This window comes from Epinephelus fuscoguttatus, linkage group LG18, assembly GCF_011397635.1.
Source record: "Epinephelus fuscoguttatus linkage group LG18, E.fuscoguttatus.final_Chr_v1".
Classification (NCBI taxonomy): Eukaryota; Metazoa; Chordata; class Actinopteri; order Perciformes; family Serranidae; genus Epinephelus; species Epinephelus fuscoguttatus.
The window spans coordinates 6,183,489-6,410,228 of record NC_064769.1 but is presented as its reverse complement, the minus strand read 5'-3'; the positions used below and the strand labels follow the sequence as shown (position 1 = coordinate 6,410,228).

Here is a 226,740-nt window from a genome sequence, read left to right as displayed (position 1 = left end):
ACTGAAAGATAAAAGGTGTCATACTGTATGTCGACAGTATTCTTGTCAATTCGGCATCAATATATCCATAAACTGTATTTGACTACAAACTTTACATTTTGTATTTTGTTGCCTAAATTTGCTACCAGCCTCTGTTTATTAGCTGCACTATTTTAGTGGGAGGAGACCGTGGTAATGAGAGGCACACCGTTTCAAAAAGATTTGTCATTAAAGTAAGTGTTGGTTTGTGGATCACATACACACTGAATCAAAGGAATACCTCACCCACAAAATAACCTTTTCTAAAAATTAGTCATGCCACGTTACCTTGAGTTAGTGAAGAAAAATTTATTTTTCTTGGATGCCTCGTCATATAATAACGGGAATAGTGATTGATTGATTGATTGGGGGGCACATTTAACAACAGCAAAACCACACCAAAACATCAGTTTACAAACTGTCATCTGATATCTTGTGCAGGATAATCCAAGTCTCAATTATCCAGTGGTATGCTCAATGCTTCCCAAGTACCTGTATTTTTGCTAAAAAGCCTAATTACCCTATTTGAGTCTGGCTTAGTGGCTTTAAGGAGAGCATAGATAAGTTTCCCCACTTTCAGTTCAGTTTTTAAAAAAAAAGGTTTTCAAAAAATGTGTTTGGCTGCATATTGAGAGTTGGATTATGCTGCATGAGTTTTGTGAGAATTTGAAAACAGATATTTTGATACAGTTTTGCTGTTGTTAAATGTGGTTGTTGTTTACCTAAATTAATCAACAATGTTTGCTGTTTCTGGATTCTTCGTTCGCCTGAGGCATGCAAGAAAATGTTTCCCTCGCGAATTCAAAGTAACACGATATCAATAACTGATACATACATGATCATTTTGTGGGTGAAGTATTCCTTTAATGTTGACTGCTTTGAGTTTTTAGGGTCTGTCAGTCTGCAGCAGCGGTTACTGCTCTCCGCCGCAGGGGGAGCTCTAATGGGCTGTGCTGTAATTTCTACCAGCGAAGAAGAAGCGGGAGCCACAACAATAACACACAGCTAGCAAGACTGACAAGATCACCTACGAAATGTCCCGTTTTTAGCTTGTAAATCCTATTTCACCACACACAGTCAAAACGTTTCCGTGAGCAGTCGAAAATACATCTGCACGGAGGAGACTTCAGGCTCCATGTTGTGCTGTCAACAGAAATAACATGCTTTGGTTGTTGTGACGCGCAGGCAATAGAAGCTAACTAGCTGCACCGTTAGCTTGTTTACACCCAGTCCGCTCCTCTTTTTCGGTTTTCTGTTTAATGTCACCGGGATCTGGTACCGCGCGCAGACATGGAGAGCTTGTACAAGCGCAAAATGTTCGCGTCGATGCGGAAAACCAAGGTGGACGCATCGAAGAAGCGACAGATCGGCCTGCCCGCCTCAATCTTGGACGACAGTGACGAAGGGTCCTTCACCTCCTCCTCCTCGTCTGGATCCCAATCCGACTTCCACAGCTCCCCGGAGGAGGACAGCGAGCAGGAGGACCGGGGCCGTAGCGATTCCGGGGCGACTTCTAGCGACGACAGCCGCTCCGTGACCCGCAGAAAGCGCTCGTTCCTGGGAGGCGACGACAGCTCCTCGTCCTCCAGTCCCGGGGAGGAGGATTCAACTAATGATGAGGATGGGGACAGGAGCCAGCCGAAGAGGATGGTGCAGCCGAGGAAGCGGAGCAGGCTACAGCGGCAGGACGAGTCGGACTCGGATCATGCGGAGGAGAAGCGGATAGAGGAGGCGGAGAAGGCGAAGAGGAAGCAGAGACACAACAAGCTGATGGCGCTGTCACGGAGGATGAAGGCCCGGGTCCCGAATCGGAGGAGAAGCCGCCTTAAGCAGGTAACGTACACATCTAGACCCCTATCATACTAAATCCTTTAACTGAGAAGGTAAAATGTGCATATAATAATAGTTATAATTATCTAATGGGTTTAGTGTTGCAGCTAGACAATTGGACTTCATAAAACTCAGGGTTTTTAATGTTTGAATTAAAGGTTGGGTTAGTAAGGGACTGTTCGTTAGTTGTGAGGGGGGAGGAGGAGGTGGTGCAAAAGGTGGGAGGCATTTCAAATCATTTTTTACCGCTGGAGAGGTACTGATGTCTTTTAATTTGTCTTAGGAGAGGGGTATTCAATTTGATATGATTGTATTTTGTATTTATTTTATCACCTATTTTTAAAGAAAATATGCCTTTCAAACCCTTTTGTTTTTTTTAATTGGAAAATTATGTCATTTATTATAGCCAAAAGCTGTAACATAAATTATTGTTTGGCTTTCAAATTTCCAAAGAAGAAACTTAACCAAATCTGATCGGAAAATATTGACTGTAATTAAAACCACTTTATTCTACATCATATTTAAAATGTAGCAAAAAATAACTACTGATGGCATTAACTAATCAGCATGCAAGACAACAGTAAAAAAAACAAGTTTTCAGTCTGCAACTAGAGGATTTTTCCCTTCAATTTTTAACTTAATAACATCAAAGGGTTAGTTTTAAAAATCTAATTAATTAATGGTGGTGGGAGGGTCATGCATTTTCCACCAGTCACTCAGGGAGGGTTAAGGAAAAATATTTGTAGCTCCAGGGAGGGTAAAAAAAAGTCACACCTCAGCTCCCCTCACCTCTCATAAATAGAGAACAGTCCCTAAATGATAGCAAGTATTGATTTAAATGATTGAAAGAAAAGCTAAAAGGACAGAGACATATTACATATGCTAAATATCTAAATCTGGACTGTGCTCGTTCTCTCTGAAAGTCTCTTCTAACTACCTCAGTGGTCAGTTTAAGCTTCACCTTTAATCTTTTGCCTGAAAACAGAATCTAACAAAGTCTAAAATGTGTTTGTATTTTCAGGGTGCTAGTGATGAGGAAGAGTCCAAAGAAGGTGAGGAAGAGGCTGGTGGTAATGAAGATGGAGGCGGAGGAGAAAACGGCAACAATAAACAGGCTGCAGAAGTTGATGAAGGAGGCCAAGAGAAGGTGGAGAAAGAGGCGGAAGAAAAAGAAGAGGAGGAGGAGGAGAAGTAGACCCATTTAGCGAAGGAGTTTGAATGTGAAGAACTAAACCATCTGAAAATGACTCATAACTGTTAGTTTGTACAGTTATTTTTTCTCCCGCAGCATTTAAAGTGGAAAACAAAAACACTAAAAACTGGAGATTTTCACCAGGTTTTTGTTGCTACAGAAACAGACATTGGTGAAATGCAACATAAAGATGTGCAGATGAATTAGACAGCCCCGTTGACCCGTTAAGCATTGTTTTTGGTGAAAGAAGTGGAGCCTGAATTGGGTCGCAGCTTTAGAGCCATGCTGAGAAAAGTGGCTCATGGATACGTCACTCCTGGGCCAGTGCCATATGATAATTCAAAGTGATCTACCCCTGCTGATCTACTGACATGTGTCAAGTCAGTTTTATTTATTAATCCCAGAGCAACTTATCCCAGTTGTTAATCCCAGATAGCTGTCATGACACCCATGTTCCACTGACAGGTGTGGTTTTTCACTGGTAGATATTAAGTAAAACTGTGATAATGTGAACTTGGTCTAAGTTATTGCAGTTAGTCCTTGCTACATATTCTACCCACATGGCTAGTGGAGTGAGTGTAGCCTGTTGGACATTGTTTAAATTGCAGCTTATTAATTAAATTTAGTGACAGTGTTGAATAGTAACTTCATTATTTTTCAACCTGGGGCCAATTTTCCCATGTTTTTGTGTCTAAGTGTCTAATGGAAACATCGATTTTTGAAATTGGTCCAGTATTGAGCAAGAGGGCTGCAGGCAGCAGCAGTGAAACAGGCTGCAATGCAATCCCTGGGGGAAATTGAGCACCGTCAGTGTAAGTCCACTGAAAGCGTTTGTTTTTGCCACTGACAGGCTCAGATTGTTATTGTAAGTGTCTGAAAACCTTATTGAAAGATTGGAAGGACCCCAACGTCTTTGTTAAAAAGTCAGATCTTTTTGTTTAAGCAGAACAGCCCTGAAATGGCTATTGTCAAACACACCAGACTCCTTTTAGATAAACTTAAATTTTATCATTGTAAAACACACTTTATTTAAAGTGGACAGAAACAAAATAAAACTATAAATAATAAAATAAGTGCTCAGTTGCCCCCAGGGATTACATTAGTCTATTTCATCGTTGCTGGCTGCAGGACTCTCTCAATACTGGACCAGTTTCAAAAATTGTCTCCTCTAGCCACATAGACACAAAAATCCGTGAAAATTTGGTCCAAGTAGTTAAATTCCAAGGTTACCCTTTAACTGTACAGCATGTCAGTGATTTAACCATGAATGCTAGGTGCCAGTGCATTATGTCAGATATCCATAGCTTTTATTATATTCTAGTATTCCTTTTTTTTTGTTTTTTTAATTATGTGTAGAGGTGTTATCACTCCGTGGACATCAGTCGTACTGTGGGACAAAAATAATTTCAACAAGGTTCACTCACTGGCTTTTTCCAGAGCTTTTAGCCTTATTTCATGGTTTTTGAGACCACAAGAAAAACAAAAAGAAGTAGTTGCTGAAAGCTCCACAAACAGCTTGTAAGTCGACCTTCAGTTAAGGACAATAACAAATTTTCATGCTCAAATGAGAGACATGTTGTTAATAACAGGCATACATCAGTAGATCATCAGCAGCGTACCAACAGTTAACAGTGGTTTATGACTTAACTGGCAGAGTGATGTGCTATCAGTCACCTTTTGATGTGAAGGCTGCTGCAGCTTCAGTGTTGATTTGAGTAGAGACTCTGCTCCAGAGGCTTTATGTTTAGTGTATCTAGTGTTTCTGCTTTATCAGTGTCAGCTGACTGTCTGTGGAATGAGAAACTCACTTGGCTGAAATATTAGTACAGATGCTGAGAACACTGAGCCCAAGAGATTTCCCAAGAGATTTGTTCAAACATCAAAGGTAACAGACTGTGAACATGACAACTCTAGAAGAGAAGTCAACTACAAGTCTGGAGTATTGCTATAAGAAAAATCCAGTCAGAAAGCTCCAGGTTCTTGTTTAGTTTCTGTCTGTAGTGACAGAGCATTCTGAACATGATGGATGCTGGCTGCCGAGGCTTCTGGGTACTGCAGTATTCAGAGACATTGAACATACCCAACTGACAGCGCTAAGATTCTTCTTTGTTGCACTTTCCTTCTTTTTTATTTACTTTTTAGTTCAAACAAAAGATCAAATCACACTCTGTTCTGCAAAGCAGACATTTTATTAGATTTTTTTAAGGGTGTTTGCAGATATGTCTGTATCTTTTTGGTAGTTTTGTCCATCTCTTCTGTGAGTTATAAGTATATTTGACCGGGCAGGCACTCTGATTGCAGCTTCTCCAATGAGGGAATTTGCTTTTTACAATGGTTAAATTAATATCTTTGGGTTTTGGACTGTTGGTTGGACAAATGAAGATATTGAAGATGTCACCTTGGACTTAGGAAAGAGTCATTGAGATTTTTTCTTTTTTTTTTTTAACATTTAATAGCAAAAATAGTTAATTAGAAGAATAATTTGCAAATGAATTGATAATGAGAATAATCCTTTGTCGCAGGCGTAGGTTATAAACCAGACCGTCCAAAAATGCCCAGAGTGTGTGTGCGAGACTTAAGCTCTGACAGTTGAGTTGTAATGTAAGTTTTGTCATTGTTTAGAGATGTTCTCTGGTGTTAAATGTAAAGGTCCGCTGACTCCTGGTCGATGACTTTTGAATCTTTGCTCATTAAAAAAACATGACATGGTGGCTGACAAGAAAGATGGACAGAACTATCAAAATAAGATTCAGCCTAAAAGAAACCAAAAAAAAAAAAAAACTTTAACATGTCATCAGAGATTTCTCCTAAATGCAGACAATTGATTACAGTTTGCTTTTTGCACTTGCTGAAAGCACTTGTGTTAATGTTATTAACATATAAATACAGCAGGAGAAGGGGTGCAGTGTTTCCTGTAAATAGAATTCATTTGGGCGGCCCACCTAAAAACTTTCTTTGTACTTTTCTATCTATTTATTTCTCTCTAAAATCTGTTACAGTGCTGCATTTATGTGATAATGTACATTTTACTTACAATGTCCCTAATCCAAAGTTTGCTCTTTTTAAATATTCCCTTAATCCTTGTTCCTTCCTTTCCTTATTTCCTCCTTCCTATCAATATTTCCTTCCTTCCCTTTTTCCTTCCTTCTTCCTGTGTAATGGTGCGTTTAAGTGCAGTCACAGACTGGAAAAAAGAACTCCCTAATCATAAGCTCAGCAAATAAGCTGGCAGCTGGTGAGAAACTGAGCTGTAGAGGATGTTCTTTTATGCCCAGTTTTCAGTCTGCAGCTGTTCAAACTGAACCGAGAGACGGTTTAAGAGCCTTGTGGCCTTTTCTGCTTTTCACTCATCTGTTGGACTGAGTATATTATACAGAACAGTGATGATAAACACACATTCGTCATAGCTGTCGTGGTCTTTTATTGCTGTATAAAGCTCTTCAGACCAACCTGCCCTGTTGAAAACACCTCTTTTATTAATAAAGTTTCTTTTTTTGACCAACAAATGCTGTGTTGGAAATCCTCACATCTTAACTGTCTCGGTAGATCACTACATTTCCCATGAATCAGCCTGCCCCAGCTGTAAGATATTGCTCATTTATTTTTATAGATGAAAACTGAATGATAAACTGAGTGCTGAAGCCTCAGGACAATAACATCTGAACACCTCAAACATTTAAACATTTCGATGGCTTTCACAACTGCATCTCCCATGATGCTTTGACCGAGCCTTCATACACAGATCTCACAATTACCGCACCTTTACACTTTTTAAAAATGGTGCAACGTTTTGTGCTTCCAGAAAATTGTTGAAATTAAAAATATTTTAGTATTTGCGTGTGTATTTTTTCCAGTTTTCACATTCACACTCCCAACATACATACATATAACTATTTGGTTTGACAATGCATGTGTTTCCATTGATGCCAATAAAGCATGTTTGAATTGATTTCAGTTAACCGGTATTTTAAGGCAATGCATCTGGATAACACAACAGGTGTTAAACATTACTGTTTCTGTTTAAATAAATGTTTTGCCACATTTTGTTGGGCCGAACTCAGCCCAGAGCTTTAAACAGTGATAGTTCATCATCAGTTTATTCTGTGTGTCTCATTTAAAATTTTGCCAGAAATGAACTGCTTACACAAACTAACCAGCATCTTCCATTTTTAACTTTTAACTTTCAAACATCAAAGGGTATGTCTAAAAATCTAATAACTAATTTATGGTGGAGTTAGGTTCATACGTTTTCCACCATTTACCTGGGGAGGCTCAAGGGAAAATATTTGTAGCTTCAGGGAGGGTCAAAATGAAATAAAATTCAATTCAATTCAATTAAAATGAACAAAAAAATGCAGCCAGCCTCCTCCTCTGATACATACAATATACTGAGCAGAAACTAACAAGAAGATTAAAATGATTTCAATATAATCTTAAACTATCATATTTACAAAAAACAGTTATGAAAATGATTTTTTTAAATAAAGAACAAAAGTGAAATTAGAAAAAAAATGCCATAAAAATAAATCCAAAAAATGTATATCTACAAATAAAAGCATACCAATATCAATATTGAATTGACAAATATAATCATCAAGGGCAGATGGATATTTGTAAATATGTACATTACTACATTTTATAAAATGTCGCATATTAATGTCTTTAAAAAAGATCCAAATATAAATATGTGAAACATATTTAATAAAAATAAAATGCAGCTGTAAAATAAAATGTATCTATGTTTCTAAATCAAATCAGCAGAAATGACAGTTACTCAGATTAAGTTATTCTGAGTGTGATATATGTTTGAGATATAACCAGGTCGAATATCAATATTTCAATCATTTCTAATCAAATTAAACAGGGAATAAAAGATCAAATCAAAGCATGCCTGAGAATTTGTCAACAGACAACCATGAGATAATGAATCTTTCTCTCCCCCTGGTGGACATTGTGAGATATTACAGGAAGCGCGTTCTGCCAATCAGATCCGTCATCTCAGCTCGCGTGACCCTGGGTCTGCCGCCATCATTGTTAGTGGCAGTGAAGTCTTCGTGGAGGGTGCGGAGGCGCAGCAGCGGAGCTTCGTGAGGCATCAGTCCGGGCCTCAGTGAGTGTCGTCCGGGCAGCAGCCATGGTTCAGACGTGCTCAGCGTACGGTTGTAAAAACCGCTACCATAAAGATAAAGCCATTTCCTTTCACAAGTAAGTTCAGTGAGACAATGTGTGTGAGCTAATTAGCATTTGTGTCCAGACATGACGGATAAGCACTGTGTTGTACTGGTGAGGAGTATCAAGAGAGAGTTCACCAGCGTGCGTTTACTAATTTGCCTTATTAAAGCTTAATTGCTCGTTGGTAACAGAACATGAGTGATAGAATTTGAAGAAAGTCATTTCTTGTGTAAATAGATTTTACTGGTAAAATCGGGTGACAGACAATTCATCAATTACCTTCTTGCACTGATAAATACAGTCCTGTGTTAAGTCCGCTCACCAGTCACACAGTCCTCCTCCTCCAAAGTAACAAGTTAACCTGCATCGTGGTTACGGTGGCGACTCTCAAACATTGCAGTGTCGATGTTATTAAAACTCAACTTAGTTGCTAGTTCACAGATTTCTTTATGCCGAATTTACCAGGATGAAACACATATTCGCAGTAACACTCATCATCATATTCTTCAACATGCTTTCCTCTTGTAGAAATACGAGAGTAGTTATCTCCATACATTCTGAATGGAGTTTGGTTACAGTTCTTCGTCTGTCGGCTAAGGTTAGCCTGAAGTCGTCCCTTGCTGGCAAACATGTGGAGACCCTGTGGGTTTGGCCATGTGAGACGAGCTGAACTATCAACTGAACTGTCAAATAACAACAACGTACAGAGTAATCAATATAAAGTTGAAGTTCCCTTTATCAATTTTATTTTGCAGTCTGCAGCCCACTGATTTGTTTAACTGTTCAAGTGAGAGGTTTAGAACCTTTTTAATCCAGCAGGGTGAGAAAGGCAATGACACCCAGGTGACAGTTAATAGGTGAATCTGCTGTTGAAGTTGCTGTTTCATTGACCTGAGCTCCTTGGGTAGGACAAGATGTCCTCTGAAATGTTGAAGACAGAACCAAACTGTTGCTAACAATTTTGACATAAAGTTTACTTCCTGAATAACTTGCATGGATTATTGATAACCAGACTAGGAACTGATATCAATTCGATGTTGATGAAATAATATACACACAAGGAACAAATCCTGAGGTGTTCGGTTTTTCAACAAATCTTTGAAAACGCACCTCTTCAAAGTTGTCTATAACCTCTAAAAAACTGTGTTCTTCTTCTCCCCTTTGCATTGTTTCCTTTCTTATGGATTATTTCATCTTTGTATTGTTGTTTGTTTGTTTTGTTGTTGTTGTTCTTTGTAAGTGTCTTTGAGTATCTAGAAAAGAGCTGTATAAATCCAGTGTATTTATATCTAATTTTGTCAGGTTTCCTCTGGCACGCCCAGATGTTTGCGGCAAATGGGTGGCGGCAATGAGGAGGAACAACTTCAAGCCGACAAAGTACAGCAACATCTGCTCGCAGCACTTCACCAAAGACTGCTTCAAGAGAGAGTGCAACAACAGAGTGCTGAAGGAGAACGCTGTGCCATCACTCTTCACCTTTAATCTCAACATCAAGGTGAAACACCTCATCATCACACTTCATCACATTTGATTATTTTCTTCTTTTATTTGGAACTGCCATACAACAAAAAAAACCCAACTGCCTCACATTAGAGACAACGCTTAAGTTAGAAACAAAAGACTCAAAAACTAAAATTCTTTCAGAAGGGAAGCTTCAAAGGTTTATTCTAAGGTAACAAAAAAACAATTCTTATTTTCAGATAACACTAAAAACAGCTAGTTATATTCCTTCTCTGCCAATATATCCCCCTAATTCCTACCCACTGGACCTTTAAGGTTCCTGAGAGCAATGATTTCAAGTGTTACACGTTCCTGTATTTATGACTTGACTCTCCTCCTTCGTGTTACTAATAACATTCATGTCAGAGTTAGATCTGTCAAGAATTTTAGAGGGGTCTGACATCTCCCTGTGGGTGAAAAGACCTACAGAAGTATCCAAAAACTTCTTGTTAAATGGCTGGTTAAGTTGGTTGCAATCTGCAACCTCACTGCCAGATGCCACTAAATCCTACACTTTTCTGCTGTGAGGGTCTAAGGGATGTCATATGATGTAAACCTCTCTAAGGCTAACTTTGATTTTTGATATTGGACTTTACAGATCAAATTTAAATTGAATTGAAATTGCTATTTGTACAGCCCTTTGAGGCATGCTTTGTGATTGGGCTTTTTCATGCATGTAGTTACATAGCTAGCTAGCAGTGCTGTAAATAAACTTATCCTTCCTCTAGCCAGTGGCTGGAGGATTTTAAATTCTACCAGCCACTCATACTTTTGCAGCCACTATTCTGTTACCACACTTTTCTGTGTTATTAACCTTAAAATAATGTTTGTCTGTGCAAAGAAATAAACAGCCTGAATACACGTAGTTTTCTCAAAGAGTATCGGTTTAATATTTAATGTAATGGTTATCAACTTTTTTTTAATTATTTCCATCACACAGACACACACACACACTTCAAATGCACAAAATCAAAATGCAGACACCCAAGTAAGAAGATTATTATTATTTATTTTATTACTTATCACTAAAAGAATCACCTTTTTACTTTTAGTTCATGAATTGAAGTTGTCTCCTCGTGTCGGCTCTGTGACATCAGCCACTCTCTATATGTCAGTAACATGTTGCCACATTGGCCATAAAATACTTGATCTGTGAAGTGCTGTGAAGATTGACTGATTCAAAATATACCCAAAACACACATTAAACATGACTTAATAATGACAGTGTCCATTACAAGATTATAAACCAGCTTCATTATAACTTGCAGGTTTCACAGACAAAACCCTGTCTTTTCTGGACACATTTTCCCCACAAATACAACATGCTAATGTTATTAGCACAAGCCTATGGCATTTTACATTTTATAATTTAGCCTAGGGGCTAGCAGAGATTAGGTTAACATTACAAAATTTTGCTCAGTTACAACACACAAGGTTCACTGACAAAACAACTGTCTTAAACTAAACACCTTTTCCAAACAAATACATGCTAATGTTATTAGCACAAGCCTATGGCATTTTCCATTCTATTAATTAGCCTAGCTTAGCATCAGGATAAGTCACACACAAAACTAAATATGCTATTTTGTGTGGGCTTTATTGTCTTCACAATGTATTGTTTCTGAAATAAAAGTAAACAATGAATAAAGAATAAAGTAAAGTAAATAAATAAAGTAACAAAGTAAATGAAAGCTTTGTTTCCACAGAGGGAAATGCTTTTCAGCTTACAAAAATAGACAAGTCTGCGTCACCGTGATGTGTAGTTACATTTCTGGGGAGCTGCACGTCAAGCTACGGCGTAGGTTACAGCAGTTGGTTTGTTGGTTTGCATTCCACAAGTAACACAAACAAGAAGATGAAGAAGAAAAACCTCACTCAGACTGGTAAAGAAGATGCAGTGACACACTACACTACTTAGATAGAGCATCCCATGATTGAGTCGACTTTTTTTTGTTTGTTAAATTTTTTTTACCCGACACTGTGGCGGATATATTAATAATATCCACCCGCCACCCACCAAATTCAGCTGCTTTTGGCGGGTGCTAATTTCCAAACCTACTAACTAGCCATGCAGGAAAGTGATATCTCCAATTGTAGTCACGCCTACTTATCTCTGATTGGTTGATTGGTTCTCCAAATGAGAGAAACAGCTCTGAATTTAGTATTAAAGCATACCTGCAAATAGGGATGTATGATATTGGGGGTTTTCTGATATTTATGCCACCAAACAACTTATTTGGCTGAAAACTGATTCTGATATGTCCACTTTTTTCCCACCTAATTTTAGTGATCATCAAGTCTCTTCTGTAGTGGAATAATATACCTGCATACTCTTATTGTGATGACTCACCAGCAGATGGAGACATGAAATGGAATTCTTTTTAATGTATGTAATATTCATTCATTGTGCAAAATAAGAAAAAGCATGTCGGCCGATACTGATGACATGCCGATATTATCTTGCATCCTTACCTGCAAACCAGTCACTTTTTGGATAAATTGACTGCTCTTAATTAAAAACGTATTATCCATGTAAATTGTATAGATCTGGGTTTTTTGGGGTGGGAGTGTCTTTTGTATGCGGTCTTTCAGCAAGCAGTAGGGTTAAGCTTAATCATAGTGTAAGAAAGCTCCAGTCCTCATTAGGGTCTCTATTTCTGTTGTCTTTGGACGTGTTTAATTTTGTGTGATAATGGATTAGTTCAGTTCAGAAAGCACCATCAGAACTCTTGTTTGTTTTCTGTCTGACAGTCGGAGTCCCTTGAGGATCACTTCCCCTCTGAGATCCACTTTCCTCTCTCTCTGCCTCTGACCTCTGACCCAGCAGAAGAACAGGAGGAAGAGGAGGAGGAGGAGGAACCCAGGAGGAACCTGCTTGACACCCAGTGCGACACAGTGGCGGTCTCCTGTGACCATAACTACACAGCAGAGGACTCTGCTCGGCAGAAGAAGCGCATTGCGCAGCTGTTGGAGCAGTTGGGAAGTCTGAAGAAGAGGTTGAAGACGGCGCAGCAGAAGTGCCGGCGGCAGGAGAGACAACTTAAAAGGCTGAAGGCGGCATGTGAAACACCAAGGACCTGCCGCAAGGCACCAGCAGCGTGTGGAGAGGGATACGTGATTGTACCAAAACACATTTACAACCAGTGCTGGGGAAACTACTTTGAAAGCATAGCTTTGCAAGCTACCAATTGTTTCACAGTGGAAGAAGTTGAACTACAGCAAAGCTACCCTCGGGAGAAATCTAGTTTGGTTAACTAGAACTACTTAGAAAAAGTTGGAACTACTTAGTAAAAAATGATCAAATTGACAATGTACACGTGAAACGATAAAACAAAGAAGACAAGTGCAAGCAAAGAATGGCACTCAATTGAGTTTATTGCAAAAAGTGTCCACGTTTTCAGCAATCATACATAAACCAAAAACAATAAAATACCCCAATGTTCATGGGAAAGTGCAAGGAATGTCAGCTTTGGTTTTGTGCACAGTGTCCATCCTGTATGTAACATTACAATATAGCTGACTTGTCTAATTTATGCTAAATTGGTTAGCAAAGTCAATGTTAAAGGGATACTTTGTTGATTTTCAACCAGCTTTGTATCATAACAGTGTGGGTAGTATGTGTAAATGAACTGTGGTAAACTTCCCTCTATCTTGTCAGCGCCCATATCTCCCTGCTCTACTCTCAACTCAAATCATGTCATCCGGTGGATAATTGCTGGCTCTCTGGCTGTTGCTCTAACTTAAGATTGTATTTCCGCATTTTTGTATGCCCGCCGTCACCACGTACAGAGTATAGAAGCTGATTGAGAAAGAGAGCCGGCTCTCTCTCGCTCTCAAACTCGGAAAATTCTAAACTGGAAACTCTACAGTGCTGATCGAATTTAAACCAAGATTCTGTTACTTAATTTCATTTTTCTCACCTAAAATTTCTCCAGAATCATATTTTAGTGCTCAGTTTGGCTGTAATAGGAGAATTTGTGAACAGGCGGTGGGTGCCATACTGTTTCCTGTAGTGAGGCTGAAAAAAATGAAATCAAAACTGAGAAGCACCAATCAAAGATTAACCAAGATTCCGTTACCGCGTTACCTTTACCTCACCTGAAATGCTTTCACAAACCTATTTTAGCTCACAGTTTAACTGTAATTCCTTTCATTCTGTCAGCTCACATTACTCACATTTGTTGGTCTGGTGCGACGCAGTGCATTGTGGTACTTGTAGGTTTTTACCTCTTGAGACACAAATCTCACAGCCCCTTTTCTCTGTTTTCTCTGGTCATGTAGCACCAGTTTCAAAAAGATTTTGTGTATTTCTTTGGCATAGACAGCCCAGTTTTATGTAAAGGTTATCAATCAGTGAAATACTTCTTTACCACACTGACCTTTATATGTGTTCTTAGATTTGTGTTGACCGTCTTTGCAGTAGAGAGTATAATTACTCTTGGCTTGCAAAGCTCACAGGTAAAGCCGTGGTTTTGCCAGTTGGGCTAGTCAACATCATGTGTTTGCTTAAATGCAAACGTTGGTATTTTTTTAACCTGGACTGTATTTTCCCAGGGTTTTTTGCAGGCGTCTAAGTGGCTAATGGAGAAAACGATTTTTGAAATTGGTCCAGTGTTGAGAAAGCTGCAGCAGCAGAACAGGCTGCAATGTAGGCCTAATCCCTATGGGCAATTGTGCATCATCAATTTAGTGCTTCTGCTTGTTTTTGCTCCTGACCGGCTCAGATTGTTATTTGAAGTGTCTTATAAGATCATGGAAATGACCATACAGAGAAATGAGATGTTTGCCTTTACCTTTCACTGGTCCGTTTGTTGTTCTGAAATCTGTAGAGGTGACTTGTTGCAGGAAAAACAACATTGGATATGTTAGTGACAGTTGGAGAGAGGAGAGCCAGGAAGAGTTTGTTGTGTTGAAGTACAGAAAGCATAGCTTACTGTTATCTAACAGATTTTCAGTATCATGGCTCAGAACAAGGCTTTTCCTTGAGTGACTTGGTCACAATAACAGACCAGTGAAAGGGAAGGAAAAACAGTCATTTCTCTGTCCTGTCCACAATATTGTCAGACACTTACAACAACAATCTGAGCCTGTCAGTGACAAATACAAACACTTTTAGTGGACATAAATCGACATTGCACAGTCGACTGAAAATACGGTCCAGGTTGAAAGTACTGAAGTTACCCTTATAGTATGGCCATGGTGATTCTTCTCCTGGCTAAGGTTCTGGAGGTTTATGCATGATGATGCCGTGGCTGTGTAAGCATCTAGCAACGCTCAACCTTTTGCACATGCGCTTCACAAAGGTGAAAGGTCAAGTGTGCGATGGTGACTGCCTTACAAATGCACTGCATGAACAAAGTGGTCAGAGTGAAAGAAAATAGGGGGCATAGCTGGTCAAAGGTTGTTTAATTACAGAAGAGAAGCCATGGGGAAAAAAACATTTATTTCCTTTGTGACCCAAAATTGTTTGTAGTTTCAGTAGTTAGTTTCAATTTCTGTAAAAACTGTACCAAATTACTGTACCAAAAACAGTAATTAAAATGCTTGAATCACTATGCAAATATCAATGTAGTTAAACTACTAGTTTAATAACATGTAGTTCACTACTCCATTACACTGTCTCACTCACACTCAAAAGGCATAGAGGAACAAGAAACAGACAGACAAGTATGGTCAAACGAAGCAGCAGAATAAGGATCGATCTCCTATCAGTCAGCAGCCAGGCAGACTGCTGAAGAGCTGCTGAGCAAGGCAGCAAACGGCTGAGCTGAGCTGAGCTGAGCTGAGCTGAGGGCTCACTTGTACAGGCCATTGCAAGATGTGGAAAACTTAAATCTGATGTGATGGATATAACAAACTCCCTGCATATCTTTTTTTCAGTTTGAGCTGTGGTAAAATGATCTAGGGACTGTTCTTTACTTAGCAGAGGAGGGGGTGGCTGGGGTGTGACTTTTTTTCCACTTTACCTGAAGCCTAAAATGTTATTCCTCAAGCCTTCCTCTGTGACTGGCAGAAAATCCATGACCCTCACTCCACCATAAATTAGTTAATAGTTTTTTAAAACTTAGCCCTTGATGTTTTTAAGTTAAAAGTTAAAGACAAAATCCTGGAGTTAAAAAAAAGCCTTGGTTATTCACTCATGTCATGCATGCTGGTTACTTCATGCAAACTGTTTATTTCTGGTCCAGTTTTAAATGAGACGTAGAATAAAATGATTTTGGTGATTTTTTTTGATTTTTTTTATTCCTGTCACACGTGATGTGTCCGAGGACTGTCTGAAATGTGAAAATCCAATAACAATTTCTGTTTTTACAGTTTCTGGCTATAAATGGTGTAATTTTGGCTTTTTTTTTTTTTCTTTTTTTTTTTTTTAAACACATGCCTTCCAAATCTATGCAAGTTTTCTTTAAAAATTGGCGGTAAAATAAATACTAAATACAGCCATTTATCTTTGTAACCCCCCCCCAAGCCAAAATAAAAAACATAAGTACCTCTCCAGTGCTTAGAAAAGTATTCAAATTGCCTCCCCTTTTTGCACCACCTCCCCCTCCTCATGAGTAATGAACAGCCCCGTAAAGGAATCTTACTTTAAATAAAAAGTTCAACATTTTGGTTTGGTTTATTAGGAGTTCTATGCTGAAAACATTTTCTGACATAATAAAGCTGGGTGGTGTGATTCTCTGGAGTCTTGTTGTCACATTGAGGTTGCAAGACAAACGGAGACGCTGCACTGAAGTACTGAGCGGATGGCTACACTTTTGTTCTTTAAGACATATAGTTTCAATGTGTAACCCCACCTAAAAACACAAACTGACGTTTTTATATTTGTGTCTGTGTAAAGATATAACAGAGCAGATCCAACCTGATAATTACTGAGCTTTAGAGCTGTTAGTAGGTGAATTATTGAACTTAAAGTTAGCAGGCTACCTTTTTTCCAGTTGTTTCAAGGAAGTGTGACCCAAACCTTTATCCTATAGGATGCTCCAGAGATGATGTTTTTATTGGCTAAAGCTCAAGATAGCTTCACCCTGGTTCCCCTGTAAAAAGCAACATTAGGCTATAAATGAACTACAGCATGGTTGCATGATTTAACATCTCTACCACAATGAGGCTGTAAAGCCAAGTTCAGTATGATGACGTTCTGTTGTCTTATTTAGCCACTTGTCAGCAACCGTCTTTTTTAAGACACATAAAAGCTTCAAAATTCATGGGTGGGTTATTTACTGATGTAGTTTATGTTGTATCTTGTGTTAACCACACACCTTATTTCAGGAATCTAAGTAAAAACGTATGGACTTCAAGGCAAGGGAACCACGAGTGCTAAAATGCTAACATTTCCGGCTTGTAGGACTCATTCCTGGGGCACTCTATGTTGTTTTCCTTTGAAAATGTTTCCTCAAAAGGTCACAAAATCATAACCAAGGATTTGAAATATCTTTTTAGTTATCAAATGGTTCATTTGTAGACTTTTGTATGTTTTTTTTACATGAATATTATGCAAAAGCTGTGTGTTTGTTTGTGTGTGTGTGTGTGTGTGTGTGTGTGTGTGTGTGTGTGTGAGAGAGAGACAAACTTCCTCTATCTCTTGGGTCTTCAACAGGGGGTTCATGACCCCTAGGGGGTCCTCAGAGTTACTGCACAGGGTCTAATTGTTACCCATGTGTCCTTTTGCAATCATGAGAGCTAGCTAACGCTAAATCACTGTGCAGCATTTCTCCATCATAGCAAGGTAATCTTGTTAGCTGATGTTTTATTGAAACACATGGCCATTTAGCTGTTTTATTATTTCAAGTCTCTTACATCCTTGTGAGCCACACTGTATCGTTTTGTAACTTTATGTGCAAAAGACTCTGGCATGCCGTCCACCACAGAAACCCCTGCTGAAACTGCAGTGGGTGAGGCTAACACACCTAGCCATACTTCAACTGCTGCTTAGTTAGCAGCTACAGGTTGCACTAACAAGAGAGGACCCAAAAATATTCAAAGATTTTTCTCAAGTGCAACTCAGTTGTATACAATATCTGGAGTAGGGGGTCCCTGCTCCATCTCTCATCCTTGGCCTAAATGTTGGAGACCCCTGGCCTATCTCACTGTAGGTTAAACCATAATCATTTCTACAGTAGCACTCCAGGTATAAGGTGGATACGTCTTGATTCGCAATATGTGATAAAGACACCTGTCAGTGTGTAAACTTTTTATTGTGTTGTGTCTATAGTCACCGAGAAGAGCTCAGGAGATTACTCCATAAAACTGGAAACAGATACAGACAGCAGAGGGAGCTCCATCAGAAGTGGTTGGGACATGGACTGGACCGTGAGGCGAACAAGAATACGATAGAAGCTGAGAATAAGGACCTCGCCAGCAAACTGAAAGAGTATGACACCTAGATAACCAGACTTTTTTCTTACTATAGGCATCATGGCAAGAAAGTGTGTACACACTGGCCACTGAGTCTGTTTGGCTCTAAAATTCACCTTCTATGTAATGTTGTTGAATGAATCTCGTATCTACAGGCTGAGAACAAATATTTACCTAATCATAATAATGCTACTCCAAGAATAACACTTCATTCCTACATGCATCTTCTCCAGAGAGGAAATGATACCTTATATAAATGTTTGATGGTTGATTTTGCATTTAGGTTACAACAGCAGGTTGAGGACTTGAGGAAGAGGAGGGAGGAGGATGAAGACACCTTGCACCAGCAGGAGGAGGAAAGCAGGAAGCCTAAGAGTCTCTCAGTTCACATATGGAAGACGGTGGGAACATGCTGACATTTCATCTCCTGTTCATTTCATTAGAGTTTCTTCCTGTCAGTGTCATTAATGCATAGATGAGCAATTCAGAATGCAGCATGGTGGAAAGCCTCATCATTACCTGTCATTAGTAAAAAGGTTAGATTTTCCTGCTCTGACACACTCAGGTTTGGAGTGTGAACTGTGGAGGGTGTAGTCTAGCACTAAACTAAACAGGCTCTCTTCTATTCATCTGTGTACAACTTATTTTACATTCTGTGACAAAGATTATTTATAACACTGAAATATACTGTGTGTAAAGTTGATGAGTGAATGAGGCAACCTTGTAGCAGGAGTGTGTCTGGCTCAAGAGAAGATCTCAGCAGCCAGCAGCCTCCACCTAAACTGCTGTAGATTTCTCATTCTGATTTTATTTCTCATCTTTGTTTTTGTGCAGGAAAAGGAAAATAAGAAGCTGACGGAGAAAAAACAGGATTTGACTGCTCAGGTCTCTGTCATATACCACAGCCAAACGCTCAAGTGTTTAATGGTTGCATACATGCCAAAGTCACTGATAGAATTGTAGAAAAACCACAGCCACAACTAAAAAGAAGAGTGTTTAGCAGCTTTGGATCCCACTCTCACTGTGAGCTGTTTCTCTTTCAGCTGGAACAGCTCTCTTAGACAGAGAAACTTCCGGAACAAATACAGAACCTGAGGACAGCTGAGCAGGAATTAAAGGTAAACACTGTTCTCCACTTCAACTAATGTGATGATATACGCTCTTCCAAAGTGCTCACCTGTTCAAATAGCTCGTTCATTCAGTCAAGTTGTAGAATCACAGTTGGTAGTTGACTTGTTGTGTTTTGTAGCACAAACTGGAGCAGCTTCAGCTTCAGGAAGTCATGCGGACTAAAGATGAGGAGATACAGACAGTATTAACACCTTTATGAAATCTTCAAGATATCATTTTGTTAAGTGTCTCCGAGCTCCATTTTCCATCAGAGTTGTTGGTGAGTTGATGAAAATGTCACTTAATCTGAGTGTCTTTGTTTCTGGCAGAAATCCATGACGATGACAGAGATAAAAAATGAGATTGAGGAGCTTTTTAACACCATCGAGGCATGTACAACATACTGTATGATGTGTGTGTGTACGTTTATTTACATTGTGCCTTTCTGACAGTACATCTGTCTTCTGCAGGACCTCAGGCAGGATCAGCAAGCGCTTCTAGAGCAGCTCAGCAGGAAACAGGAGGAGCAGATATTGTAAGCACTGCCTTATATTTTTGCTGGTTCTGCTGGTAAGACAGTCTAACTGAAGTTCATAATTGAGCAGCATTTAGTTAAGCCAGTCTGGGTGTAGTGCATTGCATTTCATTTACCTTTATTTGTTATAGAGGGACAATGTACATCTTACTATATAATGACGAAAACTCTGTCTGTCTGTGGGTATGTGTGTGTGTCTGTGTGTCTGTTCCACGTTTTTCTCCTCACTGACTCGGTCAATCCATGTGAAATTTGGCACAGTGGTAGAGGGTCATGGGAGGATGCCAATGAAGCAATATTACATCATTTGGCCAAAGGGGGGCGCTATAGCAACCGATTGAAATTGCAAACTTTGAATGGGCATATCTCATGCCCCATATGTCGTAGAGACATGAAACTTTGCACAGAGATGCCTCTCCTCATGAGGAACAAATTTGTCCCAAGAACCCATAACTTCCGGTTATATAGATTTTCTGCCATTTTGAATTTTTTGAAAAACGCTTAAAATCGATCTCTTCCTAGGAAGTTTGACCGATCTGCATGAAACTCAGTGAACATAATCTAGGGACCAATATCTAAAGTTCCCTCTTGGCAAAAGGTGGAAAACTTACTAAAACTGAGCTTCTATAAGGCAATGACTTTAACTATCTGCTTTTCAACGTGCTACCTCAACTACTAATGTACAGTTTTAGCCCACTAAGTATCCCACTATTGGCAGTGGTACTACTGTACTTTCAATACAGCAATCGTACTATCAAATTCACAAAAACTCTGTCTGAATACATTGCTCTTCTTAATGGGTTCAGTTGACTATTTAATCTGCAGTTTCCTATGACCTGTATCCCAAACACACACCATGTGAAACTGTATGTGGGAAACTGTGCACTCAATGGGTATCAGTGTATCACTAAAATATTTTTTTCTTTATTGTGGCTAATTGAATCCCCAAATCCCTCACCATACCTTGGATTATATTCCACCAGTTGTGTGATATTTTGATAAAGCTTTGCTATTGTGAAACACGGACCCCTTCACTTAAGTTCATCCAGACTCTTCAGTGTTTTTGGATTCTTTGTTCATTGTGGAGGCATGTGAGAAAAACATGCTTTTCTTCAAGAATTCAGCATAACACAGTGTTGGTAATGGACACACTATTGGTCATTTTGTAGGCGAAGAATTCCTTTAATCAGAGATCAATATACCTGTGATATTTGAAGGTTGGTGGAGTGCAGGTTGATTTCACTTTCACTTTGAACTTAATCTGTAGTTTATTCCCACCTGGGTCTGACCTTTTCTCATCATTTCTATCGGTAATGATAACATTATACTCACAAAGTAAATTGCTTCTGGGAACATGATGACATCACCCAAAATAAGTGTACGGGTCAAGAAACATGAGCACTCAGATGATGTTTATTGTTACGGTTGTTAAATTTTATATATTTTGCATCGCAGCAACATCACAACCTATTCACATTGATATTACCATATAAAATCAGTTGATCATGATTTAAACACCGATACTGATTTTACACACATGCAGGGACTTTTCATTGAAGATCAGCTAGAACTAGAGTTCTGGAGTCTGTGTGAGCAAAGACACTGGACATGTTCAGATAATACTGACTATGAAGAAGAAAAGTTAAGAGAACCTTAAAAGCAAAAAAGAATACTTTTCCATCATCTCACTGACTCTAAATCAGCACATAGACCTCATCATCTTGTTTTGTTTGTTAAATTTATTATTTATTTCACTTTGATTCAACTCAGTGAAGTCATGTAATCTAATAAGCTTTTTATTAGAGGGCAATGAAAAAAAAGCAGTGATATTTTTGGCCAGCAGGTGGTGGTACAGAGCTGCATATCATATACAATGGGTTCATCCTAGTCTTCTCTCTTGAGGTCTTACTCAGTGATCACACAGTGCACCAACAAAGTTTCACAGTACTCTATGTCAGTGTTCATCATTTCAAAAGTTTTCAGTGGCTGTTTTATATTGCATGACTTAGAGCTGTATATTTTTTATTTTGTATTTTTGTTCTTTGTTGTCTGTCTGTAACTTATGTTGCTGCCCGTCTTGGCCAAGACACTCTTGGAAAAAGAGATTTTAATATGAAGAGGCTTTTCTGGTTAAATAAAGGTTAAATAAAATTAAATAAAATAAATCTGATGTGTCCCGACTCCAAGGTGGGGAGCCACTGATGAGATGTATATATTTGTTGATTATACTATACTTTCTATATGGCCCGATGATTCTTGCCATGGTAGCAGCTAATGGAGATTCATAAATCAATACCTTTTCTTGACTCCATTTCTTTCTGGCAAAGATGAATGCCTTAGATTTAAAGACCCCATGACCTTTCCTCTAGTGCCAGCATCAAGCGACAACCTCAACATTTTTAGCTCCACTGCTGGTGAGACTCTAGAAGTAGCTAAATTATCAAGATGTTGTTCTGGCAGTTTTTCAGATCATGGCTGTCATGAACACTGCAGCCTCCAGGGGACACTAACAGGAGCAAGTTTCAGTTTGGACAGCAGACTTCACCTCCTCGCTGACCTCAACCTTCCTCAGGTGAACAGACCTCTGCGGGGCTGAATCTGATCCAGGTGGACGTGTTTGGGCTGAAGCTTGGACCCTCCCCCACGGCGTAGCATCAAGGTCGTCCTGTCCGAACGGTGACGCTCCTCAGGCTGCAGTCTGACCACTCTGATTAAACAACACCTGGATGACCTGCTGCTGCTGCTGCAACAAGCAAAACAAAGGTAATACTGGGTTTTATATATAGTATTGACATGGAGAAAAAGCATATTGTAAATACAAATTCATTCATTCATTCATCTTCTAACCGCTTCATCCTCTTGAGGGTCGCGGGGGGGCTGGAGCCTATCCCAGCTGACACTGGGCGAGAGGCAGGGTACACCCTGGACAGGTCGCCAGACTATCGCAGGGCTGACACATAGAGACAAACAACCATTCATGCTCACATTCACACCTATGGACAATTTAGAGTTACCAATTAACCTAGTCCCCAATCTGCATGTCTTTGGACTGTGGGAGGAAGCCGGAGTGCCCGGAGAGAACCCACGCTGACACGGGGAGAACATGCAAACTCCACACAGAAGGGCTCGGGATCGAACCAGCAACCCTCTTGCTGTGAGGCGAGAGTGCTAACCACCACACCACCGTGCCGCCCAGAATTTTAAACAGAAAGAAAGAAAGAAAGAAAGAAAGAAAGAAAGAAAGAAAGAAAGAAAGAAAGAAAGAAAGAAAGAAAGAAAGAAAGAAAGAAAGAAAGAAATGTATTTGACACCAATACTGTTTTTTTATTGAGCTTTCACAGATATCTAAAGTCAACAGTACAAACACACTGACACAAAAATGCTACAATAAAACAAATCAAATAAAAAATACAAAGTAACTAATTGTTTTCTGTAACTGTTTCAGTATTTATATGAGTGTCTTCAAATTGGGCATTCTTTTGGTTGGTGTCATGTCTCATGTGAATATTCATTTATATATTACCAACTGTTTTATTGAGTGAGCATGGATCTGAAAACAAAACATTTCCCATTTCTTTCTTCTTCAAAAAGAAGAAAATCAAATTTTATGATTTACTCGTGTTTGAGTTATTCATCCACAAATACAATGCAGTCAGATACAGCTGTCATTACGAGAATCCTCTGTCACACAAGCTAGTACTAACTGCATACTTGCACACACACACACACACACACACACACACACACACACACACACACACACACACACACACACACACACAGAGTTCTTTTGAAACAGATAACTATTTTTAATTTAAATACTATCTAGATCCCAGTTTTTGAACACCAAAAATGGCAGGCTGAATTTTGCCATGTTGTGTCTAAAATGATGCACGAGACAGGTAGACAGGGGCGTAGCACCAAATTTTGGGCTCTATGCATGAGCAGTCTCTGTGGGCCCCCTGCCTGTCTTTTCTTCCTCTCTGCTCAAATTTGATTGGTTAAATTCAAACCCCAAAAATTCAAGTCAAAAAAATTTCAAGTAGCAACATCTACCTAAGAAAGAAGGGCAATCAAGTCTGGATGCAATCACATCATTTTCTTGCATATCAGAGCACCACCTGTCATGTGATCCAAGAAAGTTGCTCAAAAATTGAAAGCCAAAGATGACAACCAAGGAGAACGATGGCTCTCCAGTAAGTCGCGTGCTGTTTATGTATAGTCTGATTGTACTGTATCTGATGTTCTGTTTAAAGTTTTTCAACTTGAAGTTTATTTATTTATTAATTCATTGAAATTCTGGAACTTGAATTTCTGGTCTCAGTTTGTTAATATTGAAATGTATAAATATATCCAAATCAGCTTCTGAAATTGCAAATGAAGATTTGTCATATTTTAATTTCAAAGAGGTAAATTCAGAGCACATAAATTCAGACACATGGTTTTAAAGTACTCTGTGTTCGTGTTCATCATGTCAAAAGTTTTCAGTGGCTGTTAAAATTTAAATACTCATGTGTCTTACTAGCTTCCAACTCTTCTCGTGAGGAGACAGACAAATAACCCAAAATATGGGTTTAAAACTGCTTAAGATTGACATTATCATTTTTATAAGTTGATTTTAGAAATAATACCATTGCATACTGTCATTTTTAATCCCACACTGCTGCTTTCCAAAAACTATTTTCTTCCTTTACTCCCATATAATGGAAAGATTATCAAAAATATCTTAGATTATATTTTTTTTATTTTTTAATATATATTTTTGTGAACAAATTTTTATTTAGTTTTCTTGCAAAGTTTTAATAATAAATTATATATACATTGCATTGCTTAAATACATATTTTACAAATTTTGGGTCTATATTGAAACTCCAAAAGAAAAAATTAACCTACAATCTAACCCTTTCCTCCCCTCCCCACCCCTGCTGGTTTAGGATGACCTGTGATGTCTACGTAGTATAATATCAAGAGTGACAAGAGAACGAAAAAATAAATGAATAAAAAAATATTTTTCTTATTAAATTGAAAATGGCATACATACCTTTCTTGAGTAACAGCAACTAATGCAATATCACATATGTCAAATGCACAAGTATGTTGCACATTTTATTAGTTACTGAATCAAAATGTCTCTACCTAAACATATGTTTACCGTTCGTTATTTTATATGTACAGCTCTGTGTGTTCATACTGTCAGACAGTGATGTTTGAAATAGACCACTTAATGCCACCTAAGGTTGCATTTAAGGGGGAAATCTGGGTTCCAGGGGTAACAGATGAACAGTGTGTGCACATCAGAGTCTCCTTTTCTATCAGATCATTTTCTTCTGTTCAGACTCCGCTCATGTGAAATTGCTGCTGATGAATATGTTCATCCTCTGACCCAGATAGAAACTCAACAGCTTCACTTTTTATTTTCTTCAGTCTGGACTCACAGCGTTCAGCCTGCAGCACCGAGCTGAGGACTTGGAGTAAATTGAGGTTAGCAGGACGAACATGATGATAATGATGATGATGTATATAAATGTAAACGGTGCCATAAATCTAAAAGCTGCCCTGCAGCATCTATCAGATCTATAATAATGTCTGTTCTCTGTGCCAATAATCTGCTGTTTCCTCAAAAACACTAAACAAATGCCTCAGGGGAGGAAACAGAGCCGGGGAGGAAGACGAGGGAGAGGAGGATGGAAACAGGCTTTCACTGTGAGCAGAGAGCTGTCGGCTCAAATCTCAGAGAGAAGAAGAAGACCAGAGGAGGGAGAGGGTGAAGGGAACATGCTACTGAGGTGCTACTGAGCAGCGAAGCCAGATGTCAAACTATAAAATCTGATGATACATAACATGAATTACATTGTTTGTTATTAATTATAGAGCATATAAAAAGATAAGATAAAATGTTATAAATGTTTTTAAGGGTCTGAATTCCAGAGCGCAGCATGTTTCAGGAGCACAGTCCAAACAAATGACCAATTAGTGCTGCGTAGAATTTCCTAACTAGAAATTTGAGCTCCACAATTATTACCTCCGCCAAGGACATTATTTTTTCCATTCAGTTTGTTTGTTTGTCTGTTTGTCAGCATAATTGTAGAAAAACTGCTTGTCCAGTTTTCATGAATCTTGATGGAAGGGTGAAGGAAGGGCCAAGGAGAAACCCATTAAATTTTTGAGTGGATCCGAATCACAGGGCAGATACACAAATTATTTTTCATTTTCATGGACATTGCGAGGTAGGGTATTTGGCCTTGGCAGAGGTCTGCCCTCTCGCAGTGCCCTTTTAGTTTCATAATTTAATTACTAAAATTACATGATTAATGCTACAGAATGATAGAATTTGTGCTCTACAGTTTTTTATTTCATGATTTAAATTACCAATAGTAGCGGTTGGCAAAATCAGTATATGCGCCAAATCAAGTCCTTCAACTAAAAAAAACAAAACTGACCCCCTCAACAAGAGCTTAGGTTTTTCTTTATTGTGTGCATAAAAATGTTTACATACCTTTTTTTTTATACATCTAACAATACGAATGCAAGGCTCATGTTTTGTATCATCTCATGGAAGTGAAAATAATTAGTTGATTTATTGGTGTCAAGAAAATATAATGGCAACTCATCATTTTTTAGGCAAAAACTAGCTAACCCAAGCACCTAATCTCATCTCCCCTTTGCTTTTCAAAATTCTTTTACAGGTTCTGTTTGTTTTCCTTGCCAAAATCTCTCTTAAAAGTGTCCTCTATGGTGGTCTAGAGAGCTCAACGCACTGAAAATGAAGAAAATGCATGCAAATAGAAACTACACTCGCAGGAGTACACGCTTATACAGGATGGTATGAGCACAGTTGTATGATCACACAATTAGCTACCATTACATTACCTAACACCCATCCTTCAGTTACCCCCCAGGTTGCACTGGTGACTATTAGCTAACCCCCATTGCCTTTGTTAGCTCTGTCTGTACTGTTACTGTTGTTAGCGCTGTTAGGCTGTTAGCACCGCTGATAACCCCATCTCAACCCACGGGGGTGTCGTGAAGGCATAATGCCCCCCACCCCAGGTCACCCTGGTGACTGTTAGCTAACCCCCCTGTTATCACTGTTGCTGTTGCTAGTACCGCACTGCTAGCCACCACTATTTTGGCACAGCTACCTCCATGTTTACTTGTTACAAAATGAGAGCTGTGTGCCCAGACTATGAATGTCGTAATTGCAAAGTGCAAAAAAATGTGTGTATCTGTATGTGTATCTGTATCAGTATTTTTTTCCAAGGGACATGAAAAAAGTGGCAAGATATGGCTGGGTCACTCAGTGCTTTTTGCCGCCATGGTTAGTGGCTTATGAAATTTTGGAAGTCAGCTGTCATCAGTGGCATTGGAAAATGACCTCACGTTAAAGTTTTTTTTGTTTGTTTGTTTTTTGCTTATTTGAGCATTACATTAGCATGATACAGATATTACTGCAGATATCTGCTGTTAGGTTAGTGTTAGCCTTTAGCTTATTATTATAGCCTATCTTAGGCTGACCAAACGTCCTCTTTTGCCCAGACATGTCCACTTTTCACGTCCCATCCGGGGCATCCAGGGGGTTTTTATAAACTGATCATAATGTCCGGTTTTCCGCGCGTGTGTGTGTTAGAGTGCGGCACGGGCAGCATATTTCTGTCCGAACCCGAACCGAGCCCGACATTATTTCATGACCAAAGCACTGAGTTTGTGTCACACAGTTGTTACAGGCTATTTAACAGGCTGGGCGTGCGCCGTGGGTGCTCAGCTGCGGAGAGGGAGACCTCCGTGTTTGAGACAGGAGCGGGAGGCGCGAGGTCCGACGCTTCTAGTGAGAGGAGAGGGAGAAATAAAACAAAATAAGATAAAATAGGAAAAACCTGTCTCCCTCTTTTATTTTATTTTCAGCGTTTAATCAAGGCGGAGGCAGGCGGCTGGAGGTCCGACACTTCCAGCGAGTTGTCTGTGTGTGTTATGTTCAGGTGTTGTCACGAAAGTAACAGAGCCCAAGCAATAAACAGGACAGACAACAGGATTTTATTTATTTTTACACTACATTTTCACAGAAAGCTGACCGAATCTGACCCAAGCCCGAATACAATTTATAACACACTACACTACAAACCCGGACCGACCCGTCGGGTACCATAGGGCTCGGATCAGGTAGCCACACTCTAGTGTGTGTATGTGTCCCCTATTGGGGCCTATCTGAATTTCTGTCTCGAGAGATATTTTTTTGTAATTTTCTATCCATACATATAAATTTTAAATATATTAAAATTATAAGGCATCTTTGAGTAAACTGCGAGTATCATTTAAGTAGGCTATGTCGTGGCCGGGCCAAGTGTCCTCTTTTTTGGAAATCAAAATATGGTCACCCTAGCCTATCTGAATCATGTGATCATAATGAAAGCCAACCACCAACACAGCACAACCACATACACTGGCAACAACAAGCATGTCCCAGCCGTGTGCATCACTTTATAGTGTCCCCTGGAGACAGTTTCTGTTGTGTTGTGAGCTTCTTGCAACACTTTTTCAAAATGCTGTAGTCCTCTGATTGTTCAGCTGTCAATATCTAGAGTAGATAAAAGAGATAATAGAGTGAGTCACCTTAAATTATTACCACTGAGCAATAAACTTAATGAGCAGCAGCAGGAGGTTCAACAGGAGATTTACTGACTTAATTTACCCTGGGTTTCTCTTCTCAAGTTATATACAATATGCCCTTTTGAAGGTTGTCTCCATATTCTGTTTTTTTTTTGTTTTTGTTTTTTTTAATAGTTTTATTTACATTTAATGTATTCTGAACTAAAGATGAATCAGATCAGTAGAGCAAAATTATCTTTGTATTAAAGAATCAAATACAAGGTTATCTATCATTAAGTCTCAGGTCTCTATCCAACTTAGTCTCAGTTCCAACATGTCAAATACTGATGACTGGTCAGCGGCCTTCAGCTGCAGAAGGGGAGGTGGATGGGTCAAACAAACTATGACTTTCACCCAGGAGGTCACTGTGTATATTTTATGTGAAATCTTAATAATGTAGAGTGCTAGTATGTATAGCATACTATTATAGGGATGTATGTCATTTGACATTACATTAGTAACAAGCGTACTTATTTAAGCCAAACAGTGATGTTTTTTCTAAACCAAGCCATGTGCTTTTGTTGCCTAAACCAATGGAAGTAAACCTAAAAACAAAGTGTTTTACTTGCATTCTAAGTTTATTTTGAAAAAGACTGTATGCATTTAACAAGCAGAAACTGTAGATTTCCTGAGAAAACTGAAGTTTATTTTGACAAGACACAATGCATGTAATGAGCATTCATTGACACGCTGTCCCTTTGCATTCGAAACTGATACAGGAGGGGTAGAGCTTCATAGTTAGACGTGTAGGTCAACTTACCAAGTGTCGGTATTTGCTGATTTGGGTGTGTGAATGTGTTGTTCTATCAATGAAGAACATGATTTCAGCTATGGTTAGAACTTTAACAATATATATATTAACATAGCATTTCTATTTCTTTTTTAAATGTATTACGTAAAGCAGGGGACGCGTTAACCAAATATTCTCGGTCATTGACCGGATTTTTACAACAATGACTGGAAAATCTGAAGGCCGTCGGTCATTTTGACTGGTTGCAATTACCACCCCTGCCCACTTGGCGGCGGAGTGCACAGTCAGTGGTTTAAGTGGCTGCCGTTTTCACACTGCAGAGAAAAGGTCATTCATCTGCTTCATGTAGCATTGTTGACATAACACCCTGGACACACCGGACATGGAACCGAAGCACGGCGCCCAGCAGTAGATGCAGTTTTCAGTCATCACCAATGTTAACCTATCTGACTGTCCACACAGGCCGCTGAGCAGAGTGGAGCGCCCGCGGAGGCAGCGCTTCAGTTCGGCATCTGGTCTATTTTTCACGGGAGCCGCGAGCGCTTCTGTCAAGCTGGATCGAGCGGATCGTACCAAACAGGAAGTCGGACACAGAAAAGACGAGAGAATCCGGCCAATTTTCAAAATAAAATAACAACAGCACGCACTGAGAAACGTGAGGAGAAAATACCATGTTTATAATTTAAAATAACACAACAGTGCATAACCGAACACATTTTTCAATACCCTAATCACTTCATTACAATTTTAATTTTGTGTCACCGGGCCTACAGGCATAACTACATAACACCCTGGACACACCCGACGCGTTAGTGACGCGTTAGTGCCGTCCAGTGTGTCCAGGGTGAAGCCTAATGGCACGGGTGTGTGGATGTCTGTTCATCTTTTCATTCATGTCATTAATGCACACTTTATAACTTGCTTGTTGGATTTATTAAAAACGAACGAATGAAAACTAAATGTCTTTGAATATCTTTATTATCATTTAAAAGCGAAAATTAAAATGACCGGTAAAAATAGATTATGACAGGATTTTTATGACACTGTCGGTCAAAATGACCGGCGACAAAAAAGTCTAGTGCAACGTCTGACGTAAAGTACAATAAATCAATTTCATCAGCATAATATGTAAATTGTTAAATTTAGGTATTTACTAGATTGAAGATCAGGACTTTGATCTTATAACTGCAGTTTTGAGTTTACAAGTCTGCCTCTGTTTGCTCTTAAAGGGGCTCTATGCAAAATTCAGAGCATATTGTTTGCACACAGTTCTCAACATTGCGGAGCTAAAAGCTAGCAGCCAATGGTGCTAACTCCATAAACAGTGCTGAACAACAGCAGCAGTGCAGAAAAAAACAACATGTTCAATCAGTGGGGAACATGAGAGTGGGCTCTACGTTTCCATGATGACGCTGTCCTAGTATTAGCCAAAGTGGCATAAAAACGCAGTGCAGAGTGGCGACAATAAGCTAGCCAGTAAGAGACATGCAGAATCAGACTCACAGTCAGACCGGCTTACCACAACAAACCACGGACAAGCTCGAAATACATCACACACAGATGTGGAGTGACTTCATTCTCTGCTTAGGATGCCATTACGCTACTGCATCTTTACATATAGTGGTTTGCTGCTACATTAATACTCTGAATGTCACATAGAGAACCTTTATACCTGGCCTCACAAATCATCACAGCTCGGAAATACAACAGAGGTCATTTAGTAGTTTTGTCTTTAAAAACCATCCATGTATATCTATTCCTGGTTGGACAATAAATTCTGACTAACAACTGAAAGATGATCTTCAGTGTAAGTCAGTTTATTTATCAGTTCAGTAAAAAGAAACCTGTTATTGTGTTGGTATTTCTGTCTGTCAATGTCACCATGACGCACGACCGGGTGGTGACCATGTGACGTCACTCCTCTGGGGTTAAAGGGCGTTTCTGTTACATACCGTGACCATAACGACATGGTTTCACCTCCTTGATGTGTGTTTGTGTGTGTGTGTGTGTGTGTGTGTGAATGTGAGTGTGTTAGCATTAACACAGCAGAGTTGTGTTGGTTTGAGTCACGTCTGACAATTTAATTCCTGTCTGATGTCATGAGAGAGTTTGGCTGTACAGAAGCAAGCAGCAAACTGAGACTTAAACACACAAATATCACACAACACAGTCATACTAAACAGTCATCTTTTCCACACTCCCTGTATATTTTATGCATGTTTTAGATATGACATTTATTTTGCTCTGATCATAGCTGCTGTGTTCATACAAACCTTTTACATAACTACACATAAATGAATGACATGAATAAGATCATTGTGGCATGACCAGGCTTTAATAAGGCATGGGAATTAAATGATTTTGCGTGGCCACAAGGAAAGTATTGTGAGTCATCTCCATGGAGATGACTGATGTTTGTTGATTTACTGGCAGGTGTATCATCAGAAGCTCCAGCTGCTTGCATGGACAAGTTAGAAGAAAAAAGGGAGTGCTGCACTGGGTCAAGAAACTAAGTCCTCCCTCCTTAGATGAGTGTTGGTGAGGGTGATTCATTATTAGTATTTTCACATTATACCATCCTCCTGGTATTTAATTTTATAGCTGTTGCCATTTCTTTGGACAAGAATTGTTTAGGTTCACATTTCATATATATTTTTACTTTATAGGCTCTATGAGGTTGTTATGAGGTTGTTGTCCATCCACACTATTGTATATATGTATATATATATATATGTGTGTGTGTGTGTGTGTGTGTGTGTGTGTGTATTTGTCAGATAGTCCTCTTAATGTTACTATATATTTCTTACAGTTTTTGCCATTAGTTGTGAAAACGTTCATTTTCACATTTTTTTTTCACAGTTTGACCTCAGTATTTATGATTTAACTTCCTATTCTGCTGTTATGTACTGTATGTGAGTCAGTCTCAGTTTGTTTGCATATTCTGTTATTTTCACTGTCATGCCTTTTAAGTGTTATTTATTTTAAATGGGCACTACTAACATGCCATGAGACCAATAGTTACAACTGGCCCCTGTGCACGCTATCCTGACGGGCCCCGGTGCATGCTCGGTACTGGTTATAAAGCACACCCACACACTACTGCCAATTGTATATGAAAAAAATTCCAAAGGAATCTAATTTAGGGAGCTTTGCCACTTTTATGTTTAAAAGGCATGACTGCTCACTGAGCTTGCAGATGTGCTCAGCTTGTCAGTCTTGACAGATTTTGTGTCTAAACTAGCTGCTGTATCATATTATCTTGTCACATTATCAAATAGAGACTTGATGTTAGGCAACATTACATACATGTAACCCAACAACCATCATTCAGATTCAGATTCAGACAACGTTATTGGTCCCCGAAAGGCCATTCATTTGCAGCACATTGGTGTCTACCTTCATAAACAGCCAACATTCAGCCATTATATGTCACACCGACAATTAACAAACAAGTGGAGGCCAGTGGTAAGAAACAGAGAGTGCAACAATAAATACGTAAATAAATAAGTGATACATAAATAATTCATAAGGACATGTAAGTTTAAAAAACAACAACAACAACAACAACAACAACAACAACAAAAAAACTTCTCAATTTGAGATTTCATCCAGAATGATGCCTGTCCACGTTCAGCAGCCTGATAGCCGATTTGTTTACTCAAAGGCACAGAGTAACAACGGCCTGAAGGCATTACAACAAACTCACCAGCCAGAATATGATGAGGAACAATCATCACTGCGTATCAAAAATATCAAAGAAAATAAGAAATTATTCATTTAATTGAATATATATTTATCCATAGTTCTTATGATTTGTGTAGGATAAGCAAATATTTTTTTTTTATACATTGCTACTGACTATTTTAACCAAAGTCGAAAAGAAAAGAAAAGAAAAGAAAAGAAAAGAAAATCATGACAGAGATGACATTTTTGGGGACATATAGCCTATAGCAAAGGGCACTATTTTGAATTTAATATTTAAAAAACAGTCTTTCTTCTCAATGTAGGTTTTTGTTTGTGTTTTTTAATTTATTTACTGAAAGCTCCTAAATAGACATTTCTGTCTGTGTTGTTTTTAAACTGATAACCACACATTCAGTACATTGTTTTACCCTCTTTTTTTTTTAAAAGTGCCCAGCTAAAACCTTAAAAAAATGTGAAAAATGTTTATCTTCTGTGATATTGTTATCTCATATGAATTCTGACTAGGTGAGGCTTCATGTTATGGCCCCATTGTGTTATACAGCTAAAAAGTCACAGTTCTAGTCCTCTGCAGCATTTTTTCAAGAAAATATTCAGGCAAACATAAAAAAACCCTTTATTTTCAGTGAATTTTTCCATATCTTCTGAGGGTCCAAGGACAGAGGGATGTCGTATGCTGTAAAGCCCTCCGAGGCGAATAGTGATTTGGGATATTGGGCTTTATACATAAAACTGAAATTAAAATTGAAAACTGAAGAACCCAAAACAGGATTCTAACTGATGTTTAGTTTTTAATTTATGTGAACAAAAATAATGAATAATTCATGTGTCTGTGTGTGTCACCCTAAGCCTTGTGGCTAATAATAATCTAAAGGTAGAGACAGTGTAACAAATCAACACTGAATATGTATGTCAACAACACACACACACACACACACACACACACACACACACACACACACACACACACATATCTGTGTCAGTCAGTCATTTGTTTGGGATTTGTCAGCTTTAATTCAGGAACATTAATCTGCTAGGACAAGCTGCACAGACTCAAGTAAAGGTGATAAAAAGTCAGTGTAAAGGCCTTTGCACACCAAGTTCTTATTTTTCATCTGAAATTGTCGCATGTTTAAAAATACACAAACAAAAATTCAAATGCTTTTGAATTTGCACCCATTTATCACAGGTTTAAGTTAAAGTTCAAAGACTTTTTGTAATGCACTCAATTGATATATTTCTCTCATATTTGTTTACAAATTCAGACCACATGTAGCCACACTAGCCCAGGACCTCCACATCCAGCGTTTTCACCTGCTAGATCATTAAAGACCAGCTACTCAAACAGCTGAAGTAAAGAATTTCTTCACAAACTGCCAAAAACTCTCAGAAACTGTTTCAGCGAAGCTCATTTGCATACTCAGTGTTGTTACTATTGCAGGCAATGCACCCAAATTTGTAAATATCCCACGTATTTTGAAAGGCTGAGATCACGTGACCAATGCGCTGACGGAAGTTAACAAGGAAGCGGTCCTGAACTATTGTGAGGAGGCAGGCTGAGGTGGTGGATGGGTCACAAAAAGACTAGACTTTCACCCAGGACTTTCCCATGGAGTCACCTGTTCAGAACCATGTGAACTTTGAGTCATTTTAAGGTACATCCTCAACATGTACATTTTCCTAAACCTAAACATAGTAACTTTTATTGCTTAAAACTAACCTCCATAACTTTACGTTATTTGCATAACTGTACATTAGGGCATAATGTCATTCATGGGCTGTAGGTATCATGCAAACTGTTGTGCATGCATTTTCTTCAGGACATCATATGAACCATTCTATGAGAGTATGTTTACAAGGGTCTTGACCAGACAGCAGATTGTCGTTGTAACCGACTTGTGGGGCTGGTTGGATGTACTGCCAAATTCACAGAAATGACACTGGAGAGGTCTTATGGTAGAAGAATGAACATCTGGTTCACAGGTATCAGCTCTGGTGGACATTCCTGCAGTCAGCATGCAAATGGTACGCCACATTTGTGGCTTTGTGTTGTGTGATCAAACTGCACACTTTAGAGTGGCTGTAACCATCCCAAAGCACACCTGTATAGTAATGATGCTGCTCAATCAGTATCATGATATGCCACAACTGTCAAGTGAATGGATTATCCTGGAAAAAGAGAAGTGCTCACAAACATGGATTTTTACCAATTTCTCTCAAATTCCTTGTTTTCAATGTAGATGCGCAGTAGGCGCGCTCAAACACCAGACCGACGCTGTCAAGGTACGCACACGTGCCTGAGTGCCTATTTTTCAGGGTCTGACTGATGCATTGTGAGATAAACTGAGTTCAGCTTTTGGAACGCAGCAACGCACAATGCGTGTCACATGACGAAGACCAACCAATCACAGCCGACAGATATCTTTCCCTTCTTTCCTAAATATAGAAGAAACTGACTATTTTAGTGCAGGGCTGCCAGAGTTTTACATCTATCACACAGACAATAGACCTGTACACAGTACCTGGAAGAAGATCAGCTCTGCACTTAGGATTTTAGGTAAATAGACTATGATATGGTGCTTCTTAAGGTTGCTTAGCAACCTCAGACACAACCTGCCGCTGCACTCTTGAAAGCTGGCGCAGGACACAAGACCAGAGTAGCACCCAGTGCCTGACCTTGCATCTTCCAGGCAGTTAAAGATGCGGCACGTGTATGGCCACTCAGGCCTCTAACTTCAACCTGTATAAAATGAAAACAAAATTTTTTGTTCAGTGTATTTTCAAATGTGAGACAATTTTGGCTTGCAGAGGCCCTCAAACGGCTGCAGGATGGAAGAAATAATTGATAGTCAGATAGAATTAAACATAGTTGTTATTTACAATTTTGCCACCTAAAGAAGATGATGGATAGACTTTATTTTAATGAAATTTAGCGGGAAAAAAAGCAATTTTCCTTTATGACCACTAGTACAGTGCTCAGCAAGATGTGAACTATATGGAGTTAATGTGTAAAATGTAAAAACAGGGGTCTGGTCTTTTAAAATGTACTCGTGTGTGTCTCTCAGCTTTGTGTCTGAAGCTTTATTGTCAGGATTTTGTTGATCTGACCTCGTTAATGGTGATGAGCAGCGTTTTGTTTTCAGCTTTTGGCCTGAAGTTTTTCTCTAAATATCATTTTCAACCTTGACTGACTAATTGCTGCTTAGTGGGCCAAGCTGCTCTGTAGTGACCTTTTGACCTCCAGAATGTAACACACGAGCATGAAAACAGTTTGATAAACTCAGATTTGCTTAATGCATATTAAAAAAAACATGGACATGAGACTGAAAAATGAATGTATTAAACAGAGGACAAAAACAAAAAAGATTTAATGAAAATTAGATTGAAGATATAAATTGCATTAAAAACTATTGATTAAATGCACCAAGGAATTATATGACATAACAGTCAGCCGGTAGGAATGTTTAACATGAAGACACAAAAAGAATTCTCTCTCTTTTTTTTTTTTTTTTTAACCAAAACTCTGAATGTAGGACAGCTTCTGTAAAAAACTGGAAACTGCTGTTGATTCAGATTGGGACCTCCAGTTTGAAGATAAAACAACATGTGAGGCGTTATTATTTTTAGACAAGCTGCGACCACGACTCTGGATGAAATTAGTTTATGGCTCCATGAATGTGCATCCACCCCTCCAACACACACACACACACACACACACACACACACTGAGACTCAGCCCTACACCGCTGGCCTCATCCTGAACGTGGCTCCGATCAGATCTGATCAGTTTCCGCTCAGCTTGCTCTCTCACAGCGTGAACACAAAGAGGCAGCAGCATAAATTTCCTCGTCGTGTTTTTCTCTGTAATGTCGTGCAGCAGAGCAGCTGCAGGGCCTTTTCCTCCAACATCCATCCGTCTGACTGTCTGACCATGCTTCCAGTCCCAGCTGAGCAGGTCGCAAGATGATCATCCAGAGGTTTATCCAAAGTGAAGCTCGAGCCAACCCACACTGGCATCAACTGAAATAAATAATGCTGCAATAGAAAAGCATGATGACACTGTTCCAGCCACAAAATGATAGAAAGCAAACATTACCTTTTAAAGATAATTTAGCAGCTGAAGGCCTGCTGGGCTTGTTTAAAAATAAGACCTGATAGACTTAAAACCTCCTCTTTTTTGTTCTTTACACAACTACGTCTGTCACTTTTTGTGCCCAACCTAACACTATACGTGTGTTTGTGGAGAGACTGTTTGAAAGTGTGCGCTGTTATTACCATTCAGACCATTACTGCACCCCGCCCTTCTCTATGATTGCTGAATTTTCACACCACTTTCCACCTAACCCGCTGATTAAACCTGGAAAAAATGAAAAATGAAATAAAGCAGTTTCACATTATAATGTTGATGCTGTTTGGTATGTCAGTGATGGACCACTTGCCCAGTACCTGCAAATGTGTGCTCACCTTTATGTCTGATCCAGACATTCAGAAGGTTTTTAAATGTTAGTTTTTGCAAAAATTAATTATTTTTTGCAAAAATATAATTTTTTGCATCTATCAATGTAATTCGTGTTTGGTTTGTCCATTCTGGACTACTGTAGAAACATGGTGGTCCAACATGGTGATCTCCATAGACGAGAACCCATTCCCAATATAGATATAAACTGCTCATTCTAAGGTAACAAAAACACAACAGTTTTTATGTTCAGGTGATTATACACTAAAGAAAACATTCTTATTATGTTTCATTTCTGCCAATATAACCCCCTAAATCCCACACACTGGACCTGGACTGGACTACTCCCTAATTACCTGATATTTGATTGAGGCCACCTGTTAAGAACGCTGAGATGCCTGTGACCTCTCTTTTAAGTAGTAAACTTGTATTGTTTTACTTGTCAAAAATATAATAGCACAATACCATCTCTAATCGTATCTTAACTTAGGTAAAACTTGATAAAGTGAATATTACAACAAAATAATACCTAAGGATTGCTTTAGTTTTTATGCCTCCACACTGGCGATAGCTGCAGCCGGAGGCATTATGTTTTCAGGTTGTCTGTCCACCTGTCCATCTGTCTGTTCGTCCCATCCTTGTGAACATGATGCCTCAAGAACACCTTGAGGGAATTCCTTCAAATTTGGCACAAACACTGACTCAGAGATAAACTGATTATATTTTGGTGGTCAAGAGTCAAAGGTCAAGGTCGCTGTGACCTTGTATCCATCTCATTCTTTTGTCTGCAGTATCTCTATATGTCTGTGCCAAATGTGAAGAACCTTCTCAAGAAATTTCTTCACATTTGGCACAGACATATACTTGGGCTCAACGGTGAACTGTTCAGATTTTGGTTGTCAAAGGTCAAGGTCATTGCGACCTTGTCTGTGTCATTTTTGTGAATGCGATATCATTGTAAGGGAATTTCTTCAACCTTGCACAAATATTCACTTGGACTCAACCAAAAACTGATTGGATTTTGGTGGTCAAAGGTCAAGGTCAGTGTGACCTTGCATCTGTCTCATTCTCGTGAGGATGATATCTTAACAACACCGTAAGGGAATGTCTTTAAATTTGATACAAACATCCACTTGGACTGAAGAATAATCTGATTAGTATTTTTGGCCGAAGGTCTAAGGTCAAGGCCACTGTGACCTCACTGTTGACATTCATGTCCTAACAGAGCTCTCAATTGTACATGGACATTATGTATTACGGACTCTTATTTTGAAAGTGACTGAAACCGGACATGCTTGTTGGTAACCTATCTATATAATGGGTGTGTCAATAAACGATTTTTTTGTTTGTTTGAGCAAGCAACACGTGTGGATGTCTCCTCATTTCTCCCAGCATTTTATTCCTCCGTCATTTTATTTTATGTTTAACGAAGTATCTGGTACCACGAGCAGAACACTGTGCATTGCGTTGTCAGCACTCACAAAATATGTCTTTTCAAAATATCTCAAGAAATCAAATGCTAATTATAAAAATACTCCACAAAATGTTTGATAGAATAAAACAATGAAGTGATGACATTTAATGTCTAAAAGGTTGAAGATAACCATCACTGTGACATCATAATGTTCTGCAAAAATACTTTCTTTACGTTATTCAATGTCGTAACTGAGGAACAGAGGAGGAAATATTTGGTGAGATACTGAATTGGTGACACTAATCTTGGGTGTCCTGAAACTGTGTTGATTGTATAGATCTTCTGTGCTGTTGGGGGGTAGATGTGTGTGAAGCATCCATGTTTTCAGACAAAGATATAAACTGTATGAGAAAATGGTGGAGTGGTGTACATTTTGCTGCAGCCCTGTCCACAGTAGTACATTGCTAAACTTCCATGCCGGGTGATTTGGTTTATCAAAGTTGATAGTAAAGCAACACAATACATAAAATTTGGCTGACCAAACGTCCTCTTTTGCCTGGACATGTCCACTTTTCATGTCCTGTCCGGGGCATCTGGAGTTTTTTTTATAAATTGATGATAATGTCCGATTTTCCGTGTGTGTGTGTGTTAGTGTTAGAGTGCGGCACGGGCCGCATATTTCTGTCAAAACCCGACCGAGCCCGACATTATTTAATTACTAAAGCACTGAGTTTGTGTCACACAGTTATTTAAGGGTCCATGTCATTGGTTCGACAGCCCATTGGTTCGACATCCCATTAGTCCGACTGTCAGCGGTGTTGAACGGCTCACGGTGGGTGTATGGTGCGCCGCGACTGGCTTGAAGCGGAGCAGGCTCACGGCTTATGTGTTTGTCATTTTCTTTTTCATTTTAACCCACACCATGATCTTTTCCTGACCCTAACCAAGTGGTTTTTGTGCCTAAACCTAACCAGACCTTAACCACAGGGCATCATGATGATTTCGGAATGAGTTTAATATGGTCGGAACAATGGGATGTTGAACCAATGGGCTGTCGAACTAATGGGCAGTTCGCCTATTTAACAGGCCAGGCATGTGCCGTGGGTGCTCTGCAGAGAGGGAGACCTTCGTGTTTGAGACGGGAGCGGGCGGTGGGAGCGGGCGGCGGGAGGTCCGATGCTTCCAGCGAGAGGAGAGGGAGAAATAAAACAAAATAAGATAAAATAGGAGACACCTGTCTCCCTCTTTTATTTTATTTTTAGTGTTTAATCAAGGCGGAGGCGGGCGGCTGGAGGTCCGACACTTCCAGTGAGGGGAGAGATAGAAACAAACAGCCAATGTGTGCCTGTGTGTGTTATGTTCAGGTGTTGTCATGTAAATAACAGTGCCCAAGCAATAAACAGGACAGATAATAGGATTTTATTTATTTTTGCACTACATTTTCACTGAAAGCTGACCGAATCCTACCCGAGCCTGAATACAATTTATAGCTACATTTTTGACCAAACCCGGCCCGACCTGTCGGTTACCGTCGGGCTCGGATCGCCACACTCTAGTGTGTGTATGTGTTCCCTATTGGGGCCTATCTGAATTTCTGTCTTTGAGAGATATTATTTTGTAATATAACTGAATTTTATATCCATACATATAAACTTCAAATAGGCTATAGGCCTATTAAAATGATAAGGCATCTTTGAGTAAACTGCGAGTATCATTTAAGTAGGCTATGTCGTGGCCGGGCCGAGTGTCCTCTTTTTTGGATTTTTCATCTTTGAATTGTATTTCAAATTGCACGTTGTATTTTAGGACAGGGATACCACTGGTTCATGCTGTAATTCAGGCCGGGTGTCTGATCAGACTAATTGCCATAAACATATAAATACGTAAATAAATATGTGTTGCCACTTTTTTCACTTTTTTTTTATTAGTGATCCCACTGCTGTGGCCACCAAATAAAATCTTTCTTCAGTCCTCCACCTCCCGTTAAAGGGTCTCTAGCTCAGTCTCAGAGAAAATCCATTTTTTGGTTCGTTTCTCACACCTGTCGCCGTGACTCACAACGAGAGAACACTCACATGCCGGCTTATTTATATGCAGATCGCATTCATGAGGTGATTTGCATGACCATTTATGGTTGAACTAGGGCGTGTAGAGGGCAGAAAACAAGGCGGATCTGGGTGCGCACAACTCCAGGAGGTCTGTGATTTATAAAGAGAACATTGCGTGCAAGTGTGCGTGCACACTGTTTTATATATTTTGGCGCACACCATTTTCAGCTTTTGGGCGCACGTCAACTTTTAGTATGAATCCTAAGCACTCTTTTTTAAATGAGGCCCCTGGTCTGTTTGTTGTAGATGGATAATTTGGCTCCTGGTACCTCCTGAACAATGAACACTGAAGGAATTCAAGGAGAAGTTTCAGCTGGTTGCAGTCTCCAGTCCTCACCTATAGATGCCTCTTAATCCCCCAAAATTTTGCACACTGGACATTTAAAGCTATAGTGCGTAACTTCTGTCACCTCCCAGCGGATAATGCGTTATTACAGCTAATGAGCCAGCGGCACTTCCATGTACACAGAGTAACACTCGCCACACACCGTGTACACAGAGTAACACTTGCCAGTTGCCACACACTGTACACAGAGTAACACTTGCCTTTGTGGTAGGATCCACTTCTGAACCGGGTCTCGGCCGCTTCTCCACCAAGTTGCTTTCTCTTTCTACCTGCGCTCTACTGCTATGACACTCTCCACTCTTCCTCCCCCTCCCTTCTTGTTGTGAGGAAGCATTTCCTGTGTGCCAGCGCAGGAATGTCGCCAGTCAACACGCATACTAAAAATGATATATATTGAAAAATACCGCGAGCTGTTAGAGGAGCCGATCGGCTTAATCAGCATTGTGTCATCTCCTCTAGTAGTGGCTTGCGTGAAACGGACATTTACGGACCTGTAGAAGTTACACACTATAGCTTTAAGTAAAAGTACAAAAGTAATAAAACACATTTATCACTGTCACTGTTATCATATATTATTGGACCATTATCATGGATGCATTACCATGTAAACGGTGCTTTAATGTTACGGCTGGGTGAGGTGGAGCTCATTTTAAATGCTTGACATACTTTTGGGAAGTTAAATCTATAACACATCATATCTGATATACCGACTCCATGTTTTGTCAAATCCTGATCTGTAGTGGAGTAGCAGCAACAGCATAAAGTAACAACACAATATAGTACAAGCACCTTGTATTTCAGTGCAGTACTTGAGAAACAGTACTTTGTCAGACTCCACCAGTGGCTGGTGGTTTAGTGCCTTGCTCCAGGGTTCCTCTGCAGTACCATTGGTGGTTCTAGGTACTGTCCTTCTGTTTCCTCTTCACAAGAGTTTCCAGCCGGTGTTTGGCTCGGCTGCATGGATTTATTTAGTGTCTGCAGATTGATCACACTGGTTTGTATTTAACCTACTTAGGCAGAAAGCGAGCGCGCTAAGCTGAGCCCCCTGCAGGATTTAACATTTCCAACTGTCAGGACGAATTAACCGGCACTAATACCACTTTCATCCCTCGCTGGGTTCCTTCAGTGGAGTGACTCACAGCTCTGTAATGCTGAGCAGGAGGATGTTGGAGCGTTTCTGAGAGTGATTCTTTTAAACATCCATGTTGATTAGACTCTGATCTGCTCCCAGGGGCTTCAAGATGAAGAAAAAAGCATTAGGGTTTGATATATAAAACAATAATCTAGGAAAAGACATTGATTAACCTCAAGTGTTTTTAATTACAGGATCCAGGGTGCAAAAGTGTCTATTATTTCCTCAATTACACATGTGATCATTTAAAGACACATTCTGGTCATTAAATCTGCATTAAAGGAGACAACATCAACAAGTATGGTCCCAAAAGATGATTTTTTTATTTTTTTTATTTTTTTTTACCATAGGTATTTTTGCTCAAAAGTTCCTACACAAACAATTGAATGTTCACTTTTTTTTTTTTTAATGATTCAGTTTTCAAAGCTGTAGTTAACATATCGTTAACAAGTAGCAACCTCCAGGGCTGAAAAATGAAGCCAACTCGGGAAGTGTCAAAAGCTGCAGTTCTTTGAATGGCCACTTGAGACTGACCCCAGAAACGAGTCAATTCAGCAGAAATAAACATGTTTACAGCCTGGTACAAAAAACAGTTTTGGTCTCTATTTCTCTATTTCGCCCTTTATGACAACAGTATGGGGGTTAATTTCTAAATAATTCACCAGTTTACATTTTATTAAGGCTTACAGTTATGCATAATTAAGGGCTAATCACTTTGAGTGACAGGCTGTCTGCTGATAGTGTCCTCAGCTTCTCAGTCAGAGCCACCCCTCACCCCTCCAAAGCGCCAGCCTCTCTCCCAAATTTAGTCAATTCTGGTTTCAAAACTCCAAGACAGTGATAGCCGAAATGCCTCGATGCTTCAGAACAGGAGTCCACAAACTAGTGGGTGACCTTACGGTAGCTGCATCCATTATTTTTTACAGTCTGTGGTTGTATTATAATACCCACTTCTGTTTTTTCGTTCGTCTTGAATGGTCTGCTGCTGTCTGCTGCTTGGCCACTGTCTAGCATAAGTGACAAATCATCAGGGACGTCACGGTTGGGGGAAAGGTGGGACTGATTACTCAGGGTCCAAATAGGAGAGGGGCCTCTGGGATTTTGTTTTCCGTTTTTTTTTTTGTCTTTCTAAGCAATAGTACCATAAGTAAATTAAAACTGTCTGAATAAATCTGCTGAAAGATGGAAACTTGTATCTTACTATATCTTACTATATAATGACAAAAACTCTGTCTGTGGGTGTGTGGGTGTGTCTGTCTGTGTGTCTGTTCCACGTTTTTCTCCTCACTCATTTGGTCAATCCATGTGAAATTGGGCACAGTGGTAGAGGGTCATGGGAGGATGCGAATGAAGCAATATTACATCATTTGGCCAAAGGGGGGGCGCTATAGCAACCGATTGGAATTGCAAACTTTGAATGGGCATATCTCATGCCCCGTATGTCGTACAGACATGAAACTTTGCACAGAGATGCCTCCCCCCATGAGGAACAAATTTCTCAAGAACCCATAACTTCAGACTTTATACAGATTTTCCGCCATTTTTAATTTTTTTGAAAACCACTTAAAATCGATCTCTTCCTAGGAAGTTTGACCGATCTGCATGAAACTCAGTGAACATAATCTAGGGACCAATATCTAAAGTTCCCTCTTGACAAAAGTTGGAAAACTTTCTAAAACTGAGCTTCTATAAGGCAATGAATATTGCAGAGGGCGTGGCTCATCACATAAAGGTGTATAACATCTCAAGGGTTTCACTGATCACCACGCAACTTTGTAGGCATATGACCACACATAATCTGAGGGGACCCCTCCATTATTGACCCCATCAAACAAAATGGGGGCGCTAGAGAGCTAATTTCATATCTGGGCCTGACCACCATATCGTTTTTTTACTAAACTTGGTAGATATGTAGAACAGGATGCCTCAAGGTGACTGGAGAAATTTTACTCTAATTGGCAACTGGGTGGCGCTATGACAACAGAAAAATGCTTAAAAATGGCTATAATGCAACCGATTGCTGTGGCTCCCCCTGTGGCTGAATGTTGTTGTTTTTTTCTAATATTTGGTATGACTAAGTCATGGTATGGTATGCTGTATATAATCACGGAAACTGTCAGTGTGTCATTCTGTCAGTCCCACGTTTGACAAATGATACCATTCTACCACTTCTGGCAATGTACTACTGTACTTTCAATAAAGCAATCGTACTATCAAATTCACAAAAACTCTGTCTGAATACATTGCTCTTCTTAATGGGTTCAGTTGACTATTTAATCTGCAATTTCCTATGACCTGTATCCCAAACACACACCATGTGAAACTGTGCGTGGGCAGCTGTGCACTCAATGGGTATGGACTAGTTAAAAAAATAATAATGGAAGCTCTCTGAGGCCCCTCTCACCATAAAAGGCGGCAAATGGTTTAGTCCACCCCTGCACTTGGGTTCATCTTTAAACCCAGCTAGAGCCGAGTAAGTGACTGCTTATGCTGCTGGATACCAACATACAGTATAAGAAAGAAAGAAAGAAAGAAAGAAAGAAAGAAAGTACTGTAAGTACAAACTGTAGTCTGTTCTTCTCATTCTGTCGTCTACCTCTGCTCCACTACACTTATCTGACAGTTTTAATTTGCAAATTAAGATTTTGCACTTAAAACATATGAACATGTTCAAGTACAGCTGGGACTATGAGTCAGTTATTGAACTGACAGAAAATAAATGTGCCACTATTTTGATTATCACCTAAGTCACTTTTAATGCAAAAACATTTAATTGTTCCAGCTTCATAATTTTTCTTTTCTTTTCTTTTCTTTTCTTTTTTTGCTGCTTTTGCTTTTTATTATTTTATTTATTTTTATGTTGAGGTTTGAACTGTTGGTTGGACAAAACAAACATTATAAATGTGTCACTTGGTTTCCTGGTTATACTTTCATACTTTTGCTTATTAGTTACTTTTACCAGATTCAAGGATGTAAATACTTCCTCTCCTGCACCAAACCCTCTGCAGGGTGAAAGACGCTACACTCACATAACATACCTGCTGCTGTAAAATCCACAAACATGAGCTACAGACGGTAGGCCAAAATAAAATCACTAGGGAAACTATCTCATGGCATGCAGATGCACACAGCAAGAGCACATGCAGTCACTCACAGATAGTGAACTTATGTTGGGACAGCAGGCAGGAATAGTCATTACACAGTGGCAGTATAAAAACCTCATACAGATAAGAGCTGTGCCTGAGCACATGAATCTAGCAGAACATGTATCCTGTGTCACAGTGGGGCCGTTGTGTGTGTAACGGCCCGGAGCTGACATTGTGTCACTGGTTGCAAAGCACGTTCAATACTGAATAACTTTTTGAAAACTTAACCCACATGTATCACGCAAGTAGAACTGAATAAAAGCACACGGTGAAGGTCATGATGCCGCTGTACATACTGCCATTCCTGCGAGGAGAGCTGCGGGCAGGAGGACAGTGCTGTGGGAGAATGGGCACGAACATCAGCCGGCGGGTCCTCCCGCGTTGCGACATATGTATCATCATATTTTAAGAACAAAACGTAACTTCAGAATATCCAGAAAAAATATTAAAATATTAGCTTTCTAGCTTCAGGGTTTACTTCAGTGGTAGGCTATATAGCCCACTTAATATGTGCAGGAGTGTTCTCCTGCTGGCCCCACCCATAAGTTTCTCCTCGGCTCACAGACTTTGTGGTGATGTCACAGTCCATAAAAACCTCCATGGATCAAAAACTCATAATAGAAACGGTCATAATTGACCTTGTTTGCAGTTCGTGGGTGTCCTGTCCTGTAGTTCCACAAATGCCTCTTTTATGATGGTGGCCTATGAAGAAAATGCTTTTCTGGGCCGCAAGGGATTTTTTTTTCTGCAATACTACAAGTGGCCACTGGGAAACATTGGAAGCAAGGCTGAGTAGCATTCCTGGAGGCCTGGAACAAAACTGCTGGGGGATGAAAAAGATGTCAGCATATGAAAACTAATTTCCTATTATATTATCTAACATGGTACTGGTAGATGGACCTGCGCTTGTATAGCGCCTTTCTAGTCTTTTATTCCAACCTGGTCTCATTCCAAAGCTGTGAATAGTGGCACTTTGGCAGCAAAATCCCTCCTTTCAGGTCGTCAACTTAAGTTAAGGGAGCAAAAAGTCTGAGTAAAGCAGGAGGGAGGGGTGGTAGATGGGTTCAACAACCATTGACTTTAACTCAGGAGACTGGTGTTCGCTTTCCCATTGAATGTAATGCTAAACCCTGTTGTTTTTTTCTAAGCCTAACCAATGTGCATTGTGTTCGCTCAACATAACCACGTCTGTGTGTTGTTGAAGGAAAAAAAGTCAAATTGCGGTGTTGTACCAAAGTATTATTATAGTATTATTTTGAAATAGACAGTATGCAAACTGTGCATTTCCTGTGAAAATTGAAGTGTATTTTGAAAACACACAATGCATGTAACAGACTGAAGTTGACACGGAGTCCCAGGATGTCAACAACCGACACACTGAGGGTACCTGACATGTCATATGTTGACGTGCAAAGTCCATGACCAAACGTTGATATGTGACAAGGTCGGAGTGGGAATGCATTGCTTTCATCCACTCAAAGCACTTTTACACTACAAGTTACATTCACCCATTCACACACATTCACCCACTGGCGGCTTTGCAATGTCAGGTTCACTATCTTGCCCAAGGATACTTTGACATGCAGACTAGATGAGGCGGGGATCGTATCTCTGATCTTCCCATTATTGGATGCCTCAGCTGCTTGTATCATATGCAAGTACAGCTGTAAAGTATACTGTTATAATTATGCAATAAATGAAAGCTACTACTGTCTCCATAAATTCCACTTACAGCGCAACACAAATGATCAACACTTCACTCAGACTTCATGTGGGCTATGTGACAAATATAACGTAATGAAGACAATAATGTCAGTAGATTACACCTGTCAACATAACATTGTTCAATTTTCAAGGCTTTTATTTGCCATTTGGGGCATTTTGAGCATCTTTTAATATTGGAGGGGATGTGTCCATTCCCAATATTATAATTGCCGCCTTTGAATGCAGCAGTAGTCTAGTTTTCACTAGTTTCAACAAAACTTTTAAAAAATCAAGTCACAAACAAAATGAATTCATGAGAAATGCAATGGACAGTTTGGATTTGACTATACCTAGACAATATTTTATGTAATGGGCATTGCTTTTATCTCTGTGCATCAAGTAGGGATATAGATGTGTTAAGCTTAGCACAAAGACTGGAAGCAGCAGGAGAACCTGCGATCCTGGCTCCATCAGAAAGTTTACGTTCTATTTTTTCCTCACAGTTTATATAAAACAGATTTGAATTGTAAAATCCTGAAGCTTCATTTTACAGTCATCAGATTGTTGTGAAATGAAGGGTTGTTTTAATCTAAATGTCCAAAAAGGTTTTCTGACATTGAATATGTATGAGGACAAAATGAAAGGGATTGAACACAGAGGATTTTTGTCTTTTTGCATCTTTAATCAGAATCAAATCTCAGTATCATCAGTCTGATTCTTGTTCTCTCTGTTACTTGGACTGATTTTTACTGGTTTTCTGTCTTCTGGAGGATTACAGGTTCAAATCATTTCACCCCACCACAGGCCAGGGACATTCAGAATGGGAAAACATTAAGATTAAAAAGCAAAATGAAACATTAAAAGCTAGTTTAATTACAGAGACAGAGTCCCCCCCCCCCCCAACACACACACACACACACACACACACCACCACCACCACCACCACCACCTTATTTTCACTAAACTGTGTAAAATTTAAATAAGCTCCTCTCTCTTCCAAATCCAAGAAAAAAAAACACCTCCATGAATCATAGATGAGCGTGAAGAGGATTAATTATAGCACAGTAAAACCTGTAGCTAATGTGCTGCGTTCAGACCGACACTAATGCTAATGACAGAGACAGAAACCTCATATCTCCACACAGGAGGAGATGTTCATATGTTCAGTTGTCTCTGCGGGGACTTAATTTGTGCTTTGAACAGACTCCCAAACTGACCTTAAAGCACAAACACAGTACAGAAATGTATTTTATTTATTAAGAGACTTAATGTGCAGCAGTGCCTCAACTTCTTGTCCACATATGTTGAAATGGAGACCCTGTTCTCACCTAAAATCTCCCTTTAAATATGTCAAAACATGGAGGGCTAGCTAGCTGTAATACTCTTGTTCTTATGCAAACTGATGTATAAATTCTCCCTGTGTTCTAAACTGTATGTTTCTGTTTATTAACAACACAGCTTTGGAACGTATACCTACCCACTGTCTGACCTGCATTTTTTTTGTTGTTGTTGTTTACCTACAACTTGAGGCAGATTTATACGTTTGTGTCAGCTCTATCCAGAGTCTACGCCATAGCCTACACTCGAGGCCTGACCGTGGATTCCCACCAAAAGCTTCATGAGCGTCATAAACAGCTGGCAGCCATTCATTTTCAATGCATGCTGGCGACGAAGGGTGTCAGGGGCATTGGCTGCAGCGAGTGGCGCTATGCCAGCGACCAGAGTGTCAAGCAGAAGTTGAGAGAAGCTGAACTTTATGTAAATGAGCAGTGCTGCCGCTGAAGCATCAGCCAATTGCAGACCAGGATGCTCAAGGCGAGGCCGGGAAAAATTGAAAGAGAAGACAAATACAATACAATGCAATACAGAGGAGGCTTCCAAAAGTGCGATCCATGGTGAAAGAGGAAACCGAAGATGTGCATGCTATATAGGCTACGCTTTTCCCCCTCCAAATAAGCTCAACAACAAGAACTGTCTCATACTAAACACGTTTTCCAAACAAATACAACATGCTAACATTATTAGCACAAGCCTATGGCATTTCACATTGTATAAATTAGCCTAGCGGAGATTTCCTACTCATATGAAGCTGGCAAATTTCACACATAAGACTTAAAATTTTATTTTGTGGGGGCTTTATTGTCTTCATAATTTATTGTTTCTTACCTGTGAAATAAAAGCAAACAAAAGCTACATCCACTGAGGGAAATGGTTTTCACCTTACAAAAATAGACAGAAAGTCTGCATCGCCACAGTCTGCAGCAGTCTCTCTCAACACTGAAACAATCTTAAAAATAGTTTTTACCATTACGCCATGTTTACAGTGGACATGGAAGTGCGCAGATATGTCAGCAAGCAATTCTGCCTCTCTGCTCTTTTTTTCATCACATATAAATCTTTCTATCTGCTTGTGTGTGTGTGTGTGTGTGTGTGTGTGTGTGTGTGTCTGCTGGTCTCTCTCGCTCTCTGTTTAGACACAACTGACAAATATGTGGAAGCATAGAACACATTCTATTATTGCTCATAATAGACTATTAGTGTGTTTTCTTTCAGATTCTCAGTATCACTCAAGATTGCAAGCCAACCGTGGAGCTCGGGGCTGCGGCTGTCCTGTGTCTGCAGCCCCACTGGTTAACATGGGCACCGAAAGGAAGCTGGCGGTGCGCCACGGAAGATCGCCAGCCTTCACAGTGCCCTGAGTCAGTTACTTATGACGCAAAAACATGGGAAAATACAGTCTAGGTTTCTCTTTAACTGGTGAGCTAACAGGTGCTGCTGCGTGAATATTGTTAACATTGTAAAGAGCCAGGCCAGCTGTTTCCCGTTTCCAGTCTTTGTGCTGAGCTAAGTTAGCCAGCTGCTGGTGGTAGCTTCATACAAACATAAGAGGGTAAACGTCTCATCCAATGCCTCAGAAAGCAAGTGTATTCCCCAAAATGTGGAACTTTTCCCCTCATCAAAAGTCCTCCTAAATATGAAAAAAGTGATACTGGGTGAGGTAGAAGCAGCCAGCAGCAGTCTGTCTTAACTCATCCTACACTGGACATGGGGGAAAGCTTTCATGTCTTGTTTTCACATTGGATTGCAGTTGGTGTTTCCATCCAAGTGTCGTTTAAAACATGTTTTCTAAAAGTCAGACTGTGTGAAAATGTAGGCTACTCAACACAGCACAACAATATGACATCATCAACACAAGGCCCATCATGGCATTTCACTTATGCTTCTCACCAGTCTGACATTTCTGCTTCTGTCCTGGACCAACAAACTCTTGTGTTCACACATTGTTGGTGTTTTTGAATTAATATTTCTCATTTTTATCTCCTTATATCTTTCTGCTGAAGTGGAGACATGGGTCGATGGTTGGCAGAAACATAATGGTATTTTAAAACCAGTGTTGGGCAAGTTACTCTCAAAATGTAATTCATTACTATGATAACAACCATAAACTGGATTGTTGCTGGTTAGCTCACACTGCAGTGAAGGATAACTGAGACCATAAGTACATTGTCAAAGGCTCCCCAAAAATCCAGCATTATCCTTCCACAAGGTCACTAACTGTTATTGTTTTTAAAAACTGATTCTTTTTTAAGATCTGTCTAAGAGTGTGTTTTTACAATATATGCAGAATGTCTTATTATCCTGCAACACACTGTCAGGCCACATACAGTGTGTGTGTGTATGTGTGTGTGTCTGCAGGCTTCGACCAGTGTAGCCACGAGGAAACGGCAGCTGTCTGAACACATTGACACACACTGCTGTGAAGAACACTACACTACACACGCACACACACGCACGCACGCACGCACGCACGCACGCACAGCATATTAAATCACACTGCTTTAATAAGGTTTAATGAATAAAAACACATTATGACTGGTTTCTCCATTTACGTTTTTTCCTCTCCTGTTTTTAAATCTATTGCATGTCTCCTTTTATTTTATTTTTTATGAATCTATCAGATTTTCTCTGTGTTTCCGTAGTTTGTTTTGTAGTTTGTCACAACATGTAAAGTTGGGATTTTACAGGTAAACCTTGTTGTAATTAAAAACCTGTAGAAAAAATATTTTAGCATATTATAGTTTCTTTCTTCAGAAAACAGCTGATCACTGACCACTCCATGTCAGTTCCAGTGGAATCTCTTTTCAAGACACAGTAAAGTTGAAAAATGTTGATATATTAACTTTTCATCCTTCTGTGGGATCACTTTGTTTCAAACAAATGACAAAAAATATGGATAAATACACTGATTCCACAGAACGCTAAATATTAAGCATTCAAAACAAACAAACAAAAAAGCAGAACAGGACAATTTCTTTTTTTAAGGGCACATGTGACTTATAACCGTAGAATGTAACACTCATACAGTATGCTTTATGAGTACATTTTGTCCACGACACCTCCCAGACTCCATAAAATTTAATGTGAATGCCATTTTCTGCACTCACATACATTTATATCTATATAGCACATAACACGTTGTTATCATATCAGTAATCACACAAAGAAAATGACCAGCTCATAAAGCAACAAGCCTTATGCTGAGAGAGATTTAAAAGAGTAAATCAAGGGCAGGTGTAGGGTGAGTGGAAATCCTCAAATGAGTCTCTTTGGTTTTGCTTTGACCAGTGAAGACTGCAATATAAAAAAGTGAGTTATATAAATGATTACAATTATTATCATTAGAATTTCTGTTACTAATATTTATTATACAGTACAGGCCAAAAGTTTGGACACACCTCCTCATTCAATGCGTTTTCTTTATTTTCATGACTATTTACATTGTAGATTCTCACTGAAGGCATCAAAACTATGAATGAACACATGTGGAGTTATATACTTAACAAAAAAAGGTGAAATAACTGAAAACATGTTTTATATTCTAGTTTCTTCAAAATAGCCACCCTTTGCTCTGATTACTGCTTTGCACACTCTTGGCATTCTCTCCATGAGCTTCAAGAGGTAGTCACCTGAAATGGTTTTCCAACAGTCTTGAAGGAGTTCCCAGAGGTGTTTAGCACTTGTTGGCCCCTTTGCCTTCACTCTGCGGTCCAGCTCACCCCAAACCATCTCGACTGGGTTCAGGTCCCGTGACTGTGGAGGCCAGGTCATCTGCCGCAGCACTCCATCACTCTCCTTCTTGGTCAAATAGCCCTTACACAGCCTGGAGGTGTGTTTGGGGTCATTGTCCTGTTGAAAAATAAATGATCGTCCAACTAAACGCAAACCGGATGGGATGGCATGTCGCTGCAGGATGCTGTGGTAGCCATGCTGGTTCAGTGTGCCTTCAATTTTGAATGAATCCCCAACAGTGTCACCAGCAAAACACCCCCACACCATCACACCTCCTCCTCCATGCTTCACAGTGGGAACCAGGCATGTGGAATCCATCCGTTCACCTTTTCTGCGTCTCACAAAGACACGGCGGTTGGAACCAAAGATCTCAAATTTGGACTCATCAGACCAAAGCACAGATTTCCACTGGTCTAATGTCCATTCCTTGTGTTTCTTGGCCCAAACAAATCTCTTCTGCTTGTTGCCTCTCCTTAGCAGTGGTTTCCTAGCAGCTATTTGACCATGAAGGCCTGATTCGCGCAGTCTCCTCTTAACAGTTGTTCTAGAGATGGGTCTGCTGCTAGAACTCTGTGTGGCATTCATCTGGTCTCTGATCTGAGCTGCTGTTAACTTGCCATTTCTGAGGCTGGTGACTTGGATGAACTTATCCTCAGAAGCAGAGGTGACTCTTGGTCTTCCTTTCCTGGGTCGGTCCTCATGTGTGCCAGTTTCGTTGTAGCGCTTGATGGTTTTTGCGACTCCACTTGGGGACACATTTAAAGTTTTTACAATTTTCCGGACTGACTGACCTTCATTTCTTAAAGTAATGATGGCCACTCGTTTTTCTTTAGTTAGCTGATTGGTTCTTGCCATAATATGAATTTTAACAGTTGTCCAATAGGGCTGTCGGCTGTGTATTAACTCTTTAAGTAAAAAAAATAAATATATATGTATATATATAATTTTTTTTTTTTTTTACTTTTTTTTACTTTGTATATATATAGATATATACAAAGTAATTATACTTTGCATATATATATATATATATGTATACACACACTAACCTAAATAGATAATACACAGAATACAGTCAAGGTGAAATGGGGTTATTGCACAAGTTAAATTAAATTACTGCACATGTTGACAGTGGCTGAAATAGTTTGATGGCCACAGGCAGGAATGATTTCCTGCGGCGCTCAGTTGTACATCTTGGTGGTATGAGTCTCCCACTGAAAGTACTCTCGTGCCTGACCAGCACATGGTGGAGTGGGTGTGAGACATTGTCCAAGATAGTTCGTAGCTTAGACAGCATCCTCCTCTCTGACACCACCATCAGAGAGTCACACTCCGTTCCCACGACGTCACTGGCCTTGCGGATCAGTTTGTTGAGTCTGTTGGCGTCCGCCACCCTCAGCCTGCTGCCCCAGCACACAACAGCATAGAGGATAGCACTGGCCACCACAGACTCATAGAAAATCCTGAGCATAGTGCGGCAGATGTTGAAGGACCTCAGTCGCCTCAGAAAATAGAGACGCTCTGGCCCTTCCTGTAGAGAGCGTCAGTGTTCTTAGCCCAGTCCAATTTATTGTCCATGTGTACCCCCAGGTACTTATAGCTCTCCACAATGTCCACACTGACCCCTTGGATGGAAACAGGGGTCACCGGTGTCTTGGTCCTCCTCAGATCCACAGCCAGTTCCTTTGTCTTTGCCACGTTGAGCTGCAGATGGTTCTGCTCACACCATGCGACAAAGTTATCCACAACAGCCCTGTACTCATCCTCATCACCCTTGGTGATACATCCAACTATAGCAGAGTCAAAACTTCTGAAGATGGCAGGTCTCAGTGCAATAGCTGAAGTCCGTGGTGTAGAGGGTGAAGAGGAAGGGAGAGACGACAGTCCCCTGCCGGGCCCCGGTATTGCTGACCACTCTGTCTGACACACAGCATTGCAAGCGCACATACTGTTGTCTGCCAGTTAAGTAGTCTACAATCCAGGACACCAGGGGGGCATCCACCTGCATTGCTGTCAGCTTGTCACCCAGTAGAGCTGGACGGATGGTGTTGAACGCACTAGAGAAGTCAAAAAACATGACCCTCACAGTGCTCGCCGGCTTGTCCAGGTGGGCGTAGACGCGGTTGAGCAGGTAGATGATGGTGTTCTCAACTCCAAGTCGGGGCTGATAGGCGAACTGGAGGGGGTCCAAAAGTGGCTTGACCATGGGCCGCCCCATTCCCCCATTTCCATCCAGTTTTGAACAAATAGCCTTTTGCTGTCATAGGTGTATAACTGTATTCAGAGAACTGAATACAGTGGAGTTAAACTTGCCAGTTATAAAATTAACCAGATCTTCTGTATCTGTGGGTCCATAGAGCAGGTACACCAGAGACATCTGCTTGCTGAGTGGCTAACTTCCAGTTTAGCACTCTACCAACTTGAGCTGGGATAAAATTATTTAATCATGCGGCTCTTCTACACTTTTGAAACGTTATTGGAGCAAGTGGATAAAATTCTGGTGGTGAAACAAATCATTTTGCAAGGGTTGTGATGCTCAAAAAAAATGAATCCACTGACTTACAAGCGTGACAGACCTGGCAGTTGTAGCTGCATGTTTTGGCCACTATGTCAAATCAGCTTCAGAGACCGCTGCACTTCCTGGGGGTATGATTCCATCATATAAGAACCCATTAGTGTTTTTTATCAACTTTTATCAGCCACTAAATGAACAAACAGGGTAATGTTATGAGTGGACAACAGGGAGTGGCTCTATCTCCATTCTGTCAACGTGTCACTCTGACCATTCAGTTTTAAACACATTGAGTGGGTTTACATGGACAGTTTAATTCCCTTTTCATTCAGAATGAAAGTTCATTCCTATTAAAAGTGATCTTGTAAACACCTAATTCGGAATGAAAATGGCCAGTGCAACTGAAAATTGAGTCTGGTGTAAGGGGCTGGAATATTCCGTTTCTAATTCAGAATGAAAGAATTTCTCGCACTTGTATAAACTCATTCCTCTTTAAGTTCATTTCGGTCTTTCTGCGCATGCTTGTTTCCTTGCCGTTCTGGCGCGATGATGTATACAGCATGCATAGCAACGGGCTGAGATAATTAAAATCACCGGTTTCCATTCGCCAAAGCACTGTCTTCTATTTCCCTTCTTCAACCTTCTACCTCCCTTCTCCTGCTCAACAGATGAAGCATTAGCAGAACAAGGTTGTTGTCGTACTGCTGCTTCAAGAATATAAGCGAAACAAGCCCGAAATAGGCATTAAGAATGGCATCATCAAGCATCTTGTTATCCAGAGTGAGGACTACAGCGTTTTCTTCCGGTAAACGTAAACACATAGCATCCGCCCCGCCCCGTATCCAATCAGAAACCTTCCCTGCCCCAAACCTTGCACGGACCCGAATACAGGCAGAAGGCGATTAAACTGATCTCCCGTGTAAACCCTCATTCAGAATGAATATTTCCCATGTAAACTACCTGGAAAAACTTTAAGTCCGAATGATGAGATTGATTTCATTCTGAATGAGAAGCCATCATGTAACTGCACCCATTGTTTGCTAGTTTGATTTGGGTTTAGTGCCAGTAATGCATGATGAACTGTAAAAGCTCCAGAGCTCAGTGGAGTGAATCAAACTAAAACTGTTAAGTGAGGGAGAGAGACAGATTCAGAAAGTAAAGGGGATGTGCACCCCCACCTCAATGGAAATTATATCCTTGATTCCACATGACACATGATAACGCCACATAAACCCAATACACCTCTGAACTGTCAGTTTCTGATATAATGGTAAGTGGACTGCACTTGTATAGCACCCTTCTAGTCTTCTGACCACTCAGAGGTTTTTTTACACCATGAGACACATTCAATCACTCACACGCTGGTGGCCAAGGCTACTGTACAAGGTGCCACCTGCTACAAAGCTTTAGTACATTCACTGATGGAACAGCCATCCGGAGCAATATGGGGTTCTGTATCTTGCTCAAGGATACTTCAACACGCAGACTAGAGGAGCCAGGGCTTGAACCCTTATCGAATGGTTGACAACCCACTCTACCCCTGAGCCACAGCCATCCCACAAATTCCCACTGTCTTGTTGAGCCATCCATTTGCTCCGACTTTGTTGATCTGACAACATAACACTACTCTTTCCCTTGCTTCCAACCATGGATGCATAAAGAGCAATGGATACAATGTTGGAGGCAGGGCCCTGTTCATTCACTATGACAACCATACACTTCTTCCTCCTTTGCTCCAGAAAGACACTCATAGCGGGTGGGCTCAGAACGCATGTTTTCTTTAAATATCACCATAGTTGTGATGGCTGCTAGAGCAACCCAGTCTCACTCCTCAGTCGGCGAAAAAAGTGCCGCTTGGTCAGTGACTTCCAGCATCAGACACAGATGAAAAAAGCTGTCCCTTCACGTTGGCATGATGTGCGGTCAGTTGCCATTATTGAGTAACAGCGCCTGGCAGTGTTGGGAGGAAACGCGGCGGGACAACAACAAAAATTGTGTGTCAGGCAGCGGAAGTCCTAGTGGGGCGGGTGGGAGGTGTGGTGGATGGGTCCAACAACCACTGACTTTCAACCAAGAGGCTAGTGTTCACTTCTCGCAAGATAACAAAACCCTGTTCTTTTTTCCTGAACCCAACCACTTACAGGTTTTGGCAAAACATAACCAGGTGCGTTTGTTGTTGAAGGAAAAAAGGTTAATTTGTAGTGTCGTACCAGTGTAGTGCTTTTATTTTTGAAAGAGACTATATGCAAACTGTTCATTTGCTGCGAAAACGGAAGTGAATTTTGAAAGCGGACAATGCATGAACCACGCTGAAATTGACACAGCATCCCAAAACGTCAACATCCAACGCACCCAGGGTACCTTGCATGTCATGTGGACATGGAAAGTCCATGACCAAACATTGATATGTCACAAGGTCGGAGTGAGAATGTGTTTGCTAGAGATCTTTGACTGATGCTGTCTTTCTTGGGAGGACAGTCTCCTCAAAGATAATGATAAAAGAGACAAAGTGCATTTCATTTTCTATTTTTTAACTGAAGCAACTGACACATCCTCATGATCCTGTTCATCAGTGCAATGTACACTTTACAGATGTTAGTGAAGTGCCTCAGTTGAGTCCTTTTTCTTATAGCCATGTCGAGTTTCACATAAACCATGTGTTCTATGTTTTGACCTATTCCAAAGCAAAATACCAAATGCATAACACTGACAGATAATGGAGTATTTTTATATATAGTTACCCTGCCATCAAATAAAGGGTCATGTCTGGCAGCAACAACATTTAAAGTCCAATATTAAACATTTTTCGCAAAGTTTCACTCTCCAGCAGAAAGAAACTTTTTTCCATCAGAGATGAGGTGATCAACCAGCTAGAGAGGACTGCAGGTAAGTCCACTTTAGACTCACAGCTTTAAATGAGAAGTCACTTTAGATCTCATTAAAATTTCCACAAGAGCCTCTGGGACTGTGTGTTTGCCTGAAGGTGAAGTCTGCCGCTGCTAACTGGACTCTTCCTCCAGCATGGACACACAGGATTTTAGAAGCAGACTGTCTGATGTGTGCCGGAGCCCTCAGGTCAGAGCTAAAATGAGATCGGACCTCAGCATTGTTTAATCCAGACTGACGTCCTGGCAGCCAAATCTGCTCCTCAGACTGAAGAATGAGCTGCTGTTTTTATTTAGAGAGAAAAATAAAAAACAAATGCCTGCAGGACATGATGCGTGTGGACACAGTGAGGAGGAGGAGGAGGGGGAAGAGGGTCGTAACGTGCTGTGACCTTGTGACCTCTTGTCTCTTCATGAGGCGAGGACACTCCAGGTCAGATGTTCTTCTTCAGAGGAGGAAACGCCCTTAACACCACGCTGTAAAAAATATCCATCTTAGCATGTCTTTAGAATCCAGATGAAATGGCAGTTTGAGAGGGAAATGAAGTCCATTCTGTGCTCCCATGCAAGGTTAAATGACTTTTCAAGCAATTTCACTGTTGCAGACAATTTTCCAATGTCGGGATAAAATCATGAGTTTTACCTCCCTTGATTGTTTGGTGTAAGGTGGTCATAAAACTCAGTCTGAGCTGTTTTAAAGGGTTAGTTTGGGATTTTTTAAGTGGGGTCGTAGGAGGTACTTGGTCAGTTTCTTACTTTAAGTAGATAACGGTTGGTACGCCTACAGTTTGGAATAGCTGGCAGGAGTCCCACCAGAGAAGCTCAGCATTACATTGCTGTGGACGGGGGTTGATATCGAAACATATTTTAGCTACCTTAAAAGAGGCCCACCTAAAAAAATCAATATCAGTCTAAGTGGATGCTATATTGAGGATTGTTTCACCATTTTATTCGACACTATTTTCTTGACTGTAAAACTTCAGTATTACTGCGCCACCACTCGGGAAAAAACCTCTCTTACTCCGCAGCTCAACTGTTTGGGTCAGAGAGTGCTGTTGTGAGATCAGATGTAAAAGAAACAATACTTTTTGTAATACGGTTGCACAAAGCACCACAAAGTTTGCTCCATAAGTATGACCACTAAAGTTTAGTTTTTCCTTAGCTGAGGAAATTATTTAATAAGGGTGTTGCACAGAATCTCTTGAGAGAATTCCTTAGTCAAGGAAAGATGTAAAGGCATTTAATGAACTGAAAGAGATTTTACAGCAGTAAAATTCTACTGTTTCCATGGGGACCGTTGTTGTTTATGTGAATGTGTGCTTGTGATAGCCTAGGCTACCTGTTGTCGCACCTATACCCTCTCACAAAGTTGGCCTGATAGTAAAAAAATGGCAGAAGACAGGAAGACATGAAAACCAAACAGGTCTGAGGAAGGAAAAAAATCATTCTTTTAGAGGATTTCAATAAAAGAAAACATACTGAAAAGTAAATTTGATCTGAAAATATGAAGCAATGAATGTGGGAGGAGGTCTGGTGAAGAGGTCCATCCCAGAGGTACAAAAAAAATCCATGAAAATTTGTCTGTTTTGGCTTAGAAGGAGATTACAGGAAGAAATCCAACAAAACTGGTAAGAAGAATGGCCAATAACTAATAGGAAAGATTATGATGCATAAAATGCATCATTGATTGTAATTTATAGTGCAAAATCAATTGCTCATCATTAAGGGTGTCCATCAGGTTCTCCCGGTTGTGGGAAAACTCTTCTTAAGATGCCTTAATTTTCCTCAATTATCATCATAAACTCAGTTGTGTTGTGGTTAAGATGCAGTCAGAGGTACATTATGTTTTTTTCCTTACTTGCAACTGTTCGATGAACTTTACACAATTCCTTAAGTATAAGCCCAAGATAAGGAGGAAAAACTTAACTTAGGTAACTTTAGGATGTTTTGTGCAACCAATTTTTTAAAGAAAACCTTAACTCAGATTTAAAGGAAAATCTTCACCTCAGGTACTCTGTGCAACTGGCCCCAGTATTTCAAACATGATGCGTTCTTGTGTTTTTCCATGCTGTTTAAACAAATAAGAGCCCCACCCACCACATACAGTACGTTTCACTGTATTCCATTAATTGATATCGATCTTCACAGCTGTGGCTAGTTGCACTCACTTTGGACATCAACTCTCCTCTTTTTGTTATTCCAGTTTAGTTTGCCTCTAGAAATGGTTAACACTAATATGTTGATAAGGTGACCATAGCCCATGAAACTTTGGTTGTCAAGTAATCAGTTATTATACAATAACATGTACTGAGAGCCAGAAGCACGTTACTTTGAAGACAATTTACCAGTAGGCCCTTCTGGTCTGCGATGTTTTTTTCTTCATTTATCTTCGGAAAAATCAGAGAAGGTCCACAAGACAGCGGCATTCAGTAAGGCAGGGAACAGCTGTTAAGGAGACGAGCAGTGGTCCTGAGTCTTTTCATTCCAATGGGAGATGTGAACATGAGTAGTTCTCTCAACTTATAATCACTGAAGTAAATACTGGACCCATTTTCACCTAGCCCTAACCCTTCTAAACATACTGACACTAAAATGGCATTTTCAGTTTCACGAATCAGGACGAAATTAACTTTGATTGAAACACATCTCTCTTTTAGCAACACACTCAAGGGCTCTGGCAGCAACTGACATGATCTCTCACTGGGCTGATATTAGACATTAAGCTAACAGATAAAAACCAGCGACAAAATTGTCGCTGGTTGTCTTGTGTTGTATTGTTTTGAATCTGCTTTCATCCATCCACAAGATGGTCACTACATTTCATAATGAGCTGAGGGTATGCAGGGGAGAGATGCCCACACCCAAGACAGGAAATATGTACCATTTAATACCACTGGCATAGCTTCTAATGAGGTATTTTTTGTTGTCTTTTGAGAGAGTGATGGAGAGAGGGACAGAGAAGGTGGATTATTGCACACAGTGTTTATTATAACCTGAACCTAATGAAACCTAATGTTTCTGTAACCTATGATATTTGTGAGCACCACGAGTTGACACGCGTCATCACAAGACATAGGCCTATTCCTCAGGAATTCCTCCTGGTGAGGGATCTTATAGTGTGACCCCTTTGTTGCTGGTCAGTCATATAGTTTGAAAACCACAGTTACTTCAAAACTACCGATAAGACAAGACAGCAAGTTGTACAGTGATTGGAAGACTTTGAAAGTCGTGTAGTGTGAACTTAGCGAGTGGAGATAATGCTTTTGCCTTTTCTGGACCTACAATATCCCGGAATGATTGGATCTGCAAACCACCTGATTCCATTAGGATTGCACTGTTCTTTGGCAGCAAGTCATAGTTGGCCATTGCCAAAATCAGTACATCTGTGTCAGAGGAGAAGAAAGTTTAACATCTGCAGATTTTTGTTTTGCTGTAGATACAGCCAGGCAGTAGCCTGGAAATCCAGACTCAAATCTAGAAAGATTTTGACTCTGGCCCTCACTGATACACCCTTCCTACCCAAGGGGTGGCACTAACAGAGGCATTTCAAATGCCGCCACCGCAAGCAATTGGATAGCACGATGGCCAATCAGAGCAAAAAACAAGGTGATGTATTCATTGCACTAAGCCCCATTTATTTGCCAACCAGTGGAGCTAACTGATATATTAAGCTTTTGCCGTATCCCGTCGGCAAAACAGCAAAAACATCCTTCCTGGGAACAAAGGCTTCTAGGGCAGTCCTCTGTTCCTCTCTCAAGTAAAAAGGTAAATGTAGTTGGCTTAGCGTTTCTTCCAAAGCTAAATTGAATGGACGCGGTCCTTCGGCAGTTGCCATCTTGGCTGTTTACTTTTCGACTCCTACAGCGCAGTCGTCGTCATCATGTTACGCCCGCCCAGAGCCCGCCTCTGTCAGATAGACTGATCTCATTGGTCCGATTGGCGATTCAGTGGGCTCTGCTCGTCGAGGCCAGGTTCCTGTGCAGTGCAAATTTGAATTTGCTAGGGGTGGGGTATCTGGATTTCCAGGTTAGCCAGGCAGATCATTACCTTAACTTCCTCGTTGTCATTTTTGCTGAAGCTTCCAACATCTTCGCTGCTGTTTGTGCGACTAGATGTTGAGGTGATGTGACCAACTTATCAATCATTTACTTGTGGAGTGGTTTTACTGTAGCTTTGGTTACACTTGCTTCTGTTGTTTTACAAATGAAATCCACCACAGACTCAAAGAATATATTATTGTCCCCCTGGAATGTGCTCCATCCTCTGATTGACTCTCACATCACTGGCATGTGTTGAAGTAGCCTATGTTTACATATCTCAACCTCAACAAGGTAGCCATATGGTCGCTCCTCCTGTACACAGGCAGTGATGTAAAAAAAAAAAAAAAAATACAGAAATCTACAAACCATTTTTATCAAGTTGTTTAAGAGCAATCCAGGTTTTTGATGCGCACGGTGATTTGTCAAAACTGACGTTAGACTTCTTAATCAACCCAATAGCAGGAGACATGAGAGTAGCCTAAGTCGGAATTTATACTTCTGTGCTGAATCAACGCTGTAGCTATCACATAGGCTATGTGTCAACATGGAGCCTACGCCACAAGCTACGCCGTAGCCTGACCTACACTTCCCCAGAAATGAAACTACACCTGGCGGCGATGCAGACCTGTCTGTTTTTGTTAGCTGAAACCATTTCCTTCAGTGAATTAAATTGTGAAGACAATAAGGCCTCCACAAAAATAATATTTGAAGTCTTGTGTGTAATTTATCCTTCAGGGATTTATACTTTGGGATTCATATGAGCAGAGGAAATCTCCCCTCGTCGCTAGGCTAAGTTATACAATGTAAAATGCCATAGGTTTGTGCTAATAACGTTATCATGTTGCATTTGTTTGGAAAACATGGTTAGTATGACAGTTGTTTTGTCAGTGAACCTCTTGAGTTGCAATGGAGCAAAATTACGCACCGTTGCCTTTGTTAAATGTTGCTGTTGTATAGGCTTGTGCTAATAACATTAGCATGTTGTAGTTATGGGGAAAATGTGTCCAATAAAAAACAAGTGTGTGTCTGTGAATGCTGTGAGTTGTAGTGAAGCCAATTTGTGTACTTGTGTTTGAAATTGTCGTTATTAAGCCATATTTATTGTGTTTAATGTGTGTTTTGGGTATGTTTTGAATCAAGTAAACTTTATAGCACTACACAGAAACTCAGCCACTGACAAGTGTTTTGGAGGTGTAACTGCAGAGGGACACAGACAGTGTTGCCAACTCCTCAGTAAGGAAAGTAGCTATTGGCTGTCCTAAAAGTCGCTAAATGACGTAATCACCTAATTTGCATAATTGGCAATGTGCATGTAATTGTAATTGACGCTGTAGGAGAAAGGAATAACACTGTGGGAGAGACAAAAAGTAAGTAAAAAACACCTTGAATATGTTCACAACTACAAATGAACTTTCTTTCAGTGATTTATTTTAGACAAAGACAATTTTACATTTACATCCCGCCCTGACTGTAAGCCAAGGCGGGATCAGCCAGTGGCAGCTTTGCGCGTGCGCGATTTATTTGCAGTCTGGACACGGGGGAGTGAACATGTCCTGCTCTGACTGCAGCTGGGAGGGACTGCTGAGTGAGGACTGGGCCGCCTATGAGTACTTTGGGAAAGGGGAGGGGCCCACAGCAGCACCCCCTGCTCGTTGAGATGAGTAAGAATACGTGCTTTCAAGTCAGAGTCTCCAAAAGTCTCCAATAACACCAGAAAAAGTCGCTAGATTTGTCAGTAGTTGCTTTTTTGAAAAAGAGTTGCTAGAGGTCTGAATATTCGCTTAATGTAACGACAAAGTCACAAAGTTGGCAACACTAGACACAGACACACCACCGCGCAAGTATAAATGCCCACAACGGCATAGGCGACGTGCGTAAGGTCTGCCACATGAGTATAAATTCCGCTTAACTGCGACATTCTGTCAGGGGCTTTCAAAATAAAATATCTCTGCGCTCCAATGTGTCAGTTATGAAGTGTAAAGCTCTCACAATATGGCAGGATATACAGTAGCCTACTAATTGCACAAAATAATGTGAAATGACTGAATAGCTTACATAAGACAGCAACAGCCCATGTACCACTTGCTAGGTGACAAGGTACACTTTTGTTTTTCTGCCACCATTTATAAAGAAGTATAGGTATATGGTCAATCATCGCTGTGTTCTACTCACTTTTATCTGTTTACAAACAGGATTTACATTCTAAATTAGATGTACATTTTCAATTTGTGTCCAGGGAAAGAATGCTAATTTTCGGAGGCAGTCATTTAAAAAAAAAAGAACTATCACAGTGTTCACTTCTGACCTGCAACACACGTGCCATCTTCTTAGCTCACTCAGTAGTTTTCCACTCACACCCCTTACTTGGTCTTTCAAACAGGGGAAGCTCACTTTAAGTTTACATCATAAAATGTGTCATATTGTAGTGAGGCAGTAACTTATAAACGGAACATTTAATAAGCCGTTTTTCAACCACACTCATGCCATAGAACCACAGCAAAACACACCTCAAAGATTTTCAGATGGGTTTAAATACCTGAAATGTGTGTACACCACCACAACTGATTTTCTCTCAAAATAAGTTTCGCTGAAAGGAGCAGCACCTTAACATTGACCCATGTAACAAACAGTGCTATATAGCAACATTCTCTAAAAAATCTCAAATGTTACTGAAACACACATTACAAACTCAATAATGCAACGTTTATGTCTTTATTTACAGTGTGTTTTGTGTGTATACTGTACAAACGGTGAAAATGAGCTATATCACTTACAGAAATAAGGAACTACGGACGGCACTCTGTCAGAAAACTCCACTCGCAAATATCCGTATGGGACTGAGCTCGAAATGCAACAATGCTGGAGTGTATTTCCAACGCGCTGTCAATCACAAAGGGGTTCAGTCTTTTCGTTAATTACTCCAATCATCGTGCACACATCGAGCGTCCTCTCCCGCCTACCGCTCCATTAGGTCCAACGGAGGCTAAGCCTCACTGGAAGTGACGATTTTGTCGCATTTATCCAATGACCGTCTTGCTTTGCTGCATGAAAAAAACCTGCTCAGTGCTGTCTCATAGGAATGCTTGGAGGCTCCGCATCCACAGTGCTGACACGAGAATGTATGACAGGGAAGTCGCGTTTGAAAACTGGTGATAAACAGCTGACGTTTGAAGATCATAGTCATGATGTTAAACGCATCCTAGCGCAAGTTTAATGCAATGTAAATTCTTATTTTAATGTAAATTCAATAGTGCATATTTGACCATTTCTTCTACGAAATTTTAGGGGAAGTTCAGCCTCCCTTGTTGTCTCAGAGCAATCGTCCCACCACACCTACCTACCAGCCTATCACCCGTCCACACATCTCCCGCTCCTGCCAGTCCACCACACTCACCTCGTCAAGCCATGTCTGCTCACCTGTGACTCATTACTCCCTGCCACTATAAATACTGTAGCTTCACACATTCTTGTTGCCAGATGGTTCTTTGCCTTATCCATGTGACTTTCCAGTGTTTATACCTCTGGACTGATTCCTTGTTGCCGTCCTTGCCTCCCCTTGACTCTCCTGCTTTGTCTGTTCCCCGGTTAACCACTCCTGTGGTGTGGATTGCATCACCATGTGGCTACATTTTTTGCTTTTGTGTGTGCGCCACAGAATCAACTCTTCATTGCCAATGGCAAGACCCACCATGTCTACAGTCAGCTCCACACAGGTGTGTTGGCTTCCCTCGTGTGTACTCCTGGTTCCAGAGTCCCTGCTCGCCTGACATTGCCTTCTGCTCGTTGCCTCACGATACCGTTGCACACGTTTGAACTGTTTGCTGTGTGTGTGCGTCTGGCGGGTGTCAGCCACTCACCTGTTTTCGGCTTCAGCGTTCCACGCCTAGAGCCCTGGACTGCAGCTTTTTCTCAGGAGGCTCCAAACCCAGACACTGGCTCTCCCAGTTGTTTCACCTGTCAGCTCACCCTAATACCTAATACCTAATTGGTCTTCCTGTGTTCATTCTGAACACTGATTAGTATATTAAAAAACCTCGGTAAAGTGACTGAATGACTTTGGAGATAGTATTTTCTTTTTTAGGGATAAATGCACAAAAGTCAAAATACACACAGTTGGTAATTGGCAAAGAAAGTTTCATGTAAATAACCGATTTATTCACAATAGCTGAAGTTCTTTTTCTTTTCCTCTGTAAGTTTAAAGCAGATTCCTGGGTAGGACCGTCATTTTTTACAGCATGGTAAACAAATCAGTGCATCCCACTTTGGCGCTATGTGAAGAGCTGTGACAGCCAAGGAGCGTACCTGTCCGGACCCCTCTGTTAGAGCCTCACCAAGACAGAGGCTTTATGTAACCTCAGAGTCTGAGCTCATTAAACACAGAGAAACAAACAACAACATGAAGGCTGGAAAGGACATAGAGTCATGTGGGAGCTTCAAAAACGTTTGATCAGTCTGGCAAAGAAATACCAGGCTTGATCTTTGGGAACTGTGAGACAAAATAAACTCAACTCAAACACACTAACTGGCATTTTTAGAGCATTCAACAGCACCTCACTGTCTTCTTCAGCTCAGGTCCTAAGTAATTTGTTTCTTAATTTATTTATTAAGAATAAAGAACCCAACATTGCTGAGCTGAGTAACCCTGAGTGGTGCTTTTTAGTTGATGCCACTTGCCATCTGAACATATGAAAGAAATCTGTCGCAAATTTTTACATACATGAAATAATTTGTTACAGAGCTTAAACATTTTAAGAGACAAATCAGTGACTGTGGGAAACACCAATGTGTGAGGAAATATGTGACTGTGCTCACATCACTGATGACAAAATTTAACCATCACTGCTACTGAGAAAAATATGAACCTGTTCTCAAAGACTTTCTCTGTTGATGTGGAAGAATTGCAAGAGGCAGTTGGAGAAAAAAGTTGGATTTGGAGCTTGTTGAAATGTAATGTGATGAAACTCCAAAGTTGCCACCAGCAGCTCTATCTGTCAGAGTTCAATCTGGAAATCCATCGGTAAAAGAAAGAAAAAATTTAAAAAATTTTTTTCTTCCTACAATGTAAATTGCAGAATCTGTCTTGAGAGATTAGTCAGGGGTTTATTTGCTCAGACGAGGCACCATGCCAAGGATTCTCAGTCTGACTCTACACATATATGAGCACACATTTTCCCTGACAACTCTGAACAAAAGCAGACTGAGGTCCAAAATGATTGACAGTCGACTGACAGAAATTCTTGAGTCCATGATTCAGCATCACTTTTTCTGTTAGGACTGATATGTACTGCAGGGGTGCAGTGGTTTGCACTGTCGCCTCACAGCAAAAGCGCTATGTGGAGTTTGCATGTTCTACCTGTGTCACCGTGGGTTTTCTCCAGGTTCTCCCATTTTCCTCCCACAGTCTAAAGTCTTGCACATTACGTTAGTTGGTGACTCTAATTGCCTGTAGGTGTGAATGCAACTCAGTCTAATTCTGAAGTCGTCAAAAACTGGTTCTTTGGCAGTGACTTACAGCATCAGACACAAATGAAAAAAGTTGTCCTTTCACGTCAGCATGATATGCAGCCAGTCGCCGTTATGGTTTGATGCCGCTGGCAGCATCAGTGGGATATACAGTGGGACAACAGCATAAGTTAAAAGGATAGTGCACCCAAAAATGAAAATTCAGGCTACTGGACGAAGCAGCCGCCGCAGCTCATGAGCCTAACCCTCAGCCAGCCACAGAATACTGGAGTCGAGCACTGGAAACCTGGTGGTGTAGTTGTTTCAAATGCAAAGCAATGCCAACGGATGAGGAAAGTGTTTGCTGCTCAGACTCGGAATTGGCGATGCCTGCACTTCAGAATCTGGACATCAGTACTGACGAGACTGCTGCTCTTCAGAGACCGTGCATCACCGATCACCCTGAGCGCACACACATGAGCGCAGAGCACAGAGAAGCAGTCAGAGCTACAGGCTACAGTGAGGCTAAAAAACAGAGTTCAAATAACGTTTTTTAAAACAACTTTTTATGTCAGGGCTTCAGCATACTTGGATCACTACGGATGAGCATGTTGGAGATATTTTGTGGTTTCAATTTTGTGTTCTTGGACGTTAGTCTGGGGCGCTGTCAGCCATTAGATGTGCTAGCTGCTCAACCCCACCGATCTCCGCAAGGGATGTGAGGACTCTAAAACTTCACCAGGGCCTCCGTCGGCATATGGGTGAGTAGATAATGGCTGAATTTTCATTTTTGGGTGCACTATCCCTTTAAGGGGGCAAAAGTCTGAGTAGGGTGGGTGGGAGGAGGGTGGATGGGTCCAGCAACCACCAACCTTCACCCGGGAGGCTGGTATTCACTTCCCAAATGATTGTAAAGCCAAACCCTGTTCTTCTTCTCTCAGCCTAACTATATGCATATGTTGGCTAAGCCTTACTATGTGTGAGTGTTAGCTAAATGTAATCATGTGCATTTCTTGTTGAAAGAAAAAAATGTCAATTTGCGGTTTTGTACCGATGTAGTGTGTTCATTTTTAAAAGAGACTGTATACAAACTGTACATTTCCTGTGAAAACAGAAGTGTATTTTGTGTGTATTTAACAGACAATGCATGTTACAAGCTGAAATATGGAAAGTCCATGACCAAACGTGATGAGTTCAGAGTGAGAATGTGTTGGTGAATGTGAGAATGAAAGGTTGTCTGTCTCTCTGTGTCAGCCCTGTAACAAAGCCGGATATATCAGAGATTTCAGAAAAATAACCCTTTGGATATTGAGGTCAACTGTATTTACCAGCTAAAATTGAGTACTTACAGTAACTTTGATATGACTTGAATGCAGCATGTGTGTTAAAAACAATTGAAGGAAGGAATAATAGGAAATATATCAAATATCTTTGTTACAAAGGGGTTATTTACAGTTTGTAATCCTAAAAGCACAAAGTATTCACAGTTTGTAATCCCAAAAGCTTGGCAGTAATTACAATATATATTGACTGGGATGCATTCCCTCCAACAACAAACAACAAAACAAGTTATTTTTAGCAAGCCATCAATGTATTTCTAACGGCTTTTTTAACCACCAAACGGGAGTGTTTTATAGTGACCCATCGCTGTTTTTTCAGTGGGATAGTGCCACAAAAAGCAATTGTTATTACAGAGACATTGGGGTGTTTTTTCTATGCTCAATCATAATCTTTTCCTAGCTATAACAGAGTGGATTTGCCCCGAAACTTAATCACATTAACCAAGGCATTGTTGAAATGTAAAGAAACATAAAGTTCCAACATATCCATTTCATAATGACAAACAAATATGGTGTATCCAGGGTTTGCAGAAATGTAAAATGCCAACATTTTTTCTGGCAATCTTGGTTGCTGATGTTGTTCATTTTGTATTTTTAATCATATTCCTGCTAGAACATGTCTGGTTGTTAAGACTTTGGTGTAGAGGCTTTTATTGATCATTTTCACTGTAGAAAGTGCAACTATACTCTGTAACACTTGTTTCTCGTCTGCAGGCACACTGCTACATGAAGCTACATGCTAAAGTCATGGAAACATGTAAGCTTGGCCGCAGATGTTGATTTCTCCCTGATTTCAGATCATATTTCTGCTAGAACATGCTTAGTTGTTAAGATTTTGGATCAAAGCTTTTATTGATGATTTTTCACAGTAGAAAGTGGAGACTATACTCCATTACAGTCATTCCTTGGCAAGTACACTGCTACACATAGCTAAATGCTAATGTCAGGGAAACATGTCATCTTGGTCATAGATGTTATTAATTTCTTTCTGACTTCAGATCAGATTCCTGCTGAAACATGCGGCTGTGAAGATGTTGGTTTCAAAGCTGTTATTGGTGATTTTTCACATTAGAGAGTTTTATATAGGCCACATCATTACAGTTGTTACATGACAGCGCAGACACCCTGAGATCACCGATGTGGAGACCCAGAAAAGCTGACCAATCAGAGCACATTGGACTTTTTAGGGAAGGGGTTTAAAAAGACAGGTGTTAAAAACACAGTGGGTAAATACAGATATATTCAGGCAGACAGCATGAGAAAATAGTGTTTTTGTAAAATTAAGGCATATAAACACATTCTAGTAGAAACCCAACTTACAAATATGAACCTGAAAATGAGCATAATAGGTCCCCTTTGAGGAATAAGCAAAAGCAGCCAGCAGGTTTTCTTGGAAACAAAGTATTCTGGGTCTTGAAAAAGAAAGCTAAAATACTTTAAACATTATGACAGCATGGAGGTGAACAAGTATGTTTCAGATCATTTGAGTGTGTGTTCCTGCTATAACCTCTCAGAGTCACGTCGTCCAATCAGAAGACGAAGAAAAAAACTGTGAGAGAGAGTCAGATTCTCACTTTACTGACATTTAAATCAGGTACATCACACACACACACACACAAACACGCACACACACACACACACACACAAACACACACACACACGGAGTACTTGGCGGTTCATGATGACTCAGCGTGTCTGTGGGCGGAGCATCTGAGTCACCCTCAAACAACTACAGAGCCAATAATACATTCCTCCATCCATCCCTCTATCCGTGCGCACCTCCATCATTCCTCCCTCATCCCTCCATCAGGTTCAAGACAACACTGATTATAAAAATGATTTCCTTAAATCTTCACTGAATGTTTTTCTTGTCAGATTGACTCCGTTTGTTGTTGGTTTTGAAGCAAAAATAGCTGTTTTTCTTCAGTGAACAAACATTTGGTTGCATAACACATCAGCACTGAACTCTGAATGCTTTTCATCAGTGTGATCAGTTTACTTTCACACGCAAGCTTCATTTCCATTCTCACAGATTCCTTCATTCATTCATTCATTCATTCATTTAATCAGACTGTTCTTTTCTCCAGTCATTCATTCATTAAGTGAAATGAATGATATCCATTTAGTCATTGTTATCATTTGTTTGAACACATCCTCTCCCAGCATGCATTAAGGTGAAGGATGGCAGCAAAGTGTTCAGGCACATGAACGAGAAAACAAACTCTTTCTCTGATTGGTTGAACATATAATTGATCCAGTTTATGAATGTTTACAGATGTTTTTCGTAGTCTTCTGTCATGCTTGTCTTTTTATTTTCTACCTCTGTTTTTGTTTCTAGTCAGTGTCGCCATAGCAACATCAAGCCCAAACACCAAACAAAGACGCAGCTGAAAACTTTCACTCCGTGTGTGTGCATTTGTGTGTTGTGTGTGTGTGTGTGGTTATGTAACAGGCAGTAACTCCTTGAGTCAGCCAACAACATCAACAGAGAGTGAGAGAGAAAAGAGTGAAGGAGAGGGAGGATAAGCAGACCAATCAGAGGGCTTTGTCTCAACACCTGCGCTCCTGAGGACACTTTGAACAAAATATAAAGACATGTCAACCACTGAGACAGATGTCATTTTTATGAGGATGGATGGTGGAGGTTGTAAAGACTCCCATAGTCGTGATTAGGGAGTGTTTACAATATTAGGTCACTACTAACAGTTGTATGACCATGGCTATGTGGGGGTTACAAATAGTGTGCATTCACAGTACAGCAATATGGTACATGGTAAATGGACTTGCACATGTGTTGCGCCTTTTTTAGTCTTTCGACCTCTGACCCATTTACACACACACTCATACACAGGTTACTGAGGCTATCGTACAAAATGACACCTGCTACTCACTTTAAATGCACTCACACACCAATGGAACAAACATCGTCAGCAATTTGGGGTTCAGTATCTTTCCTAAGGATACTTCAAAATGCGGACTGGAGGAGCCAGGGATCCAACCACCAATCTTCCAATTAGTGGACGACCCTCCTGTCTAATGACTAATTATTACCTTCAGTAACAGATGAGTCACATAAGCATCCGTGTTTATTTGGTATTATGAAGAACAACACTGGATAAATTACAGGTTTCAGAAAAATGACTCTTTGGATATTGATGTGAACTCTATTTACCAGCTAAAAATGAATAATTACAACTTGGTCTCGTTTGGAGGTCACTGAATTCCAGCTCTTGGGCAGTGATCTTTGGCGTTAGACATTGACAAAAAAGCCATATTTTCACATCAGTGTGATACTCGGCTGATCACCATTATTGTGTGACAGCATCCAGCAGAGTCAGGAAGAAACGCAGTGGGACAACAGCATAAGTTAACAGGGCAAAAGTCCAACTACCGCAGATGGGAAGGGTAGTGGATAGGTCCAACAACTATGACTTGGGCAGGCACGTGGGAGGCAGGTGTTCGCTTCCCGCATGATTGTAAAGCCAAATCCTGTTCTTTTTTTTCTTTTTTTTCATGTGTTCACAAATCAGAACCATGTGCGTTTGCAGTGTTGTATCAATCAATCAATCAATCAATCAATCAATCAATCAATCAATCAATCAATCAATCAATCAATCAATCAATCAATCAATCAATTTTATTTATAAAGCCCAATGTCACAGATCACAATTTGCCTCACAGGGCTTTACAGCATATGTCATCCCTCTATCTTTTGGACCCTCACAGTGGATAAGGACGGACAGACGTGCAATAGATGTCATACAGAACAGATCAACATAATAAATTTATTGTGTTCCATATGACACAATGAGACATAAAGAGAGACAGAGAGAGACCGAGAGAGATGCAGGACAGACGGTAATGACAGTAGCTTACAACAGCATTCATGTAAGTAGTAATATTATAATAATAATTACAGCTATTGTGGTACAATATGTTGTAAGTATATATTAATATATGATAGTATGTGTATGTGACAATAATAATCATATGTGTATAATAACAGTAGAAGTATGACTAATGATAACAGCAGCAGTAGGAGGCATCTGGCAGGACCACGGCAGCAGCACAACCACGTCACAAGATCCAGGTGTGGCTGCGATACGAGTTAACCTGCCAGACAGTGGAGCACAAAGGCTCCTGAGAAGAAGCCGAGTTAGTGACATGCAGTAGAGCCAAGTTAGCGAGATACAGTAATAGGACATGAATGTTAGTAAAGGAGAGAGAGAGATAAGGAGAGAAGGTGCTTGGTGTATTATAGGAAGTGTATTATAGGAGGCCCCCTGGCAGACTAGGCCTATGTCAGCCTAACTAGGGGCTGGTCAAAAACAACTCACACACTGATGGAACAGCCATCGGGAACAATTTGGGGTTCAGGATCTTGCTCAAGAATACTTTGGCATGCAAAATGGAGGGGCCGGGGATCGAACCATTGATCTTTCAATTGGTGGGCGACCCACTCTACCTCTGAGCCACAGCCGCAAACGGCCAGTTTGTGGACCGTGAGTCACCTATTTGTGGACCGCGAGCTGAACACGTGACTTGGTTTGGTCAGCACGTGTAAATGGGATTTCATCTCCATGCCAACAATTCACTGATAGGCTGTTAGCGAGAACGGCACTTTTTTACTTTCGCTTTTGAAGCAGTATGCTTACTGATACTTTGCCAGCAATAGGAGCCTAGATTGAATGAAAATGGCATGTTCCAAGTTCGAAAAGAAAAGAACGTGTTGAAAGGTTTTGTTTTATTTGAGTAATTATTTGAATTTATGTCAAAATGGAAATAGAATTTTATTTTATTTTAGAATGTATGCTAGTATGTATTTTTGTTGTTGTTTTGAATAAAAATGAAATTTTGTTTTGAATATGACAGTATTATGGTTTGTGGCTTGACCAACTATAATAAATGGACCTTTGACTCAAAACAGGAGAAATATGATCTTGTTTCTTAGTTCTTGTCAGTACACGTGCCACTGCGTTCTGAATTAGCTGCAGAGTTTTCAAAGGCTTATTAGAGCTGCCTGATAATATATGATGAGGTTATAGTGACAATGTGTTGGTAATTACAGTAACTTCAACGCAACATGCTTGTGACATATTTCAAATATGTTTGACATAAAAAAGTATTTAGTTTGTAGTCATAAAAGACCAAGGTATTTACAGTTTCTAATCCTAAAAAACACAGTATTTAGGCCTATTCTTTGTAGTCCTTAAAGGTGCAATGTGTCATGCCTGGCCATATGCTCCAGACTAATGGGAGGTGGCATCAGCTGAAACTCTGAGAGCCAGCTAGACCATAGCAGCAAGAAAACAGCCATATCGAAAACTATATCCCCATTTGGGATGTTTTTTGGTACTGTTTGTGTTATCAGTCGCACTGTCTTTGCTCCATGTGTCTCAGCTTTTTGACAGTTTTGACCTGAAAACAACAGATTTGGGATTTTTGATTCAGACCTCTGATTAACTTGCCCAACTGACCCTACACATATTTTGACTTTGACCAGGCTTTGATTGAGACAGCAATTTAAGATCACAACAAGCAACACTGTAAGCCTGCAAGCTAGTTTGGCCTAGCCAACTTAGCTTGGCTGTTTTCTGACTGACCTAACCACAGCGGTACTATGGATTTGGGACCTTAAATTATGTGAACTGGGACATGTTCTCTGTCTGGCCTGGATCGTTAGCACCGACTTTGACCAAATAGCATGGGTGAGCCTGCTGGCTAGCCTAGTCTTGTTGACTAGGCTGGACCCAGCCTGCAGCCTTATTGACACTGTTAGCAACCATGAACCTTGTACTTTCTGCAGACACTGTTTGGTCAGCACCTACACCATGAGTCCTGCACCAGGTCCGGTCTCTGCAGGTAACATGCAATATATATGGGCATGGGTAAAAATGAACTTGAAAGATGTGCAGTATGTGTAATATTTTGACATCTAAATCATTGTTATCAAGCTGGAATTCCTTTTATTCTGAAAGTCAGTGACACAAGTCGAAACTTTGACCCTGTAGTCACATTTGACACCGACATGGAGGACTCCAGTCATGAAACTTTGCAGCCCGAGAATGAGTTGGCAGCCTACACTGAGTTCAATACACCCAAGGAGGATCCCTCTAAGGTTACTGGTGGTGAAGGGAGCATGCTAAAATGTTTCCTAACCTGGCAGTGATTGTGCAGAATGTTTTCTCCATCCTGGCATTGAGTGATAGAGACTATTCCTCCACTTGATTTGTAATTCAAGAATGGTAATGTAGCCTGCGTAGCCTCTAATGTTGGACTGAGAGTAGGCTGGACATTACAGTGACTCACTATCGCCTCTCAAGGTTCAAGTATTACGAGACAGGGCAGGCCCGGGCTAGCAGGTTAGCATGCTAATTTCAGTAGATATCTCCACGTCCTCTTTTGCCTGGACATGTCCACTTTTCACATCCTGTCCGGGGCGTCCGGGTTTTTTTTATAAATTGATGATAATGTCCGGTTTTCCGTGTGTGTGTGTGTGTCTGTGTGTGTGTGTGTGTGTGTGTTAGAGTGCGGCACGGGCCGCATATTTCTGTCAAAACCCGACCGAGCCCAACATTATTTAATTACTAAAGCACTGAGTTTGTGTCACACAGTTGTTACGGTTACAGGCTATTTAACAGGCCGGGCGTGCGCCGTGGGTGCTCAGTGGAGAGGGAGACCTCCGTGTTTGAGACGGGAGCAGGCGACGGGAGTGGGCGGCGGGAGGTCTGACTCTTCAAGTGAGAGGAGAGGGAGAAATAAAACAAAATAAGATAAAATAGGAGACACCTGTGTCCCTCTTTTATTTTATTCTCAGCGTTTAATCAAGGCGGAGGCGGGCGGCTGGAGGTCCGAGACTTCCAGCGAGGGGAGAGATAGAAACAAACAGCCAATGTGTGTCTGTGTGTGTTATGTTCAGGTGTTGTCACGTAAATAACAGTGCCCAAGCAATAAACAGGACAGACAATAGGATTTTATTGATTTTTACACTACATTTTCACTGAAAGCTGACCGAATCCGACCCGAGCCTGAATACAATTTATACATTTTTGACCAAACCTGGCCTGACCCGTCGGGTACTGTCGGGCTCGGATCACCACACTCTAGTGTGTGTATGTGTCCCCTATAGGAGCCTATCTGAATTTCTGTCTTTGAGAGATATTATTTTGTAATATAACTGAATTTTCTATCCATACATATAAACTTTAAATAGGCTATAGGCCTATTAAAATGATAAGGCATCTTTGAGTAAACTGCGAGTATCATTTAAGTAGGCTATGTCGTGGCTGGGCCGAGTGTCCTCTTTTTTGGAAATCAAAATATGGTCACCCTAACATAGATGGCTTTCACATAATGTCAAAACGCCCGTAAGTATTTATAGTTTGTAGTACCAAAGCGGGAGGTAGTTATGGTTTGTAGTCCTAAAATATAAGGGTGTTCATAACTTGTGGTCCTAAAAGCACAAAGTATTCTCACTTTGCTGCATTCACACGCAATGTTGGCAATAGGAGAAGAAAAAGCAAAACACCCCTTATTCCAACCTGGGAGTATTCATTTACTGTGTAGGTGGAGCCTCTGAATGATCACAGTCAATATGAATTGCTTATCTTCATAACTGGCAGATCAGGAACCAGCAGATAGTTGAGTAGGACAGATCCTGCTGTTAGTTTGACATCTCAGGTGATGACACTATTAGTTCTGTCAGAGAAAGTGAAGCAGACTCTGCTGTCAGTCAGCTGCTGTCACACAGTCAGATCTCCTTGTTCAATCAGATTCTTACCGACGTCCACCATGTTGTATCATTTCTCTCTCAGAGACCCGCTCACATCAAGAAAACCACCGTCAACCTCAGTATGACATCATGGCTCAGGGCAGTAGGCGGGCTCTGCAATGCCGCAGGTGAGTCTCATGAATATTTAATGAAGTGGAAAGAAGGAATTAAGGAAGATGCCTGACTGAACCCAACAACTATTTCCCTCCAGGTGGGTGGGGGTGGGGCTGGTGTGTTCCAGCGGTCTGACCTAAGGTCAGTTTCAGAGCAGGGAGCTGAAATTAATCTGATTTACATAGCTGTTCCCAAGCGCTTCCTCTTCTTCCCCTCAAAACACAGTGTATTTATTCATGTGACAACACATTTCTGATCTCCAACTACAACCGTTCGTCTTCAGGTGGACTCTTTTTTGACATATCATACAGCTTCAAATGGTCACACAAGAAGTGTCAGAATCAGAGAAGTTGCTCCTTAAGCCCCCCTTCCGAAAACCCAGTCTGCTCTGATTGGTCAGTGTTTCTGTGTGTTTTACTATTGCCCTCTGTGTGTCTCTGCACTGTGATTGCAGTCAAAAATTGACTGTAACGGCAGTAGACAGTAGACAGTTTCTACATTTACATAGTCTAGTTGTGACGTCATAACGTCATGAAAGTCCTGACAGCTTGTTTAAAGGCTTCATCATTTGTTATAACATTTTTTCTTTTCACGATCTGTTTTTTTTTCCCTCATCAACTTTTATTCCGGATACAATTAAAGTCAGAGAGAGTCTGTCTGTCGGCAAGAAACACATTTTACATCACTGATGATCATTTCCATTCAGTCACACGTGAGGCTGATGATTCCTAAGCACCAGGTTTGAGGAGTTACACAATTTTTCCTTGAAACATTTAACCCAATAAATAATTTCCAGTGTTCAAAAGACACCGTTATCATATTTTGGGTTATTAGGTAATGATTCACAGATTCCCTGTCCTTTCCAATGGACGGATGCTTTAGAAAAAAACATGAGTAACAGCTATAAATCTTTTATAATATATTTTGACATGTATAACTAATATAACATCTCATGTTTACTTTAGACACAGTTTAAATACAAATTATGTACTTTAACAACATAATTAAAAGACTGAAACATTGCTTGTGCTTCCTCCTTGCCTCACAGTTGGCCATGCTTGTTGACAAAGGGGGCATGGCTCTACTGCAGTCTACTTTAGATGAAGTGGAATGCTGTGATTGGCTTAAAGACATCCCGTCAAATAAGTATGTGCACTTGGGCAGAGTCAGATGGCAGTAATCATAGATCTAGACATACAGTAGAAAAGTAATATCCATTGGAATAGACAAATGATCTGAACGGGTTAAAATTTTAAAAAAGACATGGAAACCTGACTTTTTGCAATATGGGACCTTTAAATAAGTTTATAGTCATCAAATGTATATTCATGACCCCTTTACAAAGTTCTGTTTTTACAAAAGCCATATCCGGACTTCCTTACTCTTGGTATCCCGCAGTTCAGATCTTAATCTTGAATTGTACTGTCTGAATTTGGCCAAGATCATTTATGCAACCACATTTTCCACAGAACTTGAATTTGGGGTATAACATACACATTTCAACTGGCAATATTTATATATATGTATGTATATATATATATATATATATATATATATATATATATATATATATCTCATAATATAAAGAAGTCTCACATTATTTTAAAATTCTGTTTATTTGATTTGGAAGACAAAAAAAAACAATGTAAAAAGTGCTTTCATTTGAAAGTGGCAGGAAGCAGCAGTGAGTGTTGGACTGAAGGTTTCTGAGCCGAAAACATACAAAACTACAACAACAGGCGCTGACGTTCACTGTCAACCCTCATTTATTCACAAACGTCTTTATTTTTAACAAACAGAATCATCAGAGAGCAGAAGAGAAACAACAAGACAGCAAATGCACCAATACAGCTCTCTCTTTTTCTGTGTGTGTGCACATGCGCGTGTGTATGTATATGTGTGTGTGTGTGCTGAGGTGTGGGTGGAGGGGGTATTAGTCACCAGAAATGGCACAGAGCCTCTCTCTCTTTCAGTAAGTGGGTCACTCCATCTGGAGCAGAATATGGAAAAACAGCAACACAATGTTTTTTACTAAACAGTTTAACATGAGAAAACACTTGCTTCTGTCAGTCTCAAGTCAGTACCAAGTACAAACAGTCCAAACGTGAGCTGATCAGCTGCTTGGATCATTTGTTACTCTTTTAGCTCAAAACAGCTTCAATCAAAACATGTGACTTTATCCCTTCAGTGTTTTTAATGTTTCCCATGTCTCCCATCCAAATAAAAAAACACTGACGCTTCAAACACTAACAGTTAGTCTCAGTCCATGTGGATGTCGAAGGGTGTATTAATGGAGATTATAATTAAGACATTTTTTTTGGGCTTTTGCCTTTAATGAACAAGACAGAGTGAAATGGAGTGAGAGAGAGAGAGTGGGGGTGGGGGGGTGACACGCAGCAAATGGTTGCAAGCCGGAATCGAACCTGCGACCGCTGCAGCGAGGCATCGCCTCTATACATGGGGCGCCAGCATGATCCACTTCGCTACCGACGCCCCATAATTAAGACATTTTAAACTGTGTTTTTGTGCAGGTTATTTGCAGAGTTATTAATATGGAAAAATAAACATTAAATTGATTGAGAGTCTATTAGCGCTGGACTGATGTTCATTATTAAATTGTTTTTAATGTATTTATTTATTAATTGTTTCATTTAATGAAAAATACTGTGTTTTGAGATGAAGGTAGTATTAATAATTCAGTTCAATTCAATTTTATTTATAAAGCCCAATATCACAAATCACAATTTGCCTCAGAGGGCTTTACAGCATACGACATCCCTCTGTCCTTATGACCCTCACAGCGGATAAGGAAAAACTCCCCAAAAAACCCCTTTAACGGGGAAAAAAACGGTAGAAACCTCAGGAAGAGCAACTGAGGAGGGATCCCTCTTCCAGGACGGACAGACATGCAACAGATGTCGTATAGAACAGATCAGCATAATAAATTAACAGTAATCCGTATGACACAAAGAGAGAGAGAGAGAGAGAGAGAGAGAGAGAGAGAGAGAAGGCCCGGTGTATTATAGGGGGGTCCTCCGGCAGACTAGGCCTATGTCAGCCTAATTAGGGGCTGGTACAGGGCAAGCCTGAGCCAGCCCTAACTATAAGCTTTATCAAAGAGGAAAGTCTTAAGTCTAGTCTTAAATGTGAAGACGGTGTCTGCCTCCCGGACCGTAACAGGAAGATGATTCCACAGGAGAGGATCCTGATAGCTGAAGGCTCTGGCTCTTGATCTACTTTTGGAGACTTTAGGGACCACGAGTAACCCTGCGTTCTCAGAGCGCAGAGTTCTGGTGGGATAATAAGGCACTATGAGCTCTCTAAGATATGACGGAGCTTGACCATTTAGAGCTTTATAAGTTAACAGTAGGATTTTAAATTCAATTCTGGATTTTACAGGGAGCCAGTGCAGAGAAGCTAAAACAGGAGAAATATGATCTCGTGTCTTAGTTCCTGTTAGTACACGTGCTGCTGCATTCTGAATTGGCTGGAGAGTTTTTAATGAGCTTTGTCCTCCTGACAGCAGTACTTCTGAAACATTTGTCATTAGTCTGACAAAAAAAAAGTTTCAACTCAAGGTCCACTTACTGGTTCTCAAGCTTTCTACCTCAAGTTTGTTCAGCTTGGAATTTGTGTCCAAGGTCAAGAATGAACCACTCACGGTTTTTCAGATAAGATTGGGTGGAAGGTTTGACTACGAGCCAAGAAAGCACCACAATGTAACATTTACATTTTGATTTGTAACTCCTGATCTGTGAGAGTTAGAAGCAAAATGTTTTATTTGTCTGGATCACTTGGGGAATCATGGTTAATCTTCCGGGGTGGGCTACATCAACGTGAAATACCATAAAGCTCTCCAACCACACAATAAAACATCCTCAACCTCATCACCACAAAAAATGTTGGCATTATATGTTTGTGCAAAGCATGGATAGGTTACATTTGCACGTTATTATGTAGCGATACATTAAAACTTAACATTTCAACAACACTGTGGAAAACTGGAAAATTGACGTGTCACTACGAATCACCCATGTTTGGTGCCTAAAAATCTGCTGGAAACACGATAACTCACCAAGGCTCAGTCTATACGTATCAGGAGACTTTTATTTTGAAATGGAAAGAGGAAGTGTTGAGTAAAACATAAATACTTATATTAATTTCACGTTTGTGACAGATATAAACATTAAAACTGTGGTGAACGGTGGTACGATGTTAATATGATTATCAAAACAACATCTTCACTTTTTTTTGGAACTTAACACCCTGGACACTCAGTTGGAGTGAAGTGCTGACTGTAAAGTAGTCATTAGACCAAGCAGTGCTAACAAAACATTAGCAAACCCTTAGTCCACCATCACTGGTGTTGTTTCTAGTATTGCTTATTACGCATAGCAACAATAGGCATGCGCGATTTAAGAAGATCACATCAATTCCCAAACTCTCCGTTTTTTCACTTACACACAGATAAACAGTAAAAACACAGTTTTAATAAATTTTTATTGTAGAGGACAAGAGGCCTAAACATAGAGGCAAATATCCCTTCACAAAAATATCTGGATATGTATAGACAGGGCCTAAATCACAGCTGATTATGTTGTGTGTTGGTCTCGAACATTGGTCTGCAGTTCAGCAGGCGTCTCCCCAAGGTGACACACCATCCACCATCCCCTCAACCTCCTGATGACAAAGTCTGCTCACATAGTTCGTCACTTTAGAAATGCTGAGATATATATGAAACATTCGAATGTAACATATTCGTGGTTTGGAGAAACATACAGTGACAACATCTTCTTCTGGCAACTGGGCTGACAAAAAACGCAACTTGAAAATTTGACCAAATTAAACTTTCTTTGTTTGAGCTTTCGACCCAATGTTATGCACTTCCTCAGCAAAAGGGAGTTAGAGTTTTTATAAAGTCAAGTCAAAAGACCCCTTTGATTTATCCAAAGTCCACTGAATGATGCCAGACAGATGATGCCTCTAACTCTATCTGCAGAGGAAGACTGAAGGACGTGTTTGAAACCTCTGGACTTAGTCATACCAAAAATTAGACAAAAACAAAAAACATTTGGCCACAGGGGGAGCCACAGCGATCGGTTGCATTTTAGCCATTTTTAAGTATTTTTCTGTTGTTACAGCGCCACCCAGTTGCCAATTAGAGTTAAATTTCTCCAGTCACCTTGAGGCGTCCTGTTCAACATATCTATCTATTGTAGGCATATGACCACACATAATCTGAGGGGACCCCTCCATTATTGACCCCATCAAACAAAATGGGGGCGCTAGAGAGCTAATTTCTTATCTAGGCCTAACCACCATATCGATTTTTACTAAACTTGGTAGATATGTAGAACAGGACGCCTCAAGGTGACTGGAGAAATTTAACTCTAATTGGCAACTGGGTGGCGCTATAACAACAGAAAAATGCTAAAACATGGCTAAAATGCAACCGGTCGCTGTGGCTCCCCCTGTGGCCGAATGTGTTTTTTTTTTCTTCTAATTGTTGGTATGACTAAGTCATGGTATGGTATGCTGTACATGATCACGGAAACTGTCAGTGTGTCATTCTGTCTGTCCCACGTTTTTCTACTCACTGACGTGGTCAGTCTATGTGAAACTGCACATTGGCAGTGAGGACTGGCATAAGTAGAAGGTGACAAAGCTACCAATGGGTATGGACTAGTCACCTTAAAAAGTGGAATACACTTTGAATTACTGGTCATCTGGTGAATGTAAAACAGTTATTCTCTTTCTGTTTTGGTCTCCACCAAAGGAATATATCTGTCTCTCCAGTTGCCAAATGTTCCACTATATCAACAGCTAGTCTTTAACACTGTCTGTCTGCTGTGTGGTGCTGGGCAGGTGTTGTGCAGTGGGTTTATCAGAGCTTTTTTTGTTGGAAACAGCTGCTGCTGCTGAAAGTGAACCAAAATCAAAACAGCAAAGTTGTGGGCCACAGTATGTTACATTGAATTTGTGAAGAAAGCTTAGTTTTTCTCACATGCCTCCATGGTGAATGGAGAATCTAAAAAAGGTTTCTTTTGTTTGTTTGGGTATTTTTTGTTTATTTTTACATAAATAGTCTCACCCAACAATATGTAACACGCCTATCCCAGCTGACATTGGGCGAGAGGCGAGGTTCTCTCTGGACAGGCCGCCAGACTATCGCAGGACCGACACACAGAGACAAGCAACCATTCACACTCACATTCACACCTACGGGCAATTTAGAATCACCAATTAACTTGCACGTCTTTGGACTGTGGGAGGAAACCGGAGTACCCGGAGAAAACCCACGCTAACACAGGGAGAACATGCAAACTCTACACAGAGTGGGTGGTTTTAGACTCTGATTTAAATTTCACCTCTCATTTTAACAAGGTCATCAAAACATCCATTTTTCATCTTTGGAACATTGCTAAAGTCAGACCTTTTTTAACCCTAAACATGCCAAAATCCTCACTCATGCTCTCATTACCAGTAATTTAGACTATTGCAATAGTGGACTACCCAGAAATTTAATAAGAAAACCACAGTTATTCCAGAATGTTGCAGCCAGAGTGCTGACTAAAACAAGAAAAATGGATTGCATTACCCCACTGCTTAAGTCACTACACTGGCTACCTGTATCTTTTAGAATTGATTTTTAAGTTATTTTATTCATTTATAAAGCTTTAAGAGACCTTGCCCCTCCATACATCTATCATTTTATGTTCCAGCCAGATCACTAAGGCTCTCCATTGCTTTACTTTTAAGTGTTCCTCATGTGTCCCATAAAAGTACTGGTGAGACTGCTTTCTGTTTTTATGCCCCTAAACTGGGGAATTCACTGCTTCTGGATATTAGAATGGCAAGCTCTGTTTTTAATGTGAAGTGAACATTACAGTCTTGATTTTTAAGTTTTAGCCATTGGTTTTTACCTTATTTTATTCCTCCTGTTTAGTTTGTCCTATTTCATTTATTTACTTTTTTTTAATCCATGGACTTTTAATCATCTTTTTTGTTTTGTTCGGTTTGCTTTTTTAATACTTTTTGTCTTATTGTTATAATTTTCTCGTCTTGCAAATCTTTATAATAATCTATATATAATAATCTTTATAGTTGTATGTGTTACTCTTTAAATTGTGTCTGTGTCATTCCAGTTTTGCCACGTAAAGCACTTTGGGCTGCATGTTTGTATGAAAGTAACTATATTAATAAAGTTGAGTTGAGTTGAGCTGTGACACTTTTATTTCAGGAATTTTTGGATTCTTTGTTCACCGTGGAGGCAAATGAGAAGAGCATAGTTTTCTTCACAAATTCAACATAACCCAGGGTGAGTAACTGATATGCAAATGGTCATTCTGGGGTTGAAGTATTCCTTTAAGGCTCCTGTTTTCCTCTGAGAGCATCCAGAGGTTTTCTGGACTTACCTGCGTGTTTGACTGATAACAGTGTGACTAATCTATCATTGAGGGATTGCCCTAATTACTGTCATTAACATGGGTGACTCAGTTTGGCTCCATCCTCAACAACAAAAAAGAGATGAGTCCAAACTTTTACCTGTTTGGTCTCTATTACATCCAGCTGAATCCTAAATGAATCTTTAATTTTTAGCCAATTGGTTTTTTTTAACGCCCTGAATCTTATTTTAAGGTTGTATCTGTCAGTAATCTTAGTGATTTATCATGAAACTCTAATTAAATTTATGGAGACACTAAATGTGGAGTCACTACAATGTCAAAAGTTTCATAAGCTGAAAGTCTTTGTTTTTGAATCATTTCAGTTTGACATTTCTATAAAATCCCCTGATGAGTGTGACTCGCTCCTGACTGAAACAGACGCACGAGGACCTCATCAGAATGTGACACACACTGATCAAACACTGTTTCACTTCACTGTCTCATCATCATGTTAGTTTAAGGAACACATTAACGGGAAGCAGAAATACAAAAAGTTTATGGTGTAAAGCAGTCACTATACAAGATACAAATGTAAAGCAATAGTGTTTTACAGTGAAACAATAATATAATGAAGTATTATATATTTATTTGAGCTGTTATGATTAATAGTGTGACGTATAAAGGAGCTGCTTTGGTTCTGCTGCTCTGATTCACTCAGAGAGAAATCACTTCATTCTGATGACTCATCGATGAGTTGAACAAGTAAAAACCTCAGAGATTAAATAGATAGGTACAATATATGGCCAAAGGTATGTGGACATCTGTACACATCCTTTGGTGCACTTTCAGTCTAGGTCTGTTTTTCCTGGTTTGGATAATAATGAGTTTCCAGTTGTGGTAACAGTTCATGAAAGGCCCTCTCCTGTTTTAACAATGTGTACAGAGCCAGCTCCTTAAAAAAATGGTTTGGTGTGGGTCTGCACCAGAGCCCTGATCTGATTTACCAAATGTGTCCAACATAATAATTTCTCCCATTATGTTCACATATGATACAACATTGTTTCTTCAGACTCACGTATTGATCAAAAAATGATTATTCAGGGCATTTGTGGCCTAGTGGCTAGAGCAGGTGCCCCATGTACAAAGGCTCCTTGCTGGAGCAGTCTGGGTTCAAGTCCAGCTTGCGGCCCTTTGCTGTGTGTCATTCTCTCTCTCTCCCTCTTTACACTTCACTGTCCTACCCATTGAAGACAAAAAGCCCAAATAAATAATCTTAAAAAAAAAAAAAGATAACTCATGTTTGTCTGCTTACGGAGCAAAGGTTTGAAGCAAACAAATTGTCTCTAAATATTAAGAAATTTAGGTTAATATTTTCAATCGGTTAAATGACATATTGCAAAAAAATCTCACAGATCTTTGAGTGTAGCCAGTGTACACACAGGTTAAAATGAGGATTTAGTCATGTTTTTTTTTTTTTTGTTTGTTTGTTTTTTTTTTACTGTTTCTCGTAAAAGCTCATGTTTGTGTGTCTATGTAAATTTGAACTTAAAAGGCATTTCTGTGAAATTCAGCGAAATTCATCACAATCACAGTGTTTGGTTACAAGTTGGTCAGTACAAATGTAAAGTTGAGTGTCCACAGACTTCATAAAAGTCTCATATTAAGTGTCCAGGCTCAGGTGTTGTGCTAAAAGAGCACATTCGTTGAGCATGTATCAGTTTGCAGCTAATACATCATCGATCCCTCTTGCAACAGTTAAAATTCATGCACTGTGTTTTACAGCACCCAGCATGCCAGTGTTGTGTTGAAGCCTGTTTCCCTGTCGATATGCATTTTCCTCTACCTATGTAGCCAAGTCTTTCCCCTTACTTAATCACGGAGGGGTTAGGTGAAACATTATGCATTTCACCAACCAACACACCCAAGGTATCTTGCATACTATATGTTGACGTGGAAAGCCCATGACCAAACGTTGACATGTGATGAGGTCGGAGTGAGAATGTGTTGACCTCAAATATGACATTTCTAAATGCTTCATAACATACTTGATTTAGAATGCACAGACAAGTCAATTTTTTTTTAGAATATGTGTCTGTAAAGAAAACATAGACTACTGTCTATAATGTATTTTCATAAAAACAACAGAGCTTTGTGATGTACATACTTCAGTCTGACAAAAGCTAGCTTAACTAGTTTATGTTCTTTTCTTTCTTATGTTCTTTTCTTTTCTTTTTTTTGATAAAATAAAGCCTTGTAATCATCAATCATTTGCAGATATTTCCCCAGACTGGTCAGATGCCTCACCTCAATGTGTCGTTTTAAATTCTTTGCTGACTGGCTGACATTTGTACTTGTTTTTCAGAGCCAGCACAATTTCCATTACCATTTTTCTGCCACTGGAATCTGTACAGACGTGTTCTCAACACCAAATATTCAGATGAACAGGCTTCCCAAGTTCAGGAACTGTGTTGTCTGTATTGCCAGTGGCACTAGCCATGTTGTCGTTCCCCAGTCAAATAGTATTTCTCTACTGTTAACATCCTGGGACGCCATGTAAACTTCAGCTTCTTATGTACATTGTCTGTTTTCAAAATACATCTCCACTTTTACAGGAAATGCACAGTTTGCATACAGTGTCTTTCAAAACAGACACACTACATCGGTACAACACAGTGAATTGACATTTTTTCCTTCAACAACAAACGCACATTGTTATGTTTAGAAAATACACGCACGTGGTTGGGGTTAAGAAAAAAGAACGGGGTTTGGCTTTACATTCTTAGGGAAAGTGGACACCGGCCTCCCGGGTGAAAGTTGGACCCATCCATCATCCTTCCCACCAACCCTACTCAGACTTTCGCCCCCTTAACTTATGTTGCTGTCCCACTATGTTTCCTGCTGATAATGGTGACCAGCCACATATCTTGCAGATTTGAAAGGACGGCTTTTTTTTGTTGGCGTCTTACACCGGAGGTCACTGACCACGTGCCGGTATTCGACAACTTCGGAGTGAGACCAGGTTGTTGAAGTTAACATACAGAAAAAAATAGTTACATTACATTAAAGGACAATTTAGCTGAATGACTTATCTGTCAACACTCAGGGGGAATAAATATATCCATTTTGTTTGGCTATCAGGAAAGTTACAGTTAATAAAATTCCTCGGATCATTCATACGATGTGTGTATAAAGGACATTTAAAAGGAGCTGGACTGAAGATAATTGATGTTGGACTACAACAGAAACTAAATGGAATGATGACAGATAGTTAAAGCGGGACTAGACTTCTTATTAACATGATTATTCTTGTTTTGTTTCCTTTATGTTTTTCTGTTCAGCGGTACATTCATTAAGGATTCCAGAGAGTGAACATGGTATGCAGAGATCTTGATGAATTGTGTTCCTTTTCAGGGTGTTACACCTGCACATTCAGACCCTTTCGATACATATCCAGATGTGTTTTTTAGAAATATGCGTTTTGGCTTGTCCACACACAAACAGAGTTTTAGGTTACTAGAACAGAGATTTTTAAAAACGCTGTATTTGGTGCAGATTTTTCAAAACCCCAGGATTTTGTATCCCTATGGATGGGTAAAACGGAATGTTTGGGAAATAATGACATCATCTGTTTAATTCACAGATGCCTGTTGTTGTTTTGTGTAATAAGCATATGCCAGATACCATAACAAAAATTACGGAGTGCTGGTGTATCTTATACTTAATCTTAGCATTGCTGTATCTCTTCACAAACAAACGGAGCCATCTGCTGTGCTCAGTGTCGTTAGGGGCACCTCAGCGTCCATGTTTTAAAGTCAGAAACAATGGTTTTGGATCAGGCTCAGTTGTGCCAGCAGATGGTGGGACACTTTTGAGAGTCAGTGAGATGAAGGAAAACTTGTAATTTCATCTTTTAAAAGGGGAATCAACAGCAATGAGATCTCCAGCAGGTGTTTTGAAAAAGGTAACATAGCCTGTACAGTTTACAGGAGACTGGGAGAGACAGTTAATGTGTCATTTTCCTTTTTAGTGTGGATGGAAATATTTTGTCATACCTTCACACTGGCGATAGCTGTGGCCAAAAGCATTGTGTTTGCAGGTTGTCCATTCATCCATCCATACATCCCATTTTGTGAATTCAATATTTCCTGGCTCAGATTTCGCACAAATGTCCACTTGGACTCAACAATGAACCCACTGGAATTTGGTGTCAAAGGTCAAGGTCACTGTGACCATGCATCCATGTCATTCTAGTGAACGCAATATCTCAGGAAGGCCTTGAGGGAGTTTCCTCCAATTGGCACAAATGTTCAGTTGGACTCAAGAATGAACCAATTAGAATTTAGTGTTCAGAGGTCAAGGGTCAAAACTTGTTTTTGGCCATAACTTCAGAAATCATATGCTAAGTATGACCAAACTTCACACAAATGTCTAATAGGATAAAATAATGAAGTGATGACATTTTATATCCAAAAGGTCAAAGATCAACTTCATTTTGGCATCATAATGTTTTCTGGTCCCACGTCATAACTCAGGAACAGAAGGGGAGACATTTGGTCAGATACCAAACTGGTGACTCTAATCTTGGGAAGAAGTGTATGAAGGATACACATTTTTACAGACATGGATGTGAATTATAAATGCAGTTTTACTGGTCTGCAGAGGCATACAACCACAAACTGGTGATTCTAGTTAAGTGAAGGTGGTGTGGACAGATTCTTTCTTTTTCTTTTTTTTTTAAATAAAAAATATCTTGATATAAGGCTTCATTCTCACTGTTTTTTGTTCAACATATGGCTGAATGTTCAGCTGTCCACATCCTTTTTGGCTCCATGGGCTTACTAATGAAGATGTATTTTCTTTAAGTAGTTTTGCTGTTATTACAAGACTACACAACTGCTTATGAACACATAAAAACCAAGATGGAGATCTGCAGGTTTCAGGATTTCATCAGGATTCATTCATCTGATTCTGTCATGTGCGTCATTTTACAGTAAAACAAAACTAGGAAGTTTCCTAATAAGGAAGTGTTTGACGTTCTTTGTCATTAAAATAACTCCCAAATTTCTCAACATGAAACCAACATCTGTTTCACCTGAAATCATGGTAGTTTCAACACTGTATGTATATTTGTTTGCTGAATCTTTATCCTTTATGTGAAATGCTGAACACCTAAAACAGTTGAAATGAGTTTAGAAAGGTGTACTTGTTACAACACGTGGCCACTGTCATGTGGAAAACACCTTACTCCAACTCTAAATTTAAAAACAGCAAACCAGCAGCAGGTGAATATTTTATATTCAGATATATTGACACAAACACTTGTACGCAGCAGAACAGTGTAAAGGAAATAAACACGCATCAGTATAACAAAAGATACTCATAATAAATAGAGACATAAAGTGTTTGATCAAATCAAACAGCTTGTACACACATCATTTCAGAATATTAATATTCTTTATACATTTGTACAAAAATAGAATCATTAGACGTCAAAAGCCTTGTTCAAGTTCAAAAAAATAAATATTTGTTTAAAACTCGCCAACAGTATTTTGAAAAGACCTTTTTTTGTCAAACAGAAAACATCTAACTGCAACTGAAATAATTTTTATTTCATGGGTGCGCATAAATGTTCAGATAAAGCTCTGATGTGATTTTTTTAAAAGTAGTAGAGCTTTATATTTTTTGTTGTTCACAAAAAAAAAATCTGATTTATTTTATTTCTTTGCAGTTCTGTTTTTCTGTCTGACAGCTGCAGTCTACAAATTGTAACATGATAGAGCTGCTGACTGGACAGGAAAGTCAGAACAAAACAGAGTCCGGAAATAGAGAGGGATCATTAGTGAAAAACGTGTAAAAATATCAATCAACACACTGCATAAACAACAACACATTTACATAATATATTCTTTTGTGGATTTTCCAGAGAACCAAGATATTAAAGGCCCAATCTTTCTTTCACCATATAAATATAAGTTGTACTCACGTACATAACTTAAGTAAGAATCCAGAATAAAATGTGCAGTTATCGAACAATAACACACTCTCCAAAATGACACACACTATGTCGTATTTTTATTAAAGCAATTGAACATCTTGTTCTCTAATTGGCTGGCAGGAGTCTGTTAAAAATCTTACGTGTGGACATTTCAAACATAGTTCAGGTTAACAGTTTAACCACTAATCTAAATCAATTTAACCTCCTGCGACCCTGTATCCTTATATGAGGACATTACATTTTGGGTTTGCTGCACCTTATACTTCATTCCGCTTCTTTGACCCATGGTCTTCATTCATGGACACCTTTATGTGCCTTCTAGTGATAGCAAAAATATAAAATATATTTCATAAAATACACTAATCCATGTAAAAACAAGATGGCGGCCATCTCTGCCAAATTAGTCTACAGCAGATCCCAACACGCACAAAAAAAGACAAGGTACAAAACCTGATCAAATGTAATGGTTAAAAAATGATTATTTATATACATAACATTTGTAGTTTGATACAGCATTTAAATCTGACCAATTTTAGCAACAGTAACAAGCTAAATTAGGAAGTACTTGTTCGAGGACATTGGGACTTTATTATTGTATTATCGCGAGTAGCACAGGTCAGTTAGGTGTGACAGACTGTTCCCACAGACAGAAAGGACATTCCAAGCTTGGAATATAGAGCAAAGAAAAATCATACAGTTACAAAAGGAACAACTCACATTGCTTTTAGATATGCTGCATTATTTGCAATTTTCATTTTGCACAGCCATGTTCAGGCAGTGAAATTAACTGTTTTGAACAGGTTTTTTTTTTTTACAATTTATTACACACTTGTGACCATTGAAAATAAAACCAATGCCCCCATAGGAGGACTTTTTTTTTTTTCAAAAACTACTTAGTGTTCAAAGACGATGCTTAGTTTATTACACTTATACTTATCAGATCCTACTTAAAATTACTCAGGAGAAGTGAGAAATTAACAATGCATGCCAAACAAAAGCTTGGATCTCAGGAGGTTAACTTGCAGGTAACCCCTAGCAATAGTGCTGATGCTTAAGTCTCCATAACCGTCTCAGGGAGTTCAGGAAACCCCTCAAGAACCTCTACATTCTCCCCAAGGCCCTCCTCAACCTGTTCAAGGACTGCATTCTTTTCCAGGACCTCAGAAACCCTCTCAAAGACCTCTGCAGACTCCTCAAAGATCTAAGGAATCCCCTCAAGGACCTCAGAAACCTCCTTGAGGAGCATATTTCCACAGTGAGCACTATATGTACACAATTGAGAGTGCATTATTCTTCATAACAGCACAGCTAGGAGTGCATTGTCCTTCATATACATTTTGTTTACATTTAGGATTAAAGGTTGGACCTTTAACTTTAAATAATTAATAATAATAATAATAATAATAATAATAATAATAATAATTAATAATTCAGAAATTCATCAGGTAATTGAACCTGAAATTGACTCTTAAAAATATATTTTTAACAAAGCAGGTGAAACACATTTGATATTCCACTGAGATAATTTTTGAGTAAACAAAATCTTTCTTTATAAATTTCTTTGAAGATCTTTAACCAGTGGAAGCTCATTACAACCAGGAACAAAAACAAGGTGAATTACAACAACCCTTAAATCTGGACTTTTTCCCAATTAAAATTATAATATAATGTCATGGAAGGCCAAATTAGGACATTTGAGATTATATGTTTGTTTTTGTTTTTAATTTTTTTTTCATCACCCTTAACATTCAATCTTTTTTTTTCTTCATTCCTGCCAGAAATTGGCTTCCATCTAAAGCTGCAAACTAATCAAAGTGATAAATGTTCAATAGTCATATCTTATACTGTATGCACAACACTGTTATGCACTGAGAATAAAGGAGACAAGAAACGTCATCATCAAACGTCTTCATCTGACATTGTTCATCATCATAATTTATGTTTATGTCAGTAATAGTTCTGTTGCTTCAAAAACATGTGAACTATTTCAAAAAAACTGCCATTGAGTTGAACGTGAAATTCTCTCTTCTTACCAGTAGTTGAAAAGTAAAAAAAAAACAAAACAAACAACAACTTGTTTTTAAATTGAGACATTAAAACCATACAGGTATCGTCACTGGCAGGTCTTAAATTGAACATTCCCTTCAGTCCTGATTCCTGAAAGATCCAGAGAAAGTGAGAATAGTTTCCATCAGCCAACTACTGAAATGAACAAACAGCCAGTCAGCTCAAAAAAACAACCAACTTTTAACCATTTCCTGATCGAAATGCAGCTTTAAAGGCTTTTAACTTCCAGCAACAATAGACAAAGAAAACACAGAAACACAGTTCAAAATTTTAAACAGTCACTGGATTATTACGAACCACAGCTGGACTTCAGTTTCAGACATGTAATCAGATTACATAGATCTATCACAGTAACTATGAAGAGTTACTGTAAAAAACAGAGGTGTCATAGTGCTTGGTGTGTATGGTCCCATCGCTAACACACAGTGGGACTGTTGTAAAAAAAGTAACAAATTATCTCTTTAATACTCTTCTGATAACTGATTATTGTAAATTCTGACAAGAAAATTCAAATTACAGTCCTTACTCTGTAATCAGTAGTAATCTGATTACTTCACACTGAATGAATTAAATCAGTACTTGCGATTTGAACATTTGGATAACCTTTTATAAGCAGTGTTTTCAACTCTGTTTCAAAATATAAAAGATTAATGTCACACTGTAAAAATGTTCATTTTAATATGTCATTTATTCAAACAATATTTGTACTATAAATGACAATAAAATCAATGGTGGAAAAGAATTTCCAATGTTTCCAGTTATTTACTGAGATGTATTGACATCTCAAAAAAAAACCAACAATATTATCATGACCTGTCCGTAAATTGAACTCATCTGTCCAGTAAATGTGTCATATCTGTTCATACACACAATGTCTTTAAATAAAATTTGCCAACATCTCCTCTGACAAAAAATCAACAGCAAAATTCAAATTACCCAAATTTGAACTTTACACATCAGGGAGTTATCCCTCTTTCTGTCTCCTCTCTCTCCTCTAAGCTCTGCCCCCTGTGTCTGGATGATTGACAGCGGGTTACAGGGCTACACGAATTCCATTAAACATCCATCTGTTCTTACGCCTCCATCTCTGCTCGCTCTGACCGTAAGTGCGAGCAAAATGGCAAAATCGTAAAAGTAAACCCTTGGCCCCTCGGCCCCTTGGCTTGTGTTCAGACGCTTATTCAGCTTGTGTCCCCCTCAGCAGCTGGAGTCCTCACTGCCAGCTCCTCCCCCTCCTCCTCCAGACTTGCCAGTGGCCGAGCTGACGGCAATCTGGCAGCCATTGGTGACGTGACTCATGACCTTCTGTTTGAGCTGGGCGACCTGCTCCCGCAGCATGGCAGCGGTGGAGGCCAGGTCCGAGTTCTGGTTCTTCAGGACCTTCACCTTCTCCTCCAGCCGTGAGATCCGCTCCAGCTTCCGCTTGCGGCACTTGGACGCGGCAATGCGGTTGCGGAGCTTTTTGCGTTCTGCTTTGATTCGCTCCTGTGTCTCCAAGTCAATTGGAGAGAGGGAGGGCGGGGAAGTAGGGTCGCCCGCCGGGTGAGGCACCTCAGGGACTGTCTGAGGGGCATCCAGGCCTCTGGTGTGGCTTTGAGAGGCTCCACCGCTGCCATGGCCTGAGCCACTACCGTACGTCATCTGCCCCCCAGGGTAAGTCATCTGGCCCGGGTTGTAGCTGCTGAGGTTGGTGTAGATGGGCATGTCTCCACTGGACATCAGGTTCCTCTGGTAGGATGTCTGCAGAGAGACGGCGGAGGATGAAGATGGGGACATGGGACCACCTCCCACTAGCTGGTTCTGTTTGTGAAGATCAGCGAGCGCTTTGACAAAGCCATCAGCAAATCCTTCTTGCTCATTGGTGGCCTGGTTGCGGTACAGAAAGGCATTGGTGGAGTTTGACACAGGGCTGGTGGTGACCAGTCCCTGGTTGGACTGGATGATCAAGTGCTCCAGGTCGGGGGATGCCAGCTTCAGGAGGTTCATGTCCGCTGAGGGTGCTGCTGATGTCATCAGGGAGCTGTTGCCAGCGAGCCCCAGGTTGTTGTGGTTCCCACCCCTACCTCCTGCTGCACCACCGCTGGGGAAGTGATGACTGCCCACCACTGACATGGCCTTCTTACTCATCAGCATCTTGTTTCCGGGGTAACGCTCATATTCTGCAATCTGGCTAAAGGTGTGGACAGCGGAGGAGTCGTCGTGGTAGAAAGGAGTCTCCATCTTGGCCGTCATTGACGAAGAGGTGTCTCAGAGAATATCTTCATAATCAGATTAACCTGAATATCAGAGGGGATTGAAACGTTCCACTGACGTTGGGGGTTGGAGGATGAAGGCAGGACGAAGAGAGGAAGAAGAGGTGAAGAGAAGAAGAGAAGACGAGTGCCTGCAGGAAAAACAAACACGTCTGTAAGAGGAAGAGGATGAAGAGGACTGAAAGATTACTGGGGTGTAAACTAGGAGTTGGTGCTGACACTGCTGATGCTACTGATGAGTGTGTGTGTGTGTGTGTGTGTGTGTGTGTGTGTGTGTGTGTGTGTGTGTGTGTGTGTGTGTGTGTGTATTTCTGTACATGTTCTGTGTTATTTACAGTCCGAGGTGAGATCGAAGACAATAAAACTCTGCTCCAATGTTATCTACTGTTATTATGACCTGTCTTTTGGCAACAAGTAAATGGATGAGCAGTCATTTTTCTAGATTTCAGTGAAAACAAAACTGACATCCTGTTTGTCGGTCCTAAAAAAAAGTGCTGTTTAATAATCTGGGGAATTCAACTCCCTGGATTAAACCTGAGATTACAGGTCTCCGTATGATCCTAGATTACAACATAACTAGGTAATAAAAACATAATTTTTCCACCTCAGAAACATAGCTAAGGTACGACCATTTCTAAATGAAGAAGATGCCGAGAAATTGATTCATGCCTTTATTTCAAGCCAACTCAACCCCTGTGATGCACTTTTTACTGGCTACCCGAAAAACACCCCTGAGAGACTTCAGCTCATTCAAAACTCTGCAGCTCGGCTATTAACCAGAACCAAGAGGAGAGAGCACATCAGGCCAGTCTCAGCTGCTCTGCACTGGCTTCCTGTTACATTTAGACATTGTCAGTGAAGATTCTCAGTCATCCAGGTCATGGTAATCGTGTATATATATATATATATATATATATATATAAAATACATTTATTGATGATTGATTTTAAGCTCCTCCTCCTTCTTTACAAAGCCCTGGGCTGGGACCAAGCTACATTGCTAACTCCCTTGAGATCACCTGCTGCTGGTTTACCAGAGGTTCACAGCAACAGCCGGAAGGAGATCAGAGATGCAGCCTTTGTCAGTTACAAAGCTATGGAACACACTACCTATAGATATCAGGAAATATTTTTAATACTTTCAGTATTTTTAAAAGAAAGCTAAAAACGTATCTGTTCACTTCAGCTAGCTCTGACTTTCCTGGTACAGGTCTGAAACTCTTTCTTTTTACACTTCACATTGCCACAACTCTTTTATTATATTGTATACTACTTGATTTCATTATTTATGGTTTTGTAATTCTATGATTTTATGATGTCATTATTTATGACTTTTTGATATTTATTTCACCTAATCTTTTTTTTAGATTTTAAGTCTGTTTTATGTTCATTATGTCTATTTTCATGTGAAGCACTTGGTGCTTATAATGCCCTTATTGTAGCATTTTCTTGCTGCATTTCTTGTATGAAAGGTGCTATATAAATAAAGTTTACTGTTAGTATTACTAAAACATGTGTTATTATCATTATCAATATGATTATTGTTCATATAGTACTGTTTATATAGTCAAAGTGGGATCCAGTGGTGGAAAGGAACTCAACAAATTTATTAAAAGTTTAGAGAGAGCTTCCTTGTATACAAAATATAACATTTGTAATGTAAAATTTATTATATTTTCAAGGCAGATGCTCTCAGCTCTCAGGTGTCTGCAGCCAACAATGCTATTTGTAGCCAGGGTGTAAGTAGGCAGTGTGGCTGTTTACACTTGGGTGTATATACAAAGCACATACAGCAAGTAGCAGCCGTGACCCACCGTCCAACACTGGCACACCATGAGGACGGAAACAGAGGGCTCAGTGAGGACGGAGCACCAGCCGCAGCAAACAAACACGCCATCTGCAGTCATTTTGACTTGACCAACGGAGTTCACCACAGCTTGGTTGAAGAAACAGGTGACGTGATTTACGTTCTAAAACCAGCCACCGGCGATTTGACCAGCTGAGTTGCAGGTGACACTATCAAATGAGGCGAGCACAGAATGGCCAGTCCACACCGCTTTAACTTCTCTCTGGAACATTCTAAAACAGTTTCATCTCGTTGCAAGTCTTTGGTCTGAACTGGGCTTAACACAAATGGGTCTATTTACCCATTCTGCTAAAGTTAATGTACACACAGTAATACATCAAAGTCTAAAACCTACAAGTCAGCACTGACTCACATGTTACTCAGACCCCAGTCTCTTGTGTTAAAGTCCTGTGCTAGACCCATTCATCCATCACATCTCTCCACAGACTGCGTCATTCTTTTTGCTACGTCACCTGACTTTCTGGCAGTACATTTGTGAGTTTTTTTCTCGTTCATTTACCACTTTAATCTCAGAGAATATCTGAGATTGGTTAGCACTAGCCCTAACCATGACCCCTTTGCGCAAACCACCTCCGACCTTGATGTGTCAACATGATGAGTACTAACCACTTACAGCATGTAGTACTAGCCAATCAATGCACACAGTAGGATCCATAATAAGGAATTGAATAAATAGGTGTAAACAGCTGAATAGCTGCAGTGTAATTATTCTCACATGGGTGCAAATAGACACTCCGTATCAATTTCAATTTCAATTTTATTTATAAAGCCCAATATCACAAATCACAATTTGCCTCACAGGGCTTTACAGCATACGACATCCCTCTGTCCTTAAGACCCTCACAGCGGATAAGGGTATTTGAACACGGTGTGTTCACATCATGTTTGCTAGCTGTTTACATTTAAGACTGTAAAGGGAGGTGCATTGTTTGCTACACTTCTTTGCACATTACTGCCACCACCTGTTGATCAGCAGAATAGCCTAAAACAGTATACTATAGGAATATGCAATAAATGAAAGCTACTACTGTTTACATAAATCACACATGACATGTGGTGCAACATGAATGATCGACACTTTCTCAGACTTTACGCGGGCTATCTGACAATTATAGCATAATAAAGACATTAACATTAGTTGAATACACAATGAACTGTGTTCTGCTGGAATATGGCAACCCCACTTTGACAAACCACACTCTGAACTGCAGCACACTGTTATACTACAACCAGGCTGAAATTGACATGGTGTCCCATGTGACAAGGTTGGAGTGAGAATGTGATGTTCTGTGTGAAACATTTAATGTTGATGATAATAGACTCCAAATCAAAGACAACACCACAACTATCTTTTCAGTCTTCAGTCGCCAGTGCAATTGTATTGCAAAAATGGCCAAAAGCATTGCAACATGCACTGAAATTTTTTGGAAAAGCTCCTGTGAAAACAGACATTTCAGGCCTCAACAATCTCAAAAACGGACCATGAAATCCCTTGAGTATTGAGGTGGATGTGTCCCTCCCAGTGTATGCTTACTATATTTATGTACTGCCTTGCAGTGCTCCATAGGGCTAGTGGTGGTCAAAAACTCTGCAGGGCACCTTTCAGTATTTATGAATGAATGAATGAATGTTCATGACTAAATTGACAACAATTTTGATTCAGATGTTGAATTGGGGCATTGAAATAGTGAAAACATGGACACATATCCCTAATACAGGAATCTCTGAAGCAGAAAAGTGTGTGCTCATGTAGGACCGTACGGCTCATAGCAAGTGACTGATACATTTTCAGGGCCTTTGAGCATTGAACTTAAATTTTTGTAATTACTCCAGCCTGATAGATATATCATAGAATACCTTAACTGTTTTTGAATGAATTGTGAATTGTGCTGCTCAGCTGCTGCCTGCTGTGGAGGTGCTGGTTCCATAAAAGGAGTGATTTCTGAAGTGGTTTGATAACATTAAATAATAGATTGTCAGTTTTTACCTTAATACAGTCCTTATGTACCATGTGTACACTGGAAGGGTTATTGAATTATGTTCATAGTGACTGCAAAGAGGTCCTTTGTGATACCAAATTAAATGAAGTCCCTCTCTATGCTTCATGGGACAGTGTTTGCTTGCTGCCACAACAGACAGATAATGACACAAAGAGGGAATTTTGTAGTAAAACAACAGTAACTTTGGAAGATATCCACTTGATTTGTCTAACTTATTATTAGCTTTTGCAGAAGTCTCCACAGGAGACTGTGGAATTTGTCCCCCTTGCTTTCCATTAAAATTACTTTAAGAAGTAATCTTTGGCAAGTATGAACAGGAGAAACAATTACAGTGACCAAAAACTGTTTCAATGTACATATGGGAACATCAGTATTGTTTTTAGACAGACGTGAAAAAAATGTGAACCTATCCATTAGGCCTAAAGCTGTAGTTGGTAACTTTGATAAAAGTAACTTTTTATCATAATTGCTGAAACCATAGACAATAAAAGACAATAGCCCCCGTGACATCATCTATTGGTTTGTGGACTCCTGCTTTGATAATTCAAGTCTGGCATTTCGGCCATTGCCATCTTGGGTTTTTGGAGCCAGAAGTGGCCATATTTAGGCGAGAGGGTGGAGCTGTGGAGGAGTGAGGGGTGGATCTGACTGAGAAGCCCAGGACACTATCATACACTACCTGTCACTCAAAGCAGCCTTGCTCTTAATTATGAAATAACTTTAAGCCTTGATGAAATGTAAACAGGTGAGTTTTATAAAAATGAACCCACCATACAGTTGTCATAGTGTTGAAATTAGTTTTAGAGACCAAAACCAATTTTTGTACCAGGCTATACACATGTTTATTTCTGCTGCAAAGCTGGGCATTTTAACATGGGGGTTTATGGGGATTGAGTTGCCTCTGGAGACAGCCTCCAGTGGCCATTAAAGGAACTGCAGTTTTTGGTACTTTTCAGTGGCACGCTGTGATACACTGTTGGCTTCATTTTTTAGTCCAGAGGTTGCCGCTTGGCTGAAACTGTTACTATAGCCACACAGTACATGAGTCAGATAATCTGTAAAAAAAAAAAAAAAAAAAAAAGAAAGTTTCCTCATAGTGCTTCTAATGACATTCATAAGAATCCACTGTCACTCAATAAAACCAACCAATCAGAGCTGAGGCGTCTCTATGGCAGCCATCATGTCAATTAGAGCTTATAAATAATGGTCAGACTGTCAAAACTATGAGAAAGTTTGCTCGGTGCTGGTGGGTGGTGCTTGGTTTTGGTTCGACTGTTACCAACATGGCAGCCCGGTCACAAACTTTCTCATTTTACAGCTAAACAGTACACTAATATATGTTCCTGAGAACATCTAAGGAGAGAAATAGGCAGGATCGTGACAGAATCTTGATTCAGATTTGATTCTTGCTTTACTATGATAGGAAGCAACATCGTAGGAGCAAAAAGCAATGTTGCCATAAACTCTTGGCCAGTTATCCCTGTGGTAACTTTTCTTTCTTTCTTTCTTTCTTTCTTTCTTTCTTTTTAATTTTTTGATTGTAAATTCTTTTTTTTAAACAACCTATAAACTGCTATACAGCATTGCAAATGAAAAACAGTCAAATAAAAAGCACATACCCATGTATGTATATGCACAGGTACATACATATACCTACATACATACAGAAACTTGAAAAGAACAGGCAGTTGCACAAGATAAAGACCCAATAAGGGCCTTTCCTATTATGATCAACTATAGGAAGATGTAAAACAATATATGACATACCTCATGTGGAGTTATCAATAAAGTTGGAGTTTAGAGTCTACCTTTGATATATTCCATTGATGGATTCCATGTTTTCATGGGAGCCGTTTAACGTGAATCTTAGTTTTTCAAGTTTGAGATGTTGCATTACTTCCCTCATCTACTGAGTTCAGCTTGGTGGATGAGGGTTCTTTCAGTGCAGAAGGATTAATCTCCATGTTAATAAAGTGACAAATTTTGTCATTTTGAGTTTAGATCCTGAGAGATCCGTATTTTTCTCTCCTGCTATTGCAAAAATAGCTGTCAAAGTATGTGGGTGAATTTTCATTTTTAAAATATCTGATAGTATTTTGAAGCCCGTGGTAACTTTTCTGACACCTCCTGTTTAAAACCCAAAAAGTCAGAAGGATCTGTCCATAGAAGCACTTTGGAGGCAGAGGAATCAGATTTTTTTTTCTCCCACAAATGATCTGTCTTATGTACTACTATGTGGATGTATTGACAGTTTCAGCAAATATGACATAAAGTTATTTTTAAGAAAAAGTTACCAACTGTGGCTTTAGCCAAGCTTTAACTGCATCTAATCAGTCTGAATCAGCTCAGGTGTATCATCATCGTGCGCATTCTCTTACTGAGGAAAACATGAACCTCCTCTGAGTTCTGATGGAAAAGTAGAGACAAATGGCCCATCAATCAGTCCAAGGAGGGAATGCATGAGAAGTATTTTACGCACAAGCAGTCAAACCATAGGCTGACCTTAATCAGATTCAAGCTGATCAGCTGAACTCAACTGTCTAACATTCCTGCAGCTGTTTCTATCGATGATCAGAGAGTTATTTGAAAGAAGCACCACAACTCTGATGCCCTCTGCTCCCCCTGAACACTCCATATCCACCATGTAACACAGACACAATGCAGGAGCTGCCTATACATCTGAAAACATCAGCTGAAAAACTCATGAACCTTTTATTTAGGATTTTTTTTTCATATTGCCATAAATATTGTTACTGCAGAAATATCTTGAAATATATGGATATTATTTTAAGGCCATATTAACTACCACAGTCAGTGCTCTCTGGTGGACAAACTATGTAATGGCAACAGTGTTCTAAATCACCTCTAGCATATTTATGTCTTAATTATCAGCCACTTCTGACAGTGTATATCTGTATTATCAGCCAATATACACCCAAACATCTTTATCAGTCTCATTTTAGGGGACTTCTTCTGCCTTAAACCTCTACTTTACTAAACTTCAGAGGGAAATATAATTATGCAATTTTTACTCCACTAAATAGCTGAGTAACAAACAGAGTTACTTTGCAAATCAAGATTTCACACAAAATACGTAAGCAATCAATATATATGATGAACTGTTAAACTGAACAACCCAACAGTGTGTTAAATTGTTCAAATCATCTCTTCCTCCACCAGCTATGTCGATCCAATGAAAATAACAATAATACTATAATTTATGATAATATAGCTACAATAAAGTATTAATAATATCAAGCCAGGGTTCACTGTTAATAAGAGGATGAGATGTGAATCAGATCTTCGTTGTTATTTCTGTTTGAATCAATAATGAATAATTAGCGATAGCTTTCATGCAGAGGGTAAATGAAGAGTCAGACAGCAGAAACAGTAACATTCACTGTGATCACCTGTCGGTGGTGAAGCTGCTACACTTGGATCCAACTCTTCTGATCTGTCAGGACGCGCTCTAAACACGTTAAAGTTCCCGGTACAGCCGTTAACTTCAGGCCGGGAGAAGAGCGCGAGGCAGAGCTGATGAATTAACACAATCATCTAACATAACCCAAACATCGTTCATCGATTCATCTGAAACTGTGCTTTTAGAATAAAAACACAGAAGCTGGAAGTTCATACGAACAATAATAATGTTTGACGAAGGTTAATACTCACAGGGAGAAGCGGGGAGCTGCTGAACCATCCGAGAACAGACAGAGTGAGTCTCACACACACACACACACACACACACACACACTCTCTCGCTCTCTCTCTCGCTCTCTCTCGCTCTCTCTCTCTCTCTCGCTCTCGCTCTCTCTCCACCATAAAGTGACTCACACTCTGACATTTCCTGTTCATTAGCGTATTAACACATCTCTAATGAAGTCATATATTTACAGGGCCATGTTTGAAATATGATATTAATATTTGCTTTTCTAATTTGCTTTGAATAATTTCAGTAAATGTAAATGTGATCATTTAATTGTAGTAAATGACCTAATAAGGGTATTTTTTCCACTATAATGGCGAACAACACATCTGAAAATACTTAGAAAATGATTTAAAAAAAAAAGTAAGGGACTGTACAAAACTAGTTGTGATGAGGAAATGCAAGAAGGGGTGTCATAAGGTCCGTTTCCACCGCAGGAAATTCGGGGTAATTTTACGGGCGAGGCCGTTGGTGCCTGTCTCCACCGCAGGAACCACCCCCGAAGGACAGAGTTCCGGAACTTTTACGAGGGTTAAACAAGTCCCTGCCTCGGACTCAGAACGGCCCCAAAAGACTCCTGGCTGGGGCTTGAGGATTACTTGGTGCTGATTGGATATACTCAAGGAGGTATGTGACGTCAACAGAAAGCAACAAAAAACTCAGCAGACAAGGGTTAGCTCTTGCCGCTTCTGCCGCCATGTAAAAAACTCACTAAATGGCCCGTGAAAAAAATATTTTTTCCAGCGGATATCTTAGTTACAACATGATTGAGCTAGCAAAGCAGTTTTGTGTATTCAGTTTTGGGAAATCACGATGTCTAGAAAGCATCAGTGGCTGCCGCTGACAGGGACAGCTAACACTAGCAGCAAAGCTAACATCAGGACGTCATCTGTTAAAAGCCTCCCGTTGTCGGATACGACATGAAACTACTCCAGTTCAATCAATCATGTTGTAACTAAGACATCCGCTGGAAAAAAAAAAATTTTTCACGGGCCATTTAGTGAGTTATTACAGACACCACTAAGGGCTATCAGCTAGCGGCGTCCCTACATCGCTCCGGTAAATGGTCGTGCAACGATTACGTCACATCCAGAGCCCGTAACTTTACAGGAACCTTCCTCGTATTCCACTCTCCCAGTGCTGACACGGCGGTTGAGAGGGCCGAGCGAGAGGACGTTCCTGTAGTAGTTCCTGCCCCCCAAATAGTACCAGGAACTTCTTCAGTGGAAACGGGCCTATAGTAGTGGAGGGAAAGTGGAACTAATTACCAGGGGCTCCAATAGGAGGGTGACTCGAAAGTATGGACTGAAGTTTGGTTTTGTTTGTATTTTTTTTATCTCTAAGTATAATTAGTGCCATAACAAAACAAAACTGGCTGAATAAACTTGTTAAAAGACTGAAACTTGTACAAAAAATATTGTGGAAGCTCTCTGAGGCCCCTCTGACCTAAAAATGGTTCCATCCACCCCTGCACTGGATTGGTCTCTAAATGTAGCTAGAGCTGAGTGAATGACTGCTTATGCTGCTGGAGCACCAACATACATGTCTTTTCCTGAGAAAGGGAAATAGAGTTTTAAAAAAGACAAGAAAGAAAGGAAGGAAAGGGAAAGAAAGCAAAGTGACCTTGTAAAAAAAAAAAAATAACATTTTCAAAAGGTGCGTGAAAGAGGCATGGCTCAAAAGAGGAAGGACGGGGGAATTTGGCAGGTACCAACATATGGCAAACATAAAAATTACTATATATTCTATCTATTCCCTGGTTTTTCAGTAGTGGATCCCTAGGGGGTCCTGTGAGTTGGAGTGGTGGTGGGGGATGTTTATTATTGTTTGATAATTTAATTTAAGTTTAATTAAAGTTTGTTTTGTATTAATTGTTTGTTTTTTGTCAAAGATTAAAATGTGTCTGAAAATACACAATAGTATTAATCCAAACTATTATTAGTAAAGATAAATTGGCCTATTCATTAAAAAAAATTATATATATATCTATATATATATATATATATACATAATGTACAGTACACAACATCAATGATTATGATAGGGTAACTGTTACCTACAAATCTTTATCCATTCATGTGAGCTAGCTTACAGTAAATCAATTAGCAGCACTTTTTCACTGTGCGGCACTTATCCATAACAGCAACGTGCAATAGTTTGCTAATAGTTATGTACCATTGAAACATATTGGCCAATTAGCTGTATTACCATTATAGTAATATCATTATTATGGAGTAGTTTGTACCTTTTTTAGGCAAGAGACTCTAACACACCATCCACCTCAGAAAAAGCTGGCAAAAGTGCAGAAGGTTGGGCTAACACACCTAGCCATGCTACAACTGCTGCTGACTTAGCTACAGGCTGCACACACTAGAAGAGACCCAAAAACTATTGAGAGAATTATCAAAAGTGCAACTCAATATATGTAGTGGGGGATCCCCTGCTCTGCCTCTCTTTTAGTTTAGGGGTAGTAGGCATAAAAATAGTAGAAGGTCCCTGCTCTTTATTTTAACGGTTAGTGAACTGTCACAGTATCCTTGTATTATGCATTTTACTTTACTGTAGTTCTTTCTGTTAATATGTAAGGAAGGATGAGGCAGCTGTAGAGGAGCAACGAAGCAGTGAGGTATGCATTCTGATGTTCAGTTAGTAAAGACCCTCCCCCACTCTGCCAAAAAGAATTTGACCACACTCCCTTTGGCAAAAAGAAAAACAAGTTATTATCTTCTTCTTCTAACCGCTTCATCCTCTTGAGGGTCGCGGGGGGGCTGGAGCCTATCCCAGCTACATCAGGCGAGAGGCAGGGTACACCCTGGACAGGTCGCCAGACTATCACAGGGCTGACACATAGAGACAAACAACCATTCACACCTACGGACAATTTAGAGTTACCAATTAACCTAGTCCCCAATCTGCATGTCTTTGGACTGTGGGAGGAAGCCGGAGTGCCCGGAGAGAACCCCCACTGACACGGGGAGAACATGCAAACTCCGCACAGAAGGGCTCCCACGCCCGGGATCGAACCGGCAACCCTCTTGCTGTGAGGCGAGAGTGCTAACCACCACACCACCGTGCCGCCCCAAGTTATTATCTTTTTTTTTTTTTTTTTTTTTTTTTTTTTACAGTCCCTAATCATCATAACACACTAGATTTGTCCCAAGAGCCCCTGAACATATATAAAGTGGCAGGTCAGGGCTGCGGCCAGGATTTTAAATTTCCATTTTTTTTCCAGACATATATTTATTTTCTTTTTTACAATTGTATCTCCCCAAATGAAGATCTAAATGCTGTTTCAAAGAATTCTCCACATTGCCAGGAATATGACTCTGGTGTAAACACACAGTCCTTGTGGTAAATTTAATTTTACTGAGTAGTTTTGCCATAAAAAGGCCTCAAAGATAGTGACTCAAAAAAGAAAACAGCCTTTTATATAAAACTCCTATATGTAAAATATATATCATTAAGCAAGTTAAAACCTCACAGGAAAAGGACATAGGACATGACCTCTATGACCTCATGGGTAGCTAATATTATAGTCATTAGACAAACAAGTGCAAGAGTATAATGAGCAAGGAATCAATCAACTGATGATTTATCATATCAGATCTGATCAGATCAGGTTTGTCATTCAGCTAAGAGACCTGTTTATTGATTGTCCAAATATTAAAAGTCTGACAACCAACCAACAAATAACCACTGTTTGTGTGTGTGTGTGTGTGTGTGTGTGTGTGTGTGTGTGTGCGCGCGCATATAATAACAGATCAGTGTGTTTACTTTGGCAGAGCGAAGTAATTACTGTTCTTGTAGGTGGAGCGGCCAACACAAACACACACACAAGTACAGCAGATGTGTTCACTGTCTATTCAGAAGGAGATGAATTAACTGCATTTTTGACATTCTGGTGAAGTATTGCTATAAAAGACAACAAAGTTTCACTCACCAGCACCAACACAGTGTATGAAGAAAATAAAGTGCGGACAGAGACAGATGGAAATGTAGCTGCTGTTTTAAATCACTAGTGTGTTCAATGCATGTTAATTTGTAAAGGCAGCAGTATGAACTTCATGTTATTGCTTCGTGTGCAAAACTGCCAGAGTTAGGCACTCTGTTCTGTTTTTGTGCTGGGCTTTTAAGTTTCACGTGCACACTCGCAAATCTCAGAAATTATGTAACTGCGGGAGACATGCAGGTCCTCTTGAAATTTGAAACATTCTGGTCTGCAGCTGTGATGACTGCATGTGATTGCGTCTTGATGATTTTCATGTTGATCTCTCTACCCCGACCCAATCAATTCCTTTTCCACCTTCTTCAAAAACACACCAGCAATTACATTACATTATATGACATTACATTCATTTACCTGACACTTTTTAAAGTGATTTCAATAAGTGCATTAGACCATGAAACAGAAGATGTATAGAATGTCTGATGTCCTGATGATAATGGTAATTATGTTCCACCACTGAGGAGCCAGAACAGCAAACAGTCATGACTTTGTAGAACAGCAACTGGGCCTCACCTCATAGTGAGGAAGTAGCAAGCTGATTGGTAATAGCAGAGCTTAGTGGACGAGCTGGGGTGTATAGTTTGACCGTGTCCTGGATGTAGGATGTGCCTGAATCATTACCTGTCCCGTGGACAAGTATCAGTGTTTTGATTTGAGCAGCACTTGAGAGCCAGTGCAAGGTGCAGAGGAGCAACCTGGTCTCACTCTAAAGTCATAGAAATCTGGTGCTTGGGCAGTGACTTCTAGCATCAGACACCGAAGAAAAAAGCCATCCTTTAATGTCAGCATGATATGTTGCTGGTCCCTGTTATAATTTAATCGTAGTTGGCAGCGTCAGAGGGAAACACGGCAGGACAAGAACAAAAGTTACTGCAGTGAAAGTCCGAGTGGGGCAAGTAGGAGGGGTGGTGGATGAATCCAAAAAACACCAACACCCTGTTCTTTTTTCCCAAACCCAACCACATGCTTTTGTTGCCTAAACCTAACCATGTGCATTAGTTGTTGAAGGAAAAAAAATCAATTTGCTGTGTTGTACCAATGAAGTGCATTTATTTTGAAAGAGACTGTATGTAAACAGCAAATTTCCTGTGAAAACAGAAGTGTGTTGTGAAAGAAGACAATGCATGTAACAGGCAGAACATAATATGGTGTCCTAGGAGAACGCACCCAGGTACCTTGCATGTTGTATCTGGACAACCAAACGTCAATATATGACGAGGTAAGAGAGAGAATATGTTGGGAGGAGTGGTGAAGTGTGGAAGATGTTGGCAGCAAAGGACAGGTCGTCATCCAGTGTCACACTCAGGTTCTTTGCACTCCAAGTGAGGGACACCACAGAGTTCTTAATGGTGATGGAGCGGTCATGGACAGGAGATGCCTGCCCTGGAAGGATGAGCAGCACAGTCTGGATGAGGCTGAGCTTGAGGTTGTGTGCAGATATCCACTGAGAGATGTTAGCCAGACACATTCTGTTATTACCTGATGGGGGGAAAGACAGAATTAGTTGAGTGTCATCTGCAAAGTGTTGATAGGAAAAGCCATGTGAATGAATAACAAAGCCAAATGTGAAGAGAAAAGAGGAGGGGACCCAGAGCAGAACCCTGAGGACTAACTTGTCCATTTTATTTTGAGTTGGAAGAGATGTTGTGCAACCATCCATCATTGTACCCAGTGGAAGGAGATGTGTTGAATTCTACTGACAGAGATATCTCCAGCTGTGTTGACACAGGTGCTAATGCGACAAGCGAGCATGCTAAAGAGCAGCTAGCAAAAGTGTGGATGTAATAACTGTGCACAGGGCAGTGACAAAACCTGAAGTGGTCAGCTGGAGATGCATGACAGGCATGGCTTTCTCAGCTGTCCACTTGCATCTGGATAATTGAAACACATGATAATATCAGGTCTAAACAGTCTCTAAGAGATGAAAAGGTAGACATAGAACAGGTGGTGTCAGCAGGTGAGTGGGAAAATAAGGAGCATATGTTATCTTTTGTTTTTACAAAGTAGTTATGAAGTTGCTCAGTGGAAAGAAGGAGGGAGGTCGGGGAGTGGGGTAATCAAGTGGTAAATGGTCTTGCATCTGTAAAGCGCCTTTCTAGTCTCCAAACCACTCAGAGCACTTTAAGGTCCCAATCACACAGAAAGCATTTTGCAGGTTGCAAAACAGAGGGTGCACCACACTGCCTTTTTTCTTTTTAATTACCATAACCTTGTTACCCTAACCTTCAATCAATCAATCAATCAATCTACTGTTTATCCATCCATCCATTTTCTAACCGCTTATCCTCTTGAGGGTTGCGGGTGGGCTGGAGCCTATCCCAGCTGACATTGGGCGAGTTGCCAGACTATCGCAGGGCTGATATGTAGAGACAGACAACCATTCACACTCACATTGGCACCTACGGACAATTTAGAGTCACCAACTAACCCATCCCCAATCTGCATGTCTTTGGACTGTGGGAGGAAGCCGGAGTACCCTTCCGCAAACCCCGGGATCGAACCAGGAAGCCTCTTGCTGTGAGGCGACAGTGCTAACCACCACACCACTGTGCCGCCCAATCTACTGTTTATTTATTTTTTATTTTATTTATTTCACAGTAATTAGTAGCTAGTTCTAAAATGGACAGGCAGATTGCTCTAGCTCTGGTTGGGGTGAGAGGCTGTCAGCAAATAGTTTGTTGGGCACAAGGAAACAGAGATCTGTGTAGGTACATGAGACCCTAAAAAAGAGCGTGAATAATGAGGAGTACCACTAGGAGGTCCAGGGGTGTTGTTTCCACACTGGCCATTTTCAGGCATATTTTAGGTAGCCTGGCATTGTCAGACCCAATTCGCAAAATGCGAATGGGTCTGGACACGGAGTGTACATTTCCTCTGAGTTGCATGGCTGTGATTTCCAGCTTGGTCGCTTCCCTGACCTGCTCCTCCATGAGAGCAACTAGCAGAGAAACAACAATAGCCACTGGGTTTTCACTGAGTCCCATCATTTTCCCGATCAACAGAGCCAGTTGGTGTATCAAACTTTTACCACACCCCGTAGGAAGGACGGCAAACACATCCTTTTTTTCAATAAAAGCTTTCAGTGCAGCCGTTTGCTCTGCTTTTAAAGAAAATGTACATTCCAGTTCGTTCAACACATTTACCATCGCAGTTTCAGAATCAGTAGCCATGTTGGTTGTTTACGAAATGCATTCACTCCACTCCTTGTCCCGCCTATTCTGATGACGTGCCCACCCCAAAGTAATAAACGATTGTGATTGGCCCAGTAAGCTTTAACCGATGCCAGAATGCGCCTTTATGATTGCATGGCCAGACTGATCTGCGGAGCGAAATAGAATATGAGCTCGCGAGATTAGGATGGTTTCACCAGGCTATATTTTAGGATGACTCTGGGGCAGTTTGACAACCTTCTGTCTATCATTGGGCATAGCATAACAAAAATGAATACTAACTACAGGGAGTCCATTGGTCCTGCCAAGCAACAGAGCACAAGCAAGTTTACCAACTGTAAACTTGTTGTCGTGACCACCACAGAGGGCCCGCCACTCAAATCGTCCGACTGGACAATGGGGTAAATTACGATGAGGTATTATGAAAGATTATGTGGGGCGCTTTTCCACTCCGAGTTGAGTTTTTTTTTTTTTTTTTAACTCAAGGAGTTCCAACCACTCCCAAAAAAAATGCCAGGCACCCAGAGCACAGAAACGCACAGAAACTTCTCCTCTTCCATTGTATTCAGCACTTATCTTTGCATGTGCCACTGTATTTGTCCACAGCACCAACTACAATGTGGAGAGCAAAGGAAACTCTGCAAGCAAAAGAGCATGAAGAGTGTGAGTATGCACACATCACTTGTTGTGGACACTGTGGACACTGTGAGCACAGCCAGAGTGACGTGGTACAGGTACCATGCTACGCTCGCAGCTCTGTGAAGCTGAACTTAGCATGCAAACATATGCCAACTAGAATCAAACATAAAATAGGTTTTTGGTCTTAAACTGAAGTTATAGGTCAAAGTCAAAGCATCACCAAAGTCAGACATTTTGGGAAATACTGCTCACCGAGAGTTACGCAAAAAAATTAATATAGAATCAAAGTGAGGTTCAAAAATAACAAATTGTGGTTTTATGGGAAGTTATGGGCCAGACTATTTATTGGGCCGGTGAAGTGACTTTCTGGAGTCCTAGTTGGTTGCCTGGAAACCACACAATGACAACAGATGACAAAGTGACTGCGCCCAGGCAAGAAGTAGTGTAACAGTAGAGTGGCAGAGAGAAATATAAGACCAGGACGGTATCAGAGTGCAACACATTGTGTGTCAGACTGCAAACTGACTTGTATTTGACTGAAAACACAGCACATGAAGTCGGCCCGTCTCACACAGCAGATACTGTTTGTATCCAGAGTGAAGCTGACTTCACTCTGAGGTTATTTGACTGTTCAGGGCGAGAGTCCACTGGATGTAATGGAAAAAAAAATCTCTCTCACACATCTGAAAGTTATCAGCTGCCATGACATCATCTGAACAAACAGGCGTGATGACATCATACTGTGCAACAGAGAGAGAGAGAGAGAGAGAGAGAGAGAGACAGAGAGAGAGACAGCGAGAGAGACTAGGGGAGAGGATAAAATAGCGTACTGAAGGAGTTGAGTCTTTACATTTGAAACCACTTTAAATGTGAAAATGTGAAAAAGAAAATGATTTAAATCTGCACGCATTCCAAATACAAAAACATAACAACAAAATAAAATTAATACACTTCAGGCTTTATGACTGTATAGAATATTATAATAACTAAACAAGGAGACAAATCACATTAACCAGCAGTATAGGATAGGTTGGGAATTTTTCAAGTCTTAGGTGGGTGACTCTTTATTTATTTATTTTATTCTAAATCTTGACCCTCCCCTGAAGCTACAAATATTTTACTTGAGCCCCCCTGAGTGACTTGCTGAAATTGCATGACCGTCCCTCCACCATAAATTTGTTATTAGATTTATCAAACTTACCATCTCATGTTTGAAATTTAAAAGTTAGAAATTGAAGATGAAATTCTGGAGCTGAAAAAAGCCTCAGTTTTCCCTCCTGCATGGTGGTTAGTTCATGCAGAGGTTTATTTTTGGCCAAATTTTGATTTTTATAAGGTAGCCCTATTATAAGCTCAAGTTTGGTGGTGTTGTTGTTTTTTTCTGATGAAAGCATTTGTCACACATGATGTGTCCAAGGGCCGTCAGAAATGAAAATCCTACAATAATTTCTGTTTTTACAGTTTCTGGCTATGATAAATGGTGCTTTGTTTTGTTTTTTGGCTATTGTTTTATGCCTACTGCAGTTTGGAAGCCATGTTTTCTTTAAAAATAAGCAGTAAAATAATAATATACATTTTATTTTAAAAGGTGCCTTTCAAAACACCCAAGGTCACTGTAGCATAAAATAACACACAGCCATTTCAATTTGAATGCCCCTCTCCTAAGCCATAAATCCCTCCCAAGTGTTAAAAAAAATTATTTGACATGCCTCTCCCTCTTTGCACTACCCCCTCCCCCCCTCATAAGTAATGAACACTCCCTTAATCTAAATGTTAATACTCACATACAAACGTACAATAATGGCCTACAAGGAACTGTAGCGTACAAGTGGAAATACACAAGTGAAGTTCTAGTGCCTCATAATTTCCCTTTAGTGCAGTACTTTTATGTACCTGGTTAGTTTTTGATGTTCCTGATGTATACTTTGTATAACAGTTGATTCTCAGTCCACACAGAATCCTCTTATCAATAATGCAGTGCAAGCTCCCTCTAGTGGTCACACACATTGTAACAACACATTTGTCAGTCCAAAAACAGTGTATTATGTATTGGGTATCCTTAAAAAATAGCAGTCTGCAAGAAAACAAGTTTTCTTTGTTTTCTCAAAAAAAGTGCATTTTCCAGATAGGAGGTTTAAATCTTAAGCCATCGTATCATTTACATGTACTTTTTTAGTTTATCTCAAAATAAAGTGAAACTGTAACAAAGACAAACATATTTATTGAAGCTCAGCAGAAGTTTCACAGTGAAGACTGAGGAAACTGAGAGGATTTATTGAAGTACAGATTTTACTAGAATAGATTAATGATTCAAAGAAAATGGCATCAATCAGGATATGGGTTTTTCTGGAGCAATTATATGTTTAATTACATTTTGTGCATTAATGATCACAGTCACCTTGGCTGGAGTCTTTGCCATGTAGAGCTGTGGTTAAGGATCCCGGTGTAGTTCTTTCAACCATGCCAATGTTAACTCTTAGCTGGCTATCATGTTGTGGATCTTCATCATGAAATCTTCGATTAGAAGATGAAGCAGTCTTGAAATCTCCAATCAATTTAGGGATTTTCTTTGGCAGGTGTCCTTTCAACTTCTTTTTCTGTTTTTTCTACTCCACGATCACATTTTCCTTGTGACGTTTTGCTGCTATGCTGTCCAATAGCAGTAATGTATTATTTGAAAACCTAATTGATATTACAAGACCTTGCCACATAATGTGCCCTGGTTTATTTGGGGCAGCTAATTAGGTAGATGTGGCTCGCCTCACTTTGTCAGTCGACATACACGTCAAAATATGACTACCCTCCTGCATTTGTACACAGTTTTGTGATGTGTCATGGCGCATTGTCCTGCTGGGGGTCACAGCCATCAGGGAGTACTGTTGCCATGAGTTGGTGTACTTGGTCTATTATGGTGTTTGGGTGTCAAGTGACATTCACCTATATGCTTGTTTTCATAGTACAATAATTTATTCATGTTGTTAAATGGAGTGGATTGCTGCCAACCAATCTTCATTGTGCTCTGATATGCAATAACAATAATGTTCTTAGTTCTTAGTGCTATGAAAAAGTTCCTCTGGTCTAGAAAAGGCCACACAGTCTACACAGGCTACACAGTTTCATCCAACAGAAGTTTGTTTTCTATATTATTTCATACATGTTTCCCCCAAAATTATGCCTGACATATTTCATCATAGTTAACTTTAGGATCCTCACTCGGATTTTAAGTTCTGTGGGTTGAAACCATGTTTTAGTTTCAGTATCTCAGTGTCACTTTTGATCATTTCCAAGTAACAAAATCTTCTAAGGGCAGGTTAGACATGTCTCATCTGGCTGCTGTGACTCACAATTACAAGAAAACATTTCCTGCTTGTTACTCCACTTGGGTTTCACAATTATTACTGCAAAACATACTGTTAGGCAGTAGCATGTCTATATGATGTTGCGTTACAGAGGGTTTGTGATTTAGCATAGGAGAGAGATCAATACCCCAAATGAAGACAGAATAGTTTCTCATATTTTATTTGTTTCACTTTCAGTGCATATCACGTAAGGACATACAGCAGTTGACAAATTAAATGCATTTCTGTAACATATATATCAATTCATTCTGTTTTATTATACAATATAATTCACAGTGTTATGCTACTTTATCAGTGATCAACAACAAGACTAGCAGTATGTTTATGAAGATTCTAAGCCATCCAGGTCATGGTACACCCAGAGGAGTTGCTTTAGTTTCTTAAAGATGTTAAAAGCCCTAGAACTGCTCAAGTTCGAAATTCAAACAAGACCAACAACCAACCACAACAGCGAAAAATGAAAAATCAAGACACAGAGCAGGTCATCCACACATCAGAAGATTGGGAGTTCGATCCCCAGTTTATCTAGCCCATATGTAGAAATGTCCTTGGGCAAAATACTGAACCCCAAATTGTGTGAATGGTTAACTGAGTGGCACCTCTGCCACCAGTGTATGGATGTTTGTGAAAATGTGACATGTAGTGATGCAAGAATAGAGAGGCGCTATACAAATGCAAGTCCATTTATTATTTCCAGTAAGAAGTGCACAGACCTATATACTGGGGAGATAATTCAACCTCTAGATCCAACTCTAAGCAGTCTACTGACATCTGAAGGACATAGGACACTCCTTTGGGGACAGCTATGTACACGTATTGGAAGGAGAAGACAGATTGTTTGAAAGAGGAGCGAGGCAAATTGGAATAACCACCACCCAACAAAGAAAGCCTTCAGTTTATGTGAGCTGGTCTATATGAGACATTCCTTCCCAATCAGTTTAACACCCATTTACACCTTAAACAAAGTGACTCTAACAGCTCATGTGACAGGCAAGGGCACCACCTATGCGTGAACTCAACATGTAGTCGTTTTTCAATGTGTAAGGGCCATGTTGAACTAGAAAAGAAGTAGTTTGTATGATGTGTTGTCCAACTGCATCTGAAATCAAAAGGGTTTATAGCTGTTCTGAAAGACATTCAGTTCATCAGTGAGACTTTTTTGCCAAGCAGGATAAGCTCCTGGATCAACATCCCACATAGCGTTCCTGGACCAACATTGAAATCAACCAATCACAGCCCTCTGACATCATCAGTGTGCTGCTCCTGTGCTTCTTTCAAAGATTCTTTGCACCTCTTCAGAGCTAAGCCAGTTTTCTAAATTGAAGTTAATACAGTTGAACAAAATTCTCAGTAACACTGAACAAAAACCTTGTAAGCTGCTGCGGGGTTATTGAGTTCGCTTGCCATCTAGGTTGGCTATAGCAAGTAAGCTTGCCAATAGACTAAATTATTGTTCAGTAACAAAGAGTAGGATAATAGCATTTTTCCCTCCTTTTTTCCATGTTAATCCTGGATAAATTTGGTTAGGTTTAGCCAGGACCATCATCATCATCACACTGATTCTGGATTTTTTTTTTTATGTCGACATCAACCTAGTAGTGATGGTCCTGGATCAACATAAACAAGTTAACTTGGATCAACATGGCAATGATGTCCCTGGATTAAACAAATTAGGCTGGATGAAGATGATGGTTCTGGATCAACAAATTATCCAGGGTCAACATTGCAGTGATGGTCCTGGATCAAAACACATAGTTTTGAATAGGCTATTAAAAAGGAGGGGGAATGTGTCCCTGGCAGGTCTTTGCAACTGCAAAATGACATAACCCTATATAATATTATTGAATAATATTTTAGCCTATTGGTAATCTAGCATAGCCTTGTTAGCAACTCGCTAATATTATAGTCTATTGGCAAGTTTACTGGTTAGCATAACCAACTTAGTTAGCAAACTAACTCGCTAATCCTGCAATGGCTCATAAGGTTTTTGTCAATGTCAATTTCGAAAACTAGCTTAGCTCTGAAAAAGCACAAATAAATTTTGAAAGAGGCACAGGAGCAGCACACTGATGATGTCAGAGAGCTGTGATTGGTTGATTGCAATGTTGAAATGGGATATGGGATGTGGGATCCAGGGGCATGTCCTACTTGGCAAAATCACGTTGTACCAGTTGATAACATGAAAAGTGATGGAAACAGTTGTGTCAAGAATGAATGGGCAGCGGGTTTCCAAAGCTATTCAGCCATCCAACAAGTACTTCTGACGGAGTATACTGGCACCTTAAATGACTCCACAGAGGTTAAATGCCTGGGACTCTCCACTAGTTAGTCAGAAACTAAGAATGAGAAGGCTTAATGACTTGAAGAATCTAAAGCAAGCTCAGTTTCCTTTGAGTAAATGCTTCTGGATATAACCAAAGAGTCTATGAGACAGTGCTTTGAGATAAATGGTCACATCAGCATATAAACATGTTCACAATGACAAAGCTAGCATGTTGATGTTCAGCAGGTATTTTTTACGTTGGTAAAAGGTAAAGGGCCTTGAATGTCTGTTAGCTTTTGAATTTATAGTAGCCCATCAACTTGTTGTTGAGCTCTTTCAGTCGAGACCAAAGTAGTGGACAAACAGACATTGCCATCCCTAGAACAATGCTCCTAGCATGGCTAAAAGTAGGCTTAAAATAACACTGTTATGTGTTCACGTTAAAGTTCCTTTTTGTGGCTACCCTACTCACACAAGCTATGTATTCAGCAGTTATCTGGAAGGCGACTTTGGTAACAAAATGTAAGTGGAGACACAGGACATTGGACTCCCTGGGTCCTCTTCTGTCTGGTTCATAGTGAAGATCTCTGTGTGACCCTGAGGCTGGTATCCACCAGAGCTAATCTCTAAAGATGATCCCTCCTGGAGCTCAGGACCTGAGTAAGACTGCTGATCTCCAGGCTGCATCGTCAGGTTGTATGACAGGTTTGGAAATAAACTTCTGAAGGGAGAAGATGGTAACACTGACTGAGAGGGGATGGTTGTAGTGGGTAAGGGGAGGGGTGGTGGGGTGGACTTTTTCAGGGGCTGGTTGTAGTAACCCTTTGGAGTTTGTGCAAAAACAAATGGCATGTTCTCCTGGCTGATATAACCATTTACTGTTGATCCTTCACTACAGTGCAGCTCCGCAACATCCACGATATCTTCTTCACTGTGGTGATACTGATCCACATAAAGAGGACATGTAAATTTACCCTGGAAAGAAAAAACAAAGACAAAATGACCTCAAATTAATTTAAAGATAGGTGGTCTGAGTGTGCAAAAAATGCAAATAATCTCTGAACACCTCTATAATGCTCCATAGAAGAAACACCAACTTTTATTTTCATTGAATATTAGAGAGTAGTAGGGCTAGCACAGCATTTCAATAAATTTGGAAGACTCACAGTCAAGATAAGAGAGTGTACAGCCATGCTAGCCAAATACTAATTTCAACAAGCATAGATATATATAATCATAGATGATTCATTCCTGTGGCTACTGTGCGTCAACGTCGCTGCTATCTTGGGGAGGTCACTGCCGGCTGGCTAGTACTGTTGTGTATGGAGATAAGTCTTCAGCAAACTTGGCGTGCTCACTCAAAAGTCTCAAAGTGTAATTGGGTGCCGGTCCAAAAAATAACAGTGTAGTAGAAAAACCCGACAGCACTCACTAATAAGTATAATACTTTTTAATATTTTGGATTGCACAGCAGCAGTCGAATGGACGCGTTTCAGCTCATAGCCGTCGATCAGCGTTAAATGGTTTGTGGGCATGTGTCCCTTTCAACAGAAACCTGCTGGTTCAGATTAATATTAAAAACAATGGGGCGTCAGTGACTTAGTGGATAGAGCAGGCGCCCCATGTACAAGGCTGTTGCTGCAGCGGCCTGGGTTCGAATCCAGCCTGTGGCCCTTTGCTGCATGTCATCCCTTCTCTCTCCCCCCTTCACACTTGGCTGTCCTATCCATTAAAGGCAAGGCATATATATATATATATATATATATATATGTATTGGTCTATCTTTTGATATTGTATTGTATTTTGTGCTCCAAGATTTTTTCTGCTTTGCTGTAATTTTTTGGACCGGCACCCAATTACACTTTGAGACTTTTGAGTGAGCACGGCAAGTTTGCTGAAGACTTATCTCCATACACAACAGCACTAGCCAGCTGGCCGTGACCTCCCCATGATGGCGGCGACATTGACACATTGCTGAAACGGGCTGAAGTCGTCAACGAGGAATCTGCTGTATATGATATCTATGTCAACAAGCATACATCCTCACATTGACAATGTTAACATGCTGATGTTTAGCAGGTATAATGTTTATCATGCTCATCATCTTGGTTTAGGGTGTCTGCATGCTAATTAGCACTAAACACAAAGTGCAGCTGAAGCTGGTGGTTTTGTGGGTATTTGATCATAAACCCAAGTATTGGGAAAAAATTAACCTAATGATGAAACCAGAGTAAACATCACCAAAATTATTACAATTAATCCTGAAGGAGACATGGCTGTGTTTGTTAAATTCCATGGCAATCCATTCAGTAGTTGTTGAGTCATTTCACTCAAAACCACAAATATCTACCTCTAAGATAAAAAAGAAAAAAGAAAAAAAAGAAATCAAGGGATCATCAAAGTTATTATGATCTATCTTCTAAGGATCATAAATGCTTGTACAAGATCTCAATGCAATCCATTTAAGAGTTGTTGAGATATTTTAGTCTGAACCAAAGTGGTGGACCAACACACTGGCAATGTCATCTACAGAGCCACACTGCTAAGATAGCTAAAAACGTTCAAAATCAAAGCATCAGAAGCAGAGGAATCCTGACTTAAAGTCTCTTGTATCGTCAAGAACCAAAAACACAGGATCCCACGCTTCCCATAATGCCCCACGGTGGCATTTGTCATTAGACCATCCCTACCTTTTAAATGCCTACGTATTTAAAACTTTACACCCCAAGTTTCTTACAGTCTTTCCTTCAAAAATTTCAAGTCAGTCTGAGATAATATTGATGACTGACTATCGATCACTGTGAATCATCAGGGGTTTTTCTGAGACTTTAAAAAAGCTCCTTGCAGAGCCACAGAGGACATTACACAGCAATGTCCTCAATTAAAGTAATACCCCTTATGACAAATAAGCTGATCTTCATGTGTAAAATTAGTGGAGTGCCCCTTAAAAATTTGCTTGTGAGGACCTACCGGTGATGTCAGCACTGGCTTTGGGACTGGAGGGTAGACCTTCTGTTTGATACTGTTGGATGTAAGAATGCATGAAAATAAATCACACAGGTAAGGCAACAACATGCATTCATTCAAATGGAACCATCAGAGGCAACAACTGAGCAAACTGCACAGAAAATGAATGTACTGATTTGCTTACCATGTCCAGTGTCTGAAGCAAACGATAGTGAGGAGGGTAAGGAGACCAAAAACAGTGATGAGGGAAATGACGACTGCACTGATCAAGTCATCACCTAGAGAATTTAGACAAACAGCCCAGATTAGGAACAGGAGTAAGTCAAATAAAGTAACAAATGCCTGAATGATATGTGTTAGCATAGTTTTACTAAAGAAAACTGATTTGTACACAAGGATAGTGGTCTAGAAGAGACGGGAAGCAACATACTCGGAGAATTCAAGGTGGAAGTAATGGGTGTATCACCACATTCTCCAACAGCTGTCTTTGCCTTCACTGTGAATGTGTAGGTACCATTCTTAAGGCCTCTTGCTGTCAGGCTGGTGGCCGCAGGATCATCTAAACCAGGCACAAGAGATCATCATTACAACTAAACACCCTGAACAACCCCCAAGGTCCAAATTAAACACTATAGAGTGCTTTTTCAGTTAGTTAAGACCCAGTGTGTAAGATTTAGGGGGATTTAAAGGCATCTGGTGATGAGGATTGCAGATTGCAACTAGCAGAAACTAGAACCAGAATTCCCTCAGTGTTCATAGTTCAGGAGGTTTTTAGTGGGAACCGAATTATCTACAGAGGTCTCTTCCTCCGAAAAACAGACAAGGTGATTTGAAACGGTAAAGTCACTGACTACAGCAGTTCCACGTTACAAGTGTTTCTCCTACCCTGTTCAGCTCATCAGCATTTGAGGTGAGAAATAAGCAATGTTGTAACAGACTCTTGGTTCATATTTGATCAGCGCTGCCTAGTTGGACAGTTTGACCACAGCTCATAAGCAGTGACTGAATTTGTTCAATTTTTGCACAAACGTCAACTTGGACTTAGTGATGAACGTATTGGATTTTGGTGGTCATAGATCAAAGGTCAAGGTCACTGTGCCCTTGACCATCTCATTCTCCTGAATGTAAGATCTCAAGAATGCCTTGAGGGAATTTCTTCAAATTTGGCACAAATGTCCACTTGGACTGAAGAATGAACTGATTAGAATTTGTTGGTTGAGGTCAAAGGACAAGGTCACTGTGACCTCACAAAACACATTTTTGGCCATGTAAATGTGTTCTAATATCTGTGAAGGTGTCTACAGAATAAAAATAATAAGTCCTGTATGTTTTTCTGGTTCTCTAGTCTGTCACCAGAAAATAAAGGTGTGTCACAATACCTGTGCTGAAACTGATGGCTTTGTTGTTGTCTGTATAATATAGGACATAGCCTTGGATAAAAGCAGTCTGCTCTCTCAGAGATACAGGGTCCCAGAATACCACAAAATCGGAATCCTGCTGTTTTCCCTCACGGATTTTAAACAGGCCATCTTGTATTCCTGTGAAATCGTATGAAACGCTATTGAAAAAAGTGTGATTTTATGACACTGACACATATATTAAGCAAATAGGGCTCCACAGAAAAGTCAAACAATTGAAACTTACTTTCTTCGCGGACATAGCCCTCTCTTCTGTCTAGTAGCACAGGGGCTCCCGGGGTGCAGGCATATATGGACAATGAGTATCTCACTCCGTCCTTGAAGTTTTCTTTGGCAAAGACATAAGAGATGAGATGTACTGTATTGTAACATAGGGAAATGTAATGTCACATAGAAAACTATTTTGTAGAATAAGACTAACTTGAAAATACAATGGCGTTGCTCTCACTGGGAGACACTTTCAGCCACTCCACAATGCAGTGCCCTAAAGTAGGACACCAGTCCACTATGTAGCCACAGCTGGCTACAGGACTGGCAGACCAGGACAGGTTGAAGCTACCATTGCTGCCAATGATCCGAGAGGTGTTCACTCTTGTTCTGTCTGAAAATGAAATTCTTTCAAAGTTAGTTTTGACATAGTTGCAATTAATTGGCTGTTATTTGTAGCAGAGATTCACGAAACTCGTTATAACCTAAGTGCATTGTGAGTCTATTTGCCATTTTTGAGGTATTGTGCATTTTCGCTGTGTTCACTATTATGCTAAAGCAATAAATACAACAAATATATACAGGTCCAGTATGTAGGATTTAGGAGGATATTTTGGCAGAAACAGAATATAATAAATTTAGTATGTTTTGTTTAGTGTATAATCACCTGAAAACTTGGAATCATCAATTTTTTGTTACTTTAGAATGAGCCATTTTTATCTTCAGAGAGCAGGTCTACTTCCATTGCTATGTTTCTACAGTAGCCCAGAATGGACAAACCAAACACCGACTCTGAATAGGGCCATTTGCATTTTTGTGTTGGCTACCATAGTCAGCAGCCCCTCCGTGACAAGAGCCTTGGAAGAACACTTTTTTTTTTTTTTTTTTTAGCATGAAACTGTTTTATTCAGTGTTTTGTTTAAATCTCCTGGTCTGTTTTTTTGTTTGTTTGTTTGTTTGTTTTGTTTTGTTTTGTTTTTGTTTTTTTGGAGGAAGAGACCTCTGGTCTCTTGGATAATTCATCTAATGCTTAAAACCTCCTTAACATCTGTCAGCAGCCTGTCTCAAACATGCCAACAGCATCGGAGACACACTGATTTGCAACGTGAAATTATTCAGTGGTTTTGTGGGTTTAAATCACCTGTTTTGGTCAAAACCTCCTGAACAATGAACACTGAAGGAATTCTAACCAGGACACATTTCAGCTGGATGGAATCTGAAATCCTCACCGCGATGCTTTTCATGCTACTGTATATCCCCCTAAATCTTACACACTGTTCCTAAGTAAGAAAGTAATTATAATGTATGAAAAAGGGGTGGGATTGAATAATGTTACTTCTTTGTACTCATTTTTGAACTTGTGGTGATTTCTTCATCACAGTGTTAAAGCACTGGTTGATTTCCTTTTTAGCCAACTGCGTTAGCAATTAGCTTGCCTTGTTTTGGTAAATTTAACGTAGCTTACTGCTTACAGTAAAGATCTACTCCCTCTAAAAGATTTCTTATGACTCAGATATAGACACTAACTCACGCGGTGAACATTTAAAAGAACAGTGTGTAAGATTTAGGGGGATTTAGTGGCACCGAGTGGTGAGGATTGCAGATTGCAACCAAATTTCTCCCTGTTAGAATTCCTGTATTGTTCACTGTTCAGGAGGTTATTTACCAGGAGCTTAATTATCCACAGAGATCTCTTCCTCTCCAAAACAAACAGATTCAGTGATAAAACTGGTCAAATCACTAAATAAAGTTGTTTCATGCTACAGATTAGGGTTTCTGTGACACTGTTTAATATGTTGGAGATTGGCTGCTGGCATAGCACCTTCGAATGCGTGCTCACCTTTTGTCTATGATAACTTTAGATCCACGCATTCAAGAGGCTTTTACTGAGAGCCGAATTATCCGCATAGGACTCCTCCTCTCCAAAATAAATGGACCCAGTGATTTAAGTCAGTAGGAAGCCTTCAGGGTTGTGATCAGAGGCCATATTATCTCATTTGAATCTTGTAAGAAGAGAGAACGCCTTCGGGATATTGAAAAGATGCTTCCAGTACTGGAAGAAGCATACAGATCCTCTCTCTTATCTGCTGATTACAATAAATTCTTAAAATTAAAATACGCATATAACACCATCCTTCATAAACGAATCAGCAATGTTCTGTTCTTTTGTTTGCTTGTTTGTTTTGTTTTTGTTTTTTGTTTCTTGCACCCCTGACAATATTGCAGACTGAAATTTCTCAGACTGTATTCGGTTGCTCCATGTATCCTCTGTCCTGTTTTGTTTTTTCATGCAACAATGTCAGGTGCTGTGTGTATTGTGTATGCATTCTTTGTATTACGAAAGAGTTAAAATAAAATAATTCAAAATCAGTAAAAACACTGAATAAAGCATAAAAAACATCAGTGTTTTTTGGACCCTGCTTGTCGCGGAGTGGCTGCTAACCACGCTAACACGTGAGCGACTTGAATGGCCCTATTCAGAGCCAGTGTTTGGTTTGTCCATTCTGGGCTACTGCAGAACATTTTGGGCTACTGATGCAATGCAACATGGAGATCTCCATAGACAAGGACCTGCTCCTTATGTAGATATTGGCTAATTCTAAAATAAAGAAAACTCATGTCGGTGAAGATTCTCAGTCATCCAGGTGATGGTAATGAACTGAAGAACCTTCTTGGATGAGAGGCAAAATGTCTTCAAGAAACGCAAGCAAGTCCAGTTGCCTACGATATAGCACTTACGAAAGAAAACACAACAATTCTTATTTTCACGTGATTATAAACTACAGAAACATACTTCTTATATTGTATTGTATTTCTGCAAATATATCCCACTAAAGCCTACACTGGACCTTTAACATAATGCAGTATTATTTTAGCCGCATGTAGAGTAAATAAACATAACATTTAATGCTAGTCAATGCAGTTCAGGCATTTTTATAACTGCTAATTTATTAAATCAGAGTTCTACTGATCGAAAACTGACGCCTAATTCAGCAGAAGACCTCAGTAATATCAGTAATATGAAGTAATAGTAACATAAATAACTTTAGGCATTCAGATTTATATGACATAAAAGAAAACATTTAGTCAGAAACACATTCTCAGCCTAGGTCCACATGTAAACTAAATCTGCACCCAACCATAGTGGGATTTAACGGATTTATAGTTTTGGAACTGTCTACATATCATGAACAAGACAGCTGGTAATGTCCAAGTGGAGGGCTGGAAGGGATCTGTGTTTATAGATACCATATTTAGTCAAATAGTGCCCCTTGGCATCCTGCCTGAGTTTGTCTCAGTATGGTTTTCCCTCAGTTTGCTTCTGCTTTCCTGTTTGACCATGTAATGTATTGGATAACTTGTTTACGCATGTTGATTACTGTGCCGCTCACTTTAGCTATTCTTTTTAAATTGCGCCATGAGTGACGTCGCACACAATCCACTCACATGACTCACAAAAAACGGATAGCTTTGCCAATCACAGCCTCAGTGATGAATAAATATTGCACTTGATAAACTGGATGTTTCACTCCCATCAGTTACAAATGTTACTTCACTACAACTGCAAACCACCATATGCTCTGCCCGCTAGGCTTGGGCATATTATGAGGCAATGGGCCCTTGGGCAAGGTAATCCATCAGTAATCTATCCATGCTGTGAAGAGTTGTTGCAAGTAGACCCAAATGCAGAACACAAACCAGGAGGCAGATTAAGTTTAAAGTCCCTGACACACCAAACTGACAGTCGGCTGTTAGTGAATGCTGGGCCATCGGTGAGTGTGTCACCCTAGTTGGTGTAGTGTGTCGCACACCATTGGCTTTTGGCAGCCCGTCGGCTTTTGGGGTTGATACTGTGGGTTTTATGAGCTAATTACAACTAGGTGTGTGGTAAACTGGGAGAGGAGATGAGCTGATTGGCAGCCAGGTATGCCTCCAATGGCCAGGATAAGACTAATTTGTGTTAGCGTCATACCTGAATTGAGGCTGGGGATGGTGATGGTTGATGGCGTTGAGCTGCCATTTATATTCCTAGCTGTAACTGTGATGATATAGTCTTCATTGGTGTCCACACTGAGGGCAACACTATGGTTGTTGTGAGCCACTGTGGTTCTGTTTTGTCGTTCTCTCTCCGTCGCCTTTGCCCAGGTCACTTCATAGTCTAGGATCTGTCCATGACTCCGGTTGGCCAGCAGCATCTGTAGAGAGGTAACAGGACTTAAGCTTACCTGCCAAAGCACACCAATGGAGATCAACTTTGCTTTCCAATAAGGCATGCTTTATAAAGTTGTAACTAATAGCTGTATTAATGGTTAATACATCATTTACTAATGTTTTACAAATTAGTTTTAAGACACTCATTACAACAACTTTTGGTATTCCATGGTGTGAAAAATCCCTGAGGCTAATTAGTCATTAAACAAGTCGTTAATAAAGGGTAATGTGCCTTACTTTCTAACCAGCCATCTAGTCTGCAGTTATAAATGTTAGTAAGTCATTAATAAGAACTTTCTAACAAGCAAACAACAAAAGTCAGTAATGTAAATTGTAAATATTAATATGCCTATAGTTAAGGGTTTTTACAACAATCTATTGAGGGTGACCGATTATGCTTGGGTAGTAAAGTGTTACAAGTAACATCCATTCATAGAAAAGCATTTTTTAAGGAAGAAGTACTTTTCATGTTCCTTTTATAACTGTCTACATTTACCATTGTAACAAGTAGTCTGCTCTAAAAGCGGGACTTCAGGGTGGAGAGCACGTGAGGATCACCTCTACAACAGATGCCAATGACAGAGCTAAACTCCCCCAAAAATGTATTTTTAGGTGTTTTTGGACTACAGTAGCCTAGAGAGTAAAGAAAAAGACCCTCCTGATGTTCCAATGAACAGTAATGACAATTAAACGGCTGCACACACACAAACACAGCACAGAGGTACCAGCTTCTGACCTCATGACAGCCACAGCTGCTTGCTCATGTTAATGTTCAAGTTACCAGTTTGCTACTGTTAGACTGTTAGATGTTAACAGTAACATTACAGTTAACAAAACGAGTCAGCAGCCGACCTTTGCATTTACATTTAAGTTATGTTAACGATGATGAGTTAAACTCTGCAACAGCTCAAATCATGATACTAACATTAAACACTTAACTTATCTATAGTCAGTGTTTTATGCATCGCAGATGTCCCCTAGTTTAGAGAGGCAGGATGAAGTCCAACACTGAAAATAAGCAATGTGCTGTGGATGGGGGTCAGCAACAAAACACACTCTAGCTATGTAAAAAAAAAAAAATAAACACAGTATCAGTTTAAGCAAGACTCCACTGACAAAAACAGTAATTTTAGCTTACTGAACACAGGAGCTGCTGGTCTACCGCTGCTTCAATGAGTCGGTTAGTTTGTGTTATTGTGTGACTTTGGTGAAGCTGAATTAACCCTTCTATAGGCCAAAGTCACACAATAAAATAAACAAAATAACAGTTCAAGGCAGTGGTAGACCAAAGGCTCCTGTGTTCAGCAATGTTAAATCACTGTTTTTCTCAATGGAGTCTGGCTTTGAAGAGCTCAATATGATGGCTTCTTTTCCTGTTGGAAATCACTATCTGACATTAAGATAAAGTAGTGGAAATACTCTTAATATGGAGTACACTTAAACCGACATTGATTTTTTTTTGGGTGGGACTTTTTTAGGTGGCTAAAATACATTCCACAGCAGCTGCTGTGGATTGCTGAGCTTCCATGTCAAACTCCAGCCTGCTCCTCCAAACCGGGGGCATGTCGACAGAAATCTACTGTAGCTATGTAATATACTGTTTATGGATAAGTACCCTATACAGCTCCACTTCAAAAAATGAACATGTTCTAGTAGAAATCCAAAATACAAGTATAAATCTGAAATTGAGCATAATAGGTCCCCTTTAAGTCCTCAACTGTAAATATCAGTAAGTTATTGAAAATGGATTTAGGTTTGAATGCTCTGCAGCACTTTTCCAGAAGGTCAGAGGTCAAATGGTGAAGTTGAAGCAGGCTACCTGATGCGCTACGGAGCTAAAAAGACAAGTGTCCTGCTGGAGGAGGGTAAGCAGAGAGCCAGAGAGATTTTTCACAACCATATAACTGATCTATTAAGCACTGCTATAAAATAATTCACCACCCACAAATAAAGCCATTAATTCATAAAGCCTATATAAAGAGCAGCTTATTAGAAAGTGGTATCCACTCTGACTTACTTTCCAGATGGCTGTTATCTGGTTGTCATTCATCTGCATCCAAACATCAAGAGCATCTGGGACTGTGGAACAATGATGACCAGATTTGTAAACATTATCTATGAAACTGCCATTATGGGTTAAAAGTTTCAAAGTTTTTTACGTTTTGTTATTACTTACCATCACCCCTTGTGTGGAAGTTGACACTTTTGCTCCAGTCACTCCATTTCCAGAAATGCTGTGCTGTTCCACATCGTACTCTCACATTATATGACCAATTTGGTATTAAGTAATTTAAAACTGCAAAATTAAGACCAACTCCAAAGATTTCACTCTGGTAACACAATACAGAGAAAAATTATGTTAGTGTAGTTCAGAAAAGGACTTACTTTAAAAAAAAACTTTGCTACTGTCTTACCCTCCTTTCTTTTGTCAACTCACTATGGTATTTTTTTCAACATGGCTGATGTTTACTTGGCATGTTATATTGAGATTATAGTACTGTTGCACGTTCCACTCCCACTTCAGGCTGACATTTCTGGCATTCACGGCTGAAGCTGTCACTCCCTGTGGAGCAAACATATGCACTGAAACAAAAGACATAACAACAGTCAGCTGAATTGAATTATTTAAATATGTCAGTGACTAAATTAGCATTTTAGCACATATACAATAATACTCATTTGTATAAACATATACCTCTTTTAGTCAGGTCTGCAGTGTCTGAAAGATTCACCTTCCCAAGCGCATTTTCTACTGTCAATGTCCAGTTTCTCTCACCAACATCTATTCGCTCTGTTTTAGAGCATGTCCCCTTCGACGGATCCTTACATGGACTGAAATACAAATGCCAGGAAAGTCTAACATTTCCTTTGATACATATAATTTGCTTAATTCTTTTCCATAGCAGGAACAGGCAATCAGGACTACACCTCCAGTATGGAGGCAAACAAAGGCCACACATTAAAGAAATTGTAAGCTACTGAACACCAAATCCATCCATTTGTTATTCGTGTTTATCCTCTTAGACAATTTTTGTAGTGGATAAATAGTGGTACTGGGGCTTTCTGGGGTCCGTCACATGATGCCCTATGGCCCAAAAATACTTTTTCCCATTGACTTACACTGGAAAGTAGAAATCTGTTAATCAGGGGATATATTTTTTTGAGTGACACAACCCCTACAAAGTGGCTCATTTCACTATCAGGATTTAATCCATTTGGTTTGATAACATTTCGGAAATCTAGAAGAGTCGCAAGAATAAAGTCAGCAGCTGCACCAACCTGAATCGACCAGCTCAAACCCTAGCTCTGGGGACCAGATAGCCCTGACTCCCCGCTGAATCAGCACAACTTCTGTTGCTGCCGTTACACAGGTTAGGCTTAGAACTCCTGCTGGCCATCAGCCAGCACTGGGGTTTGTGCTGGCAGATTTGAGCAACTACAGCTGCCAACCGAAGGTTCATCTCTTGACAAAGGTTCGTCTCTTGCCTTCTCTCCTCCCAGTGAAGCAGTCCACAGTGGTGGGGAGTAAGGCAGAGGGACCGCAGTGTGGCTAGTAAGCTAATTCTTGTCACATCTGCAGTCCAATAGAGAAAGATAGAGGGAGTGGGGTTACGAAGGGCTGAGCTGTGCGCTGTGTGTGACTCTACAATAAGATTCAAATCTTTACAGCCTTGTTTGCTTCCATACTCCACATGTGGTTACACCTGTTTTACCTTTATCATAGCCTACCTCCCAAGTAGCTGATACTTTGTTTCCCTCCCTATCTTGCTGCAGGATGTTCTTCCTACTGTCCAGTGACATTCAACCGATGTCAGATTTCGGGTTTCACACTGAAGGTTACTGTCCTGAGGTGGGTCTGAGTGAAGAAAAAAAACCAGTGTTTATTAACAAGACAAATATAAGACTCCAAAATCCCCAATTCTGCACAAAATAGGTCATACTTACAGCCAATGTAAACACAAGCCCCATCAAAATTTGTTACTGTTTCACATTCCACATTAGTGCAGCTGTCTCCTGATGGACGATCCAGGTGGACAGTCAGGTCAAATATCTGATTGGTGATTTTAGTAGGCTTTATTTCAGTACCATTCAGATACATTTTTTTAAAAACTTCCCCCGCAGGCAGAACACAGCAGAAGGTGAAACTACTGCCAACCTTGAGCCTCCTGTCCCATGGAAAAACCTGTGGCCTTTTTGAGGGGTTCATCTCTGCAAAAACATGATAATGGACATAATAAGGACAACAAGCAGCTGAAGAAGTGTCATATGTGAAATGTGTAATGGTAGTTTGAATGTTTTTAAAGGTCAAAACAGGGAGTTAAGTAAGCTGAATATTAACCAGGAAGGGTCCTTTCTTGTTTCCATGGGCTTGTATGGTTTTTGTATCGGGACCTGAGCCTGACTGAAGCGCACTCCAATGCCAAAGAGGATGTCCAGTTCCAGGAGTGAGTAGATTCTATCTGCTCGGGCTTCACAGGAACTTCAGCCTGAAACATTTTCAAAATCAAATTACAGATATGTCCTTTTGGCTAGTCCAGAAGCTGTGGCTATAGTTATGGAAGACAGCAACACTGGTGCAAAACAAATTAAAATAACACTAAGGGTGGTTTCACACCTGTCCTTTTTGGTTCGGTTCAATTGAACTTAAGTTCGTTTCCCCCCTTAGTGCAGTTTATTTGGGCAGGTGTGAACACAGCAATTGCACTCAGGTGTGCACCAAAACAACCGGACGGAGACCTTCATGAAGAGGTGGTCTCGTTCCAGTTAAAAATGTACCCTGGTGCAATTTGTTTGTGGTGAGAACATGTACCAACTTCGATCCAAACCACCACAGTCATATTACGCATTGTTTGGGTTAATCAAGCATTAGCATGTTAAAGTCCCGGAAGATTATTAATGTGCGGCTCCTCCTGTACTGCCTTTGAATGCGAATTTAGCACATCCAAATCCAATGCATCAAAACATTGTTTTCTAGTTGGAGCCGCAACTCGTTTTCAAACTGTATGGTTTGCCTAAAATGATCAATGACAGCAATATAGTCCATGATGACCAGAGCTAATATCAACCCACGTAGTTGTCCCTTCATTGTAACCTTAGAAAGTGTTGCATTTATCTTGCAAGTGTACTCCTCTTCAACATTTTGTTTTCTTACTGGATTTTTCCTACATGGAAATTCTGACCAATCAGCTTTCTCACGCAAGGCATTTTATCTTGTCCGCTTGTAAATGCTGCCGTGAGAACACAAATAACTCTAGGCAATTATGTAACTTCGTAACAAAATTAGTCCCTGTAGGACCAAAGCAAGCAAACTCTAGGTCTGAGAGCACCCTAAGGGTCTTTGACATCTGCAGTTGGGTTCCTTTAGTCCTCTGATACTTTGTTGCATTTTAGTTTTGGTTTGGCTCCTGTTCACATTGCCTTTTTGCAAATGAAACAAGAGGAGTAAACATGAAGATCTACTGACTGACAGGTAACTGATTGGACAGTTTTGGTGTTTGTCATCCTGCATTATCAGTGCATCATCAGGAATCACTGAGGAAATCAAATTCTGGTGGCGGACAGAAGTTTATGCTTCTGAAGTGTTTATGTTGATATGTTGAGAAATAACTGATTGTAAGCATTATTATTAGGCTATTATTAAACTGCAAATCAACGGCATGTTATGAACAATGACTAACACAGAGACAGGATGGAAAAAAAAGGCATCTTGTACAATAATGATTCGGGGTTTAATATTGTGGGATCACTGTCACACACTTTAATGGACTTAATGAACTGACAAAGTACACGGAGTCGTATACAACGATGGCAGTTTTAATAGTTTTTTAATCTGGGAAATTATCCTTACTTATTGGCATATTGGCTTGTATTTATGCATTAGCAGAAACAGTTTATGGGATATACGTGGCATTTGTCAGGATCAGTCATGAGATTGCGGATAGATTTCACAATCAGCAGATGGATTTATTATTGATTTAGTTGTTGAAATCATGCTAAAATCACATATCTGCTATCATAAAATCCTGTGGTTGCTTTGTTTCCTTTAACACCACAAACAAACAGTACCCAAGTCGATTTGGAAGTGGACTGAGACCCACCTTTTTCAGTGGTCTCGGTTCGGTTGTTTGGTCCCCATCAGGGTTCGATTGACAACTGTCATACCAGCCCAGACAAACTTTACTAACTGCACAAAAGCACCTGAGTTTGTTTTAACTGAACTAAACAGGTAGGTGTGAATGCACCCTTACATAATGTACTTGCTCGTCTGCTATCAGAACCACCAGCTCATAGATCAGCTCATCCTGTACTGCAGAGCATGAAGGCTCGACTTTCCATGTCACGTGGATCATCTGGCTGGAGCTGCGAACTGTCAGATTCTGAGGTCCACAATGCATGACACCTGAAGAAAAGGAACATAGTACATTTTAAAGGATTGTGGTAGAGAAGGTATTCAGATCCTTAACTTAAGTAAAAAGTACTAACACCACACTGAACATACTCAGTGACAAGTAAAAGTCCTACATTAACAATGTTACTGTAAAAGTTGGTAAGTATAATCAGAAACATGTAATTAACATATTAAAAGTGAAAGTACTAGGGGTAGGGGAAAGAAAAGAAAAAAAGATACAGCATAGTACCCCGATATTTTTGCGTGGCAATATCATATCAATACACAAACTCATGTTGATTTTTTATGATATAAATTATTAATATTACAAATACAAAGTAAACTTCTGGTAGCCTACTAGAATAATAAAAATCCTTTTCTGTCCACTACATACATTTTGCTGCAATAAAATTTCCTTAAGTCAGATGAAAGGACTTAAAACTTTATCTTATTAGATAAAACAGATGTTGACAAAGTTTTCCTTTCAATATTTACAGCTGAAAAAAGGTAATAACTTGCAATCTATTTTATCACAATACTATAACAAGTGTGCTTTGAATCCAATTGCAGCACTCCAGAAGCCAGTGACAGTTGGTAATGACCTTTATTTATAGGCTACATGGAGTAAAAAGGAACTTGAGGCACAGGCAGACAGAAAAGTGTATGGCAGGTGAAAAGTGCCCACTGTGACAAATACACAGCATATCGCAACACATTTAAAATCACAATAATATCGTATTGTGACTTAGTATCCTGATAATATTGTATCTTGGATCATCTGGTGATTCCCAACCCTAAAACATACCCAATGCAGACTCTAAGAAAAAACCCCTCAAATTTCTTAAAAATAAATAAGAAATGACTTAAATGCTTTCTAAAAATATATGCCAATTGTTTTTCTGATACCTGCAGCCTATTAGAAGTAACAGGAAAACACACTCACCATTGTGTTGGCCATTTCCATCTTGTATGCTCCTCCAGAACAATGAGACCAGTAATATCCATGTGATCATTGTAATTCCCCTTACAATGACCATTTGTGGCCAATTGTTGTTATTTCCCTAAGGTCAGCTTGGCTTCATGGATTTTGCACTGTCCTCATAGAATTAAACATCCACTGATTACGTTTGATACCTGTGGAAATAAATGTCAGTTTATGTAGTGTCAAAATAATATATACTTTATTAAAGAGCATATTCCCAAGGCTTTTTTATAAGGATGAATCAAAATACTTACATGAGGAAGTCCGACTGGTTGTTAAGGCTCTTACATAGGAAATAAATTTAATTTGAAGGCTAAGAATCTAACAGAAAAAGTCATAGTGTCAAGTTACTCTCTGAAGGAGCACTCCCTTTGAAAGTAAGGGCAGTGACACATGCTTTGGAAATCCATTTGCTGCTTGAGCGCATAATGATTGCGAAATCCATGTGGATTTCAATGCAGGAAATGGGGAGGCTGCCTTCTGGTAATCGTGAGTCACAGTGGCCAGATGAGACATGCCTGACATGCACTCACAATGTTTTGGTTCTTGGGAACTACTTAACAAAGAAAAAATAGTTTCAGTATCTCTGTGTGTCGGGCGGTTATCAACACAGGAGTACAACTCCTCAGATTAATCCCTGTGGGTCAAAGCTGTACAATGGAGAGAAATACGGAATTTATACAACTTATTGAAAATGTTTTCGTAAGAAAAACACTTATCAGTCTTTCCTGTTCTGTTATCCAGACAGTGCTTTACATAAGGCAAACATGTCCACACAGCCAAAAAGCTCTTATTGGTTTCAAGAGACTTAAAATAGATACAGTTGTTAGATACTAAATTCCAAATGTTTTCTGTCCACTGTCCATTAGTCCACTTAAAGGATAACTCAGCATTTTTCAACCTGGACCCTACTTTCCCATGTTTTTGTGTCTAAGTAATGAATGGGAACAGTTTTTTAAACTGGTCCAGTATTGAGTGAGGGGGCTGCAGCCACAAAACAAGCTGCAATTTTACCACGTGGGGCATTTGTGCAATGTCAATTTACATCCACTAAATGTACTTGTTTTTGCAACTGACAGGCTCAGATTGTTATTCTGAATGTCTGACAACATTATGAAAAGGATCTCTACAGAGAAAGACCTTTTTGTTCAAGATTAAGATCCTCTTTGTTTAACCAGAAACAGCTCCGGAATCACCATCGCCATACCCATCAGAGTCAACAGAAACAAAATAAAACTCACAAAGGCCATTTTTGTTTGTCTTTCCGTTGATCCAACGATCACCAACACTGGTTTACAAAATAAACTCTTAATTCACCCAGTTAGATGTGAAAATATGCTGCCTCTATACACACTAAAATTACTGTTTATTTAAATGGCGTCTAGCGGGTATGGTGATCGTGATTTTGGGGCTGTTTCTGATTAAACAAAAAGGATCTTACTCTTTAACAAAAAGGTCCATCTGTGTCGGGATCCTTTCCATTATGGAAGCCCATTTCTCACAAAAAATCCTATAACACCCGCTAACATCTGGCTTTTGCATTTAATGGGAAAGGTTATGATTGGCATTCACACCCAAGACAAATGACTCTGCAGTAGTCATGTCATTTCCGGGTACCAGTTCCAGTCAGCTCCAATCAGCAGTAATGAAAATTCGACAGCCAAATGGACACACAAATTTGAACCCCTTTGCTGGCGAGATTCAGTGACGGGCTGCCACAAATAACCGTCTGTCTCCATCCAACCAGCACTCAAACATCATTCCAAATAAGTCAACATTGAGATTTAGGGAGAGACTGAATAAGTAAAAGATATAAAAAAGAAGTAACTTGTTTTCTTGCCCGTTTGTGATATGGAAGGTGACACACCAGTAAAAAATAAAAAGAATGCATACTCATTTAGTCTGGTCTACAATGGGAAAGGAGTCTATAGCCTATTTTAAGTGGGTGTTCCAGCATTTAAAAAAAAACAAAAACACTTAAACATGCCAATTTTTGTAGAAAAGGGGGATTAGGAAAACAATCTGAGCCTGTTGGTGGCAAAAACAAGCACTTTTAGTGGACTTAAATTAATAGTGCACAAAAGCCTTGGGTAGTTACACTGCAGCCTGTTTTGTGGCTGCTGACTGCAGGGTTCTCACTCAATATTGGACCAGTTTCAAAAATGTGTTGTTTTCATTAGTTACTTAGACACAAAAACATGGGAACATTTGGGTCCAAGTTGAAAAATGCAGACGTTACCGTTTAAAGGAGCTGTTTGCAACATTCAGAGCATATCCTGTCAATGATTCAGAGTCTGGGACGAGACTCTTTGCACATGGTTCTCAACATGGAGGTGGCTGAGCCATTAGCTAGCAGCAAATGGTGTTAATTCAATAAACAACACTAAAAAGAGCAAGAGTGCTCACAGAGCTGGGAACCAGCGCTACATTTCCGTGATGACACAGTCCCGATATCAGCTATAAATAATGTATGACTGCAGTGAAGCACACACAGAGAAAGCATGATTTTATTCTCTGCTCAGGACGCATTTATTCCACTATATCTTTACATAGCAAATGCTTTGCTGCTCTATTAATACTCTGAATGTGGCATACAGAATCTTTAAATATGTTCTTCAGAAATGTTACATCTGTGGGCAGCTTACAGTCCAAGAGGAAAGCAGAAGAGGAAGCTGAAGCCACTAAGTTACAAAAATGCAACACACAGAATGCATTTCAAGGAAAATGTTCTCAGTTACTCGTAGTAGCCCAACATTTCATAATAGACAGTATCCTCATAACTCATCTTATGCAATGGGCTCTTCCAAACCAAATTCAAATACATAGCATTATTTGCATGATGCAAAAGGAAATTCTTCAAAATTGCCAAAACATCCACTTGGACTGAAAAATGAACTGATTGGTTTTGGTATTCAGGGTTCAAGATCACTGTGACCTTGCAACTGTCTCATTCTCATGAATGCAATATCTTGAGAAGGCTTTGAGGTAATATCATTTTGGCACAAACGTCCACTTGGACTCAAGAATGTACTGATTAGAATTTTGTGGTGGAAGGTCAAAGGTCAGTGACAGTGTGACCTCACAAAACATGTTCCTCCACATTAATTCAAGAATTCATAAATCATTATGACAAAATTTCACATAAATATCTAAAAGATCAAAGGTCAGTTTCACTGTGTTTCTGCAAAATCACTTTTCTGGCTAATATTCTTATCTCAGGAACAGAAGGAAAGACATTTAGTCAAGCACTGAATTTGTGACACTAATCTTGGGTGTCCACCTTGAAACTGTGCTGATTGTATAGATATTCTGTGCTGCCGGGTTGAAGATGTGTGTGAAGCATCCACATTTTCACAGACATGGATATAAACTGCATCTGCAACTTGACCGGTTTGCAGAGGCATACAACCACAAGGCAGTAATTCTAGTTTCTTGATATCTCTGGTGGAGTTTTACAGAAGACAACTGCCATTTGGATTAAAAGAAGAGTTCCATGTGTAGGCTGCCCTATAGGATAACTGGTACTCATGAATGTTGATTGTGATATGAAGTCGTATTTCTACAATTGTTTTGTCACTTCACTGCTATCTATTGGATTTTAATGTATGGTATTTGTTCTGCCAAGGCCAAATGCTCTTTCTCTCCATACATCCTGTTTAAATAATTTAAACAAGAACATGGCTGATGATTACACAAGAAATACAAACCCAAACAGTACTCCTTCCAGTTAAATTGGAAACTATGTGTTAATATTTCGTTAATATTTGGTAACCTCATTCTTGTACTGTTGCTGTGACGCCCCTAAATAAAACCTGGCGCTACCTCCAAAAGTCATATAATTAGTTAAAAAAGTAATTGCTTACAGAAAGGAATAAGAAAACGTTTGGGGTTCACCAAAGAAGGAGACAGGAAGGACAAACTATGTATATTAGATTAAAATTGTACTCTTTAGCCACTCTTCATTTAGGCATTTTATGTGCTGCACACAGTCTAAAAACAGCTGGTAAATCCTTTCAGTTTCATTTGATTTCATCCATCTCGTCTGTAATTCCTGAATTAAAGATAACTAGGCTTCTAGTCAGTCAGACTTCTAGTTTAGTCAGACTTCTAGTTTAGTCATAAAGAAGCTTCTCCGTGAAGATAAGAACCTTTCGTTGTCCACACCTTGGTAAGGTGCCATTGCAGTGTTTCTTCAGTGTTTTTATCAGTCATCAGAGTCACACTGATTCTTGTGAAATACCCAGAAAGGAATTTGAGGTTTGAGAGCAGACGGAGTGGTGTGTGTGCGTGTCTGTGTGTGTGTGTGTGTGTGGTGGCTGGTCATGGGTCATGGATAGGCTGTGACTTGACACGCAAAGTTAAGTTGTAGGTGAGGCGGCAGACGGAGAAGTGAAAGTGTGGAGCTGAGGCCTTTTGTGGCAACATGGACAGGATGTGAAACACAGTGAGTCAATCACCACCACAAAGTGTATATTTACAGTAGTTTACCTTTTTAAAACATAGAGTGGATACTTGCTTCAATACCCATAAAATCCACAGTGACTAATCTGTTTAACTACAAATGTTGTGTCAGCTTATAGGAAACTCATCATTACACACATCCTGACTACTGACCGTTAAATAAAAAAAAGAAAAGAAAAAGGTTTTCCTTGAAAGGGGCTTAACTCATGATTAACAGTACTTTCCATGCCATAATGACAGTGCTATGCTGTAAAAACCTCTAAACCTGTATATAGGCCTAGTAAAACATGCAGTACATCTTTTTTCCATTAAGGGTGTCAGTCAAAACAAAAAAAAAAGACAGACATTTTTATGATGTCTTGGAATCATGGGAGTTTGTTATCTCCATTGTTTAACAACCACCAACCAGCTGAAACTTCTTCTGGTTAAGATTCCTTTAGTGTTCATTGTTCAGGAGGTTTTAAGCAGGAGCCAAATTATCTGCATCTACAAATGGACCAGGTGATTAAAACCAGTAAAAACACTGAATAAAGCAGTTTAATGTTACAAATCAGTGTTTCTCCTCAGCTGTTAAGCATGTAAGTGATGGGCCACTAGCCTATAGCACCTCCTAATGTGTACTCATATTTTTTTCTCTGATAACTTATTCACAAAGATTCTCAGAGTCCTCTCAGAGAGCTCCTAACTTAGCCTAAAAATTCCTAGCAAGGAATCTTAGCTTAAGAGTGATTCAGGAAGTTTCTGAGAGCAACTCTGAGCAAAGAGGGGAGAGAAACGTTTATCTTAGTGAGGAGGTGTGGTTGACCCTGTTGCTAGGTATGACGCAGTCTTCTAAAAGCTGTGATTGGTTGTTACAAAAAAAAGCGCTCCTAGTAATGAATGGACAGTGAAATGAACCGATCATAGAACTTAGACTGTAGGCTATTAAGAAATGTGTAATCGTGAAAATAATTTTATGTCATGATGATGAAACTCAGCAAAATTAAATTAATTGTTACACAGCTTCAAAATGTTTGAACGTACCTCATTCACATGCCGATTATTATATTGATTTTCTTACTGTTATGTTTACTCGCCCATGCTGGTAATTTTACTACTTAATCTATTTGATATTAATGGTGGACGCAGACTCAGCTGTCAGCAATTACTGTGATTGCTGGCCTCCTTGTAAAAAGCGGTTTGATTTGGCAGAATGACCAAAACAATGAATGAAATGGAGAGAAAAAGAATGAAAAAGCCGAACTGGACAGAAGAACAGTGCCTGCTGTTGGCACAGCTCGTGGAGGAGAACAAAGGAGTTTTAAGAGGGAAATTCGGTCCCGGGATCACGGCACAAGGGAAGAGGCAGACTTGGGAGCGTTGCCAGACAAATCAATGCGTCGTTCCCTCTCCTTTTACGCACAAGCGATGAGTGTGAGAAGCACCGGTACGTGCTGCAATCCAAAACGGGCGTTATTGTGTTACTATGCTGGGTGGGAAAAGTAAGCTCATCCCTGATGAGGTCAACCACAAACATTATCCCTGCACTATCAAGCCGGTAGCGTCTTATTAAATCACTGTCGTTAAATATACGGAGAATATCTCTCCTTCTTCTCTGTCTTTCCGCCATCTTCTCTGTTTAAGACACTCTTAGGCTTCTTCAAAGTCCTCCTCCCTCCTCTTAACAGTTTTTCACCTTAGGAGCTCTCTTAAGGCCTGAGATGCTTTGTGAATAACTTTTATCTTACCAAGGGAAAATTCTAAGAAAAATCTTAGAATTCGAGGAATTCTAAGATTTTTCTTAGGAGGTCTCCTCCTGTCTAAAATGAATGTACCCAGTGATTTAAACTGGTGAAAACACTGAATAAAAATCTATATATTTTCAGGGCTGCTCATCCCAGAGGGACTGCTAACTGGCTAATGCAAAAAAGCAAATGGTAAATGGACCTGCATTTGTATAGCGCTTTTCTAGTCATCCAACCACTCAAAGTGCTTTTTACACTATGAGTCACATTCACCCATTCACACACTACCATACCATACAAGGTGCCACCTGCTTCTCAGTTTTGTTTTTTTTTTTTTAAATCACTCACACACTGATGGAACAGCCATCGGGAGCAATCTGGGGTTCAGTATCTTGCTCAAGGATACTTCGGCATGTAGACGAGAGGAGCTGGGGATTGAACTGCTGATCTTCTGATTGGTGGATGACCCGCTCTACCTCTAAGCCACAGCTGCCCCAGATGACCCTATCTAGAGCCAGTGTGTGGTTAGTTTGTTCTTGGCTACTGTAGAAACATGGCGATACAACATCGCGGACTCTGTGGATGAGGACCTGCTCCCTATGTAGATAGCAATGACTTATTCCAAGATAAAAACTTTACTGAAGTTCTTACAAATCCAAAGACGTTGATATTGTACACCGATGAGCCAAAACATTAAAACCACTGACAGGTCAAGGGAATAAAATGGGTCATCTTGTTACAATGGCAGCACGGTGGTGTAGTGGTTAGCACTGTAGCCTACACCAGAGGTACCCACAGTCTTGGCTGGAACTTGGCTCTGACCTGTCAAGGCATGGACACAGGACCTCTGGGAGGTGGTGTCTGCAGATTTTTTAAGTCCTGTGTGTTGTGAGGTGGGGTCCTACGAATGTCCAACATGAGAGACGACTGAGGCTAGTGTTGCTGAGTATAACAACTCCAAGGTTCAAAGTGCTAACCCTGAGGTATTAGCAAACACCATTAGAAAGAAAGAGAAGTTGTGAGTGTTTGCCAGATAGGGAGAGTCTAACAAACATATGCTATCCCATTGCATTATAGCAAAAGTAGTATGCAGAGTTTTGGAAGCATGACCCAGAGACTGAGGCCCTATTAACACATGGTCAATATGTGGGTATGTTATCTGGATTATGACATATGATCATGGGTCTTTGTTCTTATTATCTTGATTTTCCCTGCTTTATGATTAGATCTTAATATGCACATGAGCTAAACTGAATTAAAAAAAAAACTGAATCAAGAATGTGGTCATGCTGTATTGATTGCATTTGCACCTGGCTAGGATCATAATGTGAGCCTGAACTCTTCTATATGTAGCCTGACTGATCCAATCACATTATAGTCCTAATGTGTTATGCACGCATTGGCACTTGTATTAAGGGGGTAGAAAAGTCAGGATATCTGGGCCTCCGCTGCACAGATTTGGTCTATTCTTTAATTGATCTGTCTCTGTCAGTCCCCCAACTTCATGTAAGTGCAATGATAAATCACTGGATTAACACAGTTTCGGCTGGTACCAAACATATCAGTAGTGCACTTTGATGGTGCTGAAAATAAAATAGTGCTGCAGTAAAATTTAAGAAAAGTTCCACTGTAAGAACAAAACCAGCCATAAGGTACAGCAAGTGCTTTGAAAAAAAAACCAAAACGTGCATTTAATTTGGGATAGTATTGAACAATTAAAACAAAAACCATCTCATCATGGTTTGTGTTATTACAAAAAATTCCTGCTTGATTATCCTCTCAAAATATTTGTTTTAATTTCTACATTCAGAATAATTACACCTCTGTATTAAAACTTAATTTATGATGACTACTGCACAACAAACATGAATGAAACTTTTACTGGCCAAAAAAAGTTGATCAAGTGGAGGCATCTCTCCTGGAAGATATAGTCATTTTGCAGTTTGCAATGTTTGGAAAACAAATTTTACATTCAGAAAACAACATGTGGCTTCATGGCATGACACAAAACAGGGTAATATTAAATTATTTCAAACGGGGCAACTTTAAACTGATAAAATCAATAAAGATTTTGTTTTTAAAATGTAATTCTGACGTTTGTAACTGTCGTATGAAATAAATAGACACTGGAGAAGACAACAATACAGAGTAGCCACAATACTATCACCTGCTGGGTGTCATATGGTAGAGATATTATATATTGATGTAGAAATCAGAGCACACAGATAAATAAAATGAAATAAAAGGCATGGATTAATACACTGTGTTCATGGAGGTAATCTATGTGCACAGATTGATGAAATGTACTGCATAAATCTTGATTGCTAATGATTAATTTACATGTGATAACAAAGTACAACAAAGAGTAAGTGTACAGTGGCTAACATGTTTTGACTTGCTTCTTTCTTTGTAAGAATTTGAATTTTCTGTATTTGTCCTGAATGTCAAATGCACAAGGTGGAAGTCCAAAAAACTGTGAGCTCAGTTCATCAGTTCCTGTGCATATATTGTTAGTCTGTGGAGACTAGAGACTTATTGTGTGTGCTCAGATTTCCACACCTGTATAATTCTACCATGAGAGCTCTGGCAGGCTCTGTACAATGCAGCAATGGAGCAACCAAAAAATTGCCATCATAATTATGTTTGAATGAACCATGCTGGCCATTATTACTGCAAAGAAGCAAAGTGTTTCCTGATGCAGCTGTACAGCTTGGTGGTGTTTATAGTTTTCAAACAACAGTGGAGGTCTAAGGCACAGAGGCATAAACCAGATTGTGGGCTATGGGTGATCTGTTGATAAGAACACAATGATAAAATATTCAATCTGTAACAATTAACATGATCATTTCTGTTATTGATATTTCAGTGTTGAAACAGAAACGTCATTAAAAAAATAATCTAATGTGTGTGTTCACTGTACCACCAGAAGAACAGCATTACACAGAGGGTATAATTTCTATAAACAGGAAGTAGCCAATAGGACTGTAAACAATGAGCGCTGCACAAAAGAGGAAGTGTTGGCCTAGATATCTGTTATTTTGATATCTGCTGGCTACACCGGAACCCCTGAATATATTGGCTGTTGCACCAGAGGCTAAATCGTCACTGGACTGAGAGCCAATGGGCTTTGAGATTGCAGCCTGAATCACCGCATTATTTAAAGTGTGTAAGGATGATTAATATCATGGTGGAAATACTGGTTCAGGCTATCAACCTGAGCTTGGCAGCCTTGCACCAAGTGTGGGGTTCAGTCATTCAAAATGTCACTCAGTCACACTAAGAGTAGTCTTCCTATCAGATTTGACGCATTAGCACTGTAATTTAGACTAGCCCTGTCACATTCACTTCATCTACACAGAGGTTAGTAAAGTCTGGAGACGCGTCACAGTTTGGCTCTCGGGGTTTGTTCCAGCAGCGTCCTCATGTCCAACAGCGCGTCCTGCATTGCCTGGGCAAGATGTGCTGAATTTGTTTCTTTACAGGCGTTGAAAGATGACATCGCAAAGTTAACGTGATCCTCCATAGGATTGTAGCACACGCCGTATCCATCGGGTACAACCGGGCCGAAACACATGACGCAGTCAGTCTTGGACGGTACCTTGTGAAGAAATGATAATGTAGCGGTTATTTTTGGTTATGGGCTTAAATACACAAAAGTCATTCCATGAAAACTGTTAAGTTCAGTTCCCCAACATTTAAATGGAAAAAAGGAAGTATAAAACAGTCAATATTGTTTTCAGTGACACTAATTCACCTGTAATTATTAGCATTATTAGAAGTAAAAAAAAATCAAATATAAAATTGCAATTTTTATGTTGTCAATTATTTTCTGTTAAAATTAGAGTCTGGTAGAGTCCTGTGAGGTAACACTCCATTTTTAGGATTATTCATGCTTCATCTTCATGGGGAATATGTTAATCAAATAATGGAGAAAAAAAAAGGATTTCAGCCTCATGGTTGTATGCCTACGCAAACCATTCAAGTTGCGGGAACAATTTGCATCCATGTCTGTCCAGACTCATAATAAGCCGTGACAGCTGATAATGCTTCAAATACGGATGTTGCCGGCTGCTGCAAAGATATGCTAAAACATGGATGCTTCATACACATCCCCCTCCAAACAGAACAGAAGATCTATACAATCGCCACAGTTTTCAAGATTAGTGTCACCAATTTAGTATCTGACTTTCTGTTGCTAAGCTGTGACAATGAAAACTGGCCAGAAAAGTGTTTTCACAGGACAACCTAATGTCACAGTGAAGTTGACCTTTTGGTATTGGAGAAAACCCACGCTCATACGGGGAGAACAGCAAACTCCACACAGAGCAGGTCTAATATATTCTTCATGCTATTAAATACAAAATTCTACATTTGGTTATGATTAAAAAAAAATCTTAGAATTCCAATCTTAACAGTTTCCATGGAATGACCCATTAAGCATACCGTCATCTATGATTCTTTGAGGTCTTAGTAATAGGTCATAGGAAGACATAGCTTTGCCATTATGCAGTGGCAGTTTCAACCCTGACTCGTACCTGACTTGTGGATAGCTTGTAGTGTAAGGCTTTGGCGAAGGCAGTGTCTGTGTAGATAGCAGGAATGGAGACTTTTTCTTCAACAGCCTGCATTTTAAGGCCCAGCAGGTGTCTGTCTATGGCCTGGCCACTGACTGCCTGTGGAGAAGGAGAAAATTCATTTGTTGGCGATGTTAGTTACCAGATGTTAACAACTAAAACACAAGACTTTATTATTCTAGATTTTTGCAAACAACGAGTGATTAACACCCAGTACAGTGTTTCCTACCAGTTGGCCACTGTCATTTTTTTTTTTTCAAAAGCTACTCAAACAGGAGAAAATAGTGCATTTGTTGGGGATTTGTTGGTGCTCTAGTATTTCAAGTATTTGTGGCAGCAGGATGGTGTGTGTGTGGGATTGAGTCAAAATAAACTACAGTGTGTCTGTGTCCATCGTAATGGAGGAACAAGTGAAGGTACAAGTGCAACCCAGTACAACAGTGTGGCTCACTGATGTGTTTTTAATAGTTTTTGGACAAAAATGGCGCTCTATGGCAGAGGAAGAAGAAGTATCAGGCTTTCATATGCACATAATGCTTGTTAGTATAAGAAAGAAAAATATAGAATATCTCCAGACTTGTTGTTTAAGGGTAATCTCTGTATTTTCCAACCTGGATCCTATTTTCCCATGCTTTTATATTATGCGATAAATGGAAAAATCTGTTCTTGAAATTGGTCAAGTATTGTGTGAGAACAAAACAGGCAGCAGTAACAAAACAGGCTGCAATGTAATCCCAGTTTAGGTCCACTAAAAGTGCTTGTTTTTGCCACTGACAAGCTCAGATTGTTACAACATTATAAAAATTATCCCTACAGAGACAGACCTTCTTTTAAAGAGTAAAATCCCTTTTTATTAACCAAAAACAGCCCTGAAAACGTTATCCCTACCAGACTCCAATTGACCTATGGCTAAGCTAAGCTATCCTGAGAGGCTGGGCGAAGGGGTGTATTTTTTACCCTTTCCTAAACCACATCTCAAGCGAGAAAAGTGTCTCCTTTGGATAACGTTGTGTGGTAGACCACAACATCAACTCAACGTGAATAAGATTAACAATGATGCCTACATCTGTTTTAAGGTAAGTCAATATTGTGTTTGAGGCAACATATTGTCACTTTGCTGGAAAGAAATATAAAGTTATCTTTAACATCTCTAACTAACGTTAGCTTAAGTTAGCCAAACATTAGCTCCTAGCTGCGTTGTTCATCATGTCACCTTGTTTGCTGGGAGTTCATTAGCCTATTTTGCTATAGTTTTGTACTTTGGTGATCGTACATCATTGTTAGCTGTTGTCCAAAGGGCTCTAGTTAAGCTAATGTTAACTTCTGGAGCTTAGCTTCGTTAATTTATCTGTAATCACAGAGATAAAGGTTGGCAAACGTTATGCTGAATGATTCAGTGTAAATAATGTAAAAATAATGTAGCACCAAACTAACGGAGAGACACTCTTGGTAAAGATGGTAAAAAGGCCGTTATCCTTTCTCATATTCTGAGCCAAAAACCTTAAATTCAGTGGCACTTTATCTTGTTGTCTTTGATGGCTACGGCAATGAGATGCGGTTCACAAGCGTACACTGTGATCTGTAAATTTTGGCTTGTAATTTAAGCTTTTCATCGACCTTCTCAACAATAAAATGATGAATATATCCTAAGAATGCGTAGTTTAGGCCCTTTTGGTTACTTCTCAATGACATCTGATCATTAAGTCCCCAAAAATCATCATTTGCCTCCTGCGAAATGCCATGTACTGTGACACCTCATAGTACACGGCATTTCACACCTGTCATAGTGCCCGGTCACTGAATGTTGATAGTTTGTCCGAGTGGAGGGGGCGTGGCTTAGCCATAGGTCAATTAAATTAACAGTAATTCTATCATCGTAAAACACACTTCATTCAAAGTTGAGAGAAGCAAAATAAAACCCACAAAAGCCATCTTGGTTTATCTCACAACTGTTCCAAGAATCACCAATGCTGGTTTGGTTGATAGTAACACTTAATTCACCGAGTCAGATGTGGAAATATGTTAGCTCTATACATGCTTAAAATTACTGCTTATTTTAAAAGGAGTCTGGTGTCTGTGATGATAGGGATTTCAGGGCTGTCGCAGTTTTAACAAAAAGGATCTACTCTGTAAAAAAGAGGTCTGTCTTGGTAGGGATCCTTTCCATAATGTCTTCAGACACTTAGAATAACAATCTGAGCCTGTCAGTGGCAAAAACAAACACTTCTAGTCGCAGTACATTGACAGTGCTTAACTGCTTGCAGCATTTAAGGCCCTGACACACCAAGCTGACGGTTGGCCGTTGGTCAAAGTCAGGCCGTCAGTGAGCATCTCTCGCCCTAGTTTTTGCGGTGTGTCCCGCACTGTCAGCACTTTGGCAGCTTTTCAGCCAATTGAGCATGTTGAATCAGCGGCAGAGCTTGTCTGTGAGAGAGATCACTCTGACTGGCTGTTCAAGTTTTATTTCCTCGCCCCTGTAGTGAGTGAATCTGCCTGTAGTGCATGGCAGTCTGTTTTGCAGCTGTAGCCCTCTCACTCAATACTGGACCAAACTCAAAAGCTGTCATTCCCCTTAGTCACTTAGACCTAAAAACATGGAAAAATCAGGCCCAGTTTGAAAAATAGCAGAGTTTTTTTTTTTTTTCAACTTTGCCAATCAAGTTGCTGTGAATACTCACCATGTTAGTATATGACCTGTGTGCTTTTACAGCTTTCTCCATTAGATCAACCTTCTCTGTGTTCTGTAAAAAAACAAGAGGAAGACAGGAACATTACAACCCATCTCCAAGTAGGTTATTGTTAAACAGTGTTCAAATACATTTGAAAAGTAAACTAAAAACTTGTCCAACAAAGTAGAAGGATAATCTGTAGTCATTATACATCATCACTTTACCTTTGCCTCTATCTGTGACTTTATCTTTTTAAATGAGGTTCTCAGTGGTGTCTCTGTTAAATGGATAAAGGCTCAGTGCTCATGTGCTGTTGAAAGACATTCAGCTATAAATTCCCTTGATTTGATACAGCCCAGCATTACCATGTCAGAGATTTTGGGCTATAGCCTGAGTTGGTCAGTTAACTGCCAAAAAGATTGCTGTAAACACAAAAATACTCCTTAAAAATTTCTTATCAGACCTGTTTACTGGTATCATCAAAGGCCTTGACAAAGGCAGCCGAGGCACTTGAAGCTGATCGGATTGTATCTGTGCGGCCCAGTCTGAACATCCGCAGGGAGGCACTTTCATATGTGGCACAGCAGCGCTGGTACATCCTGCCCAGACAAGAAGAGGGAAAGGAAGTGTGAAGAAACTGTGTGCTGGTGAAGACACAACCTCTGTTAGACATAAGCTTAACCTCTCTTTGCCTACATTACATATGTGGGCTATGAAATATAAAAACTCTTCTAGCCTATTCTACATGAACATGTCAGTATAAACTTTACAGAAATCTGTCATGTTCAGGTCAACCCCTGCCTTGCCCTCCCCTGTTTGGGGAAACCATTGTAAACATATATCTGATTCACATTGCAAACATTTAGAAACTTCACAGATCTCACTTCATCTTAATTCATTTAAAATCTTTATGAATAATATCCCAAATAGCAAACATTTATACTGTCAACATAACTGTGAGAGAAAACCTCTCATACAGTTGTGTTCATATGTACTATGCAGTACGGCTTCAGAGCTAATCACTCAACAGAAACAGTGTGCTGCTACTTAATTGATAACATTAAGTTCAATCTAGACAAAGGAGGAGGCTTTCGACACGGTTAACCATTTTATACTTCTGTCAAAGCTGTCCAAATATAAACTGTCCACGAATACTCTTAACTGGTTCAAGTCATATCTGTCAGGTCGTACTCAGTGTGTGCGGGTAAATAATGTAATGTCACTGTCAAGAGCGTGTACCATGGGAGTTCCACAGGGTTCAGTTTTAGGCCTTTTTTACTCTTTAGTCTATATATTAATGATCTTCCGTCAGTATGTGATGATGTGAACATCGGAATGTATGCAGATGACACAGTCATCTACACACATGGGAAGGATGCTGCACAACTGGCAGATAAATTATCTCTTGTCATGGAGAAAATGGTTTGTGTTTGGAGAGAAAATAAAAACTGTTGATGAGTTCAAGTATCTGGGCTTAACATTAGATCCAACTCTCAGTTTTAAAAAAACACATAAAAAGGATGAGCCACACCTTGAAATATAACCTATTTACTTTTAGATATATAAGAAACTCTCTCGCAGACGAGGCAGCTAAGACCTTTCTGCAAGCTATGATTTTGTCCTACTTCTCATATTGTATAAATCACTCTACAAGCAAGCGCTGAAAACATTTGATAAGAAAACGCAAATGTATCATCACTGTAACATACTCGCTAAACATAACATGATGAACTTTGAGAACTTTGTGATGTATTCCGATCTATGGCTGGTTTTTGAAATTGTCCATGGCACTGCACCCCCCACGCTTAAGAAATTCGTTCAGCTCACCTCGGAGCAGTCAAAGAGAGCTACAAGATCAAGCCTTGCAAGTTGCTGTTCCAGTAAATGTGTTGGTTGTGACTATGCGTGGCTGTGCTGATGTTGTACAGTGAGGAGACAGCAGTTAACATTGACTGTCTGCTAACTTATTTTGTCTGTTTGTGTATTTGTTTTTGTTATTTGTTATTTTATGTGGGGACCGCAGATGGAAACTAGCTGCCAGCTAAATCTGGTGTTATGCATCTCTCCTTGTGATTCAAGATTAATATTTATAACACATGGTCCCTGTTAAATAAAATACTGGCAGACAGACACACACACACACATATATATATATATATATATATATATATATATATATATATATATATATATATATATATTGAGAGAGAGAGAGAGAGAGAGAGAGAGAGAGAGAGAGAGAGAGAGAGAGAGAGAGGGGCAGAGGCATCACAAAATGCCCTGAATCCGGGAAGCCAACCGCAGACCTCCGTCAGCGGAGCAGGTGAAAATTTCCGCTCCTCTCTCGCAGACCTGTCACTTTGCGCCGCTCGTCCGCTCCACTTGGTTCTGCGCATTCTTCACTCCGCTCCATCATAAATTTTATCCCGCTCCACTCGCTCACCACTCCGCTCAAAACAACTGCGTCTTACTACCCTAACCTGTAATCTTCTATTCACAAATAAAACGGGGTCTGCCCATTTTTCCGACAGCCCATTGGTTCGACAGCCCGTTGTTCCGACCATATTAAACCCATTGTTCCGAAGTCCCGTTGTTCCGAAATCATCATGATGCCCTGTGGTTAAGGTCTGGTTAGGTTTAGGCACAAAAACCACTTGGTTAGGGTTAGGAAAAGATCATGATGTGGGTTAAAATGAAAAAGAAAGTGGCAAACACATAAGCCGTGAGCCTGCTTCGCCTCAAGCCTTTCCCAGCTGACCCAGAGCCGGTCGCGGCGCACCATCAAGGCAGAAATACGCCCACTGGGAGCCGTTCAGCACCGCGGAGAGCTCCCCACACAACCCCGAGCCCAGAGTTAATAACAGGAGGTTATGGTGTTTCATTCTCTCCTCTCTATGACACTTGTATCTCGACCAGTAGCCTACTTTTGTTGCGTTGCTGATCCTCTATGGTACATAAATACAGTAGCCTAATAATCACATATCGGAACAATGGGACGTCGGACTAATGAGAGGTCGGAACAATGAGAGGTCGGAACAATGCTACAGCACCAATAAAATATGAGCTTGGTAGATTCTCCGGGGAAGCCCTCTCGCCTCTCCCCGCAGTTAGGGACCGTTGTACACGGTACCGCTGGCAGGGTGGTAATAAGTCAAAGTGTGGAGGAGACGGACCAGGTTAAGTGGCCGACCTCCGAGGAAGCCCTCTCGCCTCGCCCCGCTGTTAGGGACCGTTCTCCAAGGTACCGCTGCTTCTCTTCTCAGTTTCTTTTCTGAAGTACACAGTAAACTCCATAGTTTTGAAAGAAAATAGTGTGGGTGTGCGCAGGTGCAAAGATGCATTCTGGATGGGGCATGAGCGACCGGAGCGAAATTGGAGCGAGAGATAAGGCCCCGCTCCACCTTTTAAAAAAAATAGCCGCTCCTCGCTCAACACAAAATCCTCCTGCTCCCCGCTCACATGCTCTGCCGTCAGCTTCCCAGCAAATCCAAACTATCACTTGGACTTTCTATTTTATCTTAAGAACAGCCCAGTATCACTGCTGCTTGTGGTAAGGTTTTTAAATTTCATACTTATTTCACATATTGGTCAGTTGTGTCTAAACAGAGAGCAGGAGAAATGAGCAGACACACATGCACGCACGCACGCACGCATGCGCATGCGCATGCACACACACACACACACACACACACACACACAATCAAGCAGACAGAGATTTAGCTTTATGTGTATTTAGAAAAGCACAGAGTACCAGAATTGCTTGTTGCCTGCAGCTTGTTCAAAAATTACATTTTTGTTAAGGCCAAAACACACCGGCGGCGTCATATGACGGCGGCGTCATTGATGCGAGTCAAGTGCCGCCTCCAACACACACAAAAAGCGTCGCGCTGCGGGGTGTCAACCGGATTTCTATTGCACACTCCAGTCCGCTAGGCTGGGAAGTACAAAATAGCACTTTTTCAAGGGCGGCGACGCTGGAAAAATAGGACAATAGCGTAAAGTGCCGCGGTGCGGCTCGACCTGTGTGGGTTTGTAAATAGAAAATAATGGGGGCGGCTGTTTTGACGCGCGTCGTACGCCGTCGGTGTGTTTTGGCCTTTAGAGTCAAGTACCTTAAATAAAATCCTGTTGGGAACCAGTACACAATTCGAGTTATTTCTATCAGCACCAGTTAAAATGTGAATGGTGCCCAACCCTATGTGTGATCAAGGCTTTTTTTAAATTCCGTTTAGAATGAAAAGAGGAAAAAGTAGGGCTGCACGGTATATGCGGTAGACGGTAGAAACGATATACACGGGAGTTGGTTTTTGGCAAGAGAGTTTGTCATAAACCTTTGGTAATGTAAACCTATGTGACGCTAGGGGCTCGACAAAAAACTCCATATGTGAATGTGTGATAGTTGTGGTATCATAGCAGCCTGTCACAGGTTACAGCGTGATGATTAGAGGAGAAATGGCAGAGCATAAAGGTCCAGGTGGAAAAAACACAACTCAGTCAATTAGGATTTTGCTAAAAGAAGGAAATTACCTTTTGATATAGATCCCAGGGGACATTTTGCACCATAGAGTACTGGGTTTTAATTTTGAGTTTTGAGATCTGCATTCTGCACAATAAATGCTCTAAAAAATACATTATATCTTTGCTTTTGTTGTTGTTGTTGTTTTTTTAATCAATTTAGCTTTGCTAAGGGACTACAAAACCCATTCAGAAACACTTCTATTATAACTTTTACACTTAAATTTATACCGCGATATATACCGTTACCGTGAAGGGATTCGATTTATACCGTGATATGAATTTTAGGTCATACTGCCCAGCCCTAGGAAAAAGTCTGCATACAAAGATGGTCCCATCTCCACACCACTTTTCAATGTCTCACCTGTAGTACGCCAGTTGTAGCGCTACCTGTATGAAAGCATCAGGACTCATCTTGTGGGCCTTTGGGACGTTTTTCCCAAAGTGGCTGAATACAGTGACCCTCATGTCCAGGTCTTGGGCCAGTCTGTGGTGGGAGAAATGTCAGGACAGTGAGACCAGTCATTCTCTATGCCTAATGACATGCAGTGAGAATGTAGATATACTTATTTTACAGGACACAGAGTGTCATGATAAAATTTGCCCTCACATGTTCATGGCCTGCTTGGCCTCCTCAATGTCCTTCTTGATCTCAGGAGTGATGTTGAAGTGGAGTTTCTTGGGCATAGGCAAAGGTACCATGGGAGTCCGCACCATCTCTGGCTTCCTCCTGTTACAACCAACAAGAAAGAAAAGACACATGAGATGGAAGAAGAACCAAAGTCAGACTCATGAAAGCCATGGTTTTCTGTCTGCGATCAGCCTGTAGCAGAACGCTTCTGTGTACTCTCTGTCTTGCTGTTGAACTTTCAAAAACGTTATAACAATAAGAAATCCAAATAGACAGAATCTAAATAAAGAGTGACCCACTTACGTGTATTCTACAACATGGTCGATCAAGGCCACTATAGGTGGGCCCTCGGCTGGTGCATGCTCGTAGTTCGCACCACATGTCCCATCTTGTCCAATGATAAACTGAAAGAAAGATGATAAACTTTAAAAGAACAAAACATAAAACAAAAATATGCATAATGTTCGGCCTAAGGAATTTCTTGATAAGGTCAAATTATTACCTCAGCAATTTTACATTGGTAGTTACATTAAAAGTTCTAGTGCTATTTTAAGTCTTTTGAGCAAGTGTAAGTCATCTCAAGTCTGTTTAAGCAAGTTCTTCTGGGAGGTCAAAATCAAGTGTTCAAGAAGTATTACACTGTTATAAAAATGGTCTTCTCATTAAACTGGCTGTCTATGCAGTAGAGAGATGCAAATACTTTTGAAATTGGCACTACATGACCTGAGAAAACAGAGAAAAAGGGCATTGGCTTTTGCTCAAGAGGTAAAAAACCTGCAACTACCAGATTGCACTGCATGTCACAGGACCAATAAATGCTCCTGCTGGTGGGTAATGTAATGTAGGTTGCCCATTCAAAAACCGCATAGCAGTTGGTTGGTGACAAATGGTCTCTTATTACAGCCAAACAGGGCACTAAAATGTTTCTGAAGACATTTAAGGCAAAAAACAGGCAAAACAGTAACAGAATGTTGGTTATATTTGATCAGCACTGACTTGTTTTACCAGTTGATCTGAGTTTGACAATCAAAGACAGAGAGAGAGAGGTGTGGGTCTCTTAATCCACTTCTGTACTCTTTGTGTCCTGATGTCAAAGAACAATCTGTAGTTCAAGCAACAGTCAGAAAGACAAAATCCACCAGATAATGTGATTTAAGGTGTGGGATGAGTTGGTAGATCTGGGCGCTGGTAAACTGGAGGGAAGTTTACCATAGGTCATTTACACATATTACACACATTGTTATGACATAAAGGTGGTTGAAAATCAGCAAGGTATCCCTTTAACTTTCAAAGACAAACACCTTGGATCATACTGACTAAAAAAATGCTGCCTCTGTGAAAGGCCAGATTATTGTGGAAGGGGAGTTTGTGTGTCTGGTGTAGCTGGGAAACATATTTTGCAATCCAGTTCTTTTTGAGGACACTGCCTGGGGATTCCATGGTTCTGCAACTTCAATACTCATGTCAGGAACAACAGAGAGACATGGGGGTGACTGGGAGGACCAGCCTGCCTAAACTGAACCACACTAGCATTTTGTTACTGGACTTCAAGTCATGGACTGTCCTTAACAAACACTGAATTTAAGCTTACGGTGGTTTCTAAGGAATCCGTGTACCCTTCCTTCTTTCGTTTTTCTGTTTCAAACAAAATCAGAAAAATGGGAAAACAGACCAACAAAAATCACACATTGTCATTGTTTTTTGTTTTAAAATTAAAACAGAATACCATGAAAATGAAGTTTTTAATTTCTTTGTTTTGTTATTGTGATATTTGGATAAATTCGGGCAGCATTCCCCGAGATCTGCGGAGGAACTTTTTAACTTCACAGAGGAGCGCTCCATTCTCAACTACTTGTAGCCTAGTTACGGCCGCACGCTAGCCTTACGCAATCCTGATTTGTTAACTTTTTGAGAGTGGCAAGACACGCAGAAATCAGTGACATTTTGCAGCGTGAAGGCACCAAGAAGTGTTCCATAATGAGCGTCAGGAGATTCTGCATGGAGCACAACCTTCGGAGAAGTGTTGTTTCAGACGCGGAGTTGGAAATGGCTGTGGTTTCTGCAATAAACAGGGTACATGAGAAAAACAGAAAAACAAGATTGTTTTTCTGTTTTGGTTCTGAAATGGAAAAACGAAAGAACAAAGGGTACACAGATTCTAAGGCTGCAGGCAAATCAGATTTGTTTCTCAAATCAGATATTTAAGACCAAGACTGTCCACACTGTTATTTGCAAGTGATCAGGCTAGATTTGTGTGTCCAGACATGAGCAACCTATCTGCACCGGTTGCTGTGGTATTGACGTAAGTCTGCAGTAACTACTTGGCTATGCTGGTGACCCAACAATTGCGTTTTTGAGTCATGGTGCAGAACTCCTCTGTTGCACCAGACAAAGTAAGTGACGGAGGAGGCTGGTGCATGTTGCAGCACACTTCAGTCACTCTGGATTTAACATTGTCGTTGTGTGTCATGTTGCGAGTGATGCAAAAGAAATTTTAAAATCCAATTTAAGCAGCATCTTGACTGAGATGCATCTGTAGAAAAATCCAATTGGAGTCACATTTGGAACTCCCTCCAAAAGTGTTTTGGATTTGACTTGCACAAATCGCATTTCATGTGTTTTTTGCTGTCCAGACTTTGTAAAAATCTGGATATTCTTAAAAAAAATTATGTGGGCTGGCAGTCTGGAAAAGGCCTAATTGTACTTGCTACCAGAGACCTAATATCTACTATTAACTCAATAGTTGTAACATCAGATCTTCCAGTGCTTGTCTTCCAGTACATGTCTTAGACCTCAGGTGAAGATAGGATCAGAGCTGACAACTGATGTGAGGATGTGAAATAAATCCTAGGTGGGTTATTTTGTCACACGAGGCAGCACTGATCAATAAAAATCAAGATTCTCGAACCCCATTGCCTATTTCTCACCTCAAATGTTTTGAGAAGTGTATTTTAGTGTACTGTTTAGCTGTAAAATGAGAACGCTCATGACCCGGCCACCATGTTGGAAACAGACAAGCCAAAACCAAGCACTGCCCACCAGCTGAAGCAAAATTTCTGAGCCTGTGGTGAGAAAGTGAAATTTGTTAAATGTTGTTGTTGTTTGTTGTTGAATGTGTTTGGAATGACGGACAAGCTTTAAGGGGAATTTATACTTCTGCATCAAATCGACACCGTACCTACGGCGCAGGCTCTGCTTCGACACAGAGCTTATACCATAACTTCTGCCGTAACCTAAGTCGTAGCCTGACATACACCTCCCCAGCAATATAAATGTGTCATGGTAACGCAGACCCCCTGTCCAAACCATTTCCCTTTTATTAAGCTCTTACTTACTTTTTACTTTACTTCTTTTTTTAATAAATTGGGAAGACAATTAAACCACCAGAAAACAGCACTTAAAGTCTTGTGTGTCATTTATCCTGGCTTCATATGAGTAGAGGAAATCTACACTATTCACTAGGCTAATTTACACAATGTAAAATGCCATAGGCTTGTGCTAATAACATTAGCATTTTGCTTTTGCGGGAAAAATGTGTCCAACAAAGTGCTTTGTCAGTGAATCCCGCTAGTTATAATGAAGCCGATATGTGTACTTGTAATTGAAATTGTCTCTATTAAGCCGTGTTTAATGTGTAATTTGGGTGTGTTTTGAATCAACTAAACTTTACAGCACTTCACAGAAACCCCACCACCAGAGTATTTTGGAGGTGTAACTGCAGACTGACACAGACACACCATCGCTCAAGTATAAATGCTCACAACAGCGTAGGCCACAATCGTAGGCTCTGCATAGAGCTGATGCACAGGTATAAAATCTGCCTTTATGCTGCCTTTGGGACCAACAGTCTTGGGAAACATAAGTCAAACTATTAATAGTAACTCCACTTAAACTAAGTGTTGATAGAAGCGTATATAAAAAGCCTCAATGGGTCACCTGCAGCGTCTTGTCGAACCAGCGGTTGCCACTGTTCCACTGGCTGCCTCCTCCGTGCAGCATCTGTACAGCAGCACAGCTGCGGTATGCCTCATCACCTGACACCTGAGGCATTGCTCCGTCCAAACACAAAGTGAAGATGCTCCTTTGGATAGCTGACACTGACTCTTTGTTGGTCTTATCTGGACACAAGAGGTACACGCACACACAAAGCAAACATAACATTCTTCGAATATCAGAGTAACATTAACTCATATAGATATCAACATTTTCACATGCTGGGTCTATTTATAGTTGCCATATTAGGGAGGCACTTAATTGTTAATTAAATGTTGTTTATTTCTACAAATGAAGTTTTAACTGATTTTTTTAATCAAGCTTTGAATTCTCACACTTCTCACACTACTTATCAGATATCTCAGAAAACAAAATCCTCTAGATCAGTGCCAGCGCTCTTTAGCTCACCCTTGGTGAGGTTGATGTAGGCTTTGCCCCAGGAGTCTCGATGTTGGGTGGTGAGGATGCCCACAGGCTCCGCATTGTCCTGTAGTGAGGAGCTACAGATCCTCTCCAGTTGAACACATAGTTGGTCAGCTGTCAGTGGAGTCCCATCGCTGTTGTACACGTCCAACACAAAGAACTGATTCCAAGTGGAGGAAAGATAAGAAAGGCTCAGTCAGGCTTCTCTGATCAACTGTAGCTAGCAAATGTGATCAGCTGGAGCTAACTGATGTTGTTACAATAAGTGCAAAGTGAAAAGACAAAATAATGATGAGTTGGTTGTTATCTGGTTAGTTTGCTCCCTACATGCCTATATTAGTATCCACAGATAGCAGTGAATGCTTGCTCATAACCTTATTCTTTTTAATGTAATCTTTTTTTTTTTTTTTTTTTTAAAAAGATATTTTTTCAGGCATTTTTAAGCCTTTAATGGATTGGACAGATGAGCGTGAAGGGGGGAGAGAGAGGGAGTGACATGCAGCAAAGGGCCACAGGCTGGAGTCGAACCTGGGCCGCTGCGGCAACAGCCTTGTACATGGGGCGCCTGCTCTACCACTAAGCCACTGACGCCCCTTTTAACGTAATCTTTGATCTGATGTTTAGGCTTAAGTTCATTTGAGGCTCATACATCACAGATGTTTAAGATACCATTGTGTCTCTCTGAAGACCTGGGGCGTGTATCACAAAGCAAAATTAGTGGGTTATCCACCTAACATTGGTTTTAACTCAGGTTTCCTAATATCACAAAGCTGGATGAGCTGTAACCGGAGAAGATCACCATGGTAACCTGTGCTAACCTGCCCATAACAGGCTCAGTTCAGAAGACTGGATCAAATACACAAACAGCCCACCTCATGACCAATCAGATCACTGGAGAAATCATTGTTCCTATAGCATCCTGAAAGGGACAAAAGTGAACTATTGCTTTTAAAATCAAGTCATAGGTAAAAGCACATTGTTACAGCCCAGTAGAATAACTTTGCTTTCCATTACTTTTAAATCAGATTAAAGGGTAATGCAAGTGTTTTCCAACTGGGACCTTATTTGCCCATGTTTTGTGTTTAAGTGACTGATGGGATCAGCTATTTTTTTAAAACTGGTCCAGCATTGAGTGAGAGGGCTGCAGCTGGAGGCTAGGAAACAGGCTGCAATGTCATCACTTAGGATAACAATCTGAGCCTGTCAGTGGCAAAAATAAGCACTTTAAGTGGACCTACATTCAGCATGTTCACAGGACCATTTATTGTATGAAGTCCAACTAAAACCAGACTTTTAAAATAGAAAAAGTCCAACTGAAATCGTACTAAATTGAATTTCTCAAAGTCAGACTAACACGCCCAGATAATGCAATTGGGAGTCAGAAGTCAAATAGCATTAAATGCATAACAGAAGAAGAAGCTGTTAACAAAATGGCAAAATCTATATCCAGAGCCATGCATTTTTAGATGGGCATGCCATGGTGCCAGTTTGCCGCTATCTTACCGTAGCTTACTTGTTTGTCGATTGTTTGGTCTGTCTGTCTGTGACATTATAGATCAAGGAAAAGGTCCAATACGAACAAGCTAAAAGGGGGCATACTGCCACCTATCGTAGCGGAGCTGGACATTCTTTGGTCAATAAATCGATTTCCATGCTCGTATAATGGGACAAGGACAGTTATCCAATTAAATGGCCTAGTCGAGCTATGACTGGAGCTTGACTTAACTGTGGATGTAAACATTATGATTGACGGTGCTCAATTGCCCTAAGTGTCTGACAACATTATGGAAAGGATCCCTACAGAGATAGGCCTTAATTTAACCAGAAACAGACCAGAAATCACTTTCCCCAAACCCACCAGACACCATTTAAATAACCAGTAATTTTATCATTGTGAAACACTTCATTCAAAGTTGAGAAAAACAAAATAAAACTCACAAAAGCTGTCTTACTTTGCCTTTCTACTATTCCAAAAATCACCAACTTTGGTTTGGTTGAAACAAACTCTTCATTCAACCAGTTAGATGTAAAAATATACTAGCTCTGACATGCTCAAGTTACTATTTATTTAAATAGAGTCTGGTGGCTTAGGTAATGGCGAATTTGGGGCTGTTTCTGGCTAAATAAAAAGAATAACAATCTGAGCCTGTCAGTGGCAAAAACAAACACTGCTAGTGGCCATAAATTGACGATGCACAAATGTCCCAAGTGGTTACATTGCAGCTTGTTTTGCAGCTGCAGCCCTCTCGTTCAATACTGAACCAATTTCAAAAACAGTCACTTAGACACAAACATAAGAAAGTAGGGTTCAGGTAGGGCTGGGCGATACGGGCAAAAATTCATATATCATTTTGAGGCTGAATGGCGAGACACAGTCTGTTATCTCAGTATTTTCTAAGAAATGGGATACATGTCCAGTTGCGAGTCAAAGTATCATTTGAGATGTCACAAGCACTTGAAGAAAAACAGACTGCGATCAAAATTAAACAATGCAAAGACAGCTTGAAAATATATAGTTTATAAATATATTTCTGTTTGAAAATATACAGCTGCACAACATGTAAATGAAAAATTATATAAAATAAATAGCAGGGCTGTACATTAACTTTTTGCCCAGAGCACTGGAGCTACAGAGGTTCAAAGGTTTGCAGCACAGGCCACAAAACTATAATATGAGTATAAAAGTATCAAGCAGGCCTAAATCCACTGGAGTTTGAAACAATGAAAATTCTTTGTGACGGAGTTTAAAGTCGCTTTCCAAGGCCTTTCAAATGAATCTAGTGCTGGAAAATGATGTAACTATTTTCATTTAGTTAAGCTATTAATCTTATTTATGCACAGAGCATCAACAGAGAGGCAGAAGGTGGAAAGGAGCGAGAGACATTTTATATACAAGATGTATATAATGCGGACATTATATACATCTTGTATATGAAATGTCTTTGTTGCCGTTGCATTCACACATCTGTCATCTGCATCCAGGCACTGTCTCAGTGTCATACAACAGACAACAACTACCAAGAAGAACGGTGATGTGCTACGATCCACCTCACACACAAACTAGCAAACAAACGCTTACCTGACACAATACTCAAGTGAGTGATGATGTTGTAATCTAGACTACTGAACTACTTCAACACAGAGTCCACTGTGCCTGTTCATACCAGTTATCCTGTAGCACTAATGCCAGGCCCAGTGAAGCCAGGTAACCACAGAGAGCCATACCAAGTTAAACTTGCTTTGTGATACAGGTCCCTGATCCCAGAAGAGCTCAGAACAAGACGTAGGACTCCTCACCTGAAAGTTGTGTACCACAGTAATGTGTTTAGGGGGCCTAGAGCTCTTGGCATGGTTCACCACTGAATCTCTCTTCAGACCAGGGATACGGCAGGACGACAGCACTTCATAGTACTGATTCATACACAGGGCCTTCCCTCCCAGATGCTCAACTGGTAGTGTCTCACTGCAAGACAAACAAGCTCTGTCATTAAACACCAACTCAACCACAACATCATTTACAATACTCTTCCATTTACTCAGTATCACTGAAGCTACTACATTCAGTGGATACTGCAGCACTGCACTGAGTAAAGTAGTGCTGCCTCCATCTCTGATACACAGTGAAGACTCAGCTAGTTAGTTGCACTATCATACAAAGTCCAGTATCCCATGACATGCGTTTATTATTGTGTAACAAGACAATTATTTCAAATGATACAATCAACAAAATATACATTATATGACATAGTTGGGTGAAAAGATGTTTGTTTTGAATTCAAGTTGATAAATCAGATTCCAGAACAACAAGTAAAAATCAGGTGGTTTGTGAAGAATGCTAATAATGTCAATAACTTAATAACTTATAATGTGGATGTTTGTTCCAGGCTGTCTGAACCCATCTGATCTTTTTACTTGTAATAGCAACTGGAAGCTCAGAGACAAAACCACAAATAGGACAAAACAGAGCAGCATAGGTCAACAAGGAGAGTGTTATAAGCACAGAACTTACTTGTCAATCATTGTCTTGAAGTCCAAAACACCTGCTATCAGTTTGGCAGCAAACCTAAACAGACAGAACATGATCCATACTCATTTAAAAGTTAACTACTATTCTGATGTTGGTTAAATGGAATACAGTGAATGAATTTTAGTTACAACTGTGCACTTTCTAAAAACAATTGCTAACAAACAGAATTGATGACGGCACAGTGGAGCTGCATGATATGAAAATACAGTATCTGGTGGTAATATGTAGCAAAATGAGACATACTTTATTAGGGGCCGTACACATGCAACGTCTTTAAGCACCTGGAATGCGCAAGGTCAGGCACTGGGTGTAACTCTTGTGCCTTTTCTGTGCCAGCTTTCAAGAGTGCGGTGGCAGATTGCGTCTGAAGTTGCTAAACAACCTCAACAAGCACTGTTTCACAGCCTATTTGCCTGAAATCCTGAGTGCAGAGCTGATCTTCCAGGTGCTGTTTGTGTGTAGGCCTATTGTCCATGGGACAGATGTAAAGCTCTGGATAGCTCTGCACTAAAATTATCAACTTCTTCTCCATATTTATCACAGACTGATATTTACAAATGAAGGAAGACATATCTGTCGTCTGTGATTGGCTGGTCCTCATAGCATGGCATGCAGTGCGTACTTCTGCGTTCCAAAAGTTGAACTCACTGTATCTCAAGGTGCAGCTGTTGTGCTCTGAAAAATAGGTGCTCGGGAGCCCGTGAGTGCTGCAACAGTGTTGCTCTGGCATTGAGCATGCCTACTGTGCATCTACATTGAAAACAATGGATTTGAGGTCACAAAAAACACGGCATGTGTACAGCCCCCTAGAATGTAGTTGTTATATAATTGGGCCAGGGCTTAAAGTACTTCTTACTGTGTGTATGCATTGATGAATGTAACTTTTAATATTACCAGCACCAATTTTTTATGTCCTGCACCATTTGGTGTATTTGTCTTCCTTTCTCAGCAGTGAAATTTCAGCAAACCTTTCAAGAAACACATTTATTCATTCATTGTGAGAGTATGAAGGTGAGGGCATTTTCGGTGTCTTAAAATATCATCTAAGCTGACTTTCACTGTACAGTAATGTAAGGTAGAAGTACTTCAAATTTTATACGGTCACAGGAATATTTTGTGCAGCTTCTCAGCAAACCTAATAGGCAAACTTTTTTTCAGTCATATTAGGACTTCTTTGATGATGTCACATATTCAACACGATTTATGTGTAATAAATCATTGCATCGTCATTTTTGGCCACTCAAAGTAAAGGTACCATAGCACAAATGGACGGCATCAAAATTCAAATGGCTGCTGGCTCAACCCCAGTGTTTTACAGTGCTGTTGTCTCTGTCTTGTCTATCTGTCCTCTTTTTCACTCCATGACATTATCAAATATGTTTCACACACGCATCTTCCCCCCAGATGGACACCTAAAATTAGTGTCACTATTTCAGCATCTGATCAAATGTCTCTCCTTCTGTTCCTGAGATATGACATTGAGTAATGGCCAGAAAGGTGTGTTTGCATAAGATTATGATGTAGCAGTGAGGTTGACCTTTGACCTTTGGATATAAAATGTCATCACTTCATCATTTTATCCTACAACAGTTAGTTCCGACCGAGTAATTTGATTGGACGAGAGGCATTCCACGAGTGCTGATATAGAGTACAACATCACTAGGACATGTAACAGTAAAATCACTCCGCTCACAGGTGTTATAAATATAAATACAACCGTTAATTAACCAACTGTCACACTCGCAAACTGACACTATAGCGTTACACCAAGAAGATGGATATTATTATTACTGATGAGGGAGAGTGGAAGCTGAATCCAGCCGTGCCAACATCCAGGTTTGCCAACGTTTCATCAGCCGAACTGGATGAAGTTACAGTTTTTTTCCACGGAGCTACATAACATACATAAATAATTTATTTCATCACCTTTTGTTAACATTTCCTTACTCAGCATTGCTGTTTAAGCTGTTGTTGAACTGTTGTATAAAAGCAATATCACACTCGAGGTTGTGACATTGTACTGTATATCATCACAGCTGTAATTGTCTTCGGCACAAAGCCACAGGCCGAGTGCCTATGACCGAATCACAACTGTGACGATATACAGTACAACATCACTCATGTGATACTGCTTAATTACACATCTGTGTGAAATTTTGTCACACATGAATCCTAGAGTTATGGCCAAAAACATGTATTGTGAGGTCACAGAGACCTTTGACCACCAAATTCTAGTCAGTTCATTTTTGAGTCCAAGTGGACATTCGTGCCAAATTTGGAAAATTCCCTCAAGGCCTTCTTGAGATATCAAGTTCACGAGAATAAGATGGACAGACAGGCAGACAATGTAAAAACACAATGCCTCCGGCCATGGCTATCACCTGCGTGAGGGTAGGCTTGGGCGGTATCTAATTTTTCATAACTTCCTGGAATTTCACAGAGGTATATAGTATATGAGTGCGGCGCCACGCTGCTACATGCTGTTAATGAATTTAATAGAAAGATGAGTGTCTGTATTTTTGACGGTATTGAAAATTATACTGCCAGGATTTTTAAATACCCTGATACACCGTAAAACCGTGATCCCGACCAAGCCTAGCCTGTAGCTGAAAGTGATGACACCTTAAAAGTTGTCATAATTGTTGCCAAACACATGCTTTGTGTGTGTACATGTGATCACCTTATTTGTCCCTGCTTGTCACTGAAGTTCATGTGGGGCAAGACTAGTCCAGGACTTGAATGAACCACCACAGGCAACCGATAATCAAGATAAGCAACCTGCACCCACCACTCTGACAACTATAGAGACACAGAGACACACGGACACAGACACAAGTAGTAACAGATTGACATTACTGGCAGAATAATACAGTTTATAAAAAAGGAAATCACGAAAATGTCAGTAGGGTTTGCAACTGAACTGTGTGGCTAGCAAAAGAAAATGGGTTCTGTCAGGGAAGCCTTGAATCATCACACATCATAATACTTTCTTAATTCAAAATGTCAAAGTCTCACCCAGTTCTCTGTTTTCTGTGCTCTCTTTTCCAGACTTTTCTGAAGTTTCTCTCCGACCCCTCCTGCTTTCTTAAACTCGTCCACCAGCTCTTTAGTGTGCGTCAGTTCGTCCATCTCCAGGATGGGCTCCAAGGCACTGATGTAACGCTCGCAGGTCTGCTGCAGAGGGGGGACGGGCAGAGTGGGCAGTCCCTTTTGGTGGGTCAGGTATCTGCCAGGGACCCGAGTTGCTGATACAGGCTTCACCAAGTGACAAGGTTTTATTAAGCCACAGGGCTTCACCATCCCCACCTTCACCTGAGAGACAAAGAGTGACAAATTGGGAGAGTCTGGTGCAGACATTTCTAGTCGCCTCTCTTTCTGCTCTGCTAAATTTGGGCTAAATTCATTCACATATGCCTATTTTGCGAGTGTCGGTGGTGCTTTTTGTGATCGGCTTTGGATGGTGGTGGTGTGTGGCTGTGAGTCATGGAGGAGGATGAGGATATTAGTCTGTAAACTCTCCTCCTGCTGACTTCTTCTAGCTAGGTGCCAGCTAACCAGGTCGTGGTTTTCAAATGTAAAATCAGTAAATATCAAGGAAAAAGATGGAGAAGACAGGCACCAGTCAAACTAGCATCCTGCTAGCCACTGTACAGGTAAGCCTCTTTCTCTATATGCCAATCTAACAGTGCAAAGGACAAGTGGAGGTGTGTCCTTTATGGTGAAAAGGGACTGGTGTGACAGTGGGAATGTGAGGTGCTGACCTGTTCCTGTTTACTCTACACCACAAGAGGAATAAACACTCTGGATCACTGCTATATGACGTTCAGATGGAATGCAGAGCGGCACTGTCCGTGTTTGGGGGGAGCAACCATGCAACCACCTTGTTGAGGTAAAGATATGTAAACAAACCATGACACATACCCCCAGTGACACAAGAGATGGAGCCAATCAGTGTCTGGAGCACGTTCTAGGATGCTACAGTCAATGTTAGTGATGACATCAATGAATTCACAAAGTCTACGGTGGATTCAGTTTATAAACCAACAGAAGCAATTTAACCCAAAACTACATTTAAATCATTCCACAACCAGAAACTATGGATTACTAGAACAATCCAGAAACATGAACAATTATAAAGCAGCAGCCAGCAATGTGAGAGGGAGCTGATAGTATCGCATCTCTGTTGTACCTTGTATGAATTTATGTGACAAATAAATGATGACTGATTGATTCATTCATTCATTCATTCATTCATTGAATGAATGAATGAATCATTGATTGATAGATACTTATTATTTCTCAAAAAATATAAAATAAAAAATACATGTCTGTCAGGGACATTATAAACAAGATCAATGTGAATTGGCTTCTTTTATTTTTAATCTGTTAAAGGCCTTTGTTAAATAAACGGACTTGACTAATCAGGATTCTCAGTGGATTTTCTTGGTGTTACACCAAAATCAGTGGCCAGTGGGTTTATAAATTGTGACCCTATCTACAACCCCAATTCCAAAAAAGTTGGGACGCTGTGTGTAATGTAAATAAAAACAGAAAGCAATGATTTCTAAATCCTTTTTGACCTATATTAAATTGAATACAGTACAAAGCCAAACATTTAATGTTTAAACTGTTTTTTGTAAAATATACACTTATTCTGAATTTAATGCCTACGACACATTCAAAAAAAATTGGGACAGGGGCATGTTTACCATTGTGTGACATCACCTTTTCTTTTTACAACACAATTAGGCATTTGGTAACTGAGAATGCTAATTGTTGAAGTTTTTAAACTTCTTGATATACCACTTCAGATGCTCAACAGTCAAGTGTCTCTGTTGCTGTATTTTGCGCCTCATAATGCTCCATACATGTTCAGTGGGAGATAGGTCAGGACTGCAGGCAGGTCAGTCTCGTACCTGCACTCTTTTACTACAAAGCCATGCTCTTGTAACAAATGCAGAATGTGTCTCATTGTCTTGCTGGAATAAGCAGAGACCTTCCTGAAAAAGACGTCGTCTGCATGGCAGCATATGAGGCTCTAAAACCTTTATGTATCATTCAGCATTCATGGTGCCTGGCTTTGAACTTGTCTCAGATGAGCTCGGGCCCAGAGAAGTCAGTGACATTTCTGAATGTTGTTGATATCTGGCTTTCAATTTGCACAGTAGAGTCTTAAAAAGCATTTGTAGATGCAATTACAAACTGTGTTTACTGACAATGGTTTCCCAAAGTGTTCCCAAATCCATGCAGTAATATCCTCTACAGTCATGTCAGTTTTTAATGCAGTGCTGCCCGAGAGGTCAAAGTTCACGGCCATGTTGGTTTTCAGCCTTGCCCCTGTCATGCATGTCATTTCCCCATCTTGATGATATTATGGATTGCAGATGGTAAAACACATAAATTCCTTGCAATTGTGCATTAAGAAACATTCTCAAACTATTTGACTATTTGCCCACGTAGTTTCTCACAAAGCGATCATCCCTGCTTGTGAGAAACTAAGCCTGTCGAGGAAGCCTCTTTCAAGTCAGTAATGATACTTTAATCTGTTTTCTTTCCCAGGCTTTAGTTGTCACTGTCCCAATTTTTTTGGGGAAGTGGCATCAAATTCAGAATAAAAGTATAATCACAAAAAAACAATAAAGTTTATCAGTTTGAACATCAAATATTTTGCCTTTATATTGTTTTCAATCAGATAAAAGTCCAAAAATATTTAGAAATCATTGCATTTTGTTTTTAATTTGGGTTACACAGCTTACCAACTTTTCTGGAACAGGGGTTGTAAAGCCCATTGAGGTATATTTTTGGCAGCATATGAATATGTGATGACCTTAAAAGCGACATGTCACCAGTGGAGGGCAGCATGCACTCATTTTCAACTACACGTTACCCCGGAAAACTTGTCAACAATATTAACAAGAAGTAAATGGCATTGCTAAAACGAACATAATGTATAAAGACCATATTCGGTTCCACGAGCACAGTTGATTTATTGTACGACGACAGTACTGTGGTTGCCTCATCTAACGTTAACGCTGAATGATTCAATTCGGATTAATTAAAAACAAGTATCTTGCACCATCTGTTTCTGTAAGCTGTAGAACAACTTCGAGAGATCCGTCACTAAAACAGCTAGCCTTGGAAAACCGAAATCACATTTAAAGCCTTTGTATGATACTTGACTGTGCTAATGTCATGTGTAACGTTATTTAAATTGTCTTCACAAATGTTGCTGCAAGCAGGTGCGTTTGTTGACATGACATGGCTAACATGTTAACTTTCTTATCTTCCCCAGCTCAATAAAAGTAAATGTTTAGTCTCGATCGAGCTTGTCCTTGAGAGTCATCTGGCGACATTCAATCTTAGCCAACTACAAAATCACCTTTGACCCAGATGGCTCAGCTAAACGTGAACTACCGCTAATGTCACTTGAGTACATAACGAGCTACGTTAGCAAATGTTGCTAACAGCTAATGTTAGCAAACATTCCTTTACCATCTAGTTACCGTTAGCTAAGTTAACTAGCTTTCACTGATCAATCGCCATACGGCTTACGTCAGTGATTATCAAGGCAATTATATTTATACATGTCAATAGCTTAAGTTGGCTTTTGCCAGTGTAAACAGGCATATTAGTCTGATAAAGGTGCGTTCCTTACCATAGTTCTGCTGCAAATGCCCCACATTCTGTCAATGAAACGCCCACAGATTCAGATCAGTCAACACTCAAAGTCCAGCACAGATTAGCTTGAAGCTAAAGCTAGGTATTTTACAGGGGTTCTGTCGGACCTTCTGCAGACAGGCTTGAGGGGACACACTTACAACCGCACGTCAGCTGCTCAAAACAGTACCAGGGTGGAGTTGCTCAGCTGTACAGGCTGCTTATCCAGCTGCAATAAAGAAGTGGTGGGTGTGAGTGATTTAGCCTAAGTCACCTTGATATGCTACCTGCAGTGTTTACAATTGAAATACATGCAAACTGATATATAGAGATAGATTTGTTTCAGTATTATTTGTGTGAGGAGATCGAGAAGATTTGTAAACTCATAAAGATTTTTGCAAATATAAAACAAACAAATTACACTTTAAAAAAAAAAAGACAGTGTGCATAAAATTCAAATTTGCATCGGTAGAGTTTAGATTCACAAATAAAAAATTGGATTCACAAGTATCTGTTTGAAACTTGGAAATGTTAGGGACTGTCTGTTATTTATTCAACTCAATTTAATTCAATTCTATTTATAAAGCCCAATATCACAAATCACAATTTGCCTCACAGGGCTTTACAGCATACGACATCCCTCTGTCCTTAAGACCCTCGCAGTGGATAAGGAAAAATTCCTCCATAAAACCCTTTAACGGGGAAAAAATGGTAGAAACCTAAGGAAGAGCAACTGAGGAGGGATCCCTCTTCCAGGACAGACATGCAATAGATGTCGTACAGAACAGATCAACATAATAAATTAACAGTAATCCGTATGACAAAATGATACATAAAGAGAGACAGAGAGAGCTGCAGGACAGACAGTATGACAGTAGCTACAATAACATTAATTTTAGTAATACTATTATAATATACGGTAATATAATAACAGTAATTGTGGTAGCATATGTATTTAGCATATATTGATATATGATAGTATATGTATGTGACAATAATATTGATTTATGAGGGAGGGGTTGTACAAAAGCGGGGAGGCATGTCAAATATTTTTCAAGCACTGAGGAGGGATTTATGTGGGTTCGAGCCCCAAGGGCAGGAGTAAATAAAATACTAGCCTTTTTTTAACTCCAGGATTTCATCTTCAACTTTTAACTTTCAAAAATCAAAGGGCAAGTTTAAAAATCGATGTTTATGTTAGAAGGAGGGGGGGGTTTTGCCAGTCACCCAGGGAGGCTCTATGGAAAAATATTTGTAGCTTTGGGAGGGTCAAAAAAACAACCAAAAAAAGTCACATCCCAACAACACCCCTCCTCTGATAAGTAAAGTAAAACAGTCCCTTACTTTAAGTAAAAATATTTGAAATTAGCTAATTCAATTGTTTATCGTTTAATTTATCTTGGAATTACGCAAGCACGGAAAGAAAGTTGTAGAAAGAGAGAATAGGTTGATTTGTAGCATTTGTAGGGACGCCATTTCCTTTTCGAACAGCAGAGTGCAGTAGTGAGCTATTGCTGATTAAATCCTGCCTGGAACCCACGAAGAAGACTGCAGCCTCACCATGGCGGAAACAGAGCAGCAGTCAGGTAAAGCACAGCTGAATGCTTCTGCTCAGTATTAGCAACTTCTGTCTCACTTTTGCACACTTGTATCATTTGCTAGTAGCGTTTGCCGGTTCACCACAATGCCACATGGGACATTTAACGATTGAACTTTACGTTTGTTAGAAAAGTCAAGAAGGTATAGCGCAGCTGTCCTCAGGAGAAACCATCCACATACATCCTGAATAACTTGAGTTGCCATTTGGGTTCCTTATATAGCCTACTGGTATACCAACATGATGTCGTGCTCTGTATTGTGTTGTTAGCAGTCGTTTTCACATTCTTAAAACCCTTCAGTTGCTTGTTTTACTGCCCGGTAGCTGTTAGCTAGCATGCAGATTGAATTTGAAGGAGGCAGTTTACAGTGTAGCACCACTGCCGTCTATTCATTTATTAAGAGCATCATCAAGGAAATATGTACCTAAAAGTTGGAGGGTTAAATTATTACACACTTGTTTTACAAAGTCAAACCAACCATGCACGAAGACTGATATGACTAATGGAGCCAAGTAGGTTACCATAGATTAAGCGTTCAGATTGAAGGTCCAGCAGTCACAGGAGACAGATTTAAACATGAATTGTATATAAATGAGACAGCAGAAGCACAGGCGTCTTAGGATATAGTCCTTAGTTTGGGTCATGCTCCATACATACAGGATCCTACATTTCCCGTAGTGCAAACCAATAGACCTTTTCTGATTGGTTAACAGTCACAGCTTTTAAACTCCCGTTTCTAACCCAGGCTTTCTGTTAATAATCTATAGTAGCTAGTAGACAAATTTAACTGTCTCAGATTGAGTATATTGAATTCACTGTTTTAGAAAACCAAAAATAAGCGAACAAAAGCAGTAAAATATTTGCTGCATATCTGAAGTGGAATTATCTCTGAAATCTGTCTCTTCCTAAACTAATTAGGATCCACTCCTGAGGATGAAGCACCTGAAGTCTCCTACATGGTGCCCAAGAAGGAAATCAGCATGGTGCCTGACATGGGCAAGTGGAAGCGATCTCAAGTAGGTTGCTGCCTGTTGCTGTGTGAACATGTTTCAGAATCTTCTGTTCTCTTTCTTTCTACTTTATTGATAATCTTTCTACTTTCCAAGTACCAAACCACACCAAGAACATGTTGAGAAATAACGTGTAGGCCTCAATCCGTGTGAAATTGAGAGGTGTTTATAAAATCAACCTTTGACAAAAGTGAAGTTGGCATTAAAGGAATCTCTTCACAACAAAAATGTTTATTATCATCACGTACAGGCTTTATTTACACCTGTAGTTTGGTTCCTGAAGTTGTATAGAGGGTTTGTTATGATTTATGATCCTCAGACTTAGGAAAGAGATTTAATTATTGAGATTTAGTTATAAAGGTATTGAAGTACATGATTAAAGAGATTTTTCTGCTGTAGTCCATCACAATGGAACATTTGCCATATCGTTACCATTATTATTATTATTGTAAAAAAAAAATTCCTATTGATATCATAATATTGTTTTTAGTTTTTGCAGCAGTTCTTCTGACAACACATCTTTAAGGAATACTTCACCCACAAAATGACCATTAATATATCAGTTATTCATGCCGTGTTACAACAAATTTGTGACAAAACTTATTTTTTGTTGCATCCCTCCGGTGGGTGAAGAATCCAAAATCGGCAAACATAGCTGAATTATTGAAGTGAATGAGGACCATGTTTAACAACAGCAAAACTATATCTAAACATCTGTTTACACATCTGAAGCATCTGAAAGCAGAGATACGTTTTGCTTTCAGTCCTGATCAGAAAGACAGATGTTTTGATATAGTTTTGGTGTTGTTAAATGTGGTCCCCGTTCACTTCAATTAATCAACTAGGTTCGCTGTTTTTGGAGTCTTCGTTCACAGGAGGCATGCAAGAGAAAACAAGTTTTCTTCATGAATTCAAAGTAACACAGGGTGAGTAATTCATAAATTCACAAATGGTCATTTTAAGGTAAAGTTCTTTGTAAAATACATTCCAGTTTTCAACATGTCTCCCTCCTCCAGGCATATGCCGACTACATGGGCTTCATCCTGACACTGAATGAAGGTGTGAAGGGAAAGAAGTTCACATGTGAATATAAAGTGTCTGAGGTAAGTTGACTTTCATAGCAGTGGCTTTTAAAAGCACGTGCCGGTCGCCTTTTACATTTCTAAGGATTGTTGATGGTTAAAGAATAGGATAGGAAACAATGCTCACGTGCATGGAGACGTCATGCTTCCACAGTTTTTTGAACGGTGGAGGTTCTACCGACCATATTGGTTCATTGTGTGTAAATTAAGCCTATTTGCATCAATAAATTGGACAGTATACAGTGGCAGATTCTGATCAGGTTTTGTTGTGGACTATGATTATTTTGATGGTGATTCCACACTTATGCAAAAATATCAGTAAATGACAGCTTTAATTGTCTTCTTTTTTTTTCAATCAATTTTACTCCTTTTATACAATCAAAGTGCTTCACAGAGCAAGATTACATACAGCACAGACCAAAAAAGTAGCAGAAAGAAAAAAAAAAAAAAAGAAGCAGTCAGTAGTAAAAAGAATTTTGCACAGCCAAAAAAATTACAATAACAATAAGCAATAAAATGTTTAAAATAAACAGAAGTCAGTAGAATAACTAACCTTAAAGGCATAGTTTGGATTTTTCTGAAGTTGGGTTGTGTAAGGTAATCATCCATAGTCATCGTAAAATGATGATTGTTGTAGATAGTCGTAGATAGTGGTCAGCACACACCCAGCTTGGAGAAGCAGGCTTGAGTCCGACATGGAAGCTAAGCAGTGTACTGCTGTAGAGGGTCAGCAACAAAACTTATTTAAGCCATCTAAAAAAAATTTCACCAAAACAAATCTGTATCAGTTTAAGTGTGCACTATATTTTGAATATTTTCACTGCTAAACCTTTCTGGCAGACAGCCATTCAGACAGGGAACTTAAGCCGTTATTTCGCTCTCTTCAAAACAGGGATTTAACATTGCTAGACACAGGAGCTGCTGGTCTACCACTGCCTCAAACTGTTACTTTGTTTGTGTTATTGTGTCACTTTGGTGTTTAAAAGGGTTAGTTTGGATTCACCAAAGTCACACAATAACAGCTCCTGTTTTCAGTGAGCCCAAGTTACTGTTTATTCAATGGAGTCTGGTGGCTTTGACGAGAGTATAGATGGGGAATGGGAACCTTTTATGGGTTCCCCGTCAGAAATCACTGTCTTTAGGAACTGGTACCATGGTCGACAACTTTACAGCCCTGTACATTTCGTACATGCTGTGTGCTTTACTTTTTCTTTTTCTTGTCTTCCTCTGTTATGCATTTACTGCTATTCTACTTCTGGGTCAAAGCCCGGGATGGAAACAGTGGAGCATGCGCAGAGCGCCTCGGCCAGTTTGAGTCCGATTGACTGTATACATGCAGGAGTAATTTGACTCCCAGCTACATTATCTGGGTGTGTTAGTCAAACTTTGAGAAATTTGATTCAGTACGCTTTCAGTTGGACTAACATGTTAACATGTATTTTAAAAATTTGGTTTTAGTCGGACTAAGACCATAGATCGATTTTCTCGAATGTCATGTGAACGTAGTGATTGGCTTTGGATAAGTACCTCATACAACACAACTTCAAAAAATCTTTACTATCCTTTTTAAGTAAATGCCAGGCTACAAAGATTCGTCTCAAGGTTTGTTTTAAAAATGTCCACAGAGGTGGAGTTCTTCAGATTCTCAGGCAGACTGTTCCAGAGGCTTGGGCTGCAGTGGCCAAATGCTGACTCATCACGCGTTTTCGTTGAAATTTGTGGGACGACTAGGAGGCCAGCTGTAGAGGATCTGAGGAACCTGCTCGCTGCAACAGCATGTCTGAGAGATAAGCTGGTGCCGGACAGCTTAGTGATTTAAAAAAACTACCAAGATAATCTTAAAATCAGTTCTAAAACCGAAAGGCAGTAAATGCAGTGACTTAAAAATAGGAGTTAAATGTGCTCTTAATCTGGTCTTCATTTGTACTCAGGCTGCTGCATTAAATGTGCTTGTTTGCAGTAATAGAGAGCAATAAACTCTTACATAATAGACACACAGTAAGCCCACACTTCTGGCTATATTAATCACTTGGCCTCTTTAAGATCTGACCTGAGATCTGTCTCCAGCTGTCTTTTCTCTGCTTCCTGCTACCTGCTCATGTTAAAATGAAACGTGACATCCAGAAACAAATCTATTGGACTAAACATTTTTGACTTTTGGTAATTGTAGTTTGAGTTGAGTTTATTTCAGTGTCCAGTGTTTGCTCAGAGAGTTTGCTCAGTTGTCATGTCATTTCCATGACACAGATTGTCATGGACAAGGATTTTGCATATGGGGGTGACAACCAATATTTGTGTTGTTCCCATGTAGCCAGTGGATATCAGGGCCAAGACTTCCTCTTCCGAGTGCCGGTCATTGTTTACAGTCCTATTAGGAACTATAGGTGTAGGTTTTTTTAGGTACAGGCAGTATTTCAGCTAATCTTTATAAACAGATATCTGTATATAAATGCAGATTAAAAAACAAACAAAGCTACGAAAAAGCTAAATCTTCATCAGACGATAGCAGATGTGTTCTGAGATTTCATTCCCTCTGGTGTGTTCCTCCTCTCTTGCTTTCACACAGACTGTTTCCCCTCCGGCAATCAAAGCCCATTCAATTGGTCAATTGATTGGTCAATAATACTCAGACTACAAACGGAAACGGAAACACTTCAGATACCAAAATCTTGTCTCATTGCCTACAGATTCTGCATTTATATGCAGACGTGTTCATAGAGATAAATTGCATGAAAACTCCCTGACCAGATGTTTATGAAAGTTAGCATTGATGATCATGGCTCCCAGAGAAAGAATCACAAAGTTGATATTTTTCACTAATGCTCTCACAGTGGAGGATTTTTAACCCACAGGTATCATGCTAGTATATGCTGTAGTGTGGACAGGGAAACAATAATATACTGTGAACCAACTCACACATGGTCAGGTGCTGTGCTGTAATTCTTCTACAATGACAGCTTCCGTTGCCTCCTATTTTTTTTGTCATTGAAAAATGTAAACATAGCTTATCATGCAGTACAATTTTTGACATTAACATGTATTTATGCGTAAGCCATCAGACGCCTTCACAGTATAAAATAATATTGTGATGTATGTTTCAAGGCAGCAGCAAGAGTGATTGTTCTCCTTCAAACAGCATAATGAGCCACTCAATAATCACCTTTTCATTCTTTTAATTTGTCACACTACACTAATGATCACAGAGGTTTAACCTGCTGAGAATTAACAGAGTGAACAGGCGCTGTTGGGCTGATTACATAAATCACATGGTTTATTGTTTGCTCTTTATTTCTCTTTAGCTCTGAAAACCCATCATATGATGATGGTACTGATGATAAATATCAGTTACGGTGTTGCTATAGTCACTGTGATCTTGTTGTGTGACAGACAGTGGAGAAGTTACTAGATCTTTTGGATACTCTTGACCGATGGATAAACGAGACCCCACCTGTCGACCAGCCGTCACGCTTTGGTAATAAGGCCTACAGAACCTGGTACGCCAAACTAGATCAGGTTAGTGTGTACACGTACACACACACACACACATACACCTACACCAGAGCTCAGACACAGTAGCATTTAACAGTCATTCCAATGCCTAATACCAATTACTGATCAGATATCAGTCTTCTACATTCTTTCTTAATTTTACAAGTGTACTCATGAGTGTGCGTAGATTCTGTTTTTACCTAAGAACAAATCCCAAATAAGAAAACATTGGTGAATTTTAGAATCTTCATGAAAACTGCGCAAGTAGGTTTTAAAAAGAAATTTCCACTTAAGAATGGCCAGTGAATGAAGCCCATTCAGACTTACTACATATCACTTCCTAGTGAGGTTGGTCACACTGGCCTTATTAGGATTGTACAAATTTCAGTTATAGCCTAATATTTATGAACTTGCATGTTTCAGTGCATCAGTTTAATAGCAGCAGACAAACCATGCTCAACTTGTCCAGTGCATGTAACACACACACATATAGAGCTTACCACAGCACTGAGCTGCTGCTATCAGAGCTGATACTGTTCTCTGTGTGTCCACACAGCAGGTGGAAAAGGCTGAGTGTAATTTCATGTTTCTTCACCTCTTCACTCAAACACTTTGTTTGTGGCTCTGTTTTTGTCTTGTTTTGTTTTAACCACAAACTGAAAACCATCTGCCATCAATGCAGCTTCTCCATAGCGTTGATAATTCCGGTTTATGCTGTCTGTTGCTGAGCCATTCCTGCACTGATCAGTGTAATAAAAAGATTTTTGAGTTATTAAATTGAATTATCTATTGATTTACATAAAGCGTTTGACACAATCGGTCATTCCCTACTTCTTCAGAAATGTGAACACTATGGTTTAAGAGTAACCTGGGTGTTCCACAAGGTTTGGTATTGGTACCTAAGTTATTTATGCTTTATTTAAATGATATTTGTATGGTACCTAATATGTTTGCTGATGATTTTTTTCAGGTGAGGACATGAGTTATTTAAAAGAGTAAACAGGGAATTGATCATGTTTTTTTTTTTAAAAAAAAAAAAAAAAAAAAGGTCAGTTTTGGGAGTCCAACAAGGGAATGGACTCAATGCGGAGTTGAAATTGTGTTGCTCATGCATTGTGAAGCAACTGCCTGTTACACATTATTTGCTCACTACATGAAGTGAACTAAGCAGAACAAAAAAACTATATTAAATGTAGATCAGTCATGTCCAGCCGATACCAGATTCTCTTAATTAGATCTTTATCTACTGAGCATCCCTAAATGAGACTAACTAATCTCACACATGATGCGTATGACCTCATGTTGTATGTGTAGATACATCACAGCTGACAAGTAATGTTGGTGTTTGTGTGTGGGTGTGTGTGTGTAGGAAGCAGAGGTCTTGGTGTCAGCTGTGCTCCCTGCTGATAAATGTGCGGCAGCTCCAGAGATAGCTGTCTATCTGAAAGAGTCTGTGGGGAACGCCACCAGGATAGACTATGGAACAGGTAATATTGCTGTGTGTCTGTGTGTTTCATTTCAGTCCTTTATTACCATTCCAAACAAAGCACTCAGGTCTGTCAGCATTGTTGCAGAAGTTAGGGACAGTATAATATGGCAATAGAAGAGAAGTCGGAGGTCCTGAGGACCTGTGTTGCATGGCTACCTCTCCTCCTCCTGTTTCCTGTCAATTCTACACTGTGTTCGATCAAATAAAGGTTAAAATGTCCCAAATTATACTTAAAAATGACATAGAAGGCTTTTAGCAGTCTATAGCTTGCTCTGTCTGTTGATCCATAAAAATGTCCCCTCTCTTGTGTGGCCGCACACAGAACAATGCCTCCAGAAAGTGTCCCTGTTATTGTGGATCACCTACAGAACACACTGCAGACAGTTTTGTTTGGGATTGTTTCTTTGGTAGTCAAATGCAAATTAAAATGAATGGCACACAGATGGTAGTAAAAAGGCACAATAACACCAATAAATGGAAATGGAAAAATACAAGTTAATGTCAAAATACTGTACAAATCTAAAACAGAAACTGGTAAAACTTGTTATGTATGCATGTATTTATGTATGTATGTACGTATGTATGAATGAAAGAAAGATATAAAATACTAAAATATAAAAACCACTAAGAGCAACCAAATGCTACTGAAAATATATGTCTTGAAGGGGAATATTTGATTGAAAGTGATAGTTATTTCAAAGCTTTAGAATGTAGATATACAAAACAGAAAATAATATGTTTGGCCACAGGGAGGCGCAATGATACACTGTAACTCTGCTATTGTGTACAAAGTAAGCTGGATTCAGAGCTCTACAAAGGCAGCAGGCATGTAGTTCTGCAGAAGTGAATCTATAAAAGAACACAAGATGTGGAAAAGACTTGTGCCTTAAACACAACATGAGGAAATACGTTATTTTAAATTGTCATCTGGACAAAAGGCCAAACATGTTGTTACCAATATAAAAATTATAGGTAATAATGAAATGTTAAGCAGATGGGATTCAAAGTAGCAGAAGTATCAGTATAAAAACTAAAAGTCAATCAAATATTATTTATAGTGGTAGTAAGCTGTAAAGTAATAGCTGAAATTACAAGAAGTCTTTTGATTTGTCATGTTTTCTTCCTCACATTACTGTGAAATGCAGAAAGGTGCACTTGTGTGCCTTTTCCACAGTGTCTTTTGGCCGTGCCGAGTCAAGCCATGCCGCACTGATTTGCCTTTCCATTATCAATTAAGGGGCCCTGTACCACGCTGAGCTGCGCCAGAGATGGACCCACTCCAGAGTAGGTCCAAAAGCAGGGCCGCCCACCCTCAAGCAGATTGTGGTGACATCTAGCCAACCGCAGCCTACCCCTGAGGACCCCGCTTCTCCCCCTCCAACAAGTCTTGCACAGTGATGGGAATAACAGCGTTATAAAAAACTCAACATTTCCTTATTTTGCTGCTTCACAATAAAAGTTTTTAGATAACAAAATAACAGGGGACTTTTATTGTGAAGAATCTACAGTAAAGGAAATGTGTTTATCACTGAATTAGCGGAAATTTGTTAGAGGCTTTTCTTCAATAAAGGCAAGTCTAATAATACCAAAGAGAGAAAGTAAAGTTAGAAACAGCCACAGTGAGATGTTGATGAAGAACTGCAGACAACAGGCTCTTACTGCACCTCTGCAAAAAAATGAGGAAAAAAAAAAAAACACAGCAAAAATAACAGTGGACTTAAGCCGTGGATCTGCCCTCTTATCAGTTAAAGACACACCTTCAAGCAGGTAGCCCTGTTGTAATGGAAATGCAAATCCCTGCTGTGTTGGGCTGATGGCCTAAACCAAACCAAGCCAAGCTAAACCAGCACAGGACTGTTGAAAAGGGGTATTGGTGTTGAATTTCTGGTGGAGCAAAACTAGACTGCACACTGATCCTGTTCAGGCATGAAGATCTTTAATGTGTGTATATTCATCTTCTCAGGTCATGAAGCTGCTTTTGCTGCGTTCCTCTGCTGCCTCTGCAAGGTCGGAGCTCTTAGGGTTGATGATCAGCTGGCTATTGTTTTTAAGGTTTTTAACAGGTGAGCTGTTGCTGCTGTAGTATGCTTCGTGTTAAGCTGTACTGTATAGTGTGTGTGTGGGGGGGGGGCACTTTGGTCCAGACTGAAATATCTCAACTGCTGGATGGACCGCCATTAAATTTTGTGGACTTTCAGACTTTCATGGTCACCAGAAGATGAATCCCTATGATTTCAGTGACTTTTTGTGTAATGCCATCATCAGCTCAAAATTTCAATTTGTAGATTTCAGTGTTGGCTAGAATAAACAAGAACAGTACTCATGTAAAAGTACTGTTACTTTATAATTGTATTGACTCAAGTAAAAGTACTCATAAAATAACTACTTAAGTGAGAGTAAAAAGTATCTAATAGCTGTGAATAGCTGCCCCAGTAAAAGTTGCGAGAAGTGTGTTGCACAGTGTTACTGAGTAGAAGTACAAATATTTTATCACAGATGTACTGTAGTAAGAGTAAAAAGTATTCTACAAAGCAACTCTTTCTAGAAATACAGTTTATTGAAAAAACTACTCAAGTAAATGTAACAGGTTAGGTTACTGTGCATTATATAGTGTCCGCAAAAATTACAGCAGTGGAACAAAAAATGTGTCTGTGACACATTTTAAGTAAATGCTGTGTGGCAACTCCTGTCGGTGATGACGCAAAATAAGTGAGCAAGACTGCCTTATGATAATTATTTGCATAAATGTAAGACAGACTCTGATTTGTCAAGTGTTTAACACCTGTTTTAACTTGTCAGGTTATTTGATATGGAAGCATATTGCATTCACTCAATTCAAAAAAAATGGACCCCTTATCTCATAATGACGACATAAGACCTGGTAATTATGAGATCCTGATCTAGGGGTGAAGTTAATTTAATAGCCTATTTGATATCCACTATTTATCACGGTCATTATCTGCAATAGCTCTGTATTAAAGCCTAGATTTTTTTTTCCAGTTTTTGGATATTTCTATGTTAAACTAAAAAAACAAAAGTTACTTAATATTGAAATGGGTCTTATTACACTTTTAGGACAGTTCCTAAATGTGCCTACAGTCACAGTTTTTTTTTTTTTGTTTGTTTGTTTGTTTGTAATTCAAATTTTTGTTTATCTATTCAGACATATCTAAACAAACGGACAGTATTGTTATTGGAACGCAGCATATCCACAGGCACCTGGTAACTACACATTCTTAGACCCAAAATAGTAATTTGCAGTGTAGCAGATATATTACAAACAAAAATGTCTGTTAATGACCTCTTAAAGCTGTCAACTTCATTGTTGACCCTAGCTAACGTGTTCATATGAAACAAATTCTAACAATGATTCCTTCCATTTCTCAAAATCTGGAGGTGATGTATTTTTCCAGAATCTGGGGATCACTCGAGCAGCTGTGACCTCTACATTTATCACAGCAAAGTCATATTTTGATTGATTTGGCAATTCTGTTTGGTCCCCCATGAGGCATAGCTTTGGTAATTTAGGTATCGTCATACCCAACCACTTCCCTGTGTGAGCCACAACTTTTTCCCAAAATGGGTTAACCAGTTTACATTCTCAGATCATGTGAAGAAATGTTCTGTCTGACATTCCCAAAATAGATTGTTTGTCAGTAGACCCATCCTGTGGAGCTTAGAAGGAGTAAAGTAAAACCTACAAATTTATTTATACTGACGACATTCAGTTTGTTGCGCTCTAACCTGCATCATCGTTTATGATTATTTCGAGTTGGCTAAAATTGTGAAATAATTGCCTGAATTAGCTTAAGAACATATCAAAAAACTGGGAGAAATCGAGGCTTTGATACGCAGCTACTGAAGATAATTATAAAAATGGTGAATATCTAAGTACTTTGTTGAAATTGGTAACTGTGTCTCAGACCACATGGCCTTGACCTGTGGGGTGCCCCAAGGGTCAATCCTGGGACCCCTTCTGTTCAATCTCTACATGCTGCCTTTAGGCCAGTTAATACAAAGTAATAATGTGTCCTACCACAATTATGCAGACGACACTCAGATCTATGTCTCACTGACAGCAGGTGAATATGGACCAGTGGATTCACTCTGTCACTGCATCCAACAGGTCAGTGTGTAGATGCAAAACAACTTTCTCCAGCTAAATTCAGACAAGACTGAAGTCATCGTATTTGGTCCACAGAAACAAAGAGAAAGTGTCAGCAGTCATCTCCAGTGTCTCTCTCTAAAACCTACAAATCAGGCTAGAAATCTCGGGGTAATAATGGACTCAGACTTGAACTTTAACAGCCACATCAAATCAATAACATCAGCAGCTTTTTACCATCTAAAAAACATTGCCAAAATCAAAGGTATAGTGTCTAAACCTGACCTGGAGAGACTTATCCATACATTTGTCTCTAGTAGGTTAGACTACTGTAACGGCCTGCTCACTGGCCTCTCCAAACGGGCCGTAAGACAGCTGCAGTACATCCAGAATGCTGCTGCTCGGGTCCTGACCAGAACCAGGAAGTACGAGCACATTAGTCCTGTGCTCAGGTCTCTACACTCGCTTCCTGTGACTCAGAGAATAGACTTTAAAGCAGCTCTGCTTGTGTACAAGTCTCTCCACGGCCTAGCACCAAAGTACATCTCTGACATGTTAGTGCCATATGAACCATCTCGGACTCTGAGGACCTCAGGGACCGGCCCCCTGCTGGTGCCCAGAGTCAGGACTAAACATGGGGAATCAGGATTCCAGTTTTATGCAGCTAAAATCTGGAACAGTCTTTCTGAAGATGTGAGACAGGCCTCTACTCTGACAATGTTCAAATCTAGGCTCAAAACAGCTCTATTTCACTGTGCATATGACTGAAAGGATCTTATCTGCACTCTTCTCTTTTAAAGTTCATTTTATAATGATTATTTATGTTTTTATTTTGTATTGTGATTTTAATGCATTTTCTTGTTCTGTGCTCTACAAATAAACTTGCCTTGCCTTGCCTTGCCTAATATCAATTAGAAGATCTTACTTTGTAATTATTAGGTTAGAATGTCATAATTATGAAATTCTATCTTGTAATTATTAGATAAGGTGTCAGTTTTTTTTTTTATTCAGTGAATGCATTGCATTTCTGTAATTTGATCTATAAACACTATCAATTGAATTTCTAGATTATATACATTATATGTATCATTATCGCAAAATACAAATGTAGAATTTCTCCACACCTCCTATTTCTGGAGAGTAGCTAGAACAATATTAGCTCATCAGCTAATTGATCACTCTCTGTTCTGACCATCCTACAACATCCTGCTGTGTGTGTGTGTGTGTGTGTGTGTGTGTGTGTGTGTGTGTGTGTGTGTGTGTGTGCGTGCGCGTGCGCTGTTTGTTCTTGCAGGTATTTGGCAGTGATGCGGAAGCTGCAGAGGACCTATAGAATGGAGCCAGCTGGGAGCCAAGGTGTGTGGGGCCTGGATGACTTTCAGTTTCTGCCCTTCATCTGGGGAAGCTCCCAGTTTGTAGGTAAGAGTGTCACTTCAGCAGTTCAGTAAAAGGAAAAACAAGCCTGTCTGCGTCTGAGGAATATGCAGATGAGATAATTGAGGTTGGGATATGTAGTGATTTGTTACATTTTTATCAGTTTGGATTTGAGTGGGTATGTTTACTAAAGAGATGCTCTGTGCTTGGTCTCATGGTGGCGCTTCACATTGCCACTTTTAATAATCCTCACAGTCTCAGAACATACGATGAGACATACTGGTTTTGAAAAGCCTGTGGGAAGAATGAACATGTAGGAGTGTAAGTGTGCATTCTAGATCCAAAGCTCTGTCAGCTTTTCTCTCTTTAGAAGATGCCATGCGAAATGACTTTTCTCTGACTCACTCATTTGTCCGACTGTTACCTCTCATTTCGTATCTCACTCACTCGAGTCGCAGTGATGCAAAGATTTGATTGATTTAGAAACATCACGTGAACTAATTCAATGCATACAATCGGTCTTTTAGTTTTTCTGGTTGCTAAACCAGCACTAGAAGTGCTGCTGCGGTTACGAAAGAAACACTCCATTGACATTTAATAACTCTTTATAACTTTTTAGTCATGCGTACAGATCTGGATAGGACGGTGATAGGGTGTGGACCCAGGGGATGGAGAGAGATGGCAGGTTAACAAGGGGGACACATTTTGGTCATTTTGCTAACAAGGGGGATGGCATCCCACGTTGTATTGCCTACTGAATATAACATGTTTTTGGAAACTATATAAGATTATTTCAAATGTATGGATATGTGAAAGGAGGTGCATTTGTATACTGTATATGCATGGTAATATGTAGTCGGGACTGTATTACTACACAGAAGTAACTAGGACAAATTGATTGTTGATATATCGATTTTATATCTTGATTTGCAAGAGCTGCTGTTTGATTTGAACCAGTTAAGTGTCTTTAGTTACTGTAGTTTAATGTTAAATCTGTTAGTTGGCAAAACAAGACAGAAATCTTGGCTGTTGCCTGGTTAATATGAGCTCTGCATGCCAGCGTCTGCATACTCCTGAGCAAAGAAGTGAAGTGTCTTTTTCTACATAAATGATCTGGTAGGGCTGTTACTGAACAAATTTTAATTTGTTGCTATAAAGCTGCCCTGTATGCTCCAGTTCTGGAAAGCCCATTTCCCACTGTGCAAAAAAAACGCCTTTTATATATAATGAAATGGTTACAATCTGCATTCATACTCTGGTTAAATGACTGCTGTAGTCAAGGGTATTTATCAGCTCCATCTCTGATTGGCAGTGATGGAAACGCAACATCCTGGTGTGTGGCTAATTTTATCTCCTTTACTGGTGAGATGCAATGACGCACCACCACTACAACATATCGTCCATCTACACCCAAGCAACAGTTTGAAAGAGAGACTGAATAAGAAAGACATACATTAAAAGAAGTAACCACTGTAACACGGGTCTTGATTTTGACTGTTTACTATCCTGCTTTCTGGCCCGTTTGTGACATTGAACTTGACACACCACTAAAAAAATAAACAGAAAAGCATGCTTGCCTGGTCTGCTGGTGGTGAAAAAAGGAGTCTAAAGCCTATTTTTAGCAGGTGTTTACAAAACCTAAATGTGCTAATTTGGGTGGAAAAGGGGTTTGTATCCTGAAAAACTTCCTTTTTTTTGTTATCAACTATTCAAAATTGTTTTTAACATGGGTTTTAACATGGTTTAAATTACAATCACAATAACTAGTCGGAAGAAAATGTAGTCACATATTTACCTCAAATTGAGTCCTTCCCTGGTTTTTAATCTGGATTGCAGGAAAGCTAAGGTCACTTTCACACCTGTAGTCCAATTCATTTGGTCCAGGCCAAGGTTAGAATCAAACAAACAAAAAAATGCATTCACCATTATATTATGGTTCCATCATTTCACTCACTTTTTATTAGGAAACACAAAGCAAGACCCAAACTCAATGAACCTCTGGTTACTCACTTTATGATTGATAATGGAAAATTATCGCTCTCATATGTTACCATGGTTACCAAATGATCGTGCATAAATATTGGTTATACATTACTTCCAGTTCACACATCAGGAGATTGCCTCCTTATTTTTTCATGATCAGTAGATAGATTTAATATTGGTTTGGCTTCTGAATTTACGCTAAAATTACATCTATCATCATCGAGTTTGACTGACAGCTTTCACACCAGCCTAAATGACTGAGTTTATTTGAACTCCACCAAATTAGTTCGGTGTGAAACATCTTTAGAAGTCCCCGTCTGAGGATCTCAGACTATGTGGAATTAAGTGAAGCTCTGCAGTCTAGGTAGACATAATTAGGCCATGAAATGCTGTAAAACAATAATGATTGACATTAGAATTTGAAATAGAATCTAAAACAAGCAGGGTGATATTTTAGAGAAGCTAAAACAAGGTTAACATGATTCCTCAAATCTCATACAATCTGACTTTTTCCCTGCAGACTTTTTGACTTGTCATAGTCAAAATGTGTCCCAGTAAGCTGTCATTTACACCCCTGCTCTTTCTACTGTCACATGTCAAAAAGATAAGTTAATGACAACACAAAACCACTCCACTGTGCTAATTAAAAGTCATTGCTGTAGTTCTGGTTCTCCTGTGTAATGGTAAAAGGTGCAGATTTGGGTCCACTTGACAGAACATCTCAACAGTGCTGAGAGGTGACATTTCAAGGGGAAGCAGTCATCAGTTAATGGGAAGGTAAATGGTGACACCTGGTGGTGAAGTTGTGCACTCACAGCTCACTCTCTCGTCAGATCACCCAACACTGGAGCCTCGGCACTTTCTTGATGAGAGGGTGGTGAGTGAGCATCACCAAGACTACATGTTTCTGGAGTGCATCAAGTTCATCAATGAGGTGGGTAAATTAAACACAATCATCACATTTGATCTTTCTCTCAGCTGCTTGCCATCTGCCTGCTGCTGTTTGATAGTGATAAAGAATTTCAGAATAAAGGCATAACCTTAAGATGATGATATGGATCAGTATTTTCACTTTGCATCAATGATATTGGATCATTGATCAGTCAATCACTCTATCGATTCAGATTGATGGATCGTTATACCCCTAGAACATATTGGATCACTTAGCAGCAAAGAGCCAAATATTTTTCTCAAGAGTTGGTGGAGAGTGGAAAGGAGAGTGAGTATTGGACTTCCTTTAGGTGGACACAAACACAACTCCAAATAAATGCCTATGTTGCTCTGTGTCTATTGGATGTGTAACTGATTGCTAACAAGTGAGCCATAACAATCTTGTAATGGGATGATATTGTCATGTTTACAGCTTGTTGCACTGCCCCCAAGAGGCCAAATAAATAACTATCGCAGATTTAAGAAAATTTCAGACACCTTCTTTTTTTCCACATTGGTTTTCCCAGATTTATTTTATGTCTTTAACCTTTTAAAGTTTCAGTTTGCCCACATTACCAAACAAATGTCTCCTTGCTTAGCCTGTAGCAACATATAGCCATGCAGACACTTTTGGTTGTATTTAAGCAGATTTTCACAATTCTGTCTCCAATTCTGTCCCCTACAATGGGCGTGAGTGGAATTTGGCTTGAAGTGCTCACAACATTGGAAATGGCTTTGAAAATTAAACATTGACAGCTCTTTCCAGAAACAGCATACCTGGTGATCTGGGTAATGCACACAGCATTGGGACAATATTTTGTGTTGTAGAAAGTACATGCCTAAAAAACCAATGCTTTGTATTCCTATATCAAAGGCAATCATGTTTTCTTCCTGTGAAACAAAATTTGATGTGTGCTTACAAAAGCCAGTACCAGTTTTAGCCAATAATATGACATCCACCCATCAATCTGCAACTTATAGCAATAACTTTGCAGAAACCTAGAGGTTAGTTTTGTTGGCAGCCTTGACATCAGCTCCCAAATTTTCCCAAACTTTCCCTGTTGTTTTTACCACAAGTTTTATTATTTTCTTTCCTCGAGCCAGAGGATGATTGGAAACAATCTGTCAGTTCTGTCTGGACATGGACAGGTATCCAGATACTGCCCCCTGATGGACATTACTCTCACTGTGTGGTTGAAGAATATCTGTAGATGAATTATATATTCAAATTTTTATCTTGCTGTATCCTATCACTTTGTACTTTTTAGATTACTTACCCCTGGGATTTGTTTTATCAGATTACATATTGATATATTTTCAATATGTATATACAGTACTACATGTACTTTAAGAAGACAATGTACTGATTTAATACTGATTTAGCCATTGGAGATGAATTAGTCCACGTCAGCTTTGTCCAGGAAAAGGAAGACAGGAAAGAGGCAGATGGATTGTGTTGGACGGGGGCCAGAGCAGGAACCATGCGCTTTGTTTTTGGTTTCGGAGGAAAAGGAGGGGAGGGAAGTAGAGGAGGGCGTTGTTGCAGCAGCTACATCCTTTTCCTCCTTCCCACTCAGAAGCACCACCTCCTTCCCTCCTTCCCTCTTTTTCCTCCTGCTCCTCCTCCTCCTCCTGCTGTTTGACCTCTCCCTCCTCCTCACGGTCATGAAAGGATGCTACTGTTATGTGAAGAAGGAAGAAGGGCCTCCGTGGTTCTCCTCATCCGTCACTCAGTTTTCATTTTTTTTTTTTTTTTATCACCCGCGACTTTTGGTGTGACAATGCTTTAGACCTAAAAGACAATTTACAAACAAAATGAACCAGCAGATTTTTTCAAATAATTGTTTCAGTCATTATGCTGCCAAATATACCCAGCGCCTGGTTCCAGCGTCCCAAATGTGAGGATTTGTTGCTCTTTATATCATTCTGAACTGAATATCTTTGACTTTTTGACTGTTGGTCAGACAAAACGACATTTGAAGACTGAGTACTTATCATAAAATTACAGTTTTAAGTGATGGGAGTACTCCCAGCATGCACTTGGGCAATAGACTCATGTATATCAGTCTTATATTATGGGTGCGTCTGCTCTGTTACTGGTGCTATTGTTTTCTCCATTGTGCTCAACAATCTTTCCAGTCTCACAATTAATATTAGACTGTGATTGATGAACTGTTAACTGATTTGAAGCTCTGTAAACTTACTCCAATTTTAAAATTGTTTCAATCTAAGTATATACAGTGTGTAAGTACAAGTACATTAGATACCTTTCAGTGCTGAAATGACAAATTTCCATCATAACGTCAGATTGGGTTCTACTATAGAGTTTCCATGGACACAGGGCATCCCACTTTAGCCACGCTGCGGCCAGCAACTGAAGTCGTCAAATATTGCTGCTATGTCAGTGGACATACACCTACAATATCAACACACAAAGGCAACTTCTGCTGCGTTGTGAAACGCACTGGCCAGCAGCAGTTTGTAATGCTGCTGGCAACTATGCAGCATTAAGGGCAAGAAAGTCCCTCTAGGGTAGGCGGGAGGGGAGGTGGACGGGTTTTTAGCAACAACATAGCGTGCTAGTATGAGTAACATGGCACGGTAGGGACATATGTCACATGACAGATGTCACATGATGTTACATTATGTTAGTAACAACTGTCCTTATTTTAAGCCAAGCCATGATTTTTTTTTTCTAAACATGCTTTTGTTGCCTAACTTTGGGAAAAATATGTGAAAGGAGGTGTCTTAGGTATGTTGTAAGTTTATTTTGAAAATGACTCTGCATCTAAGGAGCAGAAATGGTACCTTTCACTGTGAAAACCGAGGCTTATTATGAAAAGACACAATGCATGTAACAAGCATAAATTGTCATGCTGTCCAAGAACATCCAAACCTGATGCAGGACGGCACGAAGCACAACATATTTTGCTGTTTACCACTCACAAAGCGGAGGTGTTTGACGAGTCAGGATGAGATAAGTAAACATCTTCACCATTGCTAAAGGTTGCATGGCAAACTTGTTAGCTCAATAGCTTCGCCCCTTAAGGCTACACACAAACCACAGAATTTATTCAGTGCTGTATTTGCCTTATACATCTTGTAGAGCCTTAACAACTGTACACCGCCCCTAAAACCACAAGTTTATTTCTATAGACAAGGGCTTTACAGTCCCATTTAAGTCTGGTCAACAACTGTTTTATTCACAAACCTGCCATTTTAGCTGCAAGCAAAAGCCCAGCTGAAAAACAGTCCATGAGATTGAAAGTAGGGATGCACCAATTGTGATGTTCTGGACCGATACTAATACCAATGTTTAATATGACAGTTTGGCCAACAGGCGATAACTGACAGCCGATACTGATGTTTTTGTTGTTCTTGTTGTTGTTAATTTTGTTTTTGTTGTTATTTATTACACCTTTTGTGCCAGGGAGACAAAGAAATCTACACTATAAAAAATAACTGTTTTAAAAGCCATAATTACACTACCTTTAAATGAGCACAAATTAAATCATTCACATTTATGAAACAACCTTTAATATAACCTTAAAAAAATAACTGCTTTAAAAGTCTTTTTACTGTTTATAAAATATCATAATTCCATTTCTGTCTATTTTATATTGCTGTGAAGACCTCAACAAATTTCTCCTTTATACAGCTGTGTTTATTCAAGTTTCTCGCCAAAAACTACACTTTACAAAATGACATTTGAACACACCAAGAGGACATTATAATTTACTTTACGACAAACACTCATTTTAACTGACTAGAGCTTGAACACATCGTAATGTACCTCAGTGCAACCTCCGTCAGCAGTTAGTTCCGGCCACTGGCTGCCTACAGCTAATGTTAACTAGCTCTCCGCCTGCAGATGTCAACATAGATTTGTTGTTCACATTGAAGGATTTTCAGGGAGACAATAGGGTGTGTCTTCTAACGTTTTGGTAGGGAATTTATTGCATCCTTTTGTCCTGACAATGTCCTAGGAAGATCTCTGTTCATCCCAAACGTTTCTTAGTGTCCCCAGGATGACAGGATGGAGTTAGTCTTGAGCCCTGCTCTTTAGCCTGAGGAAAAATGATGAACAGAAAAACATCAGCCAGCCACTGCCACTGCCAGCACAACCGATACCGATGTGTGGCTGATAAATCAGTGCATCCCTAATTAAAAGTGGTCTAAACAAACTATAATTCATACCGTATATTTATGGTATGTGCAAGAGGAATACCAGTTTGTGATTGTTTTGTAGGTGGGGACACCTTAAATGTGGTCCCAGTGACCATTATCCATAACATTCATTCTAAGTCAGAGTGCAACTGTGGTGGACCATAGCAGAGATACCCAGGCTTAATAGTATGTCCTTGGAAGTCGTAATTTCCAAATTCCTTGTCAGATATTTTACCTTAAACTCCTCTGAAGTCACATTTCCAACATATATAGTCAAAGAAAGCTAACCAACCCCAACCTCAAAATCCAAGATGGCTACTAAACACATGCATGAAATATCTCAGGCCAATAGATGATCAAATGATAATGGGAAATTTCTATTATAATATATTATTCCAATAATACAATTATAGCTGATAAGTAGAGCTGATAATTCAAAGCCAAACTGCTTTCATGTTTGCAAAGTGGTGTAGCATCTACACCGCCCATAAATGCACAGAAGAAGAGGAGCAAGCGCAGCATGCTTACTAGAGAGCCAAACGTGTTGTCGCCAGTGTGGACATTTTTCACAGTGTTAGATGAAAACATCACAATGAAGGGGTTTGATCCCTTTCTGTCACTGCTATTACACTGGTTAGATGCAGTGCTGAAGGACCGTCCCCGGAGCTGCTGCTTCTCAGGCGAATGGTCAGTTAAATGTCTGCCCGGATAGCTCGAGCTAACACAGCGGCAGCAGCTAATATCCGACACAGAGCTGTTAACAAAAACCCACACTGACACGGCACTGCACTTACTTCAGTTACTTGTGTTTAATATGTCTGATTTGACAGAGTATGTCAAAGCATTTAATTTGAAATTTTAGGTAAAACGCTCTATAAAGGCTATGAATGTATGAAATTTCAGAAAAGTTTTTTGTTTTTGTTGTGTTAACAATAATGATGTTGGTTAGATGTGGTCAGGTCAGAGTTATGCAATAGCCTTCCTTAGCCTCAGGTGTGCATAAACTACAGGTTATGAACTTCTTTTTTAAACACAAAAATATGAAATAATTGTTTATCTTATCGGTATCAGCCATGAGAAGTAGGTAATTATTGATTATTGGTATCAACTGAAAAGAATCCATATCCTGTATCCATACTGTTTATTAACAAGTCAGTCTTATTTGTGTCTCATTACAACAGTGATACACACAGTACCGTCCAACTTCTATCTGCAGACATGTTGCTGTAGTGTTTGAATGTGCCAAATACAACGTAATGCTTTGTTACCACGTGGTGCTGCTAACACTGGTTATGTTAGCTAGCACTGGTAGTGCTAACAACATCTTGGTTTTCCAACTTGTTGAACTGGAAGGGGTCGATTCGGGTGTGGCGTCATTCCAAGCTCTGACTTCCGAGGTAAATGGAATGAAACAATAATGACGCTTAACTCAGACTGTTAAAATCAACTTTCTGAGGTTTAAACAGATTACAAAAACATGTTGAATATGTCTTTTTGTTTGACGAGTGAAGCAGAATAAACCTGATAACACACTCTGAGGCCTTCTTTCCTTTCTTGGATCCATTACTGGCCTTATTAAGTTCTGACTTCAGGTTTGTTTTTCCTCTTTTGTTTACTGTCGCTTAGACAGGCCTCTAAGCATGCAATGCTCCATATGTACACCCAAGTATTTCCCTCCTATTCACACACATGTGGATACTTCAAACTTATGTTCTTTTTTGATTCACACACAAGGCTCCAGTGTGCGTATGTGAGTATGTGTGTGCTGTTCTAAACATGAGTCACTTCCTTCCCCACATGCTGCTGTGAATCACTCCTTCCTCCAGGGAATACGGGCTGTCTCCACCCCCCTTTCCTCCCTCTTCCATGCCCTTCCCCCATGTGTTCTCATGCGAGGCCCTGGAAAGTGTCTAGAGCAGTGTGAGAGGGGGTGAGTGGGGGGATGGAAAAAGGAGGGGGTTGTTAGATTGATGCCCCAGGGTCTGGGTTTGGATTCCCCTGCCTCTTGGGAAAATGGTGGGAAAACAGTCTATAGTCCTCACTTCATTCATACATTTATGAATTTCTACATTAATTTGTCAGTCACACTTGTTACAGTGATTGTGTACCTATTGTTCCTCTGTATATTCTTACTATTTGCTGTCTTTCTGTTCTCTGTTTTCATTCCAGAATTTATTAATGTTATTTAAACACTTGCTGCAACAGCAGGTCTTTTGTTCCGCATGTTCTTTTTACTACATTGATTACATTGCTAAAAGCAGAGTAATCATTGTATTAAGAAAGCAATGCAATCAGTAGCTTTTGTTTAATATGTTTCTATTATAAGGGTAAGGGGAGGTATTGATTTTTAGTCACGCTCATTCTTCTTGCTCTGCATTTTTCTTTCAACTTCATTTTAAACAGATAGTTTTCAGGAAAATAAGCCTAAAAAAAGCCAGACAGTTGGAGAAAGCAGAAACGATAACTGAAAGTTCAGTGTGCTTATGAAATAATTTCCACAGTTCAAAGTTGCGTTTGCAAACATCAAATGTGGGGGCACAATTCTGCTGCCTCCTTGTGATCAAATTAAAAATGTAATAAAGGCAGCTTTAAACCTGTAATAACTTTTTTTGGCCTCTTAGGTACAAGGTAATATGACTGCAATATATTGTCAACCTATAAATTGATGGGACAAACTTAGTAGGAAACAGTTGCTAATTTACATGCAAAGCAACATTATGGAGTCATTTTTTTACTGTCCACCTCATAAATGTCTGTCTGTTTTTCATTCTCCTATAGTGCTGTTTTTGTCACCACCACCCTCTGAGAAGCCTTTAGTTGTTAAATAGGGCCACTATGAAGTCCCTTCTCTATGCCGCCTTTGCATTTTTACATAGCACCAAATGATGACTGCATCATGCTGCTCCAGTGTGGTATTAGACAGCATTCTTGCATCGCAGAAGCAAAAGAGGCATGACAAGCGTGACATGCAACACAACAGCATTGGCCTCTAGTGTGACGTATAACATACACATAGGCAGCGCTTCTTTAAACAATAACAATGGCATTAACATGGCGACAGCAATTTGCAAACCATTTCAGCAGCTGTTCCTCCTCTTTGAGTTAGCTGCTAGCTGCTAACAGCTACTTTTGAAATCTTCCACACACGGCTGTCCTGTTAATACAGATCTGATTCTTCCGCTGTTTCTACCTGCTTAAAGGTGCTCCATTACAGGATTGTACCTTTTGTACTAGGGCTGCCCTTTTTAATAGGCAACCAACGTTAGGCAACCAGAAAGGTCATTAGTTGGCAAGATTTCATTTGTCGCTTCACCACAAAAAAAAAACCAAAACAAATGTGAAACTCTATTAAAAGCGGCGCTTTGTAAAACTAAATTAAAACCTCTATGACTGGACCATGTGGGAATTTAATTTTAAAGGACAGCCACAGGAAGAGGCCACACACACTCAGCAGTCAGACAGGAGTCAGGTTACAAACAAGCTTTACATCTGTCCCATGGACGATAGTCCTACACACTTACAAACAGCGCCTGGAAGAAGATCAGCTCTGCACTCAGGCTTTCAGATAAATAGGCTAAACGATGCCTGTTAAGGTGACATAGCAACATCAGACGCAACCTGCCGCCGCACTCTTGAAAGCTGTAACAAAGAGGGCAAAAGTGTGGTGCCCAGTGCCCGACCTCACGTTTTCCTGGTAGTTAAAGACGCGTCAGGTGTATGGCCTCTATTTTAGAGGCCATACACGCATCATAGATGCATCATTTGAAACATGTAAGTTGCTTCGTACCCATTAGCCACTTTTCACAATCATTACTGCTTTGCTTACAGCGTAATTAACAAGTGACTAGCTCAGTGTGTGACATGCACTTAATAGATAGAATAGAATAGATAAAATATAGGCCTATATTGATTCATTGGTATGATTTTTTGTTTTTGGTTTTTTTTTTTAATGTAGCACAGAGTTAACAATGTTACTTATACTATTCTTTATCAGACCTTGTTGCCCCGCCGAAAATATATAATTTTAATTATATAATTGATAATATAAATATGCGGGCGACTAGTCGACTAATGGCCCTAAATGACGACTATTGGTTGACTAGGAAAATTTCTTAGTTGGGGGCAGCCGTATTTTATACAGAATAACGAGGCGGACTAATGGTCTGAAATTCACGCCTTGAAGAGACAGTGTGGTCAGGTAGTTTTCAGAGCTTTTCTGCCTCCTGCTGATAAGAATGAGAGCTGTGAGAGTGAGTCAGAACACAATCATCAGTCAGAAAACCAGAAGCTGATCAATACTGTAAAGCTCTGTAGAGCTAAGGGGAGCTGCAGAGTTGGTGACATTTCTCTGACAGTATCAGTGACCACATTCACGTAGAAGAGGCGATGTCATCCATTAATAATAATAATAATAATAATAATAATAAAAAAAAAAAAAAAGATTATGAGCAGATATAAGGTCTGGTCTGGGACCGCCACAACTCTAAACAAATATTTAATCATTAGTACAGAATTTCAAATTTGTTCTTGCCACATTGTGGACTGTGGAAAAAGTCAAACAGCAGGGTTAACTTTGGGTTCCTTGCTGCAATAAGCTCAAGATCTTCCTTTTCCTTTTACACAGTAGGTTCTGTTCCTTCACAGGTATACATCCTTCATTATCACTGGTGCTGCATTTCTCACATTGCCTGCTGAATAAGTTGTTACTTTTAAAAATTAGAAAAACTGGCCCTTTAAAGATGGATATAAAAAGTATGTCATTTGTTGGTTGATTGAGAAAAGCAGCTTCACTCTGCTTGAATTGAGTTATTGATGCATTCCACTGGTGACCCATTTTTACTGTGTGAAAAAGAATGAAGTGGTCCATAGAAACCTCTCAAACCACTATTGCAGCATAAGCCACTTCTCCACTGTCCATCAGTAAGATCACTATGTTCCAAAAACATTTTGCCAAAATATGTCTTTCTGCTATGGCAGTGAGTCGGCGTTAGAATCCATTATAAGTGACTCAAGTCAGGCTGACCAAAGATTCATCACTGAAGACACGCAGAACTTTTGAAAGCCATTTTTTTCAGCCTACAGACGGAGTGTTTAATACTCCCTGATGAACTGATTTTGGATGTTTCACTTTAATGGCCGTTTCAAGAATCGGTGTGGCACCACTGGCAGGAAGGCTTAAAGGCTATCCTGTTTAAATCCTATAAATCTTGTGGTGCAATAAAATTAATTAAACAGATGAACTACAATGTATATAATATTGATATTAATAAAAGGATTAAGCTCTGCATATAAGCAATTATGAACATGCTGTCATCCTCCATTATCAACAAAAGTTTAGAATCCAGTACCAGTGAGTTTTCCTTTGTCTTGTATTTTGGGTGAAGTGTGGATAAGTTTCACCAGAGCTGTCTTGCTCTTTCATCTCATCTCTGTCCCTCTTTCTCTGCTCTGTAGATGAAGACAGGTCCGTTTGCAGAACACTCCAACCAGCTGTGGAACATCAGTGCTGTTCCTTCCTGGTCCAAAGTCAACCAGGGCCTGATCAGAATGTACAAGGCCGAGGTACGCTTGTTTCATTTTCTGTCATCATCAATTATTAGTCCAGTTCTTTAGTGATTTATTAGTCTGATAAATAGTTTGGTGAAGAAAGAGTCCGTTTTAGGGCGTCAATTTAGTTTCATTCCTTGTTCTGTTGACTGACCCAAAACTAAAACACTAAGTGAAAAGAACATGATCGCAACTTAAATAGGAAATCCCAAAATCTGAACTTCATGAGTACAAAATCTATATAAGATATATTTGTCAAGGTTTTTGCTTTCCTTTGCTGAGACAGTACCTTGCTGCAGTTAGTTCAAGGGTATGTATTTGTACCATGCACTTCTGTCTTAACTGGCTGCAGACCATACAAGGGAGGGTTATATAAAAATGGGTGCTGTGACACAGATATGTTTATTCAGTTGTTTGCTGCATGTTAGTCCAGTTGTTTATCCAGTTCACTCAAAGGTCAGCACTGTGGAGATAGTTTGCAATCACTCAGTGGTGTGAATTTTCACACCGTTTACCAAATTCGAACTTTGTGTGAATGTAACTTAACCTGCGCAAGCCAATCCACTGATTGGGACAATAAACTAATTTCAGTCAGAAAACTCACTGTTAAAAATTCTGAGGTGACCGTGCCTGGCCTGTATAGGAAGCTTTTTACATGACATTTTCTAGCACGTTTAAAAACAAAAAAGACAAAAGCCCATTTTACACTGCCTCTTCAAGGTGGTAAGATTGTGCCCTTATTCCACCTTGCTGTTCTGTATGAAAGGTATGATCACAGAATGGGGAGGGCAGAGTTGTCTTGCCTTTAAGTCCAAAGTGGAGGTGGTAACAGCACTGAACTGTTGTCTGTGTAAAAGGGACAGCTGGCAGGATGGGACCATAGATGGGACGGTGTGACGTTTTCTCGACTTATGTGTTCAACCCGCCCCGGGCAATTTAAAAGCAGCTAGAAGCAGTTAGCAGCTAACTCAAAGAAGAAGAACAGCAGCTGAAAATGCCAGCAAATTGGGAAAACAATGAGGTCCAGGAGCTCCTTCCCCTCCGAGCAGAGAGTCATCTGTGTTAAAAGGATCTAAAAGTCTACAGCCATGCTATGGGTTCTGTGAGGTCTTACCTAAGCCCCTTTCCCACTGCACAAAAAACCCCACTAACACCCGCTAACATCTGGCTTTTTAATGCAGTGGAAAAGGTTTCAACCGCCACTCACCCGGGTCAAAAGACTCTGTAGTAGGCATGGATATTTATTGCCTTCGGCTCTGACCAGCATTGATGGAAACACAGCACCTGGGTGAATGTGCTAATTTTAGCTCCTTTACTGGTGAGATTCAGTGATGAGCCAACAAAAAAATACCATCCATCTCTGCCCAAGCAGTGCTCAAATATCCACCCAAATTAGTCTGCACCAAGATTAACAGAGAGAATGGATAAGTAAGAGATACATAAAAAGAAGTAACCAGCGTATAGGTTTCATAGGCCTTCATGCTCCTCTCTGCTGTTTACCTGTTCTCCGGCCTGTCCGTGACATTAAACATCGCACACTACAAAAAAATCAAAACAAAACAAAAAAAACCACACATACACAGACAGGCATACTTGTCTGCTGCAGAGCTGTGTACTCTTGTGTGTCTATCGCCTACTTCTAGCAGGTTATCCCACATTCACATGCTAATTTTGATGGAAAAGGGGCATTAGTGGTGCTTTAAGCTGAATACTAATGTCAGCATGCTAACATGCTCATAATTAAAACACTAGCATGCTGATGGTTAGAAGATATATAATGTTTACCATGTTCGACACCTTAGTTTAGTGTGTTAGCATGCTGACATTTCCTAATTAGCACTAAACAGCTGGTAATAATATCAGTAATAAACCAAAAGATTGACCTGATGGTGCTGTTAGATTGAAAGTCGGAGGATCAACAAAGTCATTAGGAGCATACTCTGGAACCATGTATGCACAAAAGTTTTCATAAAAGCCGTGCTTGTGTTGCGGTTATAGGAAAGGCCATGTCTATCTGTCAGTTCACAACTTTGACTAAAATATCTCAACAATTTATTCAGGAGTCGTACTTACTTTGGTGATCCCCTGTTTTTTCCTCAGGCTCCACCACAAGGTCAGCATGTTGGGTATGATTTAAGTTGCTACTTTTGGATGGATTGCCATGAAATTAGGTGCAGGCATTCATTGTCCTCAGAAGATGAAAATGAATAATGCTGATAACATTTTGTTTAGCACATTCACAAGATCAAACCATAGACTCTATAAAAATAATGGGCGTAGCTAACGTGACATCACCCGTTGGTTTGTGGACTCCTGTTTTGAAGCTTCAATTTTTTGGCCATCGCCATCTGTTTTTTGGGGGTTTTTTTCAGCCAGAAGTGGACAAAAAGGTGGAGGTGTGGAGGAGCAGGAGGTGGATCTGATTCATAGACTTTAGTGACACCTTGCAGACAGGGTTAGGGTTGGGATAGGTAGTTAAGGAAGTGGCCACATCCTTAATTATGCATAATTTAGGCCTTAATTAAACTTAACATGGTGAGTTATATAAAATTTAATTCCCTGACAGTTGTCATGAAATTAGATATAGTGACCAGAACTGTTTTTTGTACGACACTGTGAACATGTTTAATTCTGCTGTAAAGTTGGGCATTTTAACATGGAGGTTTATGGGGATTGACGTGCTCTTGGTGCCAGCCTCAAGTGACCATTAGAGGAACCACAGTTTTTGGCTCTTAAGCATTGGCTTCATTTTTCAGGCCCTGAAGTTGCTGCTTGAATAAAGCATTTAATTTGTCCAACAGTGCTTGAAGATCCACTCGTTACTAAAAGTGAATGCCATATAAAAACTAAAGTAATGGTCAAAGTTGCCGTACTGAATATTTAAGGTGTGTTGACTGAGTCACGTCGTCAGCTCATGCATTGAGTAACATTACAAGTTAATGTTCCACCTTAAAAATCTCGGCAGTCGGCTCATCGAATGAAGTTATTTTTTCTCCAACTCCGGCTGCTGCAAGAGGCAGCAAAACATCCTTATATTTTATAGTTACAGTCTACTAATTAAACTCGACTCAGCCCTGAGTGGGGTGACCATCCGCTACTGACCAATCAACAGACTGCAGTGCTCACAGCTCCACCTTTTAGTACCAGATCTATGTGCTAGGTACCCCAACAGAAGGGGTACCAAAAATGGTAACGTTTCGGTTCGGTTCCATCCACAACTTTTCGCAGCGGAAATGGAGAAAAAGCGTACCAAACTGAACCCATACCTTACTACTCGGTGGAAACGGGGCTTATGATTGTTAGTACTCATTGCCTTTGTTGGTTGCACTGTTTAGGTTTAGGCAAGAGGAGTGGGATTGGTTAAGGTTAAGAGTAAGAATGCCAGGGTAAGCCAGTAGGAGGCAGAGTATGGCAGGGTAAAAGTGGATTTATTTTTGTGCGTCAGGTCTATGCAGAGCCTACACCGTAGCCTAGGCATGTGGCCAATGCCATTTTGACCATTTCTCCTTGTGCGGTGTCTATGTCACTCTGCAGTTACACATCCAAAACACTAGTTGGTGGTGAGGTTTCTGTAAAGTGTTGTAAAGGTTAGTTGATACACACCAAAACACACATTAAACATGGCTTTATTACGACAATTTCAAACACCAGTACACAAATTGGCTTCATTATAATTCGCAGGATTCACAGACAAAGCACTTTTCTTTGCTGGACACATTTTCCCCACAAATATAACATGCTAATGTTATTAGCACGAGCCTATGGCATTTTATATTGTATGAATTAGCTCAGCAGCAAGCATACATTTCCTCTATTCAGATGAAGCCAGGGACAACAGCAACATTTAACAAAAGTAACGTTACAAAATTCGGCTCCATTACAGCTCACAAGGCTCACTGACAAAACTGTCTGATGCTAAACATGTTCTCCATACAAATGCAACAGGCTAATGTTATTAGCTCAAGCCTTTGGCATTTTACATCTTATAAAATAGCTAAGCAACTAGCAGAGAGTTCCTCTACTCATATGAAGGCAGGATAAATCACACACAAGATTTAACATGCTATTTTGTGGGGGCTTTATTGCCTTCACGATTTATTGTTTCTTATCTGTGAAATAAAAGTAAATAAAAGCATTGTTACCACTGGGGGAAATGCTTTTCAGCTTACAAATATAGACACGAAGTCTGCGTTGCCACGATGTGTAGTAACATTTCTGGGGAGGTGCATGTCAGGCTAAGGCATAGGGTACATTATGCTATGGTGTTCATTCGATGCAGAAGCATAAATCCCACTTAAGGTGGGCCATTCCTTCAACATCCAAGGATTAACAAATTTGCGTACAGTACATGCCCATTGTCACTCTCTGCATGTTAGCATGCTGATGTTAGCATTTAGTTCAAAGCACTGCTGTTAAAAGGTAAATTTTCACAGGGCTGCTGGGGGTGGTTATAGATCTCATCTTTGTTTCACCGTCAAATTCACTAAGATTTGCAGCGTATTTGTCACACTGTAACCTTTCCCTCTAGATTGGACTTGAGACTCTCAGTTTTAACTTCATCATTTAGGATACAATGAGGCTTGGATACATAAAGTGATCTTTTCTTAAAGCACTGCTGTTACAGTGAAAGCTTTGAGGCTCTGCACATATATACACAAAAAACGTTTGAAACGTAGTAAAGCAATACATGGTTAAAAAAAAGTACAAATGGAAATGTTGCTGTGTAAACTGAATATTTTGTAATCCATCACTGTTTTCTGTCTTCTTGCTTACATGACATTAAAGAAATCAGATCAGTTTGAAAGCTGACTGTCACCAGGTTCGTTATGAGCAAAACGTCCTAACGACTGGTTCTTTGCGTAGTAGAGGAGAGAGGCAGGAAAGGGTTAAGAGAGAAATGGAGAGAATGGAATTGTGTGTGCGTGTGGGCGGTTGGGGGTGGGGTTGGGGGGATGTCTAAGCCCGTTCTCCCCGCCTGCATGCCCACATCCTGTGTTTTCCAGAGCAGCCTGTGAGTCTTCCCAAAGAGCTGAGGGGCCAAGCTGTCTGCCTCTCTCTCCCCCTCCCCCTCCTCCTCCTCCTCCTTTGCCGTTCCCTTCATTAAATCCTCCCCTCCCTCTGTCCCGACCTTCCTCCAAGCCTGGAGCAACCATCAGCAGACTTGCATTCCTCTCTCCCTTTTCCTGGCCCCACACAGGGTTTCGGCAGAGAGTTGTACTAGACCCAGAGAAAGCAGAATCCACCATTTTCTGTCTGAGTGGGGAGGCAAGTCTGAGGCCTTGTAGCCTGTTTGGAACATAAACTGAATGCGTGAAGTGACACGCTCAGGGAAACAATGGCGGTCGGACTTGGACTGTTAGTTTGACTTGAGTGGACAGAATTACACTGTTTATCTTGCCCATACATGGAAAGAACATCAGTCAATCAGCTCATCTATTCATATTAAAGGCCCCCGCTAGTGTTTTTGCACATTTTATCCTGTGTACTACCAGTCATGTATATTTTTTTATTCTTTCTCCAGGCAGCTATTGAGTTGAGTTCATTTCAATACACTATACAAAATCTACTTGTACAGACTTGCTCAAGTTGGATATTCATCACAGTGAACATCATGCCTGATTTATTGTTGTCAAAGACAAGCTAGCTGTTGGTTTCAGCAAGTTAATTTACATACTGGAGAGAAACGAATGAAATCCAGACTGTCTGGAAGGAAGGAAACCCATTCAGAAACACTTAGCAGATAAGGCTGGTGTTACTTTATGTTTTTATGATTGTTAAGTCTTTTGTAAAGACCCAAAAGGAACATGTCAGCCAGTGTAACAGTGTGGCTCATTGATGTGTTTTTAATAGACAACAATGGAGGTCTGTGGCACAGAGGAAGAAGATATATCTTCAAGTTTTGATATACACACACACACACACACACACACACACACACACACAATACTTGTTAGTGGATACAGTCAGTGTTGGTTTGGGTCAGCACATGGGATTTGTTGACAATAAGAAAAATCCAGAATATCATCAGAGTTATCCTTTAAATAATATGGTCTTCTGTAGAACAGGTTCAACAGTACTGAAACATAAGAACTGAAGTACGGAAGGCTGAAGCGTATAAAAACAATGGTAAAGCCATTTTCAACGTATTTTCAAATGTATCTTCGAGCATTTCTGCCTGACTCTTTCATTTCAAAGGGTCTATAAGTAACACTGAGAACATTAATACAGCAACAAACAATTTGCTATGTAAAGATATAGTGGAGTAATGGCAACCTGAGCAGAGAATTAAGTCACATTCTCTGTGTTGTATTCCGAGTTTCTCAGTTAGAATCCTAACACACAGAGCCAATTTGTAATTGCTGGTGGTATTGTTCACTTGCGCACGGTAAATGTGTTTGTTATGTAAGCATCAGTTGTTGAAGTGCTAACAAGCATCTTGAACCCGTCCTGTCGGTCTTCTGGTTTCCATTTTTAAATGACAAATACAGACTGCTGCCACCCGCTGGTATGGAGAGTAATTTCCTCTCATGCAGGCACCAAATGTATGTGCTACTTGGTTGTTGGCTGTAGTCTCTGTGATATGCTAAAGTGTAACTTTTTGGCCGAGTCACAAGAAACGTAAGGCGACACAACAGTCAGCCTTCATCGCCGCTAGTTCTTGGATGTTGGTTAGGTGCATCTGAGCCTTCAGCTGTTGTGGTAGATGGTCTAGCAGTGTTTGCACATTAGTCCTTGACTGAGTATCCCAATGGCTAGCTAGTCACCACCCTGCTCTCCCTTTGATTGGCTCGCACACATTGCCTTCATTAGTTGGATTGGTTAGGTTCAAGCAGGAGGAGTGAGATAGAGAGGGTTAGGGTAAGAATGTCAGGGTAAGGCAGTCAGGGGCAGAGTAGAGTGGGTCATGCCTTGGCTATCCTAGGAAACGCTAATATGCCTCCAGTAACTGCCAGCATTAACACCATTAGCTCTGTCAGCAGCACTGTTGCCATTGTATGATTGTACTGTTTGTATCATTAGCACTGTTAGCTGCTAACCGCTGGCTCAGCCACCTCCATGTTGTACAGCTGCTTCAAATACTTACACAGTGTTTTTTTTAATATTAGAGTTTTTTGTGTTTTTTGTGTGTTTTTTTAATTCTATATTTATGTTTCTTGTCTATATACCAAAACACCAAGGCAAATTCCTTGTATGTGAAAACCTACTTGGCAGTAAACCCATATTCTGATTCTAATAAGGAGCATGAACGGCTTTACAAATGTGGAGTTAACTAGGAGACATGTCATCAACGGGTTTGTCATAACTTTTTTTCAGCAATGTTGATTTAATCTGTGTTAATCCATTTCAATAAGATATAGTTGTGTCTTTTAACTGACAGTATAGTATGATAGCCCTTGAATGGGTTGTATGAAGAGTTTATATGATCAGTGACCCTTTGATGATTTTACTAATTCTCACTGATTAAATATGTGTTGAGACCAAAGTTCTCTGTGGCATTTGTTTCCACCCCAGTTCTGCCCACATGATCGTGACTGATAGTGTCACTGCACAGACACACTGAGCACAAGAGTTCATTTCCACTGTGTTCCCCCAGCATAGCCTCCCAACCCCCACTGCAGACACCCACCACCCCCACCACCGCCCTTCCAAAACTGGCTCCACTGAATGTCTGTGTCAAAGACCAGGACGCGTCCTGTCACTAAACCTCAATGGAAAGTCCCTGTACAGAATCATATGCTGCTTTAACTTCCACACCTGCTTATATCAACTCATGTTGGGGACAAACTTGAATGATGAATGGCAAGATATGTATATTTGGTTTTATATTGGGTCTACTTAATAAATTATGAGTGTAGGTGACCAATTTATCAGAAATAAATAATAAAAAAGTTCATGGTCATGGTTTGGTTTGTGCATTTGTGTGTCGGAGGTGTAAATGAAAAACTACTGGCCCAATCTTCATGAAACTTGGTGGAATGTGTAGCATGGGCCAAGGAAAAACCAGCAAAATTTCAGAGCAGACCTGAAAGATTTGGTCTTTGCTGAAGTCTGCGCTCTCTGATTGCACTTCTAGTTTTTTGTAGTTTTGGTCATCATTTCTTTCTGATGGGAATGGTGCACATAATAGCAAAAATAAAACCTAAATTGTTGCAGGGTCAAACCCATCCCCTATGACCTGACCTATAACATCAAGGGGCTACAGCATAGCTTTGGAGTCAATGCACGTAGCCTCTTTAGCTAACATTCGCCTTCTTCAGAATGTAAGCACATGCCAGGGCTATTGCAGCTACAGAGATGCCATAATTAGGTTTTCTTGTCAGCCCCTACAGAATTTAGCGGCGTTGCAATCGCAATAAATAAAGCAAATTCAGCCAATCCCAGTGAATTCCCCACAACCGGAGCTCTGCGCCTTGAACAGGGCTAACTGTTAGCATCACAAAGCTAACTTTATTCAACACTTATTAACAGGTGTAACAACAACGTTAAGCCGTTTTAGTGTGAGATTAATGGCTCTGTGTCACATATTAACCACTGCTGTGGGGCTACTGGCTAAAATGTGACAAGTAGCGATGAGATCACGTTGTGTTGTGTTAGCTCAAACTAACTGGGCAGAAAGGCGAAGGAGAGCCTCACACTGGGACGGTCCTTCAGCACTGCGTCATACAGCTTTAACAGTTGATTGGCTGTAACCAGCTATGGTGGGAAACACTGAATGTTCATAATATAAGCTCCAAATCTCAGACAGAATCACAGCTAATATTGAAAATTTTACCTGCCTTAGTTAGTGGTGGTAGTGGTTGAGATAGTTGACAGTGACATAGCGGCTAATATATCAGCCAGTACATCATCATAGCCAATTTATCAGTAAATGGACTGCACTCAAAGTGCTTTAAAGCTAAATGTCACAGTCACCCTTTCATACACATTCACACACTGGTGACCGAGGCTACCATACAAGGTGCCACTTGCTACTCAGTAACCATTCATTCGCACACCAATGGCACAGCCATCAGGGGCAATTTGGGGTTCAGTATCTTGCCCAAGGATACTTCAACACGCGTGCTGGAGGAGACAGGAATCCAACCACCAATTTTCTGATCATATCAGTGGATGACCTGCTCTACGTCTGAGCCACCACCACCCCATCGGTCTAGCTTTAGCATTAATAAAAGCAGCAGTAGTCCTATTCATCAGTGAGAGAAAGTTACCTGGTTGTAATTTAGCATAGCTATCTGAATGTAAATCAAACCTTTACTGTACAAACAAATATGCAGATCATCACATGCTGTCCTACATCATCTTTGGGTATATTTGAACATGCACTGCAAGCATATGATAATGAATGGTTGGTTTAAAGTGGCTAAACAATGATGGTATAATAGGCTGATGAAGTACTAGAATAAGTACTGCACTTCATCAGTACTGTACTTTGTTTGAAGCATACTTTTCTCATGTTAGTTAAACAGTCTGTCTCTTGTTTTTTGCCGTCCCATTTCCAGTGTTTGGAGAAGTTCCCTGTGATCCAGCACTTCAAATTTGGTAGCCTGCTGTCCATCCAGCCAGTGAAGCCTTGACTCTGACGCCACGCACACGATGGAAAGACCAAAATCCCAACAGTTGGAACCAACAGTTTTCCCTTTCCTCTGGCATCCTCACATGCAAATCCAACAGTAGCAGAAATCAACCACATGTAGTTTGACACACACAATTCCACATGTGCACACATGTGGTCATGAAAGCTTGTTGGCCATCCATAACTTTAATGCGGAGCATGTTGTGGATGAGCTTTGTGATTTTGGAGCATCTTTATATTTTTGTCATTTTATTTATATAATGGATAGAGTTTGAATTGGGCCCTTTTTTGGAGGGATGTAGAGATTATCTTTTGAAGTGTGCTCATTGATGCTTAATGCTTGAATTTACCTCAGAGTGTAGATCCTCATGAGCAGTAGGCTCATTCAGAGTGAGGTGATACAAATAAGACTGTGTGACTTCTTCAAAAAAATGTTGTCATAGTTTCTTCTTCAGTTTTAGGTATTTTCTTGGTTTTGCTTTTATGGCCAAATGTTTTAATTTTATTGCAAATGTACCAATATTTTTAACTCCTCATTCATCCCAACATGTAAGTCACATCAAGAATTTGCTAAGAAATAACTTGTGTTTGAGTGTTTTTTTTCCCTGAAACAGCTCAACATTTCACCATCTTGCTCAGATATAAAAAGGTCAAGGATTAGATTTATAAAGCTTTCAACTCATGTACAAAATTTCATTCACCATAATTTCATGAGAAGTCAGTTTGACTGAAATCTCATATTCCCAACTTAGCCCAGTCTTAACTTAAAGGAGCTCTATACAACATTCAGGGCAATAATATAACAGCAGTCAACCATTTACTATGTAAAGATAAAGTGGGGTAATGGCGTTCTGAGCAGAGAATGAAGTCACGCTCCCTCTGTGTTGCTCCCGTGTGTTGTAATCCGAGCTTCTCTGTTCTTGTGGTAGCCAGTCAGGCCACGCATGCATGTTAGTGCTTGTGTGTGTATTCCACTAGCATTATTTCTTTTCCCCAAGCATGTTCAACCCAGTTGGAAACACGCTTGAGAAAAAAACTGAGCATCCCACTGGCTAGCCAAGTGCCATCTTAAGGCTGATCATGCGGTCGTGCTCCAGAGTGTTGCAACAGTGTTGTCAGGAAGGTGTAGTGTCCATCCTCCAGTTAACACTAGCCCCTTTTACACTGCCTCAAAGCGGGAATTTCACACCGTTATTACACCTCACCAATCTGTATAAAAGGTACAATCACAGAATGGGGGGACAGAGTTGTTTCTGTTAAAGGCAGCATCGTAGGTAATAACAGCGCCAAAATGACCTCTGTAAAAATGCGACAGCCTGCAGGACAAGATCACGGGCAGCACGGGTGTGACATTTTGATGACATGTTATATGTGCGACCCACTGGAGATTTTAAAAAAGTAGCCGATAGCAGTAAGCAGCTAAGTCAAAGAAGAACAGCAGCTGAGGATGTCTGCAAATTGGGAAAACAGTGAGGTCCAAGAGCTCCTTACCCTCTGACCAGACGACGTGATCAACCACCATATAACAGGGATGGTAAATGGTTGTTATTGACACCTTATGACAGTTATTGTTTAGAAAGTGCTGTCAACACATATGGTACATGTCACACTAGAGGCCAACGTTATACATGCCACGCCCATCACACCTGTTTTTGCTTCCACAATGTCAGCATGCTGTCTAAAATCACGCACTGGAGCTGCATGATGCCATCATCGTTGGTGTCTGTGTAAAAAAGCGAAGGAGGCATAAAGAAGGGACTTTGTAGCAGCTGTAATGAGTAATCTCTGTGTAAAAAGGGCTACTGTTAGCTCTGTAAGCACTGTTGCCGTTGTTAGCACTGTTGGCACTATAAGGACCATTTGCTGCTTGCCGCTGGCTCTGGCACCTCCATGTTGAGAGCCATGTGCAGACAATCCCGGCTCGGACTCGTCATCAGTGATAAGCTCTGATGGTTGTAAACTGCTCTTTTAAAGGTGCAGTCAGCAATTCTATCCATCTCTTCACCGTTCGCTAGCTGCCTGTTCTGATGTACGTACACAGCCCTGGCTCTGTAAATGACAGTAAATCTGGCACATGCTGTGCTGAACTCCACAGCATATTATCAACAATCTTTGTCCAGAAGTGCTCACTCCACCTTTAATATATTTCTTGTTTTTTATTGGATCAGATATGGTAAACATTTATGTAAATTGACAAACCATACTGGAAGTTCTTATGGTTGTGTTGTGCAGCTTTTTCCTCAAAATTCTCAGGTGAAATACTCCAACTCGTCAACCAGCACCAAAATGATCTAGACTGATAAACAGCTAAGAGGAAAAATATGTAGTTTTGATGTTAGTTTATGGCAGAATAGTGTTTGATTTTTCATCCTCATTCAGCTGTATCACATGTAACAGGCTTAATGTTGCAATGAACAACATTTTAGTTTGAATCATCAAAAATCTTTAGAACAGACACCATTACCTGCACCCAACAACATTTTCACATTGTTATTGTTAAGTTTTTTTTGTTTGTTTTTACGTTTCTACAAATGTTTAGATGTACCTAACTCTTATGTTGACAAACTTGTTGTAAATCACTTGTTTGAATGCCACCTGTTCAAAAGAGGTTGAATATTTGTGCAGTTTCATCATTAGCATAATCGACGCTGCGAAAATTGCCATGTAAGGTGACCTGTGTGTGGGAAGGTTTCATTCACATAAAAATTTAGATTTGCAAAAAGACTCAAAAACTACAGAGCTTCTAGTCCTGGTTTATGTTATCAGCAGACTGAACATATCAAACAAATTGAAACTGTGCTGACTATTTAGATCTTATCTGCTGGAGGTAGAAGATTCAGATGAAGCATCCATGTTTTCACCGACATGGATGTAAACTAACTGAAACTTGACTGGCTTGCAGAGGCATACAACCACAGCAGTCCATGACTGGTAAGAGAGATGAGAATATTTTAGCCTACAGCAGGTGATGTGACACCGTCGGGTGTTTCAACAGAGGATGACAACGGACATGAGGCTGATATCGAAGTAAGAGAATTTTCCTAAAATCTACTGAAATGTACAAGTGTCAACAAAAAACTAAAAGAAGCGATAATAACTTTTTCTTAGTTATATTTTTTATTTTATTGGTTTCTGGTGTATTCAGCCACAGATTCTGTAAAATTGTGAATTGTGTGTATGAGTGGCTGTTACACTGTATTATTGGAAATAGACTTTAACTTGCTCGTGACCCAGAGATGAACCCAGCAGTGAGGCAGATAGATTCTGAGATGAGGAGAGAAAGTCTTGAATATTGCATGAGTTGGGATACTTTACACTATTCCTTCATGTGACGGATTATTCTTTTTTTATTTTTTTTATTTTTTTTTAGTGGGGGAACTCTGATTCATGTCAAATGTACAATTCCAAAACATCATTCAGCACCCTTTTTTAAAACTTACAAGTCCTCTCCTAAGGACTGGAGTGGAATTCCCCTTACATACAGGACTGCAGAGGAGAGCGTGGTGGAATGAAGCACAGCAGTCCAAAGACGACTGAGGGACTTTGTAAAAATGTTGTTAAACTACAACAGCAGCTGTGTCCCATTTCAGATGAAGCCTCTGTTGTACGACCGTGAAGGTGTGTCCTTCAGAGGAATGAAATGTCCCCAGATGAAACACTCTACAGAATCAACTTACTATTATACGCTGCTGCTTCTTGACTAATTGAGAAAAAAAAAATCTGTTGCATTCTTCCAGTCCGCTTCAGCTCTCAAACTCTGACTCAGTCATCAAGTGGTATTTACCAGGTCTTTGTGTTCAGTCTGTGTTAAATATATCATGAGAACTGAAGCACTGAAAATGCCACCATGTAAAGAGTGGAAACCTAACACAAACTTCAGTTTGTTCCTGTCAACTGCCTGAACATGTTGCTCAACACTGCATGTGGACTGTTAAACCCAGCAGTCTGCTCTCAACATCCTCAGAAAATCAATATGGCATATTCACACAAGTAAGCCGGTGGATTTGTGATGTTGAGTTATATTGATATTTTTGTTCACCAGTTGTCCATTGTGTTGAAGTGATGTACCACAACTAGTATTTTGGGGGTGTCACAGAACTTGTCCACCACTGGGATTTACTGCTCAGGTGTTAGCAGTGAAGAAGGAAACAGGCAACTTTCTGAGTTGATGAGGACTGCCTGAATTCATGGTTCACATGTGAGTGTGCATGGTGGATCGGGGGTACAACTGAGGGAAAAAAGACTGAATTTGTTGGCCTCATTTGGAGGAATGTTTGGAATGGGACAGCTGCGTCGACCCGTTCTGACATGTCTCGGCTTGAAATGCGGACTGCATGGAGGCAGTTTCTGAAATGGGATGCAGCTGCAGACTTAGGATGGTAGAGAGCAGTGGTGGAAAGTAACTAAGTACATTTACTTAAAGACTAAATACAATTTGAGGTACTTGTACTGAACTTTCCATTTAATGCACATCCTCACCTCACCACATTTCAGAGGGGGATACTGTTTTACTCCATTACAAAGCTTAGAATTCATTATTATACACTAAAGCAGTTCTTTCCAGCCTTTTTGGCTTGTGACCCCTTACTGGAGGCCTCATGTCAAATGTTCCAGAAGTCTGAGTTGTTGCAGTCCCACCAAACAGTGATTTTTCCCTCTTAACTTCTCATATGGTTTCATTTAAAGAAATATTCAATGCTGAAAGAGGTCAGATTATACAATCATTCTCAAAAAGCAAAGATCGGTGAAATGATTACTTCACAATCCCCCGGATTTATTTTGTGACCCTCTGGAGAAGGTGTTCCCCCTTGGTTGGGAACCACTGGATTAAACTACCTGTACATACTGTATGTAAAGTAGAAAAACTAGTCCTACCTTAACCAACTACAACAGTAAAATACTATTTACTGTACACATGAATGCATCGATAATAATCAGTAATGGAATATTTAATGAAATACCTCTCACAGGCTATTTTTTTAAGCATGAGTAAAATGGTTCAATTGCTGAATATAAAATTATCGGAATAATCGGCACTACTACCGCACTGTGTGGGCCATAGAGCAGGTGCACCAGAGACTTACTATGGCCAACTAGGATTGAGCGTGGCCAAGCGGCTAACCTCTGCCAGCCTGAACTTCCAGTTTAGCACTCTGCTAACTTGAATGGGAATTAAATGATTTATTTGTGCGGCTCTTGTGGACTTTTCAAATGTTACCAAACTAAACGGATCAAATCCTGATAGCGAAATAAGTCATTTTGTGGGGTTGTGACACTCAAAAAAATGTATCCACTGATTCACAGATGCCTCTTTAGCCATGTAAGTCAAAGGGAAAAAGTATTTTGGAGCCACAGGGCATCACGTGACGGTGTAACTGCACTGTTTGGCTTCCATTAAAAGTGGCTTCAAAGTCTGGCATACTTCCAAGGAGCCTGGTGGAGATAGGTCTGGCTATGCAAGACTAGCGCTAGGTTGACCAGTAAAGGGCAGTGCGCATCACGATGGCCAGCGTTAGCGTGAGAGAAAACGTCGGAGAGATTCAGCCATGCATGTTTGAGCCGCAGTCAGACCCAGACTCAGATGATGAGTCTGTTGTGCATCAAAATCAGCGACTAGTAGACATATTAGAACGGTGAGTGTAGTTAGCATCTTTTATTTGTGTATGTTTTTGTTAGCTTGTTAGCTTGTAACTGGCAGTGGCTGACACATTGTCAATAGTTGTGAAAAATGCAAATAATATCTGCTACAATGATACAGTGTGTTCACACTACATTGTTATTGCGTTCTTACCAGAGGTTTACTCAAAGTTAACCAAAAGCTCAATTCTGTTTGTCTGAGATTTTTACATCAGATGCACTAGACCGCTCTGCCCTGGAGGTTTCATGTTTCTGCCGGTGTTGTGTTGAAGTCTTAACCATCAATACACGTTTCCCTATATTAGAACAATAAAGTGAGCCAGGAATGAGTCCTAAATACATGGAAATGAGTTAGCATTTTACCACTCCTGGTTCCCTTGTCTCACAGTCCATGGGTCTTCTCAATTAGTGTTTGGTTAGATGCCTGAAATAAGGTCTGGACAAGGTGAGGACACTTTCACGTTTTGTTCTGTGAAATGAAATACATCAGTAAATACTTTAACTTCTATGTGTCTTAAAGAAGGTGGTTGTTAACAAGTGGGTAAATGAGACTGAAGTACCAGAATCACGTTGAGCCGCGCTAAACACGGCTTTACAGTCTTGTTATGGTGGTGACATTAGGTCTCGCGACCATGGCGTAGTTTGTTTATAGCCTAACTTCAGCTTTTTACTTCTAGCAATTGCATTTACGCTTCAATAATCATAAAAGTGGTGTTCATTTGTGAAGATTATCTTGCTGAACAAAACATGTAAGTATCATGTATCATTTATGTTTGTTGCTTATTTTTGGCAATAATCCACAATCCAATGGAAAATCTCATAGGCTTTTTGACGAGTGAACCAGGATGAAGCTAACTTCTGCGTTGACCTACAGAAAAACGCCATCCTTGACCGACCCTACTGGCTTTCATATTAGCGACACAGATGTCAGGGAAATGCACAGACATCACGCCCTTCAGCTGCGGAATGTGAAAACACCTCTCAAATGACAAACTTTGCACAGATACAAGTCAGTGTAGTCAAGGTCAGACATTTTAGGGGCTAATGAACAGAAGACAAACACAGCGGAGGAGGGACTATAAGTAGGCTACATTCAGCAGATAATAGTTAAGTACTTTTATTTTTAACTTTAACTTGTGATGATGTTTGTTTATGTCTTTGCAATAATACCTTTACTACAGGAAATCCAAGTTGTTTTTCACAGCTGTAGGAAATCAGCAACACATTCACCACACCACCATCCAGTCCTCTCTATCAACTGAGCTACAGCCATTTTACTTACATCAGGACTGGTTATTGCGCAAAGACCTAAAACACAAGAAGTTTACACTGAAAGGGGGAAAGGGTTCACCAAATGTTTAACATAGTCCACTCGTTAAAATATTCTAAACTTGAAGACTGAAAGACATAAAAAGGCCCAAATGGATTGATGATGATGGACTGCGTAATAATCATTCATTCCATTTCTTCGTCTGAATTTGTATTAGCTACTTAATATCAATTCAAAAATGACATGCAAAATGATCTTGATTTATTTTCTATTTTCAGTGTGCAAGCAAGACTGTGACCTAATTAGTTTTTATTATGATATGCAAATATAAAACAGCAGAGTTTGCCCCAAATATGCAAATAACAGAATAACCTAGTTTCCAATATGCAATGAGGTAATTAATATTCAAACTGGGGCGTGGTCTGTTTCTCTCAATGTTAAAATGTTGGCGTAACTGGTCTTTTTCATGATTATGCACCAATTCTTATGCACCAGGGGCGTGGTCAGTTTGTGCCTTTTAGTCAGTGAAAACAGGGGAGTGACCCATGTGTACAGGCGTTGTCTACTTTTTCTTTCTTTTCTTCTTAACTTAATCTATGTCATCTTGTGTAAGGTCAAGATATTTGATGAATGGTATAGCCTGCTTTACATTAAAGAGGACAGTAGCTATATTTTGATATCATATGCAATTCATCATTTATGTGACCAGAGTGACCATGATGTTGCTTCTAGAAAGTCACATTGCTGTTGAATTTTAAGACACATCAGACTGAAGGTTCTGGGGATTGTTCTGGCGGTCAGTCCAACAGTTTGGTCCAGACTGAGTTATCTTCATTACTATTGGATTACAGCCATGACACTGTGTATAATATTCATGGTGCCCAGAGGATTAATCCTGATAATTTGGCAATCCACGGACTTTTCACCCAGCACTATCTAAAGGCGGAATCTGGTTTAAAATGAAATATCTCAACAACTGTTGGATGGATTGTGATGAAATGTGGCACCAAAATTAAACAGATATCCCCTCAGGATGAACTGAAATAACTTTGGTCAGTCTCTTACTTTTCTTCTAGCCCCATCATCAACTCAGAACTTAATTTTTTCAGTAATTTTTGGGATTTTAACCAAACATGTACAAAACCATCAGCCAATGATATGTGTGTATTTTTTGTTTAGTAATAGAGCATGCTAACACTATAGACTGTATAAGATAACAGACACTGTGACGTCACCCATTGGTTTTGAAGCCTCGGGTCTGACATTTTGGCCATTGCTATCTGGGATTTTTGGAATCAGAAGTGACCATATTTGGACAGGAGGGTGGAGCTGTGGAGCAGCAAGGGGTGGATCTGACTCCAGTAGACTGACTCCAGTAGACTGCAGCAACGCCTCACACACGGCCTGTCACTCAACCGACCTCATCCTTAAATATGCGTAACTTTAAGCCTCCACAACATTTTAACAGGTGAGTGATATAAAAATTCATGCCCCATACACTTGCATGAATAATGACATTAGGTATAGAGTGCTCCGGGAACAAATCTAAAAACCCAGAAATAAGTCAGCATTTTAGCATTTTAGATGATATGACAGTTGGTTTATAACGTTAGCATTTTATTTGTGGCAGTTACATGTATGCTTCAAAAATCAGTAAAGTGGTTTTAATTTGTGGAGATTATATCGCAGAATAAAACATGTAGGCCTAATCATCCTTTACTTGCCACAGAGCTTAATTCTGTAATAATCTGAAATCCGATGGAAAAGTCCCATGGGCTTTTTGGCGAGGGAGCCAACTTCCATGTTGCCCTACAGAAAAACATCATCCCTGCAGCACTCTATAGAGACCACTGTTATATCAGGCTGTTAATATGTTTATTTCTGCCATAAAGTTGGGTGTTTTAACATGGGGGTCTATGGGGATTGACTGTGGGTGAGGTAGCTATTCAAAGACCTGCAGTTTTTAGCACTTCTCGTAGAGGTTGCCGCTTGACTAACATGCCAAGCTAAGATAGTAAATTTTGTAAAAACAAAACAAAACAAACAAAAAACACACGCAAAAACTGCTAAACATCAGCATGTTAGCTTTTTTTTTTTAAAGATATTTTTCGGGCATTTTTAAGCCTTTAATTGATAGGACAGATGAGCGTGAAGGGGGAGAGAGAGAGAGAGAGGGAGTGACATGCAGCAAGGGGCCATAGGCTGGAGTCGAACCGGGCCGCTACAGCAACAGCCTTGTACATGGGGCGCCTGCTCTACCACTAAGGGGCCGTTTATACGACAACGATTTCAGTAAAACGGAAAAGTCTGTCCTTTGTGTTTTAAAAAACTTCTGCGTTTATATGACGACGTTATTGAAACGATCCCTGTTCACACAGAGCTGCAAAATCTACTGGAAACGCTGTAGTATGCACGCCAGGCCAATGGGTGGCAGTGTAAATTTGCAAAGCAACACCACGGCATGATGCCATGCGCCTGTGCTGAAATGCCTTCCTCTGCAACGCGGTGATTACATACCAAAACAAAGAAGACACATCGGCGAAAGCATGCACAGATAACTTTGTCTGGATGGATGACGAGGTGGAGTTGCTACAGTAACAGATCTACACTTCAAATCAACAGGGTGAGCAGCACAAACAGAGCACGGCATTGTTGTTGTGACGGTCGGCATGCCTAGGGACTGGAACCGTAATGCACATGTGCGAAAAGTCCGTTTTAAGAGGAACTGCATATTGCAAGTTTACGTGACAACGGAGACGCTGCCGTTTCCAAAAGGTTGCATTCTGGAACCCATTTTCAAACCATTGCTTTTTCAGGCACCCAAAATACTGCTGTAAACGATCGGCCAAAAAGCAACTAAAGTTTACCATTTTCCGTTGAAATCGTTGTCATATAAACGAGGCCTAAGCCACCGACTGACATTTAGCCCAATGCACCACTGTCTCTATGTACAGCCTCACAGACCATAAACTAAATGCTATTAACCTTCAGTGTATTGGATGGAGGGAGAAATATCAGACACAAACATCTTACACCTGGAAAAATAAAAATGTAAATTCTTTTAGATACCACCACAGCAAGTGAGAAAGTAATCAGTCAACTGCAGGTCGTCAGTGGGTATCTGTCACCCCAGCTTTTATAGTGTTGTGGCAGCAGGGTGTGGGGGAGGGGGAGTGTCTCAGCCGGTGATCAGACAGCTGGACAGAATCAGGTAATCACAGTAAAAACATAAAAGCATGCTGGTAACTTGGTTCTGGTTCTCTCTTGCAGTAGGCTGGGTCCGGAAGAGAGCGGACAGTAGGGCCAGCGAGAGAGAGAGAGCGAGAGTGCGAGCCGGAGCTGGAGCTGGAACCAGCTCGTGTGTATATGCATGTGCTGTGTAGCAGAAGATAATAAATATTGTACAGCGTTAAATCGTCTGCCTTCCCTCTGTACCCGACCGTGTGAGTGTGCGACATCACAGGTGTGTCCCTCACCGTTGGCACTAGTTGACACTTGCCGGCTGTTTTTCAGCCAAATTCAGCACGTTGAATCGTGGCCAAGCCCATTAGTGAGAGTGAAACAACTTACATATCGTAAGATTTCCTTTTTTAGCCATTAAGCCCTCATTTTTGTGTTATTGTTTGCTAGCGCATATTAACTATCCTGTGTTCTTTCAATGTCGGGTTGTGTTGTTAATGTGCTAACTGGCTAACAAGCATCTTGAATCCGTCCTGCCGATCTTCCAATTTCCTTTTTCAAATGGTGAATACAGACAACCCGCCTCCTGCTACTATGGAAAATTCTTTCCTCTCATGCAGGTGCATAACGTACATGCTAGTTGGCTGTTGGCTATAGTCTTTGCAATGTGTTGAAGGCCAACTTTTTGGCATAGACACAACAGTGCCAACAATGTCAGTTTGTTGTGTGGACCTTTAATTGATTCTTTAACAATATTGCTACGCAGAAACGCAGTTTTAAAGGGCTGACTCACCGCACCTTTGAAAGCTTGACCATCATAATTAGCATTTTCAGAAATGTGTTTTTTCTGTTCACGGTAATATAACATCAGTGTTCTAATTTATCCAATTTGCCTCATTTAAACCAGCTGGTGTACACGGAGGACCAACCTAGCTAAAAAAGGAGAGTTCTCAGATGTATCCACATGAGCCTAGACCTGCTCTGCATCAGAACCTTCTAGAAAAAAAAAAACCCTCCCTGACCTCCCATCCCCCCACAGACCTCTGTGCAACCTGACTGACCTGTCTCTGCTGCCACAGTCTGCCTCCCTGTCCCAGAACACCTATTCCCTACAGTCCACCCCCAACCCCTCCCTGCTGCTGTCACATTTGGCCTCCTCCCCCCTCTGCAAACCCCCTAACACATCAACCCCCTCTCCTGACAAAGCAGGCCTCCCTCCCCCTCATGACTGCTCCTCTCTTCCTCCCTCTGTTGTCCCCCCCTCCTCCCAGCCGCCTCACACAACAACACTCGTCACCACACTCCCCCCACCCCCCACCTCTTCCACCGCCACCTGGTATTGTCTTTTAATGTGTATCAGTTGATCAGAGAAGTGAGTGAATAGTAAAATGGATAAGAACACACCAGGAATAAGTTGACTTTTAGTATTTTTATCCAAAGGCTTCAAATCTATAGATTTTTAATTTACTTTACTTTAATAAAATTAATTTCATTTAATTTATTCACATATCTATAATCTATCCAGTGTTCAATTTGTTTTTTATGTATATTTTTTAATTTGACATATACTATGAATATGATATTTAAACAGTATCAAACCAAATCAAAATATTCAGGGGAAGATATTAAATACATATACAGTATAAATAGCAAATCACTGATATCTGAAAAGGAAATTAAAGATTTTAATTGTGTGTTCATGGGTGTGAGTCTTTCCCAATCCAGATGGAGGAGCTGTGTATACACCATGAAACAAAACCGTTGTCCACACCATTTGTCAGCAGCGAGAGGGAGAGGGCTGAACCGTGGTTTGTTGCTGATATCATTCTAATGTGTTTGTTTTGTTGAAATCTTTATTTTCAAGGAAAGATACTGTGTCTTAATGCAGCTTCTTTCAGTGAATAATCAGATATAGAATCCTCCTGCATCCCATTTCTGCATAATTACACCCCGCATTGTTCACATTGCCTCATTCCTTCCATTACAACCTACCTACTGCAAGTTATTATGGGTAGCGGGAGCTGGAAAAATCCCACAGAGCTGGAGGAGCAAACGAGCAGCAACGATGAATGTGATGTGCTGGGGTAGAGCGATGCCTCACTCTGAGAGGCAGAGAAATGAGCTAGCCAGGAAGAGGAGGAGGATGAAAGAGAGCAGGAGCAGGAGGAGGAGGAGGAGGAGGAGGAGGAGGGTGGTGTCGGGGCTGGTGAGTGGAGAGTTTGAGGGAGGGTCAGCCTGAGGTGGCTCTGCTCTGCATACACAGCCCTACTGATATCTTCATTCATTGATTTTAAAGAACACCACCAAGTGGCACAGAGCAGAGATAACAGGACTCAAAGTTTTGCGAGAGGAGGAAAGTCCAAGCTGAGATGGGATGTGTAGGCTAAGTCATATGGTACACTGTGGTAGTGCACAGTAGGGGCAGGCTGCAAAAATAAAGAATGGGCCTTTTTATTAGGTTTAGCATTAATAGTACGAGAAACATACCTATTTTAATCACCAATTATGAGGTGATTCATTATCTGCAACACTTTGCTTCAGGAGGTATGGACAGTAAATTGCAAGATCTTGCTGTTGGAAGAAAAAAAAAAACAACAACTCAAGGTTCACCTACAGTTTTTTTTCTTCTGGAGCTTTCAACTGCATGTTACACTGGAGTTTGATCATGGAAATAGCTCGGTTGTCATCACATGACCCAAGTAATGTAGTATAAGCACTTTCAGCGGCAGTCCCTTGTATGAAAAGTGCCCGCTAAATAAAGTTTATTAAATGTATCATAATATAACAAGTGGACTATAAATAATATGCATACTATCTATTGAGGAAGACCATGATTATGTAGCTGAAAGCCCCAGAAAATGATAAGAGGATCTTGAGTCAAGCTCTTTTAATGAATTGATTTTAATGTATTTATTTATTTACGTATTATAAAACTACTGTTTTCAAAGTCAAACCAAAAATACACATTGTTATTGTGGACAGTGTTTTATTGCATTTATATTGTTTCCACTTTCTAACGGTTTATATGTTGTTACTAATGGCTTTTAAAATGTTCAATAATTTAGTAATATTTAGTTACAAAATATCAACAGCAACCACTTTTAGGTTACCAGGTTGGGAAAAATAACATCTGGAAAGTAAGTGTGGAAAATGTGGACCACAATCCATTTATTAACATCTCGTTAAAGGAACAGTTTAATATTTTGGGGAATACGCATTATAACCCCCTCATATCTGTCTGCAGAGCTAAGAAATTGTCTGCAACATAACCATAACTGTTGTTCTTTTAGATTTTGGTCTTGGGAATAATTTAATAAATAATATATGTAATATTACTGTGAGCTTTTGGGGTGGTGGTAGGCAGATTATGTTACCTTTAGACTGACCCAGGCTACTTATTTCCCCGTTTCCAGTCTCTGTACTAAGCTAAGCTAACGTCTGCTAGCTGTTGTTTCTTATTTAATGATATAAGAATGATATTGATGGTTTTTTTTCCATTTAACCTCTACTGTAGACTTGGTGGATTATTGTAAAAAATCCTTCATTAATTACATTTATATCTTTGGACTTATGGGTATACCCTAGTAGTAACTTCATGGGGGACCTGCCATAATACTGATTTACTAACATTTGTATTACCAAAAAGTAATTATACAAACCAGCTAAAGGAAAGCTTCTTTTTTCTGGTGACTTATCTATAAAGCATTAAAGCATGTTCTGCAAATGTATAATGCATGTTTGTTTTTTTTCATGTGTGACACTGGTCAGCCACCGTAGGCCTGTAACTGCATCAGTATTTCATTACATGGCTCGATAACGAAACACAACAGTTAGCATTAAGGTTTTCATTTTTTATTAAGATTATAAATTTTTAACAAATATTTTCTGCAACAGTTTTACCCGGTGATATACAATTTAGTAAGCACAAAAATACAAGAATAACAACAAAATATGTAGAGAATGGCTGAATACTCTCTTTATTTTGGTACACATAGTGCTCATAAAGCTAATGCGTGGATTCTCAGGTTATGGCTAAATCATGAGTTTGCCTTTTTAAAACAAAAGGACTAAGATCATTCTTTAACAAAACAAAGTAAAACTCACAAAACCAAGACATGTTGGAATTATGAACTGCTGTGAAGGCTTTGAGCAACAACCATGATTAAGAGGGGTCAGACGTCAAACTGCCAAAATAACCCGGACTGTTTACCGTCACACACTGTGAGTGGATGTGAAGTGATAACCACAGTAAAAGCCCAAAAAGTGTTACATTATGAAAGTGTTGGCACTCCATTAAGTGATATGAGTTGGTTCAGAGTCCATGTACCTCACAAGTGTTTAGGAGGGAGTTTTGAACGTAGTGACAATAAACTGCTCAGAATGTGCAAGGTCCAACAGAAGGGTTTTTCCCCCCAAAAGGTTCCTCAGCCCAGATTAGGAGAGACATTCACTCACTTTCAATGTACTTTTAATTTATGACAATAGCTAGCAGTGGTGTGCATTTGATTTAAGGCAACGGAATCTCAATCCATTTCATCAGTCACAAAGTGTATTCTGAACACATGTATCTCCCATTCTGACAACAGGACAGCCTGTACATGGTATATATGGCACAAACTCTGTCCTCTCCCCGCCAAAACTATTGTCATTAATTGTCATTTTTTTAAATAGCTTTTCTTTTTCCTGCAAAAATAAAGTTGATTTAGACCTTGTGGAGGAGACCGGGCTCAGTTGTAACACTGCCATATCCTCCAATCAGAAACAAGTGTGTGTGATGTCACCCAGTGCATTGAACCACTCTCACATTTGTTATTGATTTTTTTTTTTTTTTTTTCCAGGACAAAGATGTGCTTTGAGGTATAACTCTTGGTACTTTTATCTTCCATATATTTTGAATTGTTGTTTTTGTTACAAGTATGCTGCTGAGGTTAGCCAATCCGATGTTGAGATTTCAGCACATGGTATTCTGCTGTGACACTAAGAGGTCAGTTGTGATGCATGTCAAAAGGGACTTAACTAAATGTTGAAATTCTTTGACACATATTGAATTATGAACATTTGTAGTGATGAAAAAATAAGTTAACAGGGTTAGAATTTGGCCAACTACTATGTTTTTACACTTTATGTTAAAACTTAATTAATAAACCCCAAACCAGTAACCATCACTGGGCAGTTTAATTACATCTGCTCCTGACCAAACAGAAACTGGGGACAAGAAAAGTTGAATTTTTGCAGCATTACGACTGACCTCAACCATGGAGCTCTATTCTACACATCTTTCACTATTGGCACAAGCGAGGACATGGAACAGTACAGAAAACTGGTTTTCCAATGAGCTTGCAACATTTCCCTAATGTTCCCAGTTATTCTCTGTAATGTTCCGAAAACGTTCTGGTTTGATTTATTTGTTCTGAGAACATTCCCGGAAGGTTTCAGAGAACATTCCGCCATGGAGACGTAAATAGTGTCACTAATTCAGGTCATTTCATAAAGCTCTCCACATAACATTTGCTGAAAGAGTAACTATGGAAAAAGTTCCACAAATTACATCCTCATACGAAATGTTCTTGGAGAACAATATGGGAACGTTGACTTTGTTAAGAACATTCTCCTGAATTTGGAAAAAACGTTCCGCAACAAAGACTGGCAGAAAAAAAACAGCTCTCCACTGGGTTTGGTTTAATACTTTAGTGGAAAAACACGGTACAACTGACCCCGGTCTCTTCTAAAATAATAAAGGGTTTGATTCAAAACGCCACAATCGCTCGGGTCCATGCCCCCAGACTGGCCAAGACCTGTTTGCTACAGATCTGATCCAAGTCCGCCTGTCTGCTCAGCAGCCCTGTAAACCCCGAGCCGAAGATGGAGATCAGATTGGAGATGTTGGAAGTGTCTGTGTAGTCTAGGTTGGAGTAGGAACAGTCCTCCCGTTTCGCCCGTTTGCGAGCCGCTGTAAAATCCGATATTTCCTCAACGTCGGATATACAACAGCCGAACTCAACCTTTCGTTTCTTGGCAGGGGACTGCGCGCCCTGGCCGCACTGGAGCGCGTCACAGCAGCAGTCCTGGTGGAGGTAGCCGTTCTCCACCGTGGTCACCACATGCGTGTCCAAGTCCAGCACTGTGGTTTTGTTGCAGTGCGTGCTGTTTGCAGGAAACTGGTCACAGTGTGACACAGGGGAAGCCTCCATGCAGCAGCTTCGATAGTAGGAGGGATCCGGTTCCTTGCCGCCGTCCTCGAGGGGAGAGCAGCCGGAGAGAGCGCTCGGTGCCCGGGCGTGCGCCGCTGGCTGCGCCGCGCCTCGGTGGCACGCAGAGCCGCACAGACTCGCCTCTTCGCCGCAGCAAGCAGCCCGCGTCTGCTCCTCATCGTCTGCGTCCTCTGCGTCCAGATCCAGCGGGTTGAGCTCCTGGATCTCGTTGCAGACCGTCATCACCTCCTCGTACTGCTGCATCCTATAGATCTCCGCGTATTTCTCCTTGATGTAGACCTGTCTGGCGTTCCTCAGCACATAGGAGACCAGCAGGTTTTTGTGCAGCTTGATGCCCCCTCTCTGCGTCCTGGAGTTGTGGATCTTCATTAAGGAAATGGAGATCAAGCTTTGCGCGTCCACTGCGCATTCCATGGTGTTGATCATTGTGATGTTCCCCCTAGTCCACCTCCAGCTCCTCTCCACGAGAGGAAACCCGACTCTCAGCTATCTCAATGGGAATCGTTTTGTTCGAGGAGAAAGGTTCAAGTCAGCGCTGTGGAGAAACATTGGACACAATGATCCGCCTCTCTCTGAAAGCCAGCAATCATTCGCAGATGGCCTGAAACCAGAATACATATAGTCAAGACAGAGGGTCCGCCTTCTCCCGGCAGAGCCAATCAGCTGCCTGAGATCTGTTGAGTGGCAGACTCGCGCGCTGGAAATATGTCGTTTTCGACCAATGAGCGTCAGGCGGTTCCTCTGTACTATTCAAATTCCACCCAGGTTGTCTGACAGGAATGTCCTCATTTCAGTTGCCCCATCCAGAAACCAGTTAATACTCCGGGTAAACAATAAAACAAGCAAGAAAGTTATCACAGTTTATTTTAAACTTTGCTGTTCCAAGTAAAATTGTTTAAACCTTTGACCAAGAAATCTGAAGCTTAACTTACTCTCGTCCAAAAACTATTAAACTGAGACTGAAGTGACAAAAAGCAATTACATAAGAAAAAAAAAACCAAACAAAACATGGAGACTGCAAACTGTGACAACCTCTTGAGGCAAAAAGTAAGATTTGCGTACAAGTAACAGTCCTTATAAACCCAATAAATCATTTTATTGTGATATGATTTTTGTGAGTATGATCCATGTCCAAACAGCTGAGAGCAGGCTGCCAGTCAAAATGAGGAAAGTGGTGGATTTGCTGATGTCATCCTCTGTTGTAGCATTCACTGATGAAGAAATGCTCAGGCATCTGGCATGTCAGCACCACAGCCCTGCAAGAGACTGTTGCAAACTGTGTTCAGAGAGAAATTAGTAAAAAGACCTGTTGAAAGGGTCAGCTCACCCAAAGTACACACAGACACATAAAACAACATCATACAAACACATGTCCCCTGTACCTTCAACAGTTTTCATTGGAACTATTTTCTACCAAAGAAAAAGTCCCCACAAGCTTGTCATTCAATTATGAAATTGTTATGATGACACAGAATTCCATTCACCTCCATGGTATTGGGGTGGAGGCAGAAATCCCAGAGACAAATCTCCACCTTGTTTTATTCATGGATGCAGTGAATCCACACAAGCGGACCACAACCACCACCACAATGGCTATAGACTGGTCATCAGTGCCATTAATGGCTCAAAAAACTTCTCTCTTGAAATGTGTCAGTATGTCTTTATCACAGGAGGTCAGGGTTTCTACTGAGGTGCTGAGTTTAATGCGTCTGTGTGTTATGGTGGCAATTTCAAGATAAAAATTAAAGCTACAGTAATTGATGAGTCAGATGACTGTGTAAAATGAAATGGACTGTTTGTAGTGACAAACCCAGGGAATTACCACCTAACCGCAGTAATTAAGGGTCCACAACTTTACTATCTTGGCCCACTCTCAGCACTCTTATAGCGTTGTTTGGGTGCTGGATGTGTGAATGTTACAGTCCTGTACAAAAACCACCCAGATAAATCTGTTAAGCTGCAAATAAAAGTGTAACTAAAATAAATCAGATATTTCATCAATTTTTATTTTAAATACTGGATCTTCTACCACACCAACACAGGTCTTGAACTGTTTATAAAACAAAACTGGGAGGAGTTAAGTCCCATTTATGCTTGCCGTGGTGTCCGTGGCACAAGGTTCACATCAAAATGTGATATCATCACATCTTTTCCGTAGAGTGCAGTCCCCCAGGAACACTGCTCAGTATTTCCTCCAATTTTTTGCAGTGGCCACTTTCAGTATTGCAGCCAAACATTTCCTGTGATCCAAAAAGCATTTTGCTTATAGCCAACAATTGCAAAAGAGACACCTGTACAACTGTGGACAGGACACCTCCAACTGCAAACAAGATCAATTATGACTCTTCCTATTTTGAATTTTGGGTCTATGGAGGTTTTATATTAGTAAAACTTATCTTGAGCAGAGAAAAGTGACTTTAAAATATGTGATGTCATCACAATGCAAAGTCTATGCCGAGCAGGAACTTGGGGCAAGCAGGAGAAACAGTGCTGCGCATATTCAGTCAGCTGCATATCGCAGAAGTAAACCAGGAAGCTAGAAACTTTTTTTTTTTGTTTTTTTTTTTTTTGCAAATGCACCAAGCAAACAATCCCACTGGACTGGATAGGCACCATCTTGAAATCCGGTATTTAGTTATTAATATATCTACATCTATGTTCGAACACAAAGACTCCAAAAGTTGTTGCAGCATGTGGCTGGGCACCTCTGAATATTTGTAACTTTATATTCACTGCATGTGCTGCACTTTTCAGGTCAGCACGCCTTCAAGGGAAGACTGGTCGAGCAGGTTCACCTGTACAGACAGCTCTTCATTGAGAGACCACTTGGACAGTCAACTGGCCATAAATTCTTGGAAAGATGCAGCCACCGCATGGGGAAAGAAGAGGCTTTTTGCTGAAGGATGTGGAAGAACATGTAATAGCTAAAAAAGGGCCTCATTGAAAGAGTGGCACCCTGAGGGGAAACAAAGAGATTTAAAATAATGTCGACTTTGAGGCAAGCAACAGTAAAAATGACAGTACACAGATGCAATGTTTGGTGATATGTTGCTCTACTACTGTTGCCAGGCAGCCTACTTTTGCGGTGACCCACTGACCTATCCACAGAATATTTAGTTTGCACACCCTGCTGTTTGAAGCATATTGCAACGAACAATGCATTAAGCATAAACACCTGTGTGGATGCTCATAGTTCACCCACCATCTACAGAGGCCTGAGCCACGCTGTCGTGCATGAGTATAAACAAAGCTTTAGGAGGCAGTTCAAAGTAGCATCAGCTGCTAACACTGCTAACATGTTGGAATGTTGAGAGGCAGAGATGTCATTGGGGAACATAGCAGGGCAGCAGGAGAGGGGCGGGTAGCACACACTTACACCGACTACAGATTGACAGGGAGAGAGTGAATAACTTTGAAATGTCTCTTTTGACCAATATATTGATTTTTCTAAATTTCATGTAGAATCTGTGTTATATATGTGGCTGTGTATTGATTTAGTCAAATCTGAGGCTCTTGCATTCATTTTCTAATACACATTGGTAGATATTTACAATCCTAAATAGACAACTGATGGCTCACATTTTCACCATATCCAATATTGATATATTTTATTTCTCTGTTGCCTTGTTGTGCTGCCCCAAGTGGCCAAAAAATTTGTTACTGTGGTTTTAAAAGAAGTATGTCTTGGAGGTGTTTGATATACTGACAGGTGTTTCAGTCTGTAATAGTCAGCAGTGATGGTTACCCATGCTGATCCCACCCAGACTGCCCCCACTTTGACTAAATTAAGATTGTCAGTGAAGGGGAAAATCCAAACCCTCTGCTTCAAATCAACTAACACAGACATTATGTCAATGTATTTTTTACAGAATATATGGCAGCAGTTTGAGAGTGATAGTGGAGTATCCTGCATAAAAAAGACAACAAGTTTCATTAGACATCACAGTAGCTGGATGTGTTTGTAGTGAGAAAATTCAAACATGAAATAGTTCTGCTTCCTCCTTAATTATTCACAACCCTTACTGTCAGTAAATATTTTGGTATAATAACTGATAAATTATGCAGTTTTTCATAGTTCACACTGTCAGTGACATAATCTAATTGTAAAAGCTGCTCAGTACCTGGAATGATTAAAGGATTGTGGGATGTGAATGAGAGAAAACAGGTTTGCTTTGTGTATGAGTCTGAGCAATCCCTCCGTTGCAAACCAACCCAGTCCCATATTGCAGGAAGCCAGCATTGCAGTGGCCTCTACAGGTTCAATCATAGGTTCAAATGTTTGCCATGTGAGTGCAATAACCTGTGTTGAACCTGTAGAGGCCAGTGCAGCACTAGTTTTCTGCCCTGTGTGATTAGTGTTTTGTTACTGTTTCCAAATTCTCATTCTGTGGTGGGACAGGGCTTCGACAGTCTGCAACAAGATACATATTTTCATGCAGGATGAAGCAGGATAGGATAGGAAGGTGGGACTCCCTCTGGATAAGACCCAGAGCACACTGAGGGATGGCTGAAGGACGCCCGATTGTAATGTTCTCTATGAATGATGAATGTATGATGCAAAGCAGGACACACACTCATCTTTTCTTCCAGAGGAGGTAGCTGTTTGCAAAGAGGAGCACACCCCAGAGGTTTCCACCAGTTTAATATATAAAGATCGCCACTGCCTAGATAAAGGCTGGTTGGAGGTGCTGGAGCTGGTATCCAACAAGGAAGAGCATCCCCACGCTGCAGTCTGAGCCATATTGATTTATTGAGGAAAGCTTTCAGGAAGGAATCTTCTTGGAGAATACATTTTTCAACCTTTGAATGACTTGTTTAGGAACAAAAGCCTGTTTTTCCAAATGCAGCAAATTAAAAATAAAACAAAACAAAGAAACCTTGAAGGGAACATATGACAATACATTAATACATAGGCTTTATACAATATGCATCCAATGTACATGCATGGTTATAATACACGTATAGCTGCATTATGACAAAAAGAGTCCACTGGTGTATGCTGTAGTGTGTTAGCCGACATCTGGACCATCTCAGAAACTCTGTCATCTTTTAGGCCATGCGGAAATTTTCTGAGAGACTTTCCACAGTTCAAATTTAAGGGCTCTGTTGCCCAAATGGAAAATATGTTTTCTTCCTTGTCTCTACTGGTACCTCTAAAAGTAGGCCTACTATTAATATTCTTATTGATATTCTTGGTTTTATTTGTCCATGTTTTGAGACATCTGTCTCGGTCATCTGGCACATTAAAGTCAGGATATGGTTAGCCTAGCTTAGCATAAAGATCAGAAGCAGGGGGAAACAGCTAGCCAGTTCTGTACAAAAAATACACTTACCAGCATCTCTAAAGTTTAATAAACAGCATGTTGATTCTTATTTGTTTAATCTATACTTCAAGAAGCATTTCGAACATGTAATTCCCCCAAAAACCATAAATTGTCCCTCCACATTTCCGTAAATGTATTCAAAGAATGAGACAAGAGCCAAATAGTTCACTTAATGTATGTTCAGTGAGAATTATTTTAATCATTGGTAATGAATTTGACTGTTGGAATGTATATTTAGTCTGAGTTTATTTGACCCACTCTCAGTCCCACAGTGTTTATTTCTATGAAAAAAACTATGATGAAGAATTTTCATCAACAATCTTTTTTAATGACGAAATTGAGAAGGTGACGAGCTAAAGATTGAGCTTAATAATAAAAACTAGAACAAAGTCTATGTTTCATTTTCGGTGACGAGACGAGACGTGATGAAAAGGTTTTTGGTGGACTATGAGACCTTGAAAGCCAAGAATGACCATGCTTGTGATTATCTTCAAATGCCCCGTGAGCGACAAGCTGGCAAACTCCAGCAAATTGTCTGCCCCAGAATGTTTCGCTAGCTAGTAAAAGGAAAAAAAAACACTCACATCGGAGCAACGTCAGCTGTTCATACGAGTTATGAGCTGCAATTCAGCTTTAATTTATTTTTCTGTTTCTCAACAACATAAGTCAGAGTTTACAATGATCCTGGGTACAAATCCTAGTTGTCTCAGATTCGTTATTTGTGGTGTCAAAATTTTTTGAGAGCACAAATAGAGAGATTTTGAGCTTTTCACATGATGATCAGTAAGTGTGTGCTCATAAATCACCCCTTAAACCTGTCAAAAACTGCTGGAGAAATGACATTTTGTAAGTGTGCAGAAATTATTTGTAGTTGTACGTTGTACGTGGATACTTGTGGACTAAAATGTTTTACATTTTTGTCGATTAAAACATTTTGAATTTTCATTGAGTAAAACTACACTAAAACTATGAAGGATAACACAGTAATGTTGTGAAATGGTTGTAGTTACATTTAGGCAACAAAACTACTTGGTTAGGATTAGAAAAAAGATCATCTTTGGGGTTAAAGTAATGTAATGTGAGGTGTATATGTCACATGAGTGATGTCACTGCATGATGATCATACAAAAATTACCAAATATTACGTTAAAACAACATGGACTTTTGGTTTTACACAAGACACGAACTGTGGTCTCCTGGGTGACAGTGGTTTTGTTTGAACCATGCACCTCCCCTCCCTTCCACCATATGAGGACTTTCTCACTTTCTGTACTACATCAGTTGCTCTCAGCATCATGTATTGCCACAGATGGATTTACATTGTAGTTGAAAGCCCGGAGTATCTCATAAAGGCACCAAGGTGTGCCTTTTGCACTGATATGACATGTCGTTTGGTGTGACAAAGCATCAGTATTTGACAACCTAGGGATGAGAACGGGCTGCTTTATTAGCACTTAACAGCCCATGTACTGACTGCACAAACATGAACATAGCTAGCTGGCAACTTACTTGATGGCCCAGTCTTCTTTTTCCTTTTGTCTTTCCACATTTATGAAGAAGTTTTTTTAAAGTCCTGAGACAGCCATCAATTCTTGAAACATTTTTATTTGCATCTCTGCTTTGATTCCCACCACGCAAAGTGAATTTGCCACTCTTTGTCTTTTCAATGACTTTTATGCAACTGTGCTGTACCTAAAATTTTCATTGTACTCTCAATGAACATTACTTCATGGCAGATTTATTTAATATTTTTGTCTGTTACACAGGTTACTGTGTCAGGGTAGGAGATTAAGTCAGAAATTCCAACCCGTTCTCATCCCAACTCTGGTCAGTGCTGTTCATGTCTATATATTACAAGCTAGGTATCCTCATGCATCTGTTGTTGATATTCTAAGACAGTGTGTCAATTTATGCCATGCAACAAAAGTTTAGGCAACAAAAGCACATCATTGGGTTTAGGCAACAAAATCACAGGGTTAGGTTTCGAAAAAAAAACACACCATAGTTTGGCTCTACATTCATTTGGGAAGGGAACACCAGGCTCCCAGGGGAAAGTTAGGGGTTTGTTGGGCCCATCTGCCTCACCTCAGCCCCTCATATTACGTTGTTACTGGCAGTGTTTTAAACTGACGCCTTCCAGTGGTGTATTATAGTACCAAATCACGTAGGAAAGAAGCAAGCACTCTCAAAATAAATCCCCTCGAAAGGTGCACGGCCAGAAACAGTGAAAAAGGGGAAAATGCCAGCACTCACAAATGTCCTTTTGGTAAATTTAATAAACCAACTTGGGTGGCAGCACCAGAAAACACAGACGTTTCGACACGTTTCTTCAGTATGTGAACATATGTGACATACTGAAGAAGACTTTCTGTTGAAACGTCTGTGTTTTCTGGTACTGCCACCCAAGTTAGTTTATTAAATTTACCAAAAGGACATTTGTGAGTGCTGGTATTATAGTACCGAAACAGGGCCGTCCAGCTAACTGACGCCACCTGTCCCCACATCATGCTGCCGCAACGGGTACTGTCCAGCTGTCCAGCCACGTAACAAATTAACGTTTCATACCACAGCGAAAGGTGAATTTTGGTGTCATGTCTAATGCCGAAATCACTGATAAAGCGGTGGTGTTTGACAATTTCAGAATGATATCGTTCTGAAAATTCTTGCTGTGACTTGACACAACAGACTAAACATTGGTCCCTGACCAGTCATAGCTTACCAAGTGATGGAACATGTTGTAGAAGTCATTGTGGAAGGCGAAAAAATATACAGCATGCTAATCTTTCTGTTGGGATGTCATGAAGTGTCCCAGATACAGTGCCGGTTGTTGCCCACTATGACACACTACACAGGATACAAGGATCGATTGTTGCAACCAACACCAGTAGTCGACCAGACCTGACACCCATCTCCTAGACTGGGCTTTAATCAGGCTGAAATTGTGTAGCCTGTGCCCAGCATTAGAGGTGATGGTACTTAAGCACTTTTTCCCCCATAAAAATTAACATTGATCTTTATTTCAGCCTAACAGAGAAAACATGTAATTCCCAAAATACTGAACTATTCCGTTGACACAAAATTCCCCTGCATGAATAATTCTTTAAAAATACTCACTTTATTGTAACTTAGTGACATGAAGATACCAAGTAAATCATAACTGATCACATTTTGACAGTTGTGCATGTAATTGTGTTGTTTTTGTTCAAGTGTATTCACAACTTTCCTCCTGCCTGTACATACATACATATACAGTATTTTATACAGCACCTTCCCATAAAATTAAATCCAATTAAAATGATATTAATACATTTTCATGTAAAATACAGAGTTCATTCCATTATCCTACTTTCTGCCTCTCCCCACATTCTTTCATGATATTGCAGCCTCTATCTATTTTCAGTCTTTCCTCGTTGGATCTGCACTCCCCTGTTCACAGCAGTCCTCCCACCCTCGCCCATCTCCTCCATTTATGTTCTCCCCTCATCTTTTCAGCCTCACTGCTCGATTGTCTCTGGCTCCTTGTACCACTCCCCTGCTCACCGTACTGACATCCTCTTATTTTTCACTGCTCAGTTTCCTCTGAAGCATGTTTATTTCTCTCTGTGTAGCTTGGAGAGGGAGTGCAGCATTGCAACACAGTTGCAGGTGTCAGCAAAGCAGGTGCTGTTTTCTCTCAGCTTCCTTAGCATGCATGGTCAGCACCAGAGACCAGAGAGGTGCTGCTGCTACAGTCCTGTATCAGTACCCCCAGATATTACTCTGATGCCTCCCAGCTTCCTTGATCAAATTTCTCAACGTCTTCCCTTGTGTTCTCTATTTATGTATTTTCTACAGTGCCTAATTACTGCATTACTCACCAACCTTTCCTCCAGTTGTTCTGCTTAGTCTTGGAGAAGAGGAATTGGTTGTTGCAGAACTTTTAGAA

At 40.0% G+C, this 226,740-nt stretch overlaps 7 protein-coding genes across 9 annotated transcripts; 3 read left to right on the top strand and 4 right to left on the bottom strand.

The window, feature by feature from the left end:
* Window positions 1–989: 989 nt before the first annotated feature.
* Window positions 990–6,536, top strand: ccdc82 (coiled-coil domain containing 82). Its single transcript, XM_049603386.1, has 2 exons — window positions 990–1,851; window positions 2,870–6,536. Exons 1-2 carry the CDS (start codon window positions 1,309–1,311, stop codon window positions 3,041–3,043), a joined length of 717 nt encoding a protein of 238 aa, XP_049459343.1. The 5' UTR covers window positions 990–1,308; the 3' UTR covers window positions 3,044–6,536.
* A 1,514-nt stretch (window positions 6,537–8,050) lies between these two features.
* On the top strand, window positions 8,051–16,454 carry thap1 (THAP domain containing, apoptosis associated protein 1). The gene is made up of 3 exons (XM_049603385.1): window positions 8,051–8,245; window positions 9,515–9,707; window positions 12,464–16,454. The coding sequence occupies exons 1-3, from the start codon at window positions 8,175–8,177 to the stop codon at window positions 12,968–12,970; spliced, it is 771 nt and encodes a 256-aa protein (XP_049459342.1). The 5' UTR covers window positions 8,051–8,174; the 3' UTR covers window positions 12,971–16,454.
* A 72,361-nt stretch (window positions 16,455–88,815) lies between these two features.
* june (JunE proto-oncogene, AP-1 transcription factor subunit) lies at window positions 88,816–101,597 on the bottom strand. 2 transcript variants are annotated; one of them, XM_049604681.1, is made up of 3 exons: window positions 101,526–101,597; window positions 101,264–101,387; window positions 88,816–94,118 (listed from the first exon to the last, which is right to left on the bottom strand). In XM_049604681.1, exon 3 carries the CDS (start codon window positions 93,965–93,967, stop codon window positions 92,933–92,935), a length of 1,035 nt encoding a protein of 344 aa, XP_049460638.1. In that variant the 5' UTR covers window positions 93,968–94,118; window positions 101,264–101,387; window positions 101,526–101,597; the 3' UTR covers window positions 88,816–92,932. The 2 variants fall into 2 exon arrangements, with proteins under 2 accessions (XP_049460638.1, XP_049460637.1); XM_049604680.1 differs by lacking the exon at window positions 101,264–101,387 and having other exon boundaries at window positions 101,526–101,591.
* Window positions 101,598–112,877: 11,280 nt separating this feature from the next.
* Window positions 112,878–131,581, bottom strand: LOC125878617 (leukemia inhibitory factor receptor-like). Of its 2 annotated transcripts, XM_049559930.1 has the most exons (19): window positions 131,425–131,581; window positions 131,132–131,322; window positions 130,049–130,200; window positions 128,140–128,287; window positions 127,957–128,009; window positions 127,746–127,851; window positions 127,530–127,656; window positions 126,496–126,632; window positions 126,238–126,383; window positions 125,977–126,130; window positions 125,818–125,879; window positions 123,562–123,784; window positions 119,803–119,982; window positions 119,608–119,709; window positions 119,343–119,501; window positions 118,394–118,522; window positions 118,148–118,241; window positions 117,967–118,018; window positions 112,878–115,971 (listed from the first exon to the last, which is right to left on the bottom strand). In XM_049559930.1, exons 2-19 carry the CDS (start codon window positions 131,223–131,225, stop codon window positions 115,489–115,491), a joined length of 2,601 nt encoding a protein of 866 aa, XP_049415887.1. In that variant the 5' UTR covers window positions 131,226–131,322; window positions 131,425–131,581; the 3' UTR covers window positions 112,878–115,488. The 2 variants fall into 2 exon arrangements, with proteins under 2 accessions (XP_049415887.1, XP_049415886.1); XM_049559929.1 differs by having other exon boundaries at window positions 127,746–128,009.
* Window positions 131,582–139,025: 7,444 nt separating this feature from the next.
* On the bottom strand, window positions 139,026–165,077 carry crata (carnitine O-acetyltransferase a). The gene is made up of 14 exons (XM_049559931.1): window positions 164,843–165,077; window positions 161,203–161,499; window positions 160,868–160,986; window positions 158,170–158,223; window positions 157,458–157,623; window positions 154,146–154,320; window positions 153,681–153,862; window positions 150,048–150,148; window positions 149,724–149,843; window positions 149,478–149,600; window positions 145,062–145,197; window positions 144,608–144,670; window positions 141,891–142,028; window positions 139,026–140,953 (listed from the first exon to the last, which is right to left on the bottom strand). Exons 1-14 carry the CDS (start codon window positions 164,867–164,869, stop codon window positions 140,738–140,740), a joined length of 1,917 nt encoding a protein of 638 aa, XP_049415888.1. The 5' UTR covers window positions 164,870–165,077; the 3' UTR covers window positions 139,026–140,737.
* Window positions 165,078–166,343: 1,266 nt separating this feature from the next.
* Window positions 166,344–201,773, top strand: ptpa (protein phosphatase 2 phosphatase activator). Its single transcript, XM_049559934.1, has 10 exons — window positions 166,344–166,430; window positions 167,361–167,458; window positions 168,469–168,555; window positions 171,922–172,047; window positions 173,393–173,510; window positions 175,476–175,575; window positions 178,912–179,036; window positions 181,808–181,908; window positions 191,526–191,633; window positions 201,119–201,773. The coding sequence occupies exons 1-10, from the start codon at window positions 166,406–166,408 to the stop codon at window positions 201,191–201,193; spliced, it is 963 nt and encodes a 320-aa protein (XP_049415891.1). The 5' UTR covers window positions 166,344–166,405; the 3' UTR covers window positions 201,194–201,773.
* A 13,363-nt stretch (window positions 201,774–215,136) lies between these two features.
* ier5l (immediate early response 5-like) lies at window positions 215,137–218,071 on the bottom strand. Its single transcript, XM_049559935.1, has one exon. The coding sequence runs from the start codon at window positions 217,915–217,917 to the stop codon at window positions 217,027–217,029; it is 891 nt and encodes a 296-aa protein (XP_049415892.1). The 5' UTR covers window positions 217,918–218,071; the 3' UTR covers window positions 215,137–217,026.
* Window positions 218,072–226,740: the final 8,669 nt, after the last annotated feature.

Coding starts and splice junctions, on each gene's coding strand:
- ptpa (XM_049559934.1), top strand. CDS start 166,406: ATGGCGGAAACAGAGCAGCAGTCAG. Junction 166,431..167,360: donor GGAAACAGAGCAGCAGTCAG/GTAAAGCACAGC, acceptor TAAACTAATTAG/GATCCACTCCTGAGGATGAA. Junction 167,459..168,468: donor GCAAGTGGAAGCGATCTCAA/GTAGGTTGCTGC, acceptor TCCCTCCTCCAG/GCATATGCCGACTACATGGG.
- thap1 (XM_049603385.1), top strand. CDS start 8,175: ATGGTTCAGACGTGCTCAGCGTACGGTTGTAAAAACCGCTACCATAAA. Junction 8,246..9,514: donor AAAGCCATTTCCTTTCACAA/GTAAGTTCAGTG, acceptor TAATTTTGTCAG/GTTTCCTCTGGCACGCCCAG. Junction 9,708..12,463: donor CCTTTAATCTCAACATCAAG/GTGAAACACCTC, acceptor TCTGTCTGACAG/TCGGAGTCCCTTGAGGATCA.
- ccdc82 (XM_049603386.1), top strand. CDS start 1,309: ATGGAGAGCTTGTACAAGCGCAAAATGTTCGCGTCGATGCGGAAAACC. Junction 1,852..2,869: donor GGAGAAGCCGCCTTAAGCAG/GTAACGTACACA, acceptor TTGTATTTTCAG/GGTGCTAGTGATGAGGAAGA.
- crata (XM_049559931.1), bottom strand. CDS start 164,869: ATGTGGGGCATTTGCAGCAGAACTATG. Junction 153,863..154,145: donor CTACATCAACCTCACCAAGG/GTGAGCTAAAGA, acceptor TCTTGTGTCCAG/ATAAGACCAACAAAGAGTCA. Junction 145,198..149,477: donor CTACAACTGGCGTACTACAG/GTGAGACATTGA, acceptor TTGTCTGGGCAG/GATGTACCAGCGCTGCTGTG.
- june (XM_049604681.1), bottom strand. CDS start 93,967: ATGACGGCCAAGATGGAGACTCCTTTCTACCACGACGACTCCTCCGCT.
- LOC125878617 (XM_049559929.1), bottom strand. CDS start 131,225: ATGGTCATTGTAAGGGGAATTACAATGATCACATGGATATTACTGGTC. Junction 128,010..128,139: donor ACAAGAAAGGACCCTTCCTG/GTTAATATTCAG, acceptor ATGTTTTTGCAG/AGATGAACCCCTCAAAAAGG. Junction 126,633..127,529: donor AAGTATCAGCTACTTGGGAG/GTAGGCTATGAT, acceptor TTTGTATTTCAG/TCCATGTAAGGATCCGTCGA.
- ier5l (XM_049559935.1), bottom strand. CDS start 217,917: ATGATCAACACCATGGAATGCGCAGTGGACGCGCAAAGCTTGATCTCC.